Source organism: Thunnus thynnus, chromosome 12 (assembly GCF_963924715.1).
Source record: "Thunnus thynnus chromosome 12, fThuThy2.1, whole genome shotgun sequence".
Classification (NCBI taxonomy): Eukaryota; Metazoa; Chordata; class Actinopteri; order Scombriformes; family Scombridae; genus Thunnus; species Thunnus thynnus.
This window is the reverse complement of record NC_089528.1, coordinates 28,653,320-28,873,894: the sequence shown is the minus strand read 5'-3', so window position 1 is coordinate 28,873,894 and position 220,575 is coordinate 28,653,320. Positions and strand designations below refer to the sequence as shown.

Here is a 220,575-nt window from a genome sequence, read left to right as displayed (position 1 = left end):
ATTACAACTTTTATTTTCCTTCCAAAACAGGATTTATGAGGCCAAAATTCATGTTTGGTGTCTTAAAGAAACAATCTCTATTTTTTATTTATTATTAAATACACAAAGCACCCTGAATTTGCTTAATCTTGCCAAATTATGTACTAAACAGGAATTTTTACAGTAAACTAAACATGTCAGTGCCCTCTGGTGGACAAACTGAGTAATTGCGACAGTTTTTAAATAACCGTAAACAGATCTTTGGTTTGGATGTTGACGTCACAAGCCAAACATGTTGAGAATGATTGATCGATTACTTCCAGATGTTTCCGACAGGTACAACAGAGTCTGAAAGCAGAGAACATGTTTCTAACAAATAGCGTTAAATTGATCCAATCCTTCATAGTCTTCCTCAGCAGACTGAAATAGCTATGAAGTGGACCTTGAGTCAAGATATCTTTGATAAACTACTGCTTCCGTGATCAAGATTGATCTTCTACCATTAATATTTTAAATGTTCTTTGCTATCAGACTTCATACCATTTGCTGGAAATATCTGAATGTAATTTATCATTGACAAAGTGCTGAGTTGAGCAGTTTAATATACAGAGAAAACCGTCTCACCATAAGGTCTGATTGCAGTAAAGCTTTTTAAGAGGGTGAAAACTCAGTCCTGGTTTTGTTTTTAAGGATATTTAAAAAGAACAGATGTGAGAACAAGCATTTATTAATAATAATTTTACAGAAAAATAACAGGTTGTCTGATTTACAGATCTCAGCTCATTATTTTAACAGTATATTTACATATTCTGCTGCTTGAGAACACAGTCCAGTCCCTCCGTGTGTCTGAATCTCCTTTTAAAAAAGACATTTCAACAACAAATGAACTGCCAGGTTTCTAACAGCTCTTTTCCACTGCAGGAATTTTAACAAAACATGATGTAATGTGAACCAATTGTTGTGTTTTATGCTTTTTTTTTGTTTCCACTGTTCTTCATCCGCTTTGAGGGAAGGGTTCCTGCAACTAATTTTTGCTAAAGATTTGATACTAATCTAGGGGTCTCAAACCCCAAATTCCTTCAGGCCTCTTAAATATTTTGTTTTTCTTGTCATTGAGACAAGAACAAATTCTTCTTCCCTCTCCTCTCTCGTACTTCTTGGATGTTCAGAGGAGTGTTGCTGCTTCAGATTGTATTCCTGGACAACTGCAGCTTTCTGCTGGCAGATGAGACACGGAGCAGATGCATTAAAGAGAAATTAGGCATGAAGAGTAAAAACGCTCATGGTAAGACATTTTTGACCTAATGAGTCGAAATGAATTAAATATGAGATTATAACTTCTAAAATAAGCCTCAAAACATTGAGTCAGTATATCTTTTTCAAACATTTTTCATGTATTTTATTTCTTTTCTTGGCAGAAATGGGCTTTAATACTTAATGCCTTTGAAGGACATTTTGGTGTCGGCTGAATAATAAAAGGCGGGGAAATTAATTTGTTGGCGAGTCGGATAAATTAAAAATCTAAGCAGGTGGGGAGTTTGTGACGTTGTCTCATGGGCCAGCAGTAGAGACTCCAGCACTGGGCAGGGAAACATTTTAATGAATAGAAACCAGTCCCTCCAGGAAATTGTGATTTTGTGAACACGATAATTAGCGCAAACTCAAGAAATCTGCAACAGTTTGCAATTTTGTCTTTTTCACATGAAATGACCAAATCAACGGATCGCTTGTGATTTCAACCAATTGTCACATTTCGTGTTCTGGTAACTTGTGTAATTACAGTGCAAACGAAGTGATTAAATATGACTCTTCATTGGTAGTTCGCAATTTTAATGCAAAGTGTACAAAACGTTGCAAAATCAAACGTTTTTGGCCGCAATAATCACAAAAAAAACTCAACAAAATTGTGGAGGGACTGAGAAACATAAAAGATCAAAATATATGCAGTGCAGCAAATGGAAAATCTACAAAGTAGCTTGAAAAACTTTTGTCAGCAGGGATCTGGATTCTCCGTTGGCCAATAAAGTTGTGTTTCATGTTCACGAATCAATAACAATATCAGCTCCACGTCCCCTATAGTCTGTCCCACAACTGTTTACGTCACTCATCCACCAAACATTGCATAAAAATGATGTAGTCCTTCCTTCCTGCTGTCGTCTTTTTAATGATGTACGTCAGAAACACTATGTAGACACTGGAAACATGAGGAAGAACCTTACAAGCTTCATAAAAGGTCAGATTATGAGAAGCCGCAGCTAACAGGTTGTTCAGTTCCTGAAGTGGAAAAGAGCTTTAATTCAGTCTGTCTGTTTTAGGATTTTTACTGTGGCCTTCAAATGCACATTTCCCTCCTCAACATTTCCATGTTTTGCCTGAATCTCTGTGATGAAATGAAGGATTCAGTTTGATTTAAGCCCGGAGCTTAAACGACACCTTCGCCCATGTTTCTGACGCTCGGCCCTGATTGGTGTCCATTTAAAGTCAGTGTGAGCGGCTGCTGCTCAGGCTGGTGCAGAGGAGGTCCGCTGGCCCGGCTGGAGGCTTTCAGAGACGTCCGATCAGCAGGAAGGAACCTGCTGCTTGTGGATCCACCTCTTCTTCAGCTTCTCTGCTTTAGCTTTTTCCTTAGAGGCTGGAAGACCAAACAGAAGACATGGATGTGAGCGATTAGTGATGCTCAATTCTTAAAGCCAACAACAATATTTGATGTGTATTGAGTGAGACGTTGTACATTTGAAAAATGAACATATCCGTGCTCTCTGGTGGAAAAACAATGGAATGAAAAGTTTCTAAATAACCTCAGACATGTCTTGTTACCCGTCCAACAACATATGTGCTGATTGTGAAATCTGTAATAAGCTGAAGAGGAGGGGATCACAACATCTTCCTTCATTTGATAACCTTTCTTTAGCTTCAGTGTTAGCATAACATTTAAGTCACAGTGATTAAGCATCCGTATTTTTGGGAATTACTTGGTGATGTTTTAAAAACCCCATTAGGTTGTTTAACAACACTTTCTGCTGTTCTGAAAGTTTTTCCAGGATCCTCAAAGAACCTGCTGATTGTCTGGATGAATAAATATTACATCTGTTTCCTGATTAAGGTTGTCACCATACCAGAATTTTATATGCAATGCTAATATAAAAAAAAGAAAAAGATACTCGATACCTCTTGATACCACGGCAAAAAGAAAAGAAAAATTATAAACACACAAAATAGGATAGAATATATATTATATATATAGTTTGTTTGACTGGTGGGTCACATGGTGGGTTGCTGGAGCTGCAGGTTGAGGACCGGTTGATTTTCTTCCCTGTTGTTTAATCTTTGCAGTTTAGGGTTGAAAATCTGATTATAGATGTTTTTTTTTTCTTTTATAGCTTTGGTACTTTTGATACTGTGAATGTAAAATTAATAAAGACACGTGGTATCAAAAAAGTATAGAGTAACGATACTAACCCCAATAAAACTTTTTTTTTCTCAAGTTTTCTATCCAGGTAACTACCAGCTACCTTTTTTGGTTGGATTAGGAAACGGAGAAACACGTTAAAAATTATTATTATTGTTTAGATCACGCTGCAGCCTTTCTGTCAAAACACAGAACTTCTCTCCTGAGACTGAAAACAAACTAACGTGATCGAACTCTTCATAATGATGGAAAATGTCACTGAGTGACATGTTTTAATAGTTTTTGGACAACATCAGGCTTTGATTGCTCAAACAATACCTGGAAGGAAAGTTTTGGCACTTTTCCAGTATGCAAACACAACTTACTTAAACCTGTTGAGCTGGAACAGATGATAAACTATCAAGTATCAACAATCAAAAGTCTGTTTATTCTACTGAACTTACCCCAGTCTTTCTTAACAAACTGCACCGCTGCACTTTTAGTCGTCCCTTTCTTGTTCTGGAGGGAGAGCAGCTCGTTACCTAAAAGCGGAAAGACACGAAGAGTTTAAATACGTTCAGCTGGACGACTGGCTGAAAATTGAAACTGAAAAGCTGTTAATGTAGCCGTCGTCTCCGCAGCAGGAGTCCCAGGAGAGCGGACACCTCAGTGGGACGAGGCGGCGTGTCACTGTAGCAAAGCTCAAATTGAGACAGATCATCGTCTTTACAGACTACTGCCACAGAGTGTAGCCTGCAGGGATTTTTTTTATATTAAATATTGAAAGCAAACAGCAGCTTTAACTGACAGGGGTTCAGGTTTCCACAACAAATATCATTCCATTATATGTAAAAATATTAAAAGCTTAAAGCTGGCGTTACTCTATATTTTTATTTTTGTCGACAAATTCCATCAAAAGACCAAAACCAACACTGTGTCTCTCAATACTTTTTGACTTCTCTACTGTGTCCACTGGTTCCTACTGAAGATGTAACTCTTTCAAAACATCACAAAATATATAGTTGCTGTAAAGTTGGGCATTTGAACATGGGGGTCTATGGGGATTGACTCGCTTTTGGAGCCTCAAGTGGTCATTCAAGGAACTGCAGTTTTTGGCACTTCTGCATTGGCTTCATTTTACAGCCCCGGAGGTTGCCACTTGGGTCTAAATCTAGTTCCAGGGAGACTGTTTTACCCCCCAAAAAAAGTCCCTGCTGGGGGTTTTACTTTCCAAAAATACAGGAATTTTGGGGGTGGAGTTTGTAGGAATGACTGTTGCTGATTGGTCAAATACACACTGAGCAGCTGCTTGTGTACTGCTTCGTTCATAAACCAGGGAAGTGCTCTAGTATTGATTTAGGACGAGGGGAGGACATTTCTTTCCATTTGTCTATGTTAAAAGTAAAGTTAGGTTTTGTTGTTGACTTACGAAAAAGAGAAAAAGAGATAAGGTGGTGGTCGAGCGAGCTAGAGACTGAATGAAGAGAGGGAGCGTAGACACGGAGAATAAATCCAGTAAAAGAGAGAAATAAAACATTTTCTGATTGTTTCTTTTACGTTCTAAAGCAGAAATAAAACCATCAAACACTCGGCAAATGATTCACTGTGGAGACAGACAAAATTAAAGTGTTGAGAAAACTGATTTTACAAACTACAGAGTGAATCAATTCACTTTTGATTTTTGGGTCACTTTTGAGTGAGTTCAGCAAATATGGCGCCACATTATATTTACTTCCTATTTCTCAGAAGTGGAAATAATTGAAACTGGTGGTCAGAATATAAACCTGCAGGATCGTCTTGGGTTTCTATTTTTAGTAACATTGACGATGTTTTTTTAAAGAGAATTCTGAAATAAGAATACAGAACGGGGCAAAAACACTTCTGCGGCTCCTCACACAGTCTATTCATGTGATTTGTCGACTAGACAGATTGATAGAATTTCTATTGACCATTCATTTAGACAGAATCTCCATTGAAAATGTTCATGCAACAAGATTATATGTATTGGTTTTCCTTCCATGTTAATGTAGATCAGATTAAATGGCTCTTAAATCATCAAATACAATTAGCTGGAAAGCCTCATTCCACCATCACCACATATCTGAGCTGCAGTGGGAACGCCGCCCTCTTACTTGTGGTCCGACAGCTTCCTGGTCCGTACAGTCTGGACTGGATGAAATCCTCGGCCATCTGCTGCTGGAAGGACGCTGACGCTCGCTCCTTCACTGTCGTCACTGTGTACTTTCCCTTCAGACTGACAGACAGGAAGCAGAAGAGTTCACGCATGAATCAAAACCTCTCGTTGACATTTCAGTTACTGGTTGGTTAAATCTGGAGACAGTATTTCTCATTTAATGCCATCTTTACCGTCAGTTATCCTAAAGCACAATATGGCCAAAAGTATGTAGCCACCTGAACATTACACTCATATTTGTTTAGTGAACATGTGATTCCAAAGCTTTGTCATGATAAAAACAGGAAAGGACTTTCCCCACGTTGGAAGCACACCATTTAAAATACAATTATATACTGTAGAACTAAGATTTACCTTCATTGGAACTAAGAGTCTTTGATTAAACCATGAAAAACGGCCCCAGACCAAAAGAACACACAGGTGTCCACATACTTTTGGCCATGTATTGTATTTTACTCATCTGTGGAGTCCAACAAGGCAGGAACACAAACAGCCAGTGATCACAATTATATATTATCATTTTAACTGCTGATAATTAATCTACAGTCTTTAAAACCCTAAAATAACTAAATAAACCCTGACTAGAGCTCATCTAACTATCATTTTCATTATCGATTGATTGATTCATGGATCGTTTGTGTGTTTAAAACATGAAAAAAAAGACAAAATTGAATTCCTAGAGCCCGTGGTGATGTCATCAAATACCCTTTTTTATACTTTCAGCAGTCAAAAACATCAGGATATTAAATTTACTGTGATGTAAGAAAAGCACCAAATACAATATTTTGTTAATGTGACCCATCAAATATCTGGCACTGTTGTTGACAAATGGTCTAAACAATTAACCGATTATTGAAATTCTTGCCAATGAATATTCTGTCTATCGACTTATAGCTGCAGCTTTAAATTTTAACCCAAAAACAATCAACTCAAGGTCCACTTACTAACATTTTAAACATTTTTTCGGCTTCCTCTGTTAGAAGAGATCGTGAGATACAGTTGAAAGCTCTGCAAAAAGCTAGTAAGTAATTAAGTAAATACACTTAATTGTTGTTAAACTACTATTTCCAAGATCATGAATGTACTTGAGCTAGATCTGGGCGTGTTTTGTACCAAAGCGGGAGGTAAAATATGAGCTGCTTGAGAAAAACCACTCACGTAAAGCAGCCAGTGTATTGATAGCTGCCATAAAATAATTATAATTGCTGACAAAAAAAAAAAAGTGTATTTACATACGTTCGCTTATGTGCCGATTTCCCACTCCTCTTCTTTTTCTTCTTATTCCTCTCATCCTCTCCCTCCATTTCCTCTCCTTCTTCTTCCTCCTGCTGCTCCTCCTCCTCTTCAGCTGAGTGAAGACAGGTTGAATTGGAAAAAAAAAAAACAAACAAAAAAAATCAGCCATGTCTGTAGTTCTGGACATCAGATAAATGTTTCAGATCTGACAGAAGGAGCGGAAGTTTATTTACCTTCATCTTCAGACTGTTTCTGCTTCCTGTAACACAGAATTAAAGTCTGAGTTCATGTTGGCTGAGCAGAGATGGAGCAGAAAACGTTTGATATGACAGAGCTGCAGAATGAGTCCGACCGGCAAACTTACTTTGACGGAGCTGAACCGATTTCCTCCAACACTTCAGCCGGCAAGAGTTTCCTTTTCTGTGAGAAACAGCAGAAAAAAGAAATAGCACACACAGCTTTATTTAACAGTAAAAGCAAATGGTAATCATGACTGGCTGCTGCATTCAGTCAGTTTGGTTCGTTTGAAAATGGAAGAAGTTGAATCAAAAACTTTTTTAAATACAGCTGTATTTATCCTGACAGAAGTATGCAAACATTTGCCGATTCCAGCTTGTAAAATCTGAGAATTTACTGCTTTTCTCGTGCAACATAGTAAATCGATGACAGCACGTTGGGTTCTGTGATGAACAGTTTCAACATGTTTTTTGATGTACTGTAGATCCTACGATTAATAAGGAAAACTTCCAAGAAGACTATTAAAAGTCCAATTGAGACTGCAATAGCCTATTTATAGTTGCAGTAAATGAAATCACAGTTCTGTAATCATTATGTAGTTGCAATGAACTGCACCGAACTAATATGTGGACATTTACGAGAGACTGGGATGTAACTGGTAACCAGGATGTCTTTGTAACAGTCTTACTAGACGTTATAACAAACACACACAAACAGACAGACCTTCTGTTCCTGGAAAAGCTCTTGTCTCTTCCTTCTCTTCTCTTTCAGCAGCTCCTTCTCTCTGCAAACATGAAAAATGTTTCGTTACTTAATATGGCTTTTATCCTGGTTTAAAAGACACAAGTCATAATTTTTCAAGTCTGTCTTAAAACAACAGTCAGGTTTCCATATGAACACTGAAAGAGGTTTTCCTGGCTGTAATCATTCCTCCTGTTCATACTGGCTGTTAAAAGATCCTTCAAATGTGCTTTCAATGTAAGTGATGGAGGCCAAAATCCACAGTGTGTCCACACAGTCATTTAAAAGTTGATGTGAAGCTTATATGAGGCTTCAGCAGTCTGAGTTAGTCATATCAAGTGGATATCTGACACATTTACAGTCTTTTTAACATCAAACTCCCTCTTTGTGTTTCCTCGGACAGTGTTTCCCTGTTGAGCTGCGGTGGAAGTATAGTAACTTTGGCTCTAAAAAGACTTTAACGTTGAAAGATATCCACTTGATTTGACTCATTTGGATGCTGAAGCTTCATATCAGCTTCAGATAAACTTTTAAATACAATTTTGTACAGAAGGAGGACTGTGGATTTTGTCCTCCATCACTTACATTGTAAGTACATTATGAAGGGATCTTCTAATGGTCAGTATGAACAGGAAGAATGATTACAGCAAGAAAAACATGTTTCAATGTTCATTTGGGCTCCTGGCTGTTGTTTTAAGACAGACTTAAAAAACTGTGAGCCTGTCCTTTAATATTAAAACGTTTGAGACGTTGTGGCAACAGGCAGCTTTCTCGGACATATTGTCACACCAAATTCAATTTAACAAATTATGATATGCGGCGTTTCTTTACTTATACACAAACATGCATGTCTCAAAATTTGACATTATATAAATTAAGAATTGTTGCTAAACACTCTTTATATCGGCATTGATATAGTCCAAAAACAACTCATGCACACACGTTGTTGTAGATAGCCAGCGGTGTTGTGAACCATTTTCAATTACTTATAACGTTATTTTGTTGTATTAATAGCTGGTCAAGGCTAAATAAGCATGCCGAGGAGAAAAGTGCCACAGCAGGAATCAGAATATGCGATGAATAACTCGCTGTGGTGTATTTATTCCTTCCATTAGCACGAAAACACCTGAATACAGAGTATCCTGAACGGACTTTGGTTAACCTCGTTAGCTAGCTGTTAGCTACCTTCTGGCCGTGTCCAGCGCCTGTTTCATGCTCCGTAAAGCCTGAGTCTTGGAGTCTTCAAAGGTCACCTCTTCGGGCGCTTCATCGTCGCTGGACTCAAGCGCTAAGCTGAAATCCTCCATCGGTTTTTCGCTGTCCGCCGCTTTTAACGACGACGCCGTTTTCCCACGTTGTTTCTTCACCACCATGTTGGCTGGTTTGGAGACGTCATCATCCCGCGCAGGCGCAGCATGGCGCCCTCTGGTGGCAGAGAGGAGAATTACAATCAAAGAAATAATCAATTACAAATTCTGTATTGATCCTCGAGAGGAAATTGGTTACAGTTGCTCAATTCAAGAAGAGAAATATATACAAGCATAGAGAAATTATAAGAACAATATAAATAGGAAATATGTAAAATATGTGCATTATACTACAATATATAACAACAATATATATTTACATATATATAAACAATATTGTTAAATGTGTGAGCCTCAGAATGATGTATGTGCCGAGTTTGTTTTCATATTCATCTTCTGAAGGCGGAAAGTTTGAATACAGATGTGGAGGGCTTTAATACAGGTGTGGAGGGGACTTTAATTTCTGGCAAAAAAAATAAAAATAGATAAATAAAATAAAATAAAATAAAATAAATTGAAAGCGTCATCCAAGCTTTTATTTTGAAACCAAAAACCGGAAATCCTTCTACGTGTGACTGTAGCTTGTCTGCAGCAGGTGCGGCCCGTTATCAACAACAACACCAGTACCGGTTAACGGGACTCCGGTATATCCAAAACGCCATGCACCGACTGTTGTTCGTGCTCCTGGCCGCTGCCGGGGCGTCTGCTCTCGGCCTCCCAAGGCTGGATGCCTTCCAACCGGCTGCCGGGCCCTGCCTCGCCCCGCTGCAGTGGGAGGGCAGGTGGGTCCTGTATGATCACAGCACCGGGAGGAACAGCCGAGCCGCCGTCTCCTACGACGGCCAGAACCAGAGGATCCGAGTCCTGCAGCAGCACAAGAAACACACGCCCTGTCAGAGGTAAGACCACTGGGCTTTTGACTGCCCATTACGCCCAGATTTACTGTAAAAGTGTGTGAAATAAATAATAAATAATAATGCTGTAGGAAACAACAACAACAACAGCAATGAAGGTTCCACTTTCTAGTAAGGCACCTTTTATTCAGAGTTTATAAAGGCTTTATGGTTATTAAATCATTTACAGATACTTTATGGATCCTAAAAGCCATTACTGAGAACTACTTTGTAAGATTGTCCAAATGACTGATTGAACAACATGACCACTTACTTTCTGGAAAAGGGCCAAAAATAAATTTATTAGCAATTAACTTATTAAGCATTTATTAAAGCTCTAATATGTAACTATTCCGCATTAAAATGCTATTTTATATGTTTTGTTGAGTTATGTACTTACATTAACCTAAATGTTTCCAACAATTTTCAAACCCAGAGAAATCTGTCATTTTAATCAAGGTAACGGTCCGTTTCATTTGGTCGCCTGTCAATGGCGTCATACCTCCTCTACCAAAGAGTATGTGCGCACAAGATGCATACTTAGGCACTGTGTTTGTCCACTACAATTGCGTCTACCAAAGAGTATACAACTACAAGATAATACATTGGTGTTGTAGTTGTTTGACAGAAACTGTCATAAATTTACTTTTATTCAGTTTTAAGTGACATTTTTATGATAACCTTTTTAGATCTTGGTGGTTTTCAACTATGTATTTTAACCGGATGAAGGATTTTAGTCATCGGACATCTGGATCTTAAGTTATCAGAGAAAGGAGCTGAGCAAACATTAGCAGCAGCTCAGCTAGCAGCCCCTCCCGAACGTTCAGTGCCAGCTGAACAGTGTCAGAGAAACACTGATTTTTTTTTTACATGATATTCAGTGTTTTCACCTGTTTTAATCACCAGGCCTCTTTGTTCTGGAGAGGAGGAGACCTCTGCGGATAATTCGGCTCTTGGTAAAAACCTTCTTAACGTCTGGATCTTAAGAAACAAGCTGAGCAAATGTTAGCAGCAGCTCGGCTCGCAGCCCCTACTGGACGTCCTGTCCCTGATGCATGTCCATCCTGAACGATGAACGCTGGAGTAATCCTACCCTGGAGAAGCTGGTTGTTTAACAATGAAGAAAACAACTCCCATGATCCCATGCTACTTCACACCGTCATCACACTCCGTCTTTTGTTATTGTTTTGATTGAGAGACCCCTAGTGGCTGAAATTACATATTGTGCGTTTAACGGATCGCCAACATTTATAATTGCGTTATTACTAAGCAGAAAGGATGAACACCAGCCAAATGGATTTTTCACAACCTGCAAGTTCCAAAAAGTGTTTTTATTATTGGCTTATAACTCATCTATTACTACTTATTATCCATTTATAGCGCCCTTATTAACTCTTTATAAAGGGAGCCTAATTAGAAAGTAGAGCTGCAGCAATTACTTAATTAAACGGTTGACAGAAAATGAATCGGCAACTATTTGATAACTGATTAATCATTTTTGTTAATTTTTTATAAGGAACATTTCCAAATATTTGCTGCTTGTAGATTATGAGATGCGAGGCTTTGAAACTTTTCTGTGTCATACGTGACATTAAACTGAATATCGTTGGGTTTGCACAGTTAATCAGACAAAACAAGACATTTGAAGATGTCAGAAATTATAACTGTCATTTTTATACTTTTTTCTGACAATGTGAGTAAGAAACTATATGCTATAAAATGTAACTATTTAATTAACTCTGCTTTAATAGCTTGTAATATCCCTGCAGTACACTTTGTTAGCTGCACACTGAGGTGTGTTGACTGCAGCAGTGTTGCAAGAATAAACCAACACAGAGTCTTTGCCAGGACTGAAGTCCGGAGTTGAGAAATAATCTCTGACTGGTAAACAACAACAAATCCTGTTGATAGACTGGTTTGTTGAGCTTGCAGTATGGTTTTAGCTCTGCGTCATGTTTCACACAATGCAAAATACAGTATCTGTACATACTATATTGTACTATACTATACTATATATGTGATATATGTCGCCTGCTGCTTTCTCTCCACCTGCTCCAGGTTCTTTGAATACATCTACTTGTACCCGAGCATGGTGATGTTCCAGATTGACCAGAAGACCAAGGAGTGCTCAAAGATCGCTCTGACGGAGGCCTGGGATCCCTTCGACATCCCAAACAACTCCACCTTCGAGGACCAGTATGTCATCGGAGGCCCCGGGGACAACGTGGAGGTTCAGGAGTGGTCAGACAGGAAGCCGGCACGCCAACGTAAGTCTGGTTTTTAATGCAAAGGCTTTGTGCATGGAGGTAGGTTTTTTATGTGCTAATATACAAAGAAGTAGACTAGAGCTGCAACGATTAGTTGATTAAACGATTAAGTGTCAACTATTAAATTGATTGCCAACTTTTTTGATAATCAATTAATGATTTTGGCTCATTTTTAAAGAAGAAAATGTCCAAATTCTCTGATTCCAGCTTCTAAAATATGAATATTTTTTTTGTTTTTTTTGTCTTCTACAACAGTAAACTGAATATCTTTGGGTTATGAACTGTTGGATGGGACAAAACAAGACATTTGAAGACATAACCTGGGACTCTGGGAAACTGTGATTGACATTTTTCACAATTTTCTGCATTTTATGGACCAAACAGCTAATCAATTAATCAAGAAAATAATCAACAGATTATTAGATAATGAAAATAATCGTTAGTTGCAGCCCTACACAGTATTTTGATCACTGTCAATAAAAAAATAAAAAAATCCAGTGTCAGTGTTTATTCAGTACTGTCTGCAGCTGCTTCACTGTTAATAAAACTTCCAACCAAGACTGGATCACCAACCAGGCAAATTGGGCAAGTGCCCATTGTGTGGCAGTTAATTTGTGGTAATTTATCTGATTAATATAAACTTAAATGGAAATTGCCTTATGTGCATTTAACCTCATCTTTAGGCCCTGTCTTATAGAGGGAACATGTGTAAAAACTCTAGTTTACATATGTTTAATATTCCGGTTGATATTATGCTTACATGTTGCTTATTATTAAAGAAATTTACATGTAATCAATGAATATATACTTTGATAGTATGGTTATTAAGCCCATTTTTTGCTTTCCTTGCTTCTAGCGAGGTTCCTTCTCTCAATGCCAGACAGGTTTTTACCAGATTTTAATACATTTTGTTGGTGGAATAAAACCCTTCAGTTCTTCTGTAAGCTGAGTCTGTCATTAATCAGTTATAATGTTACATTCATGTCTCCACCAGATGAGACCTGGGTGGGCGTTTACACCCTGAAGGACTGCTACCCGGTGCAGGAGACCTACACCAGGAACAGCAGCGTCACCACCTCCACCCGCTTCTTCAACCTCCAGCTCGGCATCAGCGACCCCAGTGTCTTCACCCCGCCCAGCACCTGTCAATCAGCCAGGCCTGAGAGGATGGCTGAGTCCGACTGCTGAGGCCCCACAGGATTCTGAGTCTAGTGATTTTATTTTAATCAGCTGTGTGTTTGTTAATTTGCTGCTAATTTGCTAAAATTGGTAGTTATCAGGATCAATGAGTCCTGCTAACTGCAAATTAACAAACTAGATTACAGCTAATGGTACCAACTGGTTATATTGGGTTTACTAAATGATTTGCTTGATGCTGTTGTTGGTGCTCTTTATTGCAACCAGTTGATAAAATTAACCTCCAAGCTACCAACCTAGCTCATTACCAACAGCAATGAAGTACTGTGACTAAACGCTAATGAGTGTCATGATAAACATGAGTGGACACAATAGTATGAAGTCAAGCTCACAAGTTTTAAGTTATTTCAGAAGCAGACAGATTTTTCTCAGAAATGCAGGGATCTGTTTTAGTTAATAGTCGTGTTTCCTGTTAAGCTGGTAGAAATTCATTGCCATAATGTCAGGATAGCTTATATTTAGACATTTTCACTATTTAGCAATTAAGCGACTTGCAAGGAATTAGTAAAATTACTGTCCTTGCATTTCCACAATTTTTTTTTTTTACCTAACAGACTACACAAAAGTAGCTCTACAGGCAGTGAGAAATGACCTGTGTGTGTCCCAAACCATCATCTGGGTTAAAAGGACTGAAGCTCCCCCTCACACATATTAAAAATATATTTAATTCCTGCCTTTTATTTGCAGCACAAGTTAAGAGCACAGAACTGCCATTCAATCATTCTGGTTATTATATTTGTTATATAATCCTGTAAGAACGCCCTCCAGTTTACCATCAGAACATACTAGACACTGTGTATGCAGACAACCAAAGCTTCACTCATAAGAAACTGTCAGGATCATGAAAAATATACTCTGAAAACCATTTCCACCTCAATCAGCTGTCACCAGGTGACAAACTGATCACTAAAGTATTGATCATAGAGCCTGATAAGTGCTCGGACAATCCACGGACATTTCTGTGCAAAACTATCCTCCACCTTTTTAAAATCAAGAGGCTCTTACAAGATCGCTACATGCTAACAGCTAATTCTGCTCTCTGAACTGAAATGGAAGTTTCCTTCTTGGGATACTGAACATTCACCACCTTTTTAATTTTGTGATTTGTGCAGTTTTTGGCACAAAAACAACTCCTCATGGTCATCACACCGTAAACTTTTTTGCGATTGATAATTATGGACCAAGACCCATATTTATCAATCACATCAGAGAAGAATGATTGCTCTCATTGGTCCAAAATTCACATATTTGGTCTTAGAGTAAAGTAGGGAAGGCATTTTATTGACTTTCTTGACCAAAAATCTTCAACCAGGATTTAGTTCCAGATCTAAAAATGCCCTCAAAAAGCAAACTATATAACAAACCTGCACACACAATGTAACTGTGGAAATTGGAGAGTAGAAAGAATGTACAAACTGGATTAAAACATATTGCAAACTTAATCGATTTATCACTTTATCACGGGTAAAATTACTGCAGTATGCACAGTAAACAAATATTTGTATTTTAATGCCAACACAATAATGCTGCATTCACTCAAATGGGATGAAGCAGAGAAATAATTGATATCAAAAAGCAACAAGATGTTCAGACTACTTTGATTTCAACACACCATACTAAATGTTTGGTGGAGAATTATGTTTTTCCTAAAAACCCAGTGAGTGACACGGTTTTTACAAATGCACACTGGATGTCAAGAACAACTGAAAATGTGGATCCTGTTGAGTTCTGTCAGGGTATCTCTATCATCTTTCCCATTTGACTTGAAAGCAGCATCAGTTTCTCCTTTTAGTTTGACAAGGCATTGTGGGATTTGTGAATAAAATGACATAGAGTGATATTACAGGCTGCACTGAATCTCTCTTTACAAAGGCCCAGTAAAAGTTTCTACATGTCTTCCTGCAGTGAACATCACAGCAGGTTAACAACTGAAATCTGAAAACTGATGCATGACAGAAGAGGGTGCCTTCATCCTGCTAACCAGGGATGTAGTGGAAAGCTCCTCAACTCAGTTTGTCTACAGTTTTACTTAACATGTTTTAGGGCGATAAGATGTTGGTATGAAATTGCTGCAGGTCATTAGGAATGCATATATGCATATGCATGAAGTTAAATAAAGTGCAGAAATGATTGCTTTTCTTCTGGTTTTGTTATGTTATGTTAAAAGATGTTCCTGTTTATTTTTTGCAAGTTTTTGTTTGTGCTCACAGCTACTGGAGTTCAGTTTATCGTGGTGTGTTTGGGTTGTTTTTATGAGAAAGTTTCTCTTTACAAAGATGCTTTTGTGTGGAAAAATTGTCTTGACACTGATCAATAAAACTTAGATCCTTTACTGATGTGATGAGAAGTCATTTCAGTCTCCAGTTTAACTGCAGAACCAAAAAATCTGATGAGTTCATGTCCGGTGGGATTCAGAGCTGCAATAACAACTTACTTTTTGTATTTTTAGATCTAACATTAGAATATATCTTCTAGTTAATTATCTTAAACCAGTTCCCAGTTGAAAATAATCAGAGGATTTATGTCTAACATTTGATTAGATTTCAAAAAATAAAATTCAGTATTTCATGATTGTTCTTTATCTGTTGTGTTTGAAATGTAATTAAGAAAAAGTTGAATTGAGCTGGATTTTAGGAGAATACAGGAATTCAGATAAATGGACATTTTTATGATTACTTTACCACCAGATAGCAGGCGACCAGTGTTTTCAAATGAGACGTGAGCCTCATTGTAAATAAAGGATTAAATACAGTATCTCTCTCAAACTGCTCCTCTTCCTGGAATGAATCATAGCTTGATAACTCCTCCCTCTTCTTCCTGCTCTCAAACACAACAAGCTCCACTCTGTCCACATATTTCCTTGTTCCCTCCCCTTCAGATCTACAGTTTGAAGATGGGTGTAACCAACATGTAAAAGAGCTGCAGCCTCCATTCACTGCAGAAACACATGCTGTTTAGATCAGAGCTCAAACTACTTTAAGCTCTAGGAAAATCAAACTCAGACAGTTATTTCCACTGAGAGGTGAAATGGCGCAGCAAGGAGCTCAGCTGGATGGAGAAAAATTCTGCTGTTCGATCTGTCTGGATCTATTGAAGGATCCAGTGACTATTCCCTGTGGACACAGCTACTGCATGAGCTGTATTAAAAGCTTTTGGGATGAAGAGGATGAGAAGAAAAACTACAGCTGCCCTCAGTGCAGACAGACCTTCACACCGAGGCCTGTCCTGGTGAAAAACACCATGTTAGCAGATTTAATGGAGGAGCTGAAGAAGACTGGACTCCAAGCTGCTGCTGCTGATCACTGCTATGCTGGACCTGAAGATGTAGCCTGTGATGTCTGCACTGGGAGGAAGCTGAAAGCTCTCAAGTCCTGTCTGGTGTGTCTGATCTCTTACTGTCAGAAACACCTTCAGCTTCATTATGAATCTGCTGCATTTGAAAAACACAAGCTGGTCGACCCCTCCAAGAAGCTCCAGGAGAACATCTGCTCTCGTCATGATGAGGTGATAAAGATGTTCTGCCGTACTGATCAGCTGTGTATCTGTTATCTCTGCTCTGTGGATGAACATAAAGGCCACGACACAGTCTCAGCTGCAGCAGAAAGGACTGAGAGGCAGAGAGAGCTCGAGGTGAGTCGACAAAACATCCAGCAGAGAATCCAGGACAGAGAGAAAGATGTGAAGCTGCTTCAACAGGAGGTGGAGGCTGTCAGTCGCTCTGCTGATAAAGCAGTGGAGGACAGTGAGAAGATCTTCACTGAGCTGATCCGTCTCATCCAGAAAAGAAGCTCTGATGTGAAGCAGCAGATCAGATCCCAGCAGGAAACTGAAGTGAGTCGAGTCAAAGAGCTTCAGGAGAAGCTGGAGCAGGAGATCACTGAGCTGAAGAGGAAAGACGCTGAACTGAAGCAGCTCTCACACACAGAGGATCACACCCAGTTTCTACACAACTACCCCTCACTGTCACAACTCAGTGAATCTACAGACTCATCCAGCATCAATATCCGTCTTCTGAGATACTTTGAGGATGTGACAGCAGCTGCATCAGAGCTCAGAGATCAACTACAGGACATCCTGAGGGAGAAATGGACAAACATCTCATCACGACAACATCACATTTCGCTGCCACAAGCAGAGCCCAAGACAAGAGCTGAATTCTTAACATATGCGCGTGAAATTACACTGGATCCAAACACGGCAAACACATGTGTGTTATTATCTGAAGGGAACAGAAAAGCAGCACTAACAAGTCCACAATCTTATTCTAGTCACCCAGACAGATTCACTGGATATTTGCAGGTCATGAGTAGAGAGAGTCTGACTGGACGTTGTTACTGGGAGGTGGAGTGGAGAGGAGGAGGAGTTTATGTAGCAGTCGCATACAAGAATATAAGAAGAGCAGGGAGGTCAGATGAATGTGGATTTGGACACAATGAGAAATCTTGGGCTTTAGATTGTTACACTGATGGTTATAATTTTGTGTTCAACAGTGTCTCAACTCTTGTCTCAGATCCTCGTTCCTCCAGAGTAGGAGTGTATCTGGATCACAGTGCAGGTATTCTGTCCTTCTACAGTGTCTCTGAAACCATGACTCTCCTCCACAGAGTCCAGACCACATTCACTCAGCCTCTGTATGCTGGACTTTGGGTTTATTATATTGGAACCACAGCTGAGTTCTGTAAACTCAAATAGATAGAAGTCATTTTAGACTTTATGTGTCAGATTCTGTTGTAATTCTTCATTTTGTTTGTCTCCGTTGTTTCTGAGAGCTCGTTGCTGTGGTGTTTCTGAACTGCACAGAGATCAGCTGTCAATCAAACTGAGATTGTCAACACTTTTTTTCTCTTCTTTATTTTTTTCTGATGATGTTTTGTGTTTCACCAAATTCTGCTTTCTTCTGTGTATTTTTATCCATGGAGGCTATCACTGCTCATGACAATTTTTTTAACCTTTACTCACATTTCTTGATATGAAAATGTAAACTTCTCTTTGTTCTAAATGTTAGTTTAATATTTGTATTGATATATTTGCATGTTGTTGATCATTTAGTCAATAAAGTAGATTTGTTAGGCAGGCTGGAAAATCTGGTAAAATAGTAAGAATTAATTTCTTTAAATTTGGGTGTGAAGACGTTTTGTCGAGTCCTGACTGTGTAGTTGTGAATAGGAGGATATTTCATTCATGTTTGAGTTGATTTTCATGAAGATGAAAGTTCAGAATGAGGCTGTCATGTTGGTTCAGTGTTTAGCTCTGTCACCTCACAGTCAGACGCTTCTGGGTTGTAAAGTTTTAATCCAGACATGATTAAAACTTCTTGTGACTCATTTTGTCTGTTGTGTAATCTCTCAATCCACAAAACTGCCTGCTGTGCTGAAGAGTTTCTGTTATTGATGCTTAATAAGCAACAAACAAATGCATCTAAAACTGTCATGATTAGTGTTTCCGACTACTGTGATTGATTTATTGCACCATCACAGGTAAAGTTACTCCACCTTTTCTAGTGCAGATGTAATTTAGGAATCATTTTATCATAATAACACACAAATGAAAAACTGCATTCAGTCTAATCAGAATAAACATCAGAAGAATTTGACATGTTCATTCTAGTTTTATGCCATTAAGAGTTCATAACACACGTTTGGTGAATATTATGTTGTTTTTAAGTTTATTCAGTCGTCACTAAAACTCAGTTTTAACAAAAAAGACCCTAATATTTTAACAGCAAATGAAACATGTTTAAACTCTATCAGGACTGGTCATTAAATTATTAAATCTGAAATTTGATGCTCAACACAAGAGGGCGCCTTCATCCTGCTAACCAGGGATGTAGTGGAGGTTAAAGCTCCTCAACTCTGTCTACAGTTTCAGTTAACATGTTTTATACTACACACAAATGATAAAAATGCATTGTGTAGCACATCATAGCTAATAGTGACAAATGTTGAAGGGGCACTAGCATTTTAAGTAAAAAAAAAAAAATTACATGAATACAATTCATAGATATTTCAAAACACTGTGTACATTGTCTTTCTGCCATATTTCATTTACTGTTTTCCAATAAATGTTTAAATATATACCTGATCGTGATCACAATAAAATTTCAGATGTTTGACATGTATCTTTCATTATAATACAAGAAAGGATTTCAAAGACTCAAACGATTTTCCAGGTTCAAGTCATCTAATATAGCATTTACTTTGCTCACGAACACAATAGACAATTTTATAAATAGTGTAAAGACAGCAGAGGAAGCAGCACTTTAGTGAGAGTGATGTGGCTCTGAAAAGAGCCGTTGTTGATTAGTGGAGCAGCAGACAGTTTAAGCTCTCTCTCCACGGATACGACGGGCCAGCTGGATGTCTTTAGGCATGATGGTGACCCTCTTGGCGTGGATGGCGCACAGGTTGGTGTCCTCGAACAGGCCGACCAGATAAGCCTCGCTGGCCTCCTGCAGAGCCATGACAGCGGAGCTCTGGAAGCGCAGGTCGGTCTTGAAATCCTGAGCGATTTCTCTGACCAGGCGCTGGAAAGGCAGCTTGCGGATCAGCAGCTCGGTGGATTTCTGGTAGCGACGGATCTCTCTGAGAGCCACGGTACCGGGCCTGTAACGGTGAGGCTTCTTGACGCCGCCGGTGGCCGGGGCGCTCTTACGGGCAGCCTTGGTGGCCAGCTGCTTTCTGGGGGCTTTGCCTCCGGTAGATTTACGGGCGGTCTGCTTGGTTCTTGCCATCTCGTCTTCTTTCTCTGATCAGGAGAAAATAGTAGCGAGAAGAGGAGACACGCTGCTCTTAAAGTGTCGGAGCGGCTGTGTAAGTGTGACGCTGCTTCAGACCTCCGGGTCCTGATTGGTGAGCGGCTCCTCCTGGAGCTCAGCACCGCCTACAGGAGCATGAACCTCCGCTGCTTATTGGACATGAGTCGTTTGAAAAAGTCCGCCAAAATGAGAGCGAGTCTCCTTCTGCTGGAGCCTCTTTTGTGGTGGGTGGAGACATCAGCCCTCCTGCCTGCTCGCGGAGATATAAAGGAGGGTTTGCTATATTTTGGCCACACTTTCTTTGAGTCCACACTCTAGAAAATAACCGAAAAATGAGTGGAAGAGGCAAAACCGGAGGCAAAGCCCGTGCTAAGGCAAAGACCCGCTCTTCTCGTGCCGGGCTCCAGTTCCCAGTCGGCCGTGTTCACAGGCTGCTGCGCAAAGGCAACTATGCGGAGCGTGTGGGTGCCGGCGCCCCCGTTTACCTGGCGGCTGTGCTGGAGTACCTGACCGCTGAGATCCTGGAGCTGGCTGGAAACGCTGCCCGCGACAACAAGAAGACCAGGATCATCCCCCGTCACCTGCAGCTGGCTGTCCGCAACGACGAGGAGCTCAACAAACTGCTGGGCGGAGTAACCATCGCTCAGGGCGGCGTGTTGCCCAACATCCAGGCTGTCCTGCTGCCCAAGAAGACCGAGAAGCCCGCCAAGAAGTAAACCTGGTGCCTGGCTGACTGCTGGAAACCAAGCAAAGGCTCTTTTAAGAGCCACACACTCCTGATAAAGAACACAGATCCTCATATCTCTATCATACACTGTAGTTAAGACACAAATTACGTTCACAATGTATCAAACATTGATTATCAATGTTACAATATGTGATAACTGCATTGAAGTCATAGTGACTGTTGCTGGTTGTGTTGCCTAAAATATCAGCAATCAACATTTAAAAGTACATAATCTAGTCTTTAGGTGTAGGAATCACACATATATGGTTAGTCTATATATTGACCTATATGAAATGTTATTTTAAGCCAATTAAACTAGTTATCATTCCTTATAGTTACCAGTAATTATTAACCTGGAGATTTGCAGACTACTGGTAAATTAATTTATTTATTTTAGAAAGGAAGAGTAGTAGTTGTACAGTCATAGGTGTCATAATCATGTTAAACATTTTGAGGGGCTCTACTGTAAGACACATTAAGAGGAAATCTTTGATTTGTTTCCACATCGAGAGATTGAGTTAACAGAATATGACTATGAACTGATAACATTAACAACTGCAGTCACTAATCATTTTCAAACATAATTTCCTATAAGAGGTACTGGGAGGAACACTAACTAACTAAACTAACTTCATGTTCATATTTTATCTCTAACATAAGTTTACTTTGTTGAATAAAAAAAAAGTCACTTTCTTCAATTCATGTAGGTTATGAGAAACACTATATAGTTAAAACATATTATAATTAGGATTATGCTCTTTAGTTAAAGATGTGTGGCTCTGAAAAGAGCCTTTGATCAGGTTGAGATGTTGAGACTGATGACAGCTCACTTCTTCTTGGGTGCTGCCTTCTTGGCTTTGGGTTTGGCCACCTTCTTTGCGGGGGCTTTCTTGGCTGCAGGGGCCTTTTTGGCCACTTTCTTGGGACTCTTGGTGGCCTTCTTGGGGCTCTTGGCTGCTTTCTTGGCCGCTGCGGGCTTCTTGACCTTCTTGGGGGATTTCTTAGCAGCTGCTGTCTTCTTGGCTGCCGCTGTCTTGGGCTTCTTAGCCGCTGCGGGTTTCTTGGCGGCGGGCTTCTTGGCTTTAGGAGCGGCTTTCTTTGCGGGCTTCTTGGCCTTGGTTTCAACCTTCTTGTTCATCTTGAAGGAGCCGGAGGCCCCGGTCCCCTTGGTCTGAACCAGAGTCCCCTTGGCCACCAGGCTCTTGATGGCGGTCTTGACGCGGGCCTTGTTCTTCTCCACATCGTAACCTCCGGCAACCAGAGCCTTTTTGAGGGCGGCTGCAGACACGCCGCTCCGCTCCTTGGATGCGGCCACAGCCTTAACAATGAGCTCGCTGACGCTGGGGCCAGTCTTCTTCGGCTTGGAAACCTTCTTCTTGGCGGCTTTAGCCGGGGCGGCGGCGGGAGCTGGAGCTACTTCTGCCATTGTTTTCTACAAGTTTTGATCCGACACGGAACAATCAGAGTCTGAGTAGACTGATGGAAAGTCAGAAGCAGGAGGCTGCACTTAAACACACCATGAGAACCGTGGAGACTCAGTCCAGCTGCTGCCTCCTCTGTGCAGTGTGAGTTTCTGACACTTGTGTTTTCTCTTAGTGATAAAAGAGTGAAAACTGAGTGTGTGACAAGTGCTAAGGGCTGACAGTGAAGGCAGCAGATAGCGGACTTGTGTCTCTTCATATTGAAGTCATGTAGAGCTCTGATGTTCTCTGCTTTTTCTTTGTGGAGCAAACAAACCTCACCTGTTCACCGTCGTCAACAGCACTGCTCAGCGGCTTTTCTCTCTCATTTCTCTCCTAAAATGCTGTAAAATACATCAGAGCTCCACCAAAAGCACTTTTCCAGCTGGCTCACATGTTTGTTCACAGACTCGAAGTAAACACATCCATCTGTTGGTGATCAGTTTGTAATAATATGAAGTGATTCTGGTCGTAGCAAACACACTGATGAGGCTCATGATGCAGTTCAGCCTGACTTCCTGACAGAGCTTCTCTGTGACTGTGAACATTTCTTCTGTTATTCTGAGCACTATTTAATATAAATAATAAATAAATAAATAATCTGCAACACTGTTCCCACCAGCCGCAGACGCAGCAGAGGAAAGAAAAGAAAAGAAAAGAAAAGAAAAGAAAAGACAGAAACTAAGCGAAAAACGGCACAAGGAACTGACACCTGGAGAGCTTAAATGATAGAGGAAGAGAAGGATGAGATTAATACAAAAAAGGCAAAATATGGGCAGTTAATATACTGAGAGACCTTCTCTACCAAAACCAAAAGAACACTGATTTGGATACAAACTCTGAGGTTGTGCTTAATGACACTTTACGTGATTTTTTTGTCTCGGTTCAGGCTGGCGGCGAGTTCAGTTTGGGAAGTTGTCACGACAACGGTAAACTCCTGCTTCATAACCTTTCGATTTTGAGGGGACAAACTCTCACCAAAAGTCTGCAAATGCTTTTATTTCATATTGTTGGCAAAATACCATGTAATAAGCGGAATAATCAACTTTTAGATGCTTTAAACGGTTTTAAGGTTTCGCGTAGAGCCTTAAAACCGTTTAACACACAGCTACTCGTTGATTATCCCTTACTGAATGTACTAATTAAAAATATATACATTCATCTTCTGTCTGTGGGAGTGTGATAAAAAAGTGCATTATTACACTGATTGAAGAAAATAAGTATGGTTCAGTTTTGCTTTGCTGCAGTATTTCAGTTACAGTTATTTTGTCTGTTCTGCTGACGGACTTTCACTGACATTCAGGTTACGACTTCTTCAGAGTTAAAAGAAGCCTTTTTACAGAGAAAAACAAAATGGCATTGACATCCATATAAAACCTTTTGATTAGAAAAAAACGTGTAATATTAAAAGCTTTCTTGAGGCCAGTGGACAAAATAACATATGGGCCTCAGGCCCTATGAGATTAAACAGGGGACATACATTAAGTGAATTTTAATAAAGCAGCACTGTTTATATGTTGATATAATATGTTGATATAATTATATATATATATATATATATATATATATTTAAATAGCGCAAAACCTCCTAAACCCCTTCAGACATTTTTTTACCACTAATTAGAAGCTTTAAGATTTTTCTTTTTAGTGTTGATGTGATTCAGACGATTAGGGAGATTAATTTAGTTCCTCTGCTGGAAAAAACAAAAACAAAAGTCATTAGTTCTGTTCAGGACTGTCTCATCCCCAACAGTACTATTAGTGTCTGACACTGACTTATTTATTTGTTCATTAGCAATGATTAACTGAGTTGTTGTTCTGCTGACATGCAGGATTGACATGTTTATATAAAAACATAATAAAATGACTAAATAAATATAAATTCAATCCATAGCTCCTTTAGTGTTACTTTTCCTATTGTTGAGTCATATTCAAGACTTTGTGGAGCTGTGAACTGCAGACTCCACTCTGCTCTCAATCATCTATTCAGAGCATTTAGAATAATAAATCCACTAAAACATGGGATTTATATTTGATTATAAATTCAACATTGACATGACGAATCTGAATCATTGTTGCTCATTTGTTTATAGCGTTGAAATCTAGAATCAGATGTGCAACCAGAGAAATAAAGGACTCAAATCCATCCAACCTTCAAAGCATTTCATCATCATTGACCTAATGTTTTTTTGTGTCTCTTTACTGATAGACTATTATAACAACGTGGTTGTTGCAAGCTGTATATTTATCAACATTTAACATTTTAACATTTAAGATATAGCCATTCTAAAACATTGAAGCACATTTGATTACTGGATGTGAAAGCTCTGTTAGAGTACGTGTACGGCCCTTAAAAGGAGCTTTGGTTTGTTGTAATGATTGGATGAAGTTAACCTCTGAAGCCATACAGGATGCATCTCTGCCTCTTCAGACCATACACCTTTGGTAGTTGTTTGTCAGGAAATGCGTCTAAACGGACACAAAATATAGTGTCAAATTCAGCTTCTTTTCATGTCCAGCAAGAACAATACAAATACTACAGCTGAGGGTCTGTTTCCAACCAACAGCAGAATGTTAGCTGTCAGGTTAACCTGCCAAATATCTCAGAAAAAGATACAAAATGGAGCAAAAACAATCAAAAAGGAGGGAAGAGATCAGCCTGCTTTGGAAAAACGAGGTGGGCTGAGCTGCTGAATTTGGCACCGCCCAGCAAATTTCGCGCCAACAGTCCTCTTTTACGTCCGCAGACACGCTTTAAAACTAGAAGCACTGACCATTTTTCTCACATTCGACTTTAACTTGTTTGAAGGAAGAACAGTGAAAATGAGTGGTAGAGGCAAAGGTGGTAAGGGACTCGGTAAAGGAGGCGCTAAGCGTCACCGTAAAGTCCTCCGTGATAACATCCAGGGAATCACCAAGCCCGCCATCCGCCGTCTGGCTCGCCGTGGCGGTGTGAAGCGTATCTCCGGTCTGATCTACGAGGAGACCCGCGGAGTGTTGAAGGTGTTCCTGGAGAATGTGATCCGTGATGCCGTCACCTACACCGAGCATGCCAAGAGGAAGACCGTGACCGCCATGGATGTGGTTTATGCTCTGAAGAGGCAGGGACGCACTCTGTACGGCTTCGGAGGTTAAATCTGATCCTGACCTACCGATCTTAAAACACAAAGGCTCTTTTAAGAGCCACCCACCTCCTCTTAAGAGCTGTCCTTATATTGATGTCACTTGATAAGTGGTATATTGTCATGAATATCCAAGCTACTCTGTCTGTAAAATGATGTAAATGTTTTCCCTTATGTTTTCAAGCTACATCTCATGGTGATGAGGGACACTATAAGAATTATCACCTAACTAATCACTTATTAATGCTTTGAGTATAATTATAAGCCAATAATGGGGTCATAACAAAGTTCTGCTACACATTTGTACTTACTTTTGGACTTTGTAACATCTGAACCCAATGTTTAGGTCTTAAACAAGAACTGTATCTCAAACTTAAGGTAAGCAAATAACTTGGCATACATGTGGAGTAAAAGCACAATATCCACATGATAAACACAATAGTAGCATTAAAGGAAAATATTGAATAAGTACTTCACAATTGTGTTAAAGTACACTAATGTATTTACTTTAATGTAGTGACTTTCCATCTCTGAGAATAGGGCTAGACATATATATGTCATATATTAGTATAATATTAGTATATTATACATATAACTAGCTAGTCTGTTTATGAAATGATTAGAACAATGCTTCCTTCAACTTGTGTTAAAAGTTTCAGCTCACAATAAAGATAAGACACATTTCATAAGCATTAATGGTTATTATTATCATTTACTGATGCTTTGTACATCATTTATAAGAAAGACTGAAGGAATCACTGTTATTCTTTTGTGGAGCAGAGAAACATGATCTTTATGTGTCAGTTGGGTCCAAACATGGGAGAATCATTAAAACTCATATTAACATCATTTTTGAAAGGTATTGTTATTTTAGAGGGAATAGCACACAAACTGCGGATTAAAGATTGATGAAATAAATCCATGGATTGTTTTAATGTTTTATCATAGATCAGTAAAACATATCAGCTTGTGGAATGCTAAATCTAAATACAATATGTTTATTTCTCTATAGTTTGGGATTTTTGGACAGTATATTATATTATAAACAGTGGAGACTCTTCAGATGAGGTGGGCAGCTCTTGAAGTAAAAAGGCGGTCAGATTGTTCATCAAAGGTTGGACGGTGTTTGTGTTGCGCATGCTCAGTCTCACTCACAAGAATTCAACCAATCCTGTGTGAGCAACGGCGCAGTGAAGTTTGCATCAGATGGATATATAGAGGCTGTTTGGAGCTGTTGGAGTTATTCGTTTGAGAAAATCCAGCGAACTAACCATGCCTGATCCAGTTAAGGCCCCGAAGAAAGGCTCCAAGAAGGCCGTGTCTAAAGCCACCAAGACCGGCAAGAAGAAGAGAAAGACCAGGAAGGAGAGCTACGCCATCTACGTGTACAAGGTGCTGAAGCAGGTCCACCCCGACACCGGCATCTCCTCCAAGGCCATGGGCATCATGAACTCCTTTGTTGGGGACATCTTTGAGCGCATCGCCGGTGAGGCTTCCCGCCTTGCTCACTACAACAAGCGCTCCACCATCACCTCCAGGGAGATCCAGACCGCCGTCCGCCTGCTGCTGCCCGGTGAGCTGGCCAAACACGCCGTGTCTGAGGGCACCAAGGCCGTCACCAAGTACACCAGCTCCAAGTAAATCTGCTGTTTGTACCAACAACTCAAAGGTCCTTTTCAGGACCACCCACATCTTCACCTGAGAGCTTGATTCCTTCAAAATGTGTCACATATTCTCATACTTTGTATATTATGATTGTGTTGTTTCTATTTAAAGACTTAAAGATAATTCATGTTTAAATTAAAGGTTACAGTTCCTTCCCATATTGTTAGTTGAGCATTATGAGAACATGTTGTCTACTTTAAAGGTCATTGGCAGTTATTTTAAGCGCCAAAAAGTTTAAATCTCCCACTGACAACAGTAACAAGGGTCAATGAAAACACAAAAGAGAGACTGACTTTCATCCTCTACCAGAGTTTATTGACCTAAATACGACTGCACTGTATATTTTGGCCATAAGGTATCACTGCTGCTACATTAAAGTTTGCACATAATACTCCAAAGGTTCTCCTGACAAATACTCATAATAATCCACGTTGATATTTACAGCACATTAAATATACAATAAATACATTGAGACTGAGTGAAGGTATGAGTTTCATTTCTACCTTAAAATCCGATTTACTGGCTAAAATGTTTTCATTTAAGAAGCAAATGTTCCCTTACATGTATTAGTTCACATGTTTAAAACACACTGAAACATTAATCACAACAGTTTTAGATGCATTTCTTTGTTGCCAATTAAGCATGAATAATAAAAACTCTTAAGCACAGCAGGCAGTTTTGTGGATTGAGGACTTTCTTAGAAACTTCTAGGGAAGTTTCTAAGGAAGTGAAACTAGTTTGAGCTCTGATCTAAACAGCATGTGTTTCTACAGCTCTTGCACTTCATCACATGTTGGTTACACCCCTCTTCAAACTGTAGATCTGAAGGGGAGGGAACAAGGAAATATGTGGACATAGTGGAGCTTGTTGTGTTTGAGAGCAGGATGACGAAGGAGTCATCAAGCTATGATTCATTCCAAGAAGAGGAGCAGTTTGAGAGAGATACTATGTGTTCAACTCTTTTTTAATAATAAAGGTCATGTCTCATTTGAAAACACTTGTGACCTACTTTCTGGTGGCAAAGTAATCTTGGGACTTTGGGAACGATCTACAGGTGGCTCCTCATTTCTCCGAATTCCTGTATTCTCCTAAAATCCAGCTCAATTCAACTTTTTCTTAAATACAAAATTTTTAACAGAATAGATAAAGAATGAGGACATCAAATACTGTTGTAAAATAATAAAATTCCCAAAATGTGACCAAATAATATTTGCTTTAAGACCTTTTAACATTTTAAAAAATTCTGAACTGTTTTAGGATAATTAAATAGAAGCTATATTCAAATGTTAGACTTAAAAAAATACAAAAAGTAAGTTATGTTGTTGCAGCTCTGAATCCCACAGGACATGAATTCATCAGATTATTTGGTTCTGCAGTTAGACTGGAGACTGTAACAAGTTCTCATCACATCAGTAAAGGATCTAAGTTTAATTAATCAATGTCAAGAATTTTTTTTACAGAAAAGCATCTTTGTAAAGGGAAACTCTCTCATAAAAACAACCCAAACAAATCATGGTAAACTGAAGTTCAGTAGCTGGAACCAATACTGGCAAACAGTCTATATAAGAGAAGTTTTTCTCAATGTTTCCCTGAATATATTTTCTAATCGTTACCACAGTATTTCCTTAACATCAATCTCAAGAGTTTCACAACAGACGTTATATTATTCTCTCATTGTAAATTATTTTGCTATGTGGGCCTATCTGATTTAGAACAGGTGAATTACCACAGGCGTCTGGTCAGAGATGAGAATATAGTGAACTAGTGCAGTGCCCATTCAAAATGTGCCTGTTCAGAACGGGATGCTTTCTCGATACCTAGAGAGAGTTGTGCCTGTCCCCTAAATGCCTCTCATGCAGACTATTGGTAGACGCTACGATTTACCGATGCTCCCTAAACGCCTGAGATACAGGCTATCAGTAGACTCTACAATTTATCAATGCTCCCTAAATGCCTCACCCGCAGGCTATCATTAGACGCTACAATTTACCGATGTTCCTTAAACACCTCACACGCAGAACATCTGGAGATTAAAATTTTGAGTTGAACTGAAGTTCAACAACAAAACGTGCCTGGGAGATCCTGCACTATGTCTTGAACATACATACAAAGTTCCCGCGCATAAGTAACGAGAATATAAACTTTTTCAATTCATTCTCTACATGGATGTATAAAGAGAACTGGATACAGCGTCGGAGGAGGGGCCCCGTTCATTCTTATGAAAGTTGCTCAATGGCGCATGAAGCCAAAAAAAAATCGACTTCCCGGTATGAAAGTACCCGGAACAGCATATCTACATATCTTACAACACACACATCAGTAGCACACCACACCTACTACAACTGTTACTACCACCACTGTTCTAAACATTTCTTACAAATAGATCAATAACAATAAATTAGACATGTTGTCCAAACTGTACATGAAGACATTAACACACGGCAAGGACAAAGTGCTGACATCATCGATCAATTAAGGAGGAAACCGCACTGGTGACACCAAGTAACCAGAAAACTACCAAAACAGCTTAAAGTGAAATTGAGATGTATAATAACTATTAGCAGTAACGGTAGATTTTACAAGAATATGGTATTTAATTTTACTAATAAAGATAACATGCACACTAAGCCTTTATTGGCAACACTTGCATGTCGTACAGCTCCTTGCCTCACCATTCACCACATCATAATAGTTTTGTGCAATCATGGCAATTAACAGCAAATCAGTTCCAATAACTTCATTATATACATAAAAGTACTTCCAAATCTGTAGCTACCAAAACATTGTGATTTAAAGACAACCAAAAGCTTACAGCGACTGTGTTTACTTAAACTGGTAATTAATAACTTTTCTCTCTCAAACTCTATAAACAAAAATAACAGAAAGACTATTTATCACCTACTTTTGTTGTACTCAAACAATGAAATACCAACAATAAAATTTGGCAACTTAAGTCCCAAAGCAAAGGGGTAACCGATAAATGTCAACTTTTGATAAATAAGTTTCCAGGTAAGAGATTAAGACATGACAGAAGAGCAGCGTGACTGACAAAACAGGAAGTGGAGTAAGAAAACATTTTACCTTTTAAATATCAAATAATATAATGAGATAAATGCACATCTTGCTTTTCAGTCCAGAGTGAAATTAAAAGGTGATTGATGACAATATTATTCTGATGGGTTGTAAAGTTAGTGCACTCATTTTAGTCATGCAAGTGTTTTATACAATAAATTGTTATTTTAGTTTGACTTTTACAACTTGATGTTTAATTAAGAGTGATTGTTGTACAATTTCTTATGACCTTTTTGTGCTTTTCATGCCTGTGCTTCTGTTTTGCAAGTTTATATTGGTTTCTAAATTTCTATAAACATTAAAGGTGCAACAAACCACAATCAGCCTCACTTGATGTCAGTAAACAACCATTTGCTATGTAAAGATATAGTGAGTTAATGGCGACCTGAGCAGAGAATGAAGTCACACTCCCTCTGTGTGTGTTGTTGTTTGAGCTTCTCTGTTCTTTGTTTTGATAGCCGGCCCGGCCACATGTGTGAGTCCCTCCATGTCCATTTCTAAGATGGAGGCCATGTTACAAATTTTCTCAAATAAAAGATAAACAGTAAACTGAAATATGTTTATGAAAACATTTGAGGCGAGAAATGGGTAATGCAGTACCAGAATCTTGATCCATATTTAATCAGCACTGCCTCATTTGACAGTTTGATCTGAGTTTCCTAAGCTGTCAGTTCAAGGACCGCTTTCCTTTTTTTTCTCCAACTTTATTGAGTGAACGACACGCACATTTGTTTTGGTCTGACATGTTGGTGCTATAATGCGACATCTAAATTGGCTATTTTATATTTGCTAAAAGGTCAATTATTACTGTGGATGTAAAAAAAGGGTGTGTTTGGGTGTTTTTTATGAGACAGCTTGTAATTACAAAATAAGTGAAGTCAGGGAAATTGTCATCTAAAATGAGAAATTATCGATAGCAATATAATCTTAGAGATAGGATAAAATTATAACTACATCACATTTTATCCTCACATTCCCAAATTTTATTTACCTGCTGAAAGCTGATGTGAATAAAATTTGTAAACTGGAAATTCTTTAATTTTAATTGATTTATTGAACAGGACAGTGTGCAGTATTAAGCATAAATGATGCACTGCACCAGATTTAGCTTGAATTTAATTTGCATCTGTAGTCCATCTTCCCATCTTTCCCATGTGGCCTGAATGCAGCATCAGTGTTACAGGGTGTCACTTCTATGAGCAAACTGACACAGTATGATATTGTATATATTTGAATCTCTCTTTATTGATATTGTTTGAAGCTGCCAAAGGCTCAGTGAAGTTTTTACATGTCTTCCTGCAGTGAACATCACAGCAGGTTAACAAGTGAAATCTGAAAACTGATGCATGACACAAGAGGGCCCCTTCATCCTGCTGACCAGGGATGTAATGGAGGTTAAAGCTCCTCAACTCAGTTTGTCTACAGTTTTAGTGAAGAACATGTTTTCAGGACGATAAGATGCTGGTATGAAATTGCTACAGGTCATTAGGAATGAATATTTTAAGTGCAAGTGCAGCAAATTATACTAGTGGGTTTAAATTGGCTATTTTATATTTGCTAAAAAAAAAGAGTGTTCAGGCTTATTTTCCACAAATTTTTGTTTGTGCCACCAGCTACTAAAATTCACTTTACCAGGGTGTGTTTGGGTGGTATTTATGAGAAAGTTTCTCTTTACAAAGATGCTTTTGTGTAAAATAAATTGTCTTGACACTGATTAATTAAACTTAGATCCTTTACTGGTATAATGAGAAGTCATTACAGTCTCCAGTTTAACTGCAGAACCAAATAATCTGATGAATTCATGTCCTGTGGGATTCAGAACTGCAACAACATAACTTACTTTTTGTATTCTTTAAATCTAACATTAGAATATATCTTCTAGTTAATTATCTTAAAACAGTGCTTAATTAAAAATACCAAAATGACTTATGTCAAATATTATTTAATTACATTTTGGGGGTTCTATTATTTTACAATATTGTTCCATGTCTTCATTCTTTATCTGTTGTGTTTGAAATGTTTTTGAGTTGGATTTTAGGAAAATACAGGAATTCATAGAAATGAGGAGCCTTCTGTAGATTTCTCCCAAATTCCCAAGATTACTTTGTCACCAGAAAGCAGGTGACCAGTGTTTTCAAATGAGACATGAATTTCATTGTGAATAAAGGGTTAAACACACAGTATCTCTCTCAAACAGCTCCTCTTCTTAGAATGAATCTGCTTGATAACTCCTCCCTCTTCTTCTCTCAAAACCAACAAGCTCCACTCTGTCAACATATTTCCTTGTTCCCTCCCCTTCAGATCTACAGTTTGAAGATGGGTGTAACCAACATGTGGTGAAGTGCAAGAGCGGCCAGTCTCCTTTTACTGCAGAAACACATGCTATTTAGATCAGAGCTCAAACTAGTTATATTTCTAATGAAGTGAAACTCAGACCGTCATTGCCACTGAGAGCTGAAATGGCGCAGCAAGGAGCTCAGCTGGACCAGGAAACAATCTCTTGTTCGATCTGTCTGGATCTACTGAAGGATCCGGTGACTATTCCCTGTGGACACAGCTACTGCATGAGCTGTATTAAAACACATTGGAATGGAAAGGATCAGAGGAAGATCTACAGCTGCCCTCAGTGCAGACAGACCTTCACACCGAGGCCTGTCCTGGTAAAAAGCACCATGTTAGCAGATTTAGTGGAGCAACTGAAGAAGACTGGACTCCAAGCTGCTCCTGCTGATCACTGCTATGCTGGACCTGAAGATGTGGCCTGTGATGTCTGCACTGGGAGGAAGCTGAAAGCTCTCAAGTCCTGTCTGGTGTGTCTGGTTTCTTATTGTGAGAAACACCTCCAACCTCATTATGAATCTGTTGCATTTGAAAAACACAAGCTGGTCGACCCCTTGGAGAAGCTCCAGGAGAACATCTGCTGTCGTCATGGTGAGGTGATGAAGATGTTCTGCCGTACTGATCAGCAGAGTATCTGTTATCTCTGCTCTGTGGATGAACATAAAGGCCACGACACAGTCTCAGCTGCAGCAGAAAGGACTGAGAGGCAGAGAGAGCTCGAGGTGAGTCGACAAAACATCCATCAGAGAATCCAGGACAGAGAGGAAGATGTGAAGCTGCTTCAACAGGAGGTGGATGCCGTCAGTTGCTCTGCTGATAAAGCAGTGGAGTACAGTGAGAAGATCTTCACTGAGCTGATCCGTCTCATCCAGAAAAGAAGCTCTGATGTGAAGCAGCAGATCAGATCCCAGCAGGAAACTGAAGTGAGTCGAGTCAAAGAGCTTCAGGAGAAGCTGGAGCAGGAGATCGCTGAGCTGAAGAGGAAAGACGCTGAACTGAAGCAGTTCTCACACACAGAGGATCACAACCAGTTTCTACACAACTACCCCTCACTGTCACAACTCAGTGCATCTATAGACTCATCCAGCATCAATATCCATCCTCTGAGATACTTTGAGGATGTGACAGCAGCTGTGTCAAAACTCAGAGATAAATTACAGGACATCCTGAGGGAGAAATGGACAAACATCTCATTGGCAGGGACTGAAGTGGACGTTTTACTGTCAGAAGCAGAACCCAAGACCAGAGCTGAGTTCTTTAAATATTCATGTGAAATCACACTGGATCCAAACACAGCGAATACAAAAATGTTATTATCTGAGGGGAACAGAAAAACAAAACTAAAGAGTCAACAACAATCGTATTCTAGTCACCCAGACAGATTCACTGTATGGCGTCAGGTCCTGAGTAGAGAGAGTCTGACTGGACGTTGTTACTGGGAGGTGGAGTGGAGCGGGGGAGGAGTTTATGTAGCAGTCGCATACAAGAATATCAGCAGAGCAGGAGACTCAAATGAATGTAAATTTGGACACAATGACAAATCTTGGGCTTTGAGATGTTACCCTAAAAGTTATACATTTTGGTTCAACAAAGTCTCAACTCCCGTCTCAGGTCCTGGTTCCTCCAGAGTAGGAGTGTACCTGGATCACAGTGCAGGTATTCTGTCCTTCTACAGCGTCTCTGAAACCATGACTCTCCTCCACAGAGTCCAGACCACATTCACTCAGCCTCTCTATGCTGGACTTTGGCTTTGTTATTTAAGAGACACAGCTGAGTTCTGTAAACTCAAATAGACAGAAGTCATTTTAGTCTTAATGTGTCAGATTCTGTGTTGTAAATCTTCATTTTGTTTGTCTCCATTGTTTCTGAGAGCTCGTTGCTGTGGTGTTTCTGAACTGCACAGAGATCAGCTGTCAATCAAACTGAGATTGTCAACACTTTTTTTCTCTTCTTTATTTTTTTCTGATGATGTTTTGTGTTTCACCAAATTCTGCTTTTCTGTGTATTTTTATCCATGGAGGCTATCACTGCTCATGACAATTTTTTTAACCTTTACTCACATTTCTTGATATGAAAATGTAAACTTCTCTTTGTTCTAAATGTTAGTTTAATATTTGTATTGATATATTTGCATGTTGTCGATCATTTAGTCAATAAAGTAGATTTGTTAGGCGGGCTGGAAAATCTGGTAAAATAGTAAGAATTAATTTCTTTAAATTTGGGTGTGAAGACGTTTTGTTGAGTCCTGACTGTGTAGTTGTGAATAGGAAGATATTTTATTCATGTTTGAGTTGATTTTCATGAAGATGAAACTTCAGAATGAGGCTGTCATGTTGGTTCAGTGTTTAGCTCTGTCACCTCACAGTCAGACGCTTCTGGGTTGTAAAGTTTTAATCCAGACATGATTAAAACTTCTTGTGACTCATTTTGTCTGTTGTGTAATCTCTCAATCCACAAAACTGCCTGCTGTGCTGAAGAGTTTCTGTTATTTATGCTTAATAAGCAGCAAACAAATGCATCTAAAACTGTCATGATTCGTGTTTCTGACAACTGTGATTGATTTATTGCACCATCACACGTGAAGTTACTCCACCTTTTCTAGTGCAGAGGTAATTTAGGAATCATTTCATCATAATACTAACACACAAATGAAAAGCGGCATTCAGTATATATATGTATGTATGTGTATGTACTTTTTTTTCAACAACATCAACAGCAAATGAAATGCGTGTAAGCTCTATCAGGTCCAGTCATGATATTATTTAATCATGAAATAAATTAATCATTATTTACATCTGGTTTTAAGTATTTCCTTGTTGGTCAATCAGATTTCAACATGTCTATAGTCTCAAATCTCAGATTCCCAAGTTTTATTTACAACCTGAAAACTGATGTGACTGCACACAAACACTGCAGCTCAAACTGTAACTATCCCCGTCATGTTTGAATTAAGTGCACAGCAGCTGATCTGTTTTCTCTGGAAGATTCGTGTTTTAGTGCCGCATCATCACATTTGATTTGTTGTTGCTGATCATATTCTGGTTCCTAAATGAAAAGTTGAGTCAATAACAAGCTGCCAGAATGTTTAATAAAAGAAGTGAATTTAGCTTTGAGCTTCTACAATAAGATTTAATGAAAGCAGAGTTTGGTATATATGGACTTTATAGTCTTGTAGTTTTTTTAGCTGCAACGCTGCCATCTGCTGGACGTAGGTACAAAATGTTGTGCTGTATCCAACATAATACAGGGCAGCTGTGATTCTGACCTACCATCTACTCATAGACTGTATTTCTGTTATGAGTCTATATCAGCACAAACATTGTGTGACTGCTCTCAGCACCTTATATACTGTATATGTGTATCCCTGCATCCATCCAGCTGTCCATCATATCTGTTTTCCACAGTGAGTATACTCTGGGTTATGACTTATAGTCTGAGGACACTTACACTGATGATGTGCAGAGATGAACGGTGATTAAGTCTGCTTTAAAATAAATTGAACCTCTTTATATATGTAATCTGTAACTCTGTTGGCTTCATTGCTCTGTGAAGATGAAAGCTTTCTGACTTTCAAAGAATGTTGAGGACTGTGCAAACAAGATGGAGGACAGGTAGGATGATAGAGTCACAGTGATATGCAGCTTTATGTTTGTAGTGTTAACCTTTGCTGCTTCAGCGTCCGTGATCGGGAAGTACAGAGGAGACGTTGTGTAATATTCCAGGGCCGAAGTCACCACTGACTTCGGGGTTTAACTCCCTCCACTATTATCAACTGGTGACAAGCAAGAAACAGGAACTCGGCTTCAATCTTGAGGAGTTGCAGCATTTATTCGCTGACAAAACAGCTCATATTGTACATACACTATATTGTGTGTATTGTGTATTACAGATAGACAGACCTTTAACCTTTAATAATTGATGATTATAGTTAAATAATAATTTATTGTGACCTATAATGACAATAAAATGTTTTTCATATTAAATGAATGCGCTGTTCTTCATTTTGAAATACTCAGTTGGTTCATAAAGTAATGTTACAGCGTTTTATTGTATTGTCGGTTCATTTGCAGCTGAGTGACCATAACGCATTATGTCTATTTTGTAAATGGAAGCACTTTAGTAAGTTTTCCTCAGGATGTACTGTGGATAGTAAAATCTGTTCTCATTATTAGAAATATCAGTGTCACAGAACCAACAGCAAGCACGCCAAAAGTAGTTACAAAGACTGACCAAGAGATGTCTCACTGTGTGAACCCTCTCAATAGGTTTATACACTCAATGTCTCAAAAAATACATAGAAATGTGGAGATGTTGACAGCCAGACAAAAACAAAATAAAGCAAAACAGATGGGCGTCTATATAGAGGCGTTTATGCAGTGAATAATCTACAGAGACAGTGAGCATCATATGAAACCTCAACTATTGTGCAGTAAATCTGTTAAGTATAAATGTAGTCTGCTTAAGTAGACATGAAAACTGGGAGGTTCTTTTTACTTGAACATATGCGGTAGGATGAATCTCTAACCAGTCTGCAGAATTATACTGAGTGTGTTTTGGCTCCTTGTGATCACAGCTGATGGAGGCAACAGTCCAGTGAGATCTTGAGTCTAACTGATACTACCAAACAGATTTTATTTAAATAAATGAAGAACAATACAAATACTACAGCTGCGGGTCTGTTTCCAACCAACAGCAGAATGTTAGCTGTCAGGTTAACCTGCCAAATATCTCAGAAAAAGATACAAAATGGAGCAAAAACAATCAAAAAGGAGGGAAGAGATCAGCCTGCTTTGGGAAAACGAGGTGGGCTGAGCTGCTGAATTTGGCACCGCCCAGCAAAGTTCGCGCCAACAATCCTCTTTTACGTCCGCAGGCACGCTTTAAAATAAGAAGCTCTCGGAAATTTTTCTCACGTTCGACTTTAACTTGTTTAAAGGAAGAACAGTGAAAATGAGTGGTAGAGGCAAAGGCGGTAAGGGACTCGGTAAAGGAGGCGCTAAGCGTCACCGTAAAGTTCTCCGTGATAACATCCAGGGAATCACTAAGCCCGCCATCCGCCGTCTGGCTCGCCGCGGCGGTGTGAAGCGTATCTCCGGTCTGATCTACGAGGAGACCCGCGGAGTGTTGAAGGTGTTCCTGGAGAATGTGATCCGTGATGCCGTCACCTACACCGAGCATGCCAAGAGGAAGACCGTGACTGCCATGGATGTGGTTTATGCTCTGAAGAGGCAGGGACGCACTCTGTACGGCTTCGGAGGTTAAATCTGATCCTGACCTGCTGATCTCCAAACACAAAGGCTCTTTTAAGAGCCACCCACCTCCTCTTAAGAGCTGTCCTGTTGTGTATTAATAATTATACATGAATATGCTATTGTGTTATATACAAGCTGGTCTGTATTTAAACGATTTGGACGTTGCCTATAACGTGACTTCTGATACATGAAGAGTGCAATTTGTAAGCATTAGGACATTAATATGGACATTAACTGATGCTTTAAATATGTATAAAGCAACCAGGTTGTGAAAACACTGTTCTTTCTCTCAAAACAAATTTGGGTGGTTGTGAGATAATTAATGGGATTAGAAAGAAGTTCTGCTACCTACATTTACTTCTGGATTTAAGATGATCTTTCCTTCTGTTGCAAGAGAGAAAAAGAAGAAACCAGTGTTTAAACCTTCAATGAACTGTATTTAATAAATTTAAGGTTAGGGAATAACCTGACATCCATGTTGAGTAAAAGCACAATATTTTACATGATAAACACAATAGTAGCATAAAAGGAACATGGTAAAGAAAAGGAAGTACCTCAAAATTGTGAGGGTACAACATGAATGCATTTACTTTAATGTAGTGTAGCTTTCCATCACTGAGAATGGGGCTAGAAGTCATATATATCATATATTAGTATATTATAAATAAGCATAACAAGCTAGTCTGTGTATAAAATAATTTGAACACTTCCTGCAACTTGTGTTAAAAACTCCAGCTCACAATAAAGATAAAACACAGTTTATAAGCATTAATGGTTATTATTATCATTTACTGATGCTTTGTACATCATTTATAAGAAAGACTGAAGGAATCACTGTTATTCTTTTGTGGAGCAGAGAAACATGATCTTCATGTGTCAGTTGGGTCCAAACATGGGAGAATCAGTAAAACTCATATCAACATCATTTTTGAAAGGTATTGTTATTTCAGAGGGAATAGCACACAAACTGCGGATTAAAGATTGATGAAATAAATCCATGGATTGTTTTAATGTTTTATCATAGATCAGTAAAACATATCAGCTTGTGGAATGCTAAATCTAAATACAATATTTTTATTTCTCTATAGTTATGGATTTTTGGACAGTATATTATATTATAAACAGTGGAGACTCTTCAGATGAGGTGGGCAGCTCTTGAAGTAAAAAGGCGGTCAGATTGTTCATCAAAGGTTGGGCGGTGTTTTATATTGCGCATGCTCAGTCTCACTAACAAGAATTAAACCAATCCTGTGTGAGCAACGGCGCAGTAAAGTTTGCATCAGATGGATATATAGAGACTGTTTGGAGCTGTGAGAGTTATTCGTTTGAGAAAATCCAGCGAACTCACCATGCCTGATCCAGTTAAGGCCCCGAAGAAAGGCTCCAAGAAGGCCGTGTCTAAAGCCACCAAGACCGGCAAGAAGAAGAGAAAGACCAGGAAGGAGAGCTACGCCATCTACGTGTACAAGGTGCTGAAGCAGGTCCACCCCGACACCGGCATCTCCTCCAAGGCCATGGGCATCATGAACTCCTTTGTGGGGGACATCTTTGAGCGCATCGCCGGTGAGGCTTCCCGCCTTGCTCACTACAACAAGCGCTCCACCATCACCTCCAGGGAGATCCAGACCGCCGTCCGCCTGCTGCTGCCCGGTGAGCTGGCCAAACACGCCGTGTCTGAGGGCACCAAGGCCGTCACCAAGTACACCAGCTCCAAGTAAATCTGCTGTTTGTACTAACAACTCAAAGGTCCTTTTCAGGACCACCCACACCTTCACCTGAGAGCTTTGTTCCTTTTGTGTTCAGTTTCTTTGACTCTATATCGTGACTGTATCATACTAAACCGTTTCTTGTAGCAGATTAAAGAACAAAGAAGTTTATTTCCATATTAAGCATTATGAGAATTTGTCGGTACAAGTGTTGTCTCTTATAAATGTCAGAGAGGCTCGACCGTGAATTTAAGGGCTAAAAAGTCTAAAATTGCCTATGAATCTGCATTTGAATTCTCCCAATGACCACAGTAACGAGGACCAATGAAAACACAAAGGAGCGCCTGACTCTCATTCTGTACCAGAGTCCATTGAACTAAATATGGCTGCCCTGTATGCTTTGGCCACAAGATATCGCTACTGCTTCACTAAAATTCGCATTTAATTTCAGTGGTTGTCCTGACAAATAATCCATGTTGATTTTATTTTTACATCACAATGAATATACAATAAATATGTTGATACTAAGTGACTGTGACTTTAATTTCTACCTAAAAACTTGATTACTGGCTGAAATGTTTTCATTTAAGAGGCAAATGTTCCCTTATATCAGTTCACATGTTTAATACACAGCTTAGATCATATAACTAAATTACAATAACAATAATACAATATAGACTGATGTGTTTGGCTCAGACTGAACATGCAATAAATGTAGGCCACATCCACAGCTGACCTGTAGGGTCAAATAATGTCATGACAAAAATACAAGCTGTAAAGTATTTTGATGATGACGCCATACAGATCATATCAGGCTCAAGTCCAGGCAGCAGCTTCTGCCGGATATAAAAATCTGAAAAATACCTGTGATGGTTCAATAAATCAATCACAGTTGTCTGAAACACTAATCACAACAGTTTTAGATGCATTTCTTTGTTGCCAATTAATGACACCCCAGACAAAATTAGTCACAAGAAGTTTGAATCAAGTCTGGATTAAAACTTTACAACCCAGAAGCGTCTGACTGTGAGGTGACAGAGTTAAACACTGAACCAACATGACAGCCTCATTCTGAACTTTCATCTTCATGAAAATCAACTTAAAAAATAATTATTCAGGTGATTGAAAACTCTGCTCATTTCTCTGTGATGAAGCTGTTTTAGTGAAGAAAGCTGAAAGTACAGAGACTGACTGACAAACGTTCTTCTGCTCTGAACATGAACTCTGTACTTTGTGGTGTTTCAGGAGGAAAACTGCCTCAAATAAACTCTCATATTAGTTTCACATTTTCTCCAGAAGCTTTGAATGAGATCCTGAGATGAAGACAGAAGAAAATACTTTGTTCAATCTTGAAATAAAACAACTTTATTGATGATATAAAGCTTCAGATTGTTCACACATCCAATCAGTAAAGTCTGTTAAATGACTCTTGTTCAATGATTTCATGTTCAGATTCACTTCATCCACACAATCAGTTAGTTTAACCCAGAATGTCAGCTATGTACAACAACATCATAAATGATCTCCTTATTGATTATTATCACAATAATTCAAGTTTTATAAGACTTTATAATATCTGATTTGTACATGACCAAATGTATCAATTTGAATGTAAATTTCTTGACAGATTTACAAAGTCGTGAGAGTAAAATATCTATTGATAAAGGAAGTTCTGGTTCTTTCTCTGTTCAGACTGATGAAGTGGAAGAGAAACAAGAGCAGAGTTGAGAAATGCAAGTTTGTGTATAAAACAAAATCATCATGATCAGTGAAAGCCTCCATGGTGAAACAGACACAAGAAAGAGCAGCAACTAAAGAAACTCAAATATTTACATAACAACAGATGAGAAGATGTCAAAGTTGACCATAATGTTTGATTGACAGCTGATCTCTGTGCAGAAACACTGCAGCAACGAGCTCTCAGCAACAATGACAGAGACAAAATCATTTTAAGAATTAACTCAGAATTTAACCGACTGTCCCTTAAATGACTTCTGTCTATTTGAGTTTACAGAACTCAGCAGTGTTCCCGAAAGAGTAGTAAAGATGTAGTCCAGCATTGTCTTCCTCCTCTTTCTTCCTGTTTCTTTTTTCACTCCCAGATGGATAATCCCTCGCTATTTTGCATAACGTCAATGCAATTAAACATGCATATCTGTGACCAGCTCTGTGACTCACAGAGACCCTGTTTACACCTGGCATCAACATGTGTCTCCACATGCTCCTTGAGTGACCACTTGTGATCGGATTTCACTTCCCTGCTCTATATACAAATAAACACCTACATCATTTCTGTTTGTAAAGACCAAATACATTGTTATTTTTAACCAGGACAGGAGGACAGGGGCCATGTATCTGCCGTCCAAAGCTGTGTTCAACTTGTTTGATAACAGTATATATATATATGAAACAAGAATTAGAGAGTATGTAGAGTTATACGCAGTGATCACCCCGTCTCCCCACTGAGACAAAATAAAACAAAATAATGTATTTCTTTATAGTGTTATCAAACAAGTTGAACACAGCTTTGGATGGAGAGTTCACAGACCGGGAGGCAGCAATGCACTTCCCGCCGTGCCTGCTCGAAAATAGAGGACGTCAGTTGAATACGCGGTCCTTCAGTGTGGCCCAGGACACATTCGCATTCACAATGCTAAAAGAATGTGGCAATATAAGGCCCAGACCACTTCTGAATGTGGTCTGAGCGATCAGATCTCAATAAGTCCTCAATGCATCTTAGCATTGCATTTACACCTGTACTTACATCTGTCCACTTGTGATGGGATCACCCAAGATGCATGTTAATGCCAGGTGTAAACAGGGCCAGAGACACCAATGACATGGGGCCCCTTAGGGGGTAGTGTCCAGTACTGGTTGTTGCTGCAGTGGTACCTCAGTTAAGGGGGAATCCAACATTTTGAGAGTGTGTGAGGCAGCCCTCTGGGCCCTTAACCTGAGAGAGGATGACAATAGCCTAGCAGGACGCGGTTTTGCCCGGATAACTCTGTGTGGGGTGTTTGTACATTTCTCCCCCAGGATGTCCTGTAGTTGATCTCTGAGCTTTGACACAGCTGCTTTCACATCCTCAAAGTATCTCAGAGGACATATATTGATGCTGGATGAGTCTGTAGGTTCACTGAGTTGTGACAGTGAGGGGTAGTTGTGTAGAAACTGGTTGTGATCCTCTGTGTGTGAGAGCTGCTTCAGTTCAGCGTCTTTCCTCTTCAGCTCAGTGATCTCCTGCTCCAGCTTCTCCTGAAGATCTTTGACTCGACTCACTTCAGTTTCCTGCTGGGATCTGATCTGCTGCTTCACATCAGAGCTTCTTTTCTGGATGAGATGGATCAGCTCAGTGAAGATCTTCTCACTGTCCTCCACTGCTTTATCAGCAGAGCGACTGACGGCCTCCACCTCCTGTTGAAGCAGCTTCACATCTTTCTCTCTGTCCTGGATTCTCTGCTGGATGTTTTGTTGACTCACCTCGAGCTCTCTCTGCCTCTCAGTCCTTTCTGCTGCAGCTGAGACTGTGTCGTGGCCTTTATGTTCATCCATAGAGCAGAGATAACAGATACTCTGCTGATCAGTACGGCAGAAAATCTTCATCACCTCATCATGACGAGAACAGATGTTCTCCTGGAGCTTCTTGGAGGGGTCGACCAGCTTGTGTTTTTTGAATGCAACAGATTCATAATGAGGTTGGAGGTGTTTCTCACAGTAAGAAACCAGACACACCAGACAGGACTTGAGAGCTTTCAGCTTCCTCCCAGTACAGACATCACAGGCCACATCTTCAGGTCCAGCATAGCAGTGATCAGCAGGAGCAGCTTGGAGTCCAGTCTTCTTCAGCTCCTCCACTAAATCTGCTAACATGGTGTTTTTCACCAGGACAGGCCTTGGTGTGAAGGTCTGTCTGCACTGAGGGCAGCTGTAGATTTTCTTCTCATCCTCTCCATCCCAGAAACCTTTAATACAGCTCATGCAGTAGCTGTGTCCACAGGGAATAGTCACCGGATCCTTCAGTAGATCCAGACAGATCGAACAGCAGAATTTTGCTCCGTCCAACTGAGCTCCTTGCTGCGCCATTTCACCTCTCAGTGGCAACGACTGTCTGAGTTTCACTTCCTGAGAAGTTAAACAGGTTTTGACCTTTGATCTAAACAGCATGTGTTTCTGCAGTGAATGGAGGCTGCAGCTCTTTTACATGTTGGTTACACCCATCTTCAAACTGTAGATCTGAAGGGGAGGGAACAAGGAAATATGTGGACAGACTGGAGCTTGTTGTGTTTGAGAGCAGGAAGAAGAGGGAGGAGTTATCAAGCTATGATTCATTCCAGGAAGAGGAGCAGTTTGAGAGAGTTACTGTGTGTTTAACCCTTTTTTAATACAATGAAGCTCACGTCTCATTTGAAAACACTGGTCACCTGCTTTCTGGTGTCAAAGTAATCTTGGGAATTTAGGAGAGATCTACAGATGACTCCCTGTTTCTCTGAATTCTTGTATTCTCCTAAAATCCAGCTGAGTTTTTCCATCAAGCCCCTTAACTGTATAATATTGTTGTTTTGACATAACGTGATAGTTTTCTCTCGCATGTGTGTTGCTGCTTCCTCTCGTTTTCCACTGATCACTGTAAAAAAAAAAGTTTCACTCATGAGTGCAGCTACAAGAGTAAATGTGGTGACATTGGACAAAAGCATTACTAAATGCATCAACGTGAATGTAAATTTCTTGACAGATTTACAAAGTCGTGAGAGTAAAATATCTATTGATAAAGGAAGTTCTGGTTCTTTCTCTGTTCAGACTGATGAAGTGGAAGAGAAACAAGAGCAGAGTTGAGAAATGCAAGTTTGTGTATAAAAAAAAATCATCATGATCAGTGAAAGCCTCCATGGTGAAACAGACACAAGAAAGAGCAGCAACTAAAGAAACTCAAATATTTACATAACAACAGATGAGAAAATGTCAAAGTTGACCATAATGTTTGATTGACAGCTGATCTCTGTGCAGAAACACTGCAGCAACGAGCTCTCAGCAACAATGACAGAGACAAAATCATTTCTAGAATTAATACAGAATTTAACCGACTGTCCCTTAAATGACTTCTGTCTATTTGAGTTTGCAGAACTCAGCAGTGTCCCCGTAAGAGAATAAAGAATAAAGACGTAGTCCAGCATAAAGAGGCTGAGTGAATGTGGTCTGGACTCTGTGGAGGAGAGTCATGGTTTCAGAGATGCTGTAGAAGGACACACCTGTTTGAGCCTGTTTGAAACGGGAAGATTTCTCGATACCTAGAGAGAGTTGTGCCCGTCCCCTAAATGCCTCTCATATAGACTATTGGTAGATGCTACAATTTACCGATGCTCCATAATCACCTCACACGCAGAATATCTAGAGATTAAAATTTTGAGTTGAGCTGAAGTTGATCTGAGCCCGTTCAAAACGTGCCTGACACATCCTGCACTGTTTTAAACATACATACAAAGTTCCCGTGCATGAGTAACGGGAATAGAGCTTAACTCTATAAACTTCTTCAATTCATTCTCTATGGTAGTTCTTATCACTAAGGATGTAATCCCATCTCTGACCACAGTGTGCAATGTTGCAATGGCAGAGTGGCGTTGTCCGTATTTCCGCTCGTTGAATCCACATGCAGAAGAAGAAGCAGAAGCAACATTGTCTATGAGGTATTTTTATATATTTCTGAACGTGCCTGAGACATCGAACACTAAGTTTTGAACATGCATGCCGAGTTTCATTCACAGTAACGTTCACACACAGTTCAATAATAGAGTTTAAGTCGTTTTTTAGTCATTAACACTATGGATGTAATCCCACCTCCGACCACTATGTGGGTTGCAATAGCAGGATGGCGCTGTCTGTATTTCAGCTCGTTAACTCCGCGGGCAGAAGAAAAAGCAAATCAACGTTATCAACGTTACTTATGAGGTAACTTCCCCGTTTCTCCAGCAATCCACCTGCCAGGTATGAAGTAGACCGGATGAACGGTTCTCGAGATTTGCGAAGGACAAACTTGCATACATACATGCATGCTTACATACAGACGGAGATTCATTGCTTTATATAGAGAGATATAGAGAAGTAGAGCGATAGAGAGACTATAGTACAGTGGGTTTATTGATTAACGGCCACCAATCAGCGTACACTCCTGTTCTGTGCTTCTAAAGGAAATGACAGAAAGCATGAGAGAATACATTCACATTGTGTATTATAGTCACTTATTATTCAGTTATAACAAGCAGACCTTATGGGTAAATGAGGATTACAATTCTTTCCATAATAACCTCAAACCAAAGGATGTGATGCACTATATCTACATATCTTACAACACACACTTCAATAGCACACCACACCTACTAGAACTGTTACTACTACCACTGTTCTAAACACTTCTTACACAGAGATCAATAACCAGAACTTAGACATGTTGACCAAACTGTACATGAAGACATTAACACACAGCAAGGACAAAGTGCAGACATTATCAGTCAATTAAGGAGGAAACCGCACTGGTGACACCAATTGACCAGAGAACTACTAAAAACAGCTTCATTATCTAAATAAACTGGTCAGTTTCTTCTTTAACTTAGATGCAAACACATAACACTAAACTGCAGCTTCATCACTTTTCTGAACAGCTGTGGTCCTCACTCTTCCCCTCTGACTTCTACTGTGCAGGTTACGGAGACACTGCCCACCAGAGGGCACCCTTTCAACGTTTATCACATGGACTTTCACATAATTGATATATCATAATGGTTATATCAAATATTATGTAGCTGTAATTTGATCCGATCTCCGAGATTATATAATCAGTGATTTCTCACTTTTGATGACAGTTTTAGATTTTGCCATCCCTGACTTCACTTATATTGTCATTAAAACCTTTCAGTTTTAGCTGCCACTTGAAAATACCATTAATGCGAATATATTGGAGTGAAGTGTGGTGTACCCTGGCAGGCTCTGTAGCCACAATTGAATTTCAAGCTAAAATTGTATGTTTATGACAGCACCAAAACATGATAAAGAGCAAATTGGAATCGATGCATTAAAATAAAATGTTGATGGTGTAAAGACAGCAGAGGAAGCAGTTCTTTAGTGAGAGTGATGTGGCTCTGAAAAGAGCCGTTGTTGGTTTGTGGAGCAGCAGACAGTTTAAGCTCTCTCTCCGCGGATACGACGGGCCAGCTGGATGTCTTTGGGCATGATGGTGACCCTCTTGGCGTGGATGGCGCACAGGTTGGTGTCCTCGAACAGGCCGACCAAGTAAGCCTCGCTGGCCTCCTGCAGAGCCATGACAGCGGAGCTCTGGAAGCGCAGGTCGGTCTTGAAGTCCTGAGCGATTTCTCTGACCAGGCGCTGGAAGGGCAGCTTGCGGATCAGCAGCTCGGTGGATTTCTGGTAGCGACGGATCTCTCTGAGAGCCACGGTACCAGGCCTGTAACGGTGAGGCTTCTTGACGCCGCCGGTGGCCGGGGCGCTCTTACGGGCAGCCTTGGTGGCCAGCTGCTTTCTGGGGGCTTTGCCTCCGGTAGATTTACGGGCGGTCTGCTTGGTTCTTGCCATCTCGTCTTCTTTCTCTGATCAGGAGAAAATAGTAGCGAGAAGAGGAGACACGCTGCTCTTAAAGTGTCGGAGCGGCTGTGTGAGTGTGACGCTGCTTCAGACCTCCGGGTCCTGATTGGTGAGCGGCTCCTCCTGGCGCTCAGCACCGCCTACAGGAGCATGAACCTCCGCTGCTTATTGGACATGAGTCGTTTGAAAAAGTCCGCCAAAATGAGAGCGAGTCTCCTTCTGCTGCTGTACTGGAAGCTTCCCGCTTCGTGGACATATAAAGGAGGGTTTGGTGCCTTTGCTCCCCAGATTCTTGAGAACAGACTCTAGAAAGTGACCGTAATTATGAGTGGACGCGGCAAAACCGGAGGCAAAGCCCGTGCTAAGGCAAAGACCCGCTCTTCTCGTGCCGGGCTCCAGTTCCCAGTCGGCCGTGTTCACAGGCTGCTGCGCAAAGGCAACTATGCGGAGCGTGTGGGTGCCGGCGCCCCCGTCTACCTGGCGGCTGTGCTGGAGTACCTGACCGCTGAGATCCTGGAGCTCGCTGGAAACGCTGCTCGCGACAACAAGAAGACCAGGATCATCCCCCGTCACCTGCAGCTGGCTGTCCGCAACGACGAGGAGCTCAACAAACTGCTGGGCGGAGTGACCATCGCTCAGGGCGGCGTGTTGCCCAACATCCAGGCTGTCCTGCTGCCCAAGAAGACCGAGAAGCCCGCCAAGAAGTAAACCTGGTGCCTGGCTGACTGCTGGAAACCAAGCAAAGGCTCTTTTAAGAGCCACACACTCCTGATAAAGAACACAGATCCTCATATCTCTATCATACACTGTAGTTAAGACATGAATTATGTACATAATGTATCCAACATATTTATATTCAGTGTTACAATATATGATAACTGCATTCAAATCATAATGGCTGTTCGTTGTGTTGCCAAGAATATCAACATTTAAAAGAAGATAGTCTAGTCTGTAGTAATTTATAACAATGGTTGTCTATATATATTAACCTATATGAATTGTACACTATTTTAAACTGAACTAATTATCATAAATATCAACCTGTGGAATACATTTACAGTTCAATGTCATCCTAAGAGATTTGCTGTATTTGGTGCTGCTCAGTGCAGACCATGACACAGACTGAGTTAACAGAATATGCAGGATCCAGTAACATTTTCCCCCAACTGGCCCACTTGGCCAATAAATCAGTTTTTTTTAGCCTGACAGCCAAAAATGAGATTAACTCTCCCCCCCCCCCATAATTTTGGTGATTTATTCTGTGTTTCACATATTCATAATACATGAAACAGTGAAGTTCCCTTTAGATTTGGTTTGGTTTTTCTTTAGTTATGGATATGTAATGTTGATATATTACACAAATATGCAAAATATTTAAGTTAAGTTTATAATCGAGTGGATGTGAACAGGAAATGATTTTTAGAAGAATGGCTATTTCATATTTGAAATTATATTTCTAAAAACATGACTATGAATTGATATATTTATAACTGCAGTCACCATTTTTACATATAACTGCCTACTAAGCGAGGTACTGAGAGGAACAAAGGAGCTCCTTCTCCCACTAATCTGACTTCATTTTCATATTTTCTCTTTAACATAAGTTTACTTTGCTGAATAAAAGACCACTGTGTTATCAATTAGTATGAAAACACTATATAGTTAAAACATATTATAATTAGGATCATGCTCTTAGATAAAGATGTGTGGCTCTGAAAAGAGCCTTTGATCAGGTTGAGATGTTGAGACTGATGACAGCTCACTTCTTCTTGGGTGCTGCCTTCTTGGCTTTGGGTTTGGCCACCTTCTTTGCGGGGGCTTTCTTGGCTGCAGGAGCCTTTTTGGCCACTTTCTTGGGGCTCTTGGCGGCCTTCTTGGGGCTCTTGGCTGCTTTCTTGGCCGCTGCGGGCTTCTTGACCTTCTTGGGGGATTTCTTAGCAGCTGCTGTCTTCTTGGCTGCCGCTGTCTTGGGCTTCTTAGCCGCTGCGGGTTTCTTGGCGGCGGGCTTCTTGGCTTTAGGAGCGGCTTTCTTTACGGGCTTCTTGGCCTTGGTTTCAACCTTCTTGTTCATCTTGAAGGAGCCGGAGGCCCCGGTCCCCTTGGTCTGGACCAGAGTCCCCTTGGCCACCAGGCTCTTGATGGCGGTCTTGACGCGGGCCTTGTTCTTCTCCACATCGTAACCTCCGGCAGCCAGAGCCTTCTTGAGGGCAGCTGCAGACACGCCGCTCCGCTCCTTGGATGCGGCCACAGCCTTAACAATGAGCTCGCTGACGCTGGGGCCAGTCTTCTTCGGCTTGGAAACCTTCTTCTTGGCGGCTTTAGCCGGGGCGGCGGCGGGAGCTGGAGCTACTTCTGCCATTATATCTTTTAAGTTCTGGTCCGATACGAGACAATCAGAGTCTGAGTAGACTGATGGAAAGTCAGAGGCAGGAGGCTGCACTTAAACACACCATGAGAACCGTGGAGACTCAGTCCAGCTGCTGCCTCCTCTATGCAGTGTGAATGTCTGACACTTGTGTTTTCTCTTAGTAATAAAAGAGTGAAAACTGAGTGTGTGACAAGTGCTGAAGGCTGACAGTGAAGGCAGCAGATAGCGGACTTGTGTCTCTTCATATTGAAGTCATGTAGAGCTCTGATGTTCTCTGATTTTTCTTTGTGGAGCAAACAAACCTCACCTGTTCACCGTCGTCAACAGCACTGCTCAGCGGCTTTTCTCTCTCATTTCTCTCCTAAAATGCTGTAAAATACATCAGAGCTCCACCAAAAGTAGTTTTCCAGCTGGTTTACATGTTTGTTCACAAACTCAAAGTAAAAACATCCATCTGTTGCTGATCAGTTTGTAATAATATGAAGTGATTCTGGTCGCAGCAAACACATTGATGAGGCTCATGATGCAGTTCAGCCAGACTTCCTGTCAGAGCTTTTCTATGGCTGTGAACATTTCTTCTTTCATTCTGAGAACTATTTTTAATATAAATAATACATAATAAATACTGTGCAACACTATTCCTTCCAGCTGTAGACTGCGTGCAGCAGTGGGAAATTGAAAAGAAAAGACAGAAACCAAGCGAAAAACGGCACAAGGAACTGACACCTGGAGAGCTTCAAATGATAGAGGAAGAGAAGGATGAGATTAATACAAAAAAGGCAAAATATGGGCAGTTAATATACTGAGAGGCTTTCTCTACCAAAAACAAAAGGAACACTGATTTGGATACAAACTCTGCGGTTTTGCTTAATGACACTTTACGTGAATTTTATGTCTCGGTTCAGGCTGGCGGCGAGTTCAGTTTGGCAAATTGTCATGACAACGATAAACTGCTGCTTCATAACCTTTCGATTTTCAGTTAAAAATTTTCACCCAAAATTTGCGAATGCTTTTATTTTATATATATATATATATATATATATATATATATATATATATATATATATATATATATATATATACACATATTTATATATTATATTTCAGTTTGTGCTTTGCTACAGTATTTCGCTTACAGTTATTCTGTGTGTTCTGCTGACGGACTTTCACTTTCACAGGTTACGACTTCCTCAGAGTTAAAAGAAGCCTTTTTAAAGAAAAAAAAAAAAGGCATCCATATAAAACCATTTGATTAGAAAAAAAACGTGTAATAATAAAGGCTTTCCCTGGGCCAGTGCACAAAATCAGGCCCTATAAGAGTAAACAGTGGACATACATTAGGTGAATTTTAATAAAGCATCACTGTTGATATGTTCATTTATGTAAAAATATATATTCCCATTTTATTAGACATGTCAATAATATTACTTTAAAAAATAGCGCAAAACCTCCTAAACTCCTTCAGACATTATTTTCTCCATTAATTAGATGTTTTGAGAATATTTTTTCTTAGTGTTGACGTGATTCAGACGACTAGAGAGATTAATCTAGTTCCTCTGCTGGAAGAAACAAAAAACAAAAGTCACTAGTTCTGTTCAGGACTGTCTCATCCCTAACAGTACTGTTAGTGTCTGACACTGACTTATTTATTTGTTCATTAGCAACGATTAACTGAGTTGTTGTTCTGCTGACATAAATATTTATATTTATTCAGTCATTTTATTATGTTATTATATAAACATGTCAATCCTGCATGTCAGCAGAACAACAACTCAGTTAATCATTGCTAATGATAATCAATCCATAGCTCCTTTAGTGCTACTTTTCCTATTGTTGAGTCATATTCAAGACTTTGTGGGGCTGTGAACTACAGACTCCACTCTGCTCCCAATCATCTATTCAGAGCATTTAGAATAATAAATCCACTAACATGGTATTATAAATTCAACATTGACATGACGAATCTAAATCACTGCTGCTCACTTGTTTATAGCATTGAAATCTAGAATCAGATGTGCAACCAGAGAAATAAAGGACTCAAATCCATCCAATGAACTCAGCCTTCAAAGCATTTCATCATCTCCAGTGATTATTACAGTAACTTTGATATTATGATCATTTTCACATGAAAAGCAAGTCAGGTTTTTACTATGATGTGTGCAGCTCTGCAGTGTAACTTCCAGAAACAAAGGATTTTGATCTATCAGTGTGGTTTTAGGACCAAATGTTATTTTGTGTATCTATATCAATAGACTAATATAAGAACATGGTTATTGTAGTCTGTATATTTATCAGCATTTAACATTTTAACATTTAAGATATATCCATTTTAAAACACATTTGAAGCACATTTGATTACTGGATGTAAAAGCTCTTTTAGAGTACGTGTACGGCCCTTAAAAGGAACTTTGGTTTGTTGTAATGATCAGATGAAGTTAACCTCTGAAGCTGTACAGGATGCATCTCTGCCTCTTCAGACCATACACCTTTGGTAGTTGTTTGTCAGGAAATTGACACAAAACATTTCTTCAATAAACACCATGGATGGATTACTGAATGGACCTAAAGAGCTCAAGAGGAATCCAGAGCCTCGGTTTGAACAGTTAAAGGAAGAGTTCACAGTTTCCTCGCTGTTCATTCCTCCTGTTCATACTGGCTGTTAAAAGATCAAAATGATGGAGGCCAAAATCCACAGCATGTAGGTTTGCCTTTATGGTTGTCTACAATCATTTGTATAGCAAACTATATTATATAGTATGATATGAGAGGATCGTTACATTCAATTTCTTTTCATGTGCAGCAAGAACAATACAAATACTACAGCTGAGGGTCTGTTTCCAACCAACAGCAGGTTAACCTGCCGAATATCTCAGAAAAAGATACAAAATGGAGCAAAAACAATCAAAAAGGAGGGAAGAGATCAGCCTGCTTTGAAAAAACGAGGTGGGCTGAGCTGCTGAATTTGGCACCGCCCAGCAAAGTTCGCGCCAACAGTCCTCTTTTACGTCCGCAGACACGCTTTAAAAGAAGAAGCTCTCGAATATTTTTCTCACATTCGACTTTAACTTGTTTAAAGGAAGAACAGTAAAAATGAGTGGTAGAGGCAAAGGAGGAAAGGGACTCGGTAAAGGAGGCGCTAAGCGTCACCGTAAAGTTCTCCGTGATAACATCCAGGGAATCACCAAGCCCGCCATCCGCCGTCTGGCTCGCCGTGGTGGTGTGAAGCGTATCTCCGGTCTGATCTACGAAGAGACCCGCGGAGTGTTGAAGGTGTTCCTGGAGAATGTGATCCGTGATGCCGTCACCTACACCGAGCATGCCAAGAGGAAGACCGTGACCGCCATGGATGTGGTTTATGCTCTGAAGAGGCAGGGACGCACTCTGTACGGTTTCGGAGGTTAAACGTGATCCTGACCCACTGATCCCCAAACAAAGGCTCTTTTAAGAGCCACCCACCTCCTCTTAAGAGCTATTCTGTTGTACGATTAGGTGTACATTGAAATACATTAGTATGTTAAACAAACACTTAAACTACTCTTTCTATGAAAATACTTAAATGTTTAATTTTAATTAGTTTCCAAGTTACATCTAATGATAATGAGGGACACTATAAGAACTATTAGCTAATTAATCATTCACTAATGCTTTGAATATAAGTATAAACTAATTATGGGGTTAGAAGTTCTGCTACACACTTGTGTTTATTTTTGGACTTGATAACATCTTTGCTTATTTGACACAAGCATGTTGCATACATGTTGTGGAGTAAAATAATATTTACATGATAAACACAATAGTAGCATAAAAGGAAATTATTGAATAAGTATCTCAAAATTGTGTGAAAGTACACTATTGCATTTAATGTAGTTATTTTCCATCACTGAGAATGGGGCTACAAATCATAAGTTATATATTAGTATTTTATGCATATACATAAACACATGAGCTAGTCTGTGTATAAAATGATTTGAACAACACTTCCTTCAACTAAGATAAAACACAGTTTATAAGTATTATTGGTTATTATTATCATTTACTGATGCTTTGTACATCATTTAAAAGAAAGACTGAAGGAATCACTGTTATTCTTTTTGTGGAGCAGAGAGACATGATCTTAATGTGTAAGCTGGGTTCAGCATGGGAGAATCAATAAAGTTCATATTAACATTAGTTTTGAAAAGTATTGTTATTTCAGAAGAAATAGCATCAAAAACTGTGGATTAATTATTGATAAAATAAAACCTATCTATGCATTTTTTTAATGTTTTATCATTGGTCAATAAAACATATCAGCTTGTGGAATGCTAAATCTAAATACAATATGTTTATTTCTCTATAGTTATGGATTTTTGGACAGTATATTATATTATAAACAGTGGAGACTCTTCAGATGAGGTGGGCAGCTCTTGAAGTAAAAAGGCGGTCAGATTGTTCATCAAAGGTTGGGCGGTGTTTTATATTGCGCATGCTCAGTCTCACTAACAAGAATTAAACCAATCCTGTGTGAGCAACGGCGCAGTAAAGTTTGCATCAGATGGATATATAGAGACTGTTTGGAGCTGTGAGAGTTATTCGTTTGAGAAAATCCAGCGAACTCACCATGCCTGATCCAGTTAAGGCCCCGAAGAAAGGCTCCAAGAAGGCCGTGTCTAAAGCCACCAAGACCGGCAAGAAGAAGAGAAAGACCAGGAAGGAGAGCTACGCCATCTACGTGTACAAGGTGCTGAAGCAGGTCCACCCCGACACCGGCATCTCCTCCAAGGCCATGGGCATCATGAACTCCTTTGTTGGGGACATCTTTGAGCGCATCGCCGGTGAGGCTTCCCGCCTTGCTCACTACAACAAGCGCTCCACCATCACCTCCAGGGAGATCCAGACCGCCGTCCGCCTGCTGCTGCCCGGTGAGCTGGCCAAACACGCCGTGTCTGAGGGCACCAAGGCTGTCACCAAGTACACCAGCTCCAAGTAAATCTGCTGTTTGTACCAACAACTCAAAGGTCCTTTTCAGGACCACCCACACCTTCACCTGAGAGCTTGATTCCTTCGAAATGTCACATTTTCTCATACTTCATATATTGTGTTGCTTCTATTGAAAGACACAAAGATAATTCATGTTTAAATTAAAGATTACAGTTCCTTCCCATATTATTAGTTGAGCATTACGAGAACGTGTTGTCTACTATAAAGGTCATTGACAGTTATTTTAAGCGCTAAAAAGTATAAATCTCCCAGTGACAACAGTAGCGAGGGTCAATGAAAACAAAGGAGGGACTGACTTTTATTCTCTACCGGAGTTCATTGAACTAAATATAATTGCACTGTACATTTTGGCCACAAGGTATCGCTGCTGCACTAACGTTTGCACGTAATACTTCAAAGGTTCTCCTGACAAATACTCACAATAATCCACGTTGATATTTGCAGGACAATGAATAAATAAATACATTGAGACTGAGTGAAGGTATGAGTTTAATTTCTACCTTAAAATCTGATTTACTGGGTAAAATGTTTTAATTTAAGAAGCAAATGTTCCCTTACATATATCAGTTCACATGTTTAATACACAGCTAAGATCATATAACTAAATAATAATAATAATACAATATAAACTAATGTGTTTGGTTCAGACTGAGCATGCAGTCACAGTAGCCACATCCACAGCTGACCTGCAGGGTCAAATAATGTCATGACAAAGATACAAGCTGGAAAGTCTTTTGATGATGAGGCCATACAGGTCATGTTATGTCAACATTACTGTGTCTAAGCCTTGTGCTTGTGTTTCTGTGAATATTAATGATCGGAGAAATGTTTTAAACAATACAAAAAGATAGAAAAGTAACTTACAAAACAAGAGAGGGAATAAAAACTGAGGCAAAGAAACCAGAAACAAGACATGAACATACTGTAGAAATAAAAAGGAACAAAGGTATAATTAAATATATTAAATATAAATATACAAGAGACAAGATAAAATATATTTTGACATATAAACATACAATATGTTTTTTGTTCATCTTTGATATACATTTTAAAATCGACAAGGATAAATACATTTTAAGGGACTACTGGACTACAGTAAAATAATCAAATGAATAAGAATGTAAATGAATTTTTTTCTTGTGACAAAAAAGCAAAGATTATTAAAAGTTCAAAAATAAAAACAAACCTCCAGCAGAACCTCTTCCTAACCCAATTAATCATCTCACCTCAGATTTATTTTGAGAGAAAGAAGGATATTTTCACAACCCGGTCGCCTAAAAATTAAGCTGAACAATGGCTTATAATTATGTTCAAAGCATTAATAAATGATTTTTAACCATTAATTAAACCCTTAATGATTATAAACCGTGCCTTTTCTTTATGATGAGGTGGAGCTTCAACACAAATTGCAGGAGACATAAATCACTTTATACACAAAGTAGTGTATTGACGATAATATACTAATATATTCTAATATACAACTATTACTACAAACTGTACAACAGGACAGCTCTTAAAAGAGCCTTTGTGTTTTAGTATCAGCATATCAAGATCAGGTTTAACCTCCAAAGCCGTACAGAGTGCGTCCCTGCCTCTTCAGAGCATACACCACATCCATGGCGGTCACAGTCTTCCTCTTGGCGTGCTCAGTGAAGGTGATGGCATCACAGATCACATTTTCCAGGATGCATGTCAGCAGAACAACAATTCAGTATTTTGCAGTAAAATCATCAAGTCAGTTCAAATCAAAAATCAGTTGAGTCAATGGCTCAATTTACCCCCAAAAATTATTTTCTGATATTTTAGAGACTAGAGACATTGTTCATGTTAATGATCGATCCCTGTTACAAGTGTTGCTGTGTTGATGAATAAATACCTAATTGTTGACTAATGTTAAGTTTAAACCACACACAAACATGCTGTACATACAGACGGGTGACAAATTAAAGGAAAAACCAACATAAAGTGTCTTAGTAAGATATTTGGCCACCACGTGCCACCAGAACAGCTTCAATGAGCCTCGGCATTGATTCTACAGTCTCTGGACTCTTCTGGAGGGATGAACGCCATTCTTCAAAAAGATATTTCCTCATTTGGTGTTTTGATGGTGGTGGTCGAGAGTGCTCGTCCAAAATGTCAGTCCAAAATCTCCCATAGGTGTTCAATTTGTGTTGAGATCTGGTGACTGTGAAGGTCATAGCATATGATTCACATCATTTTCATACTCATCAAACCATTCAGTGACCCTTCGTGCCCTATGGATGGGGGCATTGGCATCTGGAAGAGACCACTCCCATCAGGATAGAAATGTTTCATCATAGGATAAAGGTGATCACTTAGAACAACTTTGTATTGATTTGCAGTGACCCTTCCCTCTAAGGGGACAAGTGGACCCAAACCATGCCAGCAAAATGCCCCCCACAGCATAACGGAGCCCAAGAATCTCCCATCTTTCCCATGTGACCTGAATGCAGCATCGATGTTACAGAGTGTGACTTCTATGAACAAACTGACACAGTATGATATTGTATATATTTGAATCTCTCTTTACTGATATTGTTTGAAGCTGCCAAAGGCTCAGTGAAGTTTTTACATGTCTTCCTGCAGTGAACATCATGGCAGGTTAACAACTGAAATCTGAAAACTGATGCAGGACACAAGAGGGCGCCTTCATCCTGTTGACCAGGGATGTAGTGGAGGTTAAAGCTCCTCAACTCAGTTTGTCTACAGTTTTCTTGAAGAATTTGTTTTCAAGACGATAAGACGAAGATGGTGGTGTGAAACTGCTGCAGGTAATTAGGAATGAATATTTTAAGTGTAAGTGCAGACAATTATGCTGTTTTTTTGGTTTAAGTTACTGAAAGACTGATAGGTTTAATTGGCTACTTACTGTATTTGTAAAAGGCCAGTTATTACTGTGGATGTAAAAAAGAAAAAAAAAAAAAAAAAAACCTTTTAAAAGACTGTTCAGGCTTATTTTCCACAAATTTTTGTTTGAGCTACCAGCTACTAAAATTCACTTTACCAGGGTGTGTTTGGGCTGTTTTTATGAGAATTTTTCTGTTTACAAAGATGCTTTTGTGTAAAATAATTTTATTTTGACACTCTTGTCTGACATTCTTTATCTGTTGTGTTTGAAATGTCTCTCAGAAAAAGTTTAATTGAGCTGGATTTTAGGAGAATACAGGAATTCAGAGAAATGAGGAGCCATGTGTAGATCTCTCCCAAATTCCCAAGATTACTTTGCCACCAGAAAGCAGGTGACCAGTGTTTTCAAATGAGACAAGAACTTCATTGTGAATAAAAGGTTAAACACACAGTATCTCTCTCAAACTGCTCCTCTTCCTGGAATGACCATAGCTTGATAACTCCTCCCTCTTCTTCCTGCTCTCAAACACAACAAGCTCCAGTCTGTCCACGTATGTCCTTATTCCCTCCCCTTCAGATCTACAGTTTGAAGATGGGTGTAACCAACATGTAAAAGAGCTGCAGCCTCCATTCACTGCAGAAACACATGCTGTTTAGATCAGAGCTCAAACTAGTTTCACTTCTAAGAAATTGAAACTCAGACAGTCATTGTCACTGAGAGCTAAAATGGCGCAGCAAGGAGCTCAGCTGGACGGAGCAAAATTCTGCTGTTCGATCTGTCTGGATCTACTGAAGGATCCGGTGACTATTCCCTGTGGACACAGCTACTGCATGAGCTGTATTAAAAGTTTCTGGGATGGAGAGAATGAGAAGAAAATCTACAGCTGCCCTCAGTGCAGACAGACCTTCACACCGAGGCCTGTCCTGGTGAAAAACACCATGTTAGCAGATTTAGTGGAGGAGCTGAAGAAGACTGGACTCCAAGGTGCTCCTGCTGATCACTGCTATGCTGGATCTGAAGATGTGGCCTGTGATTTCTGCACTGGGAGAAAGCTGAAAGCTCTCAAGTCTTGTATGGTGTGTCTCGCCTCTTATTGTGAGAAACACCTCCAACCTCATTATGAATCACCTACATTCAAAAAACACAAGCTGGTCGACCCCTCCAAGAAGCTCCAGGAGAACATCTGCTCTCGTCATGATGAGGTGATGAAGATGTTCTGCCGTACTGATCAGCAGAGTATCTGTTATCTCTGCTCTGTGGATGAACATAAAGGCCACGACACAGTCTCAGCTGCAGCAGAAAGGACTGAGAGGCAGAGAGAGCTCGAGGTGAGTCGACAAAACATCCAGCAGAGAATCCAGGACAGAGAGAAAGATGTGAAGCTGCTTCAACAGGAGGTGGAGGCCGTCAGTCGCTCTGCTGATGAAGCAGTGGAGGACAGTGAGAAGATCTTCACTGAGCTGATCCATCTCATCCAGAAAAGAAGCTCTGATGTGAAGCAGCAAATCAGATCCCAGCAGGAAACTGAAGTGAGTCGAGCCAAAGAGCTTCAGGAGAAGTTGGAGCAGGAGATCACTGAGCTGAAGAGGAAAGACGCTGAACTGGAGCAGTTCTCACACACAGAGGATCACAACCAGTTTCTACACAACTACCCCTCACTGTCACAACTCAGTGAACCTACAGACTCATCCAGCATCAATATCCGTCCTCTGAGCTACTTTGAGGATGTGACAGCAGCTGTGTCAGTGTTCAGAGATCAACTACAGGACATCCTGAGGGAGAAATGGACAAACATCTCACTGACAGGGACTGAAGAGGATGTTTTGCTAGCACAACAAGAACCCAAGACCAGAGCTGAGTTCTTAAAATATTCATGTGAAATCACACTGGATCCAAACACAGTAAACACACGTTTGTTATTATCTGAGGGGAACAGAAAAGCAAAACTAACAAGTCCAGTTTCTTATTCTAGTCACCCAGACAGATTTATTAGATGGTGTCAGGTCCTGAGTAAAGAGAGTTTGACTGGACGTTGTTACTGGGAGGTGGAGTGGAGAGGGGGAGGAGTTTATGTAGCAGTTGCATACAAGGATATCAGCAGAGCAGGGCGGTATGATGAATGTAGATTTGGACACAATGACAAATCTTGGGCTTTATATTGTGACACTAAGAGTTATACTTTTGTGTTCAACAATGTCTCAACTCCCGTCTCAGGTCCTCGTTCCTCCAGAGTAGGACTGTATCTGGATCACAGCGCAGGTATTCTGTCCTTCTACAGTGTCTCTGAAACCATGACTCTCCTCCACAGAGTCCAGACCACATTCACTCAGCCTCTCTATGCTGGACTTTGGCTTTGCTATTTTTATGGAGACACAGCTGAGTTCTGTAAACTCAAATAGACAGAAGTCATTTCAGATTTCATGTGTCAGATTCTGTTGTAATTCATTTTGTTTGTCTCCATTATTTCTGAGAGCTTGTTGCTGTGATGTTTCTGAACTGCACAGAGATCAGCTGTCAATCAAACTGAGATTGTCAACATTTTTCTTCTCCTCATTAGTTTTTCTATTGATGTTTTGTGTTTCTCCAAATTCTGCTTTCTCCTCTGTATTTTTAGCCATGGAGATTATAATTGCTCATGACGATGTTTTTAACCTTTACTCACATCTCTTCAGATGAAAGTTTAAACTTCTCTTTGTTCTAAATGTTAGTTTCATGTTTGTATTGATGTATTTGTGAGCTGTTGTTTCTCTTCCACTTCAGCGTCTTAAACACCAGACCTTCCTTTATCACAGATATTTTGTTCTCATCACTCTGTAAATGTGTAAAGAAATGTGTTATAAAACTATAATTATCGGATAAGGAGATCATTTATTATGTCCTTGTACATAGCTGACATTCTGGGTTACACTAATTGATTGTGTGGAAGAAGTGAATCTGAACATGAAATCATTGAACAAGAGTCATTTAACAGACTTTACTGATTGGATGTGTGAACAAACTGAAGCTTTACAGAATAAATAAAGCAGTTTTCTTTCAAGAATGAACAAAGTATTTTCTTCTGTCTTTATTTCAGGATCTCATTCAAAGCTTCTGGAGAAAATGTGAAACTAATATGAGAGTTTATTTGAGGCAGTTTTCCTCCTGAAACACCACAAAGTACAGAGTTCATGTTCAGAGCAGAAGAACGTTTGTGAGTCAGTCTCTGTACTTTCAGCTTTCTTCACCAAAACAGCTTTGTCACAGAGAAATGAGCAGAGCTTTCTATCACTTGTTGCTTTTAACAAACTGAGATTGTATTTAGTCTATTTAGTTTTGTTTAGTCCTGACACACATAAGACAACAGATATTTCTGGGATGTAAGGTTTTAATCCAGACTTGATTAAAATTTCTTTTGACTAATTTTGTCCAGGGTGTAATCTGTCAATCCACAAAACTGCCTGCTGTGCTGAAAAAGTTTTTGTTATTTATGCTTAATTGGCAACAAAGAAATGCATCTAAAACCGTCATGATTAGTGTTACTCACAACTGTGATTGATTTATTGCACCGTCCCAGATAAAGTTATCTTTTCTAGTACAGAGGTAATTTAGGAATAATTTTATGATAATGCTAATACATATGAAAAATGAATCAACATCAGGAGAACATTACTCAACCTCAGTTTTGATAATAAAATTATATATATATATATATATATATATATATATATATATATATATCCCCAATAACAAATTGTATTGTAAAAACAATAATAATAAAAATAATGTTTTTAAATCGTAAATTTCATAACTGTTTTATGGTCAGACCGCCTTTTATTTTAAAAGGCGTCAGAACTGTGTTCCAGGCCGGATTCGATCCTGATCTCGCATCAGAAGTCGATGCGCTAGGCTTGAGTTTCACTTTCTTCTATCATCATGGCAGAGACTTGTCTCCATCTAAACGTAATGTAACCGACAGCTTTCGGTATTTTACACTTAAATTGCTCTTTGTTCATGTCGTTAGCGCTAACTGCTGTTAGCTTGGCTCTTCCAGAAACAGCAGAAATCTGCCGTTTGGTTATTAAAAGTGTAGTTTGGAACTAACGGTGAACTGATAACGGGCGGGGACACATTTCCCCCATTTTGTAGTTCGGAGTTTAACGTGTTGAGTAGCTGCAATAGAGTTCGTCCTCAGTAGTTGAAAACGGTGTTGTTAATACTGTGTACCATCACTTACTGATGTGACGATTGATGGCTGGTTTTCCTGCCTGAATTAGCCTGTGGAGGAGGCGGAGATGAGCTGCTGCTCTCCCCGCTGTCCGAGACACGAAATGCGGCTCCGCTCGGCTGGACAGCTGCTGGAGAAAAGTATTCTGTCGGTGAACGGTCTATCTTTATATTTACACTACAGAACTGAGTAGACAGTATGGGTGCCAGAAGGGGGAACCATGGGGGGAACACGGGTTTGAACAGGGCTGTAGTGGTAGATAAAAACGTGGATAAACCGTACTTAATACCTCAGCCACTGTATTGCGGATTCATTGCGGAACATCATGGACAGATGGACCAATCAATCTCTGTCTTAAAAATAAACCGCGATTCTCACACCGTCTATAGTCTCATTAATATAGATCAATGTTTGGAATATAACAAAACTGATTTATGGGGAATTAATTTGCTCAAACTTACAGCCAAATCAAGACAACAGTTTGACTTGATAAATCAGCATTTGGTGCTTCCTAATAACTGAAACTATCCGTCAATTTTGGTCTTGTGCTTACAACAGTTACTGAGGTCAACAACCTTTTAACAACTTAAGAAAACATTAGGCTAAAACAGGTTTCAATCTTGTGCCTTGAGTTTTGGTTGGGATGTCCTTTAGTTTACGTTTATTTAATTGGGTTCACTGTATCTAGTTTTAGGACGTATGAAAATCTGATCACATTTTAGGTCATATTTATTCAGAAATAGAGCAAATTCTAAAGGGTTCACAAACTTTCAAGCACCACGCCGTCCTACATTTTTCATCACACTGTCCTTTCATGGTGACTTGGACAAAATCACAGAATGTAGTGAAGTTAAGAGAAATATTTTTCAAACTTACAGACAGCTCTGAAAGTATAAATCTTTTGCTCAAGTCAGACGTGAAACCTTAAGTAGCTTCTCTCTTAGAAAGTTCTGTTGAAAATGAATGTCATGGTTTTACAACACAAACTGTAAAATTAAATGAACGATGATGTCCTGAAGTTTTTCTCAGTAGTTCCGTTATTCGTTCAAAACACTGGCAGATTTATGTACAATTTGATGCAGTGAAAACCAAAATAGAAATACAGAAAATAGTGTCAGTGTGATAAACTAGTTAAATGTCTGTACAAACTTACTCTGCTTTTTAAATGATCTTCCACCAGTTGAATATATTTGGTCGCCTATTTATTTTTGTATTCAATGTAAGACAAAGCAACTTTATTCATATAGCAGCTTTTAAACAACAAAGTGTTTTATAAAAGACATATGAATGCATTAAGAAAAGATATAAAAGAAAAACAAAGAATTATAAAAAGAAACATAGGATTTTAAAAGTGTAAAGTAAAATAGAAGTTAAAATGGAATAAAACAGATTAAATAGGAGAATAAAAATGGCAGTGCAGCACAAGATATGAATCAATCACCCCAAATTTAATTGAATTAAAGGCAGTGACAAGTTTTGAGCCTTGATTTAAAAGAAGTGAGAGTTGAAGACCTCCAGTTTTCTGAGAGTTCATTCAGATATATGGAGCATAAAAAACGAGTACTGCTTCTTCATGTTTAGAAAAGAACTAAAAGAAGTCCTAAGTGAATGTGATGTGGCTGTAATTAATCATTTAGCTCTTTCTCTGACTCACATTATTATTACATAATCGATAAGTCAATGAAATGTGAACAAATTCCCAGAGCTGGATGTTTTCAATCTACTTCTTTAGTTTGAACAACAGTTCAAAGAGATTCAGTTCATACTGAGATGAAACAGAGAAAATTGATGAATCTGTTTTCATTCAGTTCAGTGATTATTGTTGTGATGTTATGAGCTCTGCTGCCTGTGTTTCCTTTCCAGATGAAGGTAGAAAGTGTGTGTAACTGATGTGGATGTGACTTCAGCAGCATGCATCAGTGTGAGGACACAGAGGAGGGAGTTCCTCCCTCTGAAAGCTCTCTGTGTGGGGAACATGACAGCCAGACCAAAGCTCAGAGGTGAGATGAGGATCTCTGTCTATGACTGTTCTTCATTCAAATCACTTCACCATCATTATTCACACTCAAGGCTCTGTGTGTGTTGTGTTGAAGCCCAGCACAGCAGCACAGACCAGACTCTGCTGGACCTGGACCCAGATGTGTGTCCTTCAAGAGTGACCAGTCAATGGATGATATTATTCATTTTAAAGGACAACCTCCTGCTGCAAAGAGGTAAACTGTAGCTATTTTTAAATGTAACTAACTCAGTTTTATTTGGAGAATATGACAGTCAAACCAAAACTCAAATGTGAGATGAGGATCTCTAACTGTCTATGACTGTTCTTCACTCAAATCACGCCACTATCATTATTCACACTCAAAGCTCTGTGTGTGTTGTGTTGAAGCCCAGCACAGCAGCACAGACCAGACTCTGCTGGACCTGGACCCAGCTGTGTGTCCTTCAAGAGTGACCAGTCAATGGATGATATTATTCATTTTAAAGGACAACCTCCTGCTGCAAAGAGGTAAGCTGTAGCTAAATTTTAAATGTAACTAACTCAGTTTTATTTGGGGAACATGACAGTCAAACCAAAGCTCAGAAGTGGGATGATGATCTCTAACTGTCTATGACTGCCCTGCACTCAAATCACTTTACCATCATTATTCACACTCAAAGCTCTGTGTTGTTTGAAGCCCAGCACAGCAGCACAGACCAGACTCTGCTGGACTTGGACCTGGACCTGGACCCATTGTGTGTCCTGCAAGAGCGACCAGTCAATGGTTGATAGCAGATGGCTTTAGATGTTAAATTTGAAATTTTCTCTGGATAAACAGCAGCGTGAATCTCTCCTTGTTGGCACTCCATACCAGATTCAGTCGTCCCCCATACCTCATCTCACCTTTGACAGCCAGGACATCCCCCTTTTCTCTTCAGTGACTAATCTAGGTGTTAGGTTTGACCCTAACCTGACATTTTATGAACATATAAGACATATATGAAAAAATATGTGACCATATAAGACATATATGCAAAAACTCTTCCTACCATCTCAAAAACATCTCTAAACTCTGCCCCTCTCTAACCCTGTCAGATGCAGAGAAACTTGTCCATGCGTTTATCTCCTCAACACTGGACTACTGCAATGCTCTCTTCACAGGGATTCCTGGCAGGAGCATCCAGAAGCTCCAGTACATTCAGAACAGCACTGCCAGGATGCTGATGAGAGTGCAAAAATATGAACACATAACACCAGTTCTGTTTTCATTGCACTGGCTCCCTGTCTCCTTCAGGATTGACTACAAAGTCCTGCTACTCACGTACAAATCCATCAAGGGACATGCGCCTCCCTGCCTACATGAACAGACCCTAGTCTCTTTTAAAAAAGGCTTAAAAACCTTTCCATTCAGAAGGGCTTTTTCATCTTAACTCTTTACTTTCTTTATGTTGTATGTTTTATGTTTTTTAAAGCTGTAGCATGTAGCACTTTGGAATTAACTGCAAATGAAAAGTGTGGTACAAATTAAATGTATTATTATTTATTATTACACAACTCCCAGTGTTCTGACCCTCAACCATGACATCATCCAGTTGGTGGGTCAGCAGTGGTGGTCAAATCATTGCCCATCTGCTCCTGACTACCAGCTACTCTCTTCTCACATACTCCATATCCATCAAGAATCTCTGTCTTCTTCCTGCGCCAATCACTAAGCCACATCCTCATCCCTTTCTGTTGACAACCAGAGCAGTCAGGAATCACAAGACAGAATTTTCAGGGAAGCCTCTGCAACCAAACTCAACAAGGAATAGCCATGCTCACCATCCTTTGTCTCTGCAATCCTGCACTAGAGGTTGATGTTTTTAGGTTTTCCTCTCATGCGCTCTCTTTGCATTTGAACCATGACCTTGCTGGTGACTTTCGCCTTCCTGACTACCATTCACAAGGACTTCCTGGCCTTAAAGGTCATCCTTGCCTATGTTGTGAAATTGTCCAGGGTTAAAACCTATCTGGCATGTACTTGAGTCTCAGTTGTTACTGTTTCATCCATGAAACCATGAGTGGCAGGCTCCAGAATGCCAGACTCAGGAATTGGGCCACAGATGACATCTGCTGCTTCTGAGATAATGAGGGTCACACCAATAATGAACACAATGGGGGACATAGTGCAGCTTGATTAGAATAATTTTGCTATGGCATTTTAAACTGTCCAGTTGAGAAGCATAGCTTGAGCCCTACCAGGCAGCTAGAAACCATATCTTGAATGGACTGCGGGATATGGTAGTGGTCCAGACTTGCCTGAATGAGGTTGTATGGTACCGTTTATTTTCTTTGACCTTATGGATCAGCTGGCTTATGATCAAAGCGTCCTCTAGAAAATCTGGAATTCCTCCTTAGATAGATAGATCTCACTCTCATGTCTCCTTCCATTCCATGTTGAGTTAGAAAGATGTTTTTTCTGGTGTGCAAATGAATAAATTATTTCCCTGTCCATGCTTCAATTAGTTGGTTGATATGTTCATATACAACCAAATTCTCATTGAATAATTGCAGTATTATTTTCATAAGGAGAAAAGTGCTACATCAGTAGCCTTCCAGGATTAATCCATTATTTAATGCGGCGGGAGGGACAGACTAACAAATTACCTGGTGTATTCAAAACACCCCTGTTGTTTTAACAACTTTGAACTCGCCAAACCTATTGGAGACTGCAAGGTCTAACTATAGGTCTGACTGTACTCAACGTTTACTGAGCTTTCACTGAACGTACTGAATGTTTACTGAATCAGTGTCTCTCCTATAATTATAAGAAGAAGAACCCCTGCCAGGCCAAAAAAATATTTTTTTAATGCCATAAATAAAGCCAAATATCCATTCATTCGAAAATCAATAGCATTTGAGAGCCTCTGTGCAGCACTATTCCGAAACGTGAGTCAACCTCTGTGTCATTGCCTGGGAAGTTTTGGTAGCATAGCTCCGTTAAGGAATCACAGCTGTGATAACCAAGTGCTGCCAGGTGCATTCTGCCAAGTGACTCTGGGACAAGAGTAGTATAATAGACCAGCTCAATTTGCCCGTGTGGGTTTCCTTAAGGTGGCCCTCATCTTTTTACTTCAAGGAAAAGGCACCACCCTGTTGATCAAGGGTAATGATTTAAAACTGATATTGAAAGCAAAATTCAATTATTTGATTTTGTTAGACTCTGAGATTTAAGATTTTTAAACTTTTACTGAGTCAAATGAAGTTCTCTGAGCACTGCATTTTTTCAGCAGCACTCTGCCTCACACTCAAGACAGTCAAACACATTTACACTGGGAGCTGCCCATTACAACCGGTACACGGGCCCTAGCTTCCTTGCTCTAGGGCACTTCAGCAGTTTGCAGTGAGGGAGGGAGAGCTTTATGAAGGGTTGGTGAGAGCTGTTGGGAATAAACCACACTGACTGATGAAGCAAAAGTCTGCACTGAAAGCTACAAACAGACTGTACTGTTGATTCTCAGTGGGAACAGCAGGACTAGTAAAGCTTTACCACTACAGGGAGTCATCTGATTCTTTGTTCACATCCAAATATAAATTCATTGACCTTTAGCTTGTGTTTGTCTCGGTGCGGACAAAGATAATGTGAGCTCATTCTTCATGATTCCTCCACAGAGTGGACCAGGACACCTCAGAAGTTCCCAGTCATCAGTCTGCCCAGCAGCATCAAACACACCTGGACTCCATATTTATGGTCTGTACATGTACAACAATTACTTTTACATCTATTCTGTTAAACAATCATCTCTATGCTGCACTTTGTCGACCAGTGAATCGTCAGTCTATCCAACATTGATCTGATGTTTCCTTCCATGATTTTAGTCTAATTGTGTCATTCATACTGTATTATTCTGTTCCAGCTGCTGGAAGAGAATATTGTCACTTTTGTGAAGAGTGAGCTGAAGAAGATGCAGGGCATTTTGAGTTCAGATTACCCAGAGAGTCATCATGAGGATGATGAGGGATTGGACAGTGAGGAGAAAGAGCTGAGGAAGAGCAGCAGAGAATCATTTCTGAAGATCACACTGCACTTCCTGAGGATAATGAAGCAGGAGGAGCTGGCTGACAGTCTGCAGAGTAGTAAGAAGCTTTGTATAAAGATTCAACATGCTGGATAAATGGACATTTACACTCACCAAGCACTTTGTTAAGAACACTTGTGCAATGTAATACAATCCGATATAACCGCTCTGCCATAAATTCTACTTTTACAAAGCTTATACATTTACAGTTTTTGTTGACATTGTCAGACAGATGATAGTTCTACTTAATTTTTATTATTGAGGTCATAGTGGTTGGTGGTTGTGTATCGGGGTGCATTATATTAAAAATGTTCCTAATATAAAATAAACATAAGGAGAATCGTCACTTTTCTGACAATGTCAACAAAAACTAAAAATGTATAAGCTTCTTAAAGTAGAATTTATGGCAGAGCTGTTGTATTGGATTGCATTATATTGCACAGGTGTTCATAATAAAGTGCTCAGTGAGTGTACTAATGTCTCAAGAGATGGAGGAAAATTGGTTCAACATGTTCATTCTTTAGGGGAATTAAATTGTCACATTTTCTTTATAAATCAATTTTTGATCGTATTTGTTGTTTGTTCATTCAGAAACTCCTGCTCCAATTTGTCAGCCTAAACTCAAATCTAATCTGAAGAAGAAGTTTCAGTGTGTGTTTGAGGGGATTGCTAAAGCAGGAAACCCAACCTTTCTCAATCAGATCTACACAGAGCTCTACATCACAGAGGGAGGGACTGCAGAAGTCAATGATGAACATGAGGTCAGACAGATTGAAACAGCATCCAGGAAACCAGTTAGACCAGAAACAACAATCAGACATGAAGACATCTTTAAAGCCCCACCTGGAAGAGCTCAACCAATCAGAACAGTGATGACAAAGGGAGTGGCTGGTATTGGAAAAACAGTCTTAACACAGAAGTTCACTCTGGACTGGGCTGAAAACAAAGCCAACAAGGACATACAGTTCACATTTCCATTCACTTTCAGAGAGCTGAATGTGCTGAAAGAGAAAAAGTACAGCTTGGTGGAACTTGTTCATCACTTCTTTACTGAAACCAAAGAAGCAGGAATCTGCAGGTTTGAAGAGTTCCAGGTTGCATTCATCTTTGACGGTCTGGATGAGTGTCGACTTCCTCTGGACTTTCACAACAATGAGATCCTGACTGATGTTACAGAGTCCACCTCAGTGGATGTGCTGCTGACAAACCTCATCAGGGGGGAACTGCTTCCCTCTGCTCGCCTTTGGATAACCACACGACCCGCAGCAGCCAATCAGATCCCATCTAAGTGTGTTGACATGGTGACAGAGGTCAGAGGGTTCACTGACCCACAGAAGGAGGAGTACTTCAGGAAGAAATTCAGAGATAAGAAGCAGGCCAGCACCATCATCTCCCACATCAAGACATCCCGAAGCCTCCACATCATGTGCCACATCCCAGTATTCTGCTGGATCACTGCTACAGTTCTGGGGGATGTGTTGAAAATCAGAGAGGGTGGAGAGCTGCCCAAGACCCTGACTGAGATGTACATCCACTTCCTGGTTGTTCAGTCCAAACTGAAGAACATCAAGTATGATGGAGGAGCTGAGACAGATCCACACTGGACTCCAGAGAGCAGCAAGATGATTGTCTCTCTGGGAAAACTGGCTTTTGAGCAGCTGCAGAAAGGCAACCTGATCTTCTATGAATCAGACCTGGCAGAGTGTGGCATCGACATCAGAGCAGCCTCAGTGTACTCAGGGGTGTTCACACAGATCTTTAAAGAGGAGATAGGGCTTTACCATGACAAGGTGTTCTGCTTTGTCCATCTGAGCGTTCAAGAGTTTCTGGCCGCTCTTCATGTCCATCTGACATTCATCAACTCTGGAGTCAATGTGCTGTCAGAAGATCAAACAATATCTCAGAAGTCTGAAACTAAGCAAGAATCTGCAGATACACATCTCTACCAGAGGGCTGTGGACAAGGCCTTACAGAGTCCAAATGGACACCTGGACTTGTTCCTCCGCTTTCTCTTGGGTCTTTCACTGCAGACCAATCAGACTCTCCTACAAGGTCTGCTGACACAGACAGGAAGTAGCTCACAGACCAATCATGAAACAGCCGAGTACATCAAGAAGAAGATTGAGGAGAATCTGTCTGCAGAGAAAAGCATCAATCTGTTCCACTGTCTGAATGAACTGAATGATCATTCTCTAGTGAAGCAGATCCAACAGTACCTGAGTTCAGGAAGTCTCGCTACAGATAAACTCTCTCCTGCTCAGTGGTCAGCTCTGGTCTTCATCTTACTGTCATCAAACAAATATGCAGATGTGTTTGACCTGAAGAAATACCCTGTTTCAGAGGAGACTCTTCTTAGGCTACTGCCAGTGGTCAAAGCCTCCAACAAAGCTCTGTAAGTACAGAGATAGTTGGATTTATACATTATTTAAATATACTGCTATCTTTTTAACAGGAGGGGAAAATAGATAACTTCTTATTTGTTTTTCCGCTGTGTTTCCTCTTCAGCCTGAGTGGCTGTAACCTCTCAGAGAGAAGCTGTGCAGCTCTGTCCTCACTTCTCAGCTCCCAGTCCTGTAGTCTGAGAGAGCTGGATCTCAGTAACAACAGCCTGCATGATTCAGGAGTGAAGCTACTGTCTGCTGGACTGAAGAGTCCACAATGTAGACTGGAAACTCTCAGGTCATGATTCATCAACCTGTTCAACAAATGACTGTTCAATTTTTAACTATATTAGAGGATAAACATTAAACCTGTGTACACTTGTCTTTGTTGATATGATTTGTCAAACCATTGTTACTATACTTCAGCAGTAGATAATTACTTTCCATGCTGATTATTCATAATTTCCTTTTGCTTTTGTTGTTGAATTATTAAATACCACAGATGTTTTCTTCTATATTTGGCTAAAAAACATTGTACCTGGACAATCAAGTATTCACAGGGGGTTCAAGTACCAGTTGCAGGCTAAAGAGAAGACTAGTTGCCTTTGTCCATTGGATACTTCTATGAACCACTGTGAAGTCACATTTTATGGCAGGAGGCTCCTTGATTTTGTGTAGTTTAAAAATGCTACATGTCTTTATTCTTTTGGCAAAAGCTTCACAATTGATGAAGATATTTGGAAGTTTTTTTTTTTTTAACATTGAGATCACAATGACTGGATGCTCAACTTTCTGGAACATCCTGATTCAGTTCATCGTTTGTTTGGAGAGTTTGTTCTTGTACTTGACTGTACACAGCAATATAATCTCAGCCTGTCTGACATATGTATTGGTTTGTGTTTTGCAGTCTATCAGGCTGTCTGATCACAGAGGAAGGCTGTGCTTCTCTGGCCTCAGCTTTGAGCTCTAATCCCTCTCATCTGAGAGAGCTGGATCTGAGCTACAATCAACCAGGAGACTCAGGAGTGAAGCTGCTGTCGGCTGTACTGGAGGAGCCACACTGGGGACTAGACACTCTCAGGTATGGGGAACAATGTCTGATAGAAGAGGAAGAGCTGGAAACCTTTTCTCTGTCAAAGATCTCTATGGAAGCATATTGCATTCACCAAAGAAAACAACCTTATCTCATAATAATGACTTCAGCAACACATTATGACTTACTATTTCATAATTACCAGATCAGGTATTACACCGTGACATCTATCCTGATCTCATATGAGCCTGAGTAAGGTCAACCAGACATCCTTATCCCCAGGAACATCCTCCAGCTCCTCCTGGGGATCACAAGGTGTTCCCTCACCAGAAGAGATATATATAATCCCTCTAGCAGCTCTCCTATCAGTTGTATGCCATTGACCCTACTACAGATGAGGCTTTCTCTTCCAAACCATTGATGTTTCCACACATATCCATGCTCTAAATGGAGAACTAATTGACACAGTGCAGCATTATAAATATATAGGACCTTGGTTAGACAGCAGATTGTCCTACATAACTCATGTTGAATATCTCACTCAATAACCAAAATTCAGATTGGATTCTTGTAGCAGAACAGAGCTTGTTTCTCTTTTCGAAGCATGCGTTATACAATCTACCATACTGTCCACATCGGATAATGGAGATATCTAGATATCATGCTGCAGCCACGATCATTACAGCCCTATCTACCACAGTGCTATTTGATTCACTACAGCAGACAGCTATCACACTCACCACTACATGATAAGGTTGGATGGTCGTCACTGACATCTAGAAGGCACCAGCATACCTGTGTCTTCATTTATAAGGCCTTGCTACCTAAGTTACTGAGTTATTTAACATCTTTAGTTGAACTCAGAACTAATAACTATGACACCAGATCACAGAGCAGGTTGGCTTTAAAAGTTCCTCATACAAATTCTGAACTGGATAACACTGGTTCTGCACCTTACTACTGGAATGAACTGAAACACAGTTTAAAGTTAGAGACACTTTTTCCTCTGGGGGACTTTAAAGTTTTACTAGCTGACATTCTTCATAATGTTTGTGATTGTTTTAAGTAGTGTTTCTGTCAGTGTGTATGATGATTGTTTTGTGACTATAGTGTTTCCCATACATAGGCTTCGCTTGGGCGGCCAGCCCAGATAGATTAAGATCCGCCCAGGTAGATAAAATCCCAAATGCGCAATTGTCATTTCATAATGCACACAGACCAGCGGACCTTCAGCCTACATAAGCGTCTCGATTCTTATCTCCTAAGATTCTGAATCAATTCACAAATGTCAAATTGATCTTCTAAATGTTAGTTAATAACGTGATGTTGATGGAACGAAAAAGGTGAAACTCAATTGTGAGGGCAGTGCAGCACCCAGACAGTCTACAGTGCATACACGCTAGAGTTATCTTGTCAATACATCCATGTATCTTGTAGTTCATCTTCACAAAGGGTAGCAGTAGAAAGCATATTTTGATTTAATAACTAAATAATTACCTTTACGAGAACAACGTGAAATATATTGTAAACTTTCTACGCCATCACTCAGAGACTAACATTAGCAGAGTGGAGCAGCTACCTCTAGCAGTAACAAATGAGACTGGCTGACAAACACACACTGCAGCATTAAACACTATAAACCAACTCTGAGGTAAAGAAAATAACCTGGTGCTCAATCTGTTTCCACTTATCGTCTTGTTCATCGATGACATTCCCAGAGCTAACGGTACAGCAGAGAGGCTGCTCTGCACTGCTGGAGACATGATGTTAATAATAACACAGCTGAGCACTCCGCCCAGGGGCGGATTTAGTTATTAGGGGGCCCAAGGCAAACTCTGCTTTGCTTTATTTTCACCCTTTCTCTAACTGGGAATGTTGGTATTGGCAGTGGTAGAAGGACTCACAACTCTTTCTGAAGTAAAACCATTAATACCGCACAGTAAAACTCAGCATTCAAATTTTTACTTAAAAGTGAAGAGTGAAACAGAGGTATTATCAGCACAGTGTACATACATGTACTTAACTTGTGTTCAAGGTGGGGCTTTGAATTCTTATATAATGCTGGATAGTTTAATGAATAATAATGCATTATATTTCTGTCAGGTAAATGTAGTGGTACAATGTTTTCCTCTGAAGTAGAAGTCTATAGTTGTATATTTTTTAAGTGCTTTGGGGGCCTTTTGTAAGTTATTTTGGGGTACAATGAGTTAAAATAGTAACATAATTTAATATTTTTCATATCTAAAAATCTAAACATCATAGCTTTTAGCTGGGGGCCTCAGGCAGTTGCCTACCTTCCTTAATGGTAAAGTTCATGTCTGACTCTGCCTCCCCCTCATTTTGTTATTCTCATACAGGCAGGAGATTGTAAGATGCACCCACCACCACTAGTAAATTATCAACTTGTGGGACACACTGGACAGTGATGAACAGTCCTGTGATCCTGTGTATATGTAACCCGCTCTCAGGTCTCTCTTGCAAAAGATATCTTGATCTCAGTAATATTTCCTGAATAAATAAAGCTTAACATCTCAGGGCGAATCTCATCTACACCTGGTGCCTTGTCACTGAGGAGCTTCTTAACTACCTCAGACGACCCCTGTCAGGAATATGGGTAAGGCTTCCCTCTAGTCACCCAACTCTTCCTCCTCAACAGAGGGCTTCCCCCTCCTGAGTCATCTGACAGTTTTCCAGAACTTCTTTGAGGTCAATTGAAAGTCCTTCTCCATGGCTTCTTCAAACTCCTCCCACACCCAGGTTTTTGCTTCAGCAACCACTGAAGCTGCCACCCTTCTGGCCATCCAGTGCCTGTCTGCTGCTTCAGGAGATCCTTTCAGCTTGAGGACTTCTTTCATCCCAGGTGTCCACCAGTGGTTTCTAAGTTTGCTCCCTCGACAGGCATTAATGACCTTCTGGCAACAACTCCAAGCAGCTGCCTCCACAATTGAGGTCCTGAACATGGCCTACTCATATTCCGTGTCCCAAACCTGCCACTACACGTTTGGGTTTACCAGGTCTGTCCAGCAGATTCTCCCGCCACCTGATCAACTCACCACCAGGTGGTGAACAGCTCTGCTCATCTCTTCACCCTTCAGTGTCCATGACACACAGCCACAGATCTAATGACACAGTTACGCTTAAGAACCACCTTATGCTCAAACATGGTGTATGTTATGGCCACTAGCAGAGAAGTCTAATAACAAAGCACCACTCAGGTTCAGATCAAACAGAGCGTTCCTCCTAGTCATCCCCCTCCAGGCTTCTCTTTCATTGCCCATGTGAGTGTTGAAGTTCCCTAGCAGAACTATGAAATCACCCGGCTGCATCCCATTTAGGGCTGGACTGAGTTTTGAAGTATACGCACAAAGAACAGTCAGAGCCTTCCTCCCAACACACAGTCACAAGAAGGCAACCCTTTCACACTGCGGGAGAACTCCAACACTGTGGTGCTCAGCCAGGGGCTAATGAGTATCCCATCACAAAACTGGCATCACTCACCCAGTGCGCTTGATTTTACTGTAACTGTGGTAACTGGGTGGAAATAAGCCTCTTGAATTTGCACCCAAAACTGGGAAAGAGGTAGAAAAAAGGCACATAGAGGGAAAGTGCACCCCAAATAACCATCACTGTGATAAAACATCCAATGCAAAGTAGCAAACAAGAGACATCTGCAGAGTGAAACAGATGAAATAGTTAGAATTAAACTAAGTTCTCTTTCAAATCAAACATCCCAAGATAGGACTGGAAAGTATTGTTCTTGCAATTGTGTTCATAACCTTTTTTTTCACTCAAACATAGCTTAACCATGTCATTTGATATGCTACTTCAGTACACTTTACGGGAATTTCATTAAGGGGTGGCGTTGTGACTTCCTGTTATCTGGAGTGAGATTTATTTGGGTGGCATGAAAGCGAGAGACAGAGCCTGAAAGCAAGAATCTCACCCCAAAAAACAAATTAACAAGCACAAGTTGTTTTTTAATTAATGACACCTTCTAGGCTCCGTATGATTACAAGATAAGGCCTCCAGTTTTTTTTTCTTTGGTGAATGTTCTTGTGTAGATCTCAACTGAATCTCTGAGTTTTTATTTGTAACTGACGTTTTCTTGTAAATGTTGAAAGTTAAACCTGATTAGATTCAATCAGGGTTTCAGAAGGATTAGGAGATTGAGTTTGGATGAAAGTCTATCAACCCCACATTTGAACAGAATAATAAAACAGCAGATGATGTAATGTCCATGTTTGCATGCTGAAAGATGAAGATGCTGCTCTGACCCCTCTCCTCCTTTCAGAGTGCAGCCTGCTGGAGTCCAGTGGTTGACACCAGGTCTGAAGAAGTGTAAGTGTGTTTTTCTTTGTGACATCGATCATTCAAATCCTACTGAGGATGAAGATGATGTTATCATCAAACAGATGATAGATCAATAACTGCAGCTGTATTGTGTCTCGTTCTCTTCATCAGATTTCTGTGAACTCACACTGGATCCAAACTCAGTAAACACAAAACTGAAACTGTCTGACAACAACAGGAAGGTGACATATGTGGAGGAGGATCAGTCATATCCTGATCATCCAGACAGATTTGACTTCTGGCCTCAGTTGCTGTGTAGAAATGGTCTGACTGGTCGCTGTTACTGGGAGGTCGAGTGGAACGGAGGAGTTTTTATATCAGTGACTTACAGAGGAATTAGAAGGAGGGGGCGTAGTAATGACTGTGTGTTTGGAAGGAATGATCAGTCCTGGAGTCTGTACTGCTCTGCTGAATATAACTCTGTCTGGCACAATAACAGAGGAATCGTCATCTCTCCCCCCTCCTCCTCCTCCTCCTCCTCCTCCTCCTCCTCCTCCTCCTCCTCCTCCTCCTCCTCCGTCTCTTCTGTCTCTAACAGAATAGCAGTGTATGTGGACTGCCCTGCTGGCACTCTGTCCTTCTACAGAGTCTCCTCTGACACACTGATCCACCTCCACACCTTCAACACCACATTCACTCAACCTCTTTATCCTGTGTTTGGGTTCTGGTTTGGCAGGATTGGGTCCTCAGTGTCTCTGTGTTCTCTGTAAGATGGAGACTGTCCTCTTGTTTGAGAAACATCCTCATGTCATTTAGTACCAACCTGATCTATCACTGGTTGTAAATGCAGTGTCTTAATCTGACATGGTTTCCACATGACTGCTGGCCTGTTTGTCATTCATATATATATATATATATATATATATATATATATATATTACTGAAAAACAATGTTATACCTATTCTGATACTTTGACATTTACACTAACACTTGATGTGATGTTCTATGATCTGGTGTATGGTGAAACTACTTTGCAGAGATAACAGAGGCCAGCAGCACCTGTCTGTTGAAAGGACAATGACAGACTGTGAGTGTGTGTAGAGATAGAAAAGGAGTCCAACTGCACTGTTCATTAAGAGAACAATAGTGAACTATGTGTGTACAGATGACTGAGGAGGCCGTACCTATCTGCTGAAATTATAATAATGGACTGTTCAGAGCATGACTTTGTACTTTACCTAATACAGCTAACTGTACAGTGTCTCTTGCATGTTTGTACCCGCTTGCAAATGTAATATTAAACCCAGAAAGACATTCTCTGGTTTGTGAGTCTTTTATTACAGAAACTGCCACCACAGTTGTTATGATCTATACTATACATACACATACTGTACATAACTGTATGTAATATCAACAGTTTGTATCATCAGTATAAAAATATATGAATAAATATATAATCAGTATAACTGAAAATGAAGACTCATCAGATAAAAGGCATGTAATCACACTGTCCTCAGTTAGATTCTGTCAGGGGAACTTTGTTGCTTGTCATAACTACGGATGTGCTGGTATATCTTTTTTACTTTATACATTCTGACAGTATCAATACCACCAACCATTTCCATTACCATAATTATAGACATCAACCACCTCAATACTCTCTGATTCTTATTTTTTAGATTTTTTTTTTTTATCATGTGCTTTCATTATAAATTAAGTTTTTAAAATTAATTAATTTCCCATATTTAAAATCATTTATTTTAAAATAAATCATTTTGCTGGGTAAACCACCCCAGTCTATTTGTAAATATTGGAGGTGTGTAATTAAATCACCATATAATTTATTTATTGTAAGAGAGCATTTCTGATGATGGCAGCAGCGATGTTTTTACAAAAGCAATTTTTAATCTGTCACCGAGCTCTACAGCACCCAGCCCTCCATTTTCTTTGCTTTTGTACATTCAGTCTCTTTTAGTGACTTCTCTAGTTCTCCAGATTAAGTTGGCACACTGTTTAGTTGGTTTATTATTTTGTTGGGTGGAGGAAAGATATTTGCAAGGACAAGGAGTTTGGATAGGATGAAGGTTTTAACTATATTTGAATATTAATGCATTGTCTGTCACTGTCCTCTCCAAACTCCTTTTGTTTTGTCATGACTTAGTTTGGTTTAAGAAGCATTTTCATGAAGAATTAAATGATTTAAAACATCCATCTCTGTTTTGTTATGACACAGCATAAACAATAGCAGCAACTTCCTGTGCATGGCTTACAAATTTCCAGCAATGACCGCTCTGGTCAGTTGGTTTAATTAGATGACCAATATATAAACAGTTGCACTCAGAGGACAGCACTGCTTCACTCCTCTCTGCTTCAAAAGACTGTTAAATTCTCTAATATGAAAAATGTGTAGTATGTTATATATTATTGAAAAAACATAAGTTTGATAGACATAGCTCTCAGGTGAAGGTGTGGGTGGTCCTGAAAAGGACCTTTGAGTTGTTGGTACAAACAGCAGATTTACTTGGAGCTGGTGTACTTGGTGACAGCCTTGGTGCCCTCAGACACGGCGTGTTTGGCCAGCTCACCGGGCAGCAGCAGGCGGACAGCGGTCTGGATCTCCCTGGAGGTGATGGTGGAGCGCTTGTTGTAGTGAGCAAGGCGGGAAGCCTCACCGGCGATGCGCTCAAAGATGTCCCCCACAAAGGAGTTCATGATGCCCATGGCCTTGGAGGAGATGCCGGTGTCGGGGTGGACCTGTTTCAACACCTTGTACACGTAGATGGCGTAGCTCTCCTTCCTGGTCTTTCTCTTCTTCTTGCCGGTCTTGGTGGCTTTAGACACGGCCTTCTTGGAGCCTTTCTTCGGGGCCTTAACTGGATCAGGCATGGTTAGTTCGCTGGATTTTCTCAAACGAATAGCTCCAACAGCTCCAAACAGCCTCTATGTATCCATCTGATGCAAATTTAACTGCGCCGTTGCTCATACAGGATTGGTTGAATTCTTGTGAGTGAGACTGAGCATGCGCAACACAAACACCGCCCAACCTTTGATGAACAATCTGACCGCCTTTTTACTTCAAGAGCTGCCCACCTCATCTGAAGAGTCTCCACTGTTTATAATATAACATACTGTCCAAAAATCCATAACTATAGAGGAATAAACATATTGTATTTAGATTTAGCATTCCAAAAGCTGATATGTTTTACTGATCTATGATAAAACATTAAAAAAAATCCATGGATTTATTTCATTGATCCTTAATCCAGTTTTTGGTGCTATTCCCTCTGAAATAACAATACTTTTCAAACTAATGTTAATAGGAATTTTATTGATTCTCCCATGTTGGACCCAACTGACACATGAAGATCATGTTTCTCTGTTTCACAAAAAGAATAACAGTGATTCCTTCAGTCTTTCTTATAAATGATGTATATAGCATCAGTAAATGATAATAACCATTAATGGATATAAACTGTGTCTTAAATTTATTGTGAGCTGGAGTTTTTAACACAAGTTGAATGAAGCATTGTTCAAATCATTTTATACACAGACAACCTTGTGTGTTTATGTTTATGTATAATATATAGCCCCATTCTCAGTGATGAAAAGTGGCTACATTAAAGTAAATGCATTAACTATTAACACAATTTTGAGGTAATTAATCTTCAATATTTTCCTTTTATGCTACTATTGTGTTTATCATGTAAATATTGTGCTTTTACTCCACAACATGTATGTCAGGTTATTCCCTAACCCTAAATTTATGAAATACAATTCATTGTTGAAGGTTTAAACAGTTTTTTTTTCCTCTTGTGACAGAAGGAAAGATTATTTTACATCCAAAATTAAATACATTTGTGTAGCAGAACTTCTTTCTAATCCAACTGATTATCTCACAACAACACATTTGTTTTGAGAGAAAGAATGGTGTTTTCACAACCCGATTGCCTGAAAACAAGCCTTATTAGTTGTTTATAGTCATGTTCAAAGCATCAGTTAATATCCATATGTTTAAAAATGGCACTATTCATAAGCCGGAAGTCATGTTTCAGAAAACTTAGTTCATTAATATACAAAGTAGTAACATTTTTACATAGCAGTTAATAATATACAACAGGACAGCTCTTAAGAGGAGGTGGGTGGCTCTTAAAAGAGCCTTTGTGTTTGGAGATCAGCAGGTCAAGATCAGATTTAACCTCCGAAACCGTACAGAGTGCGTCCCTGCCTCTTCAGAGCATAAACCACATCCATGGCGGTCACGGTCTTCCTCTTGGCATGCTCGGTGTAGGTGACGGCATCACGGATCACATTCTCCAGGAACACCTTCAACACTCCGCGGGTCTCCTCGTAGATCAGACCGGAGATACGCTTCACACCGCCACGGCGAGCCAGACGGCGGATGGCGGGCTTGGTGATTCCCTGGATGTTATCACGAAGGACTTTACGGTGACGCTTAGCGCCTCCTTTACCGAGTCCCTTACCACCTTTGCCTCTACCACTCATTTTTTCCAATCGTCTTTTAAGCAAGTTAAAAGATGAATATGAGACTTCTTATCAGAGCTTCTTAACTTAAAGCGTGTCTGCGGACGTAAAAGAGGACTGTTGGCGCGGACTTTGCTGGGCGGTGCCAAATTCAGCAGCTCAGCCCACCTAGTTTTCCAAAGCAGATTGGCGTCTTCCCTCCTTTTTGATTGTTTTTGCTCCATTTTGTATCTTTTTCTGAGATATTTGGCAGGTTAACGTGACAGCTAACATTCTGCTGTTGGTTGGAAACAGACCCTCAGCTGTAGTATTTGTATTGTTCATGAAAAGAATCTGAATGTGACAATCCTCTCATATCATACTTTATAACACAGCTTGCTATTTTTTTTTTTATTGAACAAAGTGTACTTATGTTAAAAAAAGAATATAAATATTTATTGACATGAAGTCAGTTTAGTGGGAATGGGAGCTCTTTTGTTCCTCTCAGTACCTCCTCTTATAGGAGGTTATATGTTGAAATGATAAATGACTGCAGTTATTAATATGGTATCAACTCAATAATATTCATAGTCGCCTGAACAATAGAACAAGTGGAGCAAATTCATCCCTGTTATTCGATTAACAGGAGCAAAATTATGGTTTTGCTACCCTACTTTTTGTCTTTTAAAAAAAAACTCATCATGCAGTCACCGCAATCAGGTGATCATATTTAAGCAGCCTATGATCATTTTACTATTTTCAGCAGCTGACAGAAACAAGTCATAAAAATCAGAGATTTCTGGACCCTTTGAGTTGGTTCAGTCGAACCGTCGCTGATCGATCAGAGCAGACTGAGCACAGTGACAGACAGACAGAGAGGAGCTTTTCCTCACAGAAGTGTGTGAATTAACAAACACTCAAATGTTCAGCGGTAGAAAGTGACTTATTTACACTCCTACAGACTAATTTGCTTTAGTTTAAGTTTCAGTCAGACTTTGGATGGAATTATTTTTAATTACGAGGACGCATCGCTCAGTTTAATGATCTCTGCTTTCATCTCGCCCCTCCATGCTGTGCTTCCTTATAATTATTCTCTTAATTTCTCAATCAGGCTAAATGAGAGGCGCAAGTTTACTCTAAGGCAGGGATGTCAAACTCAAATACACAGTGGGCCAAAATTTAAAACTCGGACAAAGTCGCGGGCCAACATTGATATTTATTGAAAAAATCTTCCTCCAGATATAACAATGAACCTTGTACCATGCATTGATTTTAATCCCAAAAGTTCCTCCGTAACACACAGATTTGAGTCCACTCCACGGATGAAGACTGACAGCTGGGCAGTATCAGATGTGTCGCTGCTCTCATCCACAGCGAGGGAGAATGCAATGAAATCTTTTCCCTTTTCCATCAGCTGGTCATATAGATTGGTGGCAAGATCACATGTGCGATCAGCTACCGTGTTTCTGCTCAGGCTCACATTTGAAAATGCTTGCTTTTTCTCTGGGCACATGAGGTCACAATCTTTCATCATACACTTTTTCACAAACTCTCCCTCATTGAAGGGCCGGGCTGATTTTGCGATATCTGCTGCCACAATAAAACTAGCCTTTACAGCAGCCTCACTTTGTGATATGGCTTTTTTGAACATAGTCTGTTGTGAAGCCAAACTTCTTTTCATCTACTCTACTTTCTGGCACCTTTTGAGCAAAAGTAAACTTCTGAGTTGTGCATTGAAATAGTCCTTGATTTGAGATAATATAGGTTAAAATTATCTGCTTTTGAAGTTATCATTATTCATTCCTGTATAACATTAAATATGAAATTCTTCTAATAATCATTTCCTGTCCCGATCCACCCAGTTATAAACTTCTTGATGCATTCTTGGTTTTCATAGAACCCTCAATCTATCTAATCCAGACTAGTGCAAGTGGCTGTTTCTTGACTTAATCCAAGAGGTCAGGAGGTGTAGAAATGCAGGAAATTTGTTTTAAATCACATTTTTCTTCTGTTTGTTATTTCAAACACATCTGCCCTTGTGTGTTTCAAATGCTTTTACAGTTTTGAAGGGGTTACTGAAATGTAATTCCTTGTTGATGCAGGTATAATTATAGTTATAGGCTGAAACTAATTTTTAAAGCAATCCTAAATGAATTCTGCTTTTACCTTTATAGAAGAGAACACTGTTGACAGCAATGAATAACTGCCATCATTTATACACAATACTGATCCAATATGTGCCTGATTTTATATGTTGCATATGTGTGTAATATATCAACATTACATATCCATAACTAAAGGAAAACTACCAAATCTAAAGGGAACATCGGTGTTTCACAAATTATGAATACATCACCAGAATTATGTGGGGAAAAAGGAAAGAAAGTGTTATTTTCATTTTTGGCTTTCAGGCCAGTGAAATACAAGGGGCTATGGGGCCAATAAAACTATGATTTACTGGCCAAGTGGACCAGTTGGGGAAAAATGTTACACTGGATCCTGCATTTTCTGTTAACTCAGTGTCATACTGAATGTCACAGTTTTTTTTCAGGATGACAGAACTGTAAATGAATTATCATTATGATAATTGCATTATGATTTATATGTTGGATGAACAGATAAATCAAAAAGGCTTCCTCTTAATGTGTCTTACAGCAAAGACCCTCAAAATGTTTAACATGATTATGACTGTGTAGATGTCATACAGGCTAATATATAGATTAATCATTGTTAAATGGTAAGTATGATTTCTACAACTATAGACTATATTATCTTCTTTACATTAACATTAATTGCTGATATTTTTATGGCAACACAACCAACATCATGATTTCAATGCAGTTAACATATATTGTAACACTGAACATCAATACTTTGATACATTGTGAACATAATTTATGTCTTAACAACAGTATCACAGAGATATGAGGATCTGTGTTCTTTATCAGGAGTGTGTGGCTCTTAAAAGAGCCTTTGCTTGGTTTCCAGCAGTCAGCCAGGCACCAGATTTACTTCTTGGCGGGCTTCTCGGTCTTCTTGGGCAACAAGACAGCCTGGATGTTGGGCAGCACGCCGCCCTGAGCGATGGTCACTCCGCCCAGCAGTTTGTTGAGCTCCTCGTCGTTGCGGACAGCCAGCTGCAGGTGACGGGGGATGATCCTGGTCTTCTTGTTGTCGCGAGCAGCGTTTCCAGCCAGCTCCAGGATCTCAGCGGTCAGGTACTCCAGCACAGCCGCCAGGTAGACGGGGGCGCCGGCACCCACACGCTCCGCATAGTTGCCTTTGCGCAGCAGCCTGTGAACACGGCCGACTGGGAACTGGAGCCCGGCACGAGAAGAGCGGGTCTTTGCCTTAGCACGGGCTTTGCCTCCGGTTTTGCCGCGTCCACTCATGATTACGGTCACTTTCTAGAGTCTGTACTCAAAGAAACTGTGGCGCAAACATACCAAACCCTCCTTTATATGTCGACGGAGCAGGCGGGGGGCTGATGTCCCACCCACCACAAAAGAGGCTTCCAGCACAGCAGCAGAGGGAGACCCGCTCTCATTTTGGCGGACTTTTTCAAACGACTCATGTCCAATAAGCAGCGGAGGTTCGGGCTCCTGTAGGCGGTGCTGAGCTCCAGGAGGAGCCGCTCACCAATCAGGACCCGGAGGTCTGAAGCAGCGTCACACTTACACAGCCGCTCCGACACTTTAAGAGCAGCGTGTCTCCTCTTCTCGCTACTAATTTCTCCTGATTAGAGAAAGAAGAAGAGATGGCAAGAACCAAGCAGACCGCCCGTAAATCTACCGGAGGCAAAGCCCCCAGAAAGCAGCTGGCCACCAAGGCTGCCCGTAAGAGCGCCCCGGCCACCGGCGGCGTCAAGAAGCCTCACCGTTACAGGCCCGGTACCGTGGCTCTCAGAGAGATCCGTCGCTACCAGAAATCCACCGAGCTGCTGATCCGCAAGCTGCCCTTTCAGCGCCTGGTCAGAGAAATCGCTCAGGATTTCAAGACCGACCTGCGCTTCCAGAGCTCCGCTGTCATGGCTCTGCAGGAGGCCAGCGAGGCTTACCTGGTCGGCCTGTTCGAGGACACCAACCTGTGCGCCATCCACGCCAAGAGGGTCACCATCATGCCCAAAGACATCCAGCTGGCCCGTCGTATCCGTGGAGAGAGAGCTTAAACTGTCTTCTGCTCCACTAACCAATAACGGCTCTTTTAAGAGCCACATCACTCTCACTAAAGAACTGCTTCCTCTGCTGTCTGTGCACCAACATTTTATTTTATTTCTCATGCATCAAATTTAACTTGTATCATGTTTTGGTGCTATCAGTCCCTGCAAATGCTAAGCTGAATGTTGAGACATTTCTAATGTGGTAATGTTGTCTCCATCATACTGCAAACTTGGACGCTTTTTAAAAACCATGGCCCTAGTAACCCCATAAACATGCATTTTAACTTAAACTTTAATTGTGGCTAGAGTCTCACAGTACAACACACTGTTCATTACGCCAATATATTCACATTAATGGTATTTCCAAGTGGCAGCTAAAACTGAAAAAGATTGTAGAGGTTTAAGTGAAGTCAGGGATGGCCTAATCTAAAACTCATCAAAAATGAGAAATCACCGATGGTTAGATAATATCGGATATAGGATACAATTACAGCTACATCACATTTGATATAAACCTCATAAACAAGGTTGCTTCTGCTTCTTCTTCTGCATGTGGATTCAACGAGCGGCAATACGGACAACGCCACTCTGCCATTGCAACCTACACTGTCGTCAGAGATGGGATTACATCCTTAGTGATAAGAATTAAAATAGAGAATGAATTGAAAAAGTTTATAAAGTTAAGCTCTATTCCCGTTCTCATGCACGGGAACATTGTATGTATTTTCAAGACATAGTGCAGGATGTCTCAGACACATTTTGAACGGGCTCTACAGTTCATCAGATCAACTTCAGTTCAACTCAAAATTTTAATCTCCAGATATTCTGCGCGTGAGGTGTTTATGGAACATCGGTAAATTGTAGCGTCTAACGATAGCCTGCAGGTGAGGCATTCAGGGAACACTGATAAATTGTAGAGTCTACTGATAGCCTGTATCTCAGGCGTTTAGAGAGCATCGGTAAATCGTAGCGTCTACCAATAGTCTGCATAAGTGGCATTTAGGGGACAGGCACAACTCTCTCTAGGTATCGAGAAATCATCCCGTTCTGAACAGGCACATTTTGAATGGGCACTGCACTAGTTAACTAAATTCTCATCTCTGACCGGACGTCTGTGGTAATTCACCTGTTCTGAATCAGATAGGCCCACATAGCAAAATAATTTACAATGAGAGAATAATATAACGTCTGTTGTGAAACTCTTAAGATTGATGTTATTGAGTTACTCTGGTAACATTAAAAAATATATTCAGGGCAAAATTAAGAAAAACTTTTTTATATGGACTGTTTGCCAGTATTGGGTCCAGCTACTGAATTTCAGTTTACCATGGTGTGTTTGGGTTGTTTTTATGAGTTTCCCTTTACAAAGATGCTTTTGTGTAAAAAAAACACTGATTAATTAAACTTAGATCCTTTACCGGTATGATGAGAAGTCATTACAGTCTCCAGTTTAACTGCAGAGCCAAATAATCCTGTGAGTTCATGTCCTGTGGGATTCAGAGCTGCAACAACATAACTTATTTTTTGTCTTTTTGTATTGTTTTTAAGTCTAACATTTGAATTAATATTTGAATATGGCTTCTATTTAATTATCTTAAAACAGTTCAGAGTTTAAAATGCTAAAAGGTCTTAAACCAAATACTCTTTTATCACATTTTGGGAATTTTATTATTTTACAACAGTGTTTGATGTCTTCATTCTTTATCCGTTGTGTTTAAATTTTGCATTTAATAAAAGGTTGAATTGAGCTGGATTTTAGGAGAATACAGGAATTCAGAGAAATGAGGAGCCACCTGTAGATCGTTCCCAAAGTCCCAAGATTACTTTGCCACAAAAAAGCAGATGACGAGTGTTTTCAAATGAGACACAAACTTCATTGTAAATAAAGGGTTAAACACACAGTATCTCTCTCAAACTGATCCTCTTCCTGGAATGAATCATAGCTTGATAACTCCTCCCTCTTCTTCCTGCTCTCAAACACAACAAGCTCCACTCTGTCCACATATTTCCTTGTTCCCTCCCCTTCAGATCTACAGTTTGAAGATGGGTGTAACCAACATGTAAAAGAGCTGCAGCCTCCATTCACTGCAGAAACACATGCTGTTTAGATCAGGGCTCAAACTAGTTTCACTTCTCAGAAAGTGAAACTCAGACAGTCATTGTCACTGAGAGGTGAAATGGCGCAGCAAGGAGCTCAGCTGGACGGAGAAAAATTCTGCTGTTCGATCTGTCTGGATCTACTGAAGGATCCGGTGACTATTCCCTGTGGACACAGCTACTGCATGAACTGTATTAAAGGTTTCTGGGATGAAGAAAATGAGAAGAAAATCTACAGCTGCCCTCAGTGCAGACAGACCTTCACACCGAGGCCTGTCCTGGTGAAAAACACCATGTTAGCAGATTTAATGGAGGAGCTGAAGAAGACTGGACTCCAAGCTGCTCCTGCTGATCACTGCTATGCTGGACCTGAAGATGTGGCCTGTGATGTCTGCACTGGGAGGAAGATGAAAGCCCTCAAGTCCTGTCTGGTGTGTCTGATCTCTTACTGTGAGAAACACCTCCAGCTTCACTACAATGTAGGTCAATTAAAAAAACACAAGCTGGTCGACCCCTCCAAGAAGCTCCAGGAGAACATCTGCTCTCGTCATGATGAGGTGATGAAGATGTTCTGCCGTACTGATCAGCTGTGTATCTGTTATCTCTGCCCTGTGGATGAACATAAAGGCCACGACACAGTCTCAGCTGCAGCAGAAAGGACTGAGAGGCAGAGAGAGCTCGAGGTGAGTCGACAAAACATCCAGCAGAGAATCCAGGACAGAGAGGAAGATGTGAAGCTGCTTCAACAGGAGGTGGAGGCCGTCAGTCGCTCTGCTGATAAAGCAGTGGAGGACAGTGAGAAGATCTTCACTGAGCTGATCCGTCTCATCCAGAAAAGAAGCTCTGATGTGAAGCAGCAGATCAGATCCCAGCAGGAAACTGAAGTGAGTCGAGTCAAAGAGCTTCAGGAGAAGCTGGAGCAGGAGATCACTGAGCTGAAGAGGAAAGACGCTGAACTGAAGCAGTTCTCACACACAGAGGATCACAACCAGTTTCTACACAACTACCCCTCACTGTCACAACTCAGTGAACCTACAGACTCATCCAGCATCAATATCCGTCCTCTGAGCTACTTTGAGGATGTGACAGCAGCTGTGTCAGAGCTCAGAGATCAACTACAGGACATCCTGAGGGAGAAATGGACAAACATCTCACTGGCAGTGACTGATGTGGACGTTTTACTGCCACAACCAGAACCCAAGACCAGAGCTGAGTTCTTAAAATATTCATGTGAAATCACACTGGATCCAAACACAGCAAACACATATCTGTTATTATCTGAGGAGAACAGAAAAGCAACATTCATGAGTCAACAACAGTCTTATTCTAGTCACCCGGATAGATTCACTACATGTTGTCAGGTCCTGAGCAGAGCGAGTCTGACTGAACGTTGTTACTGGGAGGTGGAGTGGAGAGGGAGAGGAGTTTGTGTAGCAGTTGCATACAAGAATATCAGCAGAACAGGGAATAAATGTGGATTTGGACGCAATGACAAATCTTGGGCTTTTGATTGTTACATTAACAGTTATTCATGTTTTTACAACAATGTCTCAACTCCCGTCTCAGGTCCTCGTTCCTCCAGACTAGGAGTGTATCTGGATCACAGAGCAGGTATTCTGTCCTTCTACAGCGTCTCTGAAACCATGACTCTCCTCCACAGAGTCCAGACCACATTCACTCAGCCTCTCTATGCTGGACTTTGGCTTTGCTATTTTTATGGAGACACAGCTGAGTTCTGTAAACTCAAATAGACAGAAGTCATTTCAGATTTCATGTGTCAGATTCTGTTGTAATTCTTCATTTTGTTTGTCTCCATTGTTTCTGAGAGGTCGTTGCTGTGATGTTTCTGAACTGCACAGAGATCAGCTGTCAATCAAACTGGAATTGTCAACACCTTTTTTTGTTTTCTTTTTTTTTTGTTGTTGTTGAGTTTCTTTAAATGTCACTTTTTTCCTGTGTTTTTATCCATGGAGGTTATCACTGCTCATGAAGATGTTTTTAACCTTTACTGACATTTCTTCAGATGAAATGAAATGTAAACTTGTCTTTGTTCTAAATGTTAGATTCTTGTATTGATGTATCTGTATGATGTTGTTTCTCTTCCACTTCAACATCTTAAACAGAGAAAACACCAGACCTTCTTTTATTTATTTTCTTATCATTTTGTAAATGTGTAAAGAAATGTGTTATAAAACTAATTATCTTGACAATAATCCATAAATTAATCATTATTATGTTCTTGTACATAGCTGACATTCTGGGTTAAACTAACTGATTGTGTGGATGAAGTGAATCTGAACATGAAATCATTGAACAAGAGTCATTTAACAGACTTTACTGATTGGATGTGTGAACAATCTGAAGCTTTACAGAATAAATAAAGCAGTTTACTTTCAAGAATGAACAGAGTATTTTCTTCTGTCTTTATTTCAGGATCTCATTTAAAGCTTCTGGAGAAAATGTGAAACTAATATGAGAGTTTATTTGAGGCAGAAGAATGTTTGTCAGTCACTTTCAACTTTCAACTTTCTTCACAAAAACCGTTTTGTCACAGAGAAATGAGCAGAGTTTTCTATCACTTGTTGCTTTTAACAAACTGAGATTTTATTTGAACCTTCAGTCAATAAAGAGGATTTTGTATTCAGGCCTGAAAAACTGAAGAAATATTGAGGATTAATTTGGATGTGAAGACATTTTGATGACTTCTGACACACATAAGACAACAGATATTATGTAATCATAAACTTGAGGTAATTTAATTAGTTTTTATTAATTAGTTCTTATGTTGATTTTCATGAAGATGAAAGTTCAGAATGAGGCTGTCATGTTGGTTCAGTGTTTAGCTCTGTCACCTCACAGTCAGACGCTTCTGGGTTGTAAAGTTTTAATCCAGACTTGATTCAAACTTCTTGTGACTCATTTTGTTCGTGGTTTAATCTCTCAATCCACAAAACTGCCTGCTGTGCTGAAGACTTTCTGTTATTTTTGTTTAATTGTCAACAAAGAAATGCATCTAAAACTGTCATGATTAGTGTTTCTGACAACTGTGATTGATTTATTGCACCATCACAGGTAAAGTTACTCCACTTTTTCTAGTCCAGAAATAATTTAGGAATCATTTTATCATAATGATAATACACATATGAAAAACTGCATTCAGTCTAATCAGAATATAAATTAGAAGAACTTGACATGTTCATTCTAGTTTTAAGCTATTAAGAGTTCATAATAGATGTTTGGTGACGATTTGTGTTGTTTGTAAGTTTTCTTAGACAAGCAGTTACTAACTAACCAACTAACTAACTAACTAATGACTTATATCAGTCTCACACTATTAACCAGTATGTATGACATGATACATTTTTCTAATCAACATTTTTAATCAGCCTAAAAAGATGCTGTTAACTGAATTTGTAGACAAACTGAGTTAAGGAGCTTTAACCTCCTCTACATCCCTGGTTAGCAGGATGAAGGCGCCCTCCTGTGTCCTGAATCAATTTTCAGTTTTCAGTTAACCTGCTGTGATGTTCACTGCAGGAAGACATGTAAAAACTTCACTGAGCCTTTGGCAGCCATGATTGTACTAAACTATTATGATGTGTAATGTGCATAGCAGTATTATTTGCTGTTGTTTCACGTGCTGTATATTCATTTTATGTTTGTCTCAGAACAACACACTCATCGTCATACACCTTTAAATATTTCAACAATAAAGGCTCAAGTTTGTTTTTTTTTAATTTATCTCAACGATGAACAAAAAACATTGTATATTTATGTCAAAATATATTTTATCTTGTCACTTGTATGTTTCTATTTAATATATTTAATTATCCCTTGCTCCTTTTTATTTCTACAGTATGTTCATGTCTTGTTTCTGGTTTCTTTGCCTCCGTTTTTATTCCGTCATTAACATCCACAGAAACACAAGCACAAGGGTTAGACACAATAATGTTGACATAACGACTATTTGATATGTTTGATTTTCCAGACTGCTTCTCTTGTTCTGTCAAGTTATTTTGAAAACTCACACATCAAAGTGTCATTTTCCAGATACTTTTTCTATCCCACAGAAGCTGCTGCCTGGACTTGAGCCTGATATGACCTGTATGGCCTCATCATCAAAATACTTTCCAGCTTGTATCTTTGTCATGACATCATTTGACTGTGCAGGTCAGCTGTGGATGTGGCTACTGTGACTGCATGCTCACTGTGAACCAAACACATTAGTTTATATTGTATTATTGTTATATGATCTAAGCTGTGTATTAAACATGTGAACTGATATATGTAAGGGAACATTTGCTTCTTAAATAAAAAACACGGGTCAGTGGGAGGATTAGTTTCAAATTTATAGGAAATTTTAAACTTTTTGGCACTTAAGAATTCAGTCAAGCCTCTCAATGACCTTCCTAACAGACAACACTTGTACTGAGAAATACTGGTAATGCTTTATATAGAAATAAGATTCATTCGTTTGTGCTTTGTTTAGTACAGTCACGATGTAGCCTAAAGTCAAAGAAACTGATCACATTTTGAGGGAATCAAGCTCTCAGGTGAAGGTGTGGGTGGTCCTGAAAAGGACCTTTGAGTTGTTGGTACAAACAGCAGATTTACTTGGAGCTGGTGTACTTGGTGACGGCCTTGGTGCCCTCAGACACGGCGTGTTTGGCCAGCTCACCGGGCAGCAGCAGGCGGACGGCGGTCTGGATCTCCCTGGAGGTGATGGTGGAGCGCTTGTTGTAGTGAGCAAGGCGGGAAGCCTCACCGGCGATGCGCTCAAAGATGTCCCCAACAAAGGAGTTCATGATGCCCATGGCCTTGGAGGAGATGCCGGTGTCGGGGTGGACCTGTTTCAACACCTTGTACACGTAGATGGCGTAGCTCTCCTTCCTGGTCTTTCTCTTCTTCTTGCCGGTCTTGGTGGCTTTAGACACGGCCTTCTTGGACCCTTTCTTCGGGGCCTTAACTGGATCAGGCATGGTTAGTTCGCTGGATTTTCTCAAACGAATAACTCCAACAGCTTCAAACAGCCTCTATATATCCATCTGATGCAAACTTTACTGCGCCGTTGCTCATACAGGATTGGTTGAATTCTTGTGAGTGAGACTGAGCATGCGCAACACAAACACCGCCCAACCTTTGATGAACAATCTGACCGCCTTTTTACTTAGAGAGCTGCCCACCTCATCTGAAGAGTCTCCACTGTTTATAATATAATATACTGTCCAAAAATCCTTAACTATAGTGAAATAAACATATTGTATTTAGGTTTAGCATTCCACAAGCTGATATGTTTTACTGATCTATGATAAAACATTAAAAGATCCGTGGATTTATTTAATCAGTCTGTAATCCACAATTTTTGGTGCTATTCCCTCTGAAATAATAATACTTTTCAAAAATAATGTTAGATGAATTTTATTGATTCTCCCATTTTGGACCCAACTGACACATGAAGATCATGTTTCTCTGCTCCACAAGAAGACTAACAGTGATTCCTTCAGTCTAATAATAACCATTAATACTTACAAAATATGTCTTATCTTTATTGTGAGCTGGGAGTTTTTAACACAAGTTTCAGGAAGTGTTGTTCAAATCATTTTATACACAACATGGATGTAAGGTTATTTACTTATCCTGAAGTTATGAAATACAATCCATTGTTTGAGATTAGTATAGTGCACGCTTCAATTTTTCTTTTTCTTGATAAAAGAAGCATTACATACAAGTGTAAAACTGAATATAAATGTGTGCAATAGAACTTCTTTCTATCCCCATTTAGTATAAGAGGGTGTTATCAGAACTTCATCTAAGAAAAAAAAAAAAAAAAATACCTATAATTTTCAGGCATTGGCAATTAGATAAACTAATTAAGCCTCTACTGCTTATATACTGTATCTCCCCTTTACAGTGAGCTTGAACACAAGTTGCAGTAAATGTTCAAATAATAGAGACCATTATGTGGTTTCATTTACAGTAATATGTCAATGTATAACCTATCACACAAAAGGACAGCTCTTGAGAGGAGGTGGGTGGCTCTTAAAAGAGCCTTTGTGTTTTGAGATCAGTAGGTCAGGATCACGTTTAACCTCCGAAGCCGTACAGAGTGCGTCCCTGCCTCTTCAGAGCATAAACCACATCCATGGCGGTCACGGTCTTCCTCTTGGCATGCTCGGTGTAGGTGACGGCATCACGGATCACATTCTCCAGGAACACCTTCAACACTCCGCGGGTCTCTTCGTAGATCAGACCGGAGATACGCTTCACACCGCCACGGCGAGCCAGACGGCGGATGGCGGGCTTGGTGATTCCCTGGATGTTATCACGGAGGACTTTACGGTGACGCTTAGCGCCTCCTTTACCGAGTCCCTTACCGCCTTTGCCTCTACCACTCATTTTCACAAGCCTTCTTTTAGATACGCTAAAAGTCGAATGTGATGCATCTAGTTAGAACTTCTCTATTTAAAGCCTGTCTGCGGACGTAAAAGAGGACTGGTGGCGCGGATTTTTTTTTTTTTGCTGGGCGGTGCCAAATTCAGCAGCTCAGCCCACCTAGTTTTTCCAAAGCAGACTGACCTCTTCCTTCCTTTTTCGTTGTTTTTTCCTCCATTTTGTATCTTTTTCTGAGATATTCGGCAGGTTAACCTGACAGTTAACATTCTGCTGTTGGTTGGAAACAGACCCTCAGCTGTAGTATTTGTATTGTTCTTGCTGGACATGAAAGGAAGCTGAATGTGACGATCCTCTCATATCATACTATATAATATAGTTTGCTATACAAATGATTGTAGAAAACCATAAAGGCAAACCTACATGCTGTGGATTTTGGCCTCCATCATTTTGATCTTTTAACAGCCAGTATGAACAGGAGGAATGAACAGCGAGGAAACCGTGAACTCTTCCTTTAACTGTTCAAACAGAGGCTCTGGATTCCTCTTGAGCTCTTTAGGTCCATTCAGTAATCCATCCATGGTGTTTATTGAAGAAATGCTTTTGTGTCAATTTCCTGACAAACAACTACCAAAGGTGTATGGTCTGAAGAGGCAGAGATGCATCCTGTACGGCTTCAGAGGTTAACTTCATCTGATCATTACAACAAACCAAAGTTCCTTTTAAGGGCCGTACACTTACTCTAAAAGAGCTTTTACATCCAGTAATCAAATGTGCTTCAAATGTGTTTTAAAATGGATATATCTTAAATGTTAAAATGTTAAATGCTGATAAATATACAGACTACAATAACCATGTTGTTATATTAGTCTATTGATACAGAGACACAAAATAACATTTGGTCCTAAAACCACACTGATAGATCAAAATAATTTGTTTCTGGAAGTTACACCGCAGAGCTGCACACATCATAGTAAAAACCTGACTTGCTTTTCATGTGAAAATGATCATAATATCAAAGTTATTGTAATAATCACTGGAGATGATGAAATGCTTTGAAGGCTGAGTTCATCGGATGGATTTGAGTCCTTTATTTCTCTGGTTGCACATCTGATTCTAGATTTCAACACTATAAACAAGTGAGCAGCAGTGATTTAGGTTCCTCATGTCAATGTTGAATTTGTAATTCAATTCAATTCAATTTTATTTATATATTGTCAAATTACAACAAAAGTCATCTAAGGGCACCTTTCACACAGAGCAGGTCTAGACTGCACTCTTTAATTTACAGAGACCCAACAATTCCCCCATGAGCAAGCACTCGGCGACAGCAGTAAGGAAAAACTCCCCTTTAACAGAAAGAAACCTCAAGCAGGACCAGAGTCTAGGTGGGCGGCCATCTGCTTTGAGCAGTATAATCAAACATAAATCCCATGTTTTAGTGGATTTATTATTTTAAATGATCTGTTTAGATGATGGGGAGCGGAATGGAGTCTATGCAGTTCACAGTTCCACAAAGTCTTGAATATGACTCAACAATAGGAAATGTAACATTAAAGGAGTTATGAATTTCATTTATACTTATTTATTGATTCCATTTATGTTTTTATATGAACCTGTTAATCCTGCCTGTCAGCAGAACAACAACTCAGTTAATCATTGCTAATACATTAATAAATAAGTCAGTGTCAGACACTAACAGTACTTTTAGGGACGAGACAGTCCTGAACAGAACTAGTGACTTTTGTTTTTTGTTTTCCAGCAGAGGAACTAAATTAATCTCTCTACAGTCGTCTGAATCACACCAACACTAAGAAAAAATATTCTCAAAACATTCAACAATTAATTGGCAAAATAAGGTTTGAAGGGGTTTTTGAGGCTTTGCCCCATTTTCTAAAATATAATATATATTATTTACATGTTTAACAAAAGGGGAAAATATATTTTGACATATACTGACATATCAACAGTGCTGCTTTATTAAAATTCACTTAATGTATGTCCCCTGTTTAATCTCATAGGGCCTGAGGCCCATATGTTATTTTTTGCACTGGCCCCAAGAAAGCTTTTGATATTACACGTTTTTTCTAATCAAAAGGTTTTATATGGATGTCAATGCCATTTTTTTTCTCTGTAAAAAGGCTTCTTTTAACTCTGAAGAAGTCGTAACCTGAATGTCAGTGAAAGTCCGTCAGTAGAACAGACAAAATAACTGTAACTGAAATACTGCAGCAAAGCAAAACTGAACCATAGTTATTTTCTTCAATTAGTGTAATAATGCACTTTTTATCACACTCCCACAGACAGAATATGGATGTATATATATTTTAATTAGTACATTCAGTAAGGGATAATCAACGAGTAGCTGTGTGGTTTTAAGACTCGTTGCCTTTGCGCAGCAGCCTGTGAACACGGCCGACTGGGAACTGGAGCCCGGCACAAGAGGAGCGGGTCTTTGCCTTAGCGCGGGCTTTGCCTCCGGTTTTACCGCGTCCACTCATGATTACGGTTACTTTGTGTGGTGTAACTGGTCACACATTCTTCAGCTGTCCAGATTCATATGTCAACAAGGCCAGATCACAGCAGTAGTGACATCGCAGCCAGCCAGCCAACAATTTGCATTGTAAGTAACTATTTCAGTACCCTACACTACAGAAGTGGCACCTAATGTGGGGCCCAAACATAAAATTGAATATTGAGTTAAGTGAAAGAGTTAAAGCTGCTACCTCATTGCTTCTTTGTATTGATTATCTTTGTTGGATTTTGAGGTGACACTACTTTAAATATGGTCTGCAATGTTGAAATGTTTTGCGTACTGCTGGGGCTTGCTTTTGTGGTAAAATTTTGATTGTTGTGCTGAATGACTTTTGATGCTACTATGTGATTATTTCACCTGTAACTTCATTCATTACTCACACGTCACATCATGTCTAATCAGCAGCCCATGCCTGTGTCACCATCAATTTCCCTTGACATAGAAGCTCCTGATATCCAAACCCCTGCAAGAACTTATGGTGCAGGCAGTGCTTTTAGTGCACACTTACAGCCGTACTTCCCCACACCATATTTGCCTCAAGTAGGGACACATGATGCCCATGGCCATTCCATCTTTTTTCCTCACCTGGGAAATTCACAATCGGTCAATCAGTCCCCTGCTTGGGAAACAGAAGCCGTGAAGACCTTGCCTGATCCAGGAGGAGGTCCCTTAACTCTTACTGCTTCCTCCCCGTATTCAATGTTTCAGTCCCAATGTGAACTTCCAGGAGTAATCCCTACTCCAGCCCCTGATTTAAATAAAATTGCAGCAAAGACCTCGGATGGTTGGGACCGAATACATAAAGCAATAGAAGCACAAGGTCCAAAAAAAGAGCTGAACGAGGGTGTCAAAGAGAGTCAGACTTCCTCTAGTAAATACTTTCCAGCTCTTGCAGATCAAATCAGTGCAAATCATCGCCAACTGATGTCAAAGATTTTATCTCATAAGGAAAGTATGGAAACTGAAATGGATAAGATAGTGAAGGGAATCAAAATGGTGGTGGAAGAGGAACTGAAAAATTCTGAAACCTCCCTTCTGTCGGAAATCTGCATTATGGTGGAGCAACTTCAAGTGGAACTTTAAAGAGCTCTAATGTTTTCACACAGATGCTCAAGAAAGTAACCACCAGATATTCCAAACAGTTGAACAAAATAGCACTGAAATAACAAAATTGACCACAACTCTTGGACAGAAAACTGCCTTGCTGGACAAAAAAAACTTGAATTTCTTATGGTGGAAGCTAAATCTACCTCTCCTCCTTCAAGCTCTAGCCCTTTTTCAGGGGACAAACCATCACCACTTGCAGCTACAACCCAAGCTGTAATAAAAAGTGATCATATCAAGTTAACTTTTCCTACATACGGAAGACCTACTGATGATCCTGACCCTCTCAGCTATTTGTCAAAATGCCATGACTTTCTTGCCCTTCATCCCTTATCTGATGTGGATATTCTTGCCACTTTCAGAGCTGTACTCCAGGGAACTGCTTGCGACTGGTGGGGAATAGCTTGATCAAAGGTAACTACCTGGAGTGAGTTTGAAACTGTTTTTGTAGCAGCTTTCCTTGCAGAAGATTATGAGGATGAGTTAGCTGAAGGGGTGCGAACCAGAAAACAACACACAAATGCAACCATCATTGACTTTGCTTTCTCGTATAGAGCTCTCTGTAAAAGATGGAAACCCTCTCTCACAGAAGCAAACATCATCAAAATGATTCTGAAAAACATCAAACCTCTTTTGGCTAGTCAGCTCAGGGGTCAAGTAGACAGTGTTGAAGATTTAGTGTGCCTTGGCCAACTAGTAAAAGACCATGAATAGCAGCTTACATACAATTTGAGAATGGGTGTTAAAAATACTAACCCCTTTCTTAAAAATACAAACCCAGGTCAACTTGTTGAAAAGGCCAGACCCCCTGTTTTGTGCTGGAGATGCAAAGGAAACCACCCTCCTGGTTCCTGCCCACATTACAGTTCCCCTGACACTTCCACTAATCCTCACGGGCAGCGGGTACCCAAGCAACCGCCATGGATACAAAAATCAAAGGGGCTGCCCAGAAATGGTTCTGTGTCACTAGTAAAATCTAAAAAATCTGGTAAGCAGACACTTCAACGAGTGCAGGGAACATCAAATGATGCAAACACAGAGACTGTTAGCCATCCACTTGGTACCTCCTCTAGTCCCCAACAACTAATTGTACCAATTTCCATAGGTACAGGGTGTGGGAAAGCCATAGTTGACACAGGAGCCAGTTACATTCTCATTCATACCTCTGGATGGAATTGAAGGGGTCAAAGGATGACCAACAATGGACAGAAGGTCCCTTGTATCTGGCCGATGGTGAGGCAGCTACTCACATTAGATGGGGAAACCTCTCCTTGGATCTTCAAGGGAAAGTGTCCACTCTACTTGTAGCTGTGTTGGGACCAAAAGCTCTAGCCTATAGCATTGTTCTTGGCCTAAATTTCATTTCTAGTGTTGGAATGATAATCAATATGGCTGATAAAGAATATAACTTTAAGTCCAACCCCTCTGTTACTTATCTATTCCAGCCGGGTAGTGCCCACTTCCCACAGAAAAGAGAACCTGGAGAAAAAATAAAAATCCAAATGACAAAGGGAAATCCAGTTGAATTTCCGGAAATCCGTCACTTCAGTGGTGGGCTGTGATCCTCCAGAACCCACATGTATGAGAGAAGCCACTGTCAGCCATTCTCTTTCTTTTACCAGTTCTGAATCTTTCACTAATCAGCTCCGTTCCACCTCCCATCCTCCCTTTGGAGCCTGTGCAAATGGGAGTGAAAGATTACATTGATGTTGTGGTGCATGATGCTCATCTGCAAGATAGAGACAAGAAACAGTTAGGATATGTCCTTGAGTCTAACCCACGTCTGTACTAATCAGCCTGAAAAAAACGATGTTTTGCAGCTGTCACAAACCGGCTCAATGAATGTGACAGAGAGGGGTAGCAAGTCAGGTTCAGGTGCCAATTATTTGTTTTATTTGAAATTAAAACAAACATAACTATATACAAAAGGCATGAGGTGTGGAGAGTAACTGCATCAGTTGTGTATGTAGTGTGTGGATGAGTGAGATGTGTATATGTTTCTGTTGAACGCAAAAGAAAAATACCAAAACAAACCAAAACCAGGAGAGATGTGGATCTTAGGGGAGAGAGAGAGACAATGGATGAGAGTGGTATTTATAGCCTTGGTGGAGACCTATCCAGGTGTCCCTGCATTACCTTAACGACCCTCACTGACTGCCGACTCCTGCAGAAAGTGGCCAGGTAAACCACTGCGGGCAGAAAGGGAGGGGTCATAACACAGCACACATCTATACCACGAACTGTGTGCTAATCAAACAAAGGCCATATTGGATGTCACCTGTTAAGCAAGCCCTTTGTGGAAGAACAACTGGGAGAGATGCTTGCTGCTGGTGTTGTTGAACCCTCCCATTCAGGATGGGCATCTCCTGTAGTTCTACCACCAAAGAAAGATGGGGGTCATAAATTCTGTGTAGATTTTTGGAAAGTCAATGCTATCACTGAAATCAATGCATACCCTCTCCCAAACATTAATGAAATCCTTGAATCCTTTTCTGGAGCAACAGTTTTTTCCACCATTGTTTTAAATAATGGATACTGGCAAGTGCCCATGGATCCAGCCAGCAAAGCAAAAATGGCATTTATTATTCACTGTGGATTATATCATTTCAATGCTATGCCCTTTGGACTCAAGAATGCACCAGCCACCTTCCAAAGGCTAATGGAGACAGTCTGCAGACTGTCATGGATCGTCTCTGCAAGGCCAATCTGACTGTTAACCTCAAGAAGTCTAGATTCTGTCTGGAAGAAATCCGATTTCTTGGACACATTGTCTCAGGGAAAGGGGTCAGTGCAGATCCTGACAAAGTTGAGTCAATTCGGTCCTATCCAGTGCCAACAAATCTCGAGGAAGTTCAGCAGTTCTTGTGGCTGGCGGGCTGGTGTCACAAATTTGTGCCAGACTTCTCAAAAGTTGCTCAGCCCTTAAATGACCTAAAAAAGAAAGGAAGACCTTTCATCTGGAGCCAAACCTGTGAGCATGCCTTTGATCAGTTGAAGTTTAGTTTGAGCTCTCCACTTGTCCTGGGTCACCCAAATCCAAACCTTCCCTTCTTAGTCTATACTGATGCGAGTGATACAGGTCTGGGAGCTGTGCTTACTCAGAGAACGGACAATGGAACTGAAGATGTTCTTGCCTATGCAAGTAAAACCCTAAACCAAGCTGAAAGGAATTACTTGATAACAGAAAAAGAGTGCCTTGTAGTCATTGGGGCACTAGAAAAATGGCAACACTACCTCGAAACAAAGCTATTCACTGTCATTACAGATCACTCTTCCTTAAAGTGGGTTCTCCCATCAACAAAAACCACAAGTCGCTTGACTTGTTCAACGGTTCAACTTCATCGTGGAATACCGGAAGGGAAAATTAAACAGTGCTCTTGATGCCCTTTCAAGAATTCACTCTAATGTTAGATGTTGCCTGTTCTCTAAAAATATGGATGGGAATATTCCTGTCTCCAACAACATAAAGACCATAACGTAGAGCAAATTATTAAACAGCTAGCTGAAGGAGATAAAAAATGGACACAGAATTTTGTCATCCTGGAAGACAGAGTATATCACCAAACCAAAAAGTAAGAAAACCAGTTCCACTATAGGCTCTACATTCCCCGTATAGTCTAGTTCAACAGATACTTGTGAGCTATCATGAAAACCCTCTAAGTGGACACGCTTTAAAATGTACTTTAAAATGTATTGCCATGAACTCTGCTGTTCAAGAAACCACGGGGGTAACACCTGCCGGCCAAAAAGTGGAACGGTACCTATCATGTGGTTCAACAACTTGGACCCCTAAACTACCAAGTTGTTTTGGAGGATACAGGTCTGGATGTAAGGACAGTGCATGTCTGCAACCTTAAACGTTTCTACCTTAGTGCAGAGGACCTGGAGCACATGGAAAAACATAAAATAGACCTGCTACAGGAAAGCTCAGAAGAAGATGATTTCTTAGGGTTTTAGATTTGTAATCTAATGGAAAATATGCAAATCACTGAGCTACCAGAAAGCATGGTCTTGTCAAGGGGGGAAGGGTGTGGCAGAAAAGGGGATGAGGGGATAGAGCAGTACAGCCCTTTGTATCCTAGAAGTACAAGGAAAGGGAGTGGTGCAGGAGAGGGAGAGGAGATAAATGAGACACACCTGTGAGCTCTGAAAAAGGGGAAAACTGACAATGCAGCATGGAGGAGAGCTGAGAGGAGTGAGAGTGAAAGGGAGGAAAGAAATCAGTAAACTTTAGCTATTTTCTGGACATCCCACCTAACCTCTTAAAATGAAAATAGTGAACTACATAAAAAGATAGTAGAAATAGTAAAAGAAAAACAGTCAGGACCACAGTGAACAATCCCAGTCTGATGGAGCAGTGCTGATCCCCGGAGCATGTCTGGGAGGAAAGTTTGCCTGTCTTCCCTAGGATATGCTTGGAGGCTGTTCCCTGACTGGGTTGGATCTGCAGAAACAGAAGCTTCTATTTAATTATCTTAAAACAGTTCAGAATTTAAAATGCTAAAAGGTCTTAGACCAAATATTATTTGGTCACATGTCGGGAATTTTATTATTTTACAACAGTGTTTGATGTCTTCATGTTGTTTAAAATGTTTTATTTAAGAAAAGTTTAATTGAGCTGGATTTTAGGAAAATACAGGAATTCAGAGAATTGAGGAGCCATCTGTAGATCTCTCCCAAATTCCCAAGATTACTTTGCCACCAGAAAGCAGGTGACCAGTGTTTTCAAATGAGACATGATCTTCATTGTAAATAAAGTGCTCTTCTTCCTGGAATGAATCATAGCTTGATAACTCCTCCCTCTTCTTCCTGCTCTCAAACACAACAAGCTCCAGTCTGTCTATATATGTCCTTGTTCCCTCCCCTTCAGATCTACAGTTTGAAGATGGTTGTAACCAATATGTAAAAGAGCTGCAGCCTCCATTTACTGCAGAAACACATGCTGTTTAGATCAAAGCTCAAACTAGTTTCACCTCTCAGAAAGTGAAACTCTGATAGTCATTTCCGCTGAGAAGTGAAATGGCGCAGCAAGGTGCTCAGATGAACGGAGCAAAATTCTGCTGTTCAATTTGTCTGAATCTACTGAAGGATCCGGTGGCTATTCCCTGTGGACACAGCTACTGCATGAGCTGTATTAAAGGTTTCTGGGATGGAGAAGATAAAAAGAAAATCCACATCTGCCCCCAGTGCAGACAGACCTTCACACCGAGGCCTGTCCTGGTGAAAAACACCATGTTAGCAGATTTAGTGGAGGAGCTGAAGAAGACTGGACTCCAATCTGCTCCTGCTGATCACTGCTATGCTGGACCTGAAGATGTGGCCTGTGATGTCTGCACTGGGAGGAAGATGAAAGCTCTCAAGTCCTGTCTGGTGTGTCTGGTTTCTTATTGTGAGAAACACCTCCAACCTCATTATGAATCCGTTGCATTTGAAAAACACAAGCTGGTCGACCCCTCCAAGAAGCTCCAGGAGAACATCTGCTGTCATCATGGTGAGGTGATGAAGATGTTCTGCCGTACTGATCAGCAGAGTATCTGTTATCTCTGCTCTTTAGATGAACATAAAGGCCACAACATAGTCTCAGCCGCAGTAGAAAGGACTGAGAGGCAGAGAGAGCTCGAGGTGAGTCGACAAAACATCCAGCAGAGAATCCAGGACAGAGAGAAAGATGTGAAGCTGCTTCAACAGGAGGTGGAGGCCGTCAGTCGCTCTGCTGATAAAGCAGTGGAGGACAGTGAGAAGATCTTCACTGAGCTGATCCGTCTCATCCAGAAAAGAAGCTCTGATGTGAAGCAGCAGATCAGATCCCAGCAGGAAACTGAAGTGAGTCGAGTCAAAGAGCTTCAGGAGAAGCTGGAGCAGGAGATCACTGAGCTGAAGAGGAAAGACGCTGAACTGAAGCAGCTCTCACACACAGAGGATCACAACCAGTTTCTACACAACTACCCCTCACTGTCACAACTCAGTGAACCTACAGACTCATCCAGCATCAATATCCGTCCTCTGAACTACTTTGAGGATGTGACAGCAGCTGTGTCAGAACTCAGGGATAAACTACAGGACATCCTGAGGGAGAAATGGACAAACATCTCACTGACAATGAGTCTGTCACAACCAGAGCCAAAGACCAGAGCTGAGTTCTTAAAATATTCATGTGAAATCACAATGGATCCAAACACAGCATTCACAAATCTGTTATTATCTGAGGGGAACAGAAAAGCAATGCCAACAGGTCTACAATCTTATTCTAGTCACCCAGACAGATTCACTCGATGGTGTCAGGTCCTGAGTAGAGAGAGTCTGACTGGATGTTGTTACTGGGAGGTGGAGTTGAGAGGTGAACAAGTTTATGTAGCAGTCGCATACAAGAATATCAGCAGAACAGGAGATGAATCAAAATGTGGACACAATGACAAATCTTGGGCTTTAGATTGTTACACTAACGGTTATAATTTTGTGTTCAACAATGTCTCAACTTCAGTCTCAGGTCCTCGTTCCTCCAGAGTAGGAGTGTATCTGGATCACAGAGCAGGTATTCTGTCCTTCTACAGCGTCTCTAAAACCATGACCCTCCTCCACAGAGTCCAGACCACATTCACTCAGCCTCTCTATGCTGGACTTTGGTTTAATTATATTGGAGACACAGCTGAATTCTGTAAACTCAAATAGACAGAAATCATTTTAGACTTAATGTGTCAGATTCTGTTGTAATTCTTCATTTTGTTTGTCTCTATTTTTTCTGAGAGGTCATTGCTGTGGTGTTTCTGAACTGCACAGAGATCAGCTGTCAATCAAACCGGGATTCTTTTCATTTGATGTTCCGTTGATGTTTTGATTTTCTTTAAATCTCATTTTTTCCTATGTTTTTAGCAATGGAGACTAACACTGCTCATAACAATATTTTTTACCTTTACTGACATTTCTTCAGATGAAAATGTAAAATTCTCTTTGTTCTAAATTTTACTTTCATGTTTGTATTGATGTATTTGTGTGCTGTTGTTTCTCTTCCACTTCAGCATCTTAAACAGAGAAAACACCAGACCATTCATCACTTTGTAAATGTATAAAGCCATGTGATATGAAACTGTAATTATCATGATAATAATCAATAAAGAGATCATTCTCTTTTTTTTGTACATAGCTGACATTCTGGGTTAAACTGAGTGTGTGGATGAAGTGAATCTGAATATGAAATCATTGAACAAGAGTCATTTAACAGACTTTACTGATTGGATGTGTGAACAAATTGAAGCTTTACAGAATAAATAAAGCAGTTCATTTTCAAAAATAAACAGTATTTTCTTTTGTCTTCATTTCAGAATCTCATTTAAAGTTTCTGGAGAAAATGTGAAACTAATATGAGAGTTTATTTGAGGCAGTTTTCCTCCTGAAACACCACAAAGTACAGAGTTCATGTTTAGAGCAGAAGACCTCCACTAAATCCCTGGTTAGCAGGATGAAGGCGCCATCTTGTGTCCTGCATCGGTTTTCAGATTTCAGTTGTTATCCTGTTGTGATGTTCACTGCAGGAAGACATGTAGCTGAGCCTTTGGTAGCCATGATTGTACTAAACTATTATGATGTGTGGTGAATGGTGAGACAAGGAGCTGTATGAGATGCAAGTGTTACCAATAAAGCCTTGGTGTGCATGTTATCTTTATTAGTAAAGTTAAATATCATATTCTTGTAAAATCTACTGTTAGAGCTCACAGTTATTATGCATCTCAATTTCTCTTTATGCTGTGCATAGTAATAATGGAAGATAATTTACATTATTATTAGGGATGCACGATATTATCGGCACGTCATTGGTATCGGCCGATAAAAGCTCTAAAATGAAATATCGGCATCGGCGAATTATGGCGATTATGAGAGGCCAATATGTCGCCATCTCCTCCACCGCCTGACTGTGTCACCCTGACGGTCCCGGTGCTTCCTCCGCAGGCTCCACTTCACTCAAGCTGCCTGTCAGTCAGACCCGCTGCTTCTTCCCACTTTAAACCGATTAACAAACCAGGACTTGGGGGTCCACATAGAGAGCCAAAGCTAACGTTAGTTGGGAGGCTAGCAAAAGCTAGCTGGCTGTGCTTCCCTCCGGTCATGCTGTGGCTAACACTCCGCTAGCCTCCCAGCTAACGTTAGCCCCGGCTCTCCATGTGGATCCAATTGGACCACCGAGCCCCGATTTGTTATTCGGGTTAAAGTGGGAAGGAGCAGCGGGTCTGACAGGCAGCTGGGTGAAGTGGAGCCTGCGGAGGATGCACCGGGACCATCAGGGTGAAACAGTCCATCGAGGTGCTGTGGTGGTCGGCTGCTCAGATAAGAAATCCTTCAGCTGACAGGGTGTACCACTCTGTTTGAAACTTCATCTTCTTTTTTTTTGGTTTATAACGGCGGTTGGCAACCAGCGTATAAGGTGCATTACCGCCACCTTCTGCTCTGGAGTGTGGACCAGAGATTAAATCCTACACATTAATCCTGTCTGTCTAATGAGCTCAAAGAAAAAAACTACTGCTCCACCCACTTGGCATATTCATTAAAGTTTTAATGCTGAGCTCCTGAATCCAGTCTTCCTAAATTCTTCCTTCATATATTGTCTTTCTTGATCATACTAAGTACAATCTAAGCTTACATGCATAATTGTCTCCTCAACCACCTGGAAAAAAATATGTGCATATATTGGTATCGGCAATCGGCCACAATGAGTTGGAAATATCGGCATATCGGATATCGACAAAAAATCCATTATCCTGTATCCCTAATTATTATATAACTTTGATTGATAGTGATTAAACTACTCTTTGCTATTTTTCATCACTTTGGCATTGAAGTTGAATCAGTGATCATTTCCTCAATAATGTGCATAGCAGTATTATTTGCCGTTGTTTCACATGCTATATATTCCTTTTACCTTTGTTTCAGATCCACACACCCATCTTCATACACCTTTAAATATTTCAACAATAAAGGTTCATGTTCTTTTTTTTTTTTTTTAAATCTATCTCAACAATGAACAAAAAACATTGTATATTTATGTCAAAATATATTTTATCTTGTTGCTTGTATGTTTCTATTTAATATATTTAATTATCCCTTGCTCCTTTTTATTTCTACAGTATGTTCATGTCTTGTTTCTGGTTTCTTTGCCTCCGTTTTTATTCCCTTTCTTGTTTTGTAAGTTACTTTTCTATCGTTTTGTATTGTTTAAAACATTTCTCTGATCATTAACATCCACAGAAACACAAGCACAAGGGTTAGACACAATAATGTTGACATAACGACTATTTGATATGTTTGATTTTCCGGACTGCTCCTCTTGTTCTTTCAAGTTATTTTGAAAACTCACACATCAAAGTGTCATTTTCCAGATACTTTTTCTATCCGACAGAAGCTGCTACCTGGACTTGAGCCTGATATGACCTGTATGGCCTCATCAAAATACTTTCCAGCTTGTATCTTTGTCATGACATCATTTGACTGTGCAGGTCAGCTGTGGATGTGGCTACATGCTCAGTCTGAACCAAACACATTAGTTCATATTGTATTATTAAGTTATATGATCTAAGGTCGAGACTCTCAATGACCTTCCTAACAGACAATACTTGTACTGAGAAATACTGTTAATGCTTTATATAGAAATACGATTCATTCGTTCAACTGTTTTGTTTAGTATGACAGTAATGATGTAGCCTAAAGTCAAAGACACTGAACAAACATTATGAAGGAATAAAGCTCTCAGGTGAAGGTGTGGGTGGTCCTGAAAAGGACCTTTGAGTTGTTGGTACAAACAGCAGATTTACTTGGAGCTGGTGTACTTGGTGACAGCCTTGGTGCCCTCAGACACGGCGTGTTTGGCCAGCTCACCGGGCAGCAGCAGGCGGACGGCGGTCTGGATCTCCCTGGAGGTGATGGTGGAGCGCTTGTTGTAGTGAGCAAGGCGGGAAGCCTCACCGGCGATGCGCTCGAAGATGTCCCCAACAAAGGAGTTCATGATGCCCATGGCCTTGGAGGAGATGCCGGTGTCGGGGTGGACCTGCTTCAGCACCTTGTACACGTAGATGGCGTAGCTCTCCTTCCTGGTCTTTCTCTTCTTCTTGCCGGTCTTGGTGGCTTTAGACACGGCCTTCTTGGAGCCTTTTTTCGGGGCCTTAACTGGATCAGGCATGGTTAGTTCGCTGGATTTTCTCAAACGAATAACTCTCACAGGGCCAAACGGTCTCTATGTATCCATCTGATGCAAATTTCACTGCGCTGTTGCTCACACAGGATTGGTTGAATTCTTGTGAGTGAGACTGAGCATGCGCAACATAAAACACCGCTCAAACTTTGATGAACAATCTGACCGCCTTTTTACTTAGTCGCCCACCTCATCTGAAGAGTCTCCATTGTTTATAATATAATATACTGTCCAAAAATCCTTAACTATAGTGAAATAAACATATTGTATTTAGATTTAGCATTCCACAAGCTGATATGTTTTACTGATCTATGATAAAACATTAAAAGATCCATGGATTTATTTCATCAGTCTATAATCCACAATTTTTGGTGCTATTCCCTCTGAAATAATAATACTTTTCAAAAATAATGTTAGATGAATTTTATTGATTCTCCCATTTTGGACCCAACTGACACATGAAGATCATGTTTCTCTGCTCCACAAGAAGACTAACAGTGATTCCTTCAGTCTAATAATAACCATTAATGCTTATAAAATATGTCTTATCTTTATTGTGAGCTGGAGCTTTTAACACAAGTTTCAGGAAGTGTTGTTCAAATCATTTTATACACCGACTAGCTTGTGTGTTTATGTTAATGTATAATATACTGATATATGACTTTTATATATGACTTCTAGCCCCATTCTCAGTGATAGAGAGTAGCTACATTTAAGTATATGCATTAGTGTTGTACTTTCACACAATTTTTGAGGTAATTAATCTTTTTCAATATGTTCGCTTTTATTCCACAACATGGATGTCGGATTATTTACTTATCCTGAAGTTACAAAATACAATCCATTGTTTAAGATTTCAGTTAGTCAGTTAGTATAGCGCTCCAATTTTTCTTCTTTGTTTCTTGACAAAAAAAAAAAAAAAAGCATTACATACATTGAATGTAAAATTGAATATAAATGTGTGCAATAGAACTTCTTTCTAACCCCATTTATCATCGCACGACACCTCAGTTTTGTTTGTTTTTTTTTTAAGGGTGTTGACACAGTTTGGTTGTCATAACAGAAATTATTTAATGTTTGAAGAATTATTAAATAGTGATTAGCTTGAACACTGCAGCAAGCGTTTAGATAAGTCAATATACAGACCATCTCATATTTTCATTTACACTAATATATTCTAACATAATTTATCGCACAACAGGACAGCTCTTAAGAGGAGGTGGGTGGCTCTTAAAAGAGCCTTTGTGTTTGGAGATCAGCAGGTCAGGATCAGATTTAACCTCCGAAGCCGTACAGAGTGCGTCCCTGCCTCTTCAGAGCATAAACCACATCCATGGCGGTCACGGTCTTCCTCTTGGCATGCTCGGTGTAGGTGACGGCATCACGGATCACATTCTCCAGGAACACCTTCAACACTCCGCGGGTCTCCTCGTAGATCAGACCGGAGATACGCTTCACACCGCCACGGCGAGCCAGACGACGGATGGCGGGCTTGGTGATTCCCTGGATGTTATCACGGAGGACTTTACGGTGACGCTTAGCGCCTCCTTTACCGAGTCCCTTACCGCCTTTTCCTCTACCACTCATTTTCACTGATTTTCTTTTGGACGAGTCAAAAGTCGAATGAGAATCGCCTGGTCAGAGCTTCTTCATTTAAAGCGTGTTTGCGGACGTAAAAGAAGACTGGTGGCGCGGACTTTGCTGGGCGGTGCCAAATTCAGCAGCTCAGCCCACCTCGTTTTTCCAAAGCAGGCTGATCTCTTCCCTCCTTTTTGATTGTTTTTCCTCCATTTTGTATCTTTTTCTGAGATATTCGGCAGGTTAACCTGACAGCTAACATTCTGCTGTTGGTTGGAAACAGACCCTCAGCTGTAGTATTTGTATTATTCTTTCTGGACATGTGACGATCCTCTCATATCATACTATATAACATAGCTTGTTATACAAATGATTGTAGAAAACCATAAAGGCAAACCTACATGCTGTGGATTTTGGCCTCCATCACTTTGATCTTTTAACAGCCAGTATGAACAGGAGGAATGAACAGCGAGGAAACTGTGAACTCTTCCTTTAACTGTTCAAACCGAGGCTCTGGATTCCTCTTGAGCTCTTTAGGTCCATTCAGTAATCCATCCATGGAAGAAATGTTTTTGTTGTGTTTATACAAATTTCCTGACAAACAACTGCCGAAGGTGTATGGTCTGAAGAGGCAGAAATGCATCCTGTACGGCTTCAGAGGTTCAGACTTCATCTGATCATTACAACAAACCAAAGTTCCTTTTAAGGGCCACACACGTACTCTAAAAGAGCTTTTACATCCAGTAATCAAATGTGCTTCAAATGTGTTTTAAAATGGATATATCTTAAATGTTAAAATATTAAATGTTGATCAATATACAGACTACAATAACCATGCTGTTATAATAGTCTTAATCGGTACAGAGATGCAAAAAACACTTGGTCCTAAAACCACACTGATAGATCAAAATCATTTGTTTCTGGAAGTTACACCGCAGAGCTGCACACATCATAGTAAAAACCTGACTTGCTTTTCATGTGAAAATGATCATAATATCAAAGTTACTGTAATAATCACTGGAGATGATGAAATGCTTTGAAGGCTGAGTTCATTGGATGGATTTGAGTCCTTTATTTCTCTGGTTGCACATCTGATTCTAGATTTCAACTCTATAAACAAGTGAGCAGCAGCGATTCAGATTCCTCATGTCAGTGTTGAATTTATAATTCTATTCAATTCAATTTTATTTATATATCGTCAAATTACAACAAAAGTCATCTCAGGGCACTTTTCACACAGAGCAGGTCTAGACTGTACTCTTTAATTTACAGAGACCCAACAATTCCCCCATGAGCAAGCACTCAGCGACAGCAGTAAGGAAAAACTCCCCTTTAACAGAAAGAAACCTCAAGCAGGACCAGAGTCTAGGTGGGCGGCCATCTGCTTTGAGCAGTATAATCAAATATAAATCCCATGTTTTAGTGGATTTATTATTTTAAATGCTCTGAATAGATGATTGAGAGCAGAGTGGAGTCTGCAGTTCACAGCTCCACAAAGTCTTGAATATGACTCAACAATAGGAAATGTAACATTAAAGGAGCTATGAATTTGATTTATACTTATTTATTCATTTATTTATGTTTTTATATAAACACGTCAATCCTGCCTGTCAGCAGAACAACAACTCAGTTAATCATTGCTAATACATTAATAAATAAGTCAGTGTCAGACACTAACAGTACTTTTAGGGACGAGACAGTCCTGAACAGAACTAGTGACTTTTGTTTTTTGTTTTCCAGCAGAGGAACTAAATTAATCTCTCTGCAGTCATCTGAATCACACCAACACTAAGAAAAAATATTCTCAAAACATCTAATTAATGGAGAAAATAATGTCTGAAGGAGTTTAGGAGGTTTTGCGCTATTTTTTAAAGTAATATTATTGACATGTCTAATAAAATGGGAATATATATTTTTACATATATGAACATATCAACAGTGATGCTTTATTAAAATTCACCTAATGTATGTCCACTCGTTACTCTTATAGGGCCTGATTTTGTGCACTGGCCCAGGGAAAGCCTTTATTATTACACGTTTTTTTTCTAATCAAATGGTTTTATATGGATGTCAGTTTTTTTCTTTCTTTAAAAAGGCTTCTTTTAACTCTGAGGAAGTCGTAACCTGTGAAAGTGAAAGTCCGTCAGCAGAACACACGGAATAACTGTAACTGAAATACTGCAGCAAAGCACAAACTGAAATACTTAAATTAGTACATTCAGTGAGGAAACCGTTTAACGCACCTAATAGTTGATTATGCCGCTTATAACATGGTTATTTGCCAACAATATAAAAGAAAGGCATTCGCAAATATTTGATTAAAGTTTTTCACTCAAAATCGAAAGGTTATGAAGCAGCAGTTTACCGTTGTCGTGACAACTTCCCAAACTGAACTTGCCGCCAGCCTGAACCGAGACATAAAATTCACGTAGTCATAAAAATTTCACAAGTGTCATTAAGCACAACCGCAGAGTTTGTATCCAAATCTTTTGGTTTTGGTAGAGAAAGTCTCTCAGTATATTAACTGCCCATATTTTGCCCTTTTTGTATTAATCTCATCCTTCTCTTCCTCTATCATTTTAAGCTCTCCAGGTGTCAGTTCCTTGTGCCGTTTTTCGCTCAGTTTCTTTCTTTTCTTCTCAATTCATTTGTCCTCTGCTGCGTCTGCGGCTGGTGGGAACAGTGTTGCAGATTATTTATTTATTTATTATTTATTTATATTAAATAGTCTTCAGAATAACAGAAGAAATGTTCACAGTCACAGAGAAGCTCTAACAGGGAGTCTGGCTAAACTGCATCATGAGCCTCATCAGTGTGTTTGCTGCGACCAGAATCGCTTCATATTATTACAAACTGATCACCAACAAATGAATGTTTTTACTTTGAGTCTGTGAACAAACATGTGAGCCAGCTGGAAAGCTACTTTTGGTGGAGCTCTGATGTATTTTACAGCATTTTAGGAGAGAAATGAGAGAGAAAAGCCGCTGAGCAGTGCTGTTGACGACGGTGAACAGGTGAGGTTTGTTTGCTCCACAAAGAAAAATCAGAGAACATCAGAGCTCTACATGACTTCAATATGAAGAGACACAAGTCCGCTATCTGCTGCCTTCACTGTCAGCCTTCAGCACTTGTCACACACTCAGTTTTCACTCTTTTATTACTAAGAGAAAACACAAGTGTCAGACATTCACACTGCACAGAGGAGGCAGCAGCTGGACTGAGTCTCCACGGTTCTCATGGTGTGTTTAAATGCAGCCTCCTGCCTCTGACTCTCCATCAGTCTACTCAGACTCTGATTGTTCCGTGTCGGATCAAAACTTGTAGAAAACAATGGCAGAAGTAGCTCCAGCTCCCGCCGCCGCCCCGGCTAAAGCCGCCAAGAAGAAGGTTTCCAAGCCGAAGAAGACTGGCCCCAGCGTCAGCGAGCTCATTGTTAAGGCTGTGGCCGCATCCAAGGAGCGGAGCGGCGTGTCTGCAGCCGCCCTCAAGAAGGCTCTGGCTGCTGGAGGTTACGATGTGGAGAAGAACAAGGCCCGCGTCAAGACCGCCATCAAGAGCCTGGTGGCCAAGGGGACTCTGGTCCAGACCAAGGGGACCGGGGCCTCCGGCTCCTTCAAGATGAACAAGAAGGTTGAAACCAAGGCCAAGAAGCCCGCAAAGAAAGCTGCTCCTAAAGCCAAGAAGCCCGCCGCCAAGAAACCCGCAGCGGCTAAGAAGCCCAAGACAGCGGCAGCCAAGAAGACAGCAGCTGCTAAGAAATCCCCCAAGAAGGTCAAGAAGCCCGCAGCGGCCAAGAAAGCAGCCAAGAGCCCCAAGAAGGCCACCAAGAGTCCCAAGAAAGTGGCCAAAAAGGCTCCTGCAGCCAAGAAAGCCCCCGCAAAGAAGGTGGCCAAACCCAAAGCCAAGAAGGCAGCACCCAAGAAGAAGTGAGCTGTCATCAGTCTCAACATCTCAACCTGATCAAAGGCTCTTTTCAGAGCCACACATCTTTATCTAAGAGCATGATCCTAATTATAATATGTTTTAACTATATAGTGTTTTCACGCTAATTGATAACACGGTGGCCTTTTTATTCAGCAAAGTAAACTTATGTTAAAGATAAAATATGAAAATGAAGTCAGATTAGTGGGAGAAGGAGCTCCTTTGATCCTCTTAGTACCTCCTTTAATAGGCAGTTATATGTAAAAATGGTGACTGCAGTTATAAATATGGTATCAATTCATAGTCATGTTTTTAGAAATATAATTTCAAATATGAAATAGCCATTCTTCTAAAAATCATTTCCTGTCCTCATCAACTCAATTATAAACTTATGTTTTGCATATTTGTGTAATATATCAACATTACATATCCATAACTAAAGAAAAACAACAAAATCTAAAGGGAACTTCACCGTTTCATGTATTATGAATATGTGACACACTGAATAAATCACGGGGGTAAAAAAAGTTACTCTCATTTTTGGCTGTGAAGCCAATAAAACTGGCCAAGTGGGCCAGTTGGGGGAAAATGTTACTGGATCCTGCATATTCTGTTAACTCAGTCTGTGTCATGGTCTGCACTGAGCAGCACCAAATACAGAAAATCTCTTGGGATGACATTGAACTATTGAAAATGTATTGTAATTAAATGTATTGTTGCTATGACAACTTCATTATCATTAATATGTTGGATGAACATATTAATGTGTTTTACAGCAAAGACCCTCAAAATGTTTAACATGATTATGACACTTATGACTGTACAACAACCCCCTCCTTTCTAAATCAGTTTAACATTATGCCTTTTACCTGTAGTCAGCAAATCCAGTTTAATATTTATGATAATTAGTTAAGTCAGTTTAAAATAGTGTACATTTCATATAGGTTAATATATAGACAACCATTGTTATAAATTACTACAACTAAAGACTAGATTATCTTCTTTTAAATGTTGATGTGATATGATTTGAATGCAGTTATCACATATTGTAACACTGACTATCAATATATTGGATACATTATGTACATAATTTGTGTCTTAACGACAGTGTATGATAGAAACATGAGGATCTGTGTTCTTTATCAGGAGTGTGTGGCTCTTAAAAGAGCCTTTGCTTGGTTTCCAGCAGTCAGCCAGGCTCCAGGTTTACTTCTTGGCGGGCTTCTCGGTCTTCTTGGGCAGCAGGACAGCCTGGATGTTGGGCAGCACGCCGCCCTGAGCGATGGTCACTCCGCCCAGGAGTTTGTTGAGCTCCTCGTCGTTGCGGACAGCCAGCTGCAGGTGACGGGGGATGATCCTGGTCTTCTTGTTGTCGCGGGCAGCGTTTCCAGCCAGCTCCAGGATCTCAGCGGTTAGGTACTCCAGCACAGCCGCCAGGTAGACGGGGGCGCCGGCACCCACACGCTCCGCATAGTTGCCTTTGCGCAGCAGCCTGTGAACACGACCGACTGGGAACTGGAGCCCGGCACGAGAAGAGCGGGTCTTTGCCTTAGCGCGGACTTTGCCTCCGGTTTTGCCTCTTCCACTCATTTTTCGGTTATTTTCTAGAATGTGGACTCAAAGAAAGTGTGGCCAAAATATAGCAAACCTTCCTTTATATCTCCGCGAGCAGGCAGGAGGGCTGATGTCTCCACCCACCACAAAAGAGGCTCCAGCAGAAGGAGACTCGCTCTCATTTTGGCGGACTTTTTCAAACGACTCATGTCCAATAAGCAGCGGAGGTTCATGCTCCTGTAGGCGGTGCTGAGCTCCAGGAGGAGCCGCTCACCAATCAGGACCCGGAGGTCTGAAGCAGCGTCACACTTACACAGCCGCTCCGACACTTTAAGAGCGGCGTGTCTCCTCTTCTCGCTACTATTTTCTCTTGATCAGAGAAAGAAGAAGAGATGGCAAGAACCAAGCAGACCGCCCGTAAATCTACCGGAGGCAAAGCCCCCAGAAAGCAGCTGGCCACCAAGGCTGCCCGTAAGAGCGCCCCGGCCACCGGCGGCGTCAAGAAGCCTCACCGTTACAGGCCCGGTACCGTGGCTCTCAGAGAGATCCGTCGCTACCAGAAATCTACTGAGCTGCTGATCCGCAAGCTGCCCTTCCAGCGCCTGGTCAGAGAAATCGCTCAGGATTTCAAGACCGACCTGCGCTTCCAGAGCTCCGCTGTCATGGCTCTGCAGGAGGCCAGCGAGGCTTACCTGGTCGGCCTGTTCGAGGACACCAATCTGTGCGCCATCCACGCCAAGAGGGTCACCATCATGCCCAAAGACATCCAGCTGGCCCGTCGTATCCGTGGAGAGAGAGCTTAAACTGTCTGCTGCTCCACAACCCAATAACGGCTCTTTTCAGAGCCACATCACTCTCACTAAAGAACTGCTTCCTCTGCTGTCTTTACACCATCAACATTTTATTTTATGTTTATGCATCAATTCCAATCTGTTCTGTATCATGTTTTGGTGCTATCAGTCCCCTTGTACTCGCATACATTTTAACTTAAACTTTAATTGTGGTTACAGAGCCTGCCAGGCTACGTCACACCAATACGTTCACATTAATTGTATTTTCAAGTGGCAGCTAAAACTGAAAAAGATTTTTAGTGAAGTCAGGGATGGCACAATCTAAAACTGTGTCAGTGAGAAATTACTGATGGTTATATAATCTTAGAGCTAGGATACAATTATAGCTACATCACATTTTATCTAAAGCTTTATTTCATCAATTATGTGAAAATCCATGTGATAAGTGTTGACAGGGTGCCCTCTGGTGGGCAGTGTCTCTCCGTAACCTGCACAGTAGAAGTCAGAGGGGAAGAGTGAGGATCACAGCTGCTCAGAAAAATGATGAAGCTGCAGTTTAGTGTTATGTGTTTGCAAGTTAAAGAAGACACTGACCAGTTTATTTAGATAATGAATCTGTTTTAGTAGTTTTCCGGTTAAATGGTGTCACCAGTGCGGTTTCCTCCTTAATTGACTGATAATGTCTGCACTTTGTCCTTGCCGTGTGTTATAGTCTTCATTTAGTTTGGTCAACATGTCTAAGTTCTGGTTATTGATCTCTGTGTAAGAAGTGTTTAGAACAGTGGTAGTAGTAATAGTTCTAGTAGGTGTGGTGTGCTATTGAAGTGTGTGTTGTAAGATATGTAGATATAGTGCATCACATCCTTTGGTTTGAGGTTATTATGGAAAGAATTGTAACCCTCATTTACCCATAAGGTCTGCTTGTTATAACTGAACAATAAGTGACTATAATACACAATGTAAATGTATTCTCTCATGTTTTCTATTATTTCCTTCAGTAGCACATAACAGGAGTGTCTGCTGATTGGTGGCAGTTAATCAATAAACCCACTGCACCATAATTTACCAAATTCTCGTCTCTGACCGGACGTCTGTGGTAATTCACCTGTTCTGAATCAGATAGGCCCACATAGCAGAATAATTTACAATGAGGGAACAACGTGGCCTCTGTTGTGAAACTCTTAAGATTAATGTTAATGAAATACTGTGGTAACGATTAGAAAATATATTCAGGGAAACATTAAGAATTTTTTTTTATATATAGACTGTTTGCCAGCATTGGTTCCAGCTACTGAACTTCAGTTTACCATGATGTGTTTGGGTTGTTTTTATGAGAGTTTCTCTTTACAAAGATGCTTTTGTGTAAAAAAAAAAAAAAAAAAAAAAAAAATCATGACATTGATTAATTAAACTTAGATCCTTTACTGATGTGATGAGAACTTGTTACAGTCTCCAGTTTAACTGCAGAGCCAAATAATCTGATGAATTCATGTCCTGTGGGATTCAGAGCTGCAACAACATAACTTACTTTTTGTTTTGTTTTTTTTTAAGTCTAACATTTGAATATAGTTTCTATTTAATTATCTTAAAACAGATCAGAATTTAAAACGCTAAAACATCTTAAACCAAATATTATTTGGTCACATTTTGGGAATTTTATTATTTTACAACTGTGTTTTCATGTCTTCATTCTTTATCTGTTGTGTTTAAGATTTTGTATTTAAGAAAAAGTTAAATTGAGCTGGATTTTAGTTGAATACAGGAAATTTGAGAAATGAGGAGCCACCTGTAGATCGTTCCCAAAGTCCCAAGATTACTTTGCCAACAGAAAGCAGGTGATCAGTGTTTTCAAATGAGACGTGAGCTTCATTTGAATGAATCATAGCTTGATAACTCCTCCTTCATCTTCCTGCTCTCAAACACAACAAGCTCCACTCTGTCCACGTATTTCCTTGTTCCCTCCCCTTCAGATCTACAGTTTGAAGATGGGTATAACCAACATGTAAAAGAGCTGCAGCCTCCATTCACTGCAGAAACACATGCTGTTTAGATCAGAGCTCAAACTAGTTTCACTTCTAAGAAAGTGAAACTCAGACAGTCGTTGTCACTGAGAGGTGAAATGGCGCAGCAAGGAGCTCAGCTGGACGGAGCAAAATTCTGCTGTTCGATCTGTCTGGATCTACTGAAGGATCCGGTGGCTATTCCCTGTGGACACAGTTACTGCATGAGCTGTATTAAAAGCTTCTGGGATGGAGAGGATGAGAAGAAAATCCACAGCTGCCCTCAGTGCAGACAGACCTTCACACCGAGGCCTGTCCTGGTGAAAAACACCATGTTAGCAGATTTAATGGAGGAGCTGAAGAAGACTGGACTCCAAGCTGCTCCTGCTGATCACTGCTATGCTGGACCTGCAGATGTGGCCTGTGATGTCTGCACTGGGAGGAAGCTGAAAGCCCTCAAGTCCTGTCTGGTGTGTCTGGTTTCTTATTGTGAGAAACACCTCCAGCCTCACTACAATGTAGGTCAATTAAAAAAACACAAGCTGGTCGACCCCTCCAAGAAGCTCCAGGAGAACGTCTGCTCTCGTCATGATGAGGTGATGAAGATGTTCTGCCGTACTGATCAGCAGAGTATCTGTTATCTCTGCCCTGTAGATGAACATAAAGGCCACGACACAGTCTCAGCTGCAGCAGAAAGGACTGAGAGGCAGAGAGAGCTCGAGGTGAGTCGACAAAACATCCAGCAGAGAATCCAGGACAGAGAGAAAGATGTGAAGCTGCTTCAACAGGAGGTGGAGGCCGTCAGTCGCTCTGCTGATAAAGCAGTGGAGGACAGTGAGAAGATCTTCACTGAGCTGATCCATCTCATCCAGAAAAGAAGCTCTGATGTGAAGCAGCAGATCAGATCCCAGCAGGAAACTGAAGTGAGTCGAGTCAAAGAGCTTCAGGAGAAGCTGGAGCAGGAGATCACTGAGCTGAAGAGGAAAGACGCTGAACTGGAGCAGTTCTCACACACAGAGGATCACAACCAGTTTCTACACAACTACCCCTCACTGTCACAACTCAGTGAACCTACAGACTCATCCAGCATCAATATCCGTCCTCTGAGATACTTTGAGGATGTGACAGCAGCTGTGTCAGAGCTCAGAGATCAACTACAGGACATCCTGAGGGAGAAATGGACAAACATCTCACTGACAGTGACTGATGTGGACGTTTTACTGTCAGAAGCAGAACCCAAGACCAGAGCTGGATTCTTAAAATATGCATGTGAAATCAAACTGGATCCAAATACAGCAAACACACGTTTGTTATTATCTGAGGGGAACAGAAAAGCATCATCCATGAGACAAAAACAGTCTTATTCTAGTCACCCAGACAGATTCACTGTTTGGCGTCAGGTCCTGAGTAGAGAGAGTCTGACTGGACGTTGTTACTGGGAGGTGGAGTGGAGCGGGGGAGGAGTTGGTGTAGCAGTTGCATACAAGAATATCAGCAGAACAGGGACGTCGGATGAATGTAGATTTGGACTCAATGACAAATCTTGGGCTTTATATTGTTACACTGACACTTATACATTTTTTTACAACAACATCTCAACTTCCGTCTCAGGTCCTCGTTCCTCCAGAGTAGGAGTGTATCTGGATCACAGTGCAGGTATTCTGTCCTTCTACAGCGTCTCTGAAACCATGACTCTCCTCCACAGAGTCCAGACCACATTCACTCAGCCTCTCTATGCTGGACTTTGGCTTTATAATTATGGAGACACAGCTGAGTTCTGTAAACTCAAATAGACAGAAGTCATTTTAGACTTCATGTGTCAGATTCTGTTGTAATTCTTCATTTTGTTTGTCTCCATTGTTTCTGAGAGCTCGTTGCTGTGGTGTTTCTGAACTGCACAGAGATCAGCTGTCAATCAAACTGGGATTGTCAACACTTCATTTGTTGTTCTGTTGATGTTTTGAGTTTCTTTAAATGTCACTTTTTCCTGTTTATTTTTAGCCATGGAGGCTATCACTGCTCATAACAATGTTTTTAACTTTTACTGACATTTCTTCAGATGTTGTTTCTCTTCCACTTCAGTATCTTAAACAGAGAACACACCAGACCTTCATTTATTGTAGATATTTTGTTCTCATCACTTTGTTAGTTTGTTAAGAAATGTGTTACAAAACTGTAATTCTCCTGATAATAATCAATAAGGAGATCAATTATTGTTTTCTTGTACATTGCTGACATTCTGGGTTAAACTAACTGACTGTGGATGAAGTGACAACAAGAGTCATTTAACAGACTTTACTGATTGGATGTGTGAACAAACTTAAGCTTTACAGAATAAATAAAGCAGTTTTTCTTAAGAATGAACAAAGTATTTTTCTTCGGTCTTCATTTCAGGATCTCATTCAAAGCTTTTACTTTCAAACTTTTCTCACTAGAACAGCTTTGTCACAGAGAAAGTGTGACTTTTACTTCCAACACTGTTGGAATATAATTAAGGATATAATTTTGTCTCAGCTCACTCTGAATACCAGTCTGCTTTCAGGGGGAGACAAACTTCTCACTCAGTCCGGTAAAGAACCAAAGATGACTGCTGTCTGATGATTGATTAACTGCCTGTTGAGTGTAGTTGTTCTGAGAAAGGGAGATGATTAAACAGTGACTGCCACCTACTGGCTTTGTGCAGGGGGAGCATTGTTACACTGAAACTGGAGGGATGCTTCCCAAAACCGTCGCCAAAAAGTTTGAAGAACTGCTGTATAAATAATCAGATATTCAGGGCTTCAACTAACAATTCTTTTCATTCTCCATTAATCTGTTGATTATTTTCTTGAGTAATTAATTAGTTGTTTGATCTATAAAATGTCAGAAAATGGTAACAAATGTCAATCACTATTTCCCAAAGCTCAAGATGTACCAACAATGTCTTGTTTTGTCCACAACTCAAAGATATTCAGTTAAGAAACCTGAAAATATTTACATTTAAGAAGCTGGAAACAGAGAATTTTGGCGTTTTTGCTCAATAAATGACTCAAAATGATCCATCGATTATCAAAATTGGTGATAAATTTTCTCTTGATTGAATAATTGATTAATCAACTAATTGTTGCAGCTCTATATTGTCTACTTTCTCTTGACTGGAACTAAGGTGCCTTTGCCAAACCACGACAAACAGCCCAAGATATACAAAAAATACTTTCAGACATATAATATATCAGAATTCATGTTATTAATGTGTCATTTTAGATATTGAACAAAAATTGGCTGTTGTGGCCAAGTTATTGGTCTTCATAATTTCTATTTAGCACAGAGACCCAGAAACCAACCAGTACTCCAGGCCCCAGGTTTTGTTTACATCAGTCAGTGTGTAGTAATTTGATTAAGCAGAGCTTTATTTAGGAAATACACCATGTGAACACAGCGAATAATAAAATAATGTTTTGTACAAGCCCACCCAATTATGTGATACTGCAGGTTTATATTGTATTTTGTGGTGCAAATTTCCAAACAATATCCTAACATTCATTAGTTTGGAGGAAAACATAGATTTTTTATGACAATTATAAAAATGTAAAAAAAATCACCTCTGGGTCAAAATGCCCCCAGGATGCTCACTGTCATATTTTTCTGTGCAGTCTGATTTTTGATGATGTTTGAAAATTAATAAAAGACACAATTACCAAGATCTCTGGAAAAACATGAGACATGTTTTAATAAAAGGACATAAAATCATCCTCTGATAATGCTACTGTTAGAAAAACGTAAACTAACTACAACCAGATTAAAACAAATATGATTAATGAAGAATATAACTACAATCTATGATCATTTAGTCTTAGACCTGTCTTTAAAACATAGACATATTGACAACATTCAAAAAACATTTGTTATTTTGCTTTGTTTAAGACCTAAACCCTTTAAAGCTAAACTTCATTATTAAATTGCCAGTTTAAATGCACTTGGACTGTAAAAACATAGTATTTTACTGAATGTAAGAGAGAAATCAATAAAAGCAAATGCTCTTGATGAGATAATATGCATTATGTTAATTACAAAGTCTGTACCTAAAACCAAAATCACTCATGGATTACCCCAGTGGATTACTGGTTGTTCTCAGAGTCAAAACTAAACATGATGAAGCTGCCATATTGCCAGAATATTTGAGATCATACTGACTACTTTCATATACAAGCTTAAGACCTACCAGTTTGTTTTTGTGCTTGTGTCTGTGTACTCTATAAAGCACGTAGGGTTGCCTTTGGATAAGAAATGTGCTATATAAATACTTTGCCTTGCCAGTAGTGGAGTGAGATGGCCCTTTTTTACTTTAAGAACTACATTTAATACTCTACCAACATATTACCCCACAGACTGTGTTGGCTTATGCATAATGATACTGTACATACTGAAATCACATTCAAACACTGTGTGTCTTTTCAGTAAATTAACAATGTTTTTAAGGGGGCATCTTCCTCCATTTTGCCTCTCTTCTTCTACTATTGCCAATACAACATTTAATTAGAGGAACGGTGCAACACAGAGTTTCCCCCAAATCACTAAATCCGCCCCCGCTACCATAAAGCATGAAAATTTGACCAGTTGTTCTAGGCAGAAAGTTTTGCATGGAGTCCTCCAGCTCCAGACCAGCTAAAAGAACTCTATATCCCAGGATCCTTTGCGCCACCTGCATCCTGTCCGAGCTGGCGGAGGGGAAACAGATGACTCGTCTGGTGCGTTGAGGGTGAAACCTGCCGATTGAAGCCTCCCGAGGATTGATTCAGAAACCAGAGACCTCTTAAAACACAAGAAAGAGCTTTAATAAAAAGGTAAGAAAGTATACAGATTTATTTTAAACCCGGTTTTTATACGTGGCTTCATAGAAACTCGCTAGCTAGCTGTTAAATGTCCTGAACGATGCTGGTTGACGGTGGCATCCCTGCATGGCGTTACAGCTGCACCATGATGATTTGTTTTATTTTATCTGTCCTGCAGGTTAAAGCAGCTCAGACGCATCTTAACGAATTTAAAGTGTGTTTATTGTTGTTTTTCGGGCCTCCTCTCCGCCTCAGGGAAGCAGTGTGTATCTGCTGAACCAGTGTTGCACTTTGCGTTTCCTTGTTTCAGCAGTAAATTGCCTAAGTGGTGCAGAGGAAGCTTCATCCGTCCAGTGCAGCTTTAAATTCAGCTAACCAACCTCTGTGATGTTAGCATCAGCATTTTGGTGAACTGTTACGGCTGCATGATGTGACAGTCGCTCCAGTTTGTGCCTCTCGTTGAATAACATGATACTGGAGTCACAGAGCATCCGTTTTTCTGAGAAACATAAATACCAGGCGATTATTAAAACATCCAAGGGGGCGTTTAACATCATTCACAGCTGTTCTTACGGCACTGAGACACGCCTCAAATGCTCCTCTAATCACCTGGATGAAATAAATACTCTTTTAAACCCTTTGCAACCCTATTTCATAACGGTAGCTGGAAAAAAAAAACGTATGTACTTGCTCAATTTGTACAACATGAACCAACATTTTGTCTACACCCACCGAGCACTTTATTAGGAACATCTGTCCCATAAATTATAATTCTACAAAGCTTATACATTTTCAGTTTTCGTTGACATTGTCAGAAAGGTGATAATTCTACTTTATGTTTATTATTGAAGTCGTAGTGGGTGGTGGTGCTGAACTGGAGTGCATTATATTGCAATGTGTTCCTAATATTTTGTCCACCCTATTATCGTACATGAGGGGGGCAAAATATTCATTGCAGGCCTACGCCCTGACTTTTGACTTGCAGGGAGCATTTCTATATATGTTTACCTAACGTTTTAGGAAATTTGACCATATTTAATATAAATATCCAACATCATAACAGTATTTAAACAACAGAAAATCACAAAAAGCATAATATGTTCCCTTTAACAATGAATCAAATGTCTGTGTAATGTAAAAGAGCTCACTCAAAGAGAATTATCACCACCTCTGCAGCTTTATTGAGCATTTTAGCCTCTTTTAGCTGATTGTTTTGACTTTACAGCACATTTTTCAGCAAACAACCCACTGTAAACTATCTGTGCAGCACCAAACTGCAAACAGACAGAGTTAACAGTTCGCTAGTGAAGAAAGTGAGACTAAAAAATCAATTAATACAGCCTTAAGATATCTTTGCTTAATTGGTTGTTATTTTCAGTGTCTGTTTGTAAGGAATGTCATTAGTCATGCTTAGGAAATGATAGTCACAGTTCTGGTATCACAGTGATTTTCACAAATATGCTTTGGTCTTAAATAAGCATAAGATATAAAGAGCTTTTTTCTGCATGACTGTGTTCATCTGCAGACAGACGATTATGCTGAAGAAACCGTTTCACAAATGTTTCAGTTAAATCCACTAATCCGTAGAAACCCTGTGGTCGCCTAAGATTTTTTTTTTTTTTTTTTTAAGTTGGGGACAGCCCTGTTAAATCTGACAGGAATCTAAACACAGATCACAATGTTCAGATGCTTTTAGTTAAGTTTACCTGCTGCAGTTTTTAAACAAGGATTCTCCAGTCTCTCAGGGCGAGCCGCCCCTCCTACACCGCTCCGGCTCAAGATAAATCTGAAGGGTCTTGAGACGGTAGATTAGGTAGGAAAGAAGAAAAAGCAAAGTTCTGCAACATAAATATAATTTTTTTTCAACTCACAGACATCTGAAGCATGACAAAGGTTCACAAATACACACTGATTTATATATAAGAGGTCACAAGGTTGGTTTAATCTTTAATGATGCAGTGTAATTTATAAGCTCAACATTTTATTTAACATTTAAATCTGAAAAGTAACTAAAGCTGTACAAAGTAGAATATTTCCCTTTGATATGTAGTGGAGTGGAAGTAAAAAGTAGTTTTAAGTATAATAGAATAAAACCAGTTTTATGTAGTGAAATAATAAACCGCCTTTTAGTCTCCTTTTTAAATGTTTACTTCTGTGTTGTTTGTGTCCATTGAAGATGGTCGCACTGCTGCTCCAAAAGGATACAGCTTGTCTGAAGTATCTTCACGTATAGAGCTGAGCAATATGTCGATATTATATCGATATTGTGAGACTAGATATTGCAGTATGGTGATATGGCATAAGTGTTGTCTTTTCCTGGTTTTAAAGGCTGCATTACAGTAAAGTGAAGACTGTTCTAGCTGTTCTATTATTGGCCTTTACCCACTTAATCATGATATCCACATTACTGATGATTATCTATCAAAAATCTCATTGTTTTGATTGATTTGATTGTGTAAATATTTTGTGAAAGCACCAATAGTCGTCCCTACAATATTTTCGTGATATCGATATCAAGGTTATTTGGTCAAAAATATTGTGATATTTGGTTTTGTCCATATCGGCCCCATTTATGTACGCATGTAGATAGTTTTCAGAGTGATGTCAGGAATCAAATACGGCTCACTATTAGAAATAAACATAAATGCCAAACAACTGCCAGCCTGAAAATATGATACAGGTAAAGTGAGATCTGGAACATGCAAACATACTAAAAAAAAGTTTCCTTTTCAGTATGACTCCCCCCTTCAGAGGTCAGCAGAGTCAAAGCAGCTTTGCTATTAGTCAGCATTCACATGTTTAATGTTTAATGATTTAGATTATCACATTCTGTTCTTATCTGTGTAATTTCTTGGACTTCCCGGTTTTATGCAGCAGACATTCCAGTTCATGGTCACACCAGTCAGACCAGCCTCTCCCAGCTGACTGAGTCATTGCACTAGTTAAAGTGTTACATTAACATTAGTTTCGATGGTTTCAATGCAGAGTTTCTGGTTGATCGACATTTTATCAGCCAAATAAACAGGAACAGGAAGCTGTTTTCATTTTTTTTCTAGCACTTGTCTCTTACATCAGGGCTCTTAACAGTAGTTTCTGAATCTGTTTTTATTGTCCCCTGGAAGCTTTTGTGTTTTTCTATTTGCTTGTTTTATCTGTAAAATGAGCATTTTCTTGTTTTGTAGATGCATTTGTGGTGTTAAATAGCAAAACCCGACATCTGTGACAAGTACATTGCATTTCCCTTGGCTGCTTCACAATAAAAGTCACCCAACGCTTCGCCAGTTGGCTTTTAATGTGAAGCAGCAGCAGAAGGGGGATGTTCATTTTGCTTTAGCAGTGACTGTTGATATGGCAACAGCGAGCTATCAGTGAACAGAAAGGCTTCAATTAATGACTTTATGAGATAAAGTTACAAATAGTAACCCTGGACTACATGTATGCATCCTGTTATATGAGATCCACTATATTGAGAAGTAATTACTGGATGTAAATTTATTGCTATTGCAGAAAAAATGCAAACAAGGGCTGCTAATAACAATTACTTTCATCAACAATTAATTTGCAGGTTATTTTCTCGATTAATCGTTTGGTCTTTAAAACACCAGAGAACTGGAAAAATGTTTTTTTGTTTTGTTTTGGGTTTGTCCGACCATCAGTCCAAGGAAAGGCAGCAAATTCTCACATTTGAGACCCTAAAACCATCAATTGTTTGCTTGAAAAATGACTGAAAAGATGAAGCGATTATCCAAACGGCTGCAGATTAATTCTCTGTCGAACAACTAATAGTGCATCGACTAAAAACAGAGATACTCTACCTAAAATCTGTCTTTACGAGGAGCGAAAGGCCGTGAATTATAAATCTGTAAACAATGGATTCCAACAACGGTGACAACAGCATTAAAAAGTATCAACAATAATAATAATAATAATAATAATAAAGTTCATTTTTATTGCACTTATCAAAACCAGAGATTACAAAGTTAACAAAAGGACAAAATGACAAAGCAAGAAACACATGAAGAGAAATTCCTCAAAATTGAGGGAGTATGGTCAAGAAAAATACACCTTCAGAAGCAAAACAACAATAATATTAAAACATTTAAAAATATTTAAAAGGGATGTCAGCAGAAACTCCTCAAATCACTTCAGACTGCCAAAACGAATCTAAATACTGAGCCTCTGTGGTGAAACTGACTGGTTGGAACATACTGAGCGTACAGGACAGTGATAATTTATGTTTATGACGTTCAGAAACGTTTTAGAGTCAATTTTCACATCTAGCAAAAGTGAGAGTTGGATATTCAGATTGTTGTTGCAGTGTCACTTTAAAGCAGTTTAAACATGACCTGCGGTGTAGCTGTAAATACTCTGTGAACTTTGAAGAGGAAGCTCATTGTGGTGGATGTTTTTTCGTTTCAGGGGAAATTGCATGATGTGACATGTGGTTGTAACAGCATGTTGGCCCATTGCCTTTGCTTACGGCAAAGCTCTTTTTCCAGTAGATCACACTGGCACTCACCAGTAAACCTTGAGATCTAAGATGCAGAAAAACTCTGTGAAGGTTCATGAATAAAACTGTGTGTGTACACACAAAGCCAGAAACATACAGATGCATTCTTTTTGTCAGATTTATAAAGCTGTGCGTACTTGTGGTTCTGTTTTCTACATCTCGGTTATTGAGGAACTGGGTGCACGAGCCTCGTTTCCATTCCCACAATGAGCCAAAAATGGATGAAGACACGTCCTGAACCAGCTGTTTTCATATCAACATGCTCCCTGCTCCGCCAGTCTGTACAGCGGTCAATGAAACAAAATATTAAGTGTTGTTTCACTGATTGTGTTGCATCAGTGAGGTTCTCCAACAGCAGAACAGCTGTATTTACATACAGCTGTGTGACACTTTATAGCGTCTCTATCATTAATTGATTACATGGACTGTAAACCATCTTCAGCAGTGATATCTCAGAAATGTAAATGATTAGTTTGTAGCTCTTATATCTAAACCGACTTTACAAGGTGTCACAAATAAGGATAAAATAAAAAAAGAATATTAACAGCAAAATAAAATGTTGACTCCTGTGTTAATTGAATGGATAAAAATTAATCACACAAAGTAATTCATCAATGTTAACTTAATAAATGCACCTTTCATTGGCATTTTACAGATCTCTGTGTAAACACAAAAAACAATCACACAATCAGAGCTGCTGGTTATCAACCAAAACAACATCTGACTCCTTAGAGGCTATTTTAGTACAAAGAAACACTGAACAAGACTTTGTTAGGCAACTAAAATGTTACAATTAACTTTCATGGACTGAAAACACACTGAAATAGCAACGGCTACGGCTATACTCTTTGAAACTGGGGATACGCCATGGTCATGTTACCTAACCAACATTGTTGCCGTGTTACCTTAAATTATTAATAACTTTAAACCTTAATAAAATATAAACAGGTGAGTTATATAAAAATTCACCCCATTCCAGTTGTCATGAACAGGGATATTAGCTATAGAGACCAAAACAGTTTTTTGTACCAGGCTGTAAACATGTTTATTTCTGCTGTAAAGTTCGTAATTTGAACATGGGGGTCGATGGGGACTGATTGGCTTTTGGAGCCTCAAGTGGTCATTAGAGGAACTGCAGTTCGGCGTTGGCTTCATTATTCAGCCCCGGAGGTTGCCGCTTACCCAAAACAGACATTGTAAACAAGTGTTATGCAGGTCAAGGTCAAAGGTCATAGTACCCGGACACAATAACAGGAATATTTTCTGGGTCATGAAGCAATGATTCTATAATAATCTTGTAAGAAAAAAAACCCCATTTGATTGCTTAATTTCTTCTTCCCTTTTTTTTTTTTTTTAAGTGAAGCAGTGATTTAAAGTTGCACTCAATCATTGAAATGGACATGAATTCAAAAACACACTTTCTCATTGAAGAGAATGGGAAGATGTGTCTAAACTTTTGACTGGTACATAATGGATAAATATTTTATTATTTTTTGTGTTTTTCTGATTTATCCTCCCCACAGATGCAGTGATGCGATTTACCTCCACAGATTGAGTCCAGATCCACTAAACCAGTCCGGCGTTCCTTCCCATATAAACTCCAATGACCCACCACTGCTGACTCTACCTTTTTTTTACGTTGACCAGTGGGCGGGGCCGGCCCTGCTCGGGGGGCGTGGTCAGACATGGACAGCCGATGCAGCAGCAGCGCCGATTCGCGGCAGACAGGCAGGGTGGCTGTCAACACCACGCCCATCTCTGTGAGGGTGGAGTCATACGAAGCCGGGGAGAAGAAGTGCATCTCGGACGTGAGGAGGACCTTCTGCCTCTTTGTCACCTTTGACCTCTTGTTCATCACCTTGCTCTGGATCATAGAGCTCAATGTAAGAAATGTCTGTTTGTGTTGTGGGTGTTTGTGAGAGTTATTGTCGAGGAGGGAGACCTCTGGAAACACTCGACTGGGTCAAAGATTCGGGGAAAGGATTTTACTGAACGTCACAGTGGGTCGTATTTCCATCCTGTAGGCGTGTGTGTGGTCTGAAAGTAATAAGAAATAAACAATATACTACCAGGAATCACTGAAGTACTGACTGTAATAAGCTCACTTACAGCTTAGACTGGGCGATATTTCAAATTCAATTTGAATTTTTGTTTTTGCACAATGTGTAAAATGTCTAAATCGTAAAATTGAGTTTTTACAATATACACAAAAAGGTTATTTTGAGTCAAAAATTACTGTAGATGGTAGCTGCTACATTAGCTATAATGAGTTACGACAGTTCTGTAAACTGTGACGTGACTAGTTTTACTACATGTTCACCTGCTGCAGTTTATGGGACTGTTTTGACTCCAGGTGGCGAGATGTTTCTGGCTATCTTGTAGTGAATTTAACGGTCACATCCACGAGACATAATGTACTGAAAATGACTCTTGACACTGATCTGAGCTCTCGGTTTGTGTTTGTTGACGAGGTCTCATCTCTGGTTATGAGAGTTGAAGCGTTGGGAGTCGACTGAACAGTTTCCAGGTTATTTCCGGTTGTTTAGCAGACTGAACAGACGCTGCCTAGCAGCAGTCTGCAGATATCAGGTTGATGTTTTTTTTCTAGAAACACAGACAGCAGCAGGTTAATGAGTGAGCTGACTTTTCCGTTCTGTCTGTGCTGAAACTGATATCAAACTGGATTCGCTCTACTTAGGTGAGTCATCTGTTACTGACAGTCAGTATCTATATGAGGTAACCTGTGCTTAATGATGACAGTCTGCAGGTCTTTCATTATTCTTGCACAATTGTTGAAAAAAATAAGATGTTTCAATCCTCATTTTGGAGGCAAAGAAAAGTCAATTAAAATTGTCAATTGACCCCAATTTAAAAAAAAAAAAAAAAAAAAAATGAGATTGTTATTTATTGGCTACATCACCCAACTATGGCTTAAAAACTAAACTGGCAAAAATGTATCTCCAAGTAATATCTGCTAAAAGAATCATTAGTAGGTTGTCTTATTACATAAATGAAATACTGTTTCAAAGAAAAGCATTTCATACAGTTACTGTATATTTCATTAACTGGATAATTATGACAGCTGTTATCAACTGGGTCAAGTAGTTAAAATGTCTAAAAACAACTAGACCTATGTTATATATTTTGTTGAGTTGTGTACTTACATTATCCCAAATGTTTCAAACAATTTTCAAACCCAGAGAAATCTGTATTTTAATCAAAGTAACGGACCGTTTCATTTGGTCGCCTGTCGATGGCGTCATACCTCCTCGACCAAAGAGTAAACACGTACAAGATGCATACAGCGGCGCTGTGTTTGTCCGCTACAATGGCGTCTACCAAAGAGTAACTTACACACATACAAGATAATACATCAGCGTTGTGGTTGTTCCACAGAAACTGTTATAAATAGACTTTTATTCAGTTTTAAGCCACATTTTCATGATAAATTTAGGTCACTTTTAACTATATCTTTTAGCCGGGAGAAGGATTTTAGTCATTGGACGTCTGGATCTTAAATTATCAGAGGAATTAACGGGGTAAACATTAGCAGCAGCTCGGCTAACAGCCCCTCCAGGAAGTCCGGTGGGTTTTTTTTTTTATTTTTTAGGTAAAACAGCTTTAATTAGTATTTTAACGATTTTAATCTGCGGGTACGTTTGTTTTTGGAGAGGAGGAGACCTCTGTGTATAATTCGGCTCCCGGGAGAAACCGACCAAATGTCTGGATTTAAAGTTATAAGAGAAATAAACCGAACAAGTGTTAGCAGCAGCTCGGCTAACAGCCCGTACCGGACATCCGGTGGTCGCCGTACATCGTCTGAGAAACACTGTTTTTTTTTAGGTGAAACAGCTTTATTCAGTTTTTTACCTGTAATCTCCGGGTCCGTTTGTTCTGGAGAGGAGGAGACCTCTGCGGGTAATTCGGCTCCCGGTAAAAGACATCCCGAATGATTAACACTGGAGTAATCCTATACCGGTGAAGCTGGTTATTTAAAGACGAAGACAACAATTCCCATGATCCCTTGCTTCTTCACACCGTCATCACACTCCGTCTTTTCTTATTTTTTTTGATTGAGACCCCTAGCGGCTGAAATTACATATTGTGCGTTTAAGTACGAAGAAATGAACAGTTAAGCTAAATATTCTCGTCCTGAAGCCATTTCTTCAAACATAGTATGTACAATTCAGAAGAAAATAGGACTCACTTTCCACTTTTCCCAATAACACAGCTGTTAGTTTTGTCAAAGTAACCGCTGTGTCCCTTCTCCTCCTAGTTTATTCCCCTCTCTTGGGAATAAAACCATTTCTGTACAGTATGGAAAAAAATGAACTTTTCAGAATCAGTTTCGTTTCTAAGTTGGTCATAGGGAGACTTGTATCAGGGGAAAAGGTTAACTGGAGTTTTATGAGTTTGGTTATTATATTGGTAATGTAACAGCAGAGTTTACACCGTCCTGTTCGATAAGTCACAGATATGAACTAAACATTAACCAGCTAACACGTACACCCACACTCTCACAAGTGTTGTCTGTTTAATGCAGATGACCTTATTTTGTCATGTTATGTAGCACTTTGTCAGATAAGCAGCTTGCAATATAACTGTAATACACAACAGTAACAACTTTATGGTTCAGTGTGTTTTGTTTGAATTGTGTCAAGGCTGATAAGAAGCAGGTCAGTTGCTACTGGAGAAGTGAATGAAGGTCACAGAGCCATAAAACTTTGCACCCTGAATGAGGAAGTGTTTTTACTGTGACACACAGTCCCAGAACGCTTCAGTATCTGCAGAGCGAGTGTTGAGATAGATGCATTAGATAAACACAGTTTCTATTAGTGTATTTCAGAAGGACGTCCTAGTAACTCACTTTAAATAATAAATCTGCTCACATTCACAACACTAAACTTTACATTTTCTCACAGACTTTAAAGCTGTTGGACTCTTTGTCTTAACTGACATCTCAGTCTTAACTTGCACTGGGAGATGTGTGCTTGTAGGTGTCATTGACTCAACGGTTTCCTGCCTTCCTGTCTAACGGTAACTCTCAGTGGTCGGTCACACTGTGAGCAGTTTGGCTGATGTGTCGGTTGCTTTTCTCCTTCACTCGACTCTATCCAGCCAACATCTGCTGCTCAGTGAGACAGCTTCTTATCTGTGGGTCCGAGTCAGTCTGGCATCCAGGAAATATCTCTGCCCATCCATGAGCTTAGCAAGGACTGCTGATCCAAGAACGCTTTGGTTTCCAGTAACAGTCCAGATTTTATGTTTTAACGCCCTGTTAGGTGATCTGTGCGTGTGTTTAACCATATATATGCAGTATATACAGTACACCATATATATGTCAGTCGTTCCAAGATTTTGTTGGGTTTTTTTGTGATTATTGTGTATAAAAACACTTGATTTTGCAGTGACTTTTCTCAAAAATTGCCCTACAAATCAGGGAATTTGGAGATTTCTCTTGCGTTAATTATTGCGATCGCAAAATCACAATTTCCTGGAGGGACTGATGTGTGTGTTATACCATACATACACAACATCGCAATCAATCTCTTCTTCAAAATTACTATATTTGCACAACCGATACAATAATTATAGGAGAAACACTGATGATCATAAATCCAGAACATATCGTCTTTGTGCAGTAATTTCACATCATTTCCATCATGTTGACATTTATGAATAGTCACAACTAATTCCATCGAAGTTCAAATGAATATTAACCTCAGTATATCATTGAAGTATAAAAAAGTCATTTGGAGTTCATAGTTTTGACTGGTAGTTTGTGTCTAACAGGTGAACGGCGGCATTCAGAAGCAGCTGGATAAAGAAGTCCTGCATTATGACTACCACGCATCCTTCTTCGACATTTTTGTAAGAAATTCTTTTTTTTTTTCACATTTAATAAACAGATAATTTGGGTTTATTCCCTCATCTTTGTTGCTTGTTTGCTTCATTTAATCACATCGTCTATCATTGTTTTCTGCCTTCTGTCCGTCCTTCCTCTCCATGTTCCCTCCTATCCTTTCTTTCTTCACTCCTACATCTCATGTTCCTCTCCTTCTTCAGCTCCTGGCTGTTTTCAGGTTTGCCTCTCTCATCCTGGCCTATGCCGTCTGTAAGCTTCGTCACTGGTGGGCCATCGCGGTAAGTTTTTAATGCTTCTTCTTTAGCCTGTAATGTGACAGGAATCCCTTATTTGTACCAGCAGAGGGCGCTGTTTGGTTAAAACCTCATAGCTTCTGTAATGCCAGTTTCAACAGGACTGAGACAGACGGAGGGTCTGCAGTGGAAGTATAGTAACAAAAAGAGGGACTTTGGCACTAAAAAGACTGTAACGTTGAAAGATATCTACTTGATTTGACTCATTTGGACGACTGAAGCTTCATATTAGCTTCAGATAAAGTTTTTAAAGACGTTTCAGAAGGAGGACTGTGGATTTTGTCCTCCATCACTTCCATTGTAAGTGCATTATGAAGGGATCTTCTAATGGTCAGTATGAACAAGAGGAATGATTACAGCAAGAAAAACATGTTTCACTGTTCATTTTGGCTCCTGACTGTTGCTTTAAGACAGACTTGACTGTCCAGTTCTTGTTGAAGGCATCAGAGGTGTTGATTTAATCAGGTGGGAACCAAAACCTGAACTTGACCCGCATCTGAATGGACAGTAGAGCTGCAGTGTGTCCATGTTGACTTTGGAAGTCAGAACATTTGTAGGTTATAGTTTTCATTATGGTTGCCTGTTTTCCTCCCTAGTTAATGTATTTCCTGATCATTAGAAAATAAAGTCTACATTGATTGTGCTTAAAATAAAGAAAAGTGTGATGTGTGAAGTGTGAATACTAACATGTAAATAATACCACCTCTGCAGTAAGAGTCTCTCTAAACAGTGTTTCCTCTTCTTGAACAGATCACAACTGCAGTCAGCTGCGCTTTCTTGATTGTGAAAGTCATTTTATCAAAGGTAAGACGTCAGTGGTGGAATATAACAAAATACATTTACTCAAGTACTCTGCCAAAGTAAAATTCTGAGGTCCATTTTATGCCACTTTATACTTCAACTCCACTACATTTCAGAGGTAATTATTGTACTTTTCAGATCCACAATATATACGTAAAACATATGACCACTTACAAAATATGGGATGCCACAGATTAGACTACCTAACAGTATAAATTGTTAAATTAGCTTCACCTTGACAGCAATAAAACACTGTTTATATGTACCTGTCAATGAATCAGTTTTAAAAATAAATGTAACTCTCTAAAGGGACTTTATTGCATAATGAGTACTTTCATTTTTGATACTTGAAGTCCAAAACTATACTTTTACATAAGACTGATTTTGTGTGTGTGTGTGTGTGTAGCTGCTCTCTCAGGGGGCCTTCGGCTACCTGCTGCCCATCATCTCCTTCGTGTTGGCCTGGATAGAAACATGGCTGCTTGACTTTAAGGTTCTGCCTCAGGAGGCCGAAGACGAAAACAGTGAGTCACAACTTCTTCTTCTACTACTTCTGCGGTACTACTACAGTTAATCCACTGCTAATACTGTGACCACCACTACTGTGGCTACTGCTTATAATCTAACCAGTACTACTACCGACATTACTGTGATTAATACTATTACTACCATCATCACCACCACTACTACTTTTATTATTAGTTTCATGGCTGCTACTATTACTACCAGCACTGATACTGCTAATACTGCTGCCAGTACTAATATCACAGCTACTACTGTAACTATTTCTTCTAGTAATACTAAGGCTATTACTGTTAGTACTACTAGTACTTCTGTAGCTGCTATTATTACTGGTATTACTGTGTGTTCTGGCTTTCTATGTTACTTTCAAATAAAGCCAGTCAGACGTCGTACGAGACTTCTAACACACACATTTTATCTTCTTACCGTCAGATGATTTTGCTCGTAGGTCTCTCATTGTACAGATGAGGTGAATGAAAGTTTGAATATGTGATGTAAATGTGTATCTATGGCGGCTTTACGTCATGTTCAAATCAAAGTAGCTTAACGTAGGTTAAAGGAAATTATTCATATGCATTCAAAGTATCAAAACAACAAACGGTAATAAAAGATAATTAACAAATGTAGAAGCGTGCGGCTGAAAAACTGTTTTCTCTGCGGCGTCTTTTTTCTTTTGTTGCACCTGGTTTAATTAACGTCTTGGTGCATCACACGTGTACACTGTCACTGGCTGGTATCAGTCTCAGCCAATCAGCTACAGCCAAAATATACTCAAAAAAACAGCTCCAACACTATCTGTGGTTCAATTTCTAGTTCAGCTGCTTTAATTGTGATCACTTCCGCTGCTACTTTAAATACTATGAATACAACTACTGCAGCTGCTGTTAGTGGTACTATTAACAATATCTCTACTGCAGACACTAATGCTGCAAACTACTTCTAATACTATTTAAAAAAATCACTATTAACAGCTGTGCTTCAATCACTATTACTTTAGTGTACTTACTGTGCTGCTCCTCTCTCCTTTCAGGATATCAGTCCATCATGGACGCCACAGAGCGAGCTCCTCTCATGTATCCGGGTCCTTTATCTGACGGACAGTTCTACTCTCCACCAGAGTCTGTGGCAGGTCTGTTATACTATGATAACTGACATCCACACTGCAGCCAAACCCCCATACTGTCTGAAAATACCTCACAGGTTTTAGTCCCTCAGCATCGTCTCATAGGAGAGTAAACAAGGATTTCATCCGTTTTCATCCCATCAATTTTAAAAGATCTGCATGTTCTAGCTCCTTACTTACAAAACACAAACATTAAACCATAGAATGTATATAAAGATGGACGTAGTGAGGTGTGTCACCTGTTGGTTTGCATTGGAGCTGCTTTGAAGCCCAGAGTTTCAGCTTAAAGTTGGCGCATCTTTTCCGTTCGGAGCCAGAACCTTTCAAATAAGGAGTGCTGGGTGTCGCCTTTTACACTGCTAATGGTAGCTACATTGTGCTAACAGGAAAAGTAACGTTAAATTTACAGGAATATTGCAACAATAGTTCAACGAAATTACCACCAGCATTGAGACTGAGATTGAGACCATAAAGACTCGTTGAAAACAATGAAACTCAGTATTTCTAGAGAGAAGTTGATGCTTTTTGAACGGGAGTCAGTTGGAGCATTTAGCGGCCGTCGGTGGCACTTAAAGTTACTTCAACTCTGGCTTCAGCCTCCTGTTGTAGTTGCCGCTTGCTTTAAACCTGCGTTAACTAATTCTTTGGCCGCTTGGAGGCAGCGGAAACAAGTAGTGAACACAACAGTGATGTGCATCACCTTTTAAGTTGATAGCAAAACAGTTGTTTATTTCTACATCCAGCAGTTACGGAGCAACATTATCATCCATTCAGAGTCGTGTGTCTGTCCAATATTCTCTCTCTTTTAGCTGTTTTTGCTCTTGTAGGTTCATCGCTAGGAGCCACGACCAACACATTACACACTGACAGCTCAGACACTGTTATTATGAAAAAATATTGATTATAGCTGCTTAAAAGATCCCCACCAGACATGTTTCAAGACCAATAAAATATTCTGTTGTATGAAAATGTTAATTTACCTGGTGAGAGAAATCCTTAAAATAACATCTCCTTCTCCCTCACTGAAAAAGTCCATAATCTATAAATATGTAAATATATGTAATTTATTTCACTGTTAAGTCCTTTCTCAGTGTATGTACTCAGGAGTGTTTCCACATACCACTAGTCGTGAGGTCACAAATCATGCTTGTAGGTACACGTCATAAAGGATAGGTTCACAATTTTTCAAGTCTGTCTTAAACCAACAGTCAGGTGTCCTTATGAACAGTGAAAGAGGTTTTCCTCGCTGTAATCATTCCTCCTCTTCATACTGACCATTAAAAGATCCTTCAAATGTGCTTTCAATGTAAGTGATGGAGACCAAAATCCACAGTGTGTCCACACAGTCATTTAAAAGTTGATGTGAAGCTTATATGAGGCTTCAGCAGTCTGAGTTAGTCATATCAAGTGGATATCTGACACATTTACAGTCTTTTTAACATCAAACTCCTTCTTTGTGTTTCCTTGGACAGTGTTTCCCTGTTGAGCTGCAGGTGGAAGTATAGTAACAAAAAGAGGGACTTTGGCACTAAAAAGACTGTAACGTTGAAAGATATCTACTTGATTTGACTCATTTGGACGCTCAAGTTTCATATTAGCTTCAGATAAACTTTTAAATACATTTTTGCACAGAAGGTGGACTGTGGATTTTGTCCTCCATCACTTCCATTGTAAGTGCATCATGAAGGGATCTTCTAATGGTCAGTATGAACAGCAGGAATGATTACAGCAAGAAAAACAGGTTTCAATGTTCATTTTGGCTCCTGATTGTTGTTTTAAGACTGACTTGAAAAATTGAGATGAGGTGAGCACAGAGACATTTCCTCTTTCAGCTGAAGAATATAAAAACAAACTGCATCATTCTGCACAGTGAAGAGAAAAACATCCAACTGAAGGAACAAGAAAAACATGTTTTTGAGTGGATGGAGACTTTAATATTACTGTCATTTTATTCTCCAGAGCATAACGTGTAGAAAATCCATCTAAAATCGGTAGTATGCTTTAGAAAAAAAGCAGCACAGTACATGTGATGTGGAGTTATGAGAAAGAAAGAATCATCAGATGCAATATGGTGTAACGATCCTTCACATAAGAGCTGAAGATCGACAGAACAGACAAAACATTTGCAGATCAACAAAACACAGAAATGCACATAAACAAAATCTCAAAAGTTTTATTTTCACACCGACATGTTTCTCTCCTGTTTTCAGACTCCGACGAGGAACTGGATGATAAACATGATCCAGAAAAAGGGCTCATTCAACAGGTGATTTAACAGGTATCGGTGTTTATATTTATATTTATTTATGAGAAAAGATGATGCAGTTAAGATCACTCTTCTCACCCGAAACATGAACCTCGTTTCATCTGTTTCTCGTTTTGTTTTCATCAGGATTTCCACTTCTGAAGGTGAAGTTCTTCTTCTTCTGCTCCTGGCGTGCTACTGAGGGAAAACTCTGCCTTACACATTCTGCTGTTTTAGTTTTTAAATCTACAAAGAAGAATTTGTTGATCCACAAATGCACCTCGGTTTTCTGGTTTTGGCCTTTTACATGTACACCAGAATTGGGGGGGAAAAAGCCGCTAAAGAAAAAGAAAAAATTTCGCAATTGTGACTTATTAATTTTAAAAGAAAATGCGTATAAAGAACTCTGGACCTTTAAGGAGAATTCATATAAATGGATATTTCTTCACAAAATTGCACATTGTGTCTGAGACTTTCCATATGCGTGAAAAGAATCAAACTGAGATAAATTTCAGTATTCAATATATTTAATTTTACACACTTCACAATTGTCTATTTCTCCTCTAAGGTTTTACTGTCTTATATGACCAATGACATGTTTACTTGTAATTTGTTCTGCATTTTCACATGCTTGGGACTGAAGTCACTGTTTAAGGAAAATAAGCTCCATAGACTATATAAAGAAGGATTTTTTTTGGCCAGTATTGAGTTCACGGACTGAAAGGATGAATATTTACTGAGTTTATAAAACAATTTTTAGCTTGTTTGATTGGATCAAACTACACTCGGGATTATTCTAAATAAATGTGACTACTTCTGGGTCTTTAAAGAACACTGAAAGAACATGCATGGAACATTGAAATAATATTAAGATTTGAAGATTGCAAAGTATTATACTCTAAAATGAGCCATAAATCTGCAGCTTTTATAGATGAATATCTGGAAAACTGCACTGTATGAATCTGCTTTAAAAAAAAGCTGCTGTGACGGAGGAAAAACAAACAGTCGTACTGTACATATCATCATGCATGCCTTGCAAGCCCAGTGGTTTTGTTATGAAAAGCTTGTGTGTAAAATAGAATTATTAAAATGTGAAGCCTTGTGTTGTTGTCGTTTTTCCATATTTTACTCTTAATTACAGCTGATATTCAGATTTTTTTTTTTTGGCTTTGACATCAACATTTTCCCTAACAGACTGTCTGCTTGTCGTATTTGAAGAGCTAATGACCAAAATGTTGAAGTGTCTGTAGACAGATCATCAGTCACAGTGACACAAATGTTTCCATGATGCTTTTTGAGTAAGACTGAAAGCTTAAAAAACTGAAAATAATTTAAAATTGCTTTTAACACCATTTATACACATTTGATAAAGAGTTTATCACACTATAGTGTAGTTATAAGCACATTTTTAAGTGTTTTTTTTATAACGTACAGTATTTGTCAGTTATTACAACTTCTCTTATGGAGATATTTAATATTATTACAGCTGTGTTTTACTATATTGTCATTTATTATGTGTTTATACACCAGCATCCACTTATGTGTACCCACAGGAGGAGTTACAGTTGTTGACATTCATTAATTAACACTTAAATCTGCTAACAATTACATTATAATGTTATAAACCATTTATTAAATGCTTATATTCATAAATGCTAAATTGGAAGACTTGAGTTAAAGCAATGCCACTTATTCTAATTAACTGTACTATTCCATCATCTGTACTCCAATTTAAGTAATTCATGATAAACTGGGACCCATTTTGGTCTGTAAAAACAAATAATAGATAATAAACAAACATGAAACCCGACTAACTAGCCAGCAGATCACAGCTAAACATTTTAATCAAATAATTAGTTACTTCTTCTTCTTGACTATTGAATGACATAAAGTTGTAGCTCTAACTAATCAGACTTTACTGACCTCTACTGGTTACTTGAAGGACTAACACCTTTGTAAGTCTTCCAGGAAAACAAAACAGCAACTTCAGCAAACTTAAACCATCAGAGAGCAAGACCAAGAGAGAGAGATGTCATGCAGAAATAGATGAAGAAACCATTAGTCTTTGTAATACTGTTTTATTATTTTTTCACATTTTTATTGACAGAAGTCAAGTATCCAAGGCATTTGTAAACAGTGTCCACAAATCTACATTTTGCCTCTCATCAGTGTGGCCTTTCAGTCAGTCAAAAACACTGTCCTTTTGAAATAAATACAATACTGATAATTAAAAAAAAGAAGAAGAAGAAGAAGAAAAGGAGAAGAAGGTAAACTCAAAATACTCTAACCTGCATCAGTGCGAAGGAGCTCATACGGATCCAGATTCAGTCTTTAGCGTGTCTGGAAATGATGCCACATTACTACATGAAAACGACATGTGCGACACATGGAGGTAAAACGACTCCTTCGTCTAAAGAGAGGCGGCAAAAGGAGCGGAGGAGGATAAAAAAAACTAGTAATTCAGTGAAATCCTGGAGCTGGTGTCAGCAGGTAAGAGGATGAGGTTTGAGGATGAAACACTCGACACCACTTTCAAATCTCATAACTATAATTTTGAGATGTTTTTTCTTCTCTTATTCACTCTTGACTAAAATATTTCAACTACAGTGTTTAATCGAGTGAGTTTCAGGATACGTTGGGCCTTGATTCCTGTTTAAAAATAATCATTCATCAATATTTCAAATAAAAAACATGTCTCTCAGTTTAAAATAACAGTATACTTGCAAATTTATACGCCCAAATTTCTACCATTTTGTCATCTTAATCTACAAAAACAATTATTTGTGGGATTGTTACGGTATTCCAGTGACAGGAGACCAAATGTGAGGCGACACTGGTTTTGAAGATGCAGACTTTGGCGAATTTGGGAAATTGAGAATCAGCTCCTGTTGGCAGAATTTAAACCAGATTTGGGCCTGACTGGATTTGGATTTAAGCCACTTTTGAGCTGAACTTCTTTTATCTACCTTGATCAGATTTTTTTTTTTAATTCTATTTATGGCTTCATTAGATAGTTGACAGTAGAGAGACGACAGGAAATGAGGGAAAGCAAGAGACGGGGGACATCTGGTGATAATCTACTTTTTTCTTATTGTTAATAAATCTCATGAAAACCCCAAAACCAACAATGATCTACTGACAAGTATTGTGTGTGTATTCAAAACTGATTATATCTTATTTTTCTGTGCCTTAGAGCCCCATTGTTGACCAAAAACTATTAAAAACACATCAGTGAGCCACACACACCGTCCTACTACCAGAAATACTATAGTGCACTAAATCTGTATTTATCCGCCACTGAAAATAGTCCCCAACAAAAGCACTACTTCCTCCTGTTTGAGTAATGTTTCCTAAAAACTGCAATGCTCAGCTGTTTTTAGTTTCTTTTCTGTTTTAAAAGAAACTGTCTATTTGTGAAGTGTTTTTAAAGATGTATATCTTAAGTAAGAACCAATGGGCTGGTTGGGCTGGAAGGATTAACACATTGTTGGTTTTGGTCTTTTCATGGGATTTGTTGATTGAGGACAAAAAAAAATAGAATAACACCAGCATTTCCTTATTCCTCCCCCAAAAATAATAATTTCTATCGATAAAAACTGTAGTAAAATTTGTCATTGGATGTAGAAAACTACTATTTTTATCAGTAAAATTATTATTTTTTGAGTTATCTCATCAAAAGGTTTTAGCTTGTATTACTGAAAGATGAAATCTTAACCCTTAGAAGCTTCAGGGCCAAAATTTTAAAGATCGTTTCACCTGAATACCTAAAAAAAAAAAAAAAAACATTTTTCTCCCTTCCGATTAGAGATAGTTTTCAATTAAACTACTTTCTCCTGAAGAAACAGTCGCTATAAAAAACTGTCACTTTCCTTTCTCTGTATTGGTTTTGCTTGAGTGCAAAACTGATTCTGAGATACTGACACTAACATCTGATATTTCCCCGTTATTATTAGATCATCTAAAGCTGCGGGAAAAGTATCTAAAACATGAAGCAGCGCGATCTACCTTCGACCCGTTTAACACGAGACAAAGAAAAATCCACCAAACAGTTAAATGAACCCTGAAATACGAAGATAGTGAGAATTCTCTTCAACAACAAAAAAAGGCATTTATAACACCTCAAGACAGGACAGGAGATGGAGACGCAGCTATGAGGAAGACGGTCTCAACATTTCATCCCGTCTGTGTGATTTTTTTTTTTTTGTGGCGATCGAGTTGAAAGTGCGACACCAGCTGCGCAGGAAGTAAAAAAAAAACAAAACAAACAAACTGAAAACAGCAGTTTAAATGTGAAACGCAGGCACAGAGAAACAGAACATAGGTGGGTGAGAATCTCAGTGCTTCACTAACACTACACGGATCCACACAAGACTTATTTCTGTTTGTAGTTTCTCGCTTTACATGAAAATGGAATGTTATGTGATTCTACTCTACTCTACTGTCTCTACTGTGTTGAGTACTGAAACCATGCGCCAAAGTTTTCTTCTTCGCTACCTTTTTTTTTGGCAGTTGTAAGATGATCACAAAGTACTTTTCCACCTGGCGTGAAAACAGCGGCTCCTTTGTGTCCCTTCAGACTTTTCTCCTGAACAGTTTGCCTATCTGACGGACAGGGATGTGTCCCATCTCCTCCCTCTCTTCCCCCGCATTTTGTCGTCTTACGAGTTAATTTAGACACCACGAAAAAAAAACACGCATCAAATGTGAGCTCTCGTTTTGCTGAGCAGATGTTTCTTTTACTTATATCATTAAAATTGATTATTGCAGCCTTGAAACCTGTCAACACATCCGCTGTAAATTTGTCTCTTTCGTGTTATCGGCGTCTTTACATTCAAGACTTCAAAGTGACAGATGTGAGCCACTGTTTTCCTCAAAAAAAAAAAGACACTTAAACGCCTATTTTGAGGACATTTCCAAAATCCTGAAAGACTTTCATCCTGCCAGCGTTAAAAATATTCATTCTGCTGCACAGTGAAGTCAATTTTTAACCCATTTCACGAGATGCTTCTCCCTCACAAAGACGGACAATGTATAGATATAAATGATGAGAAAAGGTTGCATTTTGGTGATGCATAGAAGTGACGTAACGAGCAAGAAGATGCGTTTCCTTCAGTTAGTGGGGTTGGATATACAATCAATACTTTTTGGAAACTGTCAGGTATCAAAAGATGGCATCGAGTGCTTGGTCACAACATTAGTAACATCTATAAACTGAGAAGTTTGGCGATCGTATTCCTCATGTGAAAGGTAGTGGAGGAAACACAAGTATGAGTTTGGCTTGTGAAACGGGTTAAAATCTACAAACACCAGAAAAAAGAAAAAAAAAAAAACATCTTTCAGGATTTAAGAAATGTCTTCAAAATGCAGCAGGTGTTAATAAAAATGACCTGCTAGGTTTTCCAGTTTGAACTGAAACAACAAGTCGATTAATCGATTAGTTGAACAACTGAAAATCAAATCAGCAACTATTTTGATAATCAAGTAATTGTTTAAAATATATGGCTGGCAAGTCTTTATATTTTTCTTCTTGTCAACATATCTCATGTGCGGAAACCAACAATGAACTTACAAGTGTTGTGTGTTTATCCAAAGCCTGATATATCTTATTCCTCTGTGCTGTAGACGTCTGTTGTCGCCCAAAAACTATTAAAAACACTTCAATGAGCCTCAACGCTGCACTGGGTGACATGTTCCTTCATCCCTGAAGACAGTGATTACCATTATGTGTTTAGAAAGGTCTCCAAAGAGTAAAAATAGTGATAAGATAGTAACTCTCAGGGGAGAGGTTCATTGTATGCACAGGGGTGTGGTGATTTTTGGACAACAACGAGGTCTACTGAATACTAACATATCAGACTTTGGATGCACAAAATACTTGTAAGTAGATCAGTTAATTTTTGTTTGGCTCAGTTCGTTGTTCATTGTTTGTTTGGCTCTGCACATGAGATTTGCTGACAATAAGTAAAATAAAAAGTCATTTAAAGGTCCAGTGTGTAAGATTTAACGGTATCTAGGGGTAACTGATAACCCCTCCCCCTCCCCCTCCATGCTTGTACGGTGGCCGCGAAACTCACAAAACACATGAAAGGTCCTCTCTAGAGCCAGTGTTTGGTTTGTCCATTCTGGGCAACTGTAGAAACATGGTGGTGCAACAACAACAAATGAATATTATATTATATTTCTGCCTAGTCCGTTCTGCTAGACGCCACTAAATTCTGCACACTGCACCTTTAAGTCACTAGTGAAAAGCTGGAAGAAGATAATGTTTGTATTTTAGCTTTATTAAATAGCAAACATTCACTTCTTCCAGCTTTTCATTAGTGAGGATTTACTGCTTTTCTTTATCTTATCTGATAATAAATCGATCATTTCTGGATTTTGGACTGTTGGTTGAACAAAAAGAAAAAAGCCATTTGAAGAACTTTAGGAAAATGTAACAGGCATTTTTCACTATTTTCTAACATTTTATAGACCAAACAATTCATCCATTAATCATAAAAAAAGGCAGCTTAATAAACAATAACTGTTAGCTGAAGCCCCAATGGAACAATTAAATCATTCTAACCATCAATTGAAAAGTCTCAAATGTTAAAAATAATTGATTACATGAGACACAAAACCCCACTGTGTCAAACACACAAATTTGAACACTTCACTTTTCCTAATAAACATACTGTTTTGGTTGTTTTGTTTTTGTTTGTTTTTTTTCATCAAAAGTTTTTCCTTCTCTTGTTCAGGATCTGACTTATCAAAACGCCTGAGAAGTCTCATCTCTGGCTTCACATGCTGTTCCATAACTAACCAGCAGGTGTCCTCGGACGACAGCGACTGACCCGGCAGACTAATCACTACTGCATCTTGTATGTGTGTGTGTATATACATGAAACACTCAACCTCCAACAGGCAGAACAAGCGTCCGTAAATCAAAAATATTTCGTTGAGGTCTGAAGATTGAAGGGGGGAAAATAAAAAGGAGGGATTTGTAACAAACACACATGACTCACAGGGCTGTAACACTGCCTGCCATGAGCACTGAGGCTACTCTTTAAGGAAATAAGTGGTAATACTGCACAAAAAAAAATTTCCTAATCTGAGGTGAGATGCTTGAAAATGCACACCGTTTTTTAAATCCTCATGTTAACAGTTAAACATGACCGGACCTCGGAAAACGCCTTTAAAATGTCACCGAGCTGTACGAAGGACAGGGATCTTAACTTTTTCATCCATGACCACAGCCGCTGCTAAATCCAAAACTTCCACTATTTTTACCAAACTAACTACTTTTAGAATAAGATTTAAAATGCCGATTGTGTTGTTCCTACTGAAGAATAATAATAATAATAATAAAAAGCATCCTCTCTGTCTGCATTCTGGTACATTTCTGCTCTTCACAATGCCAGGAAAATGGCACGATTAGAGGATTATGCGACACTGCAAAGGGAAAAACGACATTTTTGTTTGTTATTCTAAAACTTGTTTCAAGAATTTTAAAGACTTAAGTGCCTTCTTTCCATTTTCACTTTTAGGGCCCAATAATGGACACAAAACTACCTGATGATTAGATTTTTTTTTTTTTTTTTTTTTTTTTGCACGCTGTGATGAGATTATTGTAGTGAAAATTATTCATCAGGAAGGAAAACACAACTACTACAACTGGCCTAAACTGTTAAACATATGTGCCCTTGGGGTCTAATATAGTGTTATAATGATTAGTTGATTGATCGATTAGTCAAGTGACAGAAAGTTAATCAACAATTTCGATAATAGATCGATCAATTATGCCGCTTACAAAGCAAAAAATGTCAAACACTCGTGTCCCTGCGTCTTAAATCGTGAGGATTTTCTGCTTTTCTTTGTTTTATATCATTGCAAATTGAATATCTTTGGGTTTAGGACTGTTGTTTGGACAAAACAAGACATTTAAAAGACATCAGCTTGGGCTCTAAGTATTTAAGAGAAGCATTTTTCACAATTTTTTGCCTCTTCTTTTTTTTGATCAAGCGATTAACTGGTGAATTTTAAAGATTAATCGATCATGAAAATAATCATTAGCTGCAGCTCGACAGTGACCGACAGCGTTTTTCTAGACTTTTCCAGTGACTTCGCTAAATCAGAAAACTGTTCACAACCTTCTTTTCTCGTTCTACAATTTATCTGCATGTATGCAAACCGGTCTGGCATGTGGCGAGGAAAACCGCGCAAAGATATCCTCTTACCCATAAACCACTGGGACTACTGCTCAGATCCTACATGTACGCGATGCAGGAAACTAACTTTATCCATCCCCAAAAAAATTCACCAGCAGCTGACGAGGAACAGACGACTACACTATGACCTCTACATGACTACTCGTCTGCTTACATGTTCAGTACAAATGTTGAGTGTTGCTTTTGGAAAATGATTGGATGCATCTCTCGTCGAGCCTGGGAAGTAGTCAGAAATACAGTCAGACGTGAATGCCGGAGCACTTTCCCCAGTCCAATCTCTAAAAAATAAAAAAAAAAACTCCAGATCCAGATTTTTTTTTCCTTTTCCGTGTTCTTCCAGACGTGTGGAGAATCCCCGGTGACTCATCCAGCCAAGAATGTGGTCAGGAGGAAAATGCCGATCCTGTTCTTTTCAGGTTAAACCACTTATCATCAGGGTGCCGGTCTGGGGAAGGGGTGGGGGGGTGGGGGGGGGGACGGCTCGGATGTATGGGTGCATTGTATGGAGCTGGCAAAAGCCAAACAATCCGACTTCCAGCGGTAATACTACGTGTCATTGTGTCAGGGGAGCGACAAAAGGCCTTGCATCGGACAGGAATGCATTCTGTGCGAGCCAAGCTGCTTAGCCCAGTGACCTATTGTCCAGTTGGGTTCTTTTCAAGTGTTTTTAACCCTAACGAAAATGACTAAAAAGAACAAAAAAAAAAAAAAAAAAAAAAAAAATCGACGCTTAACATTGTTTTTTCACATAGCACCATGCCATCGGTTTCCAGTTCTGAACACTTAATTGCAGTGTATCACATTTCCATAGGGTTGGTTTTTTTTTTTCTTCTTTTTTTTTTTTTTTGTTCCATGAGATAGCTGATATGCAGTGTCCGGAAAAACAAAAGCCGCTCGCATGATGGTGACGAAACAAACAAAAAAACCCACAACTGAAGAAGAAGCACACGGAGACGTGAGGTGAAGGGGAAGCAGGAGGATTGGTGAAGCTGAGGTATCTGTTCAGGTGAATTTTTTTTTATTATTATTCCTACAGGATGACCACAGTCTGTCTGAGGGGGGGGCGTCTAATGTGTTGTTTGTAAGTGTAGTGTTTGAAAGTGTACTGTACATGTGAGGACCGTAGTGGCAGAAGGCACATATTGCCGAGGTGCATGAGGAGGGGGGGCGGGCAGGCGGGTGGGGGGGGGGGGGGGGTTATGAGTGATGTTATGAGCGATGAACTCTCCTCCACCCAAAGCGGGGAAGCTAAGCCTTTGTCCGCCTGCTGCAGTGTCTGGTAGATCACAAAGAAAGCACCCGACCGCTTTCAATATTTTCACCAACCAAGCAGATTTTTTTCGTGTCAGAGGAGGGTCTCCTGGGCTGGCTGATCCCTAAATTAGTCCAACTTACAGCCGTTTAACGCCATCTGACCGCTGATCTGGAGGTTCACAATGAATCGTGACTTTTAGCAGTTGGTTTTTGACCTCAGAAGTCAGCGGTGCAGATGAAACTTAAAAGTCACTTTGAGTGTTTTTTTTTTTTTTTTTATCAGCGAAAAAGAGATGAGAGCTGGACCTCCAGGTGATGATCGGTGCCGTTGACAGCAGCTAAAATCCACGCCATGTCCACAGCGGACTGGATTTCAGAATAGAAGAGAAGTCGGTCCATCGCCCACCCCCCTTTCTGAAGCTCAGACACGGACTGACACGTGTTCCAGCGAACGTGCCGGCGTGGGGGCAGGCGTCGCTGTAGACGACGGCGAGGCTGCAGGGGGAGTAGGAGTTATTGCTTTCAGCTCGTTGCCAGGGCAACTCTGGGTGCTGACACCACGGTTGAGGGCGCCGGCGCGCAGCGGAGCGTTAGCGGGCAGAGCATTGGGGTCGGTTCGGGGGATGTTGACGGGGCAAGAGCGGGTGCGGGCGTGGCCCTTGTGGCCGCCCGGGTGGCAGACGAGGCTGCCAACGGTGTCGACAGGTGACAGGTGGCGCTTGAGCCAGCGCTCCACCCGCTCCTCCTTGTACTTGATGGAGTACCAGGTGAGGAAGATGAAGAGGAAGCCAAGGAACTTGAGGCTCGCGGCGAGGCCGAAGTAGACGAAGCGCAGGGAGGTGACGTCGTACTCCCAGCAGGAGCCGTGGACGCCGCAGTCCTGCTGCCACAACATGCAGGTGGTGTCGATGACAGCGCCGAAGTAAATGGGTGTCGGGATGTAGGCTGAGTAGAGCAGAGAAGGAAAGGACAGGTGAGGAAGAGAGAAGACATGGCAGAGGAAGAGGAGGAGGGAGAAGAGGAGAAGGAGCACAGGACAAAAAGAACATTAAAAAAGGAAAAAAGTGGCAAGAAAAGGGGACGGAGACAGAAAGGAAAGAAGACGAAAACAGTAAAAATATCAAAAAGGAGAGAAAAGGATGAGAGGGGAGAAAAATTAAAGATATACAAAGAGAAGAAAGCTCGTCACCAACCATGAACAGAGAAATTACCACATCTGACAAAATCTAAATCATCTCAGTAACACTGGACACTCATCCTGACTTATTAAGCTCTTAGTAGAGGCCAAGCTCAAAAAAAAAAAAACAACACTGCATCCTACAATTCCCATAATGCAAAAACATATCTTCCATTTCCCTCCCTGCCTGGTTAGTGCCCACGTCTCTCGAACTCCTCGCCCACAGTTTTCTGACTAATTCACACTGACAGCAGCTTTCTAAACGTCTGATATCTAAAATCGAATTTGCCTCTTTTACTCCTTTATTCAACAGTGATGTTGGGCATTAAAGACAACATCTCATTTGCTCACTAACGCTAAATCAGCCTGTTGGTCAGCAGTTACAGAGTGTGCGGTCCATTAACAGTCGATGCATTTAGCTGACGCTCTTCTCCTGCGTACAGCTTTAAAGACCGACACTGATCTCCTCAGACAAGACCGCTGGTACTATAATGTACCTTTTATTTCTGGCCTTTTTCACACGTAATAAACACATCTAGCAAAGATACTGAGGACTGAAATCCTGTGTCACCAGTTTTAGGTAATAAATAAAAAAGGAAGTAAACTTTTCTTTGGTCCTGTAGTGTTTCTACTCACCGAGAGTCCTGAGGAGAACAAACTGCATTCCCAGAGCGAACGGCCGCTCCTGCTCTGCGACAGACCTGCAACAAACAAACACATTAATGGAGGTTAATGTGAACCAAATATAGTAACTGTTACTCGTTGTTTTGAACTGCATGCAGATGGATGGGCTTCACCACAAGTGTGATGTGGAAACTTGAAGCCTCCAGAGCACAAACACTGAGAATGGACTCTACAGTGAAGTAGGAGACATCTGGTGTCCAGCGGTTAAATGTCTGAGATTAAAAATATTTTTTTTAATAAGGTGAGAAGGAGTATATGTAATTTAAAGGACTTTTAACAAGGTAACTGCACATTTTTTGTAGACAAAACATGTCAGACACGATTTATGATTGCAAGAAGAGGATTTTTATATTTGCTTAAACATGTCTGGAGGGAAGCTTTAATGTTAAACTGAATTTAAAATTACATATTTGTACATTAGAACAAGTGAAAATTGAAGCCTAGGAGAGAAAATGACTTAAAGCTTTCAATAAAAATAGGAAGTTTTACATCATATTGCATTAACAACACAGTAAATACAAGTGATAATTATGTATAGGATGATTAATTGTCCAATCGGTTCAGCAGCTTCATCAATCTGTTCAAGAACTGAAAACATCACTTAGAAATGAACAAGAAATCAAATTACGGTTGTTTATCCAACACACTTGGTGGTAGTAATATTGAGATCTTTTATTTAAGTCGCAGTTAAAAGGTATAAAAATGCTCCTTTGAGTAAAAGTCTTGCATTTTAATATCTTAAGTTAAAGTACAGAAGCATTAGTTGCAAAATTTGACTTAAAGTATGAAAAGTAAAAGTACTTCCTATGCAAAATATCCCCTTTCATTGTTATACTTCAAAGTATTCATCATGTTTTATTGGTATCAAAGGGGATTCAATGCACTTTTTTTTTACACTGATCAACAAACAAAGACCCTTCGTTGTCAAGGTGAAAACAGATCTCTATATCAATTATAAATATATAATATATCATCTGTTTCACACATAAAACATAGATCTGAAAAAGTTACTAGTAATTTGAGTAGAAAGTACAATATTTACCCTCTGAAATGTAGTTAAGTTGAAGTATAAAGTTGCATAAAATGAAAATATTTGAGTAAAGTACCTCAAAATTGTACTTAAGTAATTTTTGAGTAAATATACTTCGTTACATTCCAACACTGTCAATTTACCAGAATTCAACAAGAAAGAAATCCACAACTTGCAAACAAGGATTTAAAGCAAAAATTAGCTGCACTGTGCTAATATCCCTCACATATCGACTCCTGTGAGACATATCACCTGTTTTCGGCTGTTTTCACAGTTACTGCTGAAGTCTGAAGCTGAATGATACCAGCACAGAGCTTCTGCAGAGAGTTAAATCTAATTTACTTTAACATTTAAAGCCCCTGTGAGATTTAAACAATAAAAATAAAGGGCCAAAAGCAACTAATGGACAACTGCACCAATTTTCAGCAAGATTGTCTATTTTTTCTTTAAAATAAACTTTAAGCTTTAAGACCAACTATAGATACGTTTCAGACAGATTTTTTGGACAGATCGGACAAATGATGCAGTAAAGTCAATATACGGAGTATACGGAGTCAGTCAGTAATATCTGATAATGTTTATGTTTAAATTCAGACCTCATGAAATCTAAAGTTAAGACAGTTGTTTGATATTCTGTGTCTATTTCATTCCAATAATATCACAGCAACCCTACCAGTGAGCTGTTTGATTAAACCGGCTGTATTTTCGTACCTGAGGGTGACGATGATGGCGGAGGGCTGAGCGCAGGCGGTGATGAGCGTGACAATAAAGAGGAAGATGAGGAAGGGGATGAGGGTGCTGCAGGTGCGGTCACACTTCCCTGACACCGCGTAGCCGTTCTCGTTCAGGTAGGTCTTGACGATGACGAGCTGCAGCTGATTGCTGCCCTGACCGCTGGACGACGGCGTGATGACCTGCCGGCTCTGAACGCAGGCGCAGTCTGAGTAGTTGCGAATCTGGAAGGTAGGAATATGTATTTAGGAGTTTTTAGGCACTTTGACTCCAACATCATATTATTTTATTATTTATTATTATATTATTAGAGTAACTTCTGTAAACAAGAGAGACCATCTTTAAGAGCCTCCACACTTAAATTCTTACTTGAATTAAGTAACACTTTAATACATTTTTTTAAATCTTTGGGACTTGAAATCCTGCTGTCCAATTCTACAATCTTACATTTCATCAAATGGGGACATATCATGCGTTTTGTGGTTTTCTGTTATTTATATACTGTTATGATGTCAGATATCTACACTAAACATGGTCAAAGTTCCAAGACTTGAGGTTAGCATATGTAAAATGTTGCCTGTGAGTCAAAATCCAGGGCTTCAGCCTGCTCTGAACGCTTCATTGACATTTTTTTCTACCTCATGAGTTAACTTCTTCTCGTCAAGCATGCCCATCAACAGCCATCCATACGAATGTATTTGAAAAGTTGATATTTAGAGTAAAAACCGACAAAAACTAGTGAAATCCCGCTGCGACAGTTTGTTTCATAGTTTGTTGATGTAGCCTCCCGAGCCGCCTGGAAGTCGGCCGAGACGCAGCTTCGGGAAGCTGACCAATCAGAACAGAGCGGGCTCATCGGGAGGAGGGTTTTAAAGAGACAGCAGCTAAAACGGCCTGTTTCAGACAGAGGCTGAACTGAGGGGCTGCATAAAGAGCCAGAACTCTCTGGAATTCACCAAGTACAACTTTGAAGTCGTCATCTTCTTTAATAACAATTAAAACACATTTAAAAAAATATCTTTTATCTAAATAAAGGATTTTGTGTGACTGGGTATGTATTAAACCTCTTGCACGTTTAAAGTGTTCAAATTTCTGTTTTGATTATTTTTTCTTTTTCTCTTGTTTTTTGTGATACACGTTTCTTTGTCTATTTGATGTTATATTGTTTTATGACTCAGTATGTTTTTATGACTTGTTGAAATGAAGAGGAGGACTTTGTATAAGCCCTCTGGACTTCCTTCCTCTCCTGCACAATTTAATATAACTTTTTACTGTGTAATATTTTTATTGTAACCTTTGTGCAAATTAAAAAAAAAAACTGTAAATAATACAAAGATATTCCAGTAGTGGCCCGGACTAAAAATATAGACCTAGAAATGTGCAAGATATGTCCCATTCAAAACCTTCAAAAGTAAAGAATTAGTTGACAAACATGTACAAAAATACTAGACGTTTAAAAGCTTGATATTTTGTACTTTTCTGTTTTAGCACTTTAAATTTCAGCTGTTAAAAACATCAACAACTATGTTTACTTGTCCAGGTCTCTTACCCCGGTGCTGTCGTTGGACACGCTGTTGCAGCCAGCCAGGCAGGGGTTAAAGTAAGTGATGCCATCAGAGCCGCATACTGGAGCATACTCGTGGATTTTACAACCACAGTTCACGTTACAACCTCCGGTCAGGTTCCTCTGGGTCATGGTGAGAGTCGGCCTGGCGAGAGAGAAAACAAACAAAACATACACAAAAGTTCTTTAGACTTTGCATTTTTAAAACTTTTTTTTAGAGTCACAAAATGTAAAAGATGGACAACTGTGTTCGAAAACATCCGGTTCTTTAATAAAAAAGTCAAAAAGCTAGAAGCCTAACGCAAAGAGACAAGTCAACTACAACTCCCATGGTGCATTTCTTCACAGAGCTTTAATTCTTGTGTGTTTCACTAACTGTGATCTGAAGCTGAAGATCACACTTTGTAGAAACCTGATAAAAGCATTTAGCAGTTTGATCACTTTCAGATTGTTTTGGTTAAGTTTTGGATGGATCTTCTCCACAGTAACTGAGGCTCATGGGTATCGTAGTACTCGCCATGACAAACTGACAGAATAAACATAATTTCTCTCAGAAAACAAGTTGAAGAATTAACACTGATGCCAACACATAAACCTGAAGGATTCTTAAATTATCTCCTTCCAACAGTTACATGTGAATGTAAAGCTATTGTGTGAAAACATGTCAAAACCTGGAAATCAAATTAATTGTATTGTTTGGTATTTAGTGATGTTTAGTCGTTTCTTGTGTGCAATGATTAGATTAGATTATTATATTGTCACCTTAACAATATTCAGAATGTTTGTTTCCTCCAGTGTTTATTTTAAATAACATCATGAACTGAAGTGCATATGAGTAGGATACATTATCTAGAGTGTCACTTGAACACTGCCGTCCCTGAAGCTACACTGATAGCTAAAAAACAATATTAATGAACTGCATAAAAAAGCAAAACCGAATGAAGTTTTACAGACATCTATTCAGTAAAATAAAAGTGTTTACTGTATTGTATTGTACTGAAAAAGAAAGTAGAAAAATGGCAAAAGAAATGGAAGGAAGGAAAGAAAATGGAGGACGGACAATAACAGCGGTAAAGAGGGAAGATAAGGCTATCTGGAAATGTGGAAGATAAAGTAAAGTGATGGATGAAAAAAGCAAAAATAGAATGAGAAGAAGAAGGGCGATGATGAGATGTGGAAACCAAATGGTGCAGTATATATCGAATGTTAAAGAAACAAAATACAAGAGCTTCAATGCTGTATTTCATGCATGTTAATAAAGGTAGGCTATTATATCTGATAAGTTTCATTAGGTGGATTGTAAGGCTGAAGAGTTGGAAAAATGCGGTTCCCCTCAAAGGCTGTTTGGTTATTCAGAAGCCAGTAGATGAGCTGTTAGTCTGTTTTCTTGTAGCCCTAAAATAGTGATGCAAAGCCGATGGCTGATAATCAACCTGTGGCTCTGTTTGTTTCTAGTTTTCCTTTCAATAAAGTTAAGCCATAAATAAAGACGCAAGACAGTGAGGACAGGAGGAACTCAAGAGACAAGGAGGAAGTGAGCCAGAAGTAAAAGAGATGAACACATAGTGAGCATGCTCACCAGAGACTTCCACCGGCCGACACCGCTAACTTACAGTTTAGCCCTCCGGCTAACTTGAATGGGGAAAAAATGATCCAATCGTGCGGCTCTTCTAGACTTCAAAATGTGATCAGACCCAATGGATCAAATTCTGATAGTGAGACGAGTCGTCTCGCTGTGGTTGTGACCCTCAAAAAAATGTATCTGCTGATTTACAGACGTCTCTTTCACAATGTAAGTCTATTGGAAAAAGTCTTTTTGGGCCCAATAGCATCACATGACATTGTAATTACACAGGTTGGCCGCTATTTCAAATTGTCTTCAAAACCTGGCGCTGTTCCTGGGGGATTGGTGGAAGGAAGGAGGGAAAAAACGAGGACATTAAGGAGAGATGAAAAGAAAAGAATGATGGAGAAAGGAAAAGGATAAGACAGGATATAGAAGGGAAGGGAAGGGAAGAGATAAATTGAAAAGATAACAAAAAGTGCATTAAGGAGGGCAAGAGGGACAGAAAGAGAGACGGAGAGGGAAATAAAAAAAAAGACCAGAGGGAGTAACAGAGGAGAGGAAAAAGAGACGGCAGTCAGCCAAAGATCTTCTTGTCCAAGCTGTTCTTGGACGTTTTCCATCGTTGCCATGTAATCGCTCCAAGGGACGCTCCATCCAAAAGAAAACGCCTCCGTTTACTGGCTCGTTATCAGTTATCCCTGCACTGATCTGAACGCTCGCTTCCTCCCTGACATCGGCCACAGATGGGGCAATCAAACCGGCCGCTGACTCTGTCACGTCGGGAAATGAATTAATACGAGAGAGGCCGAGCTGCAGCCAGCAAACGGCTGCCTCTGATTTAAGAGAAAGTTTTCAAAGACTCCGTTTGCTCCTGGAATTACGACGAGACGTGAGAGGAGCGATAAACGAGGGAGGTATTTAATAACGTAGAGGAGAGAGATGTCTGCTTTTAGACATGTTTACTTAAAGAAAATAAAGTATACGTGTCAAAATCAAAGTCGGGGACATCTAAGTGTCAAAATTTGATTCTTTCTTTGTGTTAGCCTTGATGACTCCCAGTTCAGTCTCAGTCTGGATGTCACAACATGACAACTCCAATCAGCAGACTTCAGTGAATGATAATGATGAAAGCTGCTTCCATGTATTTATGTCATTTGGGGTTTTTTGTACCAAAAGTTTGATTTTGTTCATTTCACATCTACCACATCATTTAAAAGTGTTCCACAGATTTAGCGCTGCACTCCTAAAACACTGTTGGACTCTTAAAAAAAGGATTAAAATCGATTCAGCAGAACCAGAGGTATCATATTTTTTATTCCACACATTCTCCCTTGTCAAAAACCTACATTACCCACAATGCAATTCAACTTAAATCACTCAACTGCACAAAGACTGGTGTGTTATGCTCTCTGCAACACCTGAAAAGTGGAGTTCAAGTAAGACTATTTTATGTTCTAGGATAAGGATGGCATATTGCAATATTTTTGATATTATCTCCATTGAATTTCTCAATAAAACCTTGATCATTCTGGTGTACAGATGATCAAAAATGGCTTATTCTGCATACTTTAAATGGTGTCAAACAGGTCTCAAAAGAGAACAGCAGTACTTTCCCTGTTGTGGATATTAAAACAGCCCATTTGATGAGCTTTTTTGGGGTCTTGCTCTCCTAATGGTTTATTTTTTTATGTTGTCATATTGGTTCCCAAATATGTTGGTGTTAGCATGTTTTCATATAACAGATTAGCAAAAATATTATTGTGGGAGAAGCACAAGCAGCTCCTCCCACGGAGAAGACACACTTTAAAATACAAGGACGTCGCCTTGGACAGGATATAAATTACAGGAGACCAAAAACCAGTAGGTACTTTCTGCTGTAATTATTACTGTCTGGTCCAAATGCAAAAAAGTATTGCCTACTGTTCCCTATTCACAACCTTGAGATTAATAAATTGGGGAAGATGTTGCCTTTGTTTGGGGGTTTAAGAGAGGACATCCATCAGGTTACAACATAACAAGCATGAGCAGAGATAGAGAATGAGACAGAGAAAAGAGAAAGAGAGGGAAAAACAGACTATTTATGATTGAAATGATGTTACAACGGTCACCATGGCTATTTCTCTCTTACCGTTTCATCTAAACCTGACCTCTCCTCAAGCTTCTTTCATAATTTTGTTTTTCTCTCTGTGGATGTTTTTTTTGTCCACTTATATTGTACCTCTCTGTGCTTGTTTTCCCCTCGGTCTTTATCTCTGCATTGGCTCTCTCGTTTATCCTTCGAGTGTGTTTGGCTGTCTCTCTCCATCCTCCACAATCACATCACTGTGGAAACCGCATGCCGACCACACAACACCCAGTGTAAATTTTCAATTCAGATTAGACACAAAACAGACACCTCGACACTGCGCTGACGTGGTTCTTCCCCCGTCAGCAGTGATGCGTGACAACCCACCAATTCCCCGACACTGTACCCTCCCAGTCACCCCCCCCCCACCTCCCCCTCCCTCCCTCCACGCTGCTCACCCGGTGGTGTAAGGGATGTTAATTCCTCCGAGGTTGATGCTCTCACAGCCCACGATGAACAGAGTGGAGAAGCAGAGCAGGGAGACTCCGCTGCAGATCATGGCCAGCTTGGCCGACTCACGAGCTCCCAGTTTCAGCTTCTTAATGATGTAGCCGCCCAGGACAATGCCCACGCCGGCGCTGGGCACGATGATCACACCTGGGAGTGGAGGAAGAGGCACATATTAAACATTCAGACACCTCTCTGCTTGCTGAACTAACATGGTTTTTATTCATAGCTTGTTACAGTAAGTCCAGCAAGCTAACCCTCCCATCTAGCAAAACTTGGGTACACGAGTGTTGTTTTAAGATCAACAGATATCCTTAAAACGACAAGACGAGTCCTAAAGAAAACGGTGCTATCGCAACAGCAGCCGCCTCCAGGCAGCGTTGCATTACCATGACAGCACACATTTTTTAGTGTGGGTGGCCCCAAAGGCAGTGGAGCCTCTAACCCAGGCGGTGTTTGTGCCTCGCCAGTAGATGTTAGATAATGTTGTGTCCTGTCCTGTGCAGCGTTTTCTCCTGTGTTGTTCAGTGTTTTCTAACCATTATCCATCAAGTTTAACCAGAATTACAGAAAAAAAAAACAGTTCTAGTGAATTAATTTCCCTCAGTTTTTGGACTTGCTGCTTATTTTCTTATATTCTAAATGAGAACATGATACGTGGTGAATTTGGTACAATGCGATGCTTTGTCACGCACCATGCAGTTATAAAAGCAGCTGTCCCTCGGTAAAAGACATTAAAACATCGGGAAGATGTAATTTTCTGCCAATAAAACCTTGCCTGTGCCTTGAGATTTGTGTCTGCTCTATAAGAAAACACAATGACGAGAGGAAAGGTTTTTCTCTGTGTGCTTCTTCCCCCCTTTCACAAGGCTGCTTTTCCCGACATTAACAGTGTTTTTTGTGTGTGTGTGTGTGATAAATCATTACTTTCAGTCCAATGGTTCACATAATCTGTTAATTTATCAGTCACATTTTGGGTGTGTTTTTGTGATGTTTGGGCAGATTATAGAGAAAACAGGTGTGCATCATCACTCTAACACAGTGAAATTCGCTTCCCAGTCATGTCTATGTGGAAAGAGACAAGACACGTTTGCTGCCGGTCGCAAATTGACCTGCTGAGTTCAATCTGACTGAACGTCGCCTCCCGACAAGGTGAGGTTCTCCAATAGAGAGAATTGGGGAAATATTGTTTGTTTGTTTTATAACTGCATAGATAAGTAATGCCAGCAGCAAAGAAGAAGAGACACTGATTGGAACATTTCTGCCTCTGTTTCATTAATAGTTTTGTTAATAAATGCCTATTGACCCGCTTCTCCAACATCTCCTTTAAATCTTCCCGTGTGTCGAGCGACATATTTTGCCTTTATATGGGGAGGCGGCACTATAAATAAATTCAGGAAGTTGTGGGCTAAATGGGCAGCAACAGATCTGTCATTCCAGGAAATGGACGGACTGAGTAAAGCCTGTCTGGTCAAAACAGATGAAAATCTGATGAGACAGACGCGTCGTTAAACACGGCCAGCGCTCATCTCCCTTTCATGAAGTGAAAATTATGCAAAAAAAAGACTGACTCACAGGCTCCGCTTGGCCTCCCGCCTTTTGGTGCATGATAGTCCAATTGGACAAGACTCTAAACAAGCAAGGACACAAAATTATTTCTAACACTAACAACCACTGGCAGCTGAGTGCTAGCGCCTTGCTCTACCCACTCACGCTCCGGAGAAGATGGCAGCAGATACCTGAGCCGGGGTTCTGGGACCTTGAGCAGGTTTCCCAGGGCTCCCAAGCAAAACGAGGAACTATTTGATTTCACTCACTAGAAGCTGGCATACTATGATAATGTGTATGACTGGCAGTTTTTATCACAGGCTTCACAGCCCACTCCACCCACAGCTGAGACAGTTATGCAATCCAACACTATAAAAAAAAACAATGTACAGGATAGATTCACAATTTTTTCAAATCTGTCCTAAAACAACAGTCAGGTGTCCAAATGAACACTGACACATGGTTTTTCCCTTCATAATGTGTTTTCTTCTTCAGTTTATCTAAAGCTTCGAATCAAGTCATTATATTTCTAAGTTAAAGTCTTTTTAGTGCCAAATTCACTGTTTTTGTTACGATTGTTCCACTGAGGCTCAACAGGAAAACATTGTCGAGACACAAAGAGAGGATTTTTTATAAAAAGACTAACTGTGGAAGATACTGTGACTAACAGAGACGGCCGAAGCCTCATGTTACTTCAGATAAACTTTCTTAAAACAAGGACTGTGGATTTTGTCTCCCATCATTTACATTGTAAGTGCATTTGGACGAGTCTTCTAATGGACACCTGACTATTGTTTTAAGACAGACTTGAAAAATTGTGAACTTATCCTTTAAAGGTTTCCAAAACTAATATAAATGAAGATGCAGTGAGATGAATTTAGTTTGTGAAGTGTTTAAAAACAATAACAGCCTTCTGTGTGGAAAGTTCAGATGACTTAAGGTTCCTTGCAAGTGTGACTAATAATATGTAATAATGTTTGACACCAGCAATCAACATCTTTTTCAAAAGGTAAATGTGTTATGTTGTAATAACACTCTTCAAAATTGCATGAAGCACAAATCTGTCATTACGAGCCTCCAAAAACAAAGCAGTGTGAAAGTCAAAATCACCACATCATGTGTGTGAAATTCTCAAATAAAAAACTGACAGTTTTTAAAAAATACTCAGTTGCAAAACACAAATGTCCATGACTGTTCTAGATGATGTGTTATCATTTTGACATGTTAGAAATACATTATCTAATCAAAAGCAGCTGGACTTGCTGTTTTTGTTTACTGTTTTTAGGTCAAGACACCGTATGACCTGGATGACAGCAACTCTACAGTCAGACTTTTTTTTTTTTTTCTAAATAAAAGCTAACTGTTCAGGACGGTTTGCCAGTTGAAAAAAAAGCATCTATCTATCTGTAAACATGTCCATCAAACCGTTAGAGAAAAGCAAAGGCAACACGTAAAACCTTCCAAATGTGGAAGTATACCAAAATAACCACCGTCACTAAAAGAGGCCTTCATGTCAGAGCAGAGCCTCTTATTCCTCTCAGCTTGTTGACTTATCAGCCACAACAGTGGGAGTCTCTGAGAGGCTCTTTATCTTTAAGATATGACGCTGGAGGGCGGAAGGTTTGTTTTACACAATGCTATCCTCGTCTAAGGTTGATCTTAGACTTTACTTCTTGGACATTATTTCTTTTTGTTTCATTGTTTCCTTTGTAAAGCGTCTCTAAGAATCCTGAAACGCACTATATAAGTTTGATAGTACGTATTGTAAGTATTATTATTATTATTATTATTATAATCTTTTGACTTGTAATACACATAGATGAGCTTGTCTATAGAATTATTAGTGTGTTAAAGAAGTGAGGCTCTGTGAGGCTGTTATACTCATATGTCCAAAAATATACTCTTATTATTATTATTATTATCATTATTATTATTATTATTATTATTATTATTATTATTATTATTATTATTATTAGCTTTTTATATTTACATTCTTCATTTAGCAGACGCTTTTATCCAAAGCGACGTACATCTGAAACTGATACAAGTTGTTTTGGTTCTTTTAAATATGCTCTGCCACTTCACTGACCGCTGGTTATTGTGTACTAATCATAGACTGTATAAAAATAGGTACTAATATTTTAGGAATAGTGTAAACTCTAGTGCAGTGCAGTGGTGAAACACTTGTCAAACACAGACAAGAACAAAACTTATTACATTACATTGCAAACAAAGAACTTTGTCATCTGTATGCAGCTCTACAAATAAAATCATCCATACAAAAGATTTCCTTCCTGAAACGCAGCTCAAGATTCTTACAATCATTCATCCAGAAAAACTCATCAGCAATTAAGAACATTTTACCAAATAGTTTCCCCTTAAATCATCATATAATGAGCATCAAACATAAAATAGACTTTGTCTTCAGTCTCACGTAAATCACACAGCAAATAGAGCTTGATGCTAGAAAGTAGCTTGATTTGATTATGTTTTATAAATTAAAAGGTACCAAAAAATGTGTCTGTGTTTGTGTTGGATGCATCTGCCTGCTCACATACACCTACAGCGTGTGTGTCCAGGCAGCCATACTTGTCTTCACGTATCACCATTTATGTATGCATTTAATCTATTGACCTGCTCTTGTTTAAACATGCATGTGCCTTAGCGTGTGATTGTGAGTGTATGTAGAGCATATGTGTGTGTGTGTGTGTGAGTGTGTGTAACACCCTCAATGTTCCAGCTCTGTGTCCCAGGTGCCCCCTTCATTTGAAGACCAGCAGTTTCTTTATTATTAATGTGTTGGCTTGCAGCTCTGGGTCGACTGCCTCTGCTGCTCTGCTTTTAAATAAAACCAGCAGAGCAGAGCTGAACTGGCAGAAATTAAAGTTGTGGGTGTTGTATGAATATTCTGTCTGTCTGCATCCTGTCTGTGCTGCTATAAAGACATTATAAAGGGAAGTTCAGTAGAGAAGGCCGAGAACCGTTTCAGATTTAAGATGCTGAAAATGTGAGAGTTTTATAAATAAAAATGGGCCTGTTTTTGAAATAAGACTAAACTTGGAAAACTTGAATCCTGTTTGGTTTTATGAAAATCATCATAAAATCATGGTCATTTGACAATTTAACTGAGACGTCAGAGGGTGGTAGCCTAAATCTGTCTTAACCTCAGTAAGTGTGGGAATGAAGACTACAGTAGGAAGAACAACCAGGCATCAGTTGTTCAGATGGACTCATATCAGAGATCCAGGAAACATTTACGTCTTCAGTGTTAAAGTACAGCGTGATGTGTGATTCAGCTCACCGGTGTAGATGCTGGCGTTGGAAGCCGGGATGCCGAACTGAGACTCGATGAACTTGGGGATGAAGGTGATGAAAGCGGTGACGATGGCGCTTTCGGCCGTGTAGGACAGACTGACGAACAAGAAGGTCACATTGCTGAGGATCCTCACTGCGGCCTTGGGCAGGTCTGGAGGAAGAAGAGTGAACAGAGAGAAGAGTTTCATTTTGAGTTTGTTTTGAACCTATTTATGCATGAAGAAGTAGTTATATGTTCTAAATAGCACCCCTTGTCATGACATCAGTATTTTTCAGTACTTTTAAAAGATGTAACGGGACAGAGTGCACAGTAAACTCGGCGGCCACACATTTCTCTGTTCTGTATTTCTCTGTTTTTTGTCTTCAGGTTAGGCTAACCTATTGTTGCTAACTTTGGAGCTAACTCCCTAAGACGTGAGCTAACAACAGACGTGACTTTTTATCACTTATTAATTGACACACTGTAGTCTGTACTGTACATTTACTGCCAGACTGACAACTTACTACTAACCTTTTCCTCTGCTCCACTCGCATCCACCGTCACTTCTCTGCCCCTCGCTTTTTCCACTCGCTACGCAAACATACTCTTTACGGAGCCACGCTACCGATAGTTTCCCAGGCAACGACACGGAGGTTGACTCACGTACCGGAACAACGCTGCACAGAGACTCCCAAACGCTATCGATAAAAATTTAATATCAAATTTTTTATTTATTTATTTATTTTTGGCCTGGCGGGGGTTCTCGTTGTGTCATTATGGAGGAATACAGATTCAGTGAATGTTCAATACGTTCAGTAAACGTTGAGTACAGTTAGACCCAGCAGTTTCCATTAAGTTGGGCGAGTTCAAAGTTGTGAAAACAACGGGGGTGTTTTGAATACACACCGTTGTTTTCACAGGTAATTTGTTAGTCTGTCCCTCCCGCCGCTGGAAATAATGGATTACTCCTGGAAAGCTGTTGATGTAGCACTTTTCTCCTTATGAAAATAACACGGAGATTATTCGACCAATGAGAATTTAGTCGGACGAGAGCATATCGACCAACTAATCGACCAGTCGATCAGCAGACTACAGTCCTAATTACTACTACTACTACTATCTTATTGGTCTTCTCATGTACACAACTAATCTTGCTTTTAATTTGTCAAGCACACATTTGTCATTTCTAGTTGACGTTGCAGGTGTGTGTGATGTGCCACTATGTGCAACTTTGTATTATGTGTCCTGTGTGTTTTTTGCTTTGTACTGTTTGTTATTGTTCTGTTATATGTTTTAATTGTGACCTGCCAAAGGACTGCAGATGCAAATTAGCTGTAAGCTAACTCTGGTACAGTACATCAAATAATAACATCTATGTTTAATACTGCACATGGTCCCTTACAAATAAAATACATAAATAAATAAATATAATGGCAAAACTTGGAAACAAAGTGGATTTGTAGATGGGATGTAATCAGGGCTGCAACTAACAATTTCAATATTAATTAATCTTAATACTGATTATTTTTCTGTAAAATATCAGAAAACTGAGAAATTCCCATCAGGACTATCCCTGATGTCCAATGTAACATCTCATTTTGTCAAACAAACACCCAAATGTTCCCAGAAACTTTCAATTTACTATAACAGAAGACCTTTAAGTACCTGGAACCACCAAATGTTTGTCATTTTTGCTTAAAAATTACTCGATTGTCAAAGTAGATCAACTAATATCAGCTAATTGGTTAACCAACTTTGCACTATCATTGCAGCTCTAGATGTAATTAACTAATAAGAAAAAACATAAACGCAATTGAAATTTTACATTTTCCAAATAAACAGAATAATTAAAATTACATAAGATATTAAAACATAAAATAATAATTTAAGGGCAAAAGACAATACATAGAGCAGAACCTACAGACAGTGATGTTAATTAGGTTTATTCATTTAAATTGAAGGGTTTCACACTTTCTGTTGTAGTGAAGTGAAATAAAGACACTGATGATGTCTCTGGGTGAAATGTGATGTTTTGTATGTTTTTTTATAGTCATTGTTTTTGATAAACATTTGTGAGCATGTTTTCAGATACTACTGTGTTTTCCTGATTGTGTACTAGTCCAAGAAGAGTTAATTCATGACTCTTCCTTCTTGCTTCAATAATAAATAATTAGATAATAGATGATAAATTTGGTAAAATGCTAAAAGAAAATTAAAAAATAAGAGTACAGATATTTTGATCTATATTTATTGCTCTTTTTTGCATCCAACACTTTCTTGTTTCTGTGGTGACGGGAGGTATTTTTGGAAAGTTTTGTTATTTTTCCTTTTTTAAAAACCATTAATAACTATCAACTGCTGATAAACTGACACTATTAGAGTGCAAACTGCAGCATCGCTCTCATACTCTGTTTACAGTTTGTGATCAAACTGCTCAAATTGTATTGATTACCCAAATAAGAAACCAAATGTAAAAAATTCTTCTACCCAATCCAATGAGAGCACAGAGCTACAACTCCAGGAAACCTTCAGTTTAGAGTTGACATCATCAGTGACATCAGCAGCCCCAGAACTTTACAGTAACCCCGTCTGATACCTTTGATGTCCTTGCCGAAGCCCATGGACGAGGTGACCGCCTGGCTCTTGTTGTTGTTGCTCTTCTCCTTGAGGACGTCGTCGTCGCTGGAGAGGTCGTCCAGGCTCAGCTTTTTCCTCCTCTTCTTCTTCTTGTGTCGGGGCGGCAGCTTCTTGGGGAAGGTGAACATGGGGAAGATGACCAGCAGCATGGCCACGGCACACAGCAGGAACCCGCTCCACCTAGACAGACGAGGAGGTTTAAAATTAAATATTTAAAATACAGGAACGTGATTAAGTTTTCATCAAAGAGAGGTGAATTCAGGTGAGCCAGTCGGGGATGAGAAACTCGCTTGATGCTATCAGAGACTGTCAGTCTGGACTTGGTATCATTTTATATCCCTGTCTCATTATTGTGCACATAAATAAATAAAGAAAACCTGTAGTCTGGCTTCACTGGTACACTCATCTGTCCTCGTCCTGCTATCATCACCTTTAATTCATGCAGGAAGCCAGTGGCTGTGAGCTAGTGAGTCACTGGTTGTGCTGTCATTTAGAAGATCATCACTGGGAGCTGTAAGTTGATGACTAACTGCTTCTCACACACGCCAACAGATCTTCAGATGGATATCAGATGTGTACAAAAATGTGACCCGAAGTCCAAACATGCATCTTATGTCCTCAAAGTGATGCTATATTTGCTCATTGATTCTTCAAATGTGGTTTCTTTTTCCTTATCTTGTCTTTATTCACTTTTATTACACTGTGAAACCAGCTTCTACAAAACAAATCGCAGTTTTAGCTCAGAAATGAGAAGAGCAAAGACTATTCTCATCTTATATTAGAGAGCCCCATTACTTAATGTGGGGGACATGAATGTCTCATGTTATATTACCATCTGCCACAACTGGGGCTAAGGCATAATATCGTGGAAATTTATCACAGAGCAAATGAATCCTCTAAAAATCAAAAGTTCAGCACCTCTTCCAATAAAGCTGGTTAACAAACCTCACTAATTTGTGAGTACCAACCAAAATGTGTGTGCATAAGTCATATCAAGTACTGAAAAGTGTCAAATTTCAAAGGACGGCATCAAACACTTGGCTTGTTTATTCATTGTTTTAAAAAATAAAATAAAATCTTTATCTTAATTTGTGCACTTTTCTAACTTAAATAACTATCCTGTCTGTGGCCCTCAACCCCAAGCTGATTGTTTCCTACTGAAGACGTAAATCTTTAAAAAATGCCACACAAATGTATAGTTTAATCTTTCAGAAAGGCTCAGTATTTACCTAAACCAACTGACCACTGTAGTTTTCAACAAATGTTACTGAAACAGGAGGGAATAGTGCTTTTATGGGGGACTATTTCCATATTTGGAAGATTGTGGGATTGAGTTAAACTACAGTGTGTGTTCATGATAATAAAGGAACATGTCAGAGCAACGGTGTGGCACACTGATGTGTTTTTAAAAGTTACATGTTTATATTCTTCAAACTAAGGTACTGAAAAATGTATTGTTTTAGTTTTAGTAGTGAAATACAGGTGCACTGATGAAGACTACTTTTAAACAACACCCCAGACTATCTTCAACACACGTATCGTACATTTCTATCAGGACCCTGATTGGTCTCACCAGTTGCCGATGAAGCGGGGGTCGCTCTGGTCGATGTTGACAACGGTCTTGGGGTCCACGTAGAAACCGATTAGGACTCCTCCCAGCAGGTAACCAGCCGCCGGGCCCAGTGCTCCCATCACGTACATGATGGCTGAGGAGAAGAGAAAAGAATAGGACTCATTTTAAAGTTGCAATAATCCATATTTGGCCACCAAGGGGCATAAAAAGATCAAAACAAACTGAGACACACAGCACCCACATATTACTGTCGTATAAGTGCATACAGTTAAATAATTGCCTTCTTCCACATCCAGCAGCCAAACAGCAACGTTATCAAGCCACTTGAATAGTGTTTATGTCCACCTGGTGGATGTTAAGTCACATTCACTCTACTTGTAGCTCTGCTTTGGTCTCCACCAACTCTTGAGAAGAATATCTGTCACGTTAGCATCTAAATGTTCCAGTTTCTTCAGCAGCTAGTCTCTAACTTTGTCTGACTGCTGTTTGGAGCTGGTCAGGAAGTATAATGTAGGTTTAATAAAGCTGCTGCTGCTGGAAACGGAGCTGTCGAGCGTGCCGACACCGAACCATACAGTAAATTAACTGTAAAACCAAACCTACGAGCTAAAAAGCTCTGTAGAGCTGCAGACGTGGGTGATATTTCGGTCATTTCTGCACCGCGAGGGACGCTTTCTCATTACAGAGTGATTTCTTTCAATGTTAACATGAAAATATTCCACAACAACAACAACAACAACAACATGCCACGTATACAATGATAAGAGTCAAGTAGAGACATCGGCTTGAAACTAATAATTCAATAAATAGAATAAGACGGAAAATACAACAAAAACAATACAGATCTTATCATAAATTGAAACTTTAATGTAATAAAGTCTAATAAAAGACCATCTTAACTCACTCTATTTCACCACTTGATTACTTTACATTACAGATAATAAGCCATTTCCAGAGTTAAAATAGACTGTTACGTTTTCCACCATAAATCAGTGTTTTTATATTGTCCTGCCTTTTTCCTCCACAGACTGAAAAGAAAAACACTGCTACTCCACATTTTAAGCCTCCTGTGCTATCCGGATCACTTCCCTGGACTCGCCTGATCTTATGCACATGATTTTAGCAACATTTGTCTGACAAAAACCACTGTATGTCAACTTCTGTGTCAAAGTTATTCAAGTATGCAAACTCAGTGACATTTGCTTAACTTTAACCCTTATGTAACACTTCAAATCAAACTAATCTAGCATTAAGAGCGGGGTACAAAAGGCCGTGTGTGTGGGTCATGTGTGCAGATCATATGACTGTGAAATAAGGGGCCTGCTTGAGGCTGAGAATAAGATTTCTCCAATTAGAGGGTATTAATATATTAAATTCCTTGGCTGGAGTTGAAAGCAAAACACAAAAATCCAGTGGCGTGACTTAAAAAATCCAGGCTGGGCCAGGCACTGGACCAGACCGAATGTTATCTAACTGTCAGAGTCCTGGGAACTTACTGGGAGCTCTGGGTTCATGTCAGTAGTAGTTTAAAAGACACTTTATGTAGAATTTTTAATTACCAATGCTGTTCCTTCAAAATAAAAAGACAACTTGCTAGTGATGTAACAACAACTATCATTGCTGACTGTGGGGACTAAATTAAAATCTAATAATCTGTTGTTTATGTAAAATGTTTCTTTATATATTTATATTTATATATTATATACTGTTTAACACAAGTCAAGGGAGTGTCATCTAATAGAGCAACATAATAGAGCAAATGTAGGCAACAATCACACATAAAATAATTAGAATATGTTCCACTGTTATCAGACAAAACTGTCTCTTTTTTTGCCTGATCAATCAGTTTTTATTTAGAATTTGTTTGAAATTATTCATTTAGACAAGGTCACTTCTTCAATAATTTCCCCAAAAATTATCATATTACATAATCTATTGATGACATGATTAGAGCTTCAATAATTCTCTTTATTACTAAATAATCTATTGATTATTTTACAACAAACTGATTGTTCATTATAGAGTATAAAACGTTAGAAAATAGAGAAAAATTCCCATTAATATTTTCTAAAGTGACGTCTTCAAATTGTTTTGTCCAACAAACAGTTTAAAATTCGAAGAAAGGACTTTTATAATGATATTAAACTGAGAAAAGTAGGAAATCATTACATATGAGATGCTGAAAACAGTGAATGATTGCCATTTATGCTCAATAACTGACAAACAATCAGAGATGTTTTTGTCAATTTTCTGTCAATTGTGTTATAGATCCAGCAATAATTGCACAGAAAAATACATATATGTGATGTAAGATTTTGTCCATATTGCCATCCCCTAATGCATGAAAACTATGCTAATATTTTCAGCACCCCTTTCTCCAAGATATTCCAGAAATGCCAGCAGCAGTTTGAACCCTGCAGTTACTCATCTGCTGCACATCTTTACAGACACATATTTTCTGAGTCTCCATCTCATCCCTTTCCATTCCTCTATTACATCATCGGATGGGGATGGCCAGAGCCCGGGATGATAAAGCATAGAGATGGGATTGAGAGCTTCGGCTTTCCAAGGGGGCCCAGCGGCTTCGTGGATAATCCCTTATCTAGCTGGAGAAGAGGGGAAAACCCTCGGTTGGCAGGCTGCCGTGTTACGCAACATGATGCAGACCATCAGCTGGGGGGATAAAAGACGACCAGGCTGCTGTTGGTAAGGCGGGCCGGACTGGAATTTCAGGAGCCAGACAGAGAAAGTGAGAGAAAAGAAAGAAACTAAAAAAAACACACGGAGATGGAGAAAGACGAGGAGAGATGGCTTAAAGTGCAAGACGGAAGAAAATAGCGAGAGAAGTGTTGATCTAAAAAAACCTTTAGATGACTACAGCAGTAATCAAGGACCAGTAACTCTGACACATGATGGCGCTTCTTTGCAGCTTTTCATCCAAGACTTGGCCTGCGTGTTGAAGTTTAATACTTTGTTGGAACCGACCAAAATGTGTCTGCAGCACCGAGTATCGAAAAGTACTGAAATTTGGCACCAAATGCTGCCAATTTCACTGTATTTTATTTAGGAAATGTTCTTTTAGGGCTGCTTGTGTTAAGACAACATTCAACATTTGGAATTTGGGTTATTTTGTTAAATAAAATAAAGCTTTTGTAGAAAATCATATCTATATATTGGATAAAAAGTCTAGTTTCAGGCAAATATCTGAAATTTTGACATAGTAAAATGTGACTAAGCAAGAGTTTCCATCAGCTTCCTTTATGTGAACATATTCAAGAGAATGTGAAAAGTTTACATAATTAATTGAGCCTCAGTATCACTGATACATCTCAGCATTTTATTCCTCTAGAAGCAGCTGAAGCAGGTACCAACAACGTCAAAGAGTGTTAAAAAATATCTTTACATCAGTCTTTATCATGTCTCCTCTTTTTCCAATATGCCCACTTTTGCACCTTGGCCAAGTGTAAAAGCTTTAGGCAATATTTCAGCTTCTACACATTTTTAGTTTTTCCACTTTTTTTTTGAAAGCGTACCCAGAAAGAGACTGACGGACAATAAAAAGAACAAGAGAAAGAGGTAAAAATTGCTGAGAGAAAGAGAAAAGGAAAGATTTAGGGCAGAACGAGAAAACGAGGAATAAAAGAAATGGACAGGGATAGAGAGAGAGAGAGCTTGTGTTGAGGCTGCAGTGTTTGTGCTGATGGAGGGAAAACTTTTTAAAGCAAACTGGTTTCCAGCCTCGTCGTTCCCGTCTGTCACCGCTCTGTGTTTCAGCCAGTTCACTGAAAGCAGGCCACGACCTCTGATTCCTTCACATCTTTATGCAGTAAAGCCACCGATCCACAGCCTGAGGCCTGTTACAGTCTGATCCTCCGATGTTAGGCTCCTTTTCCCAGAAACTTGTACGGATAGTATATCATGCAGAAATTAAAATTGAAAGAAAGCTACTTATTTCTGTCCTGAGATCGCTTTAAGTGGATGTTAGTAACTGTGGCAGCAGAATAAACTTCTTGATCAACCTCCACTAATAGGAACATGTAGAGATAGACTCATACTGTTTACTATCAAACTCCAATATCTCAGATATGAACTTAACAGTGAAACTTCTTCCTTTGCACTTTGCTGCATTTTGCTTTTAGCAACATTTCAGGGGAATAAAAACAGGTGGATGGAAACACACCTATTGTTAACATGTTGGTGGCACCAAATTTACTCTGTGGACACTGAATTTCTACCACATTTCATGACAATCCACGCAGTAGTTGTTGAGATATTTCATTTTGGACCAATTCGCCATAAAAAAGAGCCAGGCCACAAGCATGTCTTAAAATGAGAAAAAGTTTCTGATTAGTTCACTTTTTTTCACTATTTTCTGACATTTTAAAAGACAAAATTACTGATCGATTAGTTGAGAATTATTGGTGATGAAAATAACTGTTAGTTGCAGCCCGACAATGAATCATAATGTAAGACAACAACTGTTCTGTGTCTAGAAAGCCTCATAAAGATGGAAAGACAAGCATTTCTGAATTTCTTTACCTGGTTCTACAACGTCTACAATGTATTATGAGACACTTCAGGCATTGTGATTGTTGACATTCCTGATCCCAGAAGTCTCTTGGCCAAATCATAGAAGAGCCATAATCACCTAATCAGACATAGCGACCATTTCAAAAGACATAAATGTATTTTGATTCCTGCATTACTGTCATCCAGTTTGCTGAAGTTACACAGTGTGGTTTGAAACATGTTGTGATTCATGTTTAACTGACTTTTTGTGGTGAGCAGGTAGCTAATTATCTATCTTTCATTTAACTATTTCTTCTTTCAATCTGTACACACAACTGAGAGGCAACCTTCTCATACATACTCATGTTGGTGACTGTCGATTAACTTGTAATAATACCCTAATTTGTCATAATACCCTCAGCAGGGGCAGGTTCCTGCTGCCAAGGTGTTGCGTCACCATTACACACATAATAAGAGCAAAGAGAGTCCTCTCAGGTGTTATTGCTTCACTAAGTTGCGTCTGGCTCTCTACAACCCTGATTACATGAATCTGGACCAGCTGGGCGGGCGACACACATCACACGGCTGTAAAAGAGATTGATGGCAGCTGTAAATTAGAGAAAAAGCGCTGTGAGAGCAGCTGTTGGCGAAACACTGTTAATAAATGTGAAATGTAATTTTTAAATTAATGTTGTTTTATTGAAAGGTTTTCGAGAGCCTCAGAAAGACGTGAACCTCAATCAACAAGCAAAACTCTTAATCAATTTAGCATAAATCAAAAGCATAAATCAGGATTGTAAGTTGCCAAGTTTTATTTCACATTTCATCAGGTCTTTGCCGGTTGATGGATGGGTTTATTTGTGTCGTACGGCTTTTTACTGCGAAACTGCAGCTGCGTTTTTCCTTTAGGTCCGATCCCACGACAGCAGAAGTCAACGCTGAGGGAGGAGACAAACAGAGACGCAGTCAGACAGCTGAGGCCGAGCCGAGCCAGGGCCGGGCCGGACTGCGCCGGGATGAAAAGGGGGAGACACAATGAAATGTTATTGGGATGATGGCGTTGTCACGGCAACCTGCTGACACAGCACTGTCTGGTTACAACTTCCCAACGGGCTGCTGCATCAGACGCCGTGCCTCCGTGGAATCTGAACAGGCTTCCTTCCACTTTCATATTTCTATTTTTCCTGATCCTCCGTCTGTCAGTGTTTAACGTGTCATCGATAGCGACTGCAGGCCAATATTACTGTCAGTAACATCACCTTTCACAACCACCAGCTGAGTGATTAAAGGGATACGCCACTGTTTTTTTTTTTTAGTGCTGCACTTCCATGAAAGTAGGGGACTCAAAAGAGAGAGGTTAAATAAAAGATTGGTCAAAACTGAAGCAGCACAGGCTACGATGTCCTGAATCAAGCTCCAAAAACATTTCCCATCATGCAGCTAAATAACATCTCTTCACTGGACCCTCCATGTATGATAAATGGCCTTTAGACTCTACAACCTATGTTTATAATGCAGTCTTTTTCATTAAAAATGTGGAAGTCAGGGGTCATTTTGTCAAATCTAAAGCTCCTAAAAGCCACAGAAGACATAGAAGACGTGGCGGGTAAACTGATTACTATGTGTAAAATGCCGAGTTTATACCTCAACTATTCCATCAAATGGAAATATTCAATGTTTTGTGCACACATATTTCCAAATTCAGCCGTATTTAGTATCTTGTAGCCCATTATCAACCAAGTAATTTCAGGAACAATGGCGCCACAGCAACTAAACTATAGGAACTAAAAGTCCCTTTTGTGCATTGGTGGAAAACGAGACTCAAAACTTGAACAACCATCTCCAAAGTGGCATCAATCTGCTGGAGTTTTATGGTTATTTATTTCTGCTGTAGAACACTGGAGACTGTAATGAAACAGTCATTACAGTCTCTTCAGTCATTAAGCTCAAGTTCACTCGTTAGTTCTCTTGATAGCCGTTTACTCTCTTCATCTGTGTACCTTAATAGACTCGGAGGACGACGACGTAAAAGTTAAAATCACAATGTTTTAATGTCAGAACAAGGACTTTTTTTTGGAACCAAAGACTATGACAGAAGAACTTAATTTAGTCCCTGCTTCCTCCTGTTGAAACACAATCAAGGTTTCTGAACGTTATTGAAATGATTTCTGGCTGAAATTTGGATGTTCACTGTAATTTAAAATAAAGTTTTATGGGATTGAGTAAAGTCTGGCTGCACAACCTGAGTTTACAACCCCGCTGATAAAGTTAAAATGAGAATTTTGAAGGACAATGTATCATTAAAAAAATCTCCATAACAATTATTTTCCTGACACAGAACTGAAAAGTGCAAGCCCTTAGTGATTCAGAACTACCGCAAGTCAGAGTTTTAATTAAACAGCCTTGAAAGTGCTAAAAAATGATCCTAAAAACAAACAAAAAAAATGTTAATTTCCTACAACAAAACTTGGCTGAGAGACACCGACAGACAGACAGCGTGAAGCCAGACAGACGCAGAGACAGAACACGGCGTCTATTTTAGCTTGCCAACTGGTTTCAGTACATTTTGAGCACAGTTAGGTGGTCAGTGTCTGATTAGAAAAAAAAATAGTAATGAGATGAGTCAGTCTGGCAAACCTCTGGTGACAAGAAAAGAAACCAAATCTGACATTAAAGGTCAACAACAACAACACATCAGACGGCAAAACATTCAGAGTTAAAAAGAGAAAATGCAAACCACATAAATATCCGTCACTACTGACCTACATAAATGTTTCCCTGTACAGACACTAACAGATACATTATGATACTACAGTAGAGACATTGTTAGGCTTTTTAAATACTTTAACTGTTTCAACAACCAGACATTTCTTGAACTGGAGTACAGAAGGAGCTGTGAGGAGAAGCCGCATGTTTTTACCTCCGGCTCATAAAGAACTTAAAGTTCAGACGGAAACTGGAAAACAGGCGACGCAGTGGTTTAGCAGTAGTCAGTTAATATGTTTCCATTAGACTGTTTTTATGCACATTTTCAATTTATGCTTAAAACACCTGAGTGGAAATGCCAAAAAATTCAAACTGAAATATTGCAAAAAATGTTTATCTTTGGCTGAGATGGAAAAGTTGACATATATAATTTAGATAAACGTTTGTAGAAGCAGCTCATTCAGATACACCATGACGTCGTTCTACCTGCTTTTGCTTCTTCCATCGTAGAAGAAACGTCTTTCTTAAATGCTGTAATGTATCTGAGTTACTGGTGCTCTATTGATTTCATCCTCTTGAATATATCTGCATAAAGCTACTGCTGAAAACACAAACTGATTCCCAATTTATCTTGCAGGAATTTCAAAAATTCACTTGAACATTTAATGGACCCGTAGCAAAAAGCTAGCTAGCCGTTTGGCTAACAAAGCAACATCCAGCATTTGTTTCATTTAAACATATCAGAGTACAAGCATTCAGATTTTTATAAAATTAAATGTCTTTTTAGCTAAATGTGTTTTCATTTCCATTATCAATTCATCTGTTTGTTTGTTTTTTGCTATTAAATTGACAAAACATCAAATAATAGTGAAAAATGTCCAACACAAGTCAACTACAACAGTCAAAAAACAAAGATATTGAATTTAAAAAAACAAAGAAAGGCAGCGAATGCTCACACTTGAGCAGCTCTGCATTTTTTTCTTCATAAATGACTTGTATGATAAGTCAATTATAAAAATTGTCAGTTACATTATACGTTATTGATCAACTACTCCATTAATCAATTAATCATTTCTGCACCAGAAACATGTCCTTGAGAGTTCAGAGACGGTCAAGTGCATCTGAACATTTACACAACCAACCAGCTCAAGCATTTGTAGCTATATATATTGATCAAAAAATAACATTTCAGAATGAGATGCAACGGAAAAAATAGGTTTTGGCTGAAGAGTAAACACAACCCAAGTAGAGGAAATGGACTTATGACTGTGAGGGTTTTTGTTTCACCAAAAAAATCACACAATTTGGTAAATGCTTTTATCCAAAGTACCATGATTTCATATATATTGCTGTTAGTGATTCCAGCAGGTGTTGAACCTCTAACTATTGTGCAAATGTCTTGCTCTAATTGTTCAGCTTCACAGGAAAGTTTTTGCATAACAGTCTACTCGCACCAGCTAATAAAAGCCAACAGACTTTAACTGTAATAGTACCGTTCACTGTTCAAACCGTTAAACCAGATAACATGATAATCAAACTTCATGGCAGGTTTAACTACTGTGTCTGATGATTGTGTGGATGAGAGGCTGCCGCTGTGGCTTCTCAAAACAGCTGGAGCTCTTCATCAGGAGAGAAAGTGTTTCATTATACAGTAAGTCTCAATGTCCTCAACTCATGCCGACCATACACTAGAAGACTTTGAAAAGACTTTGAAAAGACTTTGAAAAGACTTTGAAAAGACTTTGAAAAGACTTTGAAAAGACTTTGAAAAGACTAAGGTTTGACACCCTCTCACATCTAAAGACAATGTGTCAGAAGTCACTGAGTTTTTAGTCACAGACTTGGGATCTTGTAGGGTCACTATTTGTAAGACTAAAACTAGATTCATTTTGATATTATTTCCCATCATGCTCCTGGTGGAAATTTACAAAAAGAAAAACTGTTGAACAACGGAGCAGAAACACAAGCTGCCCTTGTGTGTGCAGTGGTTTGTTCTGAAAAACCAGCCAAAAGAAAATGTAAATTAATTGGCCTAATTAATTCCGTTATAACTGAACAACAACTGTGAAAAGAAACAACAAAAACAACATGCTGATTGTTCCTGTTATTAACTAATTTTCATTTCACAGCTTCTTTTCTTTTTCTTTTTTTTACAAATAAAAATATATTTGGGTTAATGTTTCTTAGATCATATCAGCTGAGATAATCACATATCAAAAGGTGTCGTCCTGTACTTGTGTTTTTACAACTTTAAAACAGCTACACGGTTTACACAGCTGCCAACATCAACCACCTTCAATCATTAACTATCTGGGCAAAGCACTTTCAACTGCTGGATGTTGGAGTATTTCTGTTCCTGCAATCTGCATGAAATACAGTAGAAACAGCAGCAGCCTGGATAATAAAGTCTCAGCTTAATAAAGTCATTACTTAGCAAGTTATAGACGGAGCATTCCCAGATTCTTAAATGTTTAATATCATTGTAAATTTGGTGTTTTAGGATGTTTGTTGGACAAAAAAAGCTATTTGAAGTCATGGGAACTTGTGATCTGCAATGTTTTGATATTGTATAAACTTAAATGCAAGTCTAGTCCTCATTATCAAATGATTGATAATGACAATAATTATTAGTTGCATTGTTTCCCACAGTTTATTTGGAAAACTAACTACATTGATGATGGTCTGGTTTCTGCATTACCATGTACAATTATTTATCTATTTATTTTTAATACTGTATGTCTGGTATCGTGCTCATTGACAGCCATTTCCCCCCACTGGAGAAACAACCAACCAGAGTTTGTGCAACTTGAGTTTGACACAGTTGTTGTACCTGATGGGACTTACAGAAATTACTCCAAAAATCAACATATTTCCTCTATCAACATGACAAACATTAAGCTAACCGCTTCAAGCAACTGCTAACAAACCCTCCATGTCGACTAAAAAAAGATTTTGGTGGTAGGAATGTGGAAGTTACTATGCTGCTGCGATGATGTGGCAAAACAAAACTAAAGACTCGTCCTATTCTGTCTCTGATTGGTTATGTTCAGGCATGAGGGGTGAGATTGTTAGGGTAAAAATATCAGGGTCAGAGCCAATCAGAGGCAGAGTAGGGGTGGGTCTTCGCAGAATGCAGCTGGGGAAATAAAATAGCGTCTGCTAGCCAGCTTAGCCAAGATAGCCTGATTACCCTGTAGTGTCACTGCTGACAGAATGACAAACGAGAGAGTGCAACACTATTATTAAAATATGCTCCATTATCTCCGTAGTGAAACGATACCATGTCTCCCCATCCCCCTCCACCCTCTGTGACGGTCGGCTTTTCACTCTGCCTTTAATAAAGCCGTTCAAAACAACAATAAAAACATCTGATTCCAGACGTGGTCAATGTCATAAGAACCAGTCCTGAGAGTAAAACGTAGTTAAAGTATTGCAGTAAAAGTAGTGGTTTGGTCCCTCTGACTGATATATTATTATATATGACATCATTAGATTATTAATAGTGAAGCATCAGTGTTAGAGCAGCATGTTACTGTTGTAGCTGCTGGAGGTGGAGCTAGTTTAAACTACTTTATATACAGTTATACCATAAATCAGCATAAAGCAGCTGTCAGCAGGTGTCCTGACTGAAGGAAACAGAAAAGACTGTTTTCCTTTTGCACTGCAGCACAACTAAACTGTTCCAGTAATAGTTACGTCCAATGAGCCATTGCTGGATGTTTACATTTTTAAAAAATAAAAAAGACCAAAATGTTCATTTATACTTTTCTGATTTTTTTTTTTATTTCTTTGCTGTACCGAAATCATACCGAACCATGACCCCAAATCCAAGGTTTGAGCTTTGTTCGTTCAGGATAAATAATGATTGTTTATCAGGCTACTCTGATATGGATTCTCACAGGACTTTAACACTGTCCAATGTGGTAACGAGGCTTTTAGAAACCATGATAATCACTATGAGAGAACAGGAAACAGTATAGACAGGACTTTATGTCTTCAGAAAATGGATCCAAGCCCTGCAAAACCAAAAGATATTCAGTTCACTGTCATAGAGGACTACAGAAACCAGAAAATTTTCACATTGAAGAAGCTTGAAGCAGAGAATTTTGGCATTTTTTCCTTTAAAAAAATGACTCAAAACGATTAATGGTTTATCAAAATAGTTGGCAATTAATTTTCTGTCCATTGGCTAATCAACTAATTGTTGCAGCTCCAAAAAATAGTTAGTGAAGCCTGACAGAAAATCTGTTTTTATTCTAGTTGAACATGTAGACTGTCACACCGGGCGACAGTTCATTCCTCGGTACACTCATTATTCTATTATTATAGAAAGTGTGTGACCAGTTCAGTTCTGTACATGGATTACAACCTAGAATAGATATGAACTCTCTGAGGTCACGAACACACTGCGGTGATATGATGAGCATGCCAAGCAGCACGCCGCTGTTGAATCTAGTTAGGAACATATTGCGTCTCTGAGCTGGCACATTAAAATTTCAAGTGGCTGCAGCGTGGCCTGCTGCCTTGCATGGGAGCCAAACAGAGCATCTCTTATTGGGGTTACAAAGCAATATTGTACTGAATTATTCTAATGGATGTCTGTCACGCTTTTGGGCATGACCTCATATGTAGGCTAACGCAAAGCAGGGCCAGCATGGACCAGAATGTTTGTTCTACAGCTGACGGCAAGTGTGCCGCACTAATTCTGGCACAAAACTGTGCTGTAAAGACAATGAAGCCAGCCTGCTTCCTCTACTTGAATTTTCAAAATATCTGTCTTTACCTCTTCTTATTTCGGTTATATCTGTTGCTACCCTCTCAGCCAAAATTTGCTTTAGAGCCAAATATAGCAGATAGATTTAAAAGTAAATGAGAAAGTCAATATCATGTGTGTTTCTGAACTGATTTGAAGAACAGAGTCGACTTCTAAAGGTACAGCATGATCTGCCCACCAGCTGTTTAACAGGGCTTTTAACCTTTTAGCTCACAGCCGGTCTGCAATCTACAGACTGAAGACGCTGGTATTTAAAAACATGAGCTGCAAAGAGCCCCAGCTACTTTGGAACCTGCTGGTATCATCGAAATTATATCCATTATTTACTTCAACTCTTTCTTTAAAAGGCACTTTAATGGACTTTTTAATTGTCACATTAAAGCTGTTGCTTTATAGCGGATGGTTTTGTTCATCATTGTTGCAGCAGAGTCTTTAATTTATTAGTTTAATTTTCTCGTTTTATTAACTTTGCTTAAATGTAACGTGTGGAGTTTAAGACCAGTAGTAGATGTATGGACCAATGCTTTGATGAGCGGGTCCTCATTTTGTATGTAAATCATGCTCTACCACCACACACACACACTCATGAGCAAGCAGGTGATGCAATACAGATTTCCACTGACTGCAGAAAGTGATGTGCAAGCATGTAGCGCAGGCAAGAATAAGAAGACTGTTAGCAAATGTAAACCCTGCAGATTTCAAATGTTTTATGACAAAGGAGGTGCATTTGTTTAGGCCTAAAGAACACACTGCACAAAATTTACACTATTAATTTACTTGTATTTTATAGTAGTAGTAGTAGTAGTAAGACCCTCTAGGATTTTGTAGTTTTTTTGTGATTATTGCAGCCAAATATGTTATCACGTTGAAACAGGAAAGGCCCTTCACCAAACTCTTGTCACAACTAGCTAATAAGTAATATAAAATAAAAGTAGAAAAATAATACCAATGAAATACATTTTCAGGGCAGTAAACAGAGGAAATTAATCCATAAACTACTGTTTTATGGATCCCTTCATCTCCAAATTTGGTCATTTTGAATATAACAAATTAACCGAGGGATCAAGCGTTCCTTTATGGACTGAGAAAATTCTACCTCTTAAAATGAGCTCATGAAAAACTGACATTTTGGGGATACATGACTTTCACAGTACAGCAATATAATGCTGTTGTGGCTGAATGGGAGAAAATCCCTGTAGCCAGGTTCCAAAATCTGGTGGAAAGCCTGAAACCAGAAGAGTGGAAACTGTTGTAGCAGCAATGGTATGGGTGCAATGGTCAGTTGTCCACAAACAGTATTTCTGACCATGTAGTGTACCAGCAGTTACCACCAATAACGGCAGTATTAGAAACGTTAAGTAACTTCAAAGCTCATGTCTTGTGTGAACTGGGGCTTGTCATCAGTTGGATTCCCCTTTCAATAACAAATTACCAGGAATAAATCCCATCTTTGTTCCAGCGAGACGTCCCTTGTGCTTATTATTTGAGGCAGGGCAGGGCCCAAACAGAATATGCTGCATTGTATTGCTGCTGGGCTGACCCTGTTCCCGCTATACAAAGCCTTCTGACTTAAGATCCACTAAAATTTAAAGTTTAACTCTTCCTCCCAATTGGCCTTTTATCTCCATTAGCAGCTGAGAGAAAACAGAAGACACCTTTGATCTGACGTGGGATTACAAGACAAATGGTACCGATTGATTTCATTTAACGTGAGCCCGTGCCAGGAAATTCCCCCTTTGCTTTAGTAAGCCCTCGATCAATCTTTGTTTTAAAAGCGTCTGCAGAGATAAAGCAGTGGGGTAAATGAATACAGCGGTGGTCTATCTAGATGGCTAAATCCAGATTTACTAAAGACATCATCTGTCTCTGCTCATCTCATGTTCTGCCACTAACATAATAACCTAAGTAGGTTGAGTAGCATAAGAGGCCTATGTGTGCACAGTCAGCTCTTTGTGCAGAGTTCATGGTCAAAATCAGACAGACTGCAGATGTGAAGTCACGCAAGAGGAGAAGGAGAGTCAAATCTGCAAATGAGGGCTCCAAATGACTATGAAAAGTTTTAGAAACACTTGAAAAGCATTTCAAAGAAAAAAAATATAAACTTAAGATCTTTCAAAACATAATAGTACATGCAATTACATAAATGTTGTTTCGTGAGGCAAGAGGACATAAAAGATAGTTTTATTTCCTAAATTGTTAACAATTTACATGCTTTGTTGTATGTGACAAGATTTGGCCTTTTACAGTGAGAAACAGGTTATGATAAAGCAGCAAGCTATGATGTATAAAACATACTTTCCCATAGCTGCTTACTGTGGTAAATAATAGCACACAATCTTTTCCAGCATCTGACTTGGGAGACTTTGCTGGTTTGAACTGGGATTTGTGTCTATGAAAACCCTGCAACGTCTCCTCAAGCCAAGTCCTGGTTTGTAACGGACTGTGTCCTCATTCCAGTGACTGGAGAAGCTGTCAGCTGCCATTAAACCAACCAACCACATCAGCATGTGGTGCTCTGCACTGTCCTGCCATTGCTGACCGTAAATTGTCGTGCTGGCGAACAAATGTTTTCATTCAGCTGTCACAAACTGGCAACTGAATACCACAGTTTACTGGGTCTCGCCATCCAAACACTTCTTGGTTCCTTGCCAAAGTGGCTGATACAGCAGATAAAGTTACAACCCACGACAGGCCATGTTTTTATTTTGCTGAAGGTTAGAGTGATTTGAATTATTAGTTGATACAGAGTTTGATCTAAAATTCCCACAAACTCCTCCAAGTGTCCTGTTTCAGAGCAGGAAAATCACAGAAAAAAAGTTAATTAATTCTATCTGAGCTGCAGGTACAGCTGCAACTAACAACTATTTTTATTATGATTGCATCTGTCTATTTGTTTCCTTTTTTGGATAAATCAATTCATCTGAATCTAAAATGACAGAAAATTATAAAAATGTCCTTCATGATTTCCAAAAGCCCAAGGTGACGTCTTCAAATACCTTGTCAGGTCGTACCAACACAGTGTTTCTCCTGTATGCTTTCAACAGCGTCGACTATAACTGCTCGCTGCTGTGAGTCTTAAAAAATTTGGCAGTAAGGGAGACAGCACAAGCAATTTATCAAACAAGTGTTGAACAAGCAGATCATAAACTTAAATACGTCTTCGACTTCCAGCAATCAACTCCCGCTCCCCTCTCATCCACGGCCGCTATGTTTTACAGCTATGCAGAGGTTGTTAGGCTAATAGTGAACTGTTACAAACAAGCTCAAAATGGACATTCACTGTGTGTAATGATTGAGTCTAATTAGCTAAATATCTGAAAATGTGTTGAATTCTTGTAGACTTGAGTCTGACCAGCAGCCCCTCCTCTCTACCAGCAGTACCTGCAGCAGTGAGCCTGACCAGCAGCCCCTCCTCTCTACCAGCAGTACCTACAGCAGTGAGCCTGACCAGCAGCCCCTCCTCTCTACCAGCAGTACCTACAGCAGTGAATCACTGACCAGCAGCCCCTCCTCTCTACCAGCAGTGCCTACAGCAGGGGCGGCTGTGGCTCAGGAGGAAGAGCGGGTCGTCCACTAATCGGAAGATCAGCAGTTCAATTCCCAGCTCCTCCAGTCCGCATGTCGAAGTGTCCTTGGGCAAGATACTGAATTTGATACCCTAATTGCTCCTGATGACTGTGCCATCAGTGTATGAATGTATGTGAATGGTTAGTTCCCTCTGATGGGCAGGTTGGGACCTTGTATGGTAGCCCCTGTATCCATTCAGCGCATGAATGTATGTGAATGTGACTCGTAGTGTAAAAGCACTTTGAGTGATCGGAAGATTAGAAAGGTGCTATACAAGTACAGTCCATTTAGCAGCGAGTCTAAACAGCAGCCCCTCCTCTCTACCAGCAGTACCTACAGCAGTGAGCAGCTCCTGTATCCACTCAGCGTGTGAATGGATGAATGTGACTCGTAGTGTAAAAGCACTTTGAGTGGTCGGAAGATTAGAAAGGTGCTATACAAGTACAGTCCATTTAGCAGCGAGTTTAAACAGCAGCCCCTCCTCTCTACCAGCAGTACCTACAGCAGTGAGTCTGACCAGCGGCAGCAGCAGAAGGAGGAAGACAGAAGAGAGGATGAATGATGCCACAGAGATGTTAACCAGTTTATTGTTAAAGACCTGAATTTTTCTAAACAGTGGAGTTTGATGGCTTCAACCATTAATCAGGTCACAGAATGAAATGTTAATTAGTCTAAATATTAAAAAGATAAACTGTTTGTTACAAACAAGTTTATAATAAAGAATATATTCTTTATTGTAGGGATGGTGAATGCTGTAAACTTTGTATTAGAAAAAAGACTTGTCAATCTAAAATGCCAACTGTCATCCTCACATTTTTGCATTTATAATCATAAAATTATCAGTTATCATATTGTAGCAGCCATAAAAAACACATAATCATCTTGTTTTGAACCATAATAACTTAGTCTATAATGTTAAAAAAAAAACAGTGTACATTTTCTGTGTTGAGGCATTTCATTCTTCCACATTTGTAACAACTACATCTATCTGGGCCTCCAGAGCCCTTCTGCTGTCAAAAGCTCCATTAAATTAACATGCACATGACTCTACAGACGTCTGGAACAATTCTATGGTAGTTATTCCACCACTGATTTGCACAAATATGGGTCCTGGTGTTGTGGGCTGTGCGCACTGTCAACGGCACCGCTGCTGGAAAAAATTATAGGGGAAACACAGCAACAGTGTTCCATTTAAAATGATAAAAAAAAAGAGAGAAGCAGCAAATCCTGACATTTGGAAAGCTGGAACCAAAAAATGTTTGGGGCTTTTGCTTGCTAAATGGTGGTCAAACAGTTACAGATTCATTTTGTGTCAATTAACTAATCAATTAATTGACTAAGTGTTTCTGCATTAGCTGGGCAACAGGCTTTGTATGCTTGTCTGCCCTCAATTGGAAAAAAAGGTATCCTATCTAGACAGAAATAGGTCAGCTCCAGGGCTGCAACTAATGAACATTTTCATTATCTATTAATCTGTTGATAAGCTTGTCAGTTATTTGATTAATTGTTTGGTTTATTAAATGTCAGAAAATAGTAAAAAGAAAATGCCCTTCACAATTTCCTAATGCCATAACTGTAATGTTTAAAGATTTTTAGTTAAACAAGGTGGTCCAACGATTCTGCTGTGCTCATTTTATGTGCTATGTTGCTTTGCTAGTGTCTTTGGTTTGTTTTGTTTTGTAGGGATCAGTGGCAAAACCTGGAGCAGACTTTTGAGTTTTGAGTTGTCTTTCTTTTATGTTTGTGAAACTGGATTGAACTGAACTGATTTGGGGTTGTGGGAAAACAAAACGGACCATTTATCAAGTCAACTGAGTTTGATACTGTGGGACGAGTTACAAACGCACACACACACACACACACACTCATACACATTGAAAAACCCAAACCCTTCTCCACTATTTCTTCTTACCCGGCAGCCCCATACACAACAAGACTTAACCAATTTCTCTTCAGTTGAGAGTATATCTCAGTTGTTCCTTGCTCCAGTTTGCTCAACACGGGTGACGCAGGAGTTTTCTTCCCAGAAGTTATTGTAAACAAACATTGTGAGTCTGCTGAGGGGCAGCTTCCAAGAGCTGACCAATCAGAACAGAGTGGGCTCATCGGGAGGCGGGCCTTAAAGGGACAGGAGCTAAAACAGCCTGTTTCAGACAGAGGCTGAACTGAGGGGCTGCATAAAGGGCGAGTATGAGTTAAAAAAGGAGCTTTCTGACCTGTAAATCATGCAAAGATATTCAAGTAAGGCCCCAGATTAAAAATAAAGACATGTAAATGTGCATAATATGCCCCCTTTAAAACAATTATTTTTACATATTTTCCAGAGCCCTTCAGGTAACCCTGTACCCCCGACTAGCTGCTCCACTGATCCACAGCCAAATATTCAACAGCATTTGGCAGGTGGCTGGGAGCAACTTCACTGTTCTGGTTACTAAACTAATTTTAATTTAATTTGTTGTCTTCTTTTATTGCAAATGTAGCATTCAAATTTCTTTTCAACTTCAGAATGAATGCTATTAAATTCATACTTTGTCTAAATTCTTGTCTAGACTTGTATTTTTTTTAAGCTTTTATAACAACCAGGGAGGTGTCCAATCTCATTTCACTCCCCAGACTCCTCGCAGGTGACATTTTAACACCAACTCCACTGATCAAAGCCTTCCTGTCTTTGCTCCACTGGTCCTATTAAAAAATGAAGGTCTCTAACCGAAGCCGAGCCTCTGTGGGACTTCTACTTTCTGTCCCAACGGCAGGAATGCACTCTGCCGCCCCTGTTCTCTTTCATAACCAAGCTCTCATTTGTTGGTTTAATTAGGCTTTACCTTGTTTGAGGCTACTGGGGCGAGAACTTCTGGGGAAGCTTGTGAAAGGGAAAGGGAGGGGGGGCGGGGGGGGTGCAGTTCGAAGGTTATATAGTCGATTCGGTTGCAGAACTTTCTGGAGCAAGTGTCTGACATGTAGGCCATGGCGGTGCCGAAAAAACGGCTCAGAGAAACTGAAGGCCTTTGATTTCAACTTCCTGCCTGTCAGCCTTTGTGCAGATGTTGGTTCAAACGCAGTAGTAAAATGTAACAAAGTATATTTACTCAAGTACTGTACTTAAGTACAATTTTAAGGTATTTGTACTTTACTTGTGCATTTCCATTTTATGCTTCTTTATACTTTCACTCAACTACATTTCAGATGGAAATATTGTACTTTTTATTCCACATTTCCTTCACAGCTACAGTTATTTTTCAGATCTTGATTTTGCATGTAAAACTGATTATGTATTTTATATTTTTGGATACATATTTTTTTTTATTTCTAATTAATATAGATCATTTTGTTGAGATCTGTTTTCATATGACATTGAATGGTCTTTATCTGTTGATCAATGTCAGAACAGCTACTTTTGCGTCCCCTTAGACTCCATGTTTTAAGACAATAAAACATTTTTTAAAAATCCTGTGCATATACACTCACTGAGCACATTATTAGGAACACCTGTACAATCTAATGCAATCCAATACAACAGCTCTGCCATAAATTCTGAATTAGTTCAATACAATGCTTATACATTTTCAGTTTTTGTTGACATTGTCAGAAAGGTGATAGATAGAGCCTGATTCTACTACTTTGTTTATTATCGAGGTCATAGTGTGTGGTGTTGATGTACTGGACTGCATTTTATTTATAACATTTTATAAGAACACGCTTATAGCCCCCCCCCCCCCCAAAAAAAAAAAACCTGTGTTATATATGAAACACTCAACACCTGTAGGTTTACAAGGTGACTGAAAAGTTTGTTGCACCTTTGTGGAAGACATCACATTGGATTAAAACCGCAGCCCAGAGTCATATGAAAAAAATAGCATCTACACTCCTCTGTCCTTTTGGATGCTCGGTATTTTCCAAACAGCTTCTATTTGTCATACTGTGGTTAGTCATCTGCTGCTTGCAACCAGCCCTTACAAAGTGTGTTGAGTGTTTTAACAGTTAGAACTGTAAAAATCATCTTGTGTTTTTCCAGCTCAGGAGTAGCAACGTGCCAACACATCTTCAGTCTCAGACTTTGTTTTTCTTTTTTAACGTTTTTAACACAATATGTAAAGCATTTTGAATTGTCTTTTTCTATGAAATGTGAGGTTCAGTTTGTCGACAGAAGTAGGGAAGCCACCATTACTGCAGTGGTACCTCACCAGTAAACCAGTATAACACTGTAATGTACGGATCAGATATGTATGTACAAGGATCTCACTGTTTGAGCAGTTCTGCTGAGAAATCTGTCCAGGAGATCCCACAAATTGGCTATATTTTGAAAATATAATCATATGCCATTCAAATGAAGTTAATGATCTCACAAATGTACACCTCTCAAGAAAATATCCAGTTTTAGCAGACACCCAGCATATTTTCTGCACTGTGCTGTTATTAGCTGCTCCAACAGTAAACTTTAACTTTGAAATATATTTTTAGAGCTGAAACTAATAGTTATTTTCATTATCGATTAATTTGTGGATTATCTTGGTTAATTTATTAGTTTTTTGGTACATAAAATGTCACAAAATGGTGAAAAATGTTGCTCACTGTTGCTAAGAGCCTGAGATGATGCCCTCAAACGTCTTGTTTTGTCCACAACCCAAAGATATTCAGTTAACTGTCATAGAGGACTAAAGAAACCAGAAAATATTTATATTTAAGAAGCTGGAACCAGAGAATTTGGGCATTTTTTTCCTAAAAACGATGTAATGGGTTATGAAAATAGTTGGCGATTAATTCAATAGTTGTCAACTAATCAATTAACCAACTAATTGCTGCAGCTCTACATGTTTTACTTTTATAAATCTCAAGTTTCGGATGCATTCTGTGTAGCATGTTGACCACGGAGCGCTAAACATTGAGCGATCTGCCTGCACACGGTGAGCCACCACCTGGCATATCTTTTGCTAGCTTGGAACTACATGTCCTGGCCAAATAAATTTAAATAACATTAAAAAAACCCTGCTGGGTTCAATAAATGACTCCACTTCATCAGACTGTGGAGGTCAGACAGAAGCAGTACATTTATGGGTTTTTTTCCCCAAAGACAAAGACAAACCAATTTCAGACAGGTGCTATTAGACTGAATAACTTCCACATTCACACAGACTACTTTTAATCTGTCAGAGATGGCACAGCTGACCACGGTTAACCCAAACATCTCTGCTTTCACAGTCAGTGTAAATGAGTTCAGTTCCACTCTGCCACCACAGTGCTTACTGCGGCGCTTGAGTACGCAACACATAAATCAGCGACCAGAGATGTATACAAATAATAATCCTGAATATGGTATATTTAGCAGTGACTCAAACTCACTCTTCCTCTCTAAACACATGTTAGAATACATGAAGAAATGCCCCAAATATGAGCATCAGTCGCAATTTAATTTTGTTTTGCTGAGATTTTCCATCACAAGGGGTGATATTAACCTCCTTTTACTTGTGAACATTGTCTTTTGTAGTTCGCTTTGTTGGTCCAGAATTGAGCCGCACGACTCGTTCTGAACTGTAACATCATCAGAATGCACATAACCTTAGGTTGGTCATTGGTGAGGGACAGGATGGTTTGTTTATTTCCCTGCTCTGTTTTATGAGAAATATTTCATTGTCTAAAATCCCAAATGTCCTGTACCATCAACTTTCATATAGTAGTAACGGCCATAACTTTAATACTAGGCACGTATCAAAAGGTTGTTTTTCACTTCCTGTCTCAAAAACTAATGCAAGACAATGAAACAATGAAAATATGGAATGGTTTGCCATCAGATACTACACATTTCAAGTTTAAAGAAACACCTAATGACACAGAACACCAACCCCTCTCCAATTAGATATCTGCAGAATATCTGACTTTATGATCATTAACAAGGAATTTCTTTGTTGTTTTATTTTTAGTCACGCTTTGGTGGTACAACTGCCATATTTTGACTTTTTAGATATAATGTGGGTACTTGTTGTCATTGTTGTTATCATTATTAGTAGTTTACTGTTGCTAATAAACTGTTTTTTGTCCCCTTTTTCCCTGAATTTTATTCCACTACTGTTTTCCATTATGATGTAATGTTTACTTGTGTAGACCCCAGGAAGTGTAGTTGCTACCTTGGTAGTGGCTAATGGGGATCTAATTAAATAAAGACAATAATAAAAAACCTCTAACATGGTTTCTCTGGAGGACTAGAGTATACAGAGAATAAAAATACAACAAGGGAAGTCACTGAGACCCAAACGCCTGCTGTTTTTGATCCAAACCAATCACCGGGCAGCTGATTTCACTGATTAGCTCGAAATTTAAAAGGTAGAGGAAACTAATTAGTGAGACCAGCTGCTGGCGGTAGAGCACATCCACACAAACTCTTACCTAAATACAGCGAGGCATTCTCCTTCTTGACATTGTCGTCCAGGTAGGTGGGTCCCAGGGTGTAGATGGGCGTGGATCCCATGCCCACCAGGATCTGGGCGATGACGAACAGCGCCACATACAGGTTGTGCTCGTTGCCCTCCTGGTCTCTGGGACAGGAGGTGATGTCGACGCGGTCCCTGCCGCTGGCGTTGCTGTTCATGCACAGGCCCTCGTTGCCCGAGGACGAGTTGACCTCCTGGATCTGGTATGGCGGGGAGATGAAGTGAGGTAAGGAGAAGAGAGCGGCGCCCACTGCAATGAAAACCCCTCCCACCGCCAGCCAGCGAGGCCTCTGACCCCGCCCGCCAAAGTAGCTGATGAAGACGACCACCAGGAGGCTCCCGATGTCGAAACAGCTGACGAGGAGGCCGGACTCAGAGCTCCTCAGGCTGTACCTCTTCTCTATGGTGGTGATGACGCTGCTCAGGTAGCCCGACACCATGAGCGACTGGATGAACGTCAGGTAGCACATACAGAACAGGAAGCAGCGAGAGTCCTGTATGAGAACAGCTAGGTACTTCCTGCTGGGCAGACGAATCCGCGCCAGCCTGGAAGCAAAAAACCCCGGGGGCTTCCTCCTCGCCATGTTTTTACTCCTACGGATCTCCGTGTTCTCCATGTAGGAGCTCGGCCTGTTCAGCGCCGACTTCCCCGGGTTGGGTGTGTAGTTCGTTCTCGTCGGGGACTCCGTCTGAAAGGACTCAGTCTTGGCTGGGAGCTGGATAAACTCTGCGCTCTCTTCCACCGTTATGGACATCCGCGCTGAACTAGACAGTAAGGTTTCCTCTTGAGGCGCCTCTTCGTTTAATACTGGCAGACTTTTAGATTTAAAGTTCGTACCCGGCTCCTCCTGCTCGCTAGAGAACTCATCCTCCTTCTGAAGGGACTCGGACAACTCTGCCTCCTCGTGGTCAGCCATTTTTTTCAGTCACCTTTCTTTAAGGGTTAGAAAAACAAACCGGCCCAGTTCCAAGCCTACAGTTCAGGGGCTGCTGCCCATTACATGTATTATTAATGGGCACATCTACTCCCACAGACAGAGTCTATGGTACCCAGAAAGGCCCCAGAAAAAGCAACACAACTGCTTATCTGCAGCTCAGGCAGCACGGCCTCAGTGTTTGTTTATCTTGTCATGCACTCTTGCCTTCTGCCACCATCTAATCCGTAAGGTGGAGACCGCTCAGGCCTCTTCAGCTCTGCCGGCTGAGCTCCGGGGCCACGGCTCCCTGCAGATGCACAACATTTCCACTGGACGGCTTCCTTCTCTCAGCAGGACGCTGCTGCTCCGCGGCTGGCAGGGATGAAATGAACTTGCAAAGCCTGCGCCGCATCCCTGACACCCCTGCCAAAAAAAAAGAGCACACAGTCACAATGGCCCCTTTCAGTACAGTACTCTTTCAGTATATTGCATGATAGTGTCCCCCCTCTTCTCCTCCTAACTCCTTCTCCCCAAGCCAAGGGCACCCCCCCACCACCACATCCCCTCCCCTCCCTCCCCGACGTTCACCGCACCAGCTGTCCTCCCAGCAGGCGAGAGAGGCTGTCATTTAGTGATTATATTCCAGCGTAAATCCCTGGAGATGTACAGTATAAAATTTTTTGAAAAAAACAGGAAAAGGAGAGTGTCCGTCGAGGAAAACGAGTGTGAAACGAGAGAAGTCCGAGGAGTCTGCAGACGGGCTGCTCGGATAGCTTCAGCTCAGAAACACCGCAGTGCTCAGCTGCTCTCAGCCGCTGTTTTGAAAACAACTGCGTCAAGCTAAAGAGACGTAACCCTACCACAGACACCGGCAAGACAGGCTTCACATTAAAAGCATGACATTTAAATGCATAGTCCAACACTGCTGCAACATATCTGTGAAAGCATCTTTCTATTGTTATATCAAACCAATTCACTTAACATATTAATCTATTTTTATCATGTATTGTTCTATTATTATTATGTTCATTTATTTTTATTAAGCATTGTTCTATTATTGTTGTTGTTTAATAACTGAATTTATTTATTTTTCTTACTTATTTGTTTTGTTACTTACCACACCCACATGTACTCATATGTACAGTCCTTGTATTACATGATGACTGTTCGCCTTTCAAAAATTGATAAAACAAGTATATATGTTAATTCATAACTGTATATTCAAACAGGCTGTATATACCGTACATAACTACCTACTGTATGTATATAAAGTAGCTTACCATTTTTTTTACCTATATTTTTTTTTACCTTTTTCTATATTTATTTCAGCACTCTTACACACCTTTGTACTATTTGTATCAATGTTTATAGAAACGATTTCACCTGTATATAGACACTGTATGTTGTTGTATGTATGTGTATATGTATGAATGTATGTATATGCATTTCTGTATTTGCCTCTTGCAATTGTCCCTAATGTTGCCTGTGTTGAATTACCTCACCTTTGTATGCGTAAACATATTGGCAAATAAAGACGATTTTCTTTCTGATTCTGATGTAACAAAACCCTGTAAAATTGCCTAAAATGTGAAAGGTACAATGTGATAGTTAGTGTATAATGAAGACTATTAGATATAATGTTTATCTGATATCTGTTTTAACCAATATTCGTTGCCAATTGTGCCTTATGTGCATTCAAATCGGGAGCTCCAGTAACCTATAAATTCTAATAATTGTGCGGAGAAAGTCTCACTGAACCCCATACACGATCTAGCAGATTTAACTTGTTTTCAATGTAGGTTAATGTAACTTAATACTTTTGGTCAAATTGTACACATGCCTCAATCGATGGGGTCCTACTCATAAATTCGGCCTGCATAATATTCACTTAACAGCAGTTTCATTCAATTAACTAAGCAATTTAATTGAAGACTTGGATCTAACCTACAGAATTAATAGGTCGGTGAAAACAAGTGAACGGAGAGCAATTGGCAAAATACTATGTGCAAATTTTAAGGGTAGACAAACGTGAAAATATTTTCTTACGATCGACGACGTGTGAAGCCCAACAGGTCGGAAAATATGTGTAAATTTGACGTTTTTTTTAAGGAGTTTGGCGTTCAGTGGCACAACAAAACACGTTCACCAGTTTGAGGTTTTTACTACATCCCAGCTAGCCGCATAGCTAACCCGCAGAGGTAACGGTCACCGATGAATAAAACAACAACAACATCATCGTCACCAATAGCGACACAAAGCTTCACTAACCTGACACTCTGAAGCGACGAGCGGCGTTTTAAACCTTCATATCCGAGTTACACCTCAGGCCCGGAGAGAAGAGGCGGTTATAACCGGACAAAACGTGAAAAAATCACCCATACAAAACATCTTCACAGTTCACACACGGAGCTGCGTCAAGCCTAGGAGAGCCACACCGGAACACGGACCAGTTTGTCTTCAAAATACTGTACACCATGCATACATACTAACGTGTGTGACCACGAAGGCTATATGTCAGGCCCCGTTCACACCAAATCCGGCAATGCGTGAAAAAAACGGCAGCCCTCTATTCATTTGAACGGGGGCAGTGCGTTTGGTGGGGACTGCATTGGGCTCAAAACTACAGCGACCGTCCTGCAAGAAATTGTGCTGCATTCATGTGCTCCTCGGACAGCCCCACTTCGCGAGTTGCGAAGTCTGGTCCAGTTTTTCCGACTTCGGTGTGTTCATGAGCTTTTAAGTCTTAATGTGAATACAACATGGACAGCATCTAACGGTTAGAACCTACTACCATATTACAAATAACATCTGAGCAAAAAAAATAAATGTAATACGTGAATTAGTGAAAAGTTTCTTATCATCAATTAAACATTTACTTTCGTCCGCCATGTTCCTGCGTATACAACGTCAACTTTCGGAAAGTCGTGTACCATAATTTTCGCCAACTTTCCAAGTTGTTGTTCTGACTTGAAGGGGCATTCACGTGAATTTTCCCCGTCGGAATCACATTTTTCCGATTATTCCGACATTACATGAATGCCACATTGAAAGGACCCAATTTTTGCCTAAATGTAACCCGTAACGCTGTGTTGACCAATCATACACCTGCAAGCGCACATACCTGGTGGACTACTGATGTAACTTGAGCACTTTATTCGACTATTTCATACGATACCTCATGATCATCGCGATGAAAGGTAAAACAGTTGCCGCTGTGATAACTTTCCAGAGCTGTAAGATCCTGTCTGTGAGTTTTACAAACCGCTGCGCTGTGTTTTGGCTTCTATAAATCTTTAGATGTATTAATCTGCAGACTCAACTCGACTCCCTGGATCGTATTACATCGTCTCACCAGTACCTCAAACTACACGCCCCCACCACCGAAGCCCCTTGCGTCATGGTGCCGGATTGCCGGATTTGGTGTGAATGCAGTCTAACCCCTTTTGTTCCAGAGTCCAGGTCTAGGTCAAAGCGTGATCGAGTCTTTGCTGTACTTGCACCTCAGCTTTGGAAAAGTCTTCCAGTTAGTATTCGATCTGCTGACACTGTTTCTGCTTTTAAATCCTTCTTAAGACACAATTTTGCAGACTTGCCTTTTTGCCTGACAACTAGTCCTGTGTGTTTAAATAATACAGCTCTGCTGCGCAACCAACTGATTTTAAATTTATTTTAATAGTTTCACTTGTTTTGGATGATTTATTAGTACTTTCTTTTATATGGTCTTGTATTTTGCTGTTCTTGTGTTTTTCTTTTTATATTTGTGATTGTTTTTTATGTTGTCTATGGAAAGCACTTTGTGCTCCTAGCTTGAAAAGTGCTATACAAATAAAATTAGAATTATTTTTATTATTTAAACAATGTTTTTCATAATGCTTTAGATTTAGAAATGTGATGATTTTTTAATGAGGGAGAAAGATTTGATGTAATTTTAAGAATGTTTAACTAGACATTTTATTTGTTACCATATCAGACACAAATTATCATTCAAAGTATTTTTATGTCTTAAAACATGTACTGCTGCAATTTTTAATGATTCCCTCCAGACATGTTTTAAGATGTATATAAAATACTCTACATTGAATATGGTAAATATATTTTTTGTCTGATATGTTTTTTCCACACAAAAAAGTTCAATTATCTTATTAAAATCCTTAAAATTACAGCTCTTCCTTCTCCCTCATTAAAAATTCCAAAATCTTTGAATGTGCAAATATATTTCATTTCAGAAGTTTAACTGTTGGACACAAGATGTCTCCTACTTCACTGTGAAGTCCATCCTCATTGTTTGTGCACTGGAGGCTTCAAGTTTCCACATCACACTTGTGTAATTGTGTAAGCTGAATATTGGAGCACAACTGGCTACAAACTATTTGTTATGTCACAAATCATTCTCGTAGGTACAACCCTTAAAACTGGATTTTTAATTAGCACAGAGAAACTTTCCACTTTCAGCAGATGAACATGAAAATAAACTCTCCTCTTACATCATTCTGCACAGTGAAGCTCAAACATTCAACAGTAGGAACAAGAAGAAAAACATATTTTTGAGTGGAGCTGGACTTTATAAAAGGCAAAAGCAGACTTCGAGTAGTCTGCTAATTTTTTCCAAATATGTGGTGCATAAAAACTGAATACTGCTTCTCCATGTGTTGCTTTGACTTTGGAGTAGTAAGCAGGAGAACAGAAATGTAATGGCCCTAAAGCATTCACTACTTTTAAATAACAATGGTAGGTGACGCTTTATTTTACAGGTTCCTTAATTTTATACTAATTTACTAGAAATTTTCTGCGTAATTTGCAGGTATTTAACAATGAATTTTTAAGATGTTTTACAGAAAAGGTGGTGCAATTTGATACAAAATATAAGAAAGAACAGGAAAAAAAGTGTTGTTTTCACTGGTAAGTACCTGCTCATTATAATTGGGTTCATATGTAGTTGTTATTGTGCAAAAACTCTCAATAAATTAGACTAAACAATTCTTTAACAGACAGAAAATTACTTAGTTTTCAGTGTGTATTTTTTTGATATATTAGCATATTATGTTGTTTCTTCTAGAGTGTTTATGTGCTGTAGTTTGATGCACAAAACTACACACTGAAAACAAAGTAATTTTCTGTCTGTTGAAATGTTTTAATTGAATTTTTGCAAATTAACAACTATGTATGAACCCAAATGTGATGAGTTTGTACTTACCAACTAAACCAACTTAACAATTCAAATCTTTGACACACATTACGCCAGTGTAAACATCTGGGAACTGTAGTAATGTGTTTTTAGTTTTAGTGTATAAGCTGCTATCTGATCAACTTTTTATAGAGACTGTTACAGGTGAGCCCTCTGAAGGTAAAATCATAGACACATCTTTCTAAGTTCCATCAGTGGCTTCTAGATATTTTGATGAAAGTGTAAATACAATTTTTTATGAGTAGTTTAAAGTGAACAGATTGCAATAGTGCATGCAGTTTTCACCCTGTCAAGAGCTTCTCTGTGAGCCAACTTCCAAGGGTTAAAATTATATTTGAAAAGGGGAAAACTACGAAACAAAGAGTAAATGTATGTTAGATAATGTAATGCACAAAATGGAAGGTGGAAGTAGGAAGGTGCAGATAAAATACAGTTGTCTTTTAGGTTAAAAAAATATATAATAATAATTAAAAATCTTCCCTTATAGATGGACTGTAATGAGAAGATTTCTACTCTACACAGCATGAAAAAGTCTTTTTAAAAAGTCTAATATATTCAGACCATCATAACCATCACAGCAACTGAGAAATCCCAGAATAACAATAACTATTATATGCATAATCTGTGTATAAATGCTTGTGAAATTCAATACATTCATCAAATATTGATCTATTACACAAAACATAAACTAAAACATATCTATTACATCAGTGGCAGATGAGACAATGAGATTATGTTTGTGATAAAAGGTCCATGTACATATTTACATTTTGTTTTCCATTTCTTTGACAGTTAAAAATGTCACAAAGCAGGTTAAAAGAAATCTATCAGAAATTCAAAATATGATTTAAATAAAATAATATATATTTATTATATCATATTTATATTTAATAACCTTATTTACATATTTCTTGCTGAAAAATTGATAAATAAGCTACATGACCAAATATGTGGACTCCCAAACGTTGAACTCATATGTGATTGTTCAATTCCAACATCATTAATCTGCTACTAAAACAGCCTCCACTCTTCTGGTTTCAGGCTTTCCAGCAGATTTCGTAACCTGTCTGCAGGGATTTGCTCTCATTCAGAAAATTTCCCTTCATTAGACCAACAAGGCCTGGACCAAACAAGTTCTACAACAAGGGGTGTCCACATACTTTTGGCCATATAGTGTACTGTAATTGACAGACAAGAACACAAGTACACATATGTGAAGAGCGAACTCTAGTGGAGAAGTTTATGACTGCAAATAACTGACAGCAAGCTTCATAATATTAAAGTTCAAACTGGAAACACCGAAGTGCCAATCACTCTTGAGCAAATCAAAAATACCAGTGTTACAAACTGAATATAGTGCATATTCTGTGAACTCTTACCTACTAAAGGTCCCCTGCAGGCATGTTGTAAGACATAAAATACTCTTCTTTGACTAATAATTTGTGTCTGATATAATTTTTCCACAAAAAAGTTAAAATGACATCTGCTCCTTCTCCCTCATTTAAAGATACATAATCCATGAATATACAATGGTTTAACTGCTGGACAGTAGATGTCTCGTACTTCACTGTAAAATCCGATCTCAGTGTTTGTGCTCTGGAGGCTTCAAGTTTCCACATCACACTTCTGTAAGTTCCATATGGAACTACAATTGGCTCCAAAGTAATTGTGAAGTCACAAATCACATTCATAGGTACACGAGTTAAACTCCGATTTAAGATGAACTTTCAGCAGATGAATGTGAAAACAGTCTTCGGTATGAAATTCTGGACATACATCATTATCCAAAGAGAAGCTTCACCTTGTCCTTCAAACTGATGGAGGAAGAAGAAAAATACATGTTTGAGTAAAGTGGGACTTTCAGCACACACAGCTCAACTGTGTTTCCAGTGGGACCATAAAGATAAAAACCAGCATAGAGAGGCTGAGTGAATGTGGTCTGGACTTTGTGGAGGAGAGTCATGGTTTCAGAGACGCTGTAGAAGGACAGAATACCTGCTCTCTGATCCAGGTACACTCCTACTCTGGAGGAACCAGGACCTGAGACGAGAGTTGAGATGTTGTTATGTCTGAATTCATAACGACATTTGTAAAAGTCTAATGCCCATGACTTGTCATTTTGTCCAAATGTTTCATTTAAAGCCTTAATGTCTTTGTAAGCAACTACCACTGAAACTCCTCCCACACCCTTTTCCACCTCCCAGTAACAACGTCCAGTCAGACTCTCTCTACTCAGGACCTGACACCTGTCAATGTATCTGTCTGGGTGATAAGGATAACATTGTTCCCCTGCCATGAATGTCACTTTTCTGTTCTCTTTAGATAGTGACAGATGTGTGTTTATTGTGTTTGGATCCAGTGTGATTTGACGTGAATAGTCCAAGAATTCAGCTCTGGTCTTCGGCTCTCGAGACAGTAAAACGTCCACTTCAGTCACTTTCAGCAAGATCTTTGTCCATTCCTTACTCATAGTGTCCTGTAGTTTATCTCCGAGCTCTGAAACCTTGTTTCGCACTTCATCAAAGTGCCACAAACAGTTGGGGTGGATAGGAGCGAAGTATATGGATTCATTGAGATATGTAAGTGGGAAGTAATTTTGTAGAAACTCAGTGTGATCCTCTGTGCGTGACAGCTGCACCAGTTCAGCATCTTTCCTCTTCAGCTCAGTGATCTCCTGCTCCAGCTTCTCCTGAAGCTCTTTGACTCGACTCACTTCAGTTTCCTGCTGGGATCTGATCTGCTGCTTCACATCAGAGCTTCTTTTCTGGATGAGAAGGATCAGCTCAGTGAAGATCTTCTCACTGTCCTCCACTGCTTTATCAGCAGAGCGACTGACGGCCTCCACCTCCTGTTGAAGCAGCTTCACATCTTTCTCTTTGTCCTGGATTCTCTGCTGGATGTTTTGTCGACTCCCCCCGAGCTCTCTCTGCCTCTCAGTCCTTTCTGCTGCAGCTGAGACTGTGTCGTGGCCTTTATGTTCCTCCACAGGGCAGAGATAACAGATACACTGCTGATCAGTACTGCAGAACATCTTCATCACCTCATCATGACGAGAGCAGATGTTCTCCTGGAGCTTCTTGGAGGGGTCGACCAGCTTGTGTTTCTTTAATGGAGCTGCATCATAATGAGGTTGGAGGTGATTCTCACAGTAAGAAGCCAGACACACCAAACAGGACTTGAGGGCTTTCAGCTTTCTCCCAGTGCAGACATCACAGGCCACATCTTCAGGTCCAGCATAGCAGTGATCAGCAGGAGCAGCTTGGAGTCCAGTCTTCTTCAGCTCCTCCACTAAAGCTGCTAACATGGTGTTTTTCACCAGGACAGGCCTCGGTGTGAAGGTCTGTCTGCACTGAGGGCAGCTGTAGATTTCCTTCACAACCTCTTCATCCCAGTGGATTTTAATACAGTTCATGCAGTAGCTGTGTCCACAGGGAATAGTCACCGGATTCTTCAGAAAATCCAGACAGATCGAACAGGAAATTGTTTCCTGGTCCAGCTGAACTCCTTGCTGCGCCATTTCACCTCCTTGACAGGAAACATCCATTTCACTTAATCAACAAAAGTTACGCCGAGATCCAAACTTTGACCTTCTTCCTTTTCATTTGCTGAACTTCAGTGAATGTGACTCGTCAGCTCTTGCACTTCATTACATATTGCCACCCTTCTTCAAAATGCTGATCTGTGAGGAGGAGGGAACAAGGAAATACCTGGACAAAATGGACTTTGGAGGGAGGAGTTATATGCTTTGCTTCATTCCAGGAAGAGGAGTGGTCTGAAAGAAGGTGTGATTAAATAAGACAATGTTAAGATAATGACAACATTACAATGCTCTGACTCTTTGTCCTTACTCAAAATACACAATTGAAATAAAACAAAGGGGAAATATTTAGTCATCAATGAAGTTTGGAGTTTTATCAAATGAAAATAATAATAATAATCTCACTTAACTTACAAAAGTTGTGCTCAGATGCAAAGTTTGATCTTCTTGCTTTTCATTTGCTGAGCTCAAGTGAATGTGGCTCGTCACCTCTTCCACTCAGTGAAGGGAACAAGTGCATATTTAAATAACAATGTTTGAGAGCAGAACAGACAGGGAGGAGTTATCATGCTTTGCTTCATTCCAGGAAGAAGACTGGTTTGAAAGACGCAGGGTGTGATCTGTTTTCATTAACATTGTGACAACATGACAATGAAGGTCACTGAACCAGGGGACTGCACATTTCAAATGTCCGACAGTTCAACACTCTAACCAGCAATGACGGAAAAACATGCTTGACCATGAGGTATGCTTGATATGAGAACATACACGCAATATCAATGATCAGCTCTACAGGTATTTTATCAGATTTTCACCCATATGTCTTGAACGCATACAAAGCAGCAGAGCTCCGTCAAGGAAAAGAAGAAGAGAGGATTATCAGGCTGTGCTTCATTCCAAGAAGAGGAGTGGTTTGACATAGGCAGGGTGTGTTTAGTTTACAATAATAACATGACATGGCCCTTCATTCAGTCATGCTTCTAATACATAAGACACAGGCATTTATCAGCTTTAAAAGCCAGTCAACCTTGAATGTTAGCTTGCAGGGTCAAAAGAGAACTGACCCCTGGCTATGGAGGTTTGCTTTTGGCTTTTTCACACCTGCCTACCTCCCTGAAGTTTGTTCCAGAGTCAGTAACATTTGTAGAGTTGAACTTTTCTACGTGTAGTTGGTACTGACTCCAAGTCTTGTCAGTCTATTAACCATGTAGTCGTTGTGTAAGAACTGTGTTTGCCCTCTCAGCAGTAAACCAAGTCTATCGTCAGTGGGTGTTGGACTCTGCCAAGGCCATATATGATGCCGATCTGTTACGGGTTAGTACAGAGAACCCAACGTGCAGAACACAGAGGCGAGGAATTGGAATCAGGAGGACTTTATTAACAACCTGATGTTGTGGAGAAAGAATCAGCAGAGTCTTTGAGGCCAGGCGGAGACCAAGGCTGGGCGAGGAGGAACCTGTGGGGGGTGGGAGGAGGTTGAGGTATGGCAGCCAGAATCTGAGGGAGCTGAGCAGGGTAGAGCAGGGGATTGGGCAGAGCGAAGCAAGGCAGGGTGAGTCCGCAGGGCTTGGGGGAACTGAGGTAATACTGAGCAGGTTCTGGGTAGAACAGGAGGGAGTCAGAGGCATGAGTCAGGCCAAGAATGCTGCAGGCAGATGGAAACAAGAATTAACAAAAAGCTTTGACGGGTAAAGATATTTAAGGAACTGGAACATGACTGACAGAGTAACTGAGTCTACAATCTGGCAGAGTGGTGAGGTTGGAACCAGGTATTTGAAGCAGAGCAGGATGATGATGATGGCTGGCAGCTGGTGACCTGACTCCGCACATCTGACTCCACTCCTGCAATCAAACACACACACACATAGAGGGAAAGGAGGGGGAGAGAGGCTGCCAGCTAGGCAGAAGTAGAGGGCCTGTCACTATCGGTATTGGGCAAGTTAGTTGAAAACTGTAATAATTACTGTTTACATGTTACTCATTTTAAAAGTAATTGCATTACTTTACTTATCACTCAGCAGCAAAAGTAACATGTTAAATTACTTGTTACATTACTTTCATTACTCAGCTGTCAGCTCCATCAAAGTTGCCTTTAAACAGCTCAAAACCCTCCACCTCCATATGCTGCATCTTTTGTATTTAACACATGTAGAAATAGAAAATGAGACGTTTGTAGTTTAACAAGTATGCAGGATACAGTTTGGAAGAATTTACTGACCCAACAGCTAGCGTTAGCAAAGCCTCAGTGACTGCAAACAGCACTCCAGAAGTCTCAACCTCCGCTGCACGATTCACACACATCTCCAACTCTGAACTAAAATAACGTCAGGTGACTCCTGAATGTAGGCATGCCAATTAAACTACAACACAACTTTGGAATTACTGCAAGTTGCATTTCCTCTCCTCCAGAGCTGTTTGTCAGTCGAACGCAGAGACCAAACTGATATCAACCCTCCATTAATCCCTGTAAAAGGGGAGCACGCCGACCCCCAAGTGTAAAAGTAACAGAACGTTACTGGGATCAGTAAATGTAATATAATTACTGAATTTCAAATTGTAATCCCTTACACTACTCATCACTGAAAAAAGTAATTATATTACTGTAACAAGTTTCTGTCCAACACTGGTCCTGATGCAGTTTGTGATTTTAATTGACAGAATCTCGAGGTGCTGTCACGGATTGTAAATTGCCCAGTTTGGTGGCCTCAGAGTTGCTTTTCGTGCATGATGATGTTCTGTTTTATCAGTAAGTACTGGGATAGTTTGCAGCCCAGTGTAAAAGCCTGGACAAACCAGGATTTAAAACAACAACATTTCATGGCGAAGTCATTCCAATTGAATCACTGTGATCGGTGGATTCGTTCCCAGAACCGGAGAGTCCAAAATGGAGGAAGCTATTGTAGTTTATTAGCTGTGTTGCACTGTACACTTTTATTTAACCACCTCTGTCATAGTTAAACTGTCCACGAAAGAGCAATGGTTTCCAGACAGTTATGAGTCTTTTGACTGAACTGTGTGAAGTTATTGTCCCATTATAGCTACTGAGCTTATGAGACCGTGCTCCTTTTTGTAAAAGGAAATTTACGTCAGCCTCACACAAGCACCCTCCAACAATACCCATATGCTCTCCTAACAAACTACACACGCATCACACCTAAACTGGAATTTTTTCACCACATCAATCCCCATCTTACACTCATGCAATATCCTCTATTTAATGTCATGGTTTTCTCACTGTATGTATGTATGTCATCAGCTGTTGTGTTTTGTCTTGATTCACCAAAAATAAAAAGAGAGAGAAAGTAAAAAATTAAAATTAAAAAAAAGTTTTAATTAAGTATATCCTCAACTTCACACAAATCATTCATTTAAACATATGAGACAGTCAACTCTACACAGCATTCAGACCATCATGAGCATCATAGCAATTGAGAAATCTTAACTTAAAATGATAAGAACAACTATAATCATAATAATCTGCATAGAAATGTTCAAGCTATTAGTGGATTGGACAGTTGACAGTTTGGATGGACAGTTTCAACTGTTCATCAGTACATATATGGATTATATATCAGACCTACTTACAATAAAAACAATGGTAACTTAACGCATCAGTGTTGCCAAATTCTGAAAAATTACAGTTTTGTTTTCAAACATTTACTGAAAATATTTAAATAAAGTATATCAGTATATGATATTGATATATTTACCGAGTGCTTTTCCACCATGCTTTCTATAGTTGACAATTTAATGATTTAATTTGATAAAAAACTGAAACTACGTCCCGTTTGTTAAGGTTTTTTTCTTTGGTGGAAACTCTGTTTAGTAGCTTTTTCCTGTGAAAATCATCATCCTGTCAGAATGACATGTTTTACATTTCCAGTTTTGTTTTGCAAAAATTGAGGAATAACATTGAGGAGTTATTATCATTGAGGAACATTAGCTTAATACTAAGATTGTTCCAAACACTCTTGCTCTTAGAAATAAAAATGTTGACAAAACAAAAATTGTAGTTGGAAAAACTGAGTATCACACATTTTCTGATCAGTAACTCTTGCCTACTCAAGTCGACACAGCTCAGCAGTATTTCCTACAGGACAAAAAAGCTGTAGTCCAGCATAAAGAGGCTGAGTGAATGTGGTCTGGACTCTGTGGAGGAGAGTCATGGTTTTAGAGATGCTGTAGAAGGACAGAATACCTGCACTGTGATCCAGATACACTCCTATCCTGGAGGAACGAGGACCTGGGATGGGAACGCTGATATTCTCATGTCTAAATTGACAACGATTTTTGAAAAAATCAATGGCCCAGGATCTGTAATCACTTCCAAATCTGCTGATAGACTTGTATGCAACTACCACTGAAACTCCTCCCTTACCCTTCTTCACCTCCCAATAACAACGTCCAGTCAGACTCTCTCTACTCAGGACCTGATACCAATTAGTGAATCTGTCTGAGTGATCAGGATAACACTGTTGTTGGCTCACTACTCTTACACTTTTGTTCCCTTTAGATAATGACAGACGTGTGTTTACTGTGTTTGGATCCAGTGTAATTTGACACAAATATTTTAAGAACTCAGCTCTGGTCTTGGGTTCTGGTTCTGACAGTAAAACATCCACTTCAGTCACTGTCAGTGAGGTGTTTGTACATTTCTCCCTCAGGATGTCCTGTAGTTGATCTCTGAGCTCTGACACAGTGTTTCGTATTTCATCAAAGTGCCACAAGCAAAAGGGGTCGATCTGAGTGAGGTACATAGAGCCACTGAGACATGTAGGTGAGGAGTAATTTTGTAGAAACTGGTTGTGATCCTCTGTGTGTGAGAGCTGCTTTAGTTCAGCGTCTTTCCTCTTCAGCTCAGTGATCTCTTGCTCCAGCTTCTCCTGAAGCTCTTTGACTCGACTCACTTCAGTTTCCTGCTGGGATCTGATCTGCTGCTTCACATCACAGCTTCTTTTCTGGATGAGAAGGATCAGCTCAGTGAGGATCTTCTCACTGTCCTCCACTGCTTTATCAGCAGAGCGACTGACGGCCTCCACCTCCTGTTGAAGCAGCTTCACATCTTTCTCTCTGTCCTGGATTCTCTGCTGGATGTTTTGTCGACTCACCTCGAGCTCTCTCTGCCTCTCAGTCCTTTCTGCTGCAGTTGAGACTGTGTCGTGGCCTTTATGTTCATCCACAGAGCAGAGATAACAGATACTCTGCTGATCAGTACGGCAGAACATCTTCATCACCTCATCATGACGAGAGCAGATGTTCTCCTGGAGCTTCTTGGAGGGGTCGACCAGCTTGTGTTTTTTGAATGTAGGTGATTCATAATGAGGTTGGAGGTGATTCTCACAGTAAGAAGCCAGACACACCAGACAGGACTTGAGGGCTTTCAGCTTCCTCCCAGTGCAGACATCACAGGCCACATCTTCAGGTCCAGCATAGCAGTGATCAGCAGGAGCAGCTTGGAGTCCAGTCTTCTTCAGCTCCTCCACTAAATCTGCTAACATGGTGTTTTTCATCAGGACAGGCCTCGGTATGAAGGTCTGTCTGCACTGAGGGCAGTTGTAGATTTCCTTCACATCCTCTCCATCCCAGAAGCCTTCAATACAGCTCATGCAGTAGCTGTGTCCACAGGGAATAGCCACCGGATCCTCCAGAAGATCCAGACATATTGAACAAGAGAAGTTTTCCTGGTCCAGCTGAACTCCTTGCTGCTCCATTTCACCTCTCGGTTTCAGAAAACTTAATATAGTTCCACTTTTTTTCAACAGAGCTTGTACGTTAATCCAAAAACGGCTCATTTTCAACTTGTTTACTCACCAATCTGCAGGAAATGAAGCTTATCAGCTCTTGCACTCCACTACATGTTGGCTACACCCCTCTATAACCTGGCAGATCTGTGAAGGGGAGGAGATATGATAGATAATATCTGAACTGAGTCAAGCTAGCAAGAAATTCCAGGAAAAGAAGTGATGTTTTTTTTCTTTTATAATTTCCATTAATGTAATGCACATAAAGCTTGTTTTAAAATGACAAATTTAGTATGTATGGAAATGTACATTTATTATCAAACTTACTATTATCAAGCTTGTGTAGGCTGAATTTAAAGGGAGGTTTAATAAGAAACTTTGCATAAGACACAGTTAGCCTCTGTCCGTATGTTTTCCTCTTGTTTCACAGTTTTTCTTACAAAGCGAGGAACAAACAGCATCTGCACATTTACATAAGATCTATCATGATTTTATACTCCAAAGAAAAGCTGATCGCTCCAGGTTTCAGTTATCATTAATACAGATATTCCACATGAACTGGAAATATGTCGTTTGAAGCAGAGTGACTTTCAGCTGTCTGATATAATTAGAATAATTTTGATCGACTTTAATCTACGCTCCAGCTGCTCATTGGAAGATATCTTATCAAAGTGTCTGCAAGGAGGTGATAGGGAACAAATTAATTTCAGTGCCAGATGTAGTGCTGAGCATATAAAGAAGTCAGTTAGCTTCAGCACAACATAAATCAACATTTAGATTCAGCTGATCGTGAACTCAGTTTAACATGTGAAAGGTTTTATTCTGAGAATTAGGTCTGACAACATTCATAAACATATACAGCTGGTTTTCTGTATTAATATTTACATTTATAACAGCAATATATTTGTAAACGTCACTTCATCTTAAATATTCTTTGAAAATATTAGGCTGTTGTCCACTTTCTGTGTGTCTGGATCACACTGGAGGTCATCAGTTGTTTAGAAAGTCAAGTCCATTTTTATTTATATATTTATATAGTCCAATATAACAAATTCGCATCTGTACAGCATGTAACATCCTCTATCCTTAAACCTTTGATTCAGATAAAAAAAAAAACTCCCTGAAAAAAACCCTTTTAAGTAAAAATATGGAAGTATTATCGGCGAAATGTACTTAAAGTATCAAAAGTATTTTTATATTATTATACAATATTATATTGTTTGTTTTTAACAAAGACATGTAAGAGCATTTTAATGTAGTTCATCAATGTGGAGCCAATTTTAGATACTTTGGGTAGATTAATAGTAATAGTACTGCATCATATTCTAAAAGTGTATCATATGTTTTTTATAATAATAATAATACACTTTATTTATATAAAAACTTTTACACAAAGTACATAACATTTTTTTAAAGAAAAGAAAAGAGAAAACAATTTAAATGGTTATTTTAAGTAAAATCTTAATCTGAAAAGTAACTAAAGCTGTCAAATAAATATAGTGGAGTAGAAAGTACAATATTTCCCTCTGAAATGTAGTTCAGCAGAAGTATAAAGTAGCATGAAATGGAAATACTCAAATTAAGTACAAGTATCTCAAATGTGTACTTAAGTACAGTACTTGAATAGTTACATTACACCACTGGATGTGAATATGAGTGTAGTATCATGTATCCTGAAAGCAAGTCCATTTGTAGAATAAGCTGAAATATATGCCTGTAGCTACTAAAAGTTATTTTTTTCCATGATTTTTTCTAGACAAACACCAAAAATGTCCATTTGGGGAGTCGATAGGACACATAGTAATAATTAGGGGAAATCAGAAGACCTACTTAAAGTACTCACAAAATCTGCTTAATTGAAAATGGCCAAAGAAAAAATGCAAGAAGGCATTTTAAGCAACTCTTACACAACAAAACTAATGTAGTCTCTTAGCCATACAACACTGAACTCCAACTTTTATGGGTTAAAATGTCTCCTATTCATCCCTACCGCAGCCTGTGATTGGCCGAAGGTTGATTTAACTTGTACCTGCCCTCGCAGAAGATGAAAAGGACAGAACAAGGACAGGTCTTGCCAACCAGATTATTGCTCGTGTTTTTCCATACTGTTGCCTTCTCTGTTGCCCTTCCTGAGGTTTTTCTTTGTTAAGAGGTTAAGTAACAAATTAAATTCAGGACTTTTACTTGTAATGGAGTATTTTTAGACTACAGTATTTCTACTTTTACTTAAGTAAAGGATTAAATTAAAAACTGGGCCCTGTCAGAGAATAAAGCATCCCATCCCTGCAACCTGAGACTGTGTAGGTTTGCCCAAATAAAATTACGGTGATGGTTATGACCCTAGAAGGACGTTCACACAAGAAGTAAAAAATATAAAATTTGATGAAATCCAAATAGCTTCCCACTGTGACCAAGTCTCTGTCTCCTCCTCCGTTTAAAGCACCACAACAACCAGCTGTTGTTAACACCTAAGTGTATTGTGCCCAGTTTAAAGACATTATGATTATTATTACACCCACATAATTTCAGCTTGAAGCCCATAAACCTCACACAGTTACCTCTTTGCGCCACTTGGAGCCGCCATTGTTCCATGTTTCTTATAATGCAGCTTCAAGAGGTTTGTTTGGGTTCACTCAGTTATACAAAAGTCATGAAACACAAAGAAAAAGAAGACTATCAGAATAGATGATAACAGTTTATTTACCCATTCTTTGATACCATGTCTAGATTTATTTATTATTAATTTGTTCAAAAACTTTTATGGTGAATGAATTTTACATAAATGAAACAAAATACCAGCCAGCGACAGTAGTTCAATAGAATATTTGCTTGTGTTTTATCATCATTACTAGAGTAATAAACTGCAATAGATACAGCATCCAACTAAAATTAAACATAATTAAAACTGACGGTGATAAACCTCATTAACAATTATGATTATAGTCGTATGATATTAAAATGGACTGTTAAAACATACAATAAAGACTCTCCAGTGCAGTACAGTAAGTCATTTGGGAGACGTGATATGATCTCCCCGTCTGTCAGAAGGGAAACCTCCAGCAAATATTTAATCAGCAATTTGGTTCGTCTTTCAAATATTCATGAAATCTAATCAACTTAATCATGGTGCAATCGTTATTTCAAAGTGTAATGAAACTCCCCACCACTTCACTCAAGCATGACCAGGGTGGCTGACTTCACAGCGTCACTTTCAAAAACAATAAAACTAACACACACACACACACACATTCATATACACACTGACAATGTGGATGAAAGTAGACTAGAAGTAAAGAACGAAGCCAAAAGGGTTAGAAAGAAAGAAAGCAATGTAGTTAGTTAGCATTTAATTACATTTTTATACAAGAAATTTTGCTTTCACTTAAATTAAATTTGTTTAAAGGGGACATAACACACTTCTTGTGGTTTTCTGTCATTTATATACTGTTAGATAATGTTGGATGTCTTTGTTAAACACGGTTGAAGTTCCAAAACTTAAAGTTAACATATGTAAATGTTGCCTGCAAGTCAAAAGCCAGGGCTTCATTTGCAAATTTACCTCTACTTCCCCATCAAGGTGACTTTGGACTGTTTGCATTATAAACTCACATATTTCAAGTTTCATTTATTTATTTGTGTAGCACTTTTCATACTGTGGTTGAACTCAAGGTGGTGAACACATAAGAAAAACATTAAAATCAGGGACTAAAAATCAGAGATTGAAATTAGGACATTAATGTCCTTTTGTACAAAGTCACCTCTTTAATCTCTGCTGATAAAGATTTTAGGTGTGAGAGCAGCAGCGGGGTATTGGAGGACCTAAGGTACAGGAAAGGACATGTGGTTTTAGCAGCTCTGCTATACTGGCTGGGGTTAGGCCAAATTTAGACTGGGTTCAAGCTCGAACATGTACAGATGGATTTAAGAAGTTTATATTTCGAGTAAAGAACAAGAAAAATAAATAAATCTGACTGCAACTGTTTGTTGACGTAGCCTTCAGAGCTGGTGGAAATTTGCAGAGCTTCCTGAAGCTGACCAATCAGAACAGAGTGGGCTCATCAGGAGGCGGGCCTTAAAGAGACAGGAGCTAAAACGGCCTGTTTCAGACAGAGGCTGAACTGAGGGGCTGCATAAAAGAGTAAAAGAGTTTTTGAACTGTATATCATCCAAAGATATTACAATAGAGCCCCAGGATATAAATATAGATCTGGAAATGTGCAGAATATGTCCTCTTTTGATTTTCACTCGTGTCCAGCACACAAATAAAACAATAAACAGATAAGACAGACAAACATTTACACAAAATGCATGGGAGGTTTATGCAATCCACTCTCAGATCCAAATCCAACCAACCAGTAGGAGTCGATAGTACGACAACAAGGAAATGCAAAACCAATGATTGAACCCTGAGTTCAATCCTTAGTGTTTATTAATGTAGCTATTTGTCAACAACTATAACTCCTCCTGTGGGCGTCACAATTGGAGGCTGCTATATAAACAGATAATGAATGACACGTTGTAATACAGTAATATAAAATATACCTTCATAGAAACGTTGTAAATGCTAACTAAAAAGTGTCTTTAAAGCTGCTAAAAGTTCTATCTGTAAAATACAGTGCTACAAAACATACTCAGACTTAAACATTGCATAAACTTTATATTGATTGTCTCATTTTTCTACAAACAAAACATGTGCCATCAGAATTGTTTAAATATCCCACAATCACATACTCCACATACAGTCCAGACTTCCTCTCCTTGATGTTTTCAACATTTCCTGAGAAGAAGAAGAGAAAAACATAAATATGTTAATTCTGTAATATGACACAAATTTCTAGATGACACAACGATACGCCTTCATTTATCCATTACATACGGCCAAATCCTCCTCGCCACCAAACCTGACTGAAGCCGCTGGAGAAAGCACGCCCGCAGGCTGCTGCAGCAGCTCTTTACAGAGGAACAGTGAGATGGATCTAATGTACAGTTTAATGTTTGGCCTCGGGAGCACACAGGGAAGCTGCTGTGTCCTATTTGCTGGGATGTGGAGCTCATTTTGGAGAGCACTTCATTCTCCCTGCCCGGTGGGATCTTAGCCACAAGCTGAAATACAGTACAATTTATCTGTTTTTCATCAGACGCAGTAATAGCCCTTTCTGTTGTGTCTGCATGATGCTAAAGTCTCACATCTACTTTATCTCACCTTAACAGTTTGGATTTCTGGAACCAGCAGGAGCAGATGTGAGTCATGTTATAGTTTTTTTTGCCATAACGTTTTGTTTCTATCACATGGATGCACAGATGAGAAAGCAGCATATTTCTTTTCCATCTCTGCAGATACATCTCTGGAGCATTTTTATAACACTATTTCTAATTTTAGAGAAGCAGTCCTTCATCCGTTTGGATTTTAATCTGCGTTTTGCGTTATTTATTCATTTCGCAAGGTTCCCAGGAGCCTTGAAACTCACAAAAAGTTAGCAAAGTTGAGACAAATAAACTAAGAATTTTAAAAACTTTCTGAAATGAATGGATGGCTATAAGGGTAATAAAATGTAGGAATCACATTCCTCTGTGTGCCTCTGGTCTTTTCTACCCTTCAGGGTAAAACTTTTCACAGTGTTGAGGAGTAAGGCGGCTAATTAGAGCAACGATCCAACTGAAACTTCTGATGAAGCGGTGACGCATCATTAAAAATATACTGGAATTATTAAGGAAGCAGGACATCTACTAAATACCTATGTCACGACCTCTCTTGTAGATATGGCCTTGTTTTACATCATCCCACTTCTATGGGTCATGAATACTACGGCCGGTAGATGGCATCTGTCACGAACTATAAATACAAAACTAGCGGTTGTTTTTGTGTGACTGACATTGTGACCTATTGTGCCATTTTTCTTGGAAGGGCAGAATCAAATACTCAGCTTTCACAATAAATTAGACAAAGTCCATATTCCAATGTTGATCATCCCATTTCCTTTTGTTTAGTGAAAATACAACAATCTTTAAAGCTGCTCTAACTGACTTTTTGGCCACTAGGGGGCAGAATAGTGTGTTTCAAAGCTGGCAAACTATTTACACATCCAGCAGATATGGAGCAACATTAGCTTCCTTTTGGATCCATTACTTTGGTCTCCACCAACTCCTAAGGAAAATATCTGTCTCTTTAGCTGCTTGAGTTTCCATTTTCTTCACCAGCTAGTTGCTAACTGTGTCTGTCAGCTGTTTGGTGCTGGGCAGGTTGAGTAGAATGAGTTTATCAGAGCTGCTGTAAAAACTGAACCATGTAGTAAATGCGTCATAAAACCAAAACTCAGTTGGTCAAAAAACAATCAGGCATAAAATCTTACTTTTTTAAAGCCTCTGTTAATGTGGGTCAGTATCAATCATACTGAAGTACAAATTTGAGGTACTTGTACTAAATTTGAGTATTTCCGTTTGATGTCAGTCGGCCAAAACTCAAAGCTCAGTAGGGCTGCAGAGATGGCATTAAGGGTGTGCCCGAATACAAATATGTTATTCGGCAAAGCACAAATAGTGGGGGTTTTTTTGTTTTTGTTTTTTTTACAAATATTTGTTTTGTACAAATATTTTAAAAAGTATTTGTATTCGGGAAGAAAAAAAAAACATGTTAAATACCAGTGTGCAGGTCGGTTACATCGCTATCTCAGTGTCTCTCCTCTACTCCGCTGTGACGTCTATCAGCAAGTCTCAACAAGGGGAGTCACATCCACCTGCTACATGACGCACATTTCATCACTCCTGGAGTTGGGGGTGTTCCCCAGAGATAAAGCTGAGCTACCGACACACACAAAGTGCTCCAAAGGGATTCTTCATAACCTGTTGTTCCCCTTCTCCTTTCAACAAAGTTAGGTTGTAAAAAATAGGTAATAAATGAAAAGTGCAAAGTAATAATCGCCTTTGAAGTTCTTCCCTACACATTACATGGTGTATAAATAGGTAGAGGTCTGTCTGCAATGAGGTGATGAGTAAAGTTTTAGCTCAGTAGTCAGCACAGTCGTCTGTGAGCTGGGAGACTCCAGGCCCGGTGTGGGGACCTCCTTTGTAAGGTAGTTTATTCATGAACACTTATCGTAACGCTTTAATTTTCTAAAATTAAAAGCGTAATGCAAACAAAAACAGGATTTTTAAGGCTCTTTCCTCTTTTATTCAAATACAAATACAACTACAAATAATTTTGCTGCCTCAACAAATACAGATACAAATACTGGGCCCTCTGTACATCACTAGATGGCATTAATTAAAGTTCCTCACTGTGAGTTCCTCATTATGACCTGCGCCTTTCTCCTTACACATAGTCATTTGATCCTTTGTTAATGTAAGAAATATTGATTCGTTGTGCTTTGAAGAGGTGTTTTTCTGTTTTTCTCAGCACCTGCCTTTCATGTTGCTGCTTTAATCATGGCCACACACCAAAAGTCTTGCTTTGTGTGTTGTGCAAGTCTCCATCACACAGATGGATTTCTGAGTAACCAAACGTATATCTACATTTCTTTTTTTTTATTTCACTAACTTTGCAAGTACAGCACTCCTGCACATGCATGTACCTGTTTTTAAGTCAAATCCCTGACACGTCCCCACCGACAGATTATAATAATCCTCCAAAGGAAAGTCAAATCGACGGGGGTTCATTGTTCCTTTCACTCTGCTGTGCTCAAATGTACTTTGAGGATGGCCACAGCAAAAGATGAGCGAGACACGTGACAAGAAGCAGTGAATATTCATACAAGAGCACAGCAGTGGAGCTTTGAAAACCAGTGAGGTGAAATACTAAAAGACATGTGAATCCGAAAAGCCTGACACAATCCACACCACCTTCAGTGCACACCTGAAGGTAAACAAAGAAGTACAGCATCTCTCTAATCCTCTGAAGTTGGAGTCAGTCACTGGAAACCTGCAAACCAAGAGGATCGAAACACACTCAAAGGAGGAAGAGGGGGGGGGGTGTGGGGGCTTGGGGGTGAAATGTGACGATAGCAACAATAAAATGAGGAGGGGGGAGGGGGGGTGATCTGAATCTTAACCGGGATGTAACACAGTCAGATTGTCAGTTTGAGGAAGGTGATTGGCAGGGATTAAAGAGCTGCTGTTAATTGGAAGCAAAGGTGGAGTGGGAAGATTATGCAAAGGGGATATTATGATGCAAAACATATGAGAGTGAATAGTTCAACTGAGATCAGAAGGTGTGGTATTGAGATGTCTGTTTGAAATTGTTATTCATTAAAAATTATCTTGTTTCTTTGTCTGTGTTTTCATCATTGATGTTCTCATCCCTTAAAATCCTGTTAAGTTTAAGCTTTAAAGTCATTAAAATCGTCTTATTCTACACTTATCACATGCATTTAATAATCAGCATCAGTTTGTTTCAACTCTTCATTGATGCTGCATGAGTGAAATATTCAAATACCCATGTTTTTAGTGCTGCATGAAGTGAAATTTCTTCTGCATCGTTTTATACACATTTTCCCTAAAATTCAGCCTTGACAGATTTGGTGTCTTTGGAAATGTGGAGATCTGGACTAGACATTTTAGTTATGTAGGTTTAAACAAACTGTGGCTGCACAGAATGAGTTTGTACTGACCGACTGACCAACCTCATATAGCAAATAAAGTGACCTTCATAGGAAATTTGTGGAAATAGCAATAATATTGTTATTGCTTTCCCTCCATTGATTTTTTACTTTCTGGCCTATTTAATCTATTAAATCTTTACCTGAGTGAACAACGGGTAAAAATATGTTTGTGCCAATCAGATGTTGAGTATCTGCTCAGCTGTTTTACCCTGATTTCAAATATTCACTTCCCATAATGTAAATCTGCTATTTTCTGCTCTGGTTAATAACACACTGACTCATTGAATCTGTGGATTTCCAGTGTAAGGGAATTTATTATTACTCATTATTAATGATTTATATCAGGACCAGCAGAGTGTTTTTGTTTTGTGTCTCTGTCCCAACCTCACTATAGAACCATTCAAGCTGCTTTGTTTTACATAAGTTGAGGTCGATTCTTGACTTTAGTTGATGGTGTCACCCAAAGCAAAGTCAGTCAATGTGATCTTGTGCGTAGGGGACAGTGTTGTTCTCACTGAGCTCATGTTGCAGCCTGCGGACTGAGAGCAGCAGAAGAAGATAAAAGTGCTGCATGAGGAGAAGCTCAGTTTATCTCCTGCTGCTGCAGAAACAACACAGCAGGAACACCGTTCTAACCTACATTTCAGTGCTTTAATGTTTGATACATGTGTATAAGTGTGTAAAAGGAGCACATTACTGCATACTGTTACTGCATCTTACTGCATAGATATACAGTAGGTGTATTCATGTGTGGTTACTGCTGCATTAAAAATGTGTTGTCAGCAAGTGCAACCACTCATAAAAACATACAGTATATCTAATAGGTGAAAAAAAACATAGTGCAATGTAAGAATTCAGAGTAAAAGTTTATTATTTAGATATTAAAAGTGATTTTATGTGTTTTAGTTCATGCACTAGAAATTTGGTGTTGACTGGAGCCCTTTGCTTATGAACTTATTTGTAAGGTTAACAGTAAAATTATCACCCAAACTGTCCTTTGTAAACATCCATCACTATGTTTTTGCTTCAACTTTGACCTACTGTACTGACTGTAGCGGTGCACACAGTTTTCTTGTGTAATATGACATTTCAGATGCACTCACTTTCAGCTTGACCTACAGATTTAGATTTGTTTAGATTAGTGGTTTACAGCCATTTTGGCTTGTGGACCTCACAAGTTGACACAAGTTGTGAGTAGTTCAGCCAAATCAAGTTTGTTTGTTTTTTTCTCCGATTGTTTAATTTAATGACTTTTTCAAGTCCTAAAGAGGTGAAATTATTCAGTATTGCATCAGAAAGAAAGGAACATACTGAGAAAAGTCAGAAAAAATAAACCCAATTATGTTCAAAAGAATTAAGTTTTCTCTCATTGAGTTGTGTCACTCAGACCTGTTGGCTTGTTTCCAACCTTTCCAATCACCTGATCATCAATCAATCATCTCATGTTTCTTGCCCTGCCGAATTTCACCTTTGTCACCTCTTCACTTGATGCCACCCACATGTCAGTTATTAACTTATCATAACTGAGAGGAAAGAAGGTCGAAGCTGCAGCCGGGATATCTTGAGTCTAAAACGCCCCACAAGATTTTTTACTTTTTATTTTTTGAGCGCCAAAATATCCCAGGAGGTATTTCTTGGTACTTAAAAAGTAGATAGCCTACTAGTTAAAGGATAAGGCTGGTGATTTTTCTATATTTTTCTTATTGTTAACAAATCTCATGTGCAGAGCCAAACCAACGATGAACTCATCCTACTGACAAATATTCTGTATGTATGCAAAGCCTGATATATCTTATTCCTCTGTGCCGTAGATCTCTGTTAAAAACTATTAAAAACACGTCAATGAGCCACATCGTTTCACTGGGTGACATATTCCTTCACTCCAAAGATTACGATCAGCTTCAAAGACTAATAACATCAATAAAATTGTCACTGAAGAGTTCCTTGTAAGTGAGACACCACTGAGCATGTGCAAGACCGCAGTTCTGTTTACAGCTTCACTAGCTTGTTGTGCTACATAACACAACATCTTGACTTTGTTCTACATTGTAAAGTTCTCATAGAACTTAAATACAAAGTCAGGAGCCATTGCCTTTGGGGTGAAGGAACATGTCACCCAGTGCAGCAGTGTGATCTTCCAAAAAGTTGTAAACTAGAATTAACCTCCTTGACACTCAAAACCAACATTTCCTCTTTTCCACCAGTAACCTCTCCATTTGGGTTAATGGTATAATCTGTTGTTTGTGGGTTTGAAAAATGTGCTACCATCCAATCACAGCCTGAACTAAAGCTCTTTCTCTCCTCATGATGTCACAGCCTTAACAGCCGCTTGCCTCCCGCAGCCGGCAGCACGGGGGGGGGGGGGGGGGGGGGGGGGGGAGTCAGTCGCTGTGCAGGGCTTCCCGCCGCAGAGCTGCACGCTGAATCTTCCCTGAGCATCGTTTCAGACGGGCAGAAGAGAAGAAGCAGCAGAGGACAAACTACAGGAAACATAAAAGAGGGAAAAAGAGGGAAAAAAGAAATTTATCCTGAATGGCAGCGGTTCATGGAACCTGCAGCAGGAACATGGAGAGGTCAGACCGTGATATGAAAGGAAAGTCTAAGAGGAAGAGGAGGAGGAGGTGTAAAAGCAAAGGTTAGTGCAGCAGGCGTGTTTGTTGAAGTTTATATGAGGAATGCAGGATGGATTTCCACTTTAATACTGTCATAATACTAATATTCATATTAATTTATGGTGTTTTCAGAGACTTTTTTATCTCCTGTGTTAGCCATAAAATCATCATCTATACATACACTGTCCTTTGTTCAGTAATATATCTAAAGTGACTTTTTTTTCTTTTAAAGGGCTGGTTTTTTCTTTGTTTGTTTGTTTTTTGGGGGCTGCATTATTTTCACTGTTGATTAATCTGCTAATTATCTTCTTAATGAATCAATCATTTGGACTTTAAATGTCAGAATTTAGAGACAATACCTATCACAGTTTCTCAATGCCCAAGTGTGAATATTAAAAATGCTTGTTTTGCCAAACTGACAGTCCAAAATCTAAATATATTCAGTTTAGTGTCATAAAAAATGAATGAAACCAGCAAATATTTACATTTAAGAACCTGGAACCAGATCATTTTGGCATTTTTACCTTAAAAAATTATTTTAAATTCTCAAAATGGTTGCTGTTAACTTTCTATGAGCCAACTAATCAATTAATTGACTAATCATTTCAGCTCTATTAGTATAATATTCAGTTATAGTACCATGTTGGCTTACAACTATTACTCTGAAATCAACCATTGGATTATTACAGATCTTATCCGGTTTGTGTCTCCCAAAGCAGTGAAGAATACTACAATCCCCTTGTAATACTTCTAGAGTAACTTAATTGTGTTTAAGATGAATCAGTTATACTTAATGGTATTTTGGAGGCAGAAATAATCTCATTGTCTGACTGAACCTTCAATGGAAAGAGCTCTTACAAAACCAAAACTCTGTGTAAAACTACAAGTGCAGGACTTTTGGTAAATCAGCACAGAATTTGTTTTCATTCACTGCTTGGTAACTTGGTGTTATTCATTGAAATCAAGATTATTATTTATACAACCCAAAATCACAGGTCTGTCTCAGAGGGCTTTACAATAATATAACATACAACACCTTCCTCTTTTCACCCTCGATATGGACAAGGAAAAACTCTATAATCATCTTTATTTTGGGAGAAACCAGACCGGATGTGTTGCAGGACATGTTGAAATGCCATTCATGACAGGAAATGGAAGAATAATTCAGCACTTAACACTGATGGGAATGTCGTCAGTTTTGCAGGTGTTTGGATTGGATGAAATACATTTCTGACCTGATGATGGCGCTAGATGAAAAGTCAGAGACACAGAAGATATTTTAAAGGACGAGTTCACAATTTTTCAAGTCTGTCTTAACAACAGTCAGGAGCCCAAATGAACATTAAAACATCTGTTTCTTGCTGTAATCATTCCTCCTGTTCATACTGACCATTAGAAGATCCCTTCATAATGCACTTACAATGGAAGTGATGGGGGACAAAATCCACAGTCCTCCTTCTGTGCAAAAATGTATTTAAAAGTTTATCTGAAGCTAATATGAAGCTTCAGCATCCAAGTGAGTCAAATCAAGTAGATATCTTTCAATGTTCAAGTCTTTTTAGTGCCAAAATCCTTTTTGTTACTAAACTTCCACCACAGCTCAACAGGGAATCGCTGTCCGAGGAAACACAAAGAGGGAATTTGATGCTGTAAAGACTGTAAATGTGGCAGATATCCACTTGATATGACTGACTCAGACTGCTGAAGCCTCATATAAGCTTCACATCAACTTTTAAATGACTGTGTGGACACACTGTGGGTTTTGGCCTCCATCACTTACATTGAAAGCACATTTGAAGGGGAAAGAAATGAAAACATCTCGTCCTCGTTACCACCACCGAGGTTCCCTTGAGCAAAGCCCTTAACCTTCTACTGCTCTAGTAAAGCACCTCAGTGGCCAACAAATCAGACTGTGGTTGAACAGGGCAGCTGCAAGACGTGCACTTGAATTTATCGGAAAATTGCTTCTCCTTGGGAAAGACCACCTCTTCCTCTGTGACCTCATACTACATTAGTGGGTGTTAATGAAAAGTCAAACCAATACTTCCTGTGGATGTGCCCCCTAAGTCTGTGAGTCCACAAAGGCCATTTTTTTGGGTATTTCCACTCTATAAATGGAGAGTGAATTTACAGAATATAAAGTTTGTTGGAGTTTTGTTCCACGTCTTGAGCCTCTGATCTATTAATGTTGGTGTTTTTGGACACAGCGTATGTGAAATATTACCAAATATACAGTAAATTGACACTCATGCTAATGTAGCTTTTTGTAACCATAACGTAAGAGAATAAAAGTCCTGCATTCAAAATCTTATTACAGAATTACAGAAATGTTATCAGCAAAATGTAAACTATCAAAAGTAAAAGTAGAATGTCAATTGTCAGTGTTATATTTTAATATTTACTATATTATTGGATTATAATTGCAAATACATTAACATTCAAGCAGTAATTCTAATACTAATTCTAACTACATTGTATATACTGTTGTGTGGCTTCATCTGTAACAATGCATCAGTGTAGTTTATAATACAGGTGGAAACAGAGCATGCAGAAAATCTACACATTTCAGCTTTAATGTAAACTTTTTTTTTTTTTAGCATATTCAGGGATCAAAACCCAAACCCTGGCAGTGTCCCAAGCTCTTCCCTTCACACTGAGCTGCAGAGGAAATGGGACCCCTAACCCTCGCATCCCTGCAATTAAGTTAAATGGGCACACAAACCATATTGCTAATGTTTCCATGAAGCCCGAGCCCCAGAGAAGTGTGGAGATTGCAGAATCCATCAGTGAAATTGCACACTGACATGCCCCACTAAGTTTGACTGCACGATGGAGCTCACTTATCCAAAATGCATCCAATATACAGATATGTCCAAACGCGTGACACGTCATCAGAAAACCACTGACAGACCCGTCGCAGACAGCAGCTGTTTGTTCCATGTTGGAGAGTCATAATCCTCAATGAAAGCATAACAATAAAATCATTTCTCCGTCTCTGATTTTTACAGCCAACAAATGACAGTTTGTTAATTTGACAGAAAAGCCAGCAGAAGGGGATTTTACAGCCAAATGGCAATTAATTTTCAGCGAAAAGCTTAAAACTTCATCCTGCCATCTGTAAATAGAGAAAAACTTATTAACAAAGTAATTTAATTACGTACTCAATAGACTTTGTGTCAAAAAAAAGTACAAAGAATTTTAATTTTCTGTGACAAATGTGCTACAATAGGGTTGCTCACTGCATATCACCCATTTCATTTTATTTTATTTTTGTGACGGACCTATTATTTAATTTTAGAAAGACATAGGAATATTATATATTATTACATTATATTATAATGTAATAATAATATGAGCAGACATAAAACAAGGAGCAAAGGACAATATATACATATATATATACAACTTAAAACAAAGAACTAAGACATTAACTAGTGAAAAAAAACAAAAACACAAGTAAAATAAGAGGCTGTGTTGTAATTGGGACACCGTGAGCAAATGCATGGATGTGTGTGTGTGTGTGTGTGTGTGTGTGTGTGTGTGTGTGTGTGTGTGTGTGAGTGAGTGTGCGTGTTGGGAGACAGCTAAGCCATGGGATTGTCTTTAAAGGCCATTAATGTAGTAAAGAAATCTTTTCCATCTCAAATCAGGCCCAGCAGAGAGAAAGATACCCGTTCATATGCCCTAATTTATTTATTTTGTGAATGTTTTTGACAACCTGAGTCAGCTAAGTGTGCATGTTTACTCACTTTTCAATCAAATTTAATGCACTTTTAACCTACAGAAGACATTTAGGTAAGAGTTCTGCTTGTGTTTCATAAAGGTTGTGGCTCAGGTCAGGTTCAGTTTCATCCTCTTCATGTTTTAAGTAAATACTCAGTGTGTTGCAGTAGTATGACAAGATAACAGTCAATAACGGATGAAATAAAACAAAGATATAGCCTTGGGTGTCAAGTTTGGTCAGGTTCCAGGTTATATTGGGTTTGGGTTTGAGTTTTCGGCACATGCAGAACTCTAAATGTTTTAACCAGCAAATCGCTGAATTAATGCGTTACAGGATTTCTTTATCACTTCACTTAACTTCAACATTTTTGGAAATATGCTTTTTCATGTTCTTCCCAAGAGTAAGATGAGAAGATCAGTACCGAACTTGCCTGTACATCAAGTATGGAGCTGAAACAGGAGGGTGATGAACTCAAAAAAACGACTGAAAGCGGGGAAACAGCTAGCCTGCATCTCTTCAAAGTTTAAAAAATACATCTACCAACATTTCTAATGCTCACTGATAAACATGTTATATCTTGTTTGTTTAAAAATGCCATTTTCTTCTATACAAACAATAGTTTCATACAACTAAACTTCTGTATATTTTTAAACTTTAGACAGAGCCAGTCTCTCTGTTTCCCCCTGTTTTACAGTCTTTTTGCTAAGCTACGCTAATCATATGTAGATTTGCATTAAAAAAAAAACAGAAATTACATCTCACTAATTCTTTTAGCGAAAATAAGATTCTAAGGCTCAATATGTGATTAAATTATTGCAATTTCATCTATTCTTTTATGAAACTGCAAACAGAAAGGACTTAGTAAAACTATGTGACAAATAATTGAATAATTGCCTTCAGGGAGGTGTATGTAGTTTTCACTGGCTGCCTTCACTTGTTTTTTTTATTGGACCTACAGCTGACTGAAAACATTCAGTATCTCAGAAATAAAGAGAGACTCAGACATTGTTGAATTAGTATCAGTCACACGCCATGAGTTTCCCTCCCGCTGTGCGTTCACAGACCTCTACTGTAAACGGAGACGTGTGTCACTTGAGAAAAGATGCCACCTTCTGTTTCTAAAATGACAGCTGGCATTAAAGCACGGTTCATTGTTGGATACCCTAGAAGCATTAGCTAAGTGCACTCTGTTCCCTAAAATAGTGGGATTTGAGGAGCCTCATTGAGTAATGATTTTCTGGAAGCATTTATTTTTCAAAGAGGACACGCTTTCGGTTCGGCACCATTGTACAAAAAGGCCAATGGGTCATTAATGAAAGTGGAATAGGCTTAGCGCACTTTGAATAACCATTGGACTAAATACAAAAGCCATCATGGAATAATCTGCAGCATTTACTGCGGATTAGCATGTGGAGAACAATGCCAGTTTAATCCTAAAAGGCTGACCTGTTACCCAGACAACTGTAATTATGATTACCAGGGCTCGCCACATGATGTACACATGACACATACATGTATGTGATACGCAGTAAATGGAGAGTGAACATACAGATCTATTATCTCTGATCTATTAATGTTGGTCATTTTGGACACAGTGTGTATAAAATATTATCAGATATATATTGACACTCAAGCTAATGTGGTTTTTGCTACCGACAGGGGGACTGCCAACTGGTCCAAAGGCCCATTATTCCGAAACCCCAATAGTTCGAAAAATGTCCCATTGGCCCCATTAGCCCATAGTTCAACAGCCCACTGCTCCGAAGTCCTGTTGCTCTGACAATAAACACCCCGGCCTGACTACTTTCCAGACTCCATTAACATATTGCTCAATTTAGCAGATAAAGTGTAAATGATAATGTAAATAATAACATATGACTGCTAAAGAAAGACTTTTCATCTCAGCTGATATTTAATTTTAACAGCTCTTCTGTGAACTAAGTTAAATAAACTTGTAAAATGTGTAACGTTACTGCTTTACATTTTGAAGCTCTGTCAGTTAGCATGTCCATGCAATTTTTATAACATGTGATATGATTAAATCAGAGTTCTGCTTTGTGAAACATGATGCTGAATTTATCAGAACTGAGTGAATCGTGAAAAGTCTGTTCGATGAGTTAATTTACATTTTAAATGACTGACGATGAGGCAGCAACACAATATTGTTTCCTACTGTCGGAGGAAAACCTCTGTTAACATATTGTCAAATTTAATGGTGCTGAGCATACCAGTAAACATCTACTCCTTCTAAAAGATAATTTATGATTTCTTACAACTCATAAACAGACATCAACTCATTCAACAAACATTTAACATAATTCTGTATTAATTTTAGCTCGATGTAAAGTGAATAAACGTGTTTACACAGTTCAGTTCTACTGAGTGAAACATGATGCTGAATTTAGCAGAAGACCTCAGTAATACATAAAAAGTAAGTTTTGTCTTATAAGTGTCTGATAACCAATAATGCCGCACTGCCATTATTCATGGTTAGGCGTTCCGATAAGGCTACCTCTGTTTTATGGTGTGACAACGCTGTGGTTAAGGTCTGGTTAGGTTTAGGAACAAAAACCACTTTGGGTTAAAATGATCACTTGCACATCAAGGGAGAGTGTATTTTTGGAGCAATGGGCCTTTGGAGCAGCGAGTTTTTGTTTTCGGGATGGCGGGCTTTCGGCCCAATGGGAAGTTTTTCAAACAATTGGGTTTTCGGAATAATGGGCCGTTGGACCAGTGGCATGGTGTAAAAAGTATTCAGATTATTTACTTAAGTAAAAGTAGCCATACCACAATATAAGGAAACTCCATTACAAGTAAAAGTCCTGCATTCAAAATCTTACTGAAGTAAAAGCACAGAAATGTTAACAGCAAAATGTACTTAAAGTATCAAAAGTAAAAGTAATTATTGTGTCGTCATTGTACAAAATGCAGGATTCATGAGACCAAGGTTCATATACTGAGTCTGGTGCAGTGGTGGAAAGTAACTAAGTACATTTACTCAAGCACTGTACTTTTTGAGGTACTTGTACTTTACTTGAGTATTTCCATGTGATGCTACTTTATAGTTCCTCTCCACTACATTTCAGAGGGAAAAATTGTACTTTCTACCCCACTACATTTATTTGACAGCTTCAGTTACTTTTCAGATGAAGATTTGACACAATGGATAATATAACAAGCTTTTAAAATACAACACATTGTTAAAGATGAAACCAGTGGTTTCCAACCTTTTTGGCTTTTGACATCTTACAAAAAGCAGTGTGTAGTCGAGGTCACATTTCAGATGTCTATGAATTGTTAATGTCATGTAAAGTTCTTTAGTGTTCTCGCATAATTGCGATATGAAAGCAAAAATTAACCACATCAAATGCATACAGTGTAACAAAAACATAAACCTTGGTTTGGACTTTCAAGTTTGAAAAGGCCCATAAAGTCCACAATTACAGAAAAATGAAACCTAATCTTTCAAGCTGATAAAGCAACAGTAAAGCAGCAGACGAGGTCATTAAAAGTTGAAACGAGGCCATTCTCAACGGTCAACAGCCTGCCATAGATTACTGCTGTCATTGTCATGATCTCTCATTGCAGTTTCATTGCACATTACCATATGTTTCACGCAATAATTCCATCACTCATTTCCAAATAATGATCACCGGCCTGTTGATTTGAAAGCAGATGTTTAGTTCTGTTGCTTTAGTGTGGTTTGATGAGTTGCTGCACTGAACTAAATTTAGAATTAGCCTAACAAAAGCTTTGTAGTCTGTTCTCACTGCGCAGAGATAAAACGATATTTGACATGGCTCTGTGGTGAAGTCACAAACACTCAAGTGCAACAATCAAAATAAGACAATGCATAAATGAAAGCAGTATGCAAATAGTGCGTCTATGCAAATGTGTTTTACAACCGGATACCCTCCATTTGGAAAAATGTGTTCATGCCAAAGTGAATACCACATTTTAAACTTCAGATAACAGTTAAGATTTTAGAGAAACTGTGTGATAAAATGTCATTATTTTTGATGACATTGGAAACTGAATAGAAGTGAATGAAAAAGGTTTCAGAGGAGTAACTGTTACATAGTTGGCCCTAACCCTAATGGACTTCAGCTCTTTGAGGCAAATTTGTGATTTTTGGCTATGTGAATAAAATTGGCATAACTTGCCTCTAACATCTTTTCCTATGAGTCCTCCTCCTCTCAAAAATGTGTTTTCTCCTTT

General features: G+C 39.4%; 36 protein-coding genes and 1 pseudogene across 39 annotated transcripts; 20 read left to right on the top strand and 17 right to left on the bottom strand.

Annotated features, from left to right (window-relative positions):
* Positions 1–690: 690 nt before the first annotated feature.
* On the bottom strand, positions 691–9,193 carry nol7 (nucleolar protein 7). The gene is made up of 8 exons (XM_067606767.1): positions 8,961–9,193; positions 7,758–7,818; positions 7,162–7,217; positions 7,031–7,056; positions 6,798–6,909; positions 5,500–5,621; positions 3,832–3,909; positions 691–2,611 (listed from the first exon to the last, which is right to left on the bottom strand). Exons 1-8 carry the CDS (start codon positions 9,146–9,148, stop codon positions 2,538–2,540), a joined length of 717 nt encoding a protein of 238 aa, XP_067462868.1. The 5' UTR covers positions 9,149–9,193; the 3' UTR covers positions 691–2,537.
* A 443-nt stretch (positions 9,194–9,636) lies between these two features.
* On the top strand, positions 9,637–15,771 carry epdr1 (ependymin related 1). Its single transcript, XM_067606765.1, has 3 exons — positions 9,637–9,981; positions 12,034–12,242; positions 13,237–15,771. Exons 1-3 carry the CDS (start codon positions 9,743–9,745, stop codon positions 13,428–13,430), a joined length of 642 nt encoding a protein of 213 aa, XP_067462866.1. The 5' UTR covers positions 9,637–9,742; the 3' UTR covers positions 13,431–15,771.
* A 124-nt stretch (positions 15,772–15,895) lies between these two features.
* On the top strand, positions 15,896–19,579 carry LOC137194660 (tripartite motif-containing protein 16-like). Its single transcript, XM_067606758.1, has one exon. The coding sequence runs from the start codon at positions 16,467–16,469 to the stop codon at positions 18,129–18,131; it is 1,665 nt and encodes a 554-aa protein (XP_067462859.1). The 5' UTR covers positions 15,896–16,466; the 3' UTR covers positions 18,132–19,579.
* A 132-nt stretch (positions 19,580–19,711) lies between these two features.
* Positions 19,712–20,183, bottom strand: LOC137194662 (histone H3). The gene has a single exon (XM_067606760.1). The coding sequence runs from the start codon at positions 20,167–20,169 to the stop codon at positions 19,759–19,761; it is 411 nt and encodes a 136-aa protein (XP_067462861.1). The 5' UTR covers positions 20,170–20,183; the 3' UTR covers positions 19,712–19,758.
* A 338-nt stretch (positions 20,184–20,521) lies between these two features.
* LOC137194664 (histone H2A-like) lies at positions 20,522–21,586 on the top strand. Its single transcript, XM_067606762.1, has one exon. It carries the CDS (start codon positions 20,526–20,528, stop codon positions 20,907–20,909), a length of 384 nt encoding a protein of 127 aa, XP_067462863.1. The 5' UTR covers positions 20,522–20,525; the 3' UTR covers positions 20,910–21,586.
* A 106-nt stretch (positions 21,587–21,692) lies between these two features.
* Positions 21,693–22,654, bottom strand: LOC137194661 (histone H1-like). The gene has a single exon (XM_067606759.1). The coding sequence runs from the start codon at positions 22,344–22,346 to the stop codon at positions 21,747–21,749; it is 600 nt and encodes a 199-aa protein (XP_067462860.1). The 5' UTR covers positions 22,347–22,654; the 3' UTR covers positions 21,693–21,746.
* A 2,509-nt stretch (positions 22,655–25,163) lies between these two features.
* On the top strand, positions 25,164–25,789 carry LOC137194666 (histone H4). The gene has a single exon (XM_067606764.1). The coding sequence runs from the start codon at positions 25,204–25,206 to the stop codon at positions 25,513–25,515; it is 312 nt and encodes a 103-aa protein (XP_067462865.1). The 5' UTR covers positions 25,164–25,203; the 3' UTR covers positions 25,516–25,789.
* Positions 25,790–26,739: 950 nt separating this feature from the next.
* LOC137194659 (histone H2B 3-like) lies at positions 26,740–27,189 on the top strand. The gene has a single exon (XM_067606756.1). The coding sequence runs from the start codon at positions 26,775–26,777 to the stop codon at positions 27,141–27,143; it is 369 nt and encodes a 122-aa protein (XP_067462857.1). The 5' UTR covers positions 26,740–26,774; the 3' UTR covers positions 27,144–27,189.
* A 5,348-nt stretch (positions 27,190–32,537) lies between these two features.
* On the top strand, positions 32,538–36,156 carry LOC137194658 (tripartite motif-containing protein 16-like). Its single transcript, XM_067606755.1, has one exon. The coding sequence runs from the start codon at positions 32,699–32,701 to the stop codon at positions 34,370–34,372; it is 1,674 nt and encodes a 557-aa protein (XP_067462856.1). The 5' UTR covers positions 32,538–32,698; the 3' UTR covers positions 34,373–36,156.
* A 1,348-nt stretch (positions 36,157–37,504) lies between these two features.
* Positions 37,505–37,894, top strand: LOC137193456 (histone H4). The gene has a single exon (XM_067604680.1). It carries the CDS (start codon positions 37,530–37,532, stop codon positions 37,839–37,841), a length of 312 nt encoding a protein of 103 aa, XP_067460781.1. The 5' UTR covers positions 37,505–37,529; the 3' UTR covers positions 37,842–37,894.
* Positions 37,895–39,144: 1,250 nt separating this feature from the next.
* Positions 39,145–39,587, top strand: LOC137193455 (histone H2B 3-like). Its single transcript, XM_067604679.1, has one exon. The coding sequence runs from the start codon at positions 39,181–39,183 to the stop codon at positions 39,547–39,549; it is 369 nt and encodes a 122-aa protein (XP_067460780.1). The 5' UTR covers positions 39,145–39,180; the 3' UTR covers positions 39,550–39,587.
* A 1,299-nt stretch (positions 39,588–40,886) lies between these two features.
* On the bottom strand, positions 40,887–43,888 carry LOC137194657 (E3 ubiquitin/ISG15 ligase TRIM25-like). Its single transcript, XM_067606754.1, has one exon. The coding sequence runs from the start codon at positions 43,699–43,701 to the stop codon at positions 42,388–42,390; it is 1,314 nt and encodes a 437-aa protein (XP_067462855.1). The 5' UTR covers positions 43,702–43,888; the 3' UTR covers positions 40,887–42,387.
* Positions 43,889–45,651: 1,763 nt separating this feature from the next.
* Positions 45,652–47,237, bottom strand: LOC137194663 (histone H3). Its single transcript, XM_067606761.1, has one exon. The coding sequence runs from the start codon at positions 47,116–47,118 to the stop codon at positions 46,708–46,710; it is 411 nt and encodes a 136-aa protein (XP_067462862.1). The 5' UTR covers positions 47,119–47,237; the 3' UTR covers positions 45,652–46,707.
* Positions 47,238–47,293: 56 nt separating this feature from the next.
* On the top strand, positions 47,294–48,113 carry LOC137194665 (histone H2A-like). Its single transcript, XM_067606763.1, has one exon. It carries the CDS (start codon positions 47,452–47,454, stop codon positions 47,833–47,835), a length of 384 nt encoding a protein of 127 aa, XP_067462864.1. The 5' UTR covers positions 47,294–47,451; the 3' UTR covers positions 47,836–48,113.
* Positions 48,114–48,833: 720 nt separating this feature from the next.
* Positions 48,834–49,526, bottom strand: LOC137193454 (histone H1-like). The gene has a single exon (XM_067604678.1). It carries the CDS (start codon positions 49,484–49,486, stop codon positions 48,887–48,889), a length of 600 nt encoding a protein of 199 aa, XP_067460779.1. The 5' UTR covers positions 49,487–49,526; the 3' UTR covers positions 48,834–48,886.
* Positions 49,527–52,399: 2,873 nt separating this feature from the next.
* On the top strand, positions 52,400–53,020 carry LOC137193453 (histone H4). The gene has a single exon (XM_067604677.1). The coding sequence runs from the start codon at positions 52,586–52,588 to the stop codon at positions 52,895–52,897; it is 312 nt and encodes a 103-aa protein (XP_067460778.1). The 5' UTR covers positions 52,400–52,585; the 3' UTR covers positions 52,898–53,020.
* A 1,041-nt stretch (positions 53,021–54,061) lies between these two features.
* Positions 54,062–54,951, top strand: LOC137194655 (histone H2B 3-like). Its single transcript, XM_067606753.1, has one exon. The coding sequence runs from the start codon at positions 54,096–54,098 to the stop codon at positions 54,462–54,464; it is 369 nt and encodes a 122-aa protein (XP_067462854.1). The 5' UTR covers positions 54,062–54,095; the 3' UTR covers positions 54,465–54,951.
* Positions 54,952–56,758: 1,807 nt separating this feature from the next.
* On the top strand, positions 56,759–59,191 carry LOC137194642 (E3 ubiquitin/ISG15 ligase TRIM25-like; annotated as a pseudogene).
* A 1,994-nt stretch (positions 59,192–61,185) lies between these two features.
* LOC137194637 (NLR family CARD domain-containing protein 3-like) lies at positions 61,186–76,603 on the top strand. Of its 2 annotated transcripts, XM_067606736.1 has the most exons (11): positions 61,187–61,283; positions 63,412–63,548; positions 63,642–63,761; positions 63,935–64,054; positions 67,178–67,256; positions 67,423–67,642; positions 68,176–69,976; positions 70,090–70,263; positions 70,873–71,046; positions 75,290–75,336; positions 75,460–76,603. In XM_067606736.1, the coding sequence occupies exons 2-11, from the start codon at positions 63,460–63,462 to the stop codon at positions 76,056–76,058; spliced, it is 3,423 nt and encodes a 1,140-aa protein (XP_067462837.1). In that variant the 5' UTR covers positions 61,187–61,283; positions 63,412–63,459; the 3' UTR covers positions 76,059–76,603. The 2 variants fall into 2 exon arrangements, with proteins under 2 accessions (XP_067462838.1, XP_067462837.1); XM_067606737.1 differs by lacking the exon at positions 63,642–63,761 and having other exon boundaries at positions 61,186–61,283.
* A 328-nt stretch (positions 76,604–76,931) lies between these two features.
* Positions 76,932–78,214, bottom strand: LOC137194651 (histone H2B 3-like). Its single transcript, XM_067606749.1, has one exon. It carries the CDS (start codon positions 78,173–78,175, stop codon positions 77,807–77,809), a length of 369 nt encoding a protein of 122 aa, XP_067462850.1. The 5' UTR covers positions 78,176–78,214; the 3' UTR covers positions 76,932–77,806.
* Positions 78,215–79,427: 1,213 nt separating this feature from the next.
* Positions 79,428–80,046, bottom strand: LOC137194654 (histone H4). The gene has a single exon (XM_067606752.1). It carries the CDS (start codon positions 79,790–79,792, stop codon positions 79,481–79,483), a length of 312 nt encoding a protein of 103 aa, XP_067462853.1. The 5' UTR covers positions 79,793–80,046; the 3' UTR covers positions 79,428–79,480.
* Positions 80,047–82,407: 2,361 nt separating this feature from the next.
* Positions 82,408–83,221, bottom strand: LOC137194646 (histone H2A-like). Its single transcript, XM_067606745.1, has one exon. It carries the CDS (start codon positions 83,140–83,142, stop codon positions 82,759–82,761), a length of 384 nt encoding a protein of 127 aa, XP_067462846.1. The 5' UTR covers positions 83,143–83,221; the 3' UTR covers positions 82,408–82,758.
* A 206-nt stretch (positions 83,222–83,427) lies between these two features.
* Positions 83,428–84,373, top strand: LOC137194644 (histone H3). The gene has a single exon (XM_067606743.1). The coding sequence runs from the start codon at positions 83,508–83,510 to the stop codon at positions 83,916–83,918; it is 411 nt and encodes a 136-aa protein (XP_067462844.1). The 5' UTR covers positions 83,428–83,507; the 3' UTR covers positions 83,919–84,373.
* A 1,655-nt stretch (positions 84,374–86,028) lies between these two features.
* Positions 86,029–88,410, top strand: LOC137194641 (tripartite motif-containing protein 16-like). The gene has a single exon (XM_067606741.1). It carries the CDS (start codon positions 86,087–86,089, stop codon positions 87,755–87,757), a length of 1,671 nt encoding a protein of 556 aa, XP_067462842.1. The 5' UTR covers positions 86,029–86,086; the 3' UTR covers positions 87,758–88,410.
* Positions 88,411–90,570: 2,160 nt separating this feature from the next.
* On the bottom strand, positions 90,571–91,000 carry LOC137194649 (histone H2B 3-like). The gene has a single exon (XM_067606747.1). It carries the CDS (start codon positions 90,983–90,985, stop codon positions 90,617–90,619), a length of 369 nt encoding a protein of 122 aa, XP_067462848.1. The 5' UTR covers positions 90,986–91,000; the 3' UTR covers positions 90,571–90,616.
* Positions 91,001–92,037: 1,037 nt separating this feature from the next.
* LOC137194653 (histone H4) lies at positions 92,038–92,443 on the bottom strand. Its single transcript, XM_067606751.1, has one exon. It carries the CDS (start codon positions 92,400–92,402, stop codon positions 92,091–92,093), a length of 312 nt encoding a protein of 103 aa, XP_067462852.1. The 5' UTR covers positions 92,403–92,443; the 3' UTR covers positions 92,038–92,090.
* An 8,543-nt stretch (positions 92,444–100,986) lies between these two features.
* LOC137194640 (tripartite motif-containing protein 16-like) lies at positions 100,987–103,320 on the top strand. Its single transcript, XM_067606739.1, has one exon. The coding sequence runs from the start codon at positions 101,056–101,058 to the stop codon at positions 102,703–102,705; it is 1,650 nt and encodes a 549-aa protein (XP_067462840.1). The 5' UTR covers positions 100,987–101,055; the 3' UTR covers positions 102,706–103,320.
* Positions 103,321–105,730: 2,410 nt separating this feature from the next.
* LOC137194650 (histone H2B 3-like) lies at positions 105,731–106,216 on the bottom strand. The gene has a single exon (XM_067606748.1). It carries the CDS (start codon positions 106,199–106,201, stop codon positions 105,833–105,835), a length of 369 nt encoding a protein of 122 aa, XP_067462849.1. The 5' UTR covers positions 106,202–106,216; the 3' UTR covers positions 105,731–105,832.
* Positions 106,217–107,435: 1,219 nt separating this feature from the next.
* Positions 107,436–107,936, bottom strand: LOC137194652 (histone H4). The gene has a single exon (XM_067606750.1). The coding sequence runs from the start codon at positions 107,798–107,800 to the stop codon at positions 107,489–107,491; it is 312 nt and encodes a 103-aa protein (XP_067462851.1). The 5' UTR covers positions 107,801–107,936; the 3' UTR covers positions 107,436–107,488.
* Positions 107,937–111,094: 3,158 nt separating this feature from the next.
* Positions 111,095–111,774, top strand: LOC137194643 (histone H1-like). Its single transcript, XM_067606742.1, has one exon. It carries the CDS (start codon positions 111,122–111,124, stop codon positions 111,719–111,721), a length of 600 nt encoding a protein of 199 aa, XP_067462843.1. The 5' UTR covers positions 111,095–111,121; the 3' UTR covers positions 111,722–111,774.
* Positions 111,775–112,551: 777 nt separating this feature from the next.
* Positions 112,552–113,579, bottom strand: LOC137194647 (histone H2A-like). The gene has a single exon (XM_067606746.1). The coding sequence runs from the start codon at positions 113,300–113,302 to the stop codon at positions 112,919–112,921; it is 384 nt and encodes a 127-aa protein (XP_067462847.1). The 5' UTR covers positions 113,303–113,579; the 3' UTR covers positions 112,552–112,918.
* Positions 113,580–113,622: 43 nt separating this feature from the next.
* LOC137194645 (histone H3) lies at positions 113,623–114,116 on the top strand. Its single transcript, XM_067606744.1, has one exon. The coding sequence runs from the start codon at positions 113,659–113,661 to the stop codon at positions 114,067–114,069; it is 411 nt and encodes a 136-aa protein (XP_067462845.1). The 5' UTR covers positions 113,623–113,658; the 3' UTR covers positions 114,070–114,116.
* Positions 114,117–116,037: 1,921 nt separating this feature from the next.
* On the top strand, positions 116,038–118,401 carry LOC137194639 (tripartite motif-containing protein 16-like). The gene has a single exon (XM_067606738.1). It carries the CDS (start codon positions 116,177–116,179, stop codon positions 117,848–117,850), a length of 1,674 nt encoding a protein of 557 aa, XP_067462839.1. The 5' UTR covers positions 116,038–116,176; the 3' UTR covers positions 117,851–118,401.
* A 1,385-nt stretch (positions 118,402–119,786) lies between these two features.
* stard3nl (STARD3 N-terminal like) lies at positions 119,787–137,330 on the top strand. Of its 2 annotated transcripts, none has more exons than XM_067606735.1 (9): positions 119,787–120,880; positions 127,026–127,261; positions 131,172–131,249; positions 131,445–131,522; positions 132,288–132,341; positions 132,745–132,862; positions 133,891–133,989; positions 136,194–136,261; positions 136,376–137,330. In XM_067606735.1, exons 2-8 carry the CDS (start codon positions 127,064–127,066, stop codon positions 136,256–136,258), a joined length of 690 nt encoding a protein of 229 aa, XP_067462836.1. In that variant the 5' UTR covers positions 119,787–120,880; positions 127,026–127,063; the 3' UTR covers positions 136,259–136,261; positions 136,376–137,330. The 2 variants fall into 2 exon arrangements, with proteins under 2 accessions (XP_067462836.1, XP_067462835.1); XM_067606734.1 differs by having other exon boundaries at positions 126,902–127,261.
* Positions 137,331–138,290: 960 nt separating this feature from the next.
* Positions 138,291–189,567, bottom strand: LOC137194632 (solute carrier organic anion transporter family member 5A1-like). Of its 2 annotated transcripts, none has more exons than XM_067606730.1 (10): positions 189,232–189,567; positions 186,003–187,386; positions 164,069–164,201; positions 162,455–162,675; positions 159,865–160,029; positions 154,967–155,165; positions 150,862–151,021; positions 149,292–149,536; positions 147,503–147,567; positions 138,291–146,634 (listed from the first exon to the last, which is right to left on the bottom strand). In XM_067606730.1, exons 2-10 carry the CDS (start codon positions 186,961–186,963, stop codon positions 146,111–146,113), a joined length of 2,673 nt encoding a protein of 890 aa, XP_067462831.1. In that variant the 5' UTR covers positions 186,964–187,386; positions 189,232–189,567; the 3' UTR covers positions 138,291–146,110. The 2 variants fall into 2 exon arrangements, with proteins under 2 accessions (XP_067462831.1, XP_067462832.1); XM_067606731.1 differs by lacking the exon at positions 189,232–189,567 and adding an exon at positions 187,557–187,765.
* A 1,562-nt stretch (positions 189,568–191,129) lies between these two features.
* Positions 191,130–196,900, bottom strand: LOC137194633 (tripartite motif-containing protein 16-like). Its single transcript, XM_067606732.1, has one exon. It carries the CDS (start codon positions 195,690–195,692, stop codon positions 193,929–193,931), a length of 1,764 nt encoding a protein of 587 aa, XP_067462833.1. The 5' UTR covers positions 195,693–196,900; the 3' UTR covers positions 191,130–193,928.
* A 143-nt stretch (positions 196,901–197,043) lies between these two features.
* LOC137194635 (tripartite motif-containing protein 16-like) lies at positions 197,044–201,689 on the bottom strand. The gene has a single exon (XM_067606733.1). The coding sequence runs from the start codon at positions 201,476–201,478 to the stop codon at positions 199,745–199,747; it is 1,734 nt and encodes a 577-aa protein (XP_067462834.1). The 5' UTR covers positions 201,479–201,689; the 3' UTR covers positions 197,044–199,744.
* Between the last annotated feature and the right edge of the window lie 18,886 nt (positions 201,690–220,575).

What these genes read in the sequence shown, in the direction of transcription:
- nol7 (XM_067606767.1), bottom strand. Translation starts at nt 9,148, where the DNA reads ATGGTGGTGAAGAAACAACGTGGGAAAACGGCGTCGTCGTTAAAAGCG. An exon ending in GCGCTGGACACGGCCAGAAG is followed by an intron (nt 7,819 to 8,960) that starts GTAGCTAACAGC and finishes TCATGTTTGCAG; the next exon opens with AGAGAAGGAGCTGCTGAAAG. An exon ending in ATCGGTTCAGCTCCGTCAAA is followed by an intron (nt 7,057 to 7,161) that starts GTAAGTTTGCCG and finishes TCTGTGTTACAG; the next exon opens with GAAGCAGAAACAGTCTGAAG.
- epdr1 (XM_067606765.1), top strand. Translation starts at nt 9,743, where the DNA reads ATGCACCGACTGTTGTTCGTGCTCCTGGCCGCTGCCGGGGCGTCTGCT. An exon ending in AAACACACGCCCTGTCAGAG is followed by an intron (nt 9,982 to 12,033) that starts GTAAGACCACTG and finishes CACCTGCTCCAG; the next exon opens with GTTCTTTGAATACATCTACT. An exon ending in CAGGAAGCCGGCACGCCAAC is followed by an intron (nt 12,243 to 13,236) that starts GTAAGTCTGGTT and finishes TGTCTCCACCAG; the next exon opens with ATGAGACCTGGGTGGGCGTT.
- LOC137194660 (XM_067606758.1), top strand. Translation starts at nt 16,467, where the DNA reads ATGGCGCAGCAAGGAGCTCAGCTGGATGGAGAAAAATTCTGCTGTTCG.
- LOC137194662 (XM_067606760.1), bottom strand. Translation starts at nt 20,169, where the DNA reads ATGGCAAGAACCAAGCAGACCGCCCGTAAATCTACCGGAGGCAAAGCC.
- LOC137194664 (XM_067606762.1), top strand. Translation starts at nt 20,526, where the DNA reads ATGAGTGGAAGAGGCAAAACCGGAGGCAAAGCCCGTGCTAAGGCAAAG.
- LOC137194661 (XM_067606759.1), bottom strand. Translation starts at nt 22,346, where the DNA reads ATGGCAGAAGTAGCTCCAGCTCCCGCCGCCGCCCCGGCTAAAGCCGCC.
- LOC137194666 (XM_067606764.1), top strand. Translation starts at nt 25,204, where the DNA reads ATGAGTGGTAGAGGCAAAGGTGGTAAGGGACTCGGTAAAGGAGGCGCT.
- LOC137194659 (XM_067606756.1), top strand. Translation starts at nt 26,775, where the DNA reads ATGCCTGATCCAGTTAAGGCCCCGAAGAAAGGCTCCAAGAAGGCCGTG.
- LOC137194658 (XM_067606755.1), top strand. Translation starts at nt 32,699, where the DNA reads ATGGCGCAGCAAGGAGCTCAGCTGGACCAGGAAACAATCTCTTGTTCG.
- LOC137193456 (XM_067604680.1), top strand. Translation starts at nt 37,530, where the DNA reads ATGAGTGGTAGAGGCAAAGGCGGTAAGGGACTCGGTAAAGGAGGCGCT.
- LOC137193455 (XM_067604679.1), top strand. Translation starts at nt 39,181, where the DNA reads ATGCCTGATCCAGTTAAGGCCCCGAAGAAAGGCTCCAAGAAGGCCGTG.
- LOC137194657 (XM_067606754.1), bottom strand. Translation starts at nt 43,701, where the DNA reads ATGCTGTTTAGATCAAAGGTCAAAACCTGTTTAACTTCTCAGGAAGTG.
- LOC137194663 (XM_067606761.1), bottom strand. Translation starts at nt 47,118, where the DNA reads ATGGCAAGAACCAAGCAGACCGCCCGTAAATCTACCGGAGGCAAAGCC.
- LOC137194665 (XM_067606763.1), top strand. Translation starts at nt 47,452, where the DNA reads ATGAGTGGACGCGGCAAAACCGGAGGCAAAGCCCGTGCTAAGGCAAAG.
- LOC137193454 (XM_067604678.1), bottom strand. Translation starts at nt 49,486, where the DNA reads ATGGCAGAAGTAGCTCCAGCTCCCGCCGCCGCCCCGGCTAAAGCCGCC.
- LOC137193453 (XM_067604677.1), top strand. Translation starts at nt 52,586, where the DNA reads ATGAGTGGTAGAGGCAAAGGAGGAAAGGGACTCGGTAAAGGAGGCGCT.
- LOC137194655 (XM_067606753.1), top strand. Translation starts at nt 54,096, where the DNA reads ATGCCTGATCCAGTTAAGGCCCCGAAGAAAGGCTCCAAGAAGGCCGTG.
- LOC137194637 (XM_067606736.1), top strand. Translation starts at nt 63,460, where the DNA reads ATGCATCAGTGTGAGGACACAGAGGAGGGAGTTCCTCCCTCTGAAAGC. An exon ending in CAACCTCCTGCTGCAAAGAG is followed by an intron (nt 63,762 to 63,934) that starts GTAAACTGTAGC and finishes GTTGTGTTGAAG; the next exon opens with CCCAGCACAGCAGCACAGAC. An exon ending in GACACCAGGTCTGAAGAAGT is followed by an intron (nt 75,337 to 75,459) that starts GTAAGTGTGTTT and finishes TCTCTTCATCAG; the next exon opens with ATTTCTGTGAACTCACACTG.
- LOC137194651 (XM_067606749.1), bottom strand. Translation starts at nt 78,175, where the DNA reads ATGCCTGATCCAGTTAAGGCCCCGAAGAAAGGCTCCAAGAAGGCCGTG.
- LOC137194654 (XM_067606752.1), bottom strand. Translation starts at nt 79,792, where the DNA reads ATGAGTGGTAGAGGCAAAGGTGGTAAGGGACTCGGTAAAGGAGGCGCT.
- LOC137194646 (XM_067606745.1), bottom strand. Translation starts at nt 83,142, where the DNA reads ATGAGTGGACGCGGCAAAACCGGAGGCAAAGCCCGTGCTAAGGCAAAG.
- LOC137194644 (XM_067606743.1), top strand. Translation starts at nt 83,508, where the DNA reads ATGGCAAGAACCAAGCAGACCGCCCGTAAATCTACCGGAGGCAAAGCC.
- LOC137194641 (XM_067606741.1), top strand. Translation starts at nt 86,087, where the DNA reads ATGGCGCAGCAAGGAGCTCAGCTGGACGGAGAAAAATTCTGCTGTTCG.
- LOC137194649 (XM_067606747.1), bottom strand. Translation starts at nt 90,985, where the DNA reads ATGCCTGATCCAGTTAAGGCCCCGAAGAAAGGGTCCAAGAAGGCCGTG.
- LOC137194653 (XM_067606751.1), bottom strand. Translation starts at nt 92,402, where the DNA reads ATGAGTGGTAGAGGCAAAGGCGGTAAGGGACTCGGTAAAGGAGGCGCT.
- LOC137194640 (XM_067606739.1), top strand. Translation starts at nt 101,056, where the DNA reads ATGGCGCAGCAAGGTGCTCAGATGAACGGAGCAAAATTCTGCTGTTCA.
- LOC137194650 (XM_067606748.1), bottom strand. Translation starts at nt 106,201, where the DNA reads ATGCCTGATCCAGTTAAGGCCCCGAAAAAAGGCTCCAAGAAGGCCGTG.
- LOC137194652 (XM_067606750.1), bottom strand. Translation starts at nt 107,800, where the DNA reads ATGAGTGGTAGAGGAAAAGGCGGTAAGGGACTCGGTAAAGGAGGCGCT.
- LOC137194643 (XM_067606742.1), top strand. Translation starts at nt 111,122, where the DNA reads ATGGCAGAAGTAGCTCCAGCTCCCGCCGCCGCCCCGGCTAAAGCCGCC.
- LOC137194647 (XM_067606746.1), bottom strand. Translation starts at nt 113,302, where the DNA reads ATGAGTGGAAGAGGCAAAACCGGAGGCAAAGTCCGCGCTAAGGCAAAG.
- LOC137194645 (XM_067606744.1), top strand. Translation starts at nt 113,659, where the DNA reads ATGGCAAGAACCAAGCAGACCGCCCGTAAATCTACCGGAGGCAAAGCC.
- LOC137194639 (XM_067606738.1), top strand. Translation starts at nt 116,177, where the DNA reads ATGGCGCAGCAAGGAGCTCAGCTGGACGGAGCAAAATTCTGCTGTTCG.
- stard3nl (XM_067606735.1), top strand. Translation starts at nt 127,064, where the DNA reads ATGGACAGCCGATGCAGCAGCAGCGCCGATTCGCGGCAGACAGGCAGG. An exon ending in TGAAAGTCATTTTATCAAAG is followed by an intron (nt 132,342 to 132,744) that starts GTAAGACGTCAG and finishes GTGTGTGTGTAG; the next exon opens with CTGCTCTCTCAGGGGGCCTT. An exon ending in GGAGGCCGAAGACGAAAACA is followed by an intron (nt 132,863 to 133,890) that starts GTGAGTCACAAC and finishes CTCTCCTTTCAG; the next exon opens with GATATCAGTCCATCATGGAC.
- LOC137194632 (XM_067606730.1), bottom strand. Translation starts at nt 186,963, where the DNA reads ATGGCTGACCACGAGGAGGCAGAGTTGTCCGAGTCCCTTCAGAAGGAG. An exon ending in GAATGCCTCGCTGTATTTAG is followed by an intron (nt 164,202 to 186,002) that starts GTAAGAGTTTGT and finishes TCTTCTCCTCAG; the next exon opens with CCATCATGTACGTGATGGGA. An exon ending in CCCCGCTTCATCGGCAACTG is followed by an intron (nt 162,676 to 164,068) that starts GTGAGACCAATC and finishes TCGTCTGTCTAG; the next exon opens with GTGGAGCGGGTTCCTGCTGT.
- LOC137194633 (XM_067606732.1), bottom strand. Translation starts at nt 195,692, where the DNA reads ATGGATGTTTCCTGTCAAGGAGGTGAAATGGCGCAGCAAGGAGTTCAG.
- LOC137194635 (XM_067606733.1), bottom strand. Translation starts at nt 201,478, where the DNA reads ATGAGCCGTTTTTGGATTAACGTACAAGCTCTGTTGAAAAAAAGTGGA.